General features: G+C 39.0%; 2 protein-coding genes, 1 long non-coding RNA gene and 1 pseudogene across 8 annotated transcripts in view; 2 read left to right on the top strand and 2 right to left on the bottom strand.

Annotated features, from left to right (window-relative positions):
* Positions 1-43257: 43257 nt before the first annotated feature.
* MON2 (MON2 homolog, regulator of endosome-to-Golgi trafficking) lies at positions 43258-155182 on the top strand. 5 transcript variants are annotated; one of them, XM_061416611.1, is made up of 35 exons: positions 43258-43792; positions 59649-59712; positions 68427-68554; positions 69718-69849; positions 70729-70858; positions 72707-72804; positions 74214-74339; positions 81010-81204; positions 92578-92702; positions 93076-93212; positions 93973-94126; positions 98972-99207; positions 101009-101090; positions 101636-101820; positions 102598-102710; positions 103064-103168; positions 103517-103597; positions 103676-103749; positions 103839-103929; positions 108189-108290; positions 109384-109494; positions 111599-111774; positions 112360-112522; positions 113069-113362; positions 115839-116037; positions 120575-121203; positions 125603-125746; positions 126359-126376; positions 126669-126797; positions 130960-131150; positions 135601-135661; positions 136983-137106; positions 140526-140733; positions 143117-143199; positions 154496-155182. In XM_061416611.1, exons 1-35 carry the CDS (start codon positions 43682-43684, stop codon positions 154657-154659), a joined length of 5163 nt encoding a protein of 1720 aa, XP_061272595.1. In that variant the 5' UTR covers positions 43258-43681; the 3' UTR covers positions 154660-155182. The 5 variants fall into 5 exon arrangements, with proteins under 5 accessions (XP_061272595.1, XP_061272596.1, XP_061272598.1 ...); XM_061416613.1 differs by lacking the exon at positions 43258-43792 and adding an exon at positions 56643-56661; XM_061416615.1 differs by lacking the exon at positions 43258-43792 and adding an exon at positions 65108-65188.
* On the bottom strand, positions 133437-140527 carry LOC133247617 (uncharacterized). Its single transcript, XR_009736448.1, has 3 exons — positions 140090-140527; positions 139790-140001; positions 133437-138691 (listed from the first exon to the last, which is right to left on the bottom strand). It is a non-coding gene; the product is annotated as an uncharacterized LOC133247617 (long non-coding RNA).
* A 20415-nt stretch (positions 155183-175597) lies between the features above and the next one.
* On the top strand, positions 175598-208462 carry LOC133247615 (cyclin-dependent kinase 2-like; annotated as a pseudogene).
* Positions 208463-211747: 3285 nt separating this feature from the next.
* Positions 211748-268955, bottom strand: part of PPM1H (protein phosphatase, Mg2+/Mn2+ dependent 1H) — a 302588-nt gene continuing 245380 nt past the window's right edge. The window contains exons 7-10 of one of the 2 annotated variants that reach the window (XM_061416616.1): positions 262078-262141; positions 256593-256700; positions 231612-231763; positions 211748-212131 (exon numbers count right to left, since the gene is read on the bottom strand). In XM_061416616.1, coding sequence (XP_061272600.1) covers positions 211984-212131; positions 231612-231763; positions 256593-256700; positions 262078-262141 — 472 coding nt within the window. In that variant the 3' untranslated portion in view covers positions 211748-211983. Of the gene's footprint in view, positions 212132-231611; positions 231764-252857; positions 254688-256592; positions 256701-262077; positions 262142-268955 lie in introns of those variants that run through there. The other variant, XM_061416617.1, reaches the window with a different exon arrangement.

Raw genomic sequence — 268955 nt, 5'->3', positions numbered from 1 at the left:
TCAAATTCTTTTTTACTTACTTTAAATTTAAAATGCATATCTTTAAATCTGGTGTTGGTCCAAAATTAAAATTTTGGCTGTCTGTTTTTCTCTACCCCATTTTTTAGTAATTTGGCAACTTTTAGCTCTCCCAAGTATTGTAATATAAAGACAAATTTAATAGTATTCTGTATCTATAGTAATGATTGCATCAAGCTTAGGTGAGAAATTTTTTTCTGGCCTTTAAATTACTAATGGACAATTGGCTTTAAAGGTAGGTCTGTTAACTTTCTTTGTGTGTTCCTGATGGAATTCACCATAGCCTTACAGCTTTTCTCAGAAGGGAACTTGTTACAAGAGAATTGGCATTGCATGTTCCAGAGTCAGAACCTGTACAGTATATAAAACATACAAACCTTGAAGTTGATTTTAGTTCACCACATTCAAGGATCCAGGATGCCAAAAATATGTGTGAACATTTGAAACATTTTTCATTTGCTGCTTTTTCCCCTTTGATCTAGTTGAAAGAATGTATTGTCAATTGGCATATAATACTGCCTTTAATAGAAAATAAATGCTGGGGCACGTTTCACATATCGACTACCTGAGAAATTGCTATGTGTCCCACTATTAGTAAAGCAAAAAGTATAATGTTCTTCATTTGAACTAATCAAATACAATAGATTATAAATTGTGTATTGTAAATAAAAGTTCACTCTGTGAGTGCACATTTTGGTAAATTATTTATTTATGTTAGCATTTAAACGTGAAAGAAAAATGCATTTAACCAGGATAAATGAGGTATGTTGATCATGGCTTTGCTTTATACCTTAATATTAAAGCTGGTTTTTCATCCTGGTATTTTTAAAGCTGTTTTGCGTTTTTCCTTTTTATCTTTTCCTTTTCTTTATCTTTCTTTCTTTCTTTCTTTCTTTTTTTTTTTTTTTAATGTAAACTAACCTCCTGCATGACAGAGGTTAAAATTTTGTCTGCACTTGAGTTCACTTGAGTTTACATTTGAAATGTGCATGTTTATTTATACAGATTTCAATAAAGCTATTCAAGGCCTTATTTAGTCTTTTATTTCTTACTCTGAATCTTTTAATAAAAGTCCCCTATTTTATGGTCAGTGACCATATGCTCTACTTTTTAGTTATATAGTTAAAAATAGAAAGGAAAACATGTCGTAGTGAGGTAAATCTTCCTGTTAAGGACATGTTTTAAAGTTGACTTTTTCAGTTTAAATATTCATTGAGCAACTGTTTGTATACCAATTAGAGTCTTGAGATTTAGCAGTAAACAATATCCCTGCACCCAGAGAGCTTGCAGGCTTTCTCCTATCTACCAACTAGTAAACTTTATTTCCATTTTTCTGAGGTTTAAAGAAAAGACAATTTTTTTTTATAGCTCTAGACTAGTTTCTACCCTAATTGTGTGTTTTTAAAAAGAAAACGATGTTAATAAAATTACTGAATTTGTCAAAATCAAATGGCATTTTCTGCTGCAAAAAATAAACTCTTAAAAATAGTGCAAAGGGTATTCCATACTCTAAAAGTAGGTATCCGTACGTAGTACAGGGTCATAGGAATATATCCAGTCTAGAATTCTGCTTCTAGCCTAGATACTTGGTAATCATATGACTTTAAATTTAATCTCTCCTGGTCTGTCTCTTCACCTGTAAAATAATGATGATAATAATAATAGCATTTATTCAGCACTTACCAGAGACCAGATACTATATAAAAGTTAGATGTTTTATCTCATATAATTCCCCAATAGCTATGAGGTAGGGACATCAATCCTCCCCATTTCTCATATGGAGAAACAAGGATACAAAGCAGTTCACACAGTTGCTATGTGGTGGATATTATGCGATGGCCAATATTCTATCCTCAGATGTATGTACTACCTCCCACTAGATTTAGTGTCTGACTCACAGGATTGTTTGGAGCTCAAACAAGATAATGTGTTTTACAGAAAGTGCTTTGTAAACTGTGTAGTATACTCACTACTGATTTTTTCAGTCTACATAGAAAGTCATCTTGAAGTCTTATAACTTTGCTCCCAAAAGTATCTTCAGGTGACTATTTGAGAATTGAATAAGAAAAATAGCAGCTGGAATATGGACTCACCATTCCCCTTTGAAATTAACTTCATTCAACTCACATACATTTATTACAATTTTAATTAAATTTTAAATATTAATATAATGACTTTTCCCAAATGCAACCCTGATTCTCAGGACTTTTTTCATTCACCTGTGACTTGGTTTTAATTAATGTCTGTGAAAAAGCTGTAGCCTGATGCTTTACTTAAATCTCTTGCTTTCTCTTATAATCTGTGTTCTTTTAGTGGTCCTATATTTGTCCTTGCTTTTCCAGCAACTAGATACAAAGCCACACAAAACATTGATTGGGGCATGAAAAAAATTAGTTAAAGGCCAAAACCATTGATACAGTATAAGGCAGTACTTTTTCACCGGTTAATTTCCGAGGTGGGGACATCTTATGAGAAATAAGCCTGGAGACTAAGATAAAGACCTGTAGTCTCCTTCAGTGGCTTACAAAAGTGGGGAAAAGGGGAGGGTTTCTAGGGGTGGGGAGCATGCTAGTAGGAACCTTTTATCCTAGAGAATGTACTGTTTCTTGACAGTATCACTGGGGCATGGTGATAATAAGAAGTAAGTCAACTTTTAGTCTGTTTTACTCTCTTTAAGTATTTGCAGACAATCCATTTCATTACTGCCTGCTTCCTATCCTCCCTACTTGTATGTATGCTTCTGATCTTTGCTTGTGCGGTATAGATGAGCATGTTCTCTCCAGGTTAATGTTTAAAAATGTGGAAGATTCTTGTATAGTAGGAAGGAAACAGAAGTCTTTAAATTCTCAGAAGGAAAGGAAAATAAATTTCTACATGATTTAATAACATGATAAAATAAATTTTATTTCTGAAGCCAAAGAAAAATAGTGAAAATCTTTGTTCATATTTTCTACTCTACAATAAAATAATTATTAAAATTTTATTTGAAACAGCTTCTCTTGAAAAAATACTTATGTTCATAACTCACAAGTACTTTTTTTTTAAGTGCCAGAGGATAAAGAAAGGGAGAAAGAGAGTGTATTTATATTCTTGCTGACTAATACATTAAGTTGCAGAGCTGTATACTCTATGGTTTCATTATCAGATTTTTTAAAAATAAATATGCATAATTTTTCTCATAAACATTCTAAGTTTGGGGCATTTTAATTCAATATGTATGTTTATGTTTAATTCTTATTTACTGCATATTAAAGCAAAAGAATTTTGAAGTAGCTCAGATAACACTTATTTAAAACTGGATTAAGTATATTCAAATTTTTATGTACATAGAGTAGGTTTTTAAATATTAGAATTGGAAAGATAAAGTGTTTATGGTAAGAATTCAGATATTAATCAAGCTTTATTTGAACTGATGATGGGGTAAAGAATTTTTAAATGGATATAAAACAGACAGTACAAAAATTATTTTTGGCAAATATATGCATTGGGAAACATATTCACCGTACATCATACCTTGGTCTAATTATAACCTGCTCTACCTTGGGAAGCCTGGAAATTGCCAAGATAGTGAAAGGAAAAGACTGAGTTATTAAGGGAATCTAGAAAGGGGAGAAATCATTCAGGGAAAATCAAGAGTTGACATAATGTTGTGATCTAGAGTCTTAAAGGATAGTTAGAAAAAATCAGCCAAATGGACTTGGATTTTTTTCCCTAGAAATGCATGTTAAACATGATTATACAAAGCAGCTAAAAATACAGCTATCTCTTTGGAAATTGTTCTTTTAAATGGAAATGCTGTAAAAAAAAATAAGATTGCACATTTTCAATATGCACAAAATCAAATATTTTAAATGTTTAAATTGTTTTGGTAATTAACTGTTCATCTGTAGAAAATCATGGTTGAAGTTGGTGCTCACTTGCTCAAAGTTTTCCCTCATATCAGGAACTTATAGCTTGTTTTATATAGTTTGATGAAACAAAATAGTTTCATTTGCTGTGACTTTCAAGTCCGTTGCTAGCTGGAGTTAAATCTACATACATAAAAGTAAAACAATAAATATGGAAACATCCCAACAGTCTTTTCCCATAATGTGTATTCTTCCATTTTTCTCGGTAGTGACAAATTCTTTACATTTCCCAAACTGTTGTTTTAAGCCTTGACTATGACTTTGTTTTTTAACTAATAGTTAAAACCTTGCAGGGTTTTGAAACTCTATAACATCTCAAATGAAGTTTCTTATTAAAACGTATTTTGCTTTTCTTTTAGAATTTCTGAAGGAATATTGTAGGTTAACAAGCATTGTAGCTCCTCATTCCTCCTCTGCTCATTCACTGTTAGGTATGCTAGGTTTTGGATAGTTCAGACTCGTACTAGAGTGTTCTGCTTATTCCGGCCTTACATGTATGCCTTCACTCCTTCATCTGGCCTGCTTTCTTCTCACCTTGAGTTCTTTCTGTAATGAAAGTGAAAAGTGTTAATCACTCAGTCGTGTCCGACTCTGTGACCCCATGGACCGCAGGCCACCAGGCTCCTCTGTCCATGGAATTCTCCAGCCAAGAATACTGGAGTGGGTAAGTAGCGATGTATTTCATTGTCTCTAGTGAAAAATGTATTCATTTTTCTTTCATTTTCTCATATCACTAGAGAATATTCATACCTATATTCATATCTTTTCATTATATGAAGTGGGCAACTTTTAAACTCCCTTGAGTTCATAAGAATTAATCCCATCATGACCTTTTAACTCATTTCCTAAAGAAGTTTTAGATGTTCGGACATTGTTCATTCTCTGAGCTCCCTGATACCTGTAGTGAATTATCGGTGTTCTGAAAACTCTTCAAGACAAAACATCCTACAAGCATCTAGGGTAGGGATTTTAGGGATTGCCCTCATTTAATAAAACCAATTGGGGGCAGGAGGAGAAGGGAACGACAGAGGATGAGATGGCTGGATGACATCACCGACTCGATGGACATGAATCTGAGTGAACTCTGGGAGTTGGCGATGGACAGGGAGGCCTGGCATGCTGTGATTCATGGGGTCGCAAAGAGTCGGACACGACTGAGTGACTGAACTGAACTGATAGAGAAATAGATAGTCCTTTTTTTAAAATTAGAAGAATGCCTATAGGATTCAAATATTGAGTGACTAGGAAGATAAAACTCAATTTATAGAACAGTTACATTCAATTTTGTACCATATATCTATTGTGTGAGTTGAGGTAATATTGCGAATTAAAATAGTAACCAATAATCACAGATACTTGGCTATGATGTTTGTTGGGAGACAGTGTAGAAAACATTCTGTATTTAGAACCATTCACCACAGCTGACTCTAAAGTCATTAGTTCTCAACCATAAAATAATAGTTTCTTGTAGCAATTAATGGATATAAAGGTATAAACTTTGAGATTTTGCAGAATAAGGCAATATTTTCTATTATGGGCAACTAGAATGCTCTGTCATTGCTCATGAAAGACTTCTTCAATGGAAGGCATAAATCCAACTTTTGAAGTCATTGTTACTTATTTTTAGCAAAAGAATAGTAGGATGGGTCAAATTAATATTTGTTTTTTCCTTTTTTTTTTTTTTTAATGTTCTCCTAACTCCTCTAAAAAGACTTGGAGCAGAAGTCTTAGTGTGATGGTAAGCTTGAAGATTAAAATTTCATTGTGGATACTAGAATCCAGTTACATACTAACCAGTAGGATTTTTAAAGCTACTTATGAGCATAACCATTTTACAATAGAACATTTTTCTCTGCCTTCAGCAGTCATGGATTATGTTGTCTTTTTTCCTCAATTTAATTAGTATCTAAAATCATTTGAGTAAAGATAATCAAACTCCAATAGTTGTGACTTTTATTGCTCAGATATATTTATGTACAATTAAAAATAATTTAACCAGTATTAAGTAACTCTGCATGTCATGGCAGACTAAGATACAGCATCTCCTTGTTTGAAAATATAAATGTACAGTCAGATCCACTCACCAGAATTATGTTTTCTGGTCACCAGTCCCTTCCTACTCCAGTCCATTCTCTATTCTGCTCCCAGAGTGAGCCCATTAAAAAAAAAGCCAGATTCTGTTCCTCTCTTCAGCCTAAAGTCCTCCAAACTGTCTATGAATAAGAGAGGGGTTTGGAAAATAGACTCAGGAGTTTAATCACTTGTGTTTTGGGCCTACCACTTTTCTGTAAGTCTTGTTACCTCTCTGATTCTCAATTTACAAAGTAGAGCAGAATTTCCATCTAGGAGTGCTCGGGAGGATCAGTTTGGTTAGAGGGAAGTGTGAGATTTTAAAACTGCGTGTTTGCTTAGCAAGCGCATGGCTTTTCTTGGAATGTAGTTTACTGTGGTAGAGGGCTATGAATAGTTATTTGTGAGGAAACCAAACTCATCTCCCTGAACCATCCACTCTTGGCACTGAATATTACCCTTAGTTCAGTTCAGTCACTCAGTTGTGTCCCAACTCTGCGACCCCATGGACCCCAGCACGGCAGGCCTCCCTGTCCATCACCAACTCCCGGAGTTTACTCAAACTCATGTCCATCGAGTCTGTGACGCTGTCCAACCATCTCATCCTCTGTCGTCCCCTTCTCCTCCCATCTTCAATCTTTCCCTGCATCAGGGTCTTTTCCAATGAGTGAGTTCTCATCAGGTGGCCAAAGTATTGGAGTTTCAGCGTCAGCATCAGTCCTTCCAATGAATATTCAGGACTGATTTCCTTTAGGTCGGACTGGTTGGATCTCCTTGCAGTCCAAGGGACTCTCAAGAGTCTTCTCCAACACCATAGTTCAAAAGCATCAATTCTTTGGTGCTCAGCTTTCTTTATAGTCCAACTCTCACATTCCATACATGACTACTGGAAAAACAGTAGCCTTGACTAGATGGACCTTTGTTGGTGAAGTAATGTCTCTGCTTTTTAATATGCTGTCTAGGTTGGTCATAACTTTTCTTCCAAGGAATAAGCGTCTTTTAATTTCATGGCTGTAGTCACCATCTGCAGTGATTTTGGAGCCCCCCAAAATAAGGTCTGTCACTGAATATTACCCTACATTTTAGAATAATTGTGAAGCATAAATTGTGTCTTGATCATTATGAATAATGCAGCAGATATTACTAAAAAAGTACACCCATGTGTGGGAATGATTTTTCTCTCTTTACAAATGAACATAGTCATCCCTATTCATTATCGTTCACACTCAAGTTCCAATAAGCTTTCTTTAGCAATAGAACAAGGAGGGTAACAGTTTGTCCACCCAGATTGCCTATTCAGTGGAAAATACTGAGAACTAGCCCTTATCCAACCCCTCACCTTCCCTGAGACATACACAATTTGACAGCTCTGGGCTTTCCCACATACTGTTCTGCTTAATGGTCTGCTTTATCTCCTACCTGGCAAACTCCTACATACCTTCAGGACCGATCGCAATGTACATTGCTTGCTCTTCCTGACACATTGTCACCATAAGCTGTACATATCTCTCATCCCCCATTAGACTGAAATAATTTGATGGTAGAGTTGTTCATAGATGCTAAGATGGTGTTCGATATAGTATGTGTTCCTAAATGTGGTAATTGTTAAATGAAGGATTTGCCTCAATATCTGAAATATAACTGTTACTATGATTTTGTTTTATCCCTGATATCCCTAATGAGTACGTATTTTAAAAGCTTTCAAAGTAAATTTGCCTTATGAATGTGCATTAAATGCATGTTTAAAATACAGTAGCATTCTAAGTTCAGCATTATTAAAAACAAATTAAGTATTAATTTTAGGCTATTCAAAATTAAATGTGAAGAATAGCAACACTTCATTTTTATTTTCTAAAGACATTTTATTGTAAAGAAATCTGTTTTCTAACCTGATCTCCATGACAAAGTAGCCATTCTGTGACTAAGTTAATTAGCCTCCTAATCTAGTATCACATGTGCAACATTCTAAAGTCTGCTTTCCCTTAAGATTGTCCATTTTTCTTGAATCTAAGGTTTTCCAGGAGAATTAACAGCTACCAGAACTAAGATCTAGATCCTTTTTGCCTCTGCATTGACCAACAAACTAGTCACCAAGTTTGTCTTCTCTGAAAAAGGTCTCAGAGTTATTAAATTGTAATGAGAGTTTACCTACTAATGGCTTCCAAGCAGCCTGTAAAGCTGTACTTGTCCCTAAATCACATGCAACCACATTGAAAGAGTAAAGATGCTGTTTGGTTGGAATATACAAAGGTATACAAATTGCTAATTTGAAAGGACGTGAAACAGTCCATAGTTTTCAGATTTGAATTTCCATTTTAAAAGACTTCACTTTTGAGGCAAAAAGGGTCTTATTGATGGCCAAGGGTAAGACTCAATTTCTTAACACGGTAAGTTAATTTTGAAAACAAAAAGAGCCAAATTTAAGAGACGAGGACAGAAGATAGTTTTGATTGGAAAAAAGAAATTTTGTGGTGGTTTTTTTTTCTTTCATGAGTGGTTTAAGCTGTACAAGTATTTTCATGGACAGACCTCTCAAAATTCACTTTGAACAACTAGGTATACTTGGAACATTCTGAATCTGCTGCTATCTTTAAAAAGGCACATGAATGATAACTGTATAATGACACCAATTGTAATTGAATAAAAATAAAATAATAGCCCAACCAGAGTTACTTGTATATATAATCCACTAACAAATTTTTAAACCCTCAATGATTAGACCCAGAAGGAAAATGGAATTGCTTAACTTGTTCAGAATCTGCTTTCTGAAATACATGATAAATCATTTAATTGATATTCTAAAAATGAGTAATATAGAAGTATTTGAGGCTCGCCGTGAGTGATGCTAAGACCAGGTGTTTGGCACTTTGGCACTAGTGAAGTTGGTGTAACTCTGGAAACCACTTTCACGCTGCAGTTATTAGCAAATACAGAACTGAGCTTCAGAATTCAGTGGAGTTCTAACAGCCCTTTTTGCCCTCAGAGGCAATGTAAAACCAGGGCAGAGAGAAGACAAGACCTTATCTTTCGTGCTAGTTACGTCTACCTCTCCTGTCACTGGACCCACTTATTGTTTCCAGATTCTGAAACACTCACTTCAGGTTTTTATGCCTGTTTGTTTCTATCCTTACACTTAGCTGGTATCTCTGTAAACTTGAATTTTTACCTAGTCATCCTTCTATAACTACTGTTTCCACAGCTACATTGGATTTCCAAGGGCATGGCTTGTCCGTTCAGACTCTGATATTTGCTCATATTGTGGAGTTTTGATTTGGTTTTTCATGATGTAATGTTGGGATTTACCCCTAAAATCAAGTTTATGTTTTGTCTTCTCTATTTTGGCTAAGGCACATTTTCTCGGATTCTTTAAATCTGCCCATAGAAAACCCATAATAAAACTATAATATACTCCCTGTAACTAGACTATCTGTCTAGTCAAGGCTATGGTTTTTCCAGTGGTCATGTGTAGATGTGAGAGTTGGACTGTGAAGAAAGCTGAGCACCGAAGAATTGATGCCTTTGAACTGTGGTGTTGGAGAAGATTTTTGAGAGTCCCTTGGACTGCAAGAAGATCCAACCAGTCCATTCTGAAGGAGATCAGCCCTGGGATTTCTTTGGAAGGAATGATGCTAAAACTGAAACTCCAGTACTTTGGCCACCTCATGTGAAGAGTTGACTCATTGGAAAAGACTCTGATGTTGGGAGGGATTGGGGACAGGAGGAGAAGGGGATGACAGAGGATGAGATGGCTGGATGGCATCACTGACTCGATGGACGTGAGTCTGAGTGAACTCCGGGAGTTGGTGATGGACAGGGAGGCCTGGTGTGCTGTGATTCATGGGGTCGCAAAGAGTCGGACATGACTGAGCGACTGAACTGAACTGAATTGAACTAGACTGTTAACTTCAAGAATCAGGGATGTTCTTCTGTAGTAAATATTCTGTGGATATATTTCTGCAATTGTCATATTGTTGTTTTCATATAATTTCAAATACAGAAAAATGAAGTTCTTGGGGGAAAGTCTGGATCAAAATAATTTGATGGAAAATGAGTATATTAGTTTAAACAATGGGAAATACATTCCAAGAATATTCATGAAAATGTTTATTTCATTTGCCTTGCTGAGGCCTTGTCATTGTTAGGTTGCCTCCATATGTTATAAAATAGAAAATAACATGTATCTTGCACAATTACTAGAAATTAAACAGGAAAGTATAAACTCATGGTAAACAGATCCAAAAATAGCCCAAATGTTAGAATTGGTAAACAAGGACTTTAATAAATACATTAAAGAGTCCACAGGAAAAGACAGTGAATAAGAAATAGGGAATGTCAGGGAATATATATGAAAACTATATGAAATAACCAAATGTAAAAATTGAAAGAATATAATAACTGAAATTAAAAATGTATTAATTTGATGGGATTAATGCAGAACACAACTTAGAGCCAGGGATTTCCCTGATTGTCAAGTGGTTAAGGCTCCAGGCTTCCACTGCAGGGGTCACAGGTTCAGTCCCTGGCTAGGGAACTAAGATTACGTGCATGCCATGTGGCATGGCCAAAAGTTAAATAAATCCAGAAATTATCTAAAATAAAGCATAGAGATTTTTTTTCCTAAAGTAACAGGGACACGACCTGCGAGAGAGAACCAAACTGAAGCATGGAGTAGAAAAAAGAATTGAAAACAGATGACTGAAGTTTTCCCAAATTTGACCAAAGAAATCAATGTGGAAAATCCAGTGTATCCCAAGCAGAACAAAAAGAAGAGAAAACCACATCCATTCCCTTAATTGTCAAATTAGTAAAAATCCATGATAAATTAATTCTCAAAAGTAGCCATTGTGGGGTGGGAGGGAGTTGTTAAACATTGCTACAAGTAACATGACATTGACATTTCATTAAAAGCAACAAAGGCCAGGAGAAAACGGAATGACATCTTTGAAGTGTGTGGTGGGAGAGTGGGGATTGTCAAATTTAGGATTGATACACAAGTAAATATCTTTCAAAACTGAAGGCAAATTACACATTTTGAGATTAAAGACAATTTGTCTATCAGTAACCCATACTACAAAAATGCTGAGGGACATGCCGGAAGAATTTCCAGATGGAAATTCAGATTTATGGGAAGGAATAAAAACTCTGGAAATGGTGAGTAGAGCATGTGGATAACTAGAAATTTTTTTCTTTCTTAGAAAAAATCAAATGGTTGTTCGAAACTGATGAAAATGTACTGTGGTATTTGTAATGTGTGAATAAAACATACTACATTAGATAAAGAGGGTAAATTAAAATTATACTGTTATAACGTTCTTATATGTGAATTAATATAATACGAATGCAAAAGATCATGGTATATTTAGCTCAGTCGTGTCTGACTCTTTGCAACCCCCGTGGACTGTAGCCTAACAGGCTCCTCCCTCCATGGGATTTTCCAGGCAAGAGTACTGGAATGGATTGCCATTTCCTTCTGCAATATTTAGAGCAGCCACACACACACACAACGAACAAAAGAGGCATAACTGAAAATCAATGGAAGAGATAAAATGTAATAATAATATTAATGTCACCCCTCCCCAACAAACCCAAAAAGTAAAGGCAGGAAAGAAGGGAAAAGGAACAATAGAAAGAGCAAATGGTAAACAAAGGAAAGTGGTAGATTTAAATGCAACCATTTTAATAAGTTAAATGTACTAAATTCTGGATAAGGCTGAAGTAAAGATGCAACATATGCTTTTTCCAACAGTCACAATTTAAATATAAAGACCAAACAAGTCATAAGTAAAAAGATGGAAAATTATACACCCAGGCATAGGAAATTTAGTGTGGCTGTATTAAAATAAGATGGTTGACACTTATGGAACACTACACACAACAAATACGCAAGAAATAGTCTCTAAGGCAAAACTGCTGTTTAGTCGTTAAGTCGTGTCTAACTTTTGTGACCCATAGACTGTAGGCCACCAGGCTCCTCTATCCAAAGGATTTCCCAGGCAAGAATACTAGAGTGGGTTGCCATTTCCTTCTCCAGGGAATCTTCCTGAGCCAGGGATCAAACCTGCATCTCCTGCAGATGGGTTCTTTACCACTGTGCCACCAGGGAGGCCCCTAAGACAAAATGCTGGTCCATAAATAAGTTTTAGCAAATTGCAAATGATTGACATCATACAAATATGCTCTTGTACCCCCAAATAATTAAATTTGAAATATGTCAGCCCCCCTGTATCCACTGGTTTACAATGGCACATTCCAGATCCAAAATATTTGAAACAAAATTTCAGAAAGTTTCAAAAAGTAAAACCTGAATTTGCTGGATGCTGGCAAGTATTTATATAGCATTTACATTGGATTAGGTATTGGCTCAGATGATAAAAAGAATCTGCCTGCAATGCAGGAGACCCAGGTTTGATCCCTGGGTCAGGAAGATTCCCCTGGAGAAGGGAATGGCAACCCACTCCAGTACTCTTGGTCCGGAGAATTCCATGGACTGAGGAGCCTGGTGTGTTTTAGTCCATGGGGTCACAAAGGGTCGAACACGACTGAGTTACTAACACTTTCACTTCACTTTCAGGTATTATAAGTGATCTAGAGATGATTTAAAGTATACGGAAGTATGTGCAAAGGCTATATGCAAATACTACACGATTTTATATAAGGGACTTGATTATGCATGAGTTTTAGTATCTGGGATGGGAGGTCCTGAAACCAATCCCCAGCAGTTACCAAGGGATGATTGTAAATAACAAGATATTTAGAAACTTAACCTGGGTCAAGGAAGAAAGTCACATGAAAATTTAGGGGTTAAGCTAAAAACATAAAAATTATGTTTATACTATGTTGTAATCTGTTAAGTGTGCTATATTTAGCACTTTGTCTAAAAAAATAACGTATATAATTGCTAAAAAATTCTGTCATTGGAGCCTTTAGCATGTCCTGATCTTTTTGCAATGGTAACGTCAAAGATCACAGGTCACCATAACAAATACAACAATAATGAAAAACTTTGAAGTGTTGTGAGAATTACCAAAATGTAATTACCAAAGACACAAAGTGAGCAAATGTTATTGGGAAAATGATACCAATAAACTTGCTTAATGAAGGGTTATCACAAATCTTCCATTTGTCAAAAAACAAAAAATGGAATATCTAGAAGATACAGTAAAGCAAAGTGCAGTGAAATGAGATATGCCTGCAGTAAATCAGCAAGACTGATTGTATTAGTTTGCTAGGGCTTCCATAACAAAATACCACAGAGTAGGTGGCCTAAACAACATAGGTTTATTTTCTCATGGTTCTGGAGACTGGAAGTACAATATCAAGGTGCAGGTAGACTAAGGCCTTTCTCCTTGGCATGCACATAGCCACCTCCTTACGTTTTCTTCACATGGCCATCATGCAGTATATCCCTGGTGTCTCCCTTTGTGTTCTAATTTTATAAAGACACCAGTAATAATTGGATTCAGTTCAGTTCAGTGGCTCAGTCGTGTCCAACTCTTTGCATCCCCATGGACTGCAGCACGCTAGGCCTCCCTGTCCATCACAACTCCCGGAGTTTACTCAAACTCACGTTGAGTTGGTGATGCCATCCAACCACCTAATCCTCTGTCATCCCCTTCTCCTACCACCTTCCATCTTTCCCAGCACAAGGGTCTTTTTGAATGAGTCAGTTCTTTGCATCAGGTAGCCAAAGTATTGGAGTTTCAGCTTCAGTATCAATCCTTCCAATGAATATCCAGGACTGATTTCCTATAGAATGTACTGGTTGGATCTCCTTGCAGTCCAAGGGACTCTCAAGCTCTTCACCAACACCACAGTTCAGAAGCATCAATTCTTCGGTGCTCAGCTTTCTTTATAGTTCAACTCTCACATCCATACATGACTACTGGAAAAACCATAGCTTTGACTAGACGGACCTTTGTTGGCAAAGTAATGTCTCTGCTTTTTAATATGTTACCTAGGTTGGTCATAATTTTTCTTCCAAGGAGCAAGCATCTTTAAATTTCATGACTCCAGTCACCATCTGCAGTGATTTTGGAGCCCAAAAAAATAAAGTCTGTCACTGTTTCCACTGTTTCCCCATCTATTTCCCATGAAGTGATGGGACCAGATGCCATGATCTTAGTTTTCTGTATGTTGAGTTTTAAGCCAACTTTTTCACTCTCCTCTTTTACTTTCATCAAGGGGTTCTTTAGTTCTTCTTCGCTTTCTGCCATAAAGGTGGTGTCATCTGCATATCTGAGGTTATTGATATTTCTCCTGGCAATCTTGATTCCAGCTTGTGCTTTATCCAACCCAGAGTTTCTCATGATGTGCTCTGCATATAAGTTAAATAAGCAGGGTGACAGTATACAGCCTTGAAGTACTCCTTTCCCTATTTGAAACCAGTCTGTTGTTCCATGTCCAACTCTAGCTGTTGCTTCCTGACCTGCATACAGATTTCTCAAGAGGCAGATCAGGTGGCCTGGTATTCCCATCTCTTTAAGAATTTTCCAGAGTTTGTTGTGGTCCACACAGTCAAAGGCTTTGCCATAGTCAATAAAGCAGAAGTAGATGTTTTTCTGGAACTCTTTTGCTTTTTTGATGATCCAACAGATGCTGGCAATTTGATCTCTGGTTCCTCTGCCTTTTCTAAATCCAGCTTGAACATCTGGAAGTTCACAATTCATGTACTGTTGAAGCCTGGCTTGGAGAATTTTGAGCATTCCTTTACTAGCTTGTGAGATGAGTGCAATTGTGTAGTAGTTTGAGCATTCTTTGGCATTGCCTTTCTTCGTATTTCTTTGTATTTTATTTCTCTGTATAAGCAATGAAAATTGGAAAAGTACCATTTGTAAAATTATCAAGCATAAACCTGAGAAAAATGTGCCAAATCTATATGTCAAAAATTATAAAACACTGATGATCTGTGACCCAATTAAATGATTATATTATATTTATGGATATATTAATACTGTTAACCTATCAGTTTTATTCTAAGAGATCTATGGAATCTACACAATCTCAGTAAAAAATCCAGCAAAACTTTTTGTAGAAATTGACAAGATCACTATAAGAGTTTATATAGAACATCAAAGGAGATAGCCTAAGAAATTTTGAGTAAGAACAAAGTTGGAGGAGTCACATAACCTGATTGTAAAACTTACTATAAAACTACAATAATCAGAAAGTGCAAATGTTGGTGAAAGGTGGACATAAAGATCAGTGGGACAGAATATAATCCAGAAATAGACCTATAAATATAGGATCAATTGACATTTTGCATAATATTAATAGCAATTCAGTGCAGAACAGATTGTCATTTTAGCAGTGATGGAACATTGCAAAATAGCTAACTCCAACCCATAACTTATGCAAAAATTAACTCAAAATGGATCATAGTTCAAAACGCAAAAATCTAAAACTATAAACTGGGGGAAAAAACAGGAGAAAATCTTTTTGACTGTGGGTTAGGCAAAGATATCATAGTTATGACACCTAATACATGATACAAATTGAAAAGTGATAAAGTAGACTTTAATAAAATTGCAAAACTCTTGTTCTGCAGAAGACACTGTTAAAGAATGAAAAGGCAATCCACAGACTGGTAGGAAAATCTTTGCAACTGAGTATATCCAGTAAAAAAAAATTGTATCCAAAATATAATTCAAAACTCAACAGTAAGGAAACAACTCAATTGGAAAAAAAAAAAAAGGAAAAGCAGGAGACTTGAATAGGTATTTCACTGATGAAGATATACTGATGCCATATAAACAGATGAAAAGATGCCCAACATAAATCATTAGATGCAAGTGAAAGCCACAATGTGATACCACTCTAGTCCTATTAGAATAGCTGGAATAAATGCCAGATTTTAGTGAGAATGTGGAGCGGCTAGAATGCTCCGCTACTAGTAGGAATGCAAACTGGTGTAGCCAGTTTATACAGTTATCAAAGCAGTGTGGTGCTGGCACAGAACAGACAGACCAGTGGGGCAGAAAAGAGCCCTAAAAACTCACACCTGCAGTCAGTTAATCCTGGACATGGAAAGATTGGGACAGTATTCCCAAAGATATTTTTCTCCTCCATCTCTGCTCTCCCCTCTTCTTCACATCTTTTGGAGAGGCACCATGCTGCTTGTTAGAAGTGTGAACTGTGGAGCCAAACTTCCCAGATTCAAATCTCAGCCCCGCTACTAAGTAGCTATTTAACTCTGGATTTTTTTTTTTTTTTTTTTTTACCATACTGCACAGTTTGCAGGATCTTATTTCTCTGACCAGAGGTGAAACCCACACCCCTTGCCGTGGAAGCATGGAGTCTTAACCACTGGACATTTAACTTAATCTCTGCTTGTCTGAGTGTTCTCATGTCTAAAATGGATATAATAATGTTTACCATATAGGGTTATTGTACAGATGATATAAGGATAATTGTAAAAGGCTTAGGTCAATGCTTATGTGTGCCAACTGAATTGAGTTTCTATTTCCTGTCTACGAAGCACTGTGATGTTAGTATTCCTGATATAAATGTCTCTCAGATAGAGGTGGGACGAGTCCTTGAAAGAACAGGTCTTGTCTCTTCTTCCTCCTCTCTCTTAACCTCTGTAACTTTTTCTCTGGCTCCCTCTCATTTTCTCAACAAATATTTACTGAGCACCTTCTATGTACCAGGCGCTATTTTAGGCTGATGATTATATTTTGAATCAAAAAAGCATTTACCCTCTGTTTTTGCAATATTTTAAAACAAATTAGTACTTGTTGCAGTGCTATAAGGTGGAAAGGGGCTTCCCTGGTGGCTCAGATGGTAAAGCGTCTGCCTGCAATGCGGGAGACCCGGGTTCAGTCCCCGGATGAGGGAGCGTGCATGTGTGCTAAGTCATTTCTGTGGTGTACAACTCTTTGTGAGTCTATGGACTGCAGCCCACCAGGCTATTCTGTCCGTTGGATTCTCCAGGCAGGAATACTGAAGAGGGTTGCCATGCCCTCCACCAGGGGATCTTCCCGACCCAGGGATCAAACACCTACCTACCTCTTATTATATCTCCTGCATTGGCAGGTGGGTTCTTCACCAGTAGCGCCACCTGGGAAGTGGAAAGAAGGAGGGGAAGGCAGAAATGCAAGGTATTTTTTTGTTGATCTGTTCTGTCGAAAAAGCAAGAGAGTTCCAAAAAACCCATATACTTCTGCTTTATTGACTATGCCAAAGCCTTTGACTGTGTGGATCACAATAAACTGCAGACAATTCTGAAAGACATGGGATTACCAGACCACCTGACCTGCCTCTTGAGAAACCTGTATGCAGGTCAGGAAGCAACAGTTAGACCTGGACATGGAACAACAGACTGGTTCCAAATAGGAAAAGGAGCACCTCAAGGCTGTATATTGTCACCCTGCTTATTTAACTTCTATGCAGAGCACATCATGAGAAACGCTGGGCTGGAAGAAGCACAAGCTGGAATCAAGATTGCCAGGAGAAATATCAATCACCTCAGATATGCAGATGACACCACCCTTATGGCAGAAAGTGAAGAGGAACTCAAAAGCCTCTTGATGAAAGTGAAAGAGGAGAGTGAAAAAGTTGGCTTAAAGCTCAACATTCAGAAAACGATCTGATGATTAGATCATGGCATCTGGTCCCATCACTTCATGGGAAATAGATAAGGAAACAGTGGAAACAGTGTCAGACTTTATTTTTGGGCTCACAAATCACTGCAGATGATGACTGCAGCCATGATATTAAAAGATGCTTACTCCTTGGAAGGAAAGTTATGACCAATCTAAACAGCATATTCAAAAGCAGAGACATTACTTTGCCAACAAAGGTCCATCTAGTCAAGGCTGTGGTTTTTCCAGTGGTCATGTATGGATGTGAGAATTGGACTGTGAAGAAAGCTGAGCGCCGAAGAATTGATGCTTTTGAACTGTGGTACTGGAGAAGACTCTTGAGAGTCCCTTGGACTGCAAGGAGATCCAACCAGTCCATTCTGAAGGAGATCAGCCCTGGGATTTCTTTGGAAGGAATGATGCTATAGCTGAAACTCCAGTACTTTGGCCACCTCATGCAAAGAGATGACTCATTGGAAAAGACTCTGATGCTGGGAGGAATTGGGGCCAGGAGGAGAAGGGGATGACAGAGGATGAGATGGCTGGATGGCATCACTGACTCAATGGACGTGAGTCTGTGTGAACTCCGAGAGTTGGTGATGGACAGGGAGGCCTGGCGTGCTGTGTGGTTCACGGGGTCGCAAAGAGTCGGGACACGACTGAGCAACTGAACTGAACTGAACTTATTCTGTCTCTGTTTTTTTTGTCTGACTCTGTTCCTCTCATTCTCTTTCTCTGTCTCTGTGTGTATGCCTCTTGAAAGAAACGAACTAAGAAATTTCCCAAAGTACAGGAAGAACTTGCTGCAACTGAACTGAACTGCTTGAGTACAGTTTAATCTGGGTTATCCTGGTTGTAGCCAATTTTAACCAGCAGGGGGCAGGAGTGTCCAGCTGTATAAATTCTTGCAGCTAGATCTTTCAAGACCTCCATTTAAACTGCTTTTAATTTCTTCTATGGATTCTTGATGAAAGTGAAAGAGGAAAGTGGAAAAGTTGGCTTAAAGCTCAACATTCAGAAAACCAAGATCATGGCATCCGGTCCCATCACTTCATGGGAAATAGATGGGGAAACAGTGGAAACAGGGTCAGACTTTATTTTTCTGGGCTCCAAAATCACTACAGATGGTGACTGCAGCCATGAAATTAAAAGACGCTTACTCCTTGGAAGGAGAGTTATGACCTACCTAGATAGCATATTGAAAAGCAGAGACATTACTTTGCCAACAAAGTTTTGTCTAGTCAAGGCTATGGTTTCTCCTGTGGTCATGTATGGATGTGAGAGTTGGACTGTGAAGAAGGCTGAGTGCCAAAGAATTGATGCTTTTGAAGTGTGGTACTGGAGAAGACTCTTGAGAGTCCCTTGGACTGCAAGGAGATCCAACCAGTCCATTCTGAAGGAGATCAGCCCTGGGATTTCTTTGGAAGGAATGATGCTAAAGCTGAAACTCCAGTACTTTGGCCACCTCATGCGAAGACTTGACTCATTGGAAAAGACTCTGATGCTGGGAGGGATTGGGGGCAGGAGGAGAAGGGGACGACAGAGGATGAGATGGCTGGATGGCATCACTGACTCGATGGAAGTGAGTCTGAGTGAAATCTGGGAGTTGGTGATGGACAGGGAGGCCTGGCATGCTGCGATTCGTGGGGTAGTAAAGAGTCAGACATGACTGAGCGACTGATCTGATCTGATGGATTACTTTCCATTTTTAAGCTGTCTAATTGCAGTTGCAGTTCAGTCACTCAGTCATGTTCAACTTTGTGATCCAATGGACTGCAGCATGCCAGACTTCCCTGTCCATCACCAACTCCTGGAGTTTACTCAGACTCCCGTCCACTGAGTCTGTGATGCCATCCAACCATCTCATCCTCTGTTGTTACCTTCTCCTCCCACCTTCAATCTTTCTCAGCATCAGGGGCTTTTCCAGTGAGTCAGTTCTTCACATCAGGTGGCCAAAGAATTGGAGTTTCAGCTTCAGCATCAGTCATTCCAATGAATAGTCGGGACTGATCAACTTTAGGATGGACTGGTTGGATCTCCTTACAGTCCAAGGGACTCTCAAGAGTCTTCTCCAACACCAGTTCAAAAGCATCAGTTCTTCAGTGCTCAGCTTTCTTTATAGCCCAACTCTCACATCCATACTTGACTACTGGAAAAACCATAGCCTTGACTAGATGGACCTTTGTCAGCAAAGTAATGTCTCTGCTTTTTAATATGCTGTCTAGGTTGGTCATAGCTTTTCTTCCAAGGAGCAAGCATCTTTTTTTATGGCTGTAGTCACCATCTGAAGTGATTTTGAAGCTCAGGAAAATAAAGTCTCTCACTGTTTCCATTGTTTTCCCACCTATTTGCCATGAAGTGATGGCCAGTCTAGCTGTGTAATTGGTGCATAGCAAAAATAACTACTGGTATTGTCATAATAAAACAAATCTAATTTGGCAAATTGGAATAAGTTTTTACTGATCTTGACTGTTGATTTTGTTTTCCCACAAGGATTTAGCCTCTCCTTAGACCTCCAAATAACAAAATTTTCTATGTCTTTATATTCAGTAAACAATTTCAACTGAAGATAGGATGGATGGAAAAACTAACACTCTCAGGACATCAGGCCTCATCCGCAATCCTGGGCTCCTCATTTAAGTTCTTTGCGTTTTTGCTTAAGAAGTTTATGAAGACCAGGCTGAAGGCTATATTGGCCTAACCCAGGGAACCACACCCTTTAGGGCCTGTGGACATTATGAAGACATGTCCAACTGACACTGAAGGGCCAAGGGCCACAAGTATGACCTTGCTTTCTGATCTCTTGGCTTTCTGCACTTAACGGCTGTCACAACCAAGGGCCTTCCCAAAAGTCAGACCCACCTCAACAGTATTAAAAAGTTATTTTTTTTAAAATGTTACCAAGGAATTTATTTTTATCCCTTTGTTTGATTTTTTTTTAACAAAAGATATGTTTTGAATTTCTATTCAACATACAAATTATCCTGTAGTGCTCATCATGTGCTGTCTATAGCCATTATCGGTGCTTTCTAAATGTTCCTTAAGACAGCAGATGGGGTACCGAATATTACATTAAAGTGGTTGGTAAAGCAGTGGCAGGGTTTGAGAGGGCTGACTCCAATTCGGAAAGAATCTCTATTGTGGGCAAAATGCTATCTTATAGCATTGCATGCTGTAGATAAATCATTTGTGAAAAAAGAGTTAATTGATATTGCAAACTTCATTTTTGGTTTAAGAAATTGCCTCGAAATTCCCTCATGGCCTAGTGGTTAGAATTTAGTGCTGTCACTGCCATGGCCTGGCTTTAATCCTTGACTGGGGAAGTGAGATCCCACAAGCTGTACTCCATGGCCAAAATATTGAAAGAAAGAAAAAAAAAAAAAAGAAATTACCAGTCTCCCCAATCTTCAGCACCTACCCCTTTGATCAGTCAGCATCCGTTAGCATTGAGGCAAGAACCTCCAACAGCAAAAAAGATTATAATTTGCTGAAGGCTCAGATGATGGTTAGCATGTTTTAGCAATAAAGCAGTTTTTAATTAAGGTATGTACATTGTTGTTTTAGACATGATGCTATTACATACTTGATAGTATAGTGTAAGCATGACTTTTATATGCATTGGGAAACCAAAAAAAAATTGTATGCCTGACCTTATTTCGATATTTGCTTTACTGTGCTCCAGAACTGAAATCGTCATATCTTCAAGTGTGACAGTACAAAGTTTAGTTAAAAGAGAGAAAGAGTGAGCACAAGAGCTGTACTCACCTGTTATTCATTTTGCTGTCCTGGAGCCATTTCATTCCATTATTTATCACCCAGAGATGGGGTGGCACCAGTATTAATTTCCTATTACTGCTGTAACACAATTAGTAAATTTAATGGCTTAAATTTAGACAAATTTATGATCTTAAGGTTCTGTAAATATAAAGTCAGAAATGAGTCTTAAAGGCTAAAGTCAAGATTCTAGCAGAACTATATTCCTTCTGGAGATACTGGGTGAGAATTTGTTTCCTGGTCTTTTTAAGCTTCTACAAGTAGTCTACATCCGTCAGCTTATGGTCCCTTTCTCCATTTGCAAGGCCAGCAACACGGCATCTTCTAATTTTTCCCTTTCTCCATGTTACTCACATACCTGTGCTTCTGTTGTCACAGCTCCTTCTGTGACTCTGACCTTCCTTCTTGTTGTTGTTTAGTCACTAAGCCGTGTCTGACTCTTGTGACCCGTCGGACTACCGCCCACCAGGCTCCTCTGTCCATGGGATTTCCCAGGCAAGCATACTGGAGCGGGATGCCATTTCCTTCTCCAGGGGATCTTCCCAACCCAGGGATCAAACCTGTGTCTCTTGCTTTTCTTGTACTGGCAGGTAGATTCTTTACCACTGAGCCACCAAGGAAGACCATCCTAAGCAGAGAATAAAGGAAGACTATTAATTCTCTCTTGGCTACCAGTGTCCTCTGACATAGAGACTGAAAGGGAAAAGTACATTAGGTACTCATGCACTCAGTAAATGGGTAGACTGTGGTTAAAATAAGTTCTTAATCAAGGGAGACATCATGCTACCTACAGTCACTGCTGACAACAGGTGGAGACCGTAGATTGTAGATGGAGATACTGAGTGTGCTAAAGGGCAGGAGATCTAGGTAGAGATGCTGATGGGTAGTAGACAACCTGATGAAAATACTCAGGATCACAAACAGGTGACCTTCTGAAATTTATCAGTTGGGGTTTGGGCAGTGGCAGAAAAGAGTTTTCTAGAAAGAAAAGTTACAGATTGCATAATGCGCCAGTATATCATTACCACTTGGGCTGAAAATTTCCTTTTCTTTACTACGTCCAACTCTTCGTGTTACCTCCCTTCTCAGTAATCTAGGAAATTGGATTTAACAGACTACATCAGTGAAGTTCCATACCCTCAAGGTTCCTGTTGGGTTTGGGAGGCACTGAGGGAGGGCAGAAGGAGGGCAGAGGGTGAGGGTCAGGCATTATTCCTTAGCTCCCTGACTTGCAGGCTCAGTGTGGGTTAGCCTTGGCTAAACACAGACCACAACTGCTACAGTTACAGCTGCTCTAGCCGCATTCCAGTGACTGGCCTTCTCCTTGTCTCTTCAGTGAGGAAGCAGAGGGCGGGTTTGGGGGTGGATACAGCTCTTCACGGATTTTAGCCCAGGGTGTTTTACCTTCCCTTAGGTGGCACATTGGTAAAGAATCTGCCTGCCAATGCAGGAGATGCAAGAGATGCAGGTTCAATCCCTGGATTGGGAAGATCCCTGGAGGAGGCAATGGTAACCTACTCCAGTATTCTTGCCTAAAAAATTCCATGGACAGAGGAGTCTGATTCTTGCCTAAAAAATTCCATGGACAGAGGAGTCTGGTGGGCTACAGCCAATGGGTCACAAAGTCAGATATGACTGAGCACACACACACACACATACACCTTTGTAAATAACCTCTTTATTAAGCAATCTTCAAATACCCCTTTTAAGAGCTTCATCTCTCTTTTGCTTGTCTCCTGACTTGATACATCACGCAAACTAAGGAATAGATCCTCCTGTATGTGAGTTCCTTATGAGCCTGAGCAGTTCAGGAGTGGCTTAGGGTACTGAGAGGTGCTTCTGAATAATACAATTTAGTTTTTCTTTATTTAAAGGAATGCAGCAACCCCTGCCATAGGGGGATGTCTATTTAACATCTTTGAATTCATTTATTCAATAAATAATTATTGAGCATATGGCATGTGCCAGACGCTGGTGACAGAACAGTGAAGGAAAAAAACACCCCTGTGCTTATGGACCTCTATGCAGTTGAAGGAGACAGATGATGAGCAGAACACGTAAATGAAATGTATACCGTATGTTAGATACTCTGAAGGAAAAATAAAAGCAGGAAGAAAGATGGGGGAGTTGGGAGGTGTGCAGTTTTAAATTGGATGTTCAGGGAGAAAGTAATGTTTGAGTGATGACTTCCAAGAGAGTTGGCAAAATAGTTGCTGGGCTGTTCAAGTGGGATTCAGAATATGAAGTAGGTGTCTGAAACCTTACCTATCAGGTATTTACAGGCTGAGAGATTTTGCTGTTTTTGTGACATTACATGAAAGAAGCTATTTTCCAAGGATACTCCAGCCAAATTTTCAATATAGCAGCTGTCAGCAGGAGCACTGATGGTGGTGAGAATGCGCTGAAGGAATCTGGCCATGCCTGGCATCTTTTACAAAATTATGCTGCAAAATCACCCTCTCCCTTTCTAATCCTCAGAACTAGTGTATTACAGTGTAAGGAAAGAGTCCTCTTCTCATGCTGCTGCTTTAAAAAAAGAAAACAGTCTTTGAAGAGTCACCTGAAGAAGTGGGGAGGAAAAGGAAAGGATTGACAGCCAGGAGACTTCTGCCCTGGGGACTCATCCCTATTTTCTCCCTTCCCATCCCCCAGCTTAGCTTCTTTGGGAAGAATTAAACCTAGGGCAGGGCTTTGGCCCCTCCTGCAATACAATCAGTCCAGGTAACTAATAGATCTCAGGAAATGAGCTCAAAAGGCCTGAATAATAAGATATCTGAAACAGTTCAGATGAATGTCCTGCTATTCTGACAGACAAATCTAAAATAATACGTAAGAATACATGTTTCCCATATAGTAGAAGTCTGGGGAACTAGGCAATCACAGGCTAAGAAGCAGCTCTACAAAGAAACAAAGGAACCAGGCTGTCTTCTCTACCATTCTTGGCATGAGGTTTCCACCTTTAAATCACAAAGTGGCTGCTTGAAAGTTCAGCCATAGAACTTTCCAGGTAGGGATTAGCAGGAAAGACAGGAGGGCCAAGACTACTACACCTCAGCTGATTTCCCCAAAACCCTTCCTACCAACTTCTACTTAGTTTTAAGTTGATCAAGAAGTGGTGTTTAAGCATTTTATAGTCTTACAGTAGTGTTTGATAACAGATTTTTACAAGTTTTCTTACATTTTAAAAAATGTATATGGGGTTTAGGGTTGATATGAAATGTATTATAACTTCCCCTGGCTACTGAGTTCCCTCAGAACATCTCATTTTCAAAAATAGATTGATGACATTAAGCAGGAAATGCCTATATTAGCAAACTAAGTCCAAGAGTATCATAAAAAATTCATTACAATCAAGTTTATCCTAAGAATGTAAGCATAATCTATATCAGAAAAGTCTGGAATATAATTCCTCCCTAATATTCTAAACAAGAATATTATATGATAAACTCAGAAGACTTTAAGAGTGATCACCATTTATGCTCATTTAAAAAATCTTTTTAAAATGAACTAGAAGGAAACTCCTTTATCTTGATAAAGGTTTAATATGAAAAACTTAGAGCAAACTTTTTACTTAATGGAAAAAATTTAGATGTATTTGCTTTAAGATTAGGAAAACTCAAATTTGCTCATCTTCATCAGTACTATTCTACATGCTTCTGCAGTACCTAGTAATCTGTGTGAGAAAAGAAAAAGCATATTAGAATGGGTCCTCCGTATTCACAGGCCTGCGTCCGTGGAGTCACCCAGCCTTGCATAGTGTAGCACTGTAATATTTACTGTGGAAAAAACTTCGTCCGTAAGTGGACCCACGCTGTTCAAACTCATGTTGTTGGATGGTCAGCTGTATGGTTGAGATATTCTGTGATCCTGAGGGTTAGGACTTACACATATGAATTTTGAAGGGACACAATTCAGCCTAATAACATACAGGGATAAGTCACAACTCCTAATCTAGTCATTCAGACGTTTTTCTGTAGTAACACAGTGAGGAGCTACTTTAGTTCTATTTAATGGGGCTCTGATTCTTCTCTGTTTGAGAAAGAATCTTCCTGGAAAAAAGTTATCTTGACTCGTTAGCAATTTTTTAAAATTTGTGATAAAATAGAGATCCCATGGAGGAGGGTATGGTAATCCACTCCAGCACTCTTGCTTGGAGAATCCCATGGCCAGAGGAGCCTGGTGGGCTATAGTCCACAGGGTCACACAGAACTGGACATGACTGAAGTGACTTAGCGTGGCGCAAAGGATACATGGCATAAACTTTATTACCGTTTAAGTGAATATTCAGCAGTGTTAAGTGCACTTGGATTTTGTGCATCTAATCTTCAGAACTTTTTTATCTTGAAAAACTGAAATTTTAGTCCCATTAACTCCTCACTTTACCTCCCCACCAGCCCCTGGCAACTGCCATTATACTTTCTGTTTCTATGAGTTTGACTGTTCTGGATACCTCATATAAGTGAAACCATATAGCATTTTTCTTTTACGATTGGCTTATTTCACTTAATATAATGTCCTCAAGATTCATCCATGTTGTCACACGTGTCAGATTTTTTTTAAGGCTAATAATACTCCATCATATGTATAAACTACTTTTCATTTATTCATTCACCTGTGAATCCAATCATGCATTTTTCATTCCAAACGTCAATGGACATTTTGGGTTTCTTCTACAATTTTGTCTATTATAAATAATCCTTCTATGAACATGATGAGTGCACAGATATCTCTGTGAGACCCTGCTTTCTATTCTTTTGGATATATTCCCAGAAGTGGTATTGCTAGGTTATATGGTAATTCTATTTTCAATTTTTTGAAGAACTGCTCTATTGTTTTTCTAGAGCAGCAGCTTGGCACTTTTGGAGTGCGGATTTAACCGTTGAGAGGAACTCTTTCTGGCCTTTTTCTATTTGGATGAGAATTTTTCCGGATGGAAATCTTAGTTTTTTTAATTGAGTGAGGATTCAGTTCCTGACTCTTTCTGTTGGGTGGAATTCCTCCTGGCTCTTTTCTGCTGAGTGGAATTCTCCTAGAGATCTTTCATGAGGTCTTCTTTTGTTTATTTCAGTACCAGCCTAATCACATGAGTGATTCTCACTCCACCAGGCTCCTTTCCTCCTGACTATATGCTCTATCACTATGGCACTAATGCAGTACATGATCTCCAAAAATGTAAAAGGTTTTATGAAGAATATTTTGGAGCTATCAATGCCCCCTCTCTGGGATCTCCCCAAGCTAGTTCATTTATGGGAGGCCCTTGCATCTTAAGGGCCAAAAACTGCTTCTAGGAATGGTCTTATTTCTCTTGGTATGAAGAAACTGAAAAGTAACTTCCTCAATATCACTTTAATCAGGCCATTCAACAATCTCAATCAACTTTATCTGAAGCCATTTAACCTCTCAAGGGTCACCTGTCCTCCTCAGCCATTACTCCCTCTTCTATTCCAACCTCAAAGACTCTCACACATGCCTTTTTCTTCCCTTATCTATCTGCTCTTTCAGACTCCTTCATATCTCCTCCACCATGCCCTGACCCTCCTGGTATCTACCCACCTTCCCCAAACATTGCCCACTTTGCTGGCTCCCCAGTTCCCTGGTATGTGGACTTCAAGGAAGGAAAGATGAAGCACTTCAATTGTTCCTCCTCAACAAGTCTTTTTTTTTTTTTTGTCACATTGCACAGCTTGCAAGATCTTAGTTTCCTGACCAGGGATCAAACCTGGGTCCCTAGAAGTGGAAGCATGGAATCCTAACCACTGGGATACCAGGGAATCCCCAGCAAGTCATTTTTAAGCATTGGTCTCAATCTGCCTTAAATGAAATAAGAAAGGACTTTCCTGAACCATGAGAAAACAGAAAATTTCTACATAACTCAAATTCGTTTTAGAAACATATTTTCCAGGGCTTCTAGACCTTTATTAGTTAGCTAAACTTCTTGTGGTTCCCAGAGATGCCAGGACCCATTTACAGTTTTAAAAAGCTAATGAAGACTTGTAATTAAATGAAAATTCAACCTAGATCAAACATAGGGCTAAGAAGAGTGGAAAATAGCCCAGATTCTATCTCTACAGAATAGACTGCTCAAAGATTCAAGGGTATAAGCAGACAAATAAGCAGACAAATCAGTCTCTAATCATAGGGATATCTAATTATATTATTAGAAAACATTGGGAAGGACTATTTAGGCCCAACCCTGATGACCCCATGGTATCAGGGTTTAGATATCAGTTTGTTAATGGGGTCTGTACAGAACTTAGGCTGTTCAAAATCATATTAATTGGTAGAATGTTCCTCATTCCAAAATCCATGCACAGGCTGATAAAATTAAATCCACAATATGCAAGCTCCTGGCTTAAACAACTTGAATAAAATTAGAGGTTTGAAAGGACTACCAAAAAGCACAATCCTGAAGATGAAGAAATGATGAGAAAAAATAATGAAATCCCCTGTTCTAAGACCTGGACAGTGTGACTTCATCAAAATTATAGATTTCTTTTCAATGAAGGACGTTGTGAACAAAGTTAATAAGCATCTAGCAAATTAGGGGAAAGCATTAAATATTATGTGATACTGATGAGGTGCTGATATGTCAAATATATCAGAAACACCTCCAAGTCAATATTGACAGAGAAACCCAATGGAAACAGGGGCAAACTCTCAGAAAAGGATACCTCATGTCTGACATGCACACGAAGAGATACATGAAGTCATTAGAAAGTAGATACATACAAAAGTCAGTGAAATAAAACTTTCTATCTATCAGATTAGTTAAAAGTAAATGTAAAATGGTAGTCATGTATGGATGTGAGAGTTGGACTATAAAGAAAGCTTAGTACCAAAGAATTGATGCTTCTGAACTGTGGTGTTGGAGAAGACTCTTGAGAGTCCTTTGGACTGCAAGGAGACCATCCTTGGATCCTTAGGATGCAACCAGTCCATCCGAAAGGAAATGAACCCTGAATATTCATTGGAAGGATTGATGCTGAAGCTGAAACTCCATTACTTTGGCCACCTGATGCAAAGAGCCGACTTACTGGAAAAGACCCTCATGCTGGGAAAGATTGAAGGCAGGAGGATAAGGGGACGACAGAGGATGAGATGGTTGGATGGCATCACCTACTCGATGGACATGGGTTTGAGTAATCTCCGGGAGTTGGTGATGGACAGGGAAGCCTGGCATGCTGCGGTCCATGGGGTCACAAAGAGTTGGATACGACTGAACAACTGGACTGACTGACTGAAAATGGTAGTAGGAAAGTGGAGGTACAGGAAACCTCATATGCTGCTAGAGACAAATTGAGTTTGTTCACCCATTCTGTAAAGCAGTCTGGCAGTCCATGGTCTAAATATACATATTCATAAATATGTGAATATATATTGCTTATATATGTAAATTACATTTATGTAATTATATATTATATAGTATGTATATGATTTTTATATATATTTGCATATAAAGAGATGTATAGATATTTAGACTATATTTATATGTTGAGAGATATCCCTAAGTTTGTTCATTTGCCTTTCAATGTTTTCAAAGATTGCCATCCCTTAGCTGTATTTCTGCCCTGAGAGAGCGCCAGGTCAGGAGCAAAAGAGGCAGTTGTATTGTGTCAGTTCAGTTCAGTTCAGTCGCTCAGTCATGTCCGACTCTTTGCGACACGAAAGAGGCCTCCCTATCCATCACCAACTGCCGGAGTCTATAAAACCCATGTCCATTGAGTCGGTGATGCCATCCAACCATCTCATCCTCTGTCGTCACCTTCTCCTCCTGCCCTCAATCTTTCCCAGCATCAGGGTCTTTTCCAATGAGTCAGCTCTTCACATCAGGTGGCCAAAGTATTGGAGCTTCAGCTTCAGCATCAGAACTTCCAATGAACACCCAGGACTGATCTCCTTTAGGATGGACTGGCTGGATCTCCTTGCAGTCCAAGGGAAAGATCGAACTCTCAAGAGTCTTCTCCAACACCACAGTTCAAAAGCATCAATTCTTCGGCGCTCAGCTTTCATCACAGTCCAACTCTCACATCGATATACGACTACTGGAAAAACCATTGCCTTGACTAGACGGACCTTTGTTGGCCAAGTAATACTGATGATTCATGGGGCTTCTAGATGTCAGTGTGGTTAATGGTAGAGTCAGGCAAAGAGCAGGCAACTGGGAAACAGGAAGGTTGGAGGATGGGAACCAAAAAAATTAAATTCCTGTCTTTAAAACCTTTTCTTTTTCTGTTGCTTTTTTTGGCTGCAGAGAAGATAACATGCTCTGGGGTACCAAAGGCTGGAAATGGGAAAATTGGCAGAAGATGGAGAGAGAAGGTAGTTAGAACTGCCAGGGGAAGGTGCAGGTGATAGACAGAGTTTCTTGAATATACTTATGGATTCAAGAACTGTTGAATTACCCCATCTCTTCTGTTTTTTTTTTATTTTTTTATTTTTTGTAGTCTGAAGTTAAATGAAAATAGACAAGTGAGAAAAATAAATAAAAAGCTACAGAACTGAAACTGGAATGATTTAATAACTCTACCACAAAATAGCATGATCTTCAGATCCTAGTGTATGGAATAAGTGACTTTCTCAGCAAACAGATAGTTTAGTATCAAAAGTACACAGAGGATTCCTCTGTTCACCTACCTGGTGCTCTGCCAGGTAAAATTAGTCACTAACATAGACAGGAACTATAAAAAATATATGAAGACTAAAAACTTAATCAAAGGGTAGGAATGTGAATCAATTGGTTTGTTTTCATATTCCTGCTATTGGTATGATTTTAATTCTAACACTGATTTTAAAAAATGCAAAGTCATCAATCATATAACACAGTAATTTATGAGATTTACCAAGTGTCAGATATATATTACCAGAACCACAAAAGTCATCTTTGACTGTCTGTAGAGTATCTAAATCTTGATCAAGAATCTACATTATTTTCACTGATCTCAAGGAGTCTTGATTGTTATTCAAGTTTTATTTCAAAGAGTTGAGACATTTATGTCTGGCACACACCATATGCCATATACAGTTGTTTCTCCAATGGCCAAGTATTTTTACAGGTCAGGTCTTAAACTTTGAAGAAAAAAATCTCATCCTAGTAGCAGCATTCTTTTACTCACTCAATCGCTCATTCATTCAGTCACGCAATGAATATTTCTTGAGGGGAGGAAGCAGCCATTTGGGAGAAGATGTACAGTGGCAGGTACTAATACAGGGCAGCCCTCACTGCCACAAGATTCATCCCAGTTCTCTCTGTGGGAGCCGGAGGTTGTCTACAGTGTATCCTCTAGTCACTTATTTTGTTTTCCTTTGCTTGAATTCTTATTTTGGAAAGTTTCTCAGTACTTTGTTCCTCTGTTATAGAGGACAAGAATCCCGGTAACCAGAATGAATATTTATTGAAGATTAGTATATATATGCCAGTTGCCAGGAGCATAGCAATGACTAATACAAGGGACTTTCCATCAGCGACCTTGTAGTAGAGCAGGGAGACAGAAAAATAAGCTCATAGTCAGATGGAACTATGTTATTCTCTGGGCTTCCCTGGTGGTGCAGTGGTAAAAAATCCACCTGCCAATGAAGGAGATGCGAGAGATGTGGGTTTGATCTCTGGGTTGGGAAGATCCCCTGGAGAGGGAAATAGCAACCCACTCCAGTATTTTTGCCTGGAAAATGCTATAGACAGAGGAGCCTGGCGGGCTACAGTCCAAGGGGTCCCAAAGAGTCGAACACGGCTGAGCAACTGAGCACATCCACACAGTAACTGAACTGGGCTTCCTTGAGTCCGGTTTCCTCATCTGTGAAATAGAAACAGTAATTCTTAATCACAGGATTCTTCTGCAAAGTTTAAAGTAAACAGATAGTAAATACATGTATTTATTTTACAAGTTAGACTTATTGTTATGGACCCAAGAGATTTAATTCTCTCATCAGTTTATATTCACATGATAAGAAATAAATTCATTTGGTTGTTTTCATTTATTTATTTCATTGTTTTGGGGGCTGAATATGAATAACATGCTGTGTGTTAGACCACACAGCCAATTTATTGCTGTTGAGCGCTTCAAAAATTTCAAGAGAGATTATATTGTTTACTTTGATATTAAAGTGAGCAAAAGAACTTAGTGGGTCTGAAAGTAAACGCATTTGTTATAGAGCTTCCCACACAGTTCCTCTAGATATGGTAACTGTTATTTCTCTTCAGGCTTAGAGGAAGACTTTTAAAGACAATCTGGATGCTGCTTTGCATGGATCACCTCTCTCCTGATTTTCTCAATTAGAAAATGTTGACCTAAATCAATACAGTCTCCTATGGGACATGTCTTCTAACTCTAAAACACATTTTCAGCTGGACACAGATGTGTTAACTGCAATGAGTTAGGGCTAATCAGGAAGGATGGGAGTGTGAAACCATATGTGCCCATTTGATAAAAAAGTAGTAGGTTGAGAGGTGGGAAGAATGGGCTAGAGAAGAGGCCATAGGAAGAAGTCTAGACAGAGAGGTGGCATTTGATATTCAAGAACAGATTAACAAACAAGAGATGACATTTCTATTCAGGGGAGACAATGGACTCCAGGAAGTTCCAGTCAGTGGAACTGGTTGTTCACCCATGTGGGCAGACAAAGCTCCTACATACAGGGACTGACAATCGGGCACTATTCTAATATGCCTATATTTTAAATTTCTACATAATATATTCTATAATTTTTAATTCTGAAAATTAAAGCTTAAAGGATTCTTTGAGAATATACGTTAAGAAATACATGGACAGTATGTACCAAGAGGTGTTAAGGACTAATTATTTCTGGACTAAGTAAAATTCTTTAAAAAGAACTGTGAAAATGAATTGATTTCAGGAAAAATAATTCAGAGAGAATTATTGATGACAAGGAAAAATAATAGAAGCTAAAATAAATTTAAAGTTAAAATCATAACAGCTGTTAAATGCATAAACTAAACTTATGAGTTTAACCAAGTTTAAATCTCCAAACACTTTAGATTATAGATAATAATTAGTATATAATTACTGATAAAAATGAGTAAGAAAGCACTGTTTGTTGTTCAGCTGCTAAGTCACGTCTGACTCTTTACAACCCCATCAACTGCAGCAAGCCAGTCCTTCACCATCTCCTGAAGTTTGCTCAAGGTCATGTCCATTAAGTTGGAGATGTCATCCAACCATCTCATCCTCTGTTGCCTCCTATTCCTCCTGTGCTGAATCCTTCCCAGCATCAGGGTCTTTTCCAATGAGTTGGCTCTTTGCATCAAGTAGCCAAAGTATTGGTGTTTTGGAAAGCACTTAAACATTTGCAAATAAAATTTCTTGTTAATCCATTCAACTAACAGATCTCTCATACATTTTATTCAACACAGATGTCCATATTCTGTAGCACATGAGCCCCTTACTCTGACCACATAAATCAATCACCCTTGACCACAGGTGCATGTGTGAATTAGATACATCTCCTGCTCCAAAAACAGTGAATCTGTATTCTTTTCAGTGACTTCGGAGGTGGTCCCAGCAAAAAACACAGCAGAATCAGAATATACCATGCATATATGCTTTGCAGAACCACATAGATTCTTTCTCTTTAGAAATATAACTGTGACACATAAAGAGAAAGTATGTATTTGATGATAGTGTATAGTGAGACAGAAGCTAAAGAGACACAGAGAATAAGAAAAGCAGCAGAAATCATGAGACAGCAGAAGATGCAAGGAAGCAAAAGCTGTAAGAAAAAAGAATCTCATTGATGTGTAGAATTGGAGTGAGGTAATTGGTTGAAAGAGGCAGGAGAAATATTAGCAGAAACATAGAGTAGATGTGTCTGGGTAATACTTAAGCATTCTAGAAAAAGGAAACAAGATACATCTGCTGCTGAGATTAAGCAGTTGCAGATGCCAAAAGTCTTTTGAGTTTTCAAATGACATTCTAGGTTCCGTGAAACTAAGCCTTTCCTCTATTCCCATAGCCTGGCTTTGTGGTTGAAAATCCTTTCTCTCTTATTTTCTCATGCACTGTTCTTTGAACCCCCACTGCCTATCTAAAAATATCTAATATCTAAAATAATGAAGTATCTAAAAATAATCGAATCTAGTACACCACGGAAAGGAGTTTGGACTTTAATCTAAAACAATAATCATAAAAGGGATTGACATTTTCATTTCAGAGAGAAGCCCCTAGGATCAATGTGGAAATATGCTGAAAATGCACAAATGGCAGGATTATATTTTGGAAACTGTTTTGAATCATTGAAAGATTATGATGGGGTGAACAGTGAACTGGGAAGTTATGAAGGGGGATGAATGAACAGAATTTAACTCAGCTTAGGTGTAGTAAGTGAGGGAGCAGGATTAGGCAAGTTTGATTCTTAGTTTCCTCATCTGGGTAACCAGATGGATGGTATTGCCCTTCATTGAGAATGGTGATGTATGAAAAGGATCAGTGCCTTTCTGGGGCAGAGTATTAGGTGCCAGTGAAACTTCCAGGTAAAGATGTCAAGCAGGAGGTGGAGTGTTCATATCTAGATCTCACAAAAGAGCTCTGGAGTTACAAATTTGGAAAATAGGGCTTGATATCATGAGTTTCAGAGAGATCTGAATAACAATTTCTTGGTTTATTTCCATAGCACCAACTTTAAGAACACACTTGGACTAGCCTGTGTTACCCTAGGGAAGCTGAGACTATCAGTTCAGTTCACTGGCTCAGTTGTGTCCGACTTTGTGGTTCCATGGACTACAGCATGCCAGGCCTTCCTGTCCATCACCAACTCCCGGAGTTTACTCAAACTCATGTCCATTGAGTTGGTGATGCCATCCAACCATCTCATGCTCTGTCATCCCCTTCTCTTCCCGCCTTCAATCTTTCCCAGCATCAGTATCTTTTCAAATGAGTCAATTCTTCACACCAGGTAGCCAAAGTATTGGGAGTTTCAGCTTCAACATCAGTCCTTCCAATGAAAGTTCAGGACTGATTTCCTTTAGGATGGACTGGTTGAACTCCTTGCAGTCCAAGGGACTCTCAGAGAGTTCAAAAGCATCAATTCTTCGGCGCTTAACTTTCTTTATGGTCCAACTCTCGCATCTATACATGACTACTGGAAAAACCATAGCTTCGACTAGACGGCCCTTTGTTGGTAAAGTAATGGCTCTGCTTTTTAATATGCTATCTAGGTTGGTCATAACTTTTCTACCAAGGAAAAAGCGTCTTTTAATTTCATGGCTGCAGTCAACATCTGCAGTGATTTGGGAGCTCCCCAAAATAAAGTCTGCCACTGTTTCCCCATCTGTTTGCCATGAGTGATGGGACCAGATGCCATGATCTTCGTTTTCTGAATGTTGAGTTTTAAGCCAACTTTTTCACTCTCCTCTTTCACTTTCATCAAAAGGCTCTTTAGTTCTTCGCTTTCTGCCATAAGGGTTGTGTCATCTGCATATCTGAGGTGATTGATATTTCTCCCAGCAATCTTGATTCCAGCTTGTGCTTCTTCCAGCCCAGCATTTCTCATGATGTACTCTGCATATAAGTTAAATAAGCAGGGTGACAATATACAGCCTCAACGTACTCCTTTCCTTATTTGGAACCAGTCTGTTGTTCCATGTCCAGTTCTAACTGTTGCTTCTTGACCTGCATACAGATTACTCAGGAGGCCGCTCAGGTGGTCTGGTATTCCTATCTTTTTAAGAATTTTCCACAGTTTGTGGTGATTTACACATTCAAAGGCTTTGGCATAGTCAATAAAGCAGAAATAGATGTTTTTCTGGAACTCTGTTACTTTTTCGATGATCCAGCAGATGTTGGCCATTGGACCGCTGGTTCCTCTGCTTTTTCTAAATACAACTTGAACATCTGGAAGTTCATAGTTCATGTAATGTTGAAACCTGGCTTGGAGAATTTTGAGCATTACTTTGCTAGCATGTGAGATGAGTGCAATTGTGCAGTAGTTAGAGCATTCTTTGGCATTGCCTTTCTTTGGACTTGGAATGAAAACTGACCTTTTCCAGTCCTGTGGCCACTGCTGAGTTTTCCAAATTTGCTGGCATATTGAGTGCAGCACTTTCACAGCATCATCTTTCAGGATTTGAAATAGCTCAACTGGAATTCCATCACCTCCACTACCTTTGTTCATAGTGATGCTTTCTAAGGCCCACTTGACTTTGCATTCCAGGATGTCTGTCTCTAGGTGAGTGATCACACCATCGTGATTATCTGGGTCATGAATATCTTTTTTGCGTAGTTCTTCTGTGTATTCTTGCCACCTCTTCTTAATATATTCTCCTTCTGTTAGGTCCATACCATTTCTGCCCTTATTGAGCCCATCCTTGTATGAAATATTCCCTTGGTATCTCTAATTTTCTTGAAGACATCTCTAGTTGTTCCCACTCTATTGTTTTCCTCTATTTCTTTGCACTGATCACTGAGGAAAACTTTCTTATCTCTTCTTGCTATTCTTTGGAACTCTGCATTCAAATAGGTATATCTTTCCTTTTCTCATTTATGTCTGAATATCCTTTGTATTGCATCTTAGCTGTAATGTTGTACACTGTATAATTCTGAGACTAATGACTTTCCTTGCCTCAATGAGGTGGTCTCCACATAAGGCTATGTATAGGACCATCTAGTTTTATGTATATAAGGCTAGGACTAGAAGGGAAAGTAAAATTTCCAGGAGTTCTGATGTTGTATATTCCAGAAGGTCTGAGTTGGAAGGTTTAGAAGGTTTCATGTTCATATCTTAGCTGATATTACAACTATATTCCTTTCTGTATCCTGTAGATAAGTAAATTTAACTGGTGTGTCTATTATAGTATTTCTATTAATATGAACATTCTATTGATATTTGTCAAAATGTAGGTTATACAGGGTGATACCAATGGATTGGTAGTAATTGAGGTCAGTGGTGTGCATAAGATCACTCTGAGAGGAAAAATTAATAAAAGAGAGAAGGGAATAAAATCCTTGGAAATATTAGTATTTAAGCAGTAGGTGAAGAAACTGAAAGCCGCTCAGTCATGTCCGATTCTTTGTAGCCCCATGGACTATATAGTCCATGGAATTCTCTAGGCCAGAATACTGGAGTGGGAAGCCTTTCCCTGCTCCAGGGGATCTTCCCAACCCAGGAATCAAACCCAGGTCCCCCTCATTGCAGGTGGATTCTTTACCAGCTGAGCCACAAGGGAAAGAAAAGTCCAAGAGTAGAATAAATGAATGATGGCAAAATCTCAGGGATTAAACAACTAGATAACCTCAAATGCTGAGGCTGAAACTCCAATATTTTGGCCACCTCATGCGAAGATTTGACTCATTGGAAAAGACCCTGAGGCTGGGAAGGATTGAGGACAGGAGGAGAAGGGAACAACAGAAGATGAGATGGCTGGATGGCATCATGGACTTGATGCACATGAGTTTGGGTTAACTCCAGGAGTTGGTGATGGACATGGAGGTGTTCTGTGATTCATGGGATTGCAAAGACTTGGACAGGACTGAGCGACTGAACTGAACTGAACTGAAACAACTAGAAAGGTAAATTGAGTCATATTTGCATTTCATCATTAAACTGAGACAGATATTTCAAAATGATAGTAGACAAGTTTTCTTGTTGTACATGAATACATGCTCATTTGCTCACTGTTAGGTTACTTGATGCTGTGAAAGTGCTGCACTCAATATGCCAGCAACTTTGGAAGACTCAGCAGTGGCCACAGGACTGGAAAAGGTCAGTTTTCATTCCAATCCCAAAGAGAGGCAATGCAAAAGAATGCTCTAACTACTGCAAAATTGCATTCATCTCACACGCTAGTAAAGTAATGCTCAAAATTCTCCAAGCCAGGCTTCAGCAATACGTGAACTGTGAACTTCCAGATGTTCAAGCTGGTTTTAGAAAAGGCAGAGGAACCAGAGATCAAATTGTAAACTTCTGCTGGATCATCAAAAAAGCAAAAGAGTTCCAGAAAAACATCTATTTCTGCTTTATTGACTATGCCAAAGCCTTTGACTGTGTGGATCACAATAAATGGTGGAAAAATCTGAAAGACATGGGAATATCAGGCCATCTGAGCTGCCTCTTGAGAAACCTATATGCATGTCAGGAAGCAACAGTTAGAACTGGACATGGAACAACAGACTGGTTCCAAATAGGAAAAGGAGTGTGTCAAGGCTGCATACTGTCACCTTGCTTATTTAACTTATATGCAGAGTACATCATGAGAAACGCTGGACTGGAAGAAGCACAAGCTGGAATCAAGATTTCTGGGACAAATATCAATCACCTCAGATATGCAGATGACACCACCCTTATGGCAGAAAGTGAAGAGGAACTAAAAAGCCTCTTGATGACAGTGAAAGAGGAGAGTGAAAAAGTTGGCTTAAAGCTCAACATTCAGAAAACGAAGATCATGGCATCCGGTCCCATCCCTTCATGGGAAATAGATGGGGAAATAGTGGAAACAGTGTCAGATCTTATTTTGGGGGGCTCCCAAATCATTGCAGATGTTGACTGCAGCCATGAAATTAAGATGCTTACTCCTTGGAAGGAAAGTTATGACCAACCTAGATAGCATATTCAAAAGCAGAGACATTACTTTGCCAACAAAGGTCCGTCTAGTCAAGGCTACGGTTTTTCCAGTGGTCATGTATGGATGTGAGAGTTGGACTGTGAAAAAAGCTGAGCACCAAAGAATTGATGCTTTTGAACTGTGGTGTTGGAGAAGACTCTTGAGAGTCCCTTAGACTGCAGGGAAATCCAACCAGTCCATCCTAAAGGAGATCAGTCCTGGGTGTTCATTGGAAGGACTGATGCTAAGGCTGAAACTCCAATACTTTGGCCACCTCATGTGAAGAGTTGACTCATTTGAAAAGACCCTGATGCTGGGAGGGATTGGGGCCAGGAGGAGAAGGGGATGACAGAGGATGAGATGGCTGGATGGCATCACCGACTAGATGGACATGAGTTTGGGTAAACTCCAAGAGTTGGTGATGGACAGGGAGGCCTGGTGTGTGCGATTCATGGGGTTGCAAAGAGTTGGACATGACTGAGCAACTGAACTGAACTGAGGTTACTTTTCTAGAAGATTGATAATAAATGTTCAAAAAAAGATGGATTTCCTAATTTTCATCTGGAAGGTTAGAACTAGCTCATATTCAATTCTATTCAGAAGTTAATAAAAGACAGTATTAATAATAATCTCAAGGTTACCTTTTTCTACTATTTAAAACATTTAATGAGTAATGGGTATTGTACGTTACCTGCAATGTCTCATTTAGATATTATAACTACTCAATGAGGAAATCACTTGTATTTCTTTGTTTAAAGAAGTGGAAACTGAAAATTAGAGAGGTTAAGTAATTTGCTGAAGTTACCCAAGAAGTGACAGGGCAGAGATTCAAACAGAGGGCTTTTTGACTTGAGAGCCTGAGGCTTAGCAACTAGTTGATAATGCTATGAAAGCATTATTTATGTAATAAAAGGTTAAATTTATCAGTAATTTATTAGTGTAATTTTCAGTGAAGACAGATTTTGTAGGCACATTACACTCATTCCTACATTACAGGTGTGCTGCAATTTTAAAAGTTCTACTTGAGATAGTGATTGCAGCCGTGAAATTAAAAGATGCTTATTCCTTGGAAGGATAGTTATGACCAACCTAGTCTGCCGGGAGCCATCTCCCGGCATATTGCATATTGAGTGCAGCACTTTCACAGCATCATCTTTCAGGATCTGGAATAGCTCAGCTGGAATTCTATCACTGCCATGAGCCAGCGTGAGGAACTCTGCCTGTGGCAAAGGTCATGAGGAAGGAGGCTTGGCATACGCAAAGGCGGGATCGAGCCTCAGGAGTCCCCCTGGAAATTCTTGAGCATCTACCCCCAAAACCAGAGTCTGCCTACTTTACTGCTTTGTGCTCTCACCTACACCTCTGACTTTACAGGGGGCTGTCCCCCACTACCTCTCTCTGAAAAAAAGAGTTAACTTACAGCTCCAGTTAATAAAGTTCCTGGGTCCGATAGTGTTTCAACCTACAAACTCCTTTGGAAGTCCTCTAGCCTGCCTGAATAGGTTTTTCCGGCCACATCAGAGCCTCCCAACTGTGAGAGGCATGTGATGTTCTAGACTGTCTAAATACAGATTCTTTTGAGCAGTTAAAAGATTGATTAGAAATTGTATTGGTGAAGGGTTTTTCACTTGTTGGGCCAATGTTTGCTGCTAAGTCTCCATATCCCTTACCTGCTGTGTCCCTGGCAGTGTTTGTAACCTTGGACCCTTGAGTTAATTCTTTTTCTTGTTGTAGCCCACCACACCTTTGCCCTATAGGAATGCAACTTAATCTAATGCTTTTGGAGGGTGGCACCTGACTAATCACCTTTAGAGAAAAATAAGTGTTCTGAAGAAAGGGTCTTAAAATGTTAACAGGCCTCCGGGCCAGAAGATGATGCAAATCACCTAAACTTTTGCATATGATAAGTCTGCAGGAATAAAGCCTGCTTACTGCATGACTCTACCCCTTCCCCCATTATCCTCTATGCATAACTTAAGGTATAAAAACTACTTTGGAAAATAAAGTACGGGCCTTGTTCACGGAAACTTGGTCTCCCCATGTCGTTCTTTCTCTCACCTTCTGGCTGAATTATTCAGCCTCTTTTCTCCACTGAATTTCCTCACTGAGCTATCCTTATTTAACCACTCTTTATATACTTAATTAATGTTTAATTAAGCAATTGTTTCCTGATCCTCGCCGATGCTGTCCCCCCCTTGAATTCCCTGGATCCACCGGGGCTGGACCCCAGCACTAGACAGCATGTTAAAAAGCAGAGACATTACTTTGTCAACAAAGGTCCATCTAGTCAAGGCTATGGTTTTTCCAGTAGTCATGTATGGATGTGAGAGTTGGACCATAAAGAAAGCTGAGCGCCGAAGAATTGATGCTTTTGAACTGTGGTGTTGGAGAAGACTCTTGAGAGTCCCTTGGACTGCAAGGAGATCCAACCAGTCCATCCTAAAGGAGATTAGTCCTGGGTGTTCATTGGAAGGACTGATGTTGAAGCTGAAACTCCAATACTTTGGCCACCTCATGTGAAGAGCTGACTCATTTGAAAAGACCCTGATGCTGGGAAAGATTGAGAGCAGGAGGAGAAGGGGATGACAGAGGATGGGATGGTTGGAAGGCATCACCAACTCAATGGACATGAGTTTGGGTGAACTCAAGGATTGGTGATGGACAGGGAGGCCTGGTGTGCCGCTGTTCATGGGGTTGCAAAGAGTAGGCCATGACAGAGCAACTGAACTGAACTTGAGATACTTGAAAACGATAATACATATTTGAAATATTTTGGTACTAAAGAGAAATGATTCTGTTTTTGCAATGCTAACTCCTGAGTTTATCTGATTTCTTAACTTGTGAAATCAAATACTATTTTTAGCTCTGCTAACTTGCCTGGTTTTGCCATAAGGCTATGCATTGTTCCCAGGGCAGCACAACTTCTCTGGGCATATGTATGTGTAAAACATTTTTCATTTTTTTTATTATAAAAGAAATTTACAGAAGACTGGCTATAGGTAATTGTTGTACAGTAAGAAAATTTTGGCATATGAAATCATTATGGGTTGCTTTAATGAATGACTTCCAATTGCATTCCCCACCATTAATAGATATAAAAGACTCTGAGAAGATTGATTTTGAGTCAGTCATGCCAAAGTAACTAACAATGAAAAAATTAAATTTCAATAGAAATTTGACTACATAGGGAAAGGCACTGGACAGGATCTTGATCCTAGATTACTAGCCAGTTTTTAGAAGCTCATTTTTAAAACCTCCCTAGAACCTCAAAAATAATGTCTGCTACATAGTCCCATTTTCTGCCAAAGTTTTTGTTTTTATTTGCTAAACTCATATCTTTTAGTACAGCTGTCAAGTTTCCCAGAAGTGATGTAATAGGCACAAATGATTACTTTTACCACATCTACCACCTTCATCTACACTTGCTTTGCTTCATCTTAGAAAGGAAAAAAAAAGAAAAAAAATTTGGTTTATGAATTACTTGTGGCGCAAGATCTTATTTTACAACCAGCATTGCCTAACCAACATTGCTACCCACTGACAATTTCATAAGTCCCTGTGTTCTGTGCTATAAAGGTGTCATCAGCTCAGTTGTCTGAAGGTGTTCATTTCTTCATCTACCTTTATCCTCTTTCAAACTTCCCTCTAACCTTTCTTTGCGGCCTACTCAGCAAGTGTGAAATGTCTTGGGCAAAAATATACTGACCTGAAGACCTGACTGTTCTGTTTCTACATGGCAACCCCTCCCTCTGCCTACCTATACCCACCTAGAAACTTCCCTTTAAAAGCACTTGCCCACTGGTTGTCAGAGAAGCAAAGCAAACTTCCCTACACACACACACACACACACACACACACACACACACACTCTACTGGATCTTCAGAGAAGCAAAGCAAGCTTTCTTACACCCACAACTGGATCTTCAGAGAAGACCCCTCCCTCTGCCTATACCCACCTAGAAACTTCCCTTTAAAAGCACTTGCCCACTGGTTGTCAGAGAAGCAAAGCACACTTCCCTACACACACACACAAACTCTACTGGATCTTCAGAGAAGCAAAGCAAGCTTTCTTACACCCACAACTGGATCTTCAGAGAAGACCCTTCCCTCTGCCTATACCCACCTAGAAACTTCCCTTTAAAAGCACTTGCCCGTCAGAGAAGCAAAGCAGACTTCCCTACACACACACACACACACACACACACACACACACTCTCTCTCTCTCTCTCTCTCTACTGGATCTTCAGAGAAGCAAAGCAAGTTTTCTTACACACACAACTGGATCTTCAGAGAAGCACAGCTTCCTTTTCTGTTTGTCTTTCCCTCACATGCACTTCAAACCTAACTGAAGGCTTTTATGTGGGTTCATTATTTGAGCATCAAAACACTGTTTTTAGTAGGGTATCCGTTCATTCAATAAATATTGATCATCTACTGTGTGCCAAGCACTGGAGATACAGCGGGAAACAAAACCGGGAAAAAAAAAAAATTCAACGCTTCTGAATTTTCATTTTAACGAGGAGACAGACATGCAGTAAAGGAGGCGAGACAGATCGCAGAGCGTTAAATAGGTGAAGGGCTTCCCCGGTGGCTCAGACGGTAAAGCGTTTGCCTGCAGTGCGGGAGACCCGAGTTTGATCCCTGGGTTGGGAAGCTCCCGTGGAGAAGGAAATGACAACCCACGCCAGTACTCTTGCCTGGAAAATTCCATGGACTGAGGAGCCTGGGGCTTGCAAAGAGTCGGACACGACTGAGCGACTTCACTCACTCTAGGAAGGTGAACAGAGGAATTTGGGCTTTTACTTTGGGTAAAATGGAAAACGAGCAAAGGGTTTGGAATAGAGGGCGGTTTAATGCTACATTTTACAGGTTAGGAAGGTAAGTGACTGGTTCGCAGTAAATGTACTTTGTATGTAAAGGCATGCTTTGTCCAATTCTACGGATGAATTGCAATTTAGGTCGGGGGTCGAGGGGAGGATTAACAGAAGGTAGGCGTTGATTTGGGGTCACTTGTTCCGAGATTCGAAGGGGGAAAAATGAGGGACAGGACAAATGAGGATGAATCCAAAAGGAAGCAAACTGTTTACACCGAAATACAATTTAATAGAAACATAAACACAGACGCAACAAGGAGTATCAGGGGCACTATTCAGACACCTGCCACCAAAAAGCAAGCGAACCTCGAGGCAAACTGTGCCCTAAGCCGACTCCGAGGCTGGGAATTGGGCCCGTGTAAGCGCCCCAGCCCTGTTCTGGGCCCGCCCCGAGCGTGACCACGCCCTTTGCCACGCCCTGCCTACGGCTCCACGCTCGGATTGGCCACGGCGGAGGCGGTGGCCGCGGTGCCCGGAAGTGTAGCTGACGTGTCCCGGCCGCGCTCGGAATTGTGGGCGAGTCGGCTAATGGCGTCGGCGAGTCTGGGGGTCTTGGGCAAACAGCGCTGAAGCTTCTCTCCAGCTTGGCTGGTGACAACCGGTGTAAGCCGAGCCTGCGTCAGCCGGAGGGACCTGCCTGCCTGGTGGGCTTCTCCGCCAGAGCCGGCGGAGCGTAGCAGGGCGGGGCGACTGCGGGGGCCCCTAGGATAAGAGCGGGGGCAGTTGCGAGGAGGCCGCGGGGGGCTCTCGGGCTCGCTGCCCAGGCCGGGCCGAGCCCCCGTGGAGCCCTAGGGGCCAACAGCCCTAGGGCCAGAGGCACCTGAAGGGAGCTGTCTGTCGCCCCAAGGAACTGACAAGTGCCAGAGTTGGTTTGCGCCTCTCAGAAATTGGCACGGGGCTTGGTGGATCATGTCTGGCACCAACAGCCCCGAGGCGGTTAAGAAGCTGTTGGAGAATATGCAGAGCGACTTGAGGGCACTGTCGCTGGAATGCAAGAAGAAATTCCCACCGGTCAAGGAGGTAAGCTCCGGGCGACTTCGGGAGAAAGCACGGTGAGAATAGCCGATCCTGTTTAGACCCAGTCCTTCAGTCCCATCCTCCAGTCCTGTCTAATTCTCCTTTGGCCCTCACGTTTCCAGATTTGCGAATCGGTGGGTTGTTTCACGAGCGGTTTTATAGTTTTTCTTTTGGCAAGTCTGAGGCGCTTTGATTTTCGCTACTGTTCTGTCCAGATTTAGCACCGAAGTTCGTGCAGTAAGCCGATTCAGCAAATTCAGCTAAGTGTATGGTACCCTTCTCTTTTCTGGCCTTTTTCAAACACGAAATTGGTTAAGTCAGATTCAGAAATTTAGGTTCGTTGCTTCTAAAAACTAATCATCATAGTTGTGGTACAACGTGTGCTCCTCAGCTTTCTGGTATATGTCACTCAATTGAAAGTAGTTTTTTTTCCTGCTTGGTAAGTGTCATGCAGTTTAACTCTTTATTAATATCATGAAGTACTAATGAATTATCCAGAAACACTTGACTTAGGACAAACAGTGAAGAGCCACAATGACCATGTTAAGCCTTGTTATGAGCAACAATGTACTGAGAAGTTTGGGCTTAGAGTCAAATAGAATACACCTGAACTTAAGTGCTCGCGAGACATCTTAACCATTTTCAGCTTCAGTTTTCTTTCAGATGTAAAATAGAGTTAAAGAATGGGTTTATTAGATTATGATGAGAAAGCTTTCAGGGGGGAAAAGCATATTATTAAAAAGGCTCAAGTTAATAATATATACAAGTTAAATTCTCCGAGTATTTCCTGAATTGAAATTATTAACTTTTAGTCACTATTAACTTTTTCTCTTAAGATGTCATTTTATGTCTCTTAAACTTTTTAAAGATGCTACTCAATTTCTTTTCCCATTTCTGAAATAAGATAGTTCTGTTAAAGCAGTTATTTTACACTTAGTCGTATTTAATATAGTTTGGTATATACCAGCAATTTCATAGTTAGAACTTGCCCAATAAAGTTTGAATTTTAGGAATCTTAGGAACCTTAATTTTTATGTACTTTGGTCTCATTATTCTCCAACAAACTCCATTTAGTAATTTTTTAATAAAGTAAGAAAATATTACCTACCCGATGATGAAAACCAGATGTGCCACTTTTGGAAAGATGAATATTATGACAAGTTTTATTTCAGATAGTTAATAGTTTGTTTTAATATCGATTTTCATTATTTTCTCTATGTGATCTGTTGAAAGTTATAAATATGAGTTTTAAAGAATATGGCTGTTTTAAGTATTTTTACAGAAATAGGCTATTCTGATTACAAGGAAATGCTCTCATTTAAAAATGTCAAATCCTATTTTGTAATTTTAACAATAATTTATAGAACTGGCCATTCCCAGTTCTTATAATAACATACAGAAGTAGTGATTCCTCTGTAATCATAGGCCTTTGTGGGCTTTGGAGATTGAATTGCCATTTATTACATTATTTCTATTGGAAAATGCATTCAGAGCTCCACACAGTAATTTACAAAGTTCTGAAACTCAGTGCATTTCTAACCTAGATTCAATAAATCTCATTAGCTTTTTTACTTGAACCTTGACTAAAAAGGTATTTAGTAATTGCACCTACTCTGTGAGGTTATCACAAAAGTAATTTTTGATGTGATTATCTCTGATACGTAATTTTGTATACAGTACATGCTTCATGGATGCAAGAACTTTGACTCTTTAACCTGTGGCACTTCTAATAAGCTTCAGTCAGTTCAGTCCAGTCACTCAGTCCTGTCCTTAGGACAGTTCTTTAGGAATTGAAAAATAACCTTACTTGTGTCACAAGTGTGAAACAAGACTGAAGTAATTAGCCTAATGGTGATGGTTTTTTAGGAGCGAGGCTTGACTTTCCAGAAATATTTTGGTTGAATTCATTTTTCCCTGGTAATTTGATAGGGATGCGTATTTGGCTTTTGTTCTTAAAGGGAACTGGTGAGGTTTTAGTGTTATTTATTTATTTTTGGAGGGGAGCAGTGGGGGAGGTGTGTTTGGTGGACCCTAATGCAAAGCCTTTCTAGGTATAAGAAGCTTTTCTATCTGTATACTGGTTTGCTGGTTAACATTCTCCTGGTGTCTTCACAAACATTACCTGAAAAATTGTCATTTTGACCTATGTGGAAGCCTACTCAGGAACTTAATACAGATATGACTGCATATGTACTCTGGAAGGGTTGTCTCCTTTCGCATTACTTTTTAAACAAGGTAGAATGACGTAAGACATTCTTTGTTTAGTCTTTAATAATTTCTACCTTTTTAGCCATAGTGATTGGTTCTACTTTTTTAATAATGAGCTGCATTTTTTTAAGATTTCAAATCTGTTAGAAAAACAGAAGAAAAGAGTGTTGATAAAGGATAATGTCTTACTTACTGATACTTTTTTCTTATCTTTGGACATTCTACATAGTTTTTTCCATTTTGGTTTCATTTATAAAACAATTTGCATATTAAATTATTTTTATAAGGGCTATGATTTCATTGTCATTTTATAGTAGAGAGTAATTAGATAATAACAGCGATAGTCCTTTTCCCCTCATTTTTCTTAAATACGATTTTCACGTTTCAGCAGTGTAACTTTTTTTTAAACATAGGTGTATTCTCTAATTTGTTCTGGACTATTTGTATACATTTTTGTATTTGTATACATTTTTTCTACTTTGTCTTAAAAACTACTTTAAGGCTTTGTAAAATCACTTCTACGTAATTGATATTCAGTGGCCCTCAGAGGCTATAAACTCTGAGGTATTATGTTTTTAATGAATAAAACCTTTTTGGTCATTTCTCTTTGCACTACTCTGTGGAAACAAATGAGGGGAGTCTAACTGAGCCTAGAAGTGTGGTCAGAGTGAGTTTGTAATTCTTAAGCTGAGTCTTTATAGGATAAGTAGAAGGCGGTCAACAGAAGAAGGAGGTCATGCTAGGCAGAGGAAAATAGCATGTTTGTATCCCATGTAAAAGAAATTTCATACTGAAGGTGATTGGGAGCCATTAAAGCTTTTTAAGATAGTAATATGATCAAATTTATATTTACATTACTGGAGGGGAAAATTAGAGGGGATTGAGACTGAAGTAAAGAGAGCAGATATTTTAGGGATGATTGTCTGCATTGAGGTAACAGTAGGGGTGACGGAAAGTTGCTTGCATTGTGGTAGATGTGGGTGAAAGACTGGGTATGGATTAGAGAGATTTAGCAAGTAAAATTAACAGGTCATAGTGACTTTTTTATGAGGTAGAGCAATCTGTGATGCCTCCCAGATTTCTGGCTTAGGAAACTGTAAATCATTAAGAGGAGGAAATGTTTTTGGGAAAAAGGAGTAGTGATGAATATTTATTTTAAGCTGATGTGTAACATCCAGGTGGAACTGATCAGTAGGTGTTGGAAATTGGTGGTTTGGCTCTTAACAAGGAGGTCTCAATTTTAGAATTAGGAGTATCAGTTATACATGTTAGTAGAAACCATAAGAATAGAAAAAATGGTCCAGGAAGAGTGTACAGAATGAACATATCAGGGCTAAGGAAGGAACTCTGAAAGAAAGAGCATTAAAAGGGAAAGAGCCAGCTGGGATGACTAAGGTTAAGGGTATGGGAGAGAAAGGAAGTACTTGGTGAGAGCAAGGTCCCTGAGAAAGCTGGAGTGTCAAGTGCTTAAGTGTATGAACTGGCTTTCAATCTGAGAAGGGACACAGTATTTTCTGATAGAGGAAGGTAAGAAGAAAAAAATGGGTTTGAACGTGATAAATTTGAATGAGGGACACAGTGGAGGGATAGTTTGGCCTATGGCCTCTGTATTCTTGGTAAGATAGGAAACAAGCTTGTTGCTAGGAGTAGTTAGTGGGGATAGAAGTGGTGGGTAGGAAGTTTGAGGGGAGTAGTGGATCATGTTGTAGAAGGGGAGGAGAAATTGACTTGGAACACTTCGGAGTCTTGGCAGGAAAAGTAGTTGAAATGATGATGGATCGTGAGATCTAGGTTGGATTCTGAAAGAAGGCAATCCAAAACAACTTGGATTGGAAGATGGAAAGGTTAAGGAACTAGCAGCTATTTAATTGAATTGGTCCAATTTAATTCAAGAGCAATGGCATTGGGGAGTGAGAGAGCTAGAAGGATAAAGACAGAAGGGACAAAAGGGGCTATTGGGTTTCAGATTGCTAAGTAGTGCTGCACTAAAGGGTAATGAAATCCAGGAAGTGGGTGACAGAAGAGGAAAGGGAATGAAGGTCATTGACTTAAGATGGTCACAATTAGGATTTTGGATGGATTTTTGTCTCTCTCTTTTTAAATGAAGTGGAAGCAGTGAAGGAGTATATAATAAAATACAAGTAGTCTTCCCCGGTTATGTACTTTGTGCTTCTTGTACATTTAAGTTTTGTTTGGTAGGGGATTTTTGCCTAAAAAACCAAAGGTTGTTGCGGCAAAGTTCCTCAGTGTCTGGTGTTTGTATGCATTAATTGGCTGAGTGGGGCCCTTTGGTGAAAGAGATGCCCTCTACTTACCATGACAGGATTCTCTTTTTAACCAGCTGTTTGGGGACTGAGGCCCAAGTCAGTTGGCTTTTCTGATAAGGTGAAGATCTTATTTTCAGGACCTTATGACAGTGAATAATGAGGGCTAGATGATGCTTACATGCTTAACTGTTTTCCTTTAATATCTTACATCATACTATAGTTTTTTTTCTGTTGACATAGGTCAGAGAAATTTGTTTATGGTGCAACCAGTTGTGTTCTTCTCATTAGCATGAAGAATAAGTCCATGTTTTATTTAGTTTTCATAATTTATTTTCAAAAGTATTTTCACTACTCAGAACAGTGTGACAAGTGTGGTAGGGAGTTATAAATCATTTAGTCAAGACTTTCCTTTATAATACAATTCTGTATAGTTGTGCAGACATGCTAGTGATCTTTGATTTTTGACTCTGCTGTTTTCTTTTTATGCTCCTATTGACTTTATTCCAGGAAAGGCACATTAAACTCCTAGGGTCTACTAAATTATTTTTTTTCTGATAAATATTTTAGATGCTAACTTTGAGAGTAGTATAAGCAGTAACATTTTCACTAAGACATCTAGGAAAATTTTACAAGCTTATTACAATATTCCAAGAGTGTTTTATAATGAAAGTTTTTAAAAAGCTTTTGATTAGTCCATGACATGTTTTATTTATTTATGAAAGTTAGTACCATAACCAATGAAATTTATTGTTAAAGTGTAAAGTGTATAGCTTATTTTTTTTTTAACTAAGATTTTGACAATTCTATTTTTGCTTTCATGAAATTGAATAGAGAGCCAAGGTCAATGAAAACATAGTTTAGTCAGAAAACAATGTATTATATTGTTAGCACTAGGCTTTGGTGATGTGGAAGACATAAAAGACAGTGTTTGAGGCTAATAAACCAAAAAGGAAGACAGTCTCCAAAAATGGAAGTATTTTCTTTTTTTTTCTTTTATATAGTAGTAGTATTTGGGGGCTTCCCTTGTGGCTCATTTGGTAAAGAATACACCTACAATGTGGGAGACCTGGGTTTGATCCCTGGGTTGGGAAGTTCCCCTGGGGAAGAGAAAGGCTACCCAGTCCAGTATTCTGCCCTAGAGAGTTCCGTGGTCCATGGGGTTGCAAAGAGTTGGACAGAACTGAATGACTTTCACTTACTTACTTAGTAGTAGTTAGACTACTAAGTCGGAGAAGGCAATGGCAGCCCACTCCAGTACTCTTGCCTGGAAAATCCCATGGACGGAGGGGCCTGGTAGGCTTCAGTCCATGGGGTCGAGGAGAGTCAGACACGACTGAGCGACTTCACTTTCACTTTTCACTTTCATGCATTGGAGAAGGAAATGGCAGCCCACTCCAGCGTTCTTGCCTGGAGAATCCCAAGGACAGGGGAGCCTGGTGGGCTGCCGTCTATGGGGTTGCACAGAGTCGGACATGACTGAAGCAACTTAGCAGCAGCAGTAGTAGTAAGACTCTTTGCGACCCCATGGACTGGAGTCTGCCAGGCTCCTCTGTTCATGGAATTCTCCAGGCAAGAATACTGGAATGGGTTGCCCTGCCCTTCTCCAGGGGATCTTTCCTACCCAGGGATTGAACCTGAATCTCCTGCATTGCAGGCATGTTCATTACTGTATGAGCCACCAGGGAAGTTTATTTTCAACCATGTACAAAATAGAAAGTTTTGTTATTACTCTTAAAATTTAATAGAAGTTAGTTTCTAAAGTGTAAAGCATGGCAGGAAGTACAAAAATCAATGAAAAACCACCTTTATCTTCTTTAAGTTAACTCAGAGTTGAATAAAATATTGTCTTTCTAGTAGTGTTGCATCCATGGACTCTATTGCAACATGGCATTTCAGTTTTACAGGTATAGGGAAACTATGGCTTGGAAAGGTCAGTGTGCAAAAGGTATGCGTGCGTATCAGTCACTCAGTCGTGTCCAATTCCTGCGACCCTATGGACTGTAGCCCGCCAGGCTCCTCTGTCCATGGAATTCTCTAGGCAAGAACATTGGAGTGGATTGCCATTTCCTTTTCCAAGGGATCTTCCTGACCCAGGGATTGATCCGTGGTCTCCTGCATTGCAGGCAGATTCTTAAATGTCTGAGCCACCAGAGAAGCCCTACAAAGGGTAGTGAAGCTAGGAAGTGAAAGAACTGGGACATGAATCCACGTGCATCCATTTCTTACATCTTCCTCTCATCATGTTGCAGTCTTTAAAGCATACTTGTTTTTATCATCTTTCCCATGTATCTGTCTTGCTTCATCATTTGTTGCCGTTTGTCCTTCTTGTTTTGACTTTTGTAACATTCTACTTTCCTATTTCTCCTTCCTCTCTCAGTATTCCTTCTCTTTTTCTTTACATATAAGTGTATCCCAAGTTCTGTCTGGAGACATCTTCTGGACCTGTGTTCATCTCTTTTGCACTTGCATCTACTCCCGTTGTTTCTGGCCTTACTTCAGTGCTGATGACTCCTACATCTGCTTCGTTACCTCTGCTGTCTTTACTGAACTTAGACCTGTGCTTCCAACTGTCTGTTAATGCATTATTGATCAGGGGATTTTTGCAGAACCTAATACCTGTAACTGGCGGTTTGTTATGTAAGTGAATATTGAAACACTTGGTCAATAACATTCAGGTAGCAAAAGAGTATTAATAATGTCTCTGGCCAAGAACTTGTTAAACATGTCTACCGGAGTATCTTTCACATACTTCAGATAGAACTTCTGGTAATTGAACTTATTTTTCTTAAAACTTGTCCTATCCCCACATTTCACTTGTTTTGTTAGTGGAATTTATTATTCTTGCTTACTCTAGTTATATTTGGCTGTCTTCTCTCCCTCAGCTCTCTTTATGCTGTATCCGTTGTCAGATGTTTCTTCCACTTTTGTAATTTCTAATGTATCTCTCCTCTTTTGTGTTGTTTTAGCTATTAGTCTAGCTTCCAGGTATTCAGTCTTATGCCTGGCCTTTGGTATGCATTAATGGCACAAAAGACCATCCTGTATGTTACCACCAGATTAATGTACTTAAACAACTCAGAAATCCTCGACGGCTACTTTGTACATACAGAACACCTCAGTATAACATTTAAGACCTTCTTGATCTTCTCATCCTTCCTTCATCACCCTCAACTTTTCCTCAAATCCCTTTATATTTAAGCCAAACTCTGTTGCTTGCTCTTCATTTTCCAAATATGCCCTGCTCCTTCCCTCTTCCATGATGTGGCTTTTGGTAGCTTTTTTCCCCTTTTGCTGTCCTAAAATCATCTCCTTCCATCTTTTAAAAGTTAAAATCCTACTCTTAATTTAACCCATGTTGCTTGTTCATTTGTTACATGAATGAACCAGCTTTAGAGATAATATTCTCATTTCATCCCTCATTCACTCATTCCTTTATTCTTTGATTTGTTCGTAATTTTTGAAAACCTGCTGTGTGCCATGTACTAGCTGGTTGCTGGTCAGGAATAGTTGCAGCTCCTGCCCAGGCTTTTCAAGCTGATATGTTTTCTTAACCTTCATTGAAACTTATTTTATGTTATTTCTTTATAACTCTTATGTTTTTACCTTTTGCTATGGTATTTTCTTTTCTAAATAGCTCCTTAAGGACTGTCAGTTTTGCATCTTGTTTATTCTTCTGTCTGTCATGCTGCTGCTGCTGCTGCTAAGTCGCTTCAGTCGTGTCCAACTCGTCGTGACTCCATGGACAGCAGCCTACCAGGCTTCTCTGTCCATGGGATTTTCCAGGCAAGAGTACTGGAATGGGGTGCCGTTGCCTTCTCCTCTGTCTGTCATAGTTCAAAGCATTTGTACATCTGAGAGGTACTGATTAGATACTTGTTGGAGATTAAATTTTTAAAGAAGAAGAAAAGGAATACTGTATATATAGGCATACCATATATTTCAGTTCAGTTCAGTTGCTCAGTCGTGCCCGACTCTTTGCGACCCATGGACTGCAGCACGCCAGGCCTTCCTGTCCATCACCAACTCCTGGAGTTCACGCAGACTCATGTCCATTGAGTCAGTGATGCCATCCAGCCATCTCATTCTCTCTCGTCCCCTTCTCCTCCCACCTTCAGTTTTTCCCAGCATCAGGGTCTTTTCAGATGAGTTGGTTCTTCACATCAGGTGGCCAAAGTATTGGAGTTTCAGCTTCAGCATCAGTCCTTCCAATGAATATTCAGGACTGATTTCCTTTAGAATGGACTGGTTGGGTCTCCTTGCAGTCCAAGAGACTCTCAAGAGTCTTTCCAACACCACTGTTCAGAAGCATCAATTCTTTGGTGCTCAGCTTTCTTTATAGTCCAACTCTCACATCCATATATGACTACTGGAAAAACCATAGGCTTGACTAGACAGACCTTTGTTGGCAAAGTCATGTCTCTGCTTTTTAATAATGCTGTCAAGGTTGGTCATAGCTTTTCTTCCAAGGAGTAAGCATCTTTTAATTTCATGGCTGCAGTCACCATCTGCAGTGGTTTTGGCCTCCCAAAATAAAGTCTCTCACTGTTTCCGCTGTTTCCCCATCTATTTGCCATGTGATGGGACCAGGATGGAACCAGATGCCATGAGCTTAGTTTTCTGAATGTTGAGTTTTAAGCCAACTTTTTCACTCTCCTCTTTCACTTTCATTAAGAGGCTCTTTAGTTCTTTGCTTTCTGCCATAGGGTGGTGTCATCTGCATATCTGAGGTTATTGATATTTCTCCCAGCAATCTTGATTCCAGCTTGTGCTTCATCCACACCAGCGTTTCTCATGATGTACTCTGCGTATAAGTTAAATAAGCAGGGTGACAATATACAGCCTTGACGTACTCCTTTTCCTATTTGGAACCAGTCTGTTGTTCTGTGTCTGGTTCTAACTGTCGCTTCTTGACCTGCATACAGATGTCTCAGGAGGCAGGACAGGTGGTCTGGTGTTCCCAGGTCTTTTAAGAATTTTCCACAGTTTGTTGTGATCCACACAGTCAAACGCTTTGATGTAGTCAGTAAAGCAAAAGTAGATGTTTTTCTGAAACTCTCTTGCTTTTTCGATGATCCAGCAGATGTTGATAATCCAAACTCTGGTTCCTCTGCCTTTTCTAAATCCAGCTTGAGCATCTGGAAGTTCACGGTTCACATACTGTTAGCTATCCACATGTAATTTGCATTTCGGTCTTGTATTTGATATGTTAAGGAAAATTTGTTTGCTAGAAGCTAGAGTTTTTTGTTTTGTCTTTATTTTTTAGCCCAGAGGTTTTTGAATGGAATTCCATATAGGTATATATTTTTCAGAGCTTTGAGATTTTAGACTAATTACATGTTACAGAAGAAAATCTTATTGATTTCAGTGTAGTAATTGTTTTATAAGCATATTGTCCTCTAGGGACTGTTCTAGATCTATTAGGTATTCCTAAGTGAGGACTTGACTTTAGGTCTTTTGATTTTACCTGAGTTCTGAACTCCTAAGTTTGCAAGGCAGCTTCATACCTCCCTAGTCTCTTGAGTGCATTATTCTCCTTAAGTTGCGATTAACTTGAATTTTACATTTCTTCTTTAACTCTTATTTCATGCTATATCCTGTGAATAATTAATTTGGGCCTTTGGTGAATTTGTTCTAATTTCAAGACTCTTCTTTCATAAATATTAAAAAAAAAAGTATGGTTTTTGTTTTGTTTTTTAAAATACAACATAGAGGGTTTGGTGAAGAAAAGCAGTATTATTGTTACTATTATTATCGTAAACTTGTCTGGAGTTCTAGAAGTGGACATTTGCTGATTCCCTTCCTAGCATTCATTCCCTCTTGCTTTCTTCAGTGATAGGCTGCACTTATCCTTCATTTTCAACTCTTTGCATTCAGATGAATTAATCTCGTTCCGTGCTCCAGGATACCTTGAGTAGTTTGACCTGATTTAACCTCCATACCCACACTTCGGTTTCTGCCCACACAGCCACACCCAGTGCCAGTGTGTGCTCCTGGGAAGGGAAAGCTCCCTTCTGTTCCTTCTCTCTTTCTGGGTAGTGTCATATGAAGTTGTGAGGTATAGAATGGCTGGAACTAATTTTATTGCCAAGTTTTGGAGTGGCCTGAGGATGAACCTCCTCATGGAACAGACAGAACCAAGAGGATGGCAGAGAAGTGAAGCTATAGTTATGATGGTGATTTGACTGTCTGGATCAAATTTCCTCTGCATTTTTCAATGAGAGGACAGTAAAGTCCTTCCCTCTGTTTAGAACTTTTCCTTTGCTTATTTATAAATGTTTATATATATATATCCTCAGGCTTCCTTGGTGGCTCAGTTGGTAAAGCGTCTGCCTACAATGCCGGAGACCCGGGTTCAGTCCCTGGGTTGGGAAGATCCCCTGGAGAAGGAAATGGCACCCCACTCCAGTACTCTTGCCTGGAAAATCCCATGGATGGAGAATTCTGGTAGGCTGCAGCCCATGGGGTTGCAAAGAGTCGGACATGACTGAGCAACTTCACTTAGCTTAGCTTATATATATATATTCTCTGTTTGCATAATGATAGGCATTAGTAATATGGGGAGATGAATGAAATAGATTTTTTATCCTCACAGGGCTTATAGCTAGATTGGAGAAACAGACATGTCATAGGAGAAACAGAATAAACCGTAGGTACAAACCATAGATGGCTCACAGAGATGGAAGGACTTTTTGATACTTGCTATAGAAAAACAAGTTATGGAAGAAATTATTTCTGTCACTGCTCCTGGTGCCAGAATCAGAGACGCCTGCACCATCTTCATGTTGTTAGCAGTGGTTTAATTTCAGCAAAGCATTATTTGTCACATTAAATTACTGTTCACTTTATTTGTGAATTTGTTGGCTTTATAATTTAAGAGTTATAAAAATACGGAGTTTATTTATAATTTATTAATATTTATGCCTACTTAAATTTGTCAGAAACTGGGTAGGTCCATGAGACTTATTTCTTTTTCCTTTTTAAAGATGTCCTTACACTATTCAGTTTTCAGAGACACCACTAGATGTGGACTCGGGGGGCCATCGAAGAGCAAGACAATTGAGGATGGATGGAGGACAAGGTTTTAAGTGGAGAAATTTCTTACTTTAGATTGATAACAAGAAGTTTGAACTGAGGTGTAGAAATGACATTTGAGAAGAAAAAAAGCACAAGATGTGTTCACTACGCAGCCTTTGTGCCTGATTGTATTTGTGGAATCAGGGAGAAACCTCATACCTAGTCAGTGACTGCATGGTTGCTGCTGCTGTTCACAAAAACAGATTATAGGGAGAAGAAACCGGCTTTTCTGAGGCTAGGGTGGAAGTTGGAGGTATGTGTGTGTGGTGATAACATCTCTGAATATCTTGAATTTAAGGTGCCTTTTAAAAATATAGGGTAATAAATCCTATAGTTTAGAAGATGGTTGCTGCTGCTGCTGCTAAGTCGCTTCAGTCATGTCCGACTCTGTGCGACCCCATAGATGGCAGCCCACCAAGCTCCCCCGTCCCTGGGATTCTCCAGGCAAGAACACTGGAATGGGTTGCCATTTCCTTCTCCAACGCATGAAAGTGAGACATGAAAGTGAGACATGAAAGTGAAGTTGCTCAGTTGTGTCCGACTCCCAGCGACCTCCTGGACTGCAGCCTACCAGGCTCCTCCGTCCATGGGATTTTCCAGGCAAGAGTACTGGAGTGGGGTGCCATTGCCTTCTCCAAGAAGATAGTTAAGGAACAGGAATATAATTTAGGATTCTTCAGTATTTAGAAAGTGACTGAAACCATAGGATTGAGATTGCCCAGGAAGAGTTTACTGAGAAGTCAGGCCAAGGATATTCTGTGTTGTCTTAAAGGAGGAGTCAGCATTTCAGCATTCTGTCTTATCTTTTCTGTAGTATTGGCTTCTATATTCAGAGTCCTTGGTGGGTGTGTCTCTTTGGGTCAGCAAAGAATTTTGTGAAAGAGAAAAAAATATTTCTTGAGAGACATTAATTTTAAGATTAACAAATATTAAATGCTGTAGTGTATTTAATACTTTTGGCTTTGTTACCCAATTCATAGATTGCCCTTGGGGAATAGACATTTTAAACTACCCACCATAACCTGTATCCTCCCTATTAAACTCTACAGAACTGGGACTTTGTATTTTTTTTTTTTTAATGAGGGCCAATTCAGGAAAATAACTATATTTACAGTTGAGTAGTTCCCCTATGGATATGTAAGTATCTAATCTATAATTGTCTAATCAGAGTAGGGGTTACTTTTAAAGCAAGAAGTTAAAGATTCTTCTTCACACAGACAATCTTTGATAAATAGAAGGAAATCTGAGTCTGAATACTTTCATTTATACAGGGCACTCTTGAAGATGTCCACTAGGCTGAGGTTTGAAGTAGCCGTGCATGAGGTGAGGGGGCCGTGATATACAAGTGTTGTCAGTAAACATTGGTAGTGAAACTTTTTAGCAACACAGGGTGCCAATGAGAATAGGGTGGTGGTACAGTTTCAAAGTTTCAAAATAAAAAGTTGGATGAAAAAAATTAGGAGCTGTGAGATAGGTCCTGTTACATCTGAGTTAATAAACAGTCCTTTTGATGATTTCTTGAGTTTATATACCTTTTAAAACACTTGTTACTTTGGAACTAAGGAAAAAACACTCATTGTTTTCCTTATCATATGGATGTATAAAAATATTTGTTAAACATATATTATACTTATAATTTAGTTATACTTGTTTATGATTCATACATGGGTTAGTTCTTATTTATTTGAGGAGATCAAAATAGTGTCTGGCAAATCTGAAATCCGTTACTGACATGTAGCATCCAGTATGCTACAGGACTGATTTTGGAAACTGACTGGAATTCAGAAAGTTAGAACAGATTACATTGGATTTATGATGGTTTATTTTGATATCTGTTGATTGAAGAAGAATGAAATACTGAATTTGAGCATAGGCATGGTACAGAGGGCCATAGTAAGGAGGGAGAGAGTTTGAACATTTGAAATGTTGGTGGAAGAAAGTTCAGTGACCATAGATTAATTTCAGTTGACTTAGTAAGAAAATTACTTAAGACATTTAAAGTGGAGTGTATGAATATAACAAAGTATACATAATAATTTCAGTGTTACTGAATTTTTATAGTAGTAGGTTTGTTTGGTTTGTGCATCTTCATACTAGATCCAGAATCTGATCACTCCTTGTCATCTCAGTCATTATCACCTCAGGCCTATCCACCATCATCTTTTGCTTATATCATTACAATAGCCTCTTAAATTTTGCCCCATGTTGGAATCACCTGAAGATTTTAAAAAATGCCAGTGCGTGACTCCCACTGGCAGTCATTCTGATGTAATCTTTGGAATGGGTTGCAACCTGGGCATCATGATTTTTTTAAAGCGTCTGGTGTTCTAATATACACTGCCCCTAGATAATCAGAAAATCAATAATCTTTCCATGAAGTCATTTATTTTGACTACATTTTTCTGCTAGTAGCCATGTACATTTAATTCGGAACATTTCCATTTCTTAAAGTTTCTTAAAGCCCTAGATATCCATTAGGCTTCTTAGTTGTAAGCAGTGGAAACTAACTTGGGCTGATGTAAGTGGAAATGAAGTTTACTGATAGAACATTGAGGGGCTTGTAGAATTGGTAGAAGACTGGATGAAGCCAACCTTAGAAAGTACAGGACTGAGAGGAGGCTGAACAGCTAAGAACCACTGCAAAACTCATTGCCACTGAGACCATTACTACTGTCTCTGCTAACAGTGAAGTTGGAAATTCTCTAATCACAGACAAGGACTTCAAGTGCTTGGAATTCCACAAAACGACAAAGGTATACATTGTATAGCCTATAATGTGTCGTTTATTTTATGCATCAACCCACTGCTCCTCAACCTAATAACCTATAGGACACTGAGTTCTTCCATAATTATTTAAAGAACTTTAGTGCCTTCTACTACTTGTCCTTTAGTAAACATTAAGAGATAACAATAAATGAACAAGTTGCAAGCAAATTAATAGGAAAACTTTAATATAATATATGAATACTTGGTATTATTTTTGGAGGTATAGTCACCAGTTCAAGTATAAAATAGGCATGCTTCTTAATAGTAAAAATGTCCTGAGTTTCTATAATGGACAGAGAAGGCAATGGCACCCCACTCCAGTACTCTTGCCTGGAAAATCCCATGGACGGAGGAGCCTGGTAGGCTGCAGTCCATGGGGTCGCTAAGAGTCGGACACGACTGAGCGACTTCACTTTCACTTTTCACTTTCATGCATTGGAGAAGGAAATGGCAACCCACTCCAGTGTTCTTGCCTGGAGAATCCCAGGGACGGGGGAGCCTGGTGGGCTGCCGTCTGTGGGGTTGCACAGAGTCAGACACAACTGAAGCGACTTAGCAGCATATCAATATTGTATGTTAGCAGTGTCCAGTAGAAGTATAATGTGGGCAACATATGCAGTCCATGTGTGTAATTTTAAATTGCATTTAAAAAGTAAAAAGAAACATTTAGTTTTAATGATATATAATACTTAACACAACTTAGTTCGAGTAGCCACATATAAAGTGCTTAGTAGTCATATGTGCATGTTTAATTGCTAAGTCGTGTCTGACTTCGCGACCCCATGGACTGTAGCCTGCCGGGCTCCCCTGTCCCCTGTATTTTCCAGGCAAGAATACTGGACTGGGTTGCCATTTCCTTCTCCAGGGGATCCTTCCAACCCTGGGATTGAACTCTCGTCTCCTGCACTGGCAGGTGGATTCTTCACCACTGCACCACTGGGGAAGCCTAGTCACCTGTAGCCAGTGGCTACCATATTGGACAGCACAGTCCTGTGGCATAGTATAAAATGCCGTATGACTTTCACATACTGCCAGCTCAACTTAATTATGCTGAAATGATTTAGACACCTTATGAAAACTGAGTGTTTTAAAAAAGCACAATCTAAAAGTAATGACAGGGTTCTTGGTTATTTATTCTCTTCTAATTCAAAGCAGTTTTACTTGAGTTTGCAGTGTTTTATAATTTTTTTTTTTTATGGTTGAGAGAGAAGTGTGAAATGGGAAAGAGAAACCTATTTTTTTTCATTAGTCTTTGATTTTATTGTTTTTTATTTTCTGAAGATTTAAATGCGAGATGCAACTGAAGGCATAGAAAGGCAACATGCTTTTGCAATGCAGAGTTTGTGTGAGAATAATCAAGTTAATCATACTTTATTACATTTAGTCTATGTTTCACTACTAGACTTCAGTATCTGAAGTTTGCAAAATAAAAAAGATAGTAGTGACTGACTCTGTGCTTGAGATTTTATCATACATGATTTCTTTTCCCTAGATAATTCATGTCATTAGTAAGTTTTATGTTCTAATTATTTTTATTCTTGCAGGCTGCTGAATCAGGAATAATAAAAGTTAAAACAATAGCTGCACGAAACACCGAAATTTTGGCAGGTAATTTTTTGCATTAAAAATTCAACAATTAATGAAAGTTTGACTAATGGTAAAAGTAGAATCTTAAAACCCATCAGTTTTTTTTTTTTTATAGCATCTCTTCCTTACGCTCCAGCATGCTATCCATAATGAAAAAGAACATGCAAAAGTCCCTAATTTATGAACTAATTGGGTTTCCCAGAGATGAATGCTATACCGTTCTCTGAAATCAGAAAGCTTAAAACTACTAACTCCTTAAAGGCAAAGATTTTTCATACTCATCTTTGTATTCTCCTCCTCCTCTTGTCAATTACCTAAGATACACCTTACCCATAAAAGGCGTTCAATTAATATTTGTTGTATTGAAAGAAAGATTGGTTCTCAGACCACCTTCCCAGATCTCTTTTATCTTTGAAATAAACAGGGAATTATATAGATTTAACATTTTTTTTGATTGATCCTAGTTTTGGGGGAGGAATTTTCAAAAGTTCTCTCTGGCACCCTTTTGATACTCAGTCTGCCTCCTCTTTTTCTTCATGCCTTTCTGTTCTTGCCTCGATAATGAACATGCAAAGGAAGGAAACTGGCATTTTTGAGAATCTGTTACATGTGAGGCATTTGTGCCACTTGATCTTATATAGGACAACCTTGTGAGGAAATATTCTTTTTTAATAGTAGAGCAAATTGAGATGCAGAGAGATGTCGTGGCGTAAGGTCGGTCACTTGGTAAGTGGTGAAATCAAATTTAAATCCTGGGCTGTTCAGAACCCATGTTCTTCCTGCTGCAGTGTACTTCCATAGTACTGTGAGGTTTCCACACTGGCTACTCTCTTCCAAGTGCTTGTACTTAACTGCTGCTTACTTCACTGATCCTTCACATGCATTTCCAATTCCAGTGGTGCTGCTGTTCTCAGCTGGTTACAGGAGAAAAGCAGTCCTATTAAATCGATTTACACAAAGTCCAAATAGTGAAGACCCAATATAACTCTAAGTCTCTTTACATTTTTTAAAGAAGCATACCAGTAAATTCCTAAAGGGTGGAATTTTAAAGAATATTACAAAATGAAATGAAGATGTTTGGGGGTAGTTTAAGGGTGACAGATAAGAGTGGATTTCATTTGCCACCTTAGGGTTAGCCCTGCTAAGTTGCATCTGTTTCTCACAGCTTCTCTGATTTTGAACATTCTCACGAAACACCAAAGAGTTATATAACATGACTCACAGCATTGAATAGTGCGCTGTGTGCATACTGAGTGAAGGGGTAGAGTGAAATGGTGGGTAAAGGCAAAGGTGTGTGTGGTTGGCCTGGGAGGATGGGCAAGTGGGTTTGGGAAACGCATATTGGCTGGATTAGCCACCCTGAGGAAATTGTTTCAAGATAAATTATGGACCTGGGTGTTTTTAAGTTGGAGATGTCATAGGCCAATTATATTAGAATGTCATTGCAAATATTTACTTTTGTTTCTGTCATTGCTGATATTATGGTAAGTCCTTAATTATTCTTCAGTAATAGAAATTTTCATTGGGTCTGTTTTTGATGGACTATTTCTTTAAAAAGACTGTTTTCTTCAGAGGATCACTGTCTGTCACAGAGTTCTGTACCACGTAAAATGTCTAATTCATACTAAGGACAAATAAAAAAATTTTTTCTCAGTTACTATGAGTTTAATATTTAAGTGGACTGTTAATTTCATTTTAATTCGATTAGCTTTATTAAAATCAGGTTAGAACAAATCCTTACACACATACAATTAATAATTCTTGCTTTAGTATCCATAGTATCCAGAACCATGTACTCGAGGAGTTATATTAGCATTTAAACTTTTTCCTAGTGTTTTAGCCAAGTATTTACAGCAGTTGATTGATCAGTAAAAATTTATGATTTTAGACCACTGTCATCTTGAAAAATCATGGGCTCCAAAGAAAAAGGGAGAGTTTAAATTAGTCAGTGTGTCATTTCTCAATTCAGGGTATAGTTAATATTGAGAAAATTTTTTTGGTAACTTTTTATTTCCTGAGAAGTGTTTACTTCTCTAAAGACTATAGGTTACCACTTTTGTGCTGTAATGGATGTTAAAGATAGCAAACAACTGAAGAGTCTCAAATCATGTGGGAATTATTTGGAAAATAAGAAAGGTTGCTATAAAAATTAGAACCCTTAGTTAGGTTAGGGTTAGTTAGGGTCGCTTAGTTAGTTAGGCCCTTAGTTAATTAGGGTCGCTTGTCAGAGGAAACACTACTTAGCATAGATTTTAACCAACTTGAGTTTTCTTAGATTTATTTTCCAAGGGAAGGTTATTTACATAGTAGAATAAATCTTTGCTTTACATCTCCACTTCTTTTAAGCATCCTCCTTTAATGTTTATTTTTCTTTGTTTTCACTGCTGTCATGAATGCTGACATAAGTGGAATGCTATGCCAGGTAATGTCAGCATCAATGCACATATACAGATCATTATCTCAACATTGCCTTTTTCTTTAAAACTGCAAGTGAGAGATAGCAACATGAAGTTTTTCATTTACAAGGCCAAATGCCTTAATCTTACATTTGACTATCATATATTATAAGTTGTTTTTATTATCCTAGCTTACAATAAATATACTTGAACTTGACTGAAAAGATTTGTGTTACACAGAAATTATATAAACAGAGAATCTGCTATTTGAATAAATATAGGAAATAAGGAAATCAATGAAGTTGTGAAATCTTTCAAAATTGTATATTTAAGCCCTGACTCAAAACTGTAACAATTACAACCACCTAACACCGCTTTCAACTACTGTCAGTATATATAGAACATTTTTACATAATCATTATGTATGATTTGTGTTCTTCTGTCCTCACAGTTTCCCTCATTCTTTTCATATCTATATAGTCTTATTGCTAAAAATTCTCTAATTTCAGTAGCAATGAATAAATATACTTTGGAATTTTTTTCTGACATTAAAGTGTTATTTGCTGATTTTATTCAGTATATTCTGTTTTATCAGTCTATGTATCTGTGATTTTTTACAAACATCCATAGAATATCCCATATAACATTCTTAATAAATAATTATGTAAGAATCATTGGTGGAGATACAAAGATGGGTAATATAATTCACCTACAATCTGTGTGTTAATGCAAGAACTATATTTGAAAAGTGTGTTTGTACCATTCATTGTATTTAGCTTACCTGCTCCTTCATTTACTTTTTGGAGCTCTTTGTCAGAAATTTTCCCTTCCTGAAGACATACTTCTTGAGGTCAGGATCAATATCTTATTCTTCCTTACATTGCTGCTAGATAGCGCATTACATGGGGAATAGTAGTGAAGTGAAGTCCCTCAGTTGTGTCCGACTCTTTGCGACCCCATGGATTGTAGCCCACCAGGCTTCTCCATCCATGGAATTTTCCAGGCATGAGTACTGGAGTGGGTTGCCAAGCCCTCCTTAAATGTAGGCTAATAAATGAGTCACTCCAAAATGCAAGGAAGACTCCTTGAGTGTTGCCACTAGTATATTTTCGACCTCTCTTTAGTTTTGTGTGTTATGATTGAGTACATAAATTTTGTCATATTTAGATCATGTCAGCCTGTTAACAGTAATGAAAGAGACAGATTCTAAACAGAAAATTCTGAGGCTTATATGGTAAATGTCAGGTGGAAGTATAGATGGGCCTGTTATAAGAATATCAGGAAGACTCCTAATCCAACCCAAGACTATGAAGCTGAGCCTTCATGCTCGAAAAGGAGTTAGCCAGGCAAATAAGGTGTAGGAGTAATAAGTAAGGGAAGTTACTTAAATGCATGAGTATAAAACAGTTTGGTCTATTGGGTACCTGTCCAACTACTGCCATTGTGTGACTTCCTGGGTAGCTTGATGGAAAGAGTGTGAATTAGGGAGGTGACACTTTCATATAAGTATTTTTATACTCTGTACATTACTCTGACAGCAGTGTGAAAGGCATATTTCAGTGCATCATCAGTACAGAAGGGGTCTGTTGGTAGACTGCTACTGTAACCCAGGATAGAAGATAAGGGGGACTGTACTTTATTGCTTGCTAACAAATTGACCTAATGGATCGGAGTGCTTTCTCTGCCACATAATGTGTTTTTCTTTATTCTTTTCCCCCCTTTTTTAAAAAACAAATTTTAACTTTTATCCTGCCTTTATTATATCATACTTTTTTGATACCATATTTTCTAATTTTTAAAATTGTTCCAAAATATTTCAGCAAGTGATTGTAATTTAGGTATGTTTCAGTATTTAGAATTATTTCTTTAAGATACATTTCTAGGAATGAAATTATTAAAGGATATGAACCTGTTCTTGAAATTTTTTATCACTGCTTTCTAAAAAGATAAAAGTTTATGCTTTTACCAATTATACGTGACTGTATTTTTATAGCATCCTTGTAAGATTACTATTTTAAAGAATCTTTTCAGTCCTTGAACAAGCAAATGACTTCTCATTTTAATTGACATTTCTTTTTAATGTTGAACATTTTTCTCTGAATATATTAAATTATTTTTTCATTTTAGGTTTTTTTGGAGTTTTTGTGTTTTCTTTATCAAATATTTGAGCTATTTATATAGCAAAATATTAACTTCTCATGTTTATATCATATTATCTGCATCATTTACTTCTTAATTTTTTATCTGTGCTGCTAAGTCACTTCAGTCGTGTCCGACTCTGTGTGACCCCATAGACGGCAGCCCACCAGGCTCCCGTGGCCCTGGGATTCTCCAGGCAAGAACACTGGAGTGGGTTGCCATTTCCTTCTCCAATGCACGAAAGTGAAAAGTGAAAGTGAAGTCGCTCAGTTGTGTCCGACTCTTAGTGACCTCGTGGACTGAAGCCTGCCAGGTTCCTCCGTCCATGGGATTTTCCAGGCAAAAGAGTACTGGAGTGAGGTGCCATTGCCTTCTCCGTAATTTTTTATCTAGATGCTTTTTATTTGTATGTAATCTAACTTTTTTGATTTGTTGCTCTATACTTAAGTAGTCTTTCTCCTTCCATGTAGTTGATAGTCGCTTTTGCTTTCTTCTTGTTTTTCTATGGTTTGATGTTTAGACGAGGACCTAGGTGTTTTTTCTTTTGCTGAATTACTGACTGTAGCAACATCATTTGTTGAATAATTCTTCCTTTACCTGTAATGTACTTTTACGATGACACTGTTCATAATTTTATTTGTCCTCATATTGAATCATTTAAAATATTTTCAGATATTTTGAACCATTAAACTTTTTTAAGTTTTTCCCATAACTAGATTTTAAAGGTTTTGAGGATATCAGTCATGTCTCCATCACATTTTATTTCTTTCACAAGAGCTATAGTTTGTCATTTAATGACTGGTAAAATTTTAAAAACCTTTTATTAACCCCTGTTAGTGTGATTCATAGTGGGGTACCCTAGTTTAATTCTTTTTTTCCAGGATAAAACCTGCAATTTTGCAGTGAAACTGCTCAGAGCAAGGAAACCCCTAGGATATGGGGACCTGCTGGATCTCTTTCAGGTGTGTGAAAGTGCATCATTTGATCTCACAGTTATACAATTTGGAAATAAACACAGAGTTTCAGTCTATTAAAGGAGTTGTGCTTCTGAAGGGACTTATGTAGAAACTAAACTTTTTCTTTTTTTCCTTCTCTCCACCCACTCCTCCTCACCCCGCCTCCCCCTCCGCCCCCACCACAGGTTTTGATTAAAAAGCATTGACCTTTTCCTCTTTTTTCCCCTAGATTTTTTTTAAAATGGTTAAAGCAACATACATGTTGCTTTATATTTTTGCACAGCCTTTTCCTCAGTGTGATCTCTAAACTCTAAACCTATAAGAAGGTTTTTATGTGAAGTCACCCTTAAGATGCATGTAATTAAAATTACTGTTTATAAAGAGAAAGCAGCAATTGCCCAGTTAGAAGAGTAGGATTAATTTCTGATTTTTAGGATCATTATGACATTTAGAAGAAGAGAAAAATAATTAGCAACTTTTAAAAAATGATCTTTATCTTCATTGTGATCTAGATCTGGTAGATACGTTTGTTTTTCACATTATGCTTCAAAAAACAGAATAGATCAATAGGTTTTCTTTTTTGATTGTTGATCATCTATTTTGGATAATATAGAAATTTCCTTTGATCATTATATTCTCACATAAACTGGGAGGAAAAAAAGTAGGAAGGATGGATACCTTTGAGTTACATTAAAATACAGTTAATTATTTTTATTACTACATTAATTTTAACTCAGCTTGATAGAGCTGAATAGCTGTTACTGAATGTATAATTCACCTTATTTTATTCATTCTAAGATAAGACAGTTTTTTCACATGTTAATATTCCCCAAATTAGCATGCATTTTACAGCTGATGGTTTCTTAGAATCACTGTGGGCCAGATACTTTTGTAGTTGTCTTTTTCAGTGAACTTGTTCATAGTTGTTCATACTATCACATCAGTTGAGTTGCATGCATTGTTGATATCATGTAAGTTTTGTTATTTGAAATGTTACCTTTCTTGTGCAGAAACTTCTGTTAACATCTTATGGTAAGATCAAAAAACACTGGCATCAAAGCATGCAGAATGGGTGTCATTAGCTTAGAAGAGTATCTCAGAGACAGTAGTGAAGTGCTCTCAAGCAGTGAGGCATTGCAAACAATCCAGTTAAAAAATGGACAGAAGTTCTAAATAGACATTTTTTCCAAAGAATACATACAGATGGCCAACAGGTACATGAAAAGATGCTCAACATCATTAATCATTAGTGCTATGCAAATCAAAGGCAAACAAGGGTATCACCTTACACCTGTTAGAAGGAAGGACTGTTACCAAAAAGATAAGAAATAACAATGGCCTTCTTGACCTAAAGGATGAAATTATGAGGAAAAATTGTAAATTATTAGAAAGTATTGTATCATTGTTTAATTAGCATAGGTAATTGGCCCTGATTTTCTTTCTGGTGATATATTTGTGTCTTAAAATAATTGTCATCAGAGATTCTGTAGAAGTACACTGTGTTTCCTTCTGTGGAGACAAATTCCCTTTCCTTCATTCTTCTGATGACTTTAGGCAGACAGCTTTGAAATGTTTCATTGGTTTCTTTTAGACACTTTTAACTCTTAATTTCCATTTGCATCATATGCTGTTTGCCTTAAAGAGTGGCAGCATAATGCTGTGGAAAGAGTAGTGAACCTGGGATTAGAAGACATATTTTTGGATTCTGGTTTTGCCACCTACTTATTGTGTCATGGGGTTCAGATCATGCCCTATAAACTCTGCATGAGTATTATGATACTCAAATGAGAAACACATGTTACTGTCATAAAAATTTTAAATGCAGCTTATTAATATTGAAAACTTATATTTGTCTGAACAAGATTTAATAATTTGAAACGTTCTGCAGAGTTGGGGTGGCATCAGACTTCAGTGATTTTGGCAGAATTGAATATAGCAGGATATTTACTGCTTCAGAATAGTATTTTTTGAGCTTTATTGTCGTCTTTTAATCACTCATAAAAATGTTTTGTGACATTGTTATGGAAATTTTATGTCTCTCGTTTTGAAGCAGAACCTTGATGCAAAAGAAAGCAAGGAAATAACGCAAAGGAGCTGTTTTTTGGAAACACTGTTCATTGCCAGTCATATTTGCCATCTCTTAGCTGTGATTTATGCTGGCATACTGAAGGATTTTACAGAGCATGCTGTAGGGAATAATAGTCTTTATTTGCCATACCATAAAGAAGCTTTGGGAGAAGAAAGAAGGGATTTTAAGTGATAAAATTAATGTTAACACTAGCTTTACACTTTTAAAGGTGACTCTGGGTGACTTTTCCACAATTTCTTTTGAAAAACATGTTAAAAGTCAAGATTTGTGTGACTTTATTACAGGTTTTAACCTATTAAAATAATTGATGTATGCAATACATTTGAAAACAAATACTTAACCTATAAGTTTAATGCTCTTGTGACTTGGAATTTTATGTTATTTATTCAAATTCCCTGAGGATGACAAACGTGAAATGTGTCGTATTCATCTTTGTGTAGCTACCCACTAAGTGTGTGTGTACTGATTTAACTTCATTTTGTAAGTTTAAATTATGTATAATTCAGTTTGTGCATTTTCTAATCTTTTACATTTTTGTTGCTATTTGAAAACTTCTGAAATAACTGGCTTGGTAGAAGGAGTTATTTTAAGATTTGGAATTATAGCATGTTCATCCAATTAATTTAAAGCTATACTTCAGTATTAAGAGTAGTAATGTTATTGTTTTTAATGGGTTTACTTCTTGAAGAAGAAATTAGAGCCAGTGAATTAAAGGCATGTAATAAAATTCTAGGGAGTTCTGAATATTCATTCAGAAATGTGGTAGGGTTGATGTCTATACTATTTTTAATTACTTTTCTGTTCTAGAATATGAGTTCTTATTCCTATTTTCCCTTCTACACTATTGAAGAAATAGTCTTACTCAGAGGCAAGAGAGAACTTCTGAGAAGTTGCCCTTAAAGAGTTTATAGAAGACGGAGGAGAACCAAAGGACAGAGTGTCAGGAGAAAGGCATGGGAAAACTGTACTTAAGGAGGGTAGTTTAGGTATAGAGTCTGAAGTATTTTAACTCTTACTGCTTGATTTTTATTTTCATATTTATTTTATATTAAGTTATTTTTATTAAGATTGTCATTACTGGTTGTAATTATGTGAAAAATGTCCTTATTTATGAATTATGTTTAAATTTTTATTTTATATGTGTTCTAAATAAAGCATTGAAGGAAAACAGCTCAGAGGTTGTTCAACCTTTTCTAATGGGTTGTGGAACCAAGGAACCCAAGATCACTCAACTATGTTTGGCTGCCATTCAGAGACTCATGTCCCATGAAGTGGTATCTGAGGTAATGTGAAGATTTTATCTGAATTGTGCACCTACAATCAGATCAGGAGTTTTCTCAAGGAGAGAATAAAACATGCCTGGTATTTAATATAAATCAGTACTTGAAGGACATGGCTTCATTTTCAAAGGTTGCCAAATTGTCTCATTATTAAACACTCAGTATAGATGGGCTAAATTTTGTCAAATCTTTTGGAATCTTAAGAAGTCATGTGTGCTCAGTTGCTTAGTTGTATCTGACTCTTCATGGCCCCATGGACTGTAGCCCACCAGGCTTCTCTGCCCATGGAATTTTCCAGGCAAGAATACTTGAGTGGGTTGCCGCTTTCTACTCTAGGGGATATTCCCAAACCCTCATCTGTTGTGTCTCCTGCATTGGCAGGAGGATTCTTTACCACTAGTGCCACCATAGTTCATTAATATAGATAATTTTGAGAACCAAGCAAATTTTCAATATCAGTGATGAAGAATATCATTCATGAATTACTTTTTTAAAGGTAGGAGAGAAAATCATGACTTTATTTCCTCGATTGTCTGAAGTGTTGCTCGTTAAGGGTATTCATATCTAACCTCATGATGGTAAAAACAGGAAAAACATTGTATTAGTATGAATCTGCATCCTGCTTGTCTGCTTAACTTTGTACTTCGTAGGGTACTTTTTAATAGAAATGGTAAATTCTTTTGCCTTTGGTATAACATTCTAAACAGTATCAGATTTAATTGAGTTTGTAAATGTGTTGTTAATTTGAGTTGTATTTTTTCTATAACTCGTTTTCCCTCTTGTCAATGAAATAATACAGTAACAGACTCATAATTTGTATATGTTTATATTCATAAGTGTCCAAATGAAATATACCCCTATTATTTTAGAAATGAGCCTTGATTTTGGCAAGGTATTTCAGAACTGCATGTTGCTGTTTGCCTATATTCAAATGGTACATTTTAAATCTTAAAGCATTTTTTTTGAGAAGAAAATTAATTGGTTGCAGTTCTTGAATTAGTTGAGAGATGTGTATTTGGATCTATAGATTTAGAAACATAGGTTTTTGTTAATGTGATCAAGAAATTCTCTCCAGGTAAGATTATATTTGCATACTTTTTCTTGCTTAGGGACCCAACATACCTATATTTTATTTGTTGACAATAATTAAAATACTTGTTTTACAGACTGCAGCTGGAAATATAATTAACATGCTTTGGCAGCTAATGGAAAATAGTCTTGAAGAACTTAAGCTGCTTCAAACAGTTCTTGTTCTTTTAACAACCAATACAGTAGTTCATGATGAGGCACTCTCTAAGGTAGGAACCTGTTTGTCCAAGTTCATTAAGGGCTTTGGGACAGTATTTGGATAAGCTGACCGAAAGAGGAAAGCCTAGTGCTGTTTGAACTAAAAGCAACTTTCCTGTAGCTATTGTGATAATGCACATTGCATGTTAAAAGCCTTCAGTGCCTTATTTTCCACAGATTAGAGATGATATCAGGTTAGGGTGATTAAACAGACTCCCTTGGATATAGCTGACAGCCTTGGTTATGAATACAATACGGAAAAAGAAAAGTAGCAGAAGAAAAGGAATAGAGAAAGAAGAAAAGAAAACAGTATTTGTTTCCAGGTATCAGTGTTGTCCACAATTATCTTGAGTGTTCCTGACAGCTCTCTCGTCCCCCCTTTCAAAATAATTTCACATGTAAAATGTATGTAAGCCAGATAACTTAAGTCTGCCCCTGAAGCAGCTGGAGAAGTGTCATTTTGGCATTAATACTGGATAAGGCTGCATGTATGAAAGCTCTTTCTCATTCCTACTCTCTTTGAAACATATAACAACTGTTATATTATGTTTCATCTTTAAATTTTTTTTTAAATTGTGAAATATTTCCAAAGAACAGAAAGTACAGAGAGTAATGTAAAAATAGCCTCAATTAATAGTTTATTATTTAGGGTAAAAGGTGCATTTCACATTACCTTTGCTAATCTTATGTGTCTTTATATTCACTGAGAGTTTGAATTGTTTAAAAATACTGAAGTTTTTGTAGCTTTATTGTATAAAAGAGTGGGACTTTTATACTTTTAGCGAAGGTGATTGAAACAGCGAAACATAAATTATTTGCGGTTACATCAGATAAAGATAATAACCATATTCATCAACTTATTTCATGCTAAATGAATCTTGTTTTTTTAGGCAATTGTTCTTTGTTTTCGATTACACTTCACAAAAGATAATATTACAAATAATACAGCTGCTGCTACAGTGCGACAAGTTGTTACTGTTGTTTTTGAGAGGATGGTTGCTGAAGATGAAAGACACAGAGGTAAAGTGATGAAAGTTGTTTCCTTTTGCCTGTGGGTGACTCTCATGTCCATGATTATTCATTTAATGATTGTCTGCCATTCCCCTATGAACTTAGGCTACCTGATAATTAGAATACTTTAGAAAGTGTATTAACGTCTTTATTACTGATAATGGCAAACCAAAAGGTAAATCTCTCACAATTTTGTCACCCTAAGAAGTGGACCCTGTTTTCTGTATTTATTTCTAATATATTCAAAGTTTTATGTTGAAGATGGTAATAGCACATTTTATACAAGGTGTTGCATCGTAAGTATTTTTAGCCAAACAGTACATATGATTATTTTGTGTTACATTTTAATTTTTGTAATTGAAATTTTAATTGGTTGCATTATATTTTGTGGCTATTCTATAATTTAATGAACTACTTATGTTCTGTAGTTCAGTATTGTTCTGAGTGTCTTCCTACATATATATTTCCATTTGAATTATTTTTTTAAAGTAAATTTTCAAAAGTGAGTTTCCCTCATGTGAATTTTTGTCTTTGCCTATTAATATGTATTAATCAAGTATATTTATTAGTGTAAAGCCTACTCTTCATATTTTCATCAAATCCTTTTATTTGTAATTTTTAACATTTTCATAATTTGAAACATTTCCTAAAAACTTAGAAACATATCGTGTCACAGAGCTTATAGATACTGTTTCTGTTATAATTTTTATAATTTGATAAATTTTAAGTTTTTTTATTTGTTATCCTTATTAGATGAAAAGTAAAACTTTTCCACGTGATAAGTTGAAAAAATCATGAGGTGCTATCATGAAGAACAGCCTCTCTGTTTTATGGAGTCAAGAAACGGAAGATTAAACTTTTTTTTAAGTTTTTTTCACCCCTAAACTCTTGATATTATACAGTCTTTCATATCATTTGGTGTTATTTTGGTAATATTGGTATAAAAAAAATAGCAATACTAGTAAATAATAATAGTTCTGCCTACTCTAATAATTATTTCACTTTATCTGAATTTAACCATTGGTCAAATTTTTCACATTCTGTTTCAGGCATTTTTCATCTATTTGTTTATTAAGATATTCCCACTAACTTTTGTCTCACTTTTCCAAGGGGAAATGCAGGTGGAATTCTAACAGTTTGAAATATAAAGGAATTAAACGTAGAGGATAAAACAGAGCAGTTCTCCAGTTTGAATGTCTTATATACCATAATCTCAATATAATTTCTGAATTGATAGTTTGGCTGTGTGTCTAATATCACACTTAATACTTTCTAATAAGGTAGAAAATATTTAGAACCTCTTCCTTTTCAAGTAGTCATTAGTCAAGATTTATTCGAAACAGTTTGCCATGACTTACAGGAAATAGTATCTTGTTAATATGCAAAGAAATTGAGAAGCCCCATTCTAGGTGACTCTTGGCTAGTCAATACCTGTCACTGACATAGTACTTAATGGCAGGTCAAGCAGTTAATTCTCTTGAAGATGGTGAGATTATAGAGAAATTAACTGTGGTAAATATTTATATGTTTGATATTTAAAGATACATTCAAATATGACATGGGTTTCAAATCCATGAAATAAAATGACTAGAGAAAGGGGTACTAGGAAAATCATATGTATTGACAAAGATAATAAGCTTATTAAAATGAACATGAGATAGTGAAGAGTTTTTTTTTTATGATATGATGTATAAAAATGTAATTCCCAATTTTTCTTTCCATTTTGGAGGCATGGTTGTGAACTTAAAGTTTATAATTCTGTAAATACATACTTATTTTCAATATACCTTTTAGGCAGTATATATGATTTGTTAAAAGCACCAAGAACTCCTAAAACCCTTCTTATTTTGATTGCAGATATTACAGACCAACCAGTACTAGTCCAAGGAAATAGTAACAGAAGATCTGTCAGTACCCTCAAACCTTGTGCTAAAGATGCATATATGCTTTTCCAGGTATTCCCATTGATAAGAATAATTTTTATAATATAGTTTTGTGTGAATTTTTGATTTTGGAATTTTGTATCTGATTTAATTTTTAAGTGTTTTTTTTTTTCATTGTCGTTTTAAAGTGTCAAAAAGTAGTATAGATTTAAAAAGAAAAAAGTAGTACAAGTTTCCTCCACTATCTGATAGTAGCACATTTCTGTGAAACTTCAAAATGCCTTAAGTGAAAAAGCAATTACCTTAGGACACAATTAGCTAACGAATGCACAAAATAAATCAAGATAAGCACAGACACACACACAGCTCAGAGCTTTGGCAGCTTGATGCTGAGATGCTGAGTATAGTTCCTGGAGAAAGAACTTGAAGGTACCACTCTTGCTACTGAGGGGGTGGGGTGTGCAGCCTCTGTTATGGGCTGCTTGCAAAACAAATGCGGAACATGGTTTTCATTTTTGTCTTTTTTTTCTTTTTTTAAAGAAAATTGAAAATCTTCAGATTTTCTTCTGCTTAAAGAAAGTCTGATTTCTTCTGGTTAAAGAAAATAGATGTTAATCTAGGTCTTTTGTAAAAACTAAGTGGTGAAGAACTTTTGGAAAGCATGTGTTATCTGTCTAAAACATTAAACAGCATCTATACCTAATTAGCCGGAGAAGGCGATGGCACCCCACTCCAGTACTCTTGCCTGGAAAATCCCATGGACAGAGGAGCCTGGTAGGCTGCAGTCCATGGGGTCGCTAAGAGTCGGACACGACTGAGCGACTTCACTTTCACTTTTCACTTTCATGCATTGGAGAAGGAAATGGCAACCCACTCCAGTGTTCTTGCCTGGAGAATCCCAGGGACAGAGGAGCCTGGTGGGCTTCTGTCTATGGGGACGCACAGAGTCGGACATGACTGATGCGATTTAGCAGCAGCAGCAGCATACCTAATTAGCATGATAAAATGTTATGTTTCACTTTAAGGAAATAAAATGAGTGAAATCCTGAACTAGTTATATTAGGAATGACTAGTCATATAAAATACTTCCTTTAATAGGAAAATTAAAATATTTACTTAAATTCTGCTCTATTTTTACATTACTTGTCATGAATAAAATGAGATTAACCTGCACTAAAAATTTTACTAATTTTGATTAGAGAGTCTTTAAAGCAATGCTAGAATAACATTTTGTCTCTACTCTGTATATTAAGGTTACTTACATAATTAACTATACAATTAATTAAAATTTGAATTATCAATACTTAATTTATAAGGAATAAAACCTGATAAGAGATATTTGAAATAATTTTTTATGAGCTATGAATTTTGAAAAGGACATTGCATTATTTTTTGCATTATATTTTATATAAAATATAAAATAAATAATATAAAATAAATATTTTATTTATTTTTTATTTATTGTTTGATTTATTTTCCAGGACCTTTGTCAGTTGGTTAATGCTGATGCCCCTTACTGGCTAGTAGGTATGACAGAAATGACCCGAACATTTGGCCTTGAATTACTTGAATCAGTCCTGAATGATTTTCCACAAGTCTTTTTACAGGTAAGCCATTTGTGGTATCTTGCAACAAAATTAATCTTTCATTTTTTTCAGAGATAGTTTTAAAGAAAGCAAGATGTATTTTTCCCCCACATTAAAAGATGCAAAAAATTATAGCTTCAGACCTTAGACATAATAATCTACTGTTATTTTAACTTTTGTTGTGCGCAAGCATTTTGAAATTTTAATGTTAGAAGGAAACCCTAGAGTCTTGTCTGGTCAAGCATTTCCCAATCTAAGGGTGTATGAAGGAGCTCTTTTTATAATGTTTATAATTATATATTATATATAGAGGCCTGGCGTGCTGCTATTCATGGGGTTGCAAGGAGTCGGACACAACTGAGCAACTGATGTGATCTGATACATATTATAATGTTTGTGATGTGAACTCTTTTTTATAATATTTAAAAGCCTTAGAAATTGTTGCTAATTTTTGTATGCAGCTGTGTGCTTTTACATAATTTAAATGGAAAAAAAGTCATCAATGCTTATTTAATAAATTTAATGTGCTGTGCAGAATATTTCAAAACAGTTGATAGGGAAAAAAGTGAGAAAGAATTCAAACTTCTCATTTTACTTGTAAGAAGCTAAAGTCTAAAAGTAATTCAGTGATTTACATGGGTTTTTTAGTTATTTGCAGATCTTGAACTAAAATTGAGAACTTTTAACTGTACTCTAGCTCCTTTCCCTAATATGTGGCCCCTCCCTAGGTCAGCTATTTGATCTTTGCTCTTACCTAACAACACAAGTGAATCAAGTGCCACAAAAGTAGAAGACCCTTTAGCCCAGGAGTCGGTATTGAAATCTTTACTACATGGCTTATAGTTTTTGTCCATATTAGATAAGTCTTCAGTGCTTTCAGTGGTATTGAACAATATTAACTGAGGATTCCCTTTCTTGTATTAGCATAGGAGAAGTTAAGGTATAACTTGATTCATAATCTTGTATAAACTGATAGTTGTAACAGCTACCACTTTTGACTGCCTACTCCGTGCTAAACTTTGCCAAATTCCTTACATATCATACTCTCTTTAATCTTCACAAATACCTGAAGTACCAATTATTCCTATTTTACCCAGGAGGAAGCTAAGACTTTGAAGGTTAAATAATTTGTCTAAGGGTTCATCATTTGTGAGTGTCCTCATCCTTTAGCCTCACTGTCATTTTTGTTCCTAAATGACCCAAGTGGACTCCTGCTTCAAGGCCTTTGTACTTACTGCTGCCGGGGCCTGGAATACTTTTCTCCCATATAGATTGTTCTCTTATACTTTTGAGGACTTTACTCAATGGTCAACATATCAGACAAACCTTCCCCACCACTCTGTAAAATGGCAGCTTCTTTTCCTGGCAGCACTCTTGTCTTTCTGACTCCTTGTCATTTTTCTTATTACTTCCTGACATATGTGTTTGTACATGAGTTGATCTATTTTTTCCCCTCATAAAAAAGTAAGTTCTATGAGGCAGGGACTTAGTTCAGTGTTGTACAAGTACCTATAATAGTGCCTGGCATATGGCAGGTATTTGACATATATTTGAATAAATGAGTGAATGAACTGGTAAATTAATTTGAATTAGAAATTTCTGTAGTTTGTATTACATTTTCTAATTTTGTAGGGAAAGGTTTGAAAAAATAGTTTCAGATTTATTGTGCCCAAAATAAATCTATTCTACTTTATTCTTCTTGCTATAATCCAGAGGAGAAAAAAGAATTACCTTGTGTAAGATCCTAAAATTTACTCCTACAGATCCCTTAAAAAACTAGGAATAAAACGACCATGTGACCTAACAATCCCATTACTGAGCATATGCCCTGAGAAAACCATAATTGAAAAAAACACATGTACCCCCATGTTCACTGCAACACTATTTACAATAGCTAAGACATGAAAGAAACCTAGATGGAATCTGGGAAGATGGTACTGATGAACCTATTTGCAGGGCAGCAGTGGAAACGCAGAGATAGAGAAAAGACTTGGTGGACAAAGTGGGGGAAAGAGAGGGTGGAACGAATTGAAAGAGTAGCGTGGAAACATATGCAATACCATATGTAAAATAGATACCCAGTGGGAATTTGTATGAAGCAAGAAGCTCAAATCCAGTGCTCTCTGACAACCTAGAGGAGTGGGATGAGGTGGGAAAGGTGGGAGGGAGGTTCAAGAGGGAGAGGGCATATGTATACCTATGGCTGACTCATGTTGATATATGGCAGAAACCAACACAATATTGTAAAGTAATTATCTTCCAATTAAAAATAAATTTAAAAATTGCTCCTACGAAATTTTCTTCAAGAGATAAATATTTGTTTTCATTCACTCATTATTCACTCATCCAATCAGAATTTACCAATACCTTACAATCTGCTGGTGAATGTGTTCAGTGCAAAGGGTTCAGTATTTAAGATAGATAAAATTCTTGGCCTTATCGTGCTTATCAGTCTAATTAGAAGCAAAACATTACTGAATGATAAACTGTGATGAGTGCAATAAGGGAAAAGTATAAAAAGTGCTATAAAAGTGAGTAACATAGGTACCAAACCTAGTGGAGAGTTGGTGATGAATGAAGGCTGTGAAGCTTTTACCTGAAATATGAAGAGTATTTAGTTGAGAGAAATAGGTAGTATTGGAAAAGAATGTTCTAGAGCAGTGACTCTAAGAAAGGATCGGCCTTCTCTTTTAGAAAATAAGCTCTGCAAGAGCAGGGACAAAATTGAGCTTAACCCTGAATTTCACAGTGACCACAGGACTGGAAAAGGTCAGTTTTCATTCCAGTACCAAACAAGGGCAGTGCCAAAGAATGTTCAAAGTACCACACAGTTGTCCTCATTTCACATGCCAGCAAGGTCATGCTCAAAATCCTCCAAGCTAGGCTTCAACAGTACATGAACTGAGAACTTCCAGATGTACAAGCTGGATTTAGAAAAGGCACAGGAATCAGAGATCCAGTTGCCAACATCTGTTGGGTCATAGAAAAAGCAAGAGAATTCCAGAACAATATCTACTTCTGCTTCATTGTCAATGCGGAAGCCTTTGACTGAGTGGGTCACAACAAACTGTGGAAAATCCCGTGGTTTTTCCAGTAGTCATATATGAATGTGAAAGCTGGACTATAAAAAAGGTTGAGCACTGAAGAATTGTTGTTTTTGAACTGTGGTGTTGGAGAAGACTCTTGAGAGTCCCTTGGACTGCAAGGAGATCCAACCAGTCAATCCTAAAGGAAATCAACTCCGAATATTCATTGAAAGGACTGATGCTGAAGCTTCAATACTTTGGCCACCTGATGTGAAGAGCCGACTCTTTGGAAAAGACTCTGATGCTGGGAAGGATAGAAGGCAGTAGGAGAAGGGGACGACAGAAGATGAGATGACTGTGGCATCATTGACTCAATGGACATGAGTTTGAGCAAGTCCGGGAGATGGTAACGGACAGGGAAGCCTGGTGTGTGTCCATGGGGTCGCAAAAGTTGGACATGACTGAGCAACTGAACAAGAATATCACAATTCCTGACATACATAATACAGTTGGCAAGTAAATGCTGAATAAAGCACTGAAATGTGAGGAAATAGGCAGTCTTTTACCTTCTTCAAAATGAACTTAGTGAATTATAGATATATTTTATTAATCAAAGATGACTTCCAACTTTATGGCTTGAGCCATAGGGAATATTCTATGAGGAGAACATTTGCTAGAAAGGGTAGTATGTTCAGTTTTGAACTTACTCCTTTGGAAATACCCAAGTGTACACAGAATAGTAGTTGATTTATATATCTTGAGCTTGAAAGTAAGGTTTTGGGCTGAAGTTACAAATTTAAACTTCACTGGCACATATGTGAGTGAGTGAGGTCACCTGTTGTGATGACGTGGTAGCAAGGACCTGATATTCTGGAGCTCTGAGGGACCTCGTTGTTAAACGGTGGGCACGAGAGGATGAGCACACAGGAGAGACTCAGCACGGAGGCCAGAAATGTGGGAATGCATTTGAGCATTGCTTTTAGGAATCAGTTATGTCAGGGGCTTCAGTGAAATTTGGTAAGACTGCTAGGGCAGTATTTGCTTTGGCCACAGATAAATACATCATGATGTATATAACAAGAATAGTTTAAAGGGAGATGGAATATAGATTGGTGGGGGTTGTTTAGGAAACATAGCTGTAGTTAGTTGAATGTGAGGGGAAAAAGTTAATAAAAAACTTTTAGGAATTGTCTGAAATATTTATGAGTTAACTAGTACATAGAACTGGACATGGAACAACAGACTGGTTCCAAAGAGGAAAAGGAGTACGTCAAGGCTGAATATTGTCACCCTGCTTATTTAACTTCTATGCAGAGTACATCATGAGAAACGCTGGGCTGGAAGAAGCACAAGCTGGAATCAAGATTGCCGGGAGAAATATCAATCACCTCAGATATGCAGATGACACCACCTTTATGGCAGAAAGTGAAGAACTAAAGAGCCTCTTGAGATGAAAGTGAAAGAGGAGAGTGAAAAAGTTGGCTTAAAGCTCAACATTCAGAAAACTAAGAACATGGCATCTGGTCCCATCACTTCATGGGAAATAGATGGGAAACTGTGGAAACAGTTTCAGACTTTATTTTTGGGGCTCCAAAATCACTGCAGATGGTGATCGCAGCCATGAAATTAAAAGACACTCCTTGGAAGGAAAGTTATGACCAACCTAGATAGCATATTCAAAAGCAGAGACATTACTTTGCCAACAAAGGTCCATCTAGTCAAGGCTATGGTTTTTCCAGTGGTCTTGTATGGATGTGAGAGTTGGACTGTGAAGAAAGCTGAGCGCCAAAGAATTGATGCTTTTGAACTGTGGTATTGGAGAAGATTCTTGAGAGTCCCTTGGACTGCAAGGAGATCCAACCAGTCCATTCTAAAGGAGATCAGCCCTGGGTGTTCTTTGGAAGGAATGATGCTAAGGCTGAAACTCCAGTACTTCGGCCACCTCATGCCAAGAGTTGACTCATTGGAAAAGACTCTGATGCTGGGAGGGATTGGGGGCAGAAAGAGAAGGGGACGACAGAGGATGAGATGGCTGGATGGCATCACCGACTCGATGGACATGAGTTTGAGTGAACTCCGGGAGTTGGTAATCGACAGGGAGGCCTGGTATGCTACTATTCATGGGGTCGCAAAGAGTCGGATATGACTGAGCGACTGAACTGAAGACTATTTAGCAAAGTATGAAAACGGACTTAACTATGCTTTTCATTTTGTCAGTCAATGAAACTACTATAGATGTGAATGTAGAATTTCAAATAACTTAAGAAAAAATTTATTTTTAAAATTTATTTTTGTGGGGGCTATACTGGGTCTTCGTTGCTGTGTGTGGGCCTTCTCCAACTGCGGTGAGCGTGGGCTACTCTAGTGGCAATGCACGAGCTTCTCACTGCAGTCATTCTCTTGTTGTGCTGCACAGGCTTTAGGGCATGCAGCCTCAGTAGTTGTGGCACACAGGCTTTGTTGTTCCATGGCATGTGGGATCTTCCTGGACCGGGGACTGAACTCGTATTTCCTGCATAGTGGGCGGATTCCTTGCCACTGAGCCACCAGGAACACCCTCCATAAGATCCCATTTTTAGGGGGGAAGAATTAAAATTACATTAAAATGAATTTAAAATCTAGAAAGATATATATTTGGAGTCAACAGTGACTCACTAACTTATCTCTGGGAGATACTAAGCAAAACTTTTATTTTTATCTTTTTACTTCTCTGTGTTTTCTTTCCTTTTTTCTGCTTAGTGAACCTGTATTTTTTCTTGAATTAATCTGATTTTTTAAAAGATACATTTTACAAATTAAAAAAAACTACTCTGTGCCTTATCTTTCCTTTTCTGTAAGATTAAAGGATTGGATTGGTTGATTTTTATTTTTGTATCTTTGTTCTCGGCCTCAGTGAAACTGGGTTGCTTAAAACAACAGAATAATTTTTATATTTGAGGTTAAACATTGACTGTAGACTGGACCTTTTTTTGTCAGTATAACAAGACTATTTTTGGCTAATATATTGAGCAAATTAACAAGTTAAGGGAGGTTTTCTGCGTAATATGCCATAATTATAAATAATATTTAAGAATTCTCTGTAAGATTCTCAGACTTTAAAATAATTATGCTTGTTTGTCATTGTGTTTGTTATCAACTCATTGTGTTCTGTTCAAGTGATCTAACTAGAACAAAATATTAATTAATAAATCTGCTTGTGAATAGAATTATCTTCACAAAATAAAGTCTGAATTATGTAATTTATTTACTTTATTATTCAAATTTTCTCCTCTCCGCTTCCTGTTTAAATGCTTTATCTGTTTGAATTTGTAAAATCTATTTTCTTTTGTTTTTCATGTTTTTAATTGCTGGAATTTCTAATGTCCTACTAAAATTAAAATTCCTAGTAATAAACATCATTTTAATTCCACAGTTATTAAATGTTCTTTTTTTAAATTTCAATTCTTTTTAAAACTTCTTGAAATATTATCATTTGATCTTATATTCTCAAAGAGGAATCCTAATTTCAGAATTGTGTGTAAACTTTAAAATGAGCTATATAAACTTATAATTTTATTCACACTGATTATTGAAGCTTGTTATTAACTGTGAGACTTTTATAAGCATTAAGTACAAAGTAAATCAATTCTTTTTTTTCTTTCTTTTTTTTTAATCTTTGCAAATAGCATCAGGAATTTAGTTTCCTCCTCAAAGAAAGAGTATGTCCTCTTGTGATAAAGCTCTTTTCTCCAAATATAAAATTCAGACAAGGTTCCAGCACTTCATCTTCTCCAGCACCAGTTGAAAAACCATATTTTCCTATCTGCATGCGTTTGCTGAGAGTAGTATCTGTTCTGATTAAGCAGTTTTACAGTCTTTTGGTAAGTGTTAATTTTCATGTGTTTATATAATTGCATGAAGCCTTTTCTGCAAAGATGATCTTATTATAGTGTATTTAGCTACTTCAGTTAAGCAAACTTCTTTTTTTTTTTTTTTGAGTACTTATAGGTAATCTCCGAGGTATTTGAAAGTTCATTCTTTCTTGAGTCTCTCTTATGTTTATGTGGTATTTTATATTCCATAACCCTATTGCATTTTATACATCATTATTTTCTTAGTTCTTGTTTTTTCTTCTCTCCAAGGCTGCCACTGCCAATTTTTTTTTAATACCACCATACATATGACCTGTTATAAAATTTGGTGAATTGTAGCATTAGAAATTAATTTTTATCTTCAGTCCAATATTATATCTATTTTACATACATTTTTGGATGCAAGATATATTGTGAATTCTTGATCATAATTCCGTGTAATGATTGACTCTTAAATATTGAAATAATATTTTTCAGAGAAAATGGTATATTCTCTGAATATATAATTTAAAGAATTATAAACTGCTGAATTTGACTTAAAAATTTTATATTAAGTCAAATTCAGCAGTTTATAATTCTTTAAATTTATATCCTTAATTTTAATTAACAAAAGTAATTGGTTATTGATCATCTACTGTGAAAAGTCAGTATGCTAAATGTTAGCGATAACCAAAGTCATAAACTATTAGATAGTATAAGTAGTTTATACTAAATTCTATGGAAACTTTAAGAAAATTTGTTTTCTATATTGTACACTTATCATGGATTTTCTTTTCATTGTCCAAATCCATTTATATAAAATGCATTTTGAAATAATCTTTATAAGCACTGTAGTTATAATAATTTTTGGCCACATGAGATCTATCTGTAAGGTATTTAATATATTGCTTGGAAATGCTGTAGGAAATTAAGTCATCTCAGAATGTGTTGCTATTTAGGGAACTATAAACTATCGGGGTTTGGTGCCAAGGGTTTAAGAGTCTTTTGGTGTACTCATCATTGTTGGCTTGGACTATTTTGTTCTAACTTTAAAAAATTAAAATCATTGTTCCCCACAAATGTAAGTATTTGATATAATTTCCAATAATTATACTTAATTGATAAACCAAGACTTTGTTGTCTAATTATATACAGTTAAAATGGAGGGAGATTCTCTGAGTCTTTATACTGATTGGTGGTGGTGGTTTAGTCGCTAAGTTGTGTCTGATTCTTGCGACCCCACGGACTATAGCCCGCTGGGCTCCTCTGTCCATGGGATTCTCCAGGCAAGAATACTGGTGTGGGTTGCCATTTCCTTCTCCATGGGATCTTCCCAACCCAGGAATCGAACTCTGGTCTCCTGCATTGCAGGCAGATTCTTTCCCTACTGAGCTAGGAGGGAGCCTTACTTTTAGAAGTTTGGAAAGGTCCGTCAGCATTTGCTGAAAGTTAAAGAAAGATAGTTTCTCTAAAGATGGAAAGCTTATATCTGTTAGTTGTTGTATTTTCTATATTGTATTTATTTACAGTTTGTCTCAGTCCACAAATAAAACTTAAAAAAAATGTAAATCAGAGTGACAAGTGATAGAATAGGAAGCTCTAGGCACTCTCCCTTACAGAGACACCAACTTTAAAATACACAGAACAGATTGCCTTTGTGTGAACTTCAGAAACTAGCTTAGAAATTATAGCGCCCCAGTCAGGTTTAGGGCCAAAATAAGTTCATTAGAGTGGGTAAGAAAGCCCACTGCACTTACCTGCCACACCCCATCCCACCCTGGCATAGCATGTATGATCAAGAGAAAATTCCTAACTTATGGATTTTCCTTCATGTAAAAAAGGGTGAAATGTGCAACCAATATCCTGACTTTTGGGGTACTGCTCAAGGAACTGATTTTTGTCTTACCTGACTCTTAGACACTGACAAGAAAGGCCACAACATATTTGGCTGCCAGGGATCTGCTGAGAACAAAGTCAAACCCTGTGGCTTGCAGTACCAGGGAGATTATAGTATAACACAGACACCAGTTCAGTTCAGTTCAGTTACTGAGTCGTGTCTGACTCTTTGCAATCCCATGGACTGCAGCACATGAGGCTTCCCTGTCCATCACCAACTTCCGGAGCTTGCTCAAACTCATGTCCATCGAGTTGGTGATGCCATCCAACCATCTCATCGTCTGTCGTCCCCTTCTCCTGCCTTCAGTCTTGCCCAATATCAGGGTCTTTTTCCAGTGAATCACTTCTTCTCATCATGTGGCCAAAGTATTGGAGATTACACGCAAACCCAGAGAATACACTTTGACAAAAAGCTAGAGGGGACCCCAAAATCTCTAGCTGGGCTGATTGATAAAGATCTTTTCCTGTACAGAAACAATACATAAAGAGTTGGCTATTTTTTCAAATGCCCAAATTTGAACAGAAAATAAGAATATATACAAATAAATGGGAAAACATGGCCCAAAGGAGGAAGATAAATGTATAGAAATTGTCCTTCAAGAAATGGCGATCAGAACTTCCCTGGTGGTCCAGTGGTTAAGAATCTGACTGCCAGTGCAGGGGACCATGGTTTGATCCCTGATCTGGGAAGATTCCACATGCTGGGGTCAACTAAATCTGTGCACTGCAACTTTTAAAGCCTACATGCCCTAGAGCCAGTTTTCCACAACAAGAGAAACTGCCTCAATGAGAAGCCTGTGCACCACAACTAGAGAGTAGCCCCTGCTCACTGCAACAAGAGAAAGCCTGCTTACTGCAGCAAAAACCAGCACAGCCAAAGTAAATAAGAAATGGAGATCAGTGAGTTGCCCAACAGAGAATTCAAAATAACTATCATGAAGATGCTTTAATAGCTGAAAGAGAACATGGAAAACTAGTCAGAAAAATGGTATATGAACAAAATGTCAGCAAAGAGAGAAACTAAAAAAGAACCAGATTCTGAATTTGAAAAATACAGTAACTCAATGGGAAAAAACTCACTAGAGAAGATAGCAGACTGGATCAAGTAGAGAAAGAATGAGCAAAGCTGAAGACAGGTTATTTGAAATTATCAAGTCAGAGGAGCCAAAGAAAAAGAAATGAGCAGACCCTATGGGACACCATCAAGTAGACCAATATATGCACATCTAAGAAAAATACACCGTGTTTTATTTTCACACTCAAAATACCTCTATAACCAAATGTGTGACTATTTTCCCACACTGACCATTCTATGACAGCCAAGTGTCCTACATTTCAGTTGGATTCTGACATCTACGAGAGTTAGCAAAGGCCTCACGGGTGGTGCCTGTGGTAAAGAACCTGCCTGTCAGTGAGGGAGATGTAAGAGACATGAGTTCGATCCTTGGGTCTGGAAGATCCCCTGGAGGAGGAAATGGCAACCCGCTCCAGTATTCTTACCTGAAGAATCTCATGGACAGAGGAGCCTGGGAGGCCACAGTCCGTAGGGTCACAAAGTCAGACACGACTGAAGCGACTTAGCATGTACCATGCATTAAGGTATCAGTCCCATGAGGCTGTCCCCTGTGTTAGATGCCATTCCCAAGTAGTGGATCTCCAGGTTACCAACTAGTTCTGTGTAACTTGGCTACAAATTGGAGGTTCCCATGACCCCCTTTTGGGGTTTGATAAGTTGATAAAGTGACTCACAGAACCCAGGGAAACATTTTACTACTGCTGATGTATTACAAAGGACATTTTAAAATGCCAGTGAACAGGCAGGTGAAAACATACATACGGTGATGTCTCCATATTTGGGGGATTTTTATGGAGGTTTTATCATGTAGGCATGGTTGATTATTAACTCAATTTCCATAAAGGGAAAATAAATTTTTGTAGACTAAGATACTTTGAGGTAGCTTGATTGTTTATTTAAAACTTTTTTTTTATTGAAGTATAGTTGATTAACAGTGTGCTAGTTTCTGCTGTATTGTGGAGTGACTCAGTTTAAAGAATTATTTTCCCTTTATTGAAACGTCCTCTCTGAGGTTGCACTCTTCTAGTATCTTAACCAAACCGCTTCAAGTCCAGCCACCTATTCCCCTTTTTGGCCTTCCTTATTATATTATTATATTATTTGGGAGTGACCTTAAAGTTTAAACCCATAAGTCTAATGGAAAAAATGAAGGCTCAGAAATGGCAAAATTACCCAAGGTACACCAAATGGTTTATAACCTACATAAATCACTGTCTATCATCTTTATGTCAAATGGACAACCAGAACTAAAATAATTTCTAAAAAATAATTTAGCATTAAATCAATACATATTTCTTCCATGATGTATGTTCTCATTATTCTGTTTTACTCTTTTCCCCTGATTATAGTAATGCTTGTGTTCTGTTATGTTAATCAGACATTGTACTTCATGTGCCAATGATATATATAGTCACAAATATTTTCCATAATTCAAATTGGTATTTAATAAGACATTTGATAATAATAAAACAAAAATAACAAGTCTGCCTTTTACAAAAATGATATGCATGTACTGTAGCACCTTATTACAATTATTCTATATATAAGTAGAATAAGATAATGCCAAATTATCTGATTTGTGTTTGATTGTTTATTAATAGCTTCTGGGTTTCAGCTACAGGGGCTGAGTTTAGCAAAGTCATCAGTTTATTGCATGTAATGAACCTGTTTAATGAAAAAGTCCTCTCTTACTCTATTCATTCATTCTCATTTATAGTATCTTACTTCTCCTTCCTTCATCCCCAGGGAACAATTTTAATGTATTCAATGTGTTTCTGTTTATTTTAATATGCTTTTACGAAACATGAATTGTATAATGTGCAAATATTTTAATTTACTTAAATGGCAGTATGTTATGTATCTCATTATAGTTTCTACTTTTTTCATTGAAGAATTATGCTTAAAGACCCATCCAGAGGTTTTGCCTCTGCTTAAAATATAGAAAACTATAAGAGATCATTGCTGTCACCCAACAATAAAAGCTAAATACATATATATACACACACACACACAAAAAACAAAAAACAAAAAACAAAACTCAATTTCCATCCATCTCCCCACTCCAGAGAATGGCGAGTGGGGATGAAAGTACCAAGCTTTCTAATCATGGCTTAGTCTCTCTGGTAACCAAACTCTATCCCAGAGTTCACTGAGAGTTGCCTCATTAGAACAAAAGATAATCCTGTCACCCAGGAAATTCCGAGGGATTTAGAAGTTCTCTGTCAGGAACTTGGATCAGAGATCAGTTGTTAGAACAAAAAATGGTCCTAGCCACCCATATTTACAAGGGTTTTAGGAGCCCTCCTAAAATCAGGGGTGGAGACCAACATATATGTTTAATGCATTATGGGAGTTTTAGATGAGAGAAAGGGGCAAAGAGCCTATTTGAACTAATGGCGGAAACTGCAAATTTGAAAAAGGAACATACAAATTCATGAAGCTCAAAAAATTCCCACTGGGAGGATTAATTCAAGAAACAAACTGAGACACATTATAATCAAGCTGTCAGAAGTCACAGACAAAACATTTAAAGCAGAAAGCGAAAAGTGACTGTTCATGTGCAAGGAAGCTTTCATAAGATTTTCGGCAGACTTCTCAGCAGAAACCTTGCCAGCCAGAAGAGGATGGGATGATATATTCACAGTACTGAAAGAAAAACTGTCAGTCAAGAATACTGTATCCAGAAAAACTTTCCTTCAAAATTGAAGGAGAAATGAAGTCTTTCCCTGATGAACAAATGTACAGAGTTTATTATCTGTGACTATACCAAATATATGTCACTTCACTATTGATTCCCTAAATATTATCAGAGTTGTTTTAGGAGGCCTTCTCTCTCTTCCCTCTCTGAAATGCAGGTTTTAACTAAGATAAGGCTTTAGGAAGAGAAGACATTTTCCCCTTTCCTTTTCATATCCACTAGTCAGTAATGAAGAACCTACTCTCTTTCCTGTTCTCCACAATAAGGCAGCATTCTTACATCTTCACCATGACAAATGCTGAATTCACATTTTATTTCTGTTTCCAAGTCAGGAATTACCAGCTTAATTATATTTTGTTTTTATGAAACTTGATGCTGAATTTTATCCCTTCAAAATTTATATTTTGAAGCTCCATTGTGATCATATTTGGAGATGTGACCTTTGGGAGATAATTAGGTTTAGATGAGGTCATGAAGGTAGGATTCCCATGATAGAATTAGTGAGCTTATACAAAGTGTTACTGGAGAGCATTCTCTCTCTGCTATGTGAAGACACAGTAGTAAGGCAGCCATCTGCAAGCGAGGAAGAGAGCTCTCATCAAAACTTGACCATGCTGACACCCTGATCTCAGACTTCAGCCTCTAGAACCGTGAGAAATAAATTTCTGTTGTCTAAACCACCCAGGTATTTTGTTACGGCAGCTTGAGCAGACTAAGATACTTGGTTTCTGTCCACCAGTTCTGTTATCTAGCAGTTCATCCAGTGACTTTTTCAGAGCTACAGAAATCTTATTTTTAGTAATTTCCGTTTTGGATGAAATTTATGTTATTGAATGAATAATATTCTGGGTATTACAAAGTACTTTACATTTATTCATTTGGAGTTTACTACAACTCTATACAGCAGACATTTGTATTTCTATTTTACAGATGAAAAAACGAGGCTCAGGATATTTATGTAGTTAGCCTGAGATCATACAGTTCGTAAGCTGCAGAGCTAGGATGTTAAGTAATCCTTTTATATCCCCGAAACCCAAGCTCTTAGCCTCACTGCATTTTATACTTCTCAGTTTTCTTAGTTCTCATATCTTCCTCTTTCCAAGGCCAAGTTTCCTGTACTACTCCTCTACCATTCTCTGTATTTTGACCTTAGTCTCCTTGATTTAGGGAGCAGAATAAGGAGAGAGAACCGCACAGCCAGCTACAGTAAAGATCAAATATTGCTGCTTGAATGAAGAGAAAAGCATACTTTGTCTTTCACTCATCAATTGGGAGTGATCACCAACTGATAAAACGTCCCTTCACAACAAGGCAGCTCTTGGACTGTGTTGCAAAGATGAATTCTTCACACAGGACATTAATTCCTCAGTGTTAAAATTTGTTAGGTTGAGAGTTTGCTCAGTGGTGTGCAGCAGTTCAGATGTTATAGTTTCTCCAAGGTCAAAAGTTAGAAGTGTGATAGTTGTGGGGTAAGATATGTGACTTACGTGGAATTCTTCTTTCTTATTTCTCTTGTGTTGTCCTTATTTAAACTTGGAAATGATACATCTCCTAAAAGGCCTACCCTCCAGTAGTAATTTTATACTTTTCAGTTGTAGGACACCTTTATACTAAAAATATTGAGGTGCTTTCATTTATGTGGATTATTTCTAATATTAGTTAACGTATTAAAAATTGCCTGAGTGATACTAAAACCCATTTCATGTTAACATAAAAATTTATTTTTGCAAAACATACATATATTTTCCAAAGAACAAAAAGGATTGTTTTATATTCTTTTTGTAAATCTCTTTAATGTCTTTCTTAATAGAGATAGCTGAATTCTCCTACATTTTTCTGTTTTCATTATTTTGTAGTATGTTGTTTTAGTCAAAGCATATAAAGAAAATCTGTCCTCAGAATGGTATATAGTTGGAAAAGGCAGAATTTTTTTAATGACATTTTCAGATAATAGTATACATTGTTCTTTGATATTGTACCAAATTGAACCAGTGACACTTTCTGAAAGGTGAAAAATATGAAACTGTATTACATTTTTATACCCTGTTATTTTAAAATTCATTGATTCATCTGGTGCTTCATTCAGTTGTATCCTTTACTGATGAGTCATTTATTATGATTGACCAGATGTTCCAAATGTTAACACTCTGTACAGTACCCAAAATCACACATGTTAATATCAATGTTAATATCAGCAACCATTTATCAGAAAAGTCTTCCATTATTAAAAAGCTGCCCAGGTCATAGGAGCAGATACAAGTCTTCTAAAATTCTAATTTTTGTTTGAAAGCTTGAATCTTATCATTTACAATAAATACTGTCAGTTGTTTCCCCAAAAGTGACAAGCTTATTTTGTTAAATTTTGAGAAAATGTCTACAGTATACATAAGTCTAAATAGTCATAATTTGCCATATATTCTTTTAGTTAAAATGGTCTCTATAGGAGAAAAAAAGAGACTAGGTCAGTTTGCAGCTGTACTTTTCCTTCAGACAATCACTTTACTTTGATACACAGCAAAAGTACTTCATGTGTACTTGCTGTGACAAATACACAGAAAATTATAAATACATGCATGTGTGGATCAGAGTTAATAAAATCAATAATTGATTTAATTATTAAATAATCAATGGCTTAATAATTATCAATAACAAGTATTTTGTTACTTTATTTTTGTTCATTGTACTTGTGGTCCTTAAGTGAAATAGACCCTTTTAATTTTATTAAGTGTATGTAATGGTGAAGAATACAATCACTCTAGTATAGTTCGGTGCTACTGCCTTGAATCTTGCTAAAGCACCCATCTTTGTTTTGAATCATCAGTATAGGTGTCAATACATTAAAAATGGCAAGTAATATATTAGTGTTATTATGAAAATAGTGTGATTTACAGATGACCTGAAATGGTCTGAGGGACCCCTGGTCTGAGGGGTCCATGGACCACACTTTGGGAACCACTACACTGAAGAATCAGTGTTCTCCCCCAGTATTCACTAGCTTATATCTTACTCTGTATAGTAGCTCAGGAGTGTAAAGATAACTCATCTTCTGTTAATATGTCGAGTGATCAGAAGAAATAAGAATGCTCCAGTCATTCAGGTACAGATATAATGTAGCCAGTGCACCATGTTCTTTCCACATTCTATCATCTGAGTTAGGTGCTCTTCTGCTCTTTTAATATGCTTAGGCTCCATGCCCAGATGTCTTTTTTTAGGAAGGTACCTTTAAGGAATTTACTAAACTTAATTATTAGTGTCTAGCATCTCTCTCTTTTGCCTTTGACTTAGTGCTTTTAAAAAGGAATGTATTAGCTAAATTGACTTGGGTAAATTCATTTTCCACCTGTGTGTGTGTGTGTGTGTGTGTGTGTGTGTGTGTATGTGTGTGTATATATATATATATATTTCTCTCACAAAGGATCTTATCACTAACAAATCCACTAGCTATAAGGTTGTTAATACTAAACAGCCCCTGGTAAATAGACTCTTGCATTTAAATATTCTCCAAGACTTTCTTCATTGTCTTCTAAGCATACAGTTATTTTAGATACTTGAGTCCCTAACAGACATGTATGTGATATTTCGATGAGAATTTCCACCAGGATGACTTTGATTCATCTTAAAATCAGTTGTTTCTTGACTATTGTCTGGTACCAAAGGACTATAGGAATTCAGAAACATTCATCACCCTTCATGCTAGTACGATGGTGTTCACGAAATACCTTTGTGCCACAAGAATTGGACGTGGGCCACAGATACCTGTTTCATACAAGTGCAACCTCTTGGGGGAAAGCTTTAACTTAGATTCATAAGGCACCTTCCATTGATACCCTTGAGAGCAATTCATTGTCCCCATCCACTACCTTTCTGGTCAGAGTTTCACACTTGGCAGGGAGGGAGGAAGTGAGAACAAAGCTCCAGTCCTCAGAAGAAAGTCTCTCCCTTTTGCCCAAATCACAAGATTTTAGTGGCTATAGTATAAAATAGAGTGTTTGATTTATACTGTAGTCACTTTTTTCATAGGAGAGGAAATGAAAGAAAACTCTTCAAGGCAAGTTTTGTAACATTAATAATTCCCTTGATGGGACTTCTCTGGTGATGTAGTGGCTTAAGATTCTGGGTTCCCAATGCGGGAGGCCCAGGTGTGATCCCTGGTCAGGGAACTAGATCCCATGTGCCACAACTAAAGATCCTGCATGCTGCAAGTAAAAAACCCCATGCAGCCAACTATTTTTTAAAAATTTGTTTTGCTTTTATATACTTGATGTTTCTGAGATACTTTATTTTCTGGCTGTATAACCTAAGAGCCTTCAATTCTACCACCACTTTTAAATTCCACTTTTACTCTAAAACACATAAGATACATTTTGAAGGACTTACTCATGTTAAAATTGTTCAGTAGATACAACTCTTGCCCAGGGAGCCACTAGGATGATTCTTTCTTTTTTAGTTCTTTAATAAAAGGGAGTAGTTTTATTTAGAAAAAAATAATAAGCACTGTGTATATTTGCATGTCACTTTGCCATGTTTAGGGGCATTTCTACTCTTTCATTTTTCTCATTTGAGTTCTCAGCAAGGTGCAGGTTCTTTTATCCTTTATTTGTAAGATTACCTGGCTTGTTATCATCAAAATTGGTGGATAAAGAAGCTGAGCCATGTGACTTAAGATCCTACTGCTTTTCAACCATATCAAGTTTAGGGCAGTCACAAACCTCTGCCTGTGACTTCCCAGTCATAGCAGTCTAAGGATTATACTGTTTTTAGTTATCCCTCCGACATTATCCTCATGATAATGTTCTATTTTTAAAGCATCTACCTAAAAGTCAGAAAATACCAGCTGCTGAGACTTTGGGCTAAAATCCTAAGGGCTACTCTAGTCTCAAAATTCCTTGCGCCACATTATGCTCACTCATTTTGGGGCACCCCCAACTGAAACGTTCAGTAACCTGCTGTCCTTGGTGTAGGAGTACGATTCAGTTTGGCCTAGCAACCACAGTGTCAAGTTAATTCTTACCTCCATGAGGTCCAGTGTGTCCTCAACAAATATATAACAGAAACAATTCATTAACCTTTGAATAAACTGGTTACTTTTTGTTTGTTCATTCAGTTATCAGACATTTAATGAATAATGTCAGAAATATGCTTTAAATGGCATTACTAATTTACAAACAGCTTGCAGAGGAGTTGGTTTAATACCAAAGGTGTAAACTGGTAGTTAATAAAGCAACACCATGTACCTAGCCTTGTTCTGAGTACTTTATTATATAAACTTACACCTGTCAACTGCCACAAGTTCCTTCTTGTTTTCCTACTGGAAAATATATGCTAAACATTCTTTGGCTTATTGCCTCTTTGTTTCCTAAGCAGCATAAGATCATATGAAGAATGTTTTGGTATACTGAAGGGTGCTTGAGCATACCTGATGCATGCTGTGTTCCAGGAATGAGGACAGGCTGATGGTGCAGTGTGCTTTCTAAAGAATAGGGATAAAAGATTAACGAAGTTAGAAGATCAGTAGGGTGAGTTTTTGAGGATCTATTTAGAGAGACACTGCTTATTTTGACTGTTATCTTTTCCATATATAACTACTTATTTTTCTCCACTGCCCATTAAGGATCATAATTTATTTAAAATTAAAAGGTTGTATTTGGTTTGTCCATAGGACTAAGTTAAGAACAAGAATGTAACTTATTCTTAGATTTAAAGAAATATTATTAAAAATCTTATATTTTTTTAGGTAACTGAATGTGAAATATTTCTGTCACTTCTGGTGAAATTTCTGGATGCAGATAAACCACAGTGGCTACGAGCTGTTGCAGTGGAATCAATACATAGACTTTGTGTGCAGCCTCAGTTGTTGAGGTAAAACCTCAGCAATATTTTGTTAAATGGATAGGTTAATATTTGTGCTACTAGGGAAAGTTTATTTCCAAATAATGATTTCTAAACAAAGAAAATTGTATATAGTATGTATATAGAGGGGTGTAGGTATGGACAAAAAGTGTGATTAGTGATTTCTGTCAGTTGAATTTACTGAGTTAATACGACCAAGATAATATTTTTAGGACACTGACCTTATTCTGAACCTTTGTCCAGAGTTAGTAAAGTCACTCAAGTATAATGAAGAAGTTTTAAGTATAGCGTTGAGACTGATTGATCACCATTATTTTCTGTTAAAAAATGTAAAAGAATTTAATATATATTTTCTCTAGAAACATTTAAAATTATTTTACAGGTCATTTTGTCAGTCCTATGATATGAAACAGCATTCTACCAAGGTTTTTCGTGATATTGTGAATGCACTGGGATCTTTTATCCAGTCCTTGTTTCTTGTCCCTCCTACCGGAAATCCTGCTGCAACAAATCAAGCTGGTAAAGGCTAAGTCACATTTTGGTTTTTATATCCTGCCATAATTTACAGTATTCACTATTCTGAGCGGATACTGATCGAAATCCTCTGACTAGAGAAATTTGGGTTACCTAAGTATTATATATGTTTACTTTATAGTATTTTATATTTCTTTATTTTTTATATATAAGTATAAAGACTTACACTTAAAGAGTAATTTGATCACACCGAGGTAGCTGTGTTTATTTCTTTCTAGAATATATTTTCTTCTCATATACTTTCAGTTCCTCTCATCACATATGAACACAAGTTTAGGTACTAATTTTCATTTTAGAAGAATCTTCATTTGGTGCCTCTCTTTAAAGAGTGTGGTTACTACTAGGGTAGTATCTATCAGTCTTTCTTTTAATGTAACAGGTGAACATAATTTAAGTTTGGAAATCAGTGTATAACTTCTTGTTCCCTTTAACTTCTTTCACTTTCATTTTTAACTTTCTGATTAGTGGCCTTTTTTATTCTTTATTCCTACCTCTACTAAAAGATGATTTAACAAAAAATACGTTACAATGTTTGTCAGTATTTTTACTTATTAGTACTTTTGATATAAAGAAGGAAGTAGACCAGGAGATGCTCTAGTAACCAAAATAGGATTGATAAATTTCATTTATTTGCGCAGTGTCCATTCTTACAGCATAATATTAAAAAAACTGAACAGGTGTTTGAATATTACAGATTTGTACTTAAGTAAATTGGTATCTTTGATTGCTTTCCCTTGTCTGACAGGTAACAATAATTCAGGTGGCCCTGTCTCAGCACCAGCTAACTCAGGAATGTTGGGGATTGGTGGAGGTGTTACTTTGCTACCAGCATTTGAATATAGAGGAACTTGGATACCTATTCTGACCGTAACAGTACAAGGCAGTGCTAAAGCAACATAGTAAGTAGTAGTAGCATTATTTTGTAAGGAATGGAGTTTATATTTTATACTAAAGTATTTTTCTCTGCATTATACTTAAAATTTTAGACATACTATTTCTAACAAATTTAAGAAGTAATTTTCTTCTGTTATCTTTTGAGAATTTTATCTATGACTGGATTTTGTTTGTTTTCTTTTGTTCTACTTGAGGACAGTTAACAGCATTATAAAACAATGTGGTTTCTTTACTTAAGACCTACTCACTTGTTCCATATGACTTTTCAGTTTAACTATGTGGTTTGATTTCAGGCCTTGTGGACTTAGGTCTTCTGATACTGAGTGACTCTCAGCAAATTAGTTTACCTATTTAAAAATATCAGTGTCCTCAACTATAAAATGGGAGTAGTGATATATCTACCTTTCAGGACTTTATATGTGAAAACAGTTAAGTGTTTAACTGACTACACTTTTTGGGTTTAACACAGAACTTTTAGTGAATTAATTAAAGTGTTTAGTGGATTCCACATGTGTTATTTCAAAATTTTTGTCATTAGCCCTTTTTAGTTTAACAACAGTTTTTAAAATATTCAGCTGTGTATTGTTGATTTTTTCTTAAACCTTAATGAACTGAGATAGCAAACTTAGTGCTTACATAGATAAAGCAAGCAATACTATATATGTTTAACATTGCCACAGTTAACTGTGAGGCAGTTAATTAATATATTTTGAGTAACTGATACACATAAGGGCTTCCCAGGTGGCTCAGGTAAAGAATTCACCTGCTAGGCAGGAGATGTGGGTCAGATCCCTGGGTTGGGAAGATTGCCTAGAGGAGTAAATGGCAACCTACTCCAGTATTCTTGCCTGGAAAATCCCACGGACAGAGGAAGTTGTACAGTTCATGGGGTCGAAAAGAGTAAGACACGACTTAGCGATTAAACAGCTGCAGTTGATATGTGTAATTAAAACATTATTCCAGTGACAATAAATCAAGACTCAAAGTATGAAGCAGAATCTCTGAATAGTTTAAATCGTGAATTTATCACAATGATACTTTACTCTACAGCTTTTTATTTTGCCTGAAATTGTAAAAGTAAAGAATCATGGAAGACTGAAATATTGTTACTCTTAGTCATTTAAAAGACATTAAAATTACTAATGTCTCATGTACGCTTTGCCTTGCTGTAAAGACTAATAATTTGAGTATACTGGAGTAAAAGTGAAAGCAAAAAAGTAAAAGTAAAAAGAAAAAGAAAGTAAAAAAGTAAAGAAAGTAAAAAAGTAAAAGTTGCTCAGTAGTGTCTTAACTCTGCAACCCCATGGACTGTACAGTCCATGGAATTCTCCAGGCCAGAATAGTGGAGTGAGTAGCCATTCCCTTCTCCAGGGGAGCTTCCCAACTCAGAGATCAAACCCAGCTCTTCCACATTGCAGGCGGATTCTTTACCAACTGAGCCACCAGGGAAGCCCCTGGTGTATACTCCAGTGTACTAGAATATCAAGTTGTAAAAGAATCAGATTTCTAGCAGTGAAGGAGATATTAATAATTTACCTTACTCATTTCTCTGGGTCGTTTTTTTAAACTGAAACAATCCCAACATAGAACAAAATTGCTGCTCTTGTGGACCTGATGTTTTGGCAAATGAGGTAGTCAGTAAAGACACAAATAAACATACAGTATCACTTTGGGTAGTGATTAACTGTTTGGAAAAAAAAAAGCAAGTTATAAAGGCATAGAAAGTAAACACATTGAAGGTAGGAACAGAAAGGATATATTTGGGGAAATAAGTTTAAGCAAAGACACAGTTAAAAGGAAAGCATAAAGATAATGATACAGGAAGAAAAATAAAAACAAAGGAGAGTAAATACTTGGCCAAATTGTAGAATTTCTTTTTTATTAATAAAATTCTAAAACAAATTGTTTGTTGATCCTCATCAATTAAGAGTCTTGAATTTTAACTAGTTCTGCTACTAAATACAGAGAAGGCAATGGCACCCCACCCCAGTACTCCTGAAAATCCCATGGACGGAGGATCCTGGTAGGCTGCAGTCCATGGGGTCGCTAGGAGTTGGACACGACTGAGCAACTTCACTTTCACTTTTCACTTTCATGCATTGGAGAAGGAAATGGCAACCCACTCCAGTATTCTTGCCTGGAGAATCCCAGGGACGGCGGAGCCTGGTGGGCTGCCATCTATGGGGTCGCACAGAGTCGGACACGACTGAAGCGACTTAGCAGCAGCAGCAGCAGCAGCATAGTAAGAGTTGAGTTAAAAACTGCTGATAACTGTGTCATTGTCTGCAGTTTCATTGTCTGTATCTCTCAGGCTTTTTGTGAGGAGTTAAATAAGATACATTAAAAAAAGCAAAACTTAGTGTCCCAGACTGAATTTCTCAGTAAATGATAGGTATATATAGGTGTTTTTATTGTTTATTCTGAGTTTTTCATCTTTGTAAACTTCCTACCTTATCTAATATTGATTATGATTAGGAAACCTTTAGAACTTGAGATTGGAAATTGCTTTTCTTATAATGATTTTTAATAATTTCGGTTGTGTTTTAGATGTAAGTAACATAAGATAAAATTTGGCCTTTTGTAGTTTACAATTCATGATTTTAATATATTCAAAAGTTAGGCAACCATAAGCACCATCTAATTTCAGAACTTTTTCATCACTCCAGAAGAAAAACCCATATCTCTAAGCAGTCAGTCACCAATCTCTTTTCCTACCCTTTAGTAACTACTAATCTACTTTCTGTCTCTATTGGTTTATTTATTCTGGATACTTCATATGGATGAAATAATATAATACTCTTTCGTGTCAGGCTTCTTTAACTCAGCATAATGTTGAGTAAGGTCCATCCATGTTACAGGTTGTATCAGTACTTGCTGTTTGTGGCTGAATAATAGTCCACCATATGATTATGCCATATGTTTGTTGATTGTCGGTTGATGGGCATTTGGGTTGTTTCCATTTTTGCCTATGGATAATGCTGCTATGAGTATTTGCCTGCAAGTTTTTGCATAGACATATGTTTTCATTTCTCTTGAATATATATATACCTGGAGTAGAATTGCTGGGTCCCATATAATGACTCCACGTTTAACTTTTTGATGATCTGCCAAACTGTTTTCCCACATGACCATACCATTTTGCATTTTCACCAACAATGTATGAGGGTTTAAATCTCTCCACATCCTCAGCAATACTTGTTATTGTGTTTTGATTATTGCTGTCCTAGTGGGTAAGTGTTATCTTACTGTATTTCAAATTTACATTTTCTAATGACCGATGACATTGAGCATCTCTTTGATTTGCTCATTGGCCATTTATATATCATCATGGGAGAAATGTCTTATCAAATCCTTTGCTCCTTTTTAATTGAGTTGTTATTTTTTATTGAGTTGTAGAAATTCTTAACATAGTCAAGATCTAGTGCCTTATCGGATATATGATTTGAAAAAATTTTCTTATATTCTATAGATTGTCTTTTCATTTTCTTGATAGTGTCCTTTGAAACATATTAATTTTCAATTTTGATGAATTCAGTTTATCTGTTTTTTTTCTTTTGTTGCTTATTTCAGTATCATACCTAACAAACCATTTCATAATTCGAAGTCATGAAGATTTTTGCCTGTGTTTTCTTCTAAGAGTTTTTAGCTTTAGCTCTTACATTTAGGTCACTGGTTCATTTTGAGTCAATGAGGTATGAGTCAGTGAGGTATGAGGTAGAGCTCCAACACCACTGTTTTTTAATGTGAATATCCAGTAGTTCTTTCCTCATTGAATTATTCTTTCTTCAATTTTAAGGAATTTAAAGCAACAATTCCCTGTTGTTTATGATTTAAAACAGAAGATTTTCATCTTTCCTTCTGAAAGCTATGTCCTGATTTTGAAGTGTGTGTGTGTGTGTGTGTGTGTGTGTGTGTGTGTGTGTGTGTTAGTCGCTAGACGCAGAGTTGTGTCTGACTCTTTGCGACCCCATGGACTGTAGCCCACCAGGCTTTTCTGTCCATGGGATTTTCCAGGCAAGAATACTGGAGTGGGTTGCCATTTCCTTCTCCAAATTATGGAGTATAACTTGCTCTAAAATTTGAATGTGACATACTGATGCTCTAAATATTATCTTCCCTTGTTGACAGGTTGTATCTAAAATGATAGGAAGACAAATGTGCTGGCTGTTTCACAGTAATGCTTTTCCCTAGTATGAAAAAATTTTTTCTTCTTTATAGTATTGATTTGATTTTATAGCACCTTATTTACTTCCTTTTAAAAATTATAGTTAAGTTACAATATTGTGTTATTTTCAGGTATACAGCAAAATGATTCAGTGATGCACATAAACATATATATGTATATATACCTACACAAGGAATATACAAAAGGAGTATATATATTCCTTTTCAGATTCTTTTCCATTTTAGATTATTACAAGATATTGAATATAGCTCCCTGTGCTATAAGACCTACAGTAGGTCCTTGTTTACCCTTTTATATACACCTTATTTTAAAAGCACTTAAGTCAGAATTTGAGACGGTTTGTAATCTGTTTGTCTTTTTCTGTTCTGTATATGTGTTTATTTTTCTGATGTCAACAATTAATGAAAATCTTGGCACAACTTGGAGAGGCAAAAAATAAACTATTATTATTATCAGTTATGGCACTGGTCAGGCCTTAACTTTTCTAATCAGTTTCTTAGAATACCATTATGGAACCATTCTTCAAAGTAAGCAGATCTAGTGGTGGCCATTTACTTTTGCTATTAATCTTAGTTTCTGTAATGTACAAATTATGGAAATAGATTTTTATGTATTTTCATTATTGTGGCTTCTCATTAAATACCTGATTTTTTCATAATTTCAGCCTAGAGATGTTGGACAAAGTTGAGCCCCCAACTATACCAGAGGGTTATGCTATGTCTGTGGCATTCCACTGTTTGCTAGACCTTGTACGTGGAATCACTAATATGATTGAAGGAGAGTTAGGAGAAGTTGAAACAGAATGTCAGACTACTACCACAGAAGCAGTTTCTTCGCCTACACAGTCATCAGAACAGCAAGAATTACAGTCGACATCAGACCAGATGGATAAGGAAATAGGTATATTTATTATGATTCTATATTTTAAATTTTTATCTTGGAATAATTTTAAAGTTAGAGAAATTGGAAAAATAATAGTTTCCATATACTCTTCACTATGCTATCCCAACTGTTAACACTACCATATTTGCATTATTTTTCTATATATATATATATCAGCATATTTTTTTCTGAAGTATTTGAGAAAAAGTTTCAGACATAATTCCCCATTACCCCTTAATACTTTAAAGTGTATTTTCTAAAAATAAGAACAGTTTCCTACATAACCACAGTATAGTCACCATCAGAAATTTAGCATCAGTTCAGTTCAGTTGCTCAGTCGTGTCCGACTCTGACATGTTCATCAGTTCAATATGTCATCGAATCCCAGATGTCCTTCAGATTTTGTCTTTTGCCCGTTAATGTCTGTTATGGTCTAGGATTACATGTTGAGTTCAGTTCCATGACTCTATACCCTTTTTAAGTCTGGAACAGTTCCTTAATTTTTCCATGTTATATGACCTTGACATTTTTGAAGAGACAGGCCAGTCAACTTGGGTTTATTTTTGTTTCGTTGTAATTAGGTATAATAGATTGATTTTTGGCAGAGCTGCCACAGAAATGTTGCTGTGCTATACACCAGTGTTGTTAACTTTTATCATTTGGTTAATGTGATGTCTGCATCCTTTCTTCAGTGTAAAGTTAGTTAATTTTTGTGTAGAAATACTTTGAGACATCTAGGAGAGCTTTCCCTTCCTGATTTATTTTCTTTCATGTGTTTATTTATATTAGTACAGACCCTTGTATTCCTATTTTTTTCAAAGTGTTATCAATACAATCTGTGATTGTCATTATTTGATTTGACACTCAATTATCTGCGACATGGCCATATGGGATCCCTTTCATGCTGGCTCCTATGTCCTTTTATCATCACTAGTTCTTTTGTTGTTTTCTGACCACTGCTTTACTGTCTGATACAGCAAACTGCTCTAAGCTCATCTTGGATTTTTGTTGTATAATCCAGGGATAAGTTATTTTTCCACGGAGCCCTAGTTCATTTTAGTGGAGAGCAGTATTTATAAACTAACATATGGACACTAGATATGCTTCCCGCTGCTTGAATAGGAAATACACGCATATATGAGCACATATTTCTGTACATTTAAAAAATATATATCTATTTTAAATACCATGAGGACACACCCAATTTTCTAATTCTAGTTTAATACTACATGATGTACTTTTAACTTGCCATTTTTGGTGTTTACTTCTCCAGCAGTGAGAAACTTGATCCTATTTTACTCAATGTATTTGCTCATTTGTATGGTTTACAGTGTGTATAACCAGTCTCTTGGCTGGGCTTGCTTATTACAGTTTCGTACTGCCAGCTGGTTGCATAAGCTGAAAGTTTGGCCCAATGAAATGGAAGGGAATAGGAACTGATTTTATATGTATATTTTAAAGGTATCAGTAAGTATACAGAAAGATCTTATTATTGATATTTTAAGACAACTTAGTTTTAAGACTTCTTGGGAATTCTCTGGTGGCCCAGTGGTTAGGAACTAAGATCCCACAAACCACGTGATGTGGCAAAAAAAAAAAAAAAAAAAAAGATTTCTTGGATTCTGAAACTAGTGTGGTTTTAAAATTTTCATTTATTCAGATATATATTCAAGGTTATAGCTTTAGTATTTAACAGCAGAGGTGTTTTTTGAATATTTGCTATATTATCAAGTGATGAGGGGGATTTTAGAATTTGACATGTTGTCAAGTGCTGTGACATTTGTAATTATCATTAAATATTGTATGTGTTTCCTTTAAGTTAGTAGAGCTGTTTGGGAAGAAATGGTGAATGCCTGCTGGTGTGGTCTGCTTGCTGCACTGTCACTCCTTCTTGATGCCAGGTATTAAGTCTTTATAAGTTTTATATTGCATGTGACAGGTAAAAAAAAAAAAGCAACAAACCATTTTAAAGTGTGTATTTAAATTTATCCTGAGAATTGTTTCCTAATACTAGTTTTTTATGTTTTTAGAATATTATTATTTTTCTGCCATTCCCCTCTTCCATCATGTTATAATGGAAAATACAATCCAAAAATTACAGAATGCCTTTTTCATTTTAAGCTTTACTACTTAAAATTTAAGATAATTATATTAATCAATTTCTTTTATGTTTTTCTTCAGAATCATGGAATTTGCTGATTTTAAAATGTTTGATATTTTTAAGTTATATCTTTGAGTTCTTCACTATTTTCTTTGAATCAGAGTGTGTGTCATAAATTGCTTTTATCCAGTTCATATTTTCAGATGTTTATTAGTTAAAATTCCTTAAAGTAGATTGATTTTGAGTTTTTAAAATAGATTTTCTTAAAACTTTCCTGACTACCTAATTTCATTTGGCAGCATACCTAAAAATAATCATACTAAATAAAATACTTTATCTTTTCAGCACAGATGAAGCTGCTACTGAGAATATTTTAAAAGCTGAACTGACCATGGCTGCTCTTTGTGGAAGACTGGGTCTTGTAACTTCAAGAGATGCTTTTATAACTGCAATATGCAAAGGTTCCCTGCCTCCCCATTATGCTCTTACTGTGTTGAATACCACCACTGCAGCCACACTTTCGAACAAATGTAAGACTTCAGCTTCTTTAGAGTTCTGTTCATCAGGTGCTGTGACATAGTGTAGAGAGTAGATTATAGAAATTCTGAGTTCAAGCCTCTATTTTTCTACTCCCTGACTCTGACTTCTGCGAGAAGTTAATGTCCCTGAGCCTCAGTTTCTTCCGTCTTACTGAAACAATGGAGGTAGGAGTAGGGAGAATAATACTTATTTTAAATAATAATTGTGAGGATAAAAGAAGATAATATCTGAAAGTCCTTTGTAAACTCTAGCATACTACTGAAATGGGAATGGTTGGGTCTTTTTGTTTTGTTTTTTAAATAGAACTAGTAGAATGGTAATGTTTGCCACCACTTAGATTGACATTCAGAAAATATTTTTTTCTTGTTGAATACTTAAAAATATTCAAGTTTGTTACATGTAATATAGGTAAATTTCAATGGGCTGTTCAGTTTTCAAACTAAAAATGTGAGTATTGGTCTCTAAGTAGAAAAGTTTACTGGGAATGTATGTTTAAAATACTAAGTGTCCTGAATTCTGTTTTGCTTATGAGGCAGTTATCAACGTTTTATAATTTGTTAAACTGCTTTAGAAAATTACTTAATATTTGCTTAACTTGTTTTTTCACCTCTTGAGTTTTTAAAATGTTTGCATATGGATAATAGGAAACTAAATAAATGTCATAGTTGAACTTAGTTTGATCAAATTAATGTTCTAAAATGTAACATGGCTTTGAGTAGAGGATGAAAAGTATATTTTAATTATTTAGGTTTTCCTTTGTGTTCTAGCATATTCCATCCAGGGCCAGAGTGTTATGATGATCAGTCCGTCAAGTGAATCACACCAGCAAGTTGTAGCAGTGGGTCAACCACTAGCAGTCCAGCCTCAAGGGACAGTAATGGTAAAGTACTTTTTCTTTGTTTGGTAACCAATTAATACCAATTAACTATCAAGGACACCTTTTGTACCTTTTTTGTGTGTTTCTCAAAATTTTTCATTATACTTTCTTTCTTTCTTTTATCTGAATGATACTTTTAGAAGAAACTAGATAAATACAGAGTGACATTGTTATAACCAACTGTGATAGCACAGCTTTTAATCAAATAAATTTGTTCTGTACAAAATCATCCAAGCCTCTTTTATTAAAATTTTTGTTTTTTATGAGAAAATATTTGTATATGATAGTACTTTTTATAAGTTTAAATTTTTGAGAATGCATAGCAGTTCTTACAAAAATATCCTTTTTTAATACAGCTGACTTCCAAAAATATCCAGTGTATGAGGACTTTACTTAACTTGGCACACTGCCATGGGGCTGTTCTTGGGACATCATGGCAACTTGTCTTGGCAACTCTACAGGTATGTTGTAGCCTCTGGGTCAGAGGCCAGTGTTGTATATCTAAGTGCTATCAGTTAAAGTCACCAGTGTCTATCAGTGCTTTGGGCAGGCCTGAATAGGCAGTAAGTATGAAAAAGGGCAAGTTGGAAAAAGAAAAAAGACTTGGCTCACATTATATGAAGTGATGGGATGTCTCTCATAATGGCCTGTTCTACTGCCTATGCTTGAAGTAATGAGTATTTTGTATGAATGTTAATTACTAATTTCAGTTTAGGTATTAGATACCTAGTCTGATTTTAGTTTTAGTTATTAGAATTTTTTTAAGTTTATAAATTTCTGTGTTCTGATTTTTTTTTTAAATTTTACAGCATCTTGTATGGATTCTGGGATTAAAGCCTAGTAGTGGTGGTGCCTTGAAACCTGGGAGAGCTGTTGAAGGGCCCAGTACAGTAAGCTCTAGTCATTCTTACTCAGTTAGTATTTTGCAGAATGTTTATATGTTACATTCACTTTTCTTCTTCTCTTAGGTTCTGACAACAGCAGTGATGACAGATTTACCAGTGATTTCCAATATACTTTCAAGACTGTTTGAAAGTTCACAGTAAGAGTCAGTTTTTAAAATTGATACAAACATTATTGTTAGCTGTATATGTTAGATGAGAATATCTTATTTCTTCATTTTTATTTTAGGTATCTTGATGACGTATCATTGCACCATTTAATAAATGCACTTTGTTCCTTATCCTTAGAAGCCATGGATATGGCCTATGGAAATAATAAGGTGTGATATTCTTTCTTTTCTGTGTTAAATATGAGATATTATTTTGTTGAATAAGGTGTATATTTATTAGGATCTTAGTGTTTTACAAGTGGGAACAATACCTTGTAGGCTAGCCCTGCTCTTTTGGGTTTTTACATTTATGGTGGTTTGTTGAAGGGAGAGTGAAGAGGATACTTTTTGGCTTGTGGTGTGTGCCAGTAGTTGGCCTCCCTGGTGCCAGTATGTATCATGATTTTAAATTGTGTCCACTTGTGTGCACTGAATATTCTAAAAAATATTTCTATAAAGAAAAATTGAACATCACATTTATAAATGTGTTCCACAAATTAGTAATCCTGATGATTACAATTTATGATTGTGGCAATGCACATTTTAAATCAAGGAAAATATGTCTCAGTTTCTTTTGCCTTCATGGGGTGGAAATTAAGGATCTAGTCATTTCTTTCTGAGGGTAATGACTCTCCCTACCTTGAAAATTAAATTTTTGCTTTGCTTATTGATTAAATGAATCAAGCAGTACTTTTGAGAACATTTCTTCTTATACTCTACCATTTTCTGTTAAACTTGGAAAACACGAGAATATTTGGGTTTATTGATACCTTAGAAATTATTTAAAATTCTCTCTACATTTTAAGATTAATAAATATATTAGTTGGACCATTTACAAGTAAGTGAAGTTACCCAGAAAATGATTAGAAAAGCAGAGAATGCAGCTTGTGGTTTATTTAATATCCAACTGTAGGAACTAAAATTACATTATTTGCCTAATCCTTAATTATAATCCTGTGTATTGTAGCTTGTCATCTTGGCTCATGTGAGTCATTTAAAGATTAGCCAAAAAGATCTTAAAGAGCAGAGTTTTATATATTATGGTACATACTTAGAGAATTATATAAACATGCAGGTGTTTGAAAATATCTGTTATAGTTTGCTCCAAATCAAGGCAAGGATAATATACTGTGAGGTAATCAAATTCTTAATACTACTTTCAGTAATCCTACATCCTTAAGATTAATTCTTAACAATGTAATATTTTTAATAGATACCTTAACTGAATCTGAGCAAGTTTATATGGTAATGACTTGAGAATTTATGTATTCACTCAACAAAGTACAGTATGTTTGCTATGTACATGACACTCTGCTAGAAAATATAAAGGAAATTTCTATTTTCAAAGAGCATGTAAACCACTTGGCTCATGGATAATGTGCCAGATAAGGTGATGAGAGAGTCAGAATAGTTTATCACTGTCAGCTATTCTGAGTGAGTTAAATAGCTTAGGGAGTAAAATATATATATCACTGTCCTTTAAGATGTGGTTTTACAGTCACCAGTCGTCTCATTTTTGGTCCTCATTTCAGGAATTTGTGCTAATGTGTTGAGGTAGCTGATGGTAAAGCTTTCAAGTTCTTCCTTAGAAGGGGCAGTGTTGATTACACTTGTGCAGGCATACTGCCAAACTGAGTATATCAACAACAGAAATAAGAAAACAGCTGTTATCTTTGTTGTATGTCAGATACTAACTTATGTATTTCTGTTTAATCACTTAAAACAACTCTGTCAGGTTCAGTAGTAACTGCTTTTTAGAGATAAAATAGAAAAATAGCTTAAATACCCTGCTGGGGTCACCTGTTTAGTAATTGGTGGAGCTTGAATTTGAATCCACATATGTCTTATTCCAGAGCTCCATTCTTATAACCACTTCACTTGTGGCTTTAACTTTGTGTGCATCAAAGTCAGGTATAGCACTTTTTAAAAATGCAGTAGTTAGGACCACATACCAAGCTTCATGGATACAAGAATCTTTGGATATGAGGTCTGGACATATACTTTTAAATGCTGTGTGATTCCTGTGTATCCTCATTAGAATAAAGAGGAGGGAAAGGAGGAAATAATACAGGGCAACGTGTATAGAGACTTACTATGTGCCGGGCACTTTCTAACACGAGAGGTCATTTCAGTATATTATTATCTCCATTTTATAGTTTAAAAAAGTTAGCACAAAAGAGAGTGAATTTTTGCTATTTGCAGCAACATGGATGGACCTGGAGAATATTATGCTTAGTAAAATAAGTCAGAGAAAGATAAAGATTATTTATTGTCACTTATATGTGGAATCTAAAAATAAAAAAAAAAAGCTAATGAATATAATGAAACATCCAGAGAGAGAGGAAAGGCGGAAAGGACAAAATAAGGAAATTAAGAGGTACAAACTATTATATATAAAACAAGTAAGTGACAAGGATATATCGTATGGCACAAGGATATATTGTATGGCATAGCCAATATTTTATAATAACTATAAGTGGAATAATATCTGTAAAAAGTTTGAAACTTTATGTTGTACAACTGAAACTAGTGTCATAAATCAGCTATACTTCAAAAAAAAAAAGTTACTCAAGGTTACATAGCTATTAAGTGGTAATGTTAAGATGTTAAAAATTCATAGACATCAGTCTTAACTACTGTATCATATTGTCTCTAGAATGATGAGGTTCTTTCTAGTACACTAATTTTTAGGGTACTTATAGTGTTAGCACAGGCAGGAAGAGTCAATCTGACCACACTTAAAACCTCAGGGTACTTGTTCAACAGTTTTTACTAGAAAAAAAAGATAATTTCACACATTTCCATTTTAGATTTTTATCAGTACTGTAAAAACATTGTGTATAGAGTCATTACAAAATCTTTTTACTTAAAAATTATAAAATTATGCTCATAATTTACTTTTAAAATTTCAGTTGGCTTCTATTTTTTCTAATGCATTGTCTCCATTTGAAGTACTACGGCTGTTTATCAAAAAATTCTCATAATTCTAGTCAGCTTAGTCTACATTTAAGTATGTTTTACTATCTCTATTAAAATTGGATTAGAGATAGTTGCCCTTTGAACTTTTTACTGAAACTGTTCTTCTAACACATGGACTGAGTAATTCAGCTATTTATGAAGTATACTAATTCGCTTTCTGTTATTGAAATGCCAGTGACTGAGGAAAGTGGTTTGTCTTCTTTCTCTGCAACTCTTTTATTAGGGTCTAAACTGACAACCTTTACCTCCTCCTTCTTGACATCATTGTTCTTTCCCTTGGTGTCTGTTACCTTTGTTTTTGTTTTTTCTTCATTTTTCCTGATATTCACATATAAAACCTAAGCATTTGAAGACTTTACTAATAAGAATGTATATTAGTTAGCTCAGCCTGCCATAACAAAATACTATAGACTGGGTAACTTAAACTATGGAAATTAATTTTCTCATAATTCTAGAAGGTAGAAGTCCAAAATCAGGATGCTAGCGTGGTCAGCTCTTGTGTAGACTCTCTTCCGGATTGAAAGATGCCTGACTTCTTACTGTGTCCCTACATGGCAGGGAAAGAGGGGAAGGAAGGGAAAAGGGGGAGGAAGAGGGAAATGGAGTGCACATAAGCTCACAAGCTGTGTGGTGTCTCTTCTTATGAGGACGTTAAACTTAATGTATTGGGGCCCCACCCTTAGGACTTCATTTGACCTGAATTACCTTCTTATAGACCCTATCTTCAAATGTCATCACCCTCAGGGTTAGTTTCAGCATATGAAGTTTGGGAGCAGTGTTGGAGGGTGGGAGGGGCAGATCACAATTCAGTCCATAGCAAAATTCTTTCATTTTGGTCAGAAGACACACATTCTGTGTGTCTGGTATAGTTTTTGAATTTTCAAAGTTTCCCCACTAAAGCAGTCTCTTCCCAACCAAATTTTTCAATTAGGAGTCATATTAGATACTTGAGGGCTTCCTGGTGGCTCAGATGGTAAAGAATACACCTGCAATGCAGGAGACCCAGGTTCGATCCCTAGGTCAGGAAGATCCCATGGAGATGGAAATGGCAATCCACTCCAGTATTTTTACCTGGAGAAGCCCATGGACAAAGGAGCCTGGTAGGCTACACTCCATGGGGTCGCAAGAGTTGGACACGACATAGCGACTAAACCACCCCCACCACCACTCACTCCAGTATTCTTGCCTGGAGAATCCCATGGACAAAGGAGCCTGGCAGGCTACAGTCACGAGGTTGCAAAGAGTTGGAGACAGCTGAGCAACTAACACTTTTTAGATGCTTGAGGGTGGACTGAAAGGCTTGTCAATATGATAACTGAGGTTATGTCATATTTATTTCTAATTAATTAAGTATATTAATTATAGTCATGTTCTTTACAGTTTCTCAGTTTGGTTTACAGTTGAAATACTCTAATTCTCCTTATGATATAAAAAATATGTTTTTCTTCTAGGAACCATCTCTTTTTGCTGTTGCCAAATTGTTAGAAACTGGTCTAGTTAACATGCACCGTATAGAAATTCTATGGAGACCTCTAACTGGCCATCTACTTGAGGTAACCTCTGTTTCTTTATTATATTTACTTTTTATTTATAATAAAGACTTACACAGTGAATTAGTGATTCTGTATAACCATAAGAAAAATCAGCATTAACATTTTTTCTTGTACTTCTCTCTCTATATTTTATCAGGGACGAAAGTTTTATAGTAATCATTTTGGTAAAGGAATAGGTTGAAGACTTTATGACTAAAAATGAGTGCTATAACAATGAAATCTCTGATGTCTCCTTCACCTGTTAGTTTGGGTCCCCTTTCTTTTATTATATACTCTTTTGATCCCCTCAGCTTCAGCTGGTTCTAAAACTTCAAGGCAATTAGGACTGAGACTTAGTATTAGACACTGCTCCTTTACAGACTTCCCTGTGATTATGAGGTAACATTTCTACAAAAGGGAAAAAACCTCAGTATCACTAATTATAGATAGTACCAGGGCATTTTGTCTGGATTTGTATTCAAACTTGAGTGAATCTGAATACTTGGTTGCTTCTTATTGACAACTGCTTCTGTCAAATACATGTTCATGAGCAGTTTAGGTTTCAGTTGCCCTCATTGTTTCATATTATTTTAGTAATCTGAGAAGGGTACTGTTCTTAGTAAAAAAAAGTCCTTTCTTCTTTTTCCCTCCATTTTTGGGGGATTATTTTAATGAGCTATTACAGAATATATACACATTTCTTCATTATGGAATTCTCATCAAATGGCAAAAAATATGTTTTTAAAATTTTAGCTAAGTATTTGATTATGAAGATAGAGCAGATTAGGAACCTTAGTGTCTGCTTCTTCTGTTTACTCTGGTGACATCATTTACTTTTATGAAATCCTTTCTTTTCTGTGAGTTGTTTAGTTTCATCTTTTATCTTCTATCTCTTTATTGCTTCCTCTTGCCTCGTATTCAGAAGGTAAGCTTACTTACATTTTGTATATTTTCATAATTTCTTCAGCCCTTATTGACAAACATTTTATATGATTTTTTAAATGTGGAAGAGTATGAAATGCAATGTTTTAGTTTTTCTTAAATTAATGTGTGATGTATAGCTTAAGTATACAAATTAAAGATTAATTTTTGTTCCATATGTATGTACCCTTAGGTGTGCCAGCATCCAAACTCTCGAATGAGAGAATGGGGAGCAGAAGCCTTAACTTCACTTATTAAAGCAGGATTAACATTTAACCATGATCCTCCACTTTCACAAAACCAGGTAAAAGAAAGAACCTTTTTTAAAATTACTTAAGTCATCCTTTCCCATATGTAACTTTATTTGTAGGCCGTGGATCTCTTACAGAAGGTTGATAATCCTGGATTTTCAGGATTATCTATATTAAAAATTTTTTTAATTTTCTTATAATAGCACTAAACTTAAGTAATAAATTACCTAGAATTGGTCTCCCCATCTAGAAGATTCCTTCCTCATGCAGTGCTAAGTCTTCATACTTTGTTAGCCTCTTTTCCTTTGGTCCTTACCTGTCTTTTTTTTTTTTCCTTCCCCCTACTCATTACCCTTGCGTGCTTAGTCACTCAGCCATGTCCAGCTCTCTGTGGTCCCATGGACTGTAGCCCTCCAAGGTCCTCTGTCCATGAAGTTTTCCAGGCCAGAATACTGGAGTGTTGCCATACTCTCCTCCAGGGGATATTCCCTACCCAGAGATTGAACCCGTGTCTCCTGCATTGGCATGTGGATTCTTTACCATTGTGCCACCTGGGAAGCCCTTATATGGGGAGAAACAAGTGGCAGAAGAGGCAAGCACAATAAAATAGATTTTTATTTTTAAATAATTTTAAAGGTTATTTTATACTTTCAGAGTTTTCTTTTGTTGTGAATCCTTTTTCCTGACTCCCATAATCATTCACATATATCTTATACAGTTTTAAAAAGCCCACCAAAGTTTTGTTTAAAGATTGAATAGGAATGAGGCATTTAATAGCCATTCACATTGCCCTTACTATCTTACTGTAGTGTATGTGGATGTATTCTGCAAATTTCCTCAGCAAATAATTATTGGGTACATACTATATGCCAGGCAGTATTTTAACTCTTGTAACAGAATGATGTACAAGACAGAAAAGTTCCTTAATTTTTATAGCTTACATTTTAGTGATTGCATATTTTTTTCCTATTGCAGTCTAATTTTTTTGTAAAGCCCTGTCCATGTATATAGTCTTAGCATCCAGCTTAATACCTGGCACATGGTAAGAGCTTAATATGTTTGTTCAGTCAGTGAACCAACTAAATGTATCCTTGGAGAGAAAACTAAAGCTAAGGCAGGTGCTTTCAAATGCTAAAGGAGTAGAACAAAGTACTTTTTTCACTTTTTAACAGTAAAAAAAATTTTGTGGTTTTGTGTCCTCTTTGTCTGCTAGTTCATTTTTAGGAGTATTGAGACTTAAATTTAAATACATGTGGTACACATTAATAGAGTAAATGAAAGTTAATTTTGAAAATTGGAAATTATTTTCTTCTCTCCAAATAGAGCTAAATATATAGGGTATATTTTCTATAGTGAGATTCATTTGTATATGGATCTGTAGATTTAATACCTTTTAACATCAGGTTACTCCCTATTTATCCTGAAATATAGTATCTTGAAGATAGATTTTTATTTTCTGTTATTAAAATATAAGACTTAGGGACTTCCCTGAAGTCCAGTGATTGGGAATCCGTGCTTCTAATGCAGGAGGGGTGGGTTCCATCCTTGGTTGGGGAACGAAGCTCCCACATGTTACTTCTGTGGCTAAAACATAAAAAATTTAAAAAGACTTATGGGGCTTCCCAGTGGCTCAGTGGTAAAGAATTCATCTGCCAATGCAGGAGACACGGTTTCAATCCCTAATCTGGGAAGATCCCACATGCTGCAGAGAAACTAAGCTCATGGGCCACAGCTACTGAGCCTGTGCTCTAGAGCATGGGAGCTGGAACTGTTGAGCCCACATGCTGCAGCTACTGAAGCCCGTGTGTTCTAGAGCCCATGCTCTGCAACAAGAGAAGCCACCACAGTGAGAAACCCATGCACTGCAACCAGAGAGTAGCCCCTTCACGCTGCAACTAAAGAAAAGCCCGTACGGCAACAAAGGCCCAGGACAGCAAAAATAAATTAATTAATTAAATTATTTTTTTTAAAAAAGACTTAGATGACAAGATAATCCTAATGATTACTGTTAAAGAAATCATTTTTGATATTTATTTTACTAAAAAATTTCTTTTTACCATTGCAGTCTGAGTGAAGGTGAATTTAAACTTGAAAGACAATAGTAGAACCTTTCCATGTTCTGGAACTTCGCTGATTAGCTTCTTACCTTCTTTTCAGAGGCTGCAATTGCTTTTATTGAACCCATTAAAGGAGATGTCGAATATTAATCATCCAGATATACGACTCAAGCAATTAGAGTGTGTGCTGCAGATTCTTCAGAGTCAAGGAGATAGTCTTGGACCTGGATGGCCATTAGTGCTGGGAGTTATGGGAGCGATCAGAAATGATCAAGGGTAAGTGTTTAAAATTAACATCCAAAAAGTAATAGGAAAAGGGAATTCTGCCTAAAATTATGAAATGATCGTAAATTTTTTATGTATGCCTTTTTTGCTTAAGTTTATGATCTAAAATAGTTTTCCTTACCCTACTCCCAGGGGGCTGTAGGGAATCATTAGGGCTCACTTTTATTTTGGAAGGATGGAAAAATTGCTATTTCTTTATCATTTATATATGAATACAAGGTTCTTACAATAAGAAAAATCCATCAAACAAACTTTCCCTTTCTCATTCAATGTCTAAATTTTGTTTGGCTAGTTTATGCAGAATAAAAATAATATGGTATTAATACATATTTTCTTTTTTTAGTTTACTGCTTTTCTTATGCCCCTGAGCTGCTTTATTTTTGTTTGTTAATTATTTTAATTAAGCATATCTTTTTTACATTTATGTAAATGTTGAAGTACTATGTGAGTACTATGTTAGAGAAGATTTTCTTGTTTCAATTTTAAGATAAAATTTTGATTTGTTCAAATTAATGTATGTATTTTTCCTTCCATTTCTCTTAAATACATGAATATAGATTTTCTTTTGTTTTTCAGAGAATCCTTGATACGAACAGCATTCCAGTGTCTTCAGTTGGTTGTGACAGATTTTCTACCAACAATGCCTTGCACTTGCCTGCAAATAGTTGTAGATGTTGCAGGTAGCTTTGGACTTCATAACCAAGAACTTAATATTAGTTTAACTTCAATAGGTTTATTGGTAAGTATGATTGCCTTTCTTATATAATCTAGAAATCACTGTTTGCAACTGAGAGTGAGTGCTAAGCAAGTGTGCTTTTGACTCTGGAGGAATCATTTAAATGACTTTTAAGTACATGCCAAACATATTGTGTAAAGGGTTAAGTAATATTATTTAAGAAATAATTCTTTAAGAGCTGAATATGTGGAATAATTTTGATCTGTTGAGCTGAAATTTGGTTTATATAAGATTTGTTATGGGAGGATTTAGGAAACAAATAATGGTACATACAAGAGAAATCAGTTGACTCTACTGATAGTAACATAAAATTTAAATTTTAAATGCAATTTTTAAAAAATATTAAAAATTAAAGGTTGCACTCTGAAATTCTGAAATGAGATAGATAAACTTGACAGAGGAAGAGATATTTTCATTAAATCCATTCTGTTAGGAAAAGAGTTTCTGAAGTAATTGCTTTTAAGTTTTATTCTGAAAATCTATCTGTTGCATATCTATGTGTTTAAAATAAAAATCTCTGAATAGATATTTTTCTCCTTGGCTCTTTAGTGGAATATTTCAGATTATTTTTTTCAAAGAGGAGAAACTATTGAAAAGGAATTAAATAAAGAAGAGGCAGCACAGCAAAAGCAGGCAGAAGAAAAAGGCGTGGTTTTGAATCGGCCATTCCACCCTGCACCACCGTTTGACTGCTTGTGGTTGTGTCTTTATGCAAAATTGGGTGAACTATGTGTAGATCCCCGTCCTGCTGTCCGGAAGAGTGCAGGGCAAACTCTGTTTTCAACAATTGGTGCACATGGAACTTTATTACAGCACTCAACGTGGCACACTGTTATTTGGAAGGTACCGTAAAATACCTTGAGTTATCAGTTATTAATTGAGACATGCTTTTATACATTTTCAGCAACAACAAATTAAAATTTAAAATTTTTTTTTAGTTTTATTTGTTTGTTTTTTATTTTTTTATTTTTTTTTAAATTTAATTTTATTTTTAAAACTTTACAATATTGTATTAGTTTTGCCAAACATTGAAATGAATCCGCCACAGGTATACCCGTGCTCCCCATCCTGAACCCTCCTCCCTCCTCCCTCCTCCCTCCCCATACCCTCCCTCTGGGTCGTCCCAGTGCACCAGCCCCAAGCATCCAGTATCGTGCATCGAACCTGGACTGGCGACTCGTTTCATACATGATATTATACATGTTTCAATGCCATTGTCCCAAATCTCCCCACCCTGTCCCTCTCCCACAGAGTCCATAAGACTGATCTATACATCAGTGTCTCTATTTCTGTCTCGTAATAACAGGGTTATTGTTACCATCTTTCTAAATTCCATATATACACGTTAGTATATTGTATTTTTAGTTTTTTTATTAAAATATAGTTGGTTTAGAATCTTATGTTTGTTTCAGGTACACAGAAAAGTGATTCAGTTTTACATAAATATGTTTTTTTGTTCCTATTAATTTTTAAAGAAGAATTTCCATCCATTTGTGCATTTGGCAAAACAGGAAATGTTAGCTTTATAATATTTTTAATTGCACCTTGCATATTAGCAAATTAAATACTTAAAGCCTCATTTTTTTTAATTGGAGGATAATTGCTTTACAATGTGGTATTGGTTTCTGCCATACAACAAAGGGAATCAGCCATATATAGATATATTTCCCCTCTTCTTGAGTCTCTCTCCCATCCCACCCCTAGAAGCCTCATTTTTTTATCTCTTTGATTTCTGCCTTTGCACTTCTGTTTCCCCATTTTCCTGGTGGTAAAAACCAGTAGCTGCTAAACTACCACATATAATTCAAATATAATTAAATGAGAACTTTATAAACAATATCAATAATAGTGAAATTTGTTTGTAGACTCACCAAACAAAAACCACCTCCCATTTGTAAATTCTACATTTGTTCAAGTATGCAGTTTCATTTTTTAATTTTTCATTTTTATCATCTTTTTAAAACATTCTTGCAAAGTCAGAAGCTTATTAGTGAGTATCCCGTCTTTGCTAAAAGACTCTCCTCTTTTTTGTTGCTTAATCTGTTCCATTTTAATAAAACTCTTATTTATAATCCTTTCACTGCTTTTGTGAATTTTTGAAATTAGTTAGTTTGACAGTAGACAGTATGGTAAACTTTAACTGAATTTAACCGTGTTTTAAGTTTAATAAAAAGACCTCAAAATGTCTTCTTAAAAAATTAATAATGTATGTTCCTAATAAAAATAATTGAAAGCCCTATTCCCTCCTGTGTCTTTTGTTTCAACTCCTTTCCCTAGCTTTATCAGATCACAAACAAGCTTAAGAGTCCTTTACTATTTTAAAACTGATATTTTCTCTGACTCCTGTTTCCTTTTCCTAACTTCATTATTAATCTTGCTGCCTAAATCTCAGTATTAATAATTTTTTCTTTTTCACATCCACTGCATTCCCTTACCCCTTGTAATTTGATATCCAGATTATTCTACTTCAGAGTATCTTAAACATTAGCATGTAACAGCATCTCCTAGAGGACTTGTTAAAGCACAAATTGCTGAGCCACTGTACCCAGCCCCCTAGAGGTTCTGATTTCTTTCCTGTGGCGTGGAGGCTGAGAATTTGCATATCTATGAAGCTTCTGGGTGATGCTGATGGGGCTGGTTCTGAGACCATGTTTTTAGAACCACAGAACTTGTTCGTTGGCTCTACAGGTAGTCTTCTAATTGCCAGATCTCTTGCCCTGTGCTCAGTTTTTCATACTGCTCATTTTTTCATAACATTTAATAGTGTTGATTATTTTCTCCTTGAAATTTCTTTTGGCTTCTGTTTCACAGTGTGCATCTGCTTCTCTCTTCAATTTTGTTTTATTTTCTTGGCCCCTGTGCCTTCCCCTGAATCTACATTTTAAATAAACATCCCCCAAATTCCAACTGCTTCCTACTTGATTTTTTTCAAGCATCCTCATCCAGACATGAAATTTCAGTAGTTACCTCTATCTAGATGTCACTCATACTTAAATTTTTTTTTTTATACTTACATTTTTTGCTGGACCCTTCTCTTTAGCTTCATTCCCTTCTTGTACATTATACCTTATGTGCTCCATTGGCACTCAGTTCAACAGGTCTTAAGTGATAGTCTGTTCGGTTTACTTTAAATTTTTATATTCCATGGCCTTAAGGATAAACTTAAGAATATAAGGATACCTCTGTTGGTCAGTTTCCTCTAAAATACAGGGATTGATCAGAATGTCAGGTATAATTCTTTGTAACAATGCTTAATTTCCTATGCTGCTATTTATGCTATGTTATCAGTATTTTTATATGCATTATCACAAATATTCAGGTTCTCTTTCATCTGCTGGACCGAGTTAGAGAGTCTTCTACCACTGCAGACAAAGAAAAGATTGAGTCTGGAGGTGGCAATATTCTCATTCATCATTCAAGGGACACAGCAGAGAAGCAGTGGGCTGAGACATGGGTTTTAACATTGGCCGGAGTTGCAAGAATCTTCAACACCAGAAGATATTTACTTCAACCTTTAGGTAGATGTACATTTTTTTTTCTGAGTATACAAGTAATTAATGTTAAAGGAAATTTGGAAAATACAGATTCTTCACAGATTATATACATTGTTATTTTCTAAGAATAATCCATTTAATTGCCAGTCTTTGTTGTTATGTGTGGTATGTGTATGAGCATAAACGTTTTCATTCATTTCCTTGAAAAATTATGTGTACCTACTGTGGGCATGTCTTGGGGATACAGTGATGAGCCAGATACCTACTGTCCTTGATATATCCTGGGTATGAAGGAGGAACTATAATTACATAAATAAATAGAAAATTGCTGCAATGATCAATGCTACAAAGGAGCTTATAATAGATTGTGAGCTTATAGTAGATACTTGACCAGGCCAGTGATGTATATATAGGCTTCCCTGAGAAAGCAATGTTTTATCTGAATAGTAGTTCATCAGGCAAGGGTAGGATGAACTGGGGAGAGCCTTACAGGCAGAGAGTATGTATAAAAGAGATGAAAGAAGATTGAGGAGATGGAGATGGTGTGGCCCCTGGCACGTTTGAAGGTCTAGAATGAAGAGAACACGGAAAAGAGTGATTCTCAGTGAGGTTGTAGAGGTAGAGGCCAGATGTTGCAGCACATTGTAGGTTACGTTCAGAAGACTTCAGTCTAAGAGCACTGAAAACCACTGAAAGATTTTAATCCATGATGTGATGTGTTCAGATATGGAGTTCAGAAAGATCCCTTCAGATGGTATGTATGGAATGGAATGGTCATAAAGAAGAATGGTAGGATACTATTAGATTGGTTAGGAAACTTGGTGGTGTATAAATATAAATAGATCAGTGCTTCTCAACCAGGGCCAATTTTGCCCAACCTCCTCCTTCCCCCCACAGGATATTTAACAACGTCTGAGACATTTTGGTTGTTATAACTAGGCAGGGGCATGCACACTGGCTTCTGGGGAAGTAAAAGCCAGGGATGCTGCTACATATCTTACAATGCATAGGACAGCCCGTACAACAAAGAATTATCCAACCCAAAATGTCAGTAGGATTGAGACTGAGAAACTAGTGTAGATTATAATACCTTCAATTCTAGTGGTAGGCATGGGAGTGGTTGAGAAAAGTGAACAAATACTTTTGCACATAACTGTGAGCAAGCTGTACATATTAATTTTTCAACTTCTTATTTTATGTTCGGCTTTTTTCTTCTCATTATGTTAAAAGCATAAGCATATTTATGATTTTCATTGGCATTTTTGTGTGGTGTTTATTATGTGCATTTTAAGGCTCATACATATCACATACCTATATATTTGATGATCTATATATTTGATGTCTATCTATACACGTTTTAAATTCTAGTTTTTTGTTTTCATATAAAATTTACATACAATGAAATGTGCTAATCTTAACTGTGTGTTTGCTAAGTTTTGACAAATAATAATCATTTTTAATACCTCTGTGGTACTTTATCTTAAAAGCTAAGATGTAATAGATACAGATTTAGATTTTTAAAAATGAAGACATGATGCAGTTCATGTAGCTTCAATAATTTTTTTTTTTATGATTTAACACTAGGAAATGGTTTTTATTATTATTTTAGAATAAGATTATGGTATCGAGATGATGCTGGCCTCATAGAATGAGTTCAGAAGTGTTCCTTCCTCTACAATTTTTTTGAGTAGTTTGAGAAAGATACGCATTAACTCTTCTCTAAATGTTTGGTAGAATTCACTTGTTTAGCCATCTAGTCCTGGACTTTTCTTTGTTGGGAGTTTTAAAATTGCTGAATCAATTTCACTACTGATAATGGTTCATATTGTCTGTTTCTTCATGGTTCAGGTTTTCTCCGTTTCTTCTAGGTTGTCTGTTTTATTGGTGTATAGTTGTTCATAGTAGTCTCTTATGATCCTATGTATTTCTGTGGTATCAGTTGTAATATCTCCTTTTTCATTTCTGATTTTATTGATCTGGGTCCTCAACCTTTTTGTTTTGATGAGGCTGGCTAAAGGTTATCAGTGTTTTCAAAGAACCGGCTTTTAGTTTCATTGACCTTTTCTGTTTTTTTTTTAAGTCTCTATTTCATTTATTTCTGCTCTGATCTTTATATTTCTTTCCTTCTCCTAACTTTGGATTTTGTTCTTTTTCCTCTGGTTCCTTTAGGTGTAAGGTTAGGTTGTTTATTTGAGGTTTTTATTGTTTCCTGAGGGAAGCTTGTATTGCTATAAGCTTTATTATTAGAACTGCTTTTGCTGGTGCCCCATAGGTTTGAAGGGCTGGCCTGGTGGCTCAGCTGGTAAAGAATCTGCCTGCAGTGCAGGAGACCTGGGTTCAATCCCTGGATTGGGAAGATGCCCTGGAGAAGGGAAAGGCTACACACTCCAGTATTCTGGCCTGGAGAATTCCATGGACTGTATAGTCCTTGGGGTCACAAAGAGATGACTGAGCGACTTTCACTTTCATAGGTTTGGGATCATTGTGTTTTCATTTTTATTTGTCTCTAGGTATTTTTTGATTTCCTCTTTGATTTCTGTTGTAACCCATTGGCTCTTTAGTAGCATACTGTTTAGCCTCCACATGTTTGTGTTTTGTAGTTTTTTTTTTTCTTGCAGTTGAAAATTTTGCCACTTGTAGCCCCATGGGTGGACTTGCAGGGCATTATGCTAAGTGAAATAAGTCAAACAAAGAAAGACAAATACTGTGTGATATCACTTCTGTGTGGAATCTAAAAAATGCAGTGAACTAGTGAGAATAACAAAAAAGAATCAAGACTCCCAGAGACAGAAAACAAACTGATTGTTACCAGTGGGGAGAGGGAGGAAGCAGGGCAACGTAGGGATAAAGGGACTGGGAGGTGTGAACTATTAGATGTAAGATAGGCTAGAATGATGTATTTTACAACATGGAGAATATAGGCTGTATTTTATAATAATTGTAAATAGAATATAACCTTTGAAAATTGTATAAAAAATTAAGAATTTTTAAAAAGTAATGTTTTAACATAATGAAGTACAATATGTAATTATACTTAGTCTTTTAGAAAGAGGACTTCTTCCTAGACATGGAGTATATTAATAGAAGAACTGCAGATATTTTTCCTTCTTATAGCATGGAATATTTTAGACCTGAGACTAGGTCACCATTCTGGTAGGTGAATGTAATGTTTAATCTGATTTTTGAACTTGGATGGCAACAAGCAGAAGTATTTTGTTTTGCTGTTTTGATAGTTTTTAAACAAAATTTGTTAAAACTGTTTGAACAGTTACTAAAAAGCCTGTTTTTTGGTTGTATATAAATTATACTTCAGTTTTAATTAAAAGAGTATGGAGAGGAAGAAACATATAACTGAACAAGTGTTAATAGTCTATCCTGTAAAGCAGTGCAGTGCTTACTGTTTTATACCAGACTTAGTTCCAGCTTTCCAATTCATTGAATGCTTCCTCAGTTATATGGGTTTATCCCTTCTTGAAAAAACCTAGTCTTTGATAGCTTTTGTGAAGTGAGTCTTTAAAACACAGTTATCTCTATATTTCATAGCCTACTTATGTTATTCTTTGCAAAATGTCAATTCCTCTGATCCTGCCTGCCAATGCAGGAGACACAGCTTTGATCCCTGAGTCAGGAAGATCCCATGGAGAAGGAAATGGCAATCTACTCCAGTATTTTTGCCTAGGAAATCCCTTGAACAGAGGAGCCTGGTGGGCTACAGTCCATGGGGTTGCAAAAGAGTTGGCCATGGCTTAATGACTGAACAACAACAGTAATAGAAACAAACCACACCTGGTTTCATTGTAGAGAGTTTCATTATAAATGTGCTCAGTTGGTCACAGGAATAGAGCAAGAGATTGAAATGATTAGTGGAAACAGCAACCACCATTCAGCCCATGCTGTGCTGACAGTAGATCAGTTGACTTGATTTTACATGAGAGAAATAAGTTTAGCCTCATGGTAAAAGGACAGTCTTATTTATGGTGCATGTTCTGGCAACTTACTGATATGGGGGGAAAATGTTTACCAGAATTCTGCAGCTATAAAATTATTTAAATCTGAAAACCCAAGTGTAAAGTTAAGATTTTTATGGAGTATGACTTAGTTTATTTTAAACATTTAGGTAAAAAATGTGTATCATACTGTCATAACTTTTCCTATATGCTTAAGAATGGGACCATCTTAATAAAGGTAGATGGTTAGATTGAAGATGTTACTGAAAATTTTTTGTTTTCACTCTTTTAAGTTTTTATTCTGTTCTCCTTCGGCAGAAATATTAGGATAGAAGGGTGTATACATACATTTATGGAGTTTAAAGTTCAAAACCTTGTTTGATATACTCATTATCCTTTTCTTGGTGCCATTTATTCCTGTATCTGACAAAATTTTTTTACTGGATTTTTGGGTTGTAATGGTTTTAACTCACATTGTTAGTGCCTAAGCATATCTTTTTCTACTTCTGTAGGAATTTAAGCAGAAACATAAAGCAGATAAACTTTCAAGTGTCTAATAGAGACAATTTGATCACTTTTATGGTAATAATTTTTTTTTCCTCTTCTTCATATAGGAGATTTTTCAAGAGCATGGGATGTTCTTCTTGACCATATACAATCAGCAGCACTCAGCAAAAACAATGAAGTATCTCTGGCTGCACTGAAAAGCTTCCAGGAAATTTTACAGATTGTGTCCCCTGTCAGAGACTCAGATAAGCCTGAGACACCACCTGCAGTTAATGTCCCGGCGCCTGTCCTTTTAGGGCCTATATCGGGCCCTAGCCTGAACAGGCCATTTGTAAGAACAGATTCCATTGGAGAAAGACTTGGAAGATATAGCAGCTCTGAGCCACCTGTAGTTACTGATGAGCTTGAAGATTTGAATCTCTGGTGGGCTGCATGGAACACCTGGTACAGAATTGGATCTGAAAGCACCAAGCCTCCTATTACATTGGATAAACTAACTTTCATTCCCAGCCAGCCTTTTCTTACAGCTTTAATTCAGATATTTCCAGCTCTCTACCAACACATAAAAACTGGTTTCAACATGGATGACTTGCAGAAGTTGGGAGTCATATTGCACCGTGCTGTTTCAGTCCCAATAAGTTCAGATGCCTCCCCTTTCATTCTTCCATCTTACACTGAAGCAGTTTTGACAAGTTTACAGGAAGCTGTACTTACAGCTCTAGATGTTCTCCAAAAGGTAATCGAATTTTAGTGGCTGTCTAAGCAATAATGCATATGGTTCTCTTGAATTTTTTTACTTTGCTAAATAATTTTTGGGATAAATTCTGGATCATCAAGATTGTTATGTATGTATACTTTGGGATGCATTCAAGATTGTAAAGATCCAGTTAATTTTAACATTTGTATTTTTCTAATATATTTTAAAAGGTAATTCAGGTTTATTTTGAGAGTCTTCAGGAAACTGCCTGCATGCTCTTATTTCTGTTCACCAGCATTTTTGATTTGTTCGTTCAACTCTTCACAAGAATATGTACTTTTGGAGTGATAACTTTAGTAAAGTATTTCTGTAATTAGAAAATTAATTAGCAATGGGATTATATATTTTTTATCTGTATTTTAATTTTAGCTCTTGAATTGTTAGAAACCCATTAAAAAATAAGAATAAATTTGTAAAGTGTTTACCTCACAGAAATTTTAAAAGATATATTTTAACCCATATGTGTTTTGTTACTCCAAAAAAAAAAATTAAAACAGATCTAAAAATTGTTAAGCAAATTCCAGTTGGCAAACAAGACTAGATCAAAATCAAAGAATTCTTTAAACTGTCAAGGTAATCGTTAGCACAATTAACAACCGCCAAAATGTTGAACAAAACAAGTATGAACTAAAGAGTCTGCGATCCCAGCAAAGTAGTTATGACATTCTGACAAAATTAGAATGGAAGTGGATTCTGATTACAAATGTGTTATCAGTAGCCATTTGGGTACTACAGATCATGCTTTCTAATTAAACAATTGCATTATATCCAACTGGATTGATGAAAACTTTCACAGTAATAATAGTGGTTTCTACTACAACATAGTACACCTTGATTGTCTCTGGAGGAGGTCTAGCTGAGCAGTAATTCCTTGACCACCTTACCCCTAGTTACTCTGTGCAGAGAAATTGTATAGAAACTTAAAATGTAAGAAAATCTGGCATTTTAATAATTTTATTACAGGGAGGATCAGTTTTTCATAATTGAAGTTAAAAGAGCTGCTTTTGTTTTCAGTGGCAGAAGAAAAGTAGCCTGTCAGTGATAATTTTTTTCTCCCTGACTGTGAGCATAGGTTGTTTATAGACTACTGTGGAGGGAATGGAAAAGTTAGAAAAGGAGAGCATAGACCTTGTGGGATGCCCATAATCTAGAACTCTTACTCAGGTGTTTAATTCAGGTTTTATACGTATGTAGAGGATAGTAAACAAAGAAGAAACAGCAAACCCCCAAACTTTTTTTCTAGGGAAAAAAGCATATAATTTTACTTAGAACAAAACCTCTGCTTTAGCAATAAGAGAGCAAATAGAATCGTTCATCCCAAGCAGGCATTTGTTTTGAGCTTTGAGCTTTTTTAATGGCTTCGAAAAAGCACTTACCTTCAGTTGGAAAGTTAGAAAGTTTTATTGTTGGAAACTTTGGAACTTTTACTTATATCAGTTGATGTCATTTTGCATTACTGATTTTCACTCTAGCCATTGTTTATTACTTATGGGATTATTTAAATTATATTTCATAATACTTGAATGTGATTCAAACATATGGGGTCTTTAATATTTCCTAACAGAAGACTTAACATATTTCATTATTAGTAAGAGTGTTTTTATATTTTCCCCCACAGGTGTCAGAAAATTTTTTCACAAGCAAAATATACTTGCTTTGGAAGTTTATTCTTAAACTAATAAGCTATTCTGCAAAACACTTTACTGATTAAAAACTGTTTTCCTTCTTAAAGGAAAAACTCATTTCTAATTTCATATTTACCCTTATATTGTTTAGAGTTTCAGGGTCATGTGCTTTTCCTCTTGGTTTTCATATCACTAGTTCCCAACCAAAATGACTTAGTCCTATAGGCTAATTTTTTTTTTCCCCAAGATATTTTTACATACCTAGGGGACATGAGAATTTGATAATCTTGTTTTCCTAAGTTTTGAGATCAGGAGACTGCATCTATCTTACTTATTGCTAACCTTTGTGAAGGCTGATAACTGGTAGCATATGTACCTCCATGGTCAAGGCTACTGGAGTGGTACTTCAGGAGACACTGTCACATTGTGTGTGAATGGGGCTTCTACTTAATGGGGGCAGTTTTCTGAATCTCTCTGTACTTTGGCTTCCTCATCCATAAAAGGGAAATAATAACTCTGTAACTTTTTTTCTTAGTAAGTGGGATAGTATTTGTAAGGCATTTAGTGCCTGGCACAGTTAAACATTCAGTAAACATTAGCTGTTACTATTTTCATTATCATATTGTCTTGCAAAGGCCTTAGTACATGCTAAGTACAGAATGAATTATTTTAAATGACTTAATAAGAGAAACTTTGAATCATGTCAGATGTTAGATGTCCAGTTTCTTTTTTTGTTTTCACTTACACAATTTTCAAGGATTAATAGGAAATATTGTCCAGATAGATTGGGGCTTCCCAGGTAAAGTGGTAAAGAACCCGTCTGCTAATGCAGGAAACTTAAGAGATGAAAGTTCTATTCCTGGGTCTGGAAGATCCCCTGGAGGAGGTCATGGCAATCCATTCCAGTATTCTTGCCTGGAGAATCCCATGGACAGAGGAGCCTTTCGGCTCCATAGGGTCCATATGGTCCATAGGGTCACAAAGAGTTGGGCATGACTATAGTGATTTCACAAGCATGCTTATTGATTCTTAGCTTTTGGACTGAAATCTGCCACCAAATTTACACTATAGGCTTTTCTGATTCAGAATATTGAAGAAAGCCAATACTAATAACTTTTTCTTAGATAAAGTTTGTTGTTAAATTGACTCCATATTATGTATTTTAAGATCTCAGGATTCAGCTGTAACACTGTTAGTAAGTTTTGTTTTGTTTGTTTATAAAACACCACAAAAAATCAAAACGTATAGTCCAGATCATTATTTGGTGCTATTTCCAGAAAAATTTTGATACTTAGTTTTCTAAGGTCTTCACACAGAATTTTGCTCTTCCTCTCTCCCGCCCCTCCTTTCCCTTCCTTCCTGCCTGCCTTCCTTTCTTTATTTGTCATTGAAAATAAAAGAATTCATTTAGGGTAATTATCTCTTTTCCACAGTAATTGCTACATATTTAATTCTAAGAGTTAAGACTCAGCAAGAAGTTAATAAAGAAGATTGTGAAATTAGTTAGTAGAGAGAATTTTTTTTAGGCTGTATACTTTTTAAGTTCTCCATTCACTTTTTCTGAGAAAAGTGACCAAACAGAGGAAGATGGTATTACATATCCTCATTCTGCTTTCCACATTGTAATTACAGGATGATCTAATGGTATGTATGGGCAGCACTTTGCTTATCTACTTTGTATCTCAAGATCACTTTGTTAAAGCTAAATGGCTACCCGTTCTCTGAGGGAGAATAAAACTACTCTGTTATCTGACGGGTTAAAAAAGCCATGATTGTATGAAAATATACATGTTGTACACATAGTATTAAAGAAAGTCCTTAAAATTTTGAGATGCTTTGAATTTTGATTTTGTATTTTGAAGGTGCCTCAAGTGTAGAATGATTATGCTTTTTGTTTTGGAAAGCACAAATATATTTTAGATACTCCATAAATTATATCATTAAATATTTTTCCTACAGAGAAAAATAAATGCTCAGACAGGAAAATATGAAAGGATGGGAGGAGAAAACACATTTGTTGCTAGACAAAATAAAAACATGAGATTTAAGTTCTTTCAACATATTTGATGTAATTAAAATTTGTAGTGTCTGAATATACATTTTGTTTTATGAAATTGTAGCATTAAGCTTAATTTTTATTAACTTAAATTTTTTTCTTGTTTTATATCAAGTCTATGTATTGATACATTAGATGCTAAATATACACTGCCCTGTTAAAAATTAATACATACATTTCTTTTAGAAACAGATTTTCAGTCATGACTTATTTTCCCAACTGTAATGAACGTGCTTACTTGTTAAAAGTCTCTGGTCCATGCATGGTGCAGGCATAAGCTGTCATTTTCATGAACTAATGTCATCAGTTAAGCACTTAAGTAGAAGTCAATCTCATCTTGGTCAGTGAAGCATTCTAAATTGTCTAAAGTGTGTGTTACTGAACAAATGATCAGATTGTGGAACCTCAGAATGGCCCATGACTTCTCTTTAAGTGCTTGCCCTTTGTTTAGTCTGCTAAGTAATAAGCCACACTTTTAATTAAAAAGTATTTTTTAGCTGATTAAAGTATTTAGCCTATACTTTATTCAATATTAGTTTAAAATAGTTTAAATGTCCTTCAGGGCTTCAAAAAGTATATAATGCTTAACATAAAATAAGACAGTCTTTAAGATTCTTTGATTAAACAAAAGCATAAATGGTAAAGAACTTAATGGAGTTCAGATTATACATTCTATTGTTCATATATTGTTTTATAGGCCATCTGTGTAGGACCAGAAAACATGCAGATAATGTATCCTGCTATATTTGACCAGTTACTGGCATTTGTAGAATTTTCATGTAAACCTCCACAGTATGGACAGCTGGAAACAAAACACATTGCAAATGCAAAATATAATCAGGTAATTTGCTATAAATTATATTTACTCTGTAAAATTTCATGTCTTATAAATGTAGTCAGTTCCACTTAAGATGGACTTTATCTCCAAACTTTTTCTTTCACAAATGAACTTTCATATTTCTGTTAACAGTTTAAACTGGAAAGAAACATTATTTGGAAAACCTGTGCCCCTTCTTTTTTTTTTTTTTGTTTATTGCTTTCTTTTCCCAAGTGGTTCTCCAGAAAGCTTGGCCTTTCCTGATACTCTGTAGTACATCTTTCTTCAGAGTTCCTTTCTTGGTGTCCTCATCATACTATAAAATGGCTTCTAAATCCCTATGCCTAGTCCTACTCTTATCTAAAATAGATACCTGCAATAGAAAATGAAGAAATGAGAAGTTGTCTACTACTGGTGTGAAATTTAGTTGGATTTTACATAAAATATTTTTTAGCCATAGTTGGCAAATTTTAACTTTGTTTTGGCTTAGGGGAAAAATAAATTTCTGAATGCATGCACGTGCTGATTTTCTTCACTCAACATAAAAATTATAATTTTACATGGTCCGAAAAGTAGTTTAATGTGTATTAACTTTTCTCATTCTATTTGTCTTGCAACACAATGGAATCACAATAGATCCAACTATTTGCACCGGTGAGTTAAATTTCCTAAAATTGTCCTAACCTATTGGCAACAAATAAAGTACAGCTTTCCCAGTTTTTGATAGAATGCTCTATGTACTTTTTCTGATAGTTTTAATTTTTGCCTGGCTGAAAATTATTCTTTCATGAAATTATATCTCTTTGAAAACTTTGCATGTAATAAAACAATCTGACCTAAAACCAAGGCCTGAACTTTAAGACAAAGAAGCTTTCACTTTGAAAACAATATGATTTCATTTAATCTCATTTTTATTTTAACTCCATGTGAAAATATTACTTTCTAGGCGGAATGGGTTGCCTTGAATTATGTACCATTTGCTGAAAGGTCTTTAGACGTAGTTGTGGATTTATATCAAAAAACAGCCTGTCACAAAGCAGTGGTGAATGAGAAAGTACTCCAGAATATTATTAAGGTATCTTTTAAAAAAATTTTTATACTTTCATTTAATGATGATAACATTATTGAAATTTATCTTTAGGTAATTGTATATTGTCATATATTAAAATAAATGGAAAAATATAATCTGTTATTATTTATAGTGATTTTGCTCCAACATTCATGAATATTATTTAGGAAGATGTTTCTCTGAAATAAGAAGGTTTTTTTAATAAAACATATTTTAAAATATGCATTCAATTTTATGATTTTTCATCTTTGGCACAAGACAATAAGCATCTTGTTTCTTAGGACAGTATTTCTCATACTTTGATAAGCATCCAAGGAGAAATTCACAATTCATCCTATCGATTTAACTGATCATGCATACTTTTTTTGAAAGCCAGTTCCTCAGTGCATGGACAACCATTATTAAAATTCATCTGCTGTTGTGTGTGTCCTGTTCCTCCAAAGTTGATTTCCTTTTTTCCCCCCCTGTTTTGAAGGACAAACCTAAACCTTGCTCTTACTCTAATATGTAGATGCTTTTATTTACTGGATAATTACAGTCTGATCTGAACTCTCTTCCCTCAAGGAAGAAGCCCTTTCTCTGTTCCATGGTTCATCCTTCTCTTTGTGTTCGTCCGTTTCTTTTCCCACCGTTCTTTGCTGGCAATTCTTTCAGCCTCTTATACTTTATCCTGGGAATATGTCCCAGGTGGCACTAGTGGTTAAGAACCCATCTGCCAATGCAGGAGACATAAGAGATGTGGGTTTGGTCCCTGGGTCAGGAAGATCCCCTGGAGGAGGGCACAGTAACCCACTCCAGTATTTTTGCCTGGAGCATCCCATGAACAGAAGAGCCTGGCGGGCTATAGTCCATTGGGTCCCATAGAGTCAGATATGACTGAAGTGACTTAGCACGCATGCATGCTGAACACTTCCCTCAAGGAAGAAGACCTTTCTCTGTTCCAAGGCTCATCCTTCTCTTTGTGTTCATCCTTTGCTGTTCCCACCTTTCTTTGCTGTTAATTCTTTCAGCCTGTTATATTTATCCTGGGAAGAAGATTAAGCCTTTTATGTAAAATCTTTCTCTCATTTGACTTCTTACTCAAAATTGTTCTCTTTCAACTTTCCTTTACTTCTAAGCTCCTTTAAACAACTTGTAGCCTTCACCTAACCACCACTCACTCTAACCTGTTGTACCCAGGCTCACTTCCATATTCTGCTAAAAAAACTACTTACTTGAAGTTACAGAAGACAAAAGTCTTTAAATTCTAAGCCCTTTCTAATTCTTTATTTTCCTTGTTAATATGGTACTGCTCTGGCCTTTTTTTTTAAAAAAATAACTATTTATTTTTGGCTGTGCTGGGTCTTTGTTGCTGCATGGGCTTTTCTCTAATTGGGGTGAGCTGGGGCCACTCTTTGTTGCAGCGTGCAGGCTTCTCATTGCAGTGGCTTCTCTTGTTGTGGAGCGCAGGCGCGGTAGTTGTGGCACAAGAGCTTAGTTGCTCAAGTGCCTGTTGGATCTTCCCTGACCAGGAATTGAACCCATGTACCCTGCCTTGGCAGGCGGATTGTTTACCACTGAGCCGCCAGCAAAGCCCCTGGCCTTCTTAAAATTGTTTCTTCCCTTGATTTTCTGTCATAGTTCTTTCTGCCCCTCACCACTCATCCCCTCAAAACTGTCTTGTATCTCCTGATTTGTTGAGAATAAATTTTAAGCACTTCTGTCGCGGGTACTAAGAAATAGTAGAGATTAAAAATGAATAAGATAGTTCATACATTTAATAATTCAATAAAGGATCTATAAAAAGAAAAATAATAATGCAATATATTAAGTACTAAGTGAAGACCTCCAAGTAGAGGCAGCTTTGTGTTCAGAGAAAGCTGGATTAGCATAGTGCACTGCTGTGTACTTGCTGCTCTGTGATTTTGGAGCAAATGAAACTGAGAGTGTTTCTCATCTGTAAAAGAAGGATAATACAATGCAAATTTCATGTCTTAACCATTAAGAGATTCAAGTGAGATATGGCATTTAACAATACTTGCCAAGTAGTCAGTATTGAATAAAAGTTAAGTTCTCCCTTCCCTCTGTTGACAAGGAAATAACTAAACTGCCTATGGGATTCTGGCAAGGGTTAAATAAAGTAACATTTGGAGAAGGAATACCCAGCAACAAGGGAGAAGGAGATCTAGATCAATTAAACAACATAAAGATCATGGTATATTTTTAAAGCATTGTTGAGAAATCCCACTTAGGGAGCTAACAGGGCCTGGAATAGGTCTGAAAAAGTGGCTTTGGGTTTTACAAGCCATCATAAGGAATCAGACATTCTTTAACCACTGAAGAGTTGAACTTGGAGGAGTGATATGAATCAGTTTGTATTTTTAATGGAATTAAATAATCTCTTTTCTGTATTTCTGAACAGTTGGTTGATGCCGCTTACTACATGTATTGTGTTAATTGGACAACGCTCTTCCTTCCTTGGAAACTGAGCTTTGTGACAGCAAGAACTGAATTTTCTAGTTTCACATACATTTATTGAGTATATAGGATATGCCAGTCTCTATATTCATTAAATATTTTTTAAAAATAAATGTATAAGTCAAATGTATCTGTTGTACTTAACATTCCCCTGATACTGGTAAACTATTAATCTAGTAGTAAACTATCTAACCTTAAGTTATAACCTGTTAATTCAGAGTGGCCCATGTATAATTTAGTATTCTTTTGTTGGCATATGACACACATTCAGTCTCTGACTAGCTTTAAGAATAAAAGAGCATGCTTAGTTGGAAAAGTCAGAGATAGAGGGAGGGCTTTGGGATTGGTGTATCCAGTGGTTCAGTACTATTTCCAGAAAGCAAATTTTTTTCTTCCTTGTTCTGATTTCCAAGGGTTGACTACATATCCTATGTTTTTTCTCATAGTTGTAGGCTAATAAAGGGATTATATGTCAGCAGAAAGTGTGTGTGTGTGTGTGTGTGTGTGTGTATCAGATTATTCTTAAGTTACTACAGTTAACCTTAAATGAACCAGCTTTAGTTCCATGCCTAGTCTTGAACCAGTGATTATGGCCAGAGAAATGGAATAGATTGATTGGCTTAATAAATTGATCATCTCCTTACCCTAATTTCCAACTGGATGTGGGGAGGGGAAGAAGATTCTGGGTAGGCTAAATTATCTTATATTATCATACTATTGTGTAATGGTTCACATGTTCACTATGTAAGTATTCAATAATAATTTGTGTGGAAGATGAAATCAGGTTTTAGGTTCACTCCATAACATTGAATTATGAAAATGTATCTCTTTTAATTTTTATCTTTCTCAGACTAGAATTTTTGTATAAAAATAGAGTCTGGGCACTCTCATGAACATAATCAGATGGTATATTGGAACTGTTTATTGATAGTGCTCTGGGCTAACTCACTGTGATGGTTGGGTCAGTCTAGTCTTATAGTTGTTGGATAGAACTATGACCAGGGAACTTCATTCTAAGCCACCAAATTAGTTCTTTAATGATTAACAGCAAGTTGACCAATTAGAAAGTAAGTCTCATTATTTCAGTCATTATACAGATGCTATGCTGTGACTTTGAAGATAAAGTCAATCAAATTCTTAAATTACCAGTTTTTCTCAAATATTTGCAAAAGGAAGAAAGTACATTAAAATGTTAGTGTAGAATATAAAATTCAAAAAATTTTAGAGATAAAATATAAAGCATAGTAATATTCTCTAGGCCATGTTTACCTAACCATTAGTAAAAAATTATTGATCTCTCTTGGATAGAAGAGACCCCATTCATCAAATTAGTTGCCAGGAGAACTGCGGCAGAATGCTCTAAGTTTATAACTGCATTAGAGAAGCTGCAAGATTGTAAATTTACTACTCTTAATCTTAACTTTTCAGAAAACATCCTTATATTTTATGATGAGAAACTACGGTCCAAAAATGGTTATTACTTCTTCAGGGTCATTGTTTGTAAAATGGACATAGGACTTAAAAGTATATCTTTCTAGGTAGTATGGTTTGAAAACCATGTCTGAGAATTGGCCTTTCTAGAAAGTAACATCTATTTAAAATGAAAATGCTTATCTTATTTTTTATAAGAACAAAGAGAAGCTGTAATTTTTTTAAAAAAAGTAAGTTTGTTTTAATTAGTATTTATCTTAAACTGTCTTTATTTTCCCAGACTCTTAGGGTTCCCCTCAGCTTGAAGTATTCCTGCCCTTCTGAAAGCACTTGGAAACTAGCAGTATCTTCTCTCCTCAAAGTTCTTTCTATTGGGCTACCTGTTGCCCGGCAACATGCTTCTTCGGGAAAATTTGACAGTATGTGGCCGGAACTAGCCAACACCTTTGAAGACTTTCTCTTTACTAAAAGGTCAGCTCATTCATTTTTACAATTAAGACAATCTTTCAAGAAGTGCACATTATACCTATAATTGCCTAAGAACAGTATTTCTCGTTATTCATTAGTTAACTAATTGACTATTAAGATCGCTAGATTGTATACAAAGAACGAGTTAGGCATTTATGCACTGGGTACATTATCTGTAAGCAGAGGATAATTTTGCTCTTTACCGTGTTGCTGGTTGTAAGCTAGGAGTCTTTTCTATAAGACCACATGATTAAATCATAATTAAGGAGCCATGGTTTTAACTTGATGAATCTAAGAAGATCTGTTAAAAAAATCTAGTGTCCATTTAGCATCACAAGAGAAGAACCATATCAGAAAATCAGTTTTTTTCAGAATAAATAAGATCGTTGGTAATAATGAACAGCTCTTTAAGATGTTTAAGTTGTGCAAAGAAGAATGAAATTTTCATTGTGTAATGTGCAACAGAGGGTGTATCTTAAGGATGGTATTTTGGCCCCTCACTGAATGAGAATAGGATAATTGAAATGTGGGCTAAATTTTTTGAATGAGGAATCTGCTCCAGTCTGTCTAAAGCTATACTAATACAGCAGTCACTGCTGCTGCTGCTACTGCTGCTAAGTCGCTTCAGTCGTGTCTGACTCTGTGCGACCCCATAGACGGCAGCCCACCAGGCTCCCCGGTCCCTGGGATTCTCCAGGCAAGAACACTGGAGTGGGTTGCCATTTCCTTCTCCAATGCATGAAAGTGGAAAGTGAAAGTGAAGTCTCTCAGTTGTGTCCGACCCTCAGCAACCCCATGGACTGCAGCCTTCCAGGCTCCTCTGTCCATGAGATTTTCCAGGCAAGAGTACTGGAGTGGGGTGCCATTGCCTTCTCCTTTTAATTAACTAAGTCACATTAAAAATTGAGTTCTTCAGTCTCATTAGCTAGTCTGATTAGCCATGTCTCATTTGTGGCTAGTGGTTGCTATAGAGGGCACTGTATGCAGATCATTGAACATTTCCGTCATAGGAAGTTCTGTTGGGCAGCACTGATCTAAAATGTACCATTTTATTAGAGATGGGCTTATCACTAATAGCTGTGATAGGTAGGCAGTCTTCAGTACTCCTACAGTCTAATTTTCCTTTGTGCTATAGTGGTGAAATTCTGTGATAACAAAAGTTTTTCTGTTTTGTTTTTTTTATCCGTTAATCACTTTTTTTAAACTATAGAATGATGAATATGCCATGTACTGCTGTGTAACCATTTTAAATTGCTAGTTTGAAATCATTTAAATTATAAATTTCATATACGTGAAGAAAAATTTACATTGGCACGTTGACAATGATCAGATGAGTCTACAGCAGAGTGATTTAATGAAGAAATTTTGTCTGTCTTTCTAATGTTTAGTTATTTAGTAAAGAAAAATTGTAGAGTGCAGAAATTGTAGAGTGCAGAAGCTTAACTTAAATTTTTTCTCTATAAGAGCTTATCTGATGTTTCAGAATTAGAAGCAATGATATGTGATCCTAATTTCTGTTTCCATAACTAGTCAGATTTTGTTTCGCTTTCTTACATATTTCTTACCTCTAGAAATCTTACTGATACCAATGCAAGCATACTATACCTTTCTCTGTGCTGTTTCCCAACTGTTTATGGTCTGCAAGCTGCTTTCACAAGGCAGTACGGTAACAGAAAACAAAACCAAAATCAACTAGAAGAAAGGAGAGGCTTTGAACATCACTGAGGGCTCTCATAAATGAATGAATTATTTAAACGAGTGAAAGAAAAATCCAGTTAAAAATGAGAAACTAAAAGATTGTAGCCTGGTAGACACTTGGACTTCGCTAGTGGCTCAGACGGTAAAGCGTCTGTCTACAATGTGGGAGTCAGGAAGATCCACTGGAGAAGGAAATGGCAATCCACTCCAGTACTATTGCCTGGAAAATCCCATGGATAGAGGAGCCTAGTAGGCTACAGTCCATGGGGTTGAAAAGAGTCGGACACGACTGAGCGACTCCACTTACTTACTTAGACACTTGAGGTCTATTAGGAATTCATTCAAACACCCTTTTAATACCAAAACACGGTGGTAGTTCTTTAGAACAGTGGTTCCTAGCCTTTTTGGTACCAGAGACCAATTTCATGGAAAACAGCTGCTTATCTCCTGTGTGGCTGGGTTCCTAATGGGGTTGGGGACCCGTGCTCTAGAAGACACATGGGCTAGTGGGAATTCATACAGTTATGGTCTGTTGACCTTCAGTTAAAAACACTAAGTACTACCCGGAAGAATTGAAACATTCACACAAAAACTTGTACACGAATGTTTATAGCAATATTATCATAATAGCCAAATAAATGAAAACAATCCAAATGTTCTGATGAATGGATAAATTTGATTTGTACATGCATACAGTGGAATAGTTAGCCGTGAAATACTGATGCATATTACAATATAGATGAATCTTGAAATCGTTATGCTAAGTGAAAGAATGCAAACACAAATGAGGTCACATATGGTTTGACTTGTGTTTCAGAGTTGGGAGGAGGGTAGAATAAGGCATGACTACTCATGGATGCAGAGTTTCTTTTGGAGGTGATGAAAATATTCTAGAATTAGAAATGACCATTGTACAACTTTGTGAATATACTAAAAAGCATTATATGGTACCATTTAAAAGGATACATTTTATGGTATGAATTACATTTCAAAAAATAAATTTAATGTACCATACAGACAGAACTGAAGAAAAATACAAATAATATTTTATCAGTTTGAAGTCTCTTTTCTGTCAAATAAGGATTCATGAAAAAAAAATTTTTTTAAGATTTCCATTATACTTCTCAAACTTAGACTACAACAATCTTATATGTCCCATTTGTACCTACAATATTGACTATCTCCCTTTATAATTTATAGGTAAATTCTGTTAATCATCTGTGGTTTTAAAAGCTCAACCAGTGTTTTTTGATATGCTCACAATATCTAGTAAGGATTGTTATTGTTCAGTTGCTAAGTTGTGTCTGACTCTTTGCAACCCCATGGACTGCACAGCATGCCTGGTTCCTGTCTCCACAGTTTCCACAGATTTGCTCAAATTCACGTGCATTGAATTGGTGATGGTGTCTAACATCTCATCCTCTGCTTCCCCCTTCTCCATTTGTCTTTTGTCTTTCCCAGATCTAGTAAGAATACTAACTATAAATTAAAACAAATAACCACTATAGTGAATTCTGAGATCAGAATATTCAGCCTGTCCACAGTTGAATAAATGTCTGATTTTATTGATCATTAGAATTAGAAGTAAACTTTTCAGCTTTGTACACTAGTCCCTTCCCTCATATATTTTTAAAAAGTAGTTTAGTGTTTCTGATGTGTGATCCCAATAATGTTAATACTGTATGTTCTTGATAAGCTTTTTTAAATTGGTAGTTAGCCAATTGGTATTTTCTCTGTGTGTGTCTATTTTAATACATGTAATGAGATAAACCAGATAATACCAAATAGAGCAAGAATAGCTCTAGATATAAAACTCTATACTCTACCTCTAAATCTAAACATGGTAATACTGTTCTTACATTTATAACTTTTATAAAAGAGCAGAACTTAGGTTCAGATATAAGTCTAGGTTCAAATTGTGGTTTGTCATTTATTTGCAATGTGTCTTGGTCATATGACTAGCCATTCAAAGCTTCAGTTTCCTCTTCTGTCAATTACATGGAATACCTGTGGTTACTGTGAATATAGGTGATACTGTGAATAAAGCTCTTAATACAGTGGTTGGCTTTCTAATTTTTGCTGTCATTATTATTGTAATAATCATTATCATCCTATTCTCAGCTGTTTGTAAAAGTGCTTAATATTTCATTGTTTCATAAGCTTAATAGAACTTTACTGCCCATTCTTATTAAGAGCCACAGGGTCTAGAATTGACTTTGGGTCTCTCAGAACTGTTGATTTATTCTGATTTTGGTGGAACAGTTTTCTGCTTTAGAAAGTCTGAATCAGTCCTCTTTTCAGATGTTTGCTTTTATTATAAATATATTTAGTATATCATATTTATTACAAATTAGTGGTTAATGGGCTGTCACTGAGTGAATAATTAAGCATCTTGACCATGGCTGTCTTAAATCACTGGCAATATAAGTGAATTCAGTTTTTGTCACAATGGTAATTTTTGCTGTGACTCCAGATGATAGTATTTTTACTTTTCCTTGTTTTTCACTCATAGTACTAAAAGACGTTTAGTTCTACAGATTTTATTTAGTTCAAGATTGAGCCAAGTATTTTTGTAGCTAAAATTTCATGTTTGTAATTAGAATACTAATTACTTTAAGAAATAACTGTTCTTTTAAATAAATGATAATGTTCTAACTTGGATGAGGAAATTTTTTTGATGTTCAAATTCTGTTTGTATTTTCGGGAAGTATTTTACCTTTAAAAATCAAGTCTTTTATTTGTTTATATTTTTTAGCATACCTCCAGATAACCTCTCTATTCAAGAATTTCAAAGAAATGAAAGTATTGATGTTGAGGTGAGGAATCTATTTAAAACATTTTCCTACGACTATACAAACCAAATAATAAAAATGTTGAAACTGTAAAATTGCTTAAAACATAAAGTGATACATTGAATATGAACCTAAAAACATTAAAACTCTCAAAAAGGTTAAAGTTTAATTTTTAAAGCACTGATATTTAAAAAACTACTTTTTTATATTTGTTAGCTTTGTGCATGTTGTCTAGATACTTAATTGTGTCCACTTAATAAAGAGCAGTTAATTTAGTAAAATAAATCTATCAGTGAGCATGTATTTGAGAGCTTTATAGTTTGACAAATCAGATGTTTGTATTTAATTGATAAGTTGCTCAGATTTCTCTATTTTTAACCAGCTGTAGCAATGGCACTCCACTCCAGTACTCTTGCCTGGAAAATCCCATGGATGGAGGAGCCTGGTGGGCTGCAATCCATGGGGTCGCTAAGAGTCAGACACGACTGAGCGACTTCATTTTCACTTTTCACTTTCATGCACTGGAGAAGGAAATGGCAACCCACTCCAGTATTCTTGCCTGGAGAATCCCAGGGATGGGGGAGCCTGGTGGGCTGCCGTCTATGGAGTCACACAGAATTGGACACGACTGAAGTAACTTAGCAGCAGAAACAAATAATGAATGTTTTTTAAAGAATATATTCTTCTGATTATAAATGGAATTTAAACAAGTAATTTTCAGTTATGGATTTTTGGTTGAGGGGGTTTATTATTTCCCTGTAAGTGGGATAGGGGAACTTTTTAAATAAAACAAATCAAATAAATTACATAAAAAGCGTTGGCATCATATACAGATGTAAAGTATTGCCTTTTGTCCCATTGCTGTACTAACTCTTATAAACTCTTCTTCAAACTTTTGTTTTTCTTTAAAAGGCAAAATAATACATTATATGTTAGAAATAAGCTATTTAACAAAAATGAATATAACTTCTTAATAGCTCATTTTTATGGTACTAAAAGGTGATTTAAATCTTATTCTTAGTCCCTTTTTAGATATGGTATTCTAACATGGATGTATTTCATATGCTGATTTTTTTTTCTCCCGAGCACACTTTGCATTTATCATGTTGAATATCAAAATGTATTGAATTTGTGTAGGAAACAGTTTGTAGTATTGATTATTTGTAATAAAGTTTATTCACTAAGACACATGAGGGAAGCAAACTAATTATCCTCTATATTAACATTAAAATGCTTTTATACATCTATTAGGAAAAATTCTGATACTCTTTTAAAATAAAATTTAAAATTTATTCTATAAGTTATTATCTCTTAAAAAATAATGAATTTGCCTCTTTTGTTTTAGGTAGTTCAGCTTATCAGCACTGAGATATTGCCTTATGCCAATTTTATTCCTAAGGAATTTGTTGGTCAGATAATGACTATGCTTAATAAAGGATCAATACATTCTCAGTCATCTTCATTTACAGGTATGTTATTTCAATGATTTTTTAAAAATGTTAATAAACACTGAAATATTTTTGAAGAAGCTGACTTGTAGAAATGTTACTTCTACAATTGTGGTAAATGTAAATGGGTGAATGGTTAAGAAAGAATGTAATGTAGAACATTAAGCTTTATGAGGGAAAAATGTGATAAATATTCTATGAATTGTGTGTGATGAATTAAATTGCAGAGTACTTATGGAAATCACCTAAATCATTGCAGGCTGACATAAGTTAGCCAGTTTTGTGAAGTCATGGATTATTGTGAAGTAATGAGTGTATATTCTTACCACTTAGTTAACTTGGTTAACTTAATAGTTGGGTAACAAGTGTCAGTTTTGTCATCTATAAAATAAAGATCTTAATACCAACCTCTCAGGACTATAAATTGCAGTTAGTCCATTTACAAACTGGTTCTTTTTCCTAGTGCAGACAGTTTTTTAAAATAATCTGGTAAAGTGCAGGTTTAACATTCATTTCAGCCACTCAGTTGTTTCCAACTCTCTGATGCCATGGATTGAAGCACCAACTCCTGGAGCTTGCTCAAACTCACATCCATTGAGTCGGTGATGCCAGCCAACCATCTTATCCTCTGTCATCTGCTTCTCCTCCTGCCTTCAATCTTTCCCAGCATGAGGGTCTTTTCCAATGAGTCAGTTCTTTCATCAGGTGGCCAAAATATTGGAGTTTCAGCTTCAACATTAGTCCTTCCAATGAATATTCAGGACTGATTTCCTTTAGGATGGACTGGTTGGATCTCCTTACAGTCCAAGGGACTCTCAAGAGTCTTCTCCAACACCATAGTTCAAAAGCATCAGTTCTTTAGTGCTCAGCTTTCTTTATGTCCAACTCTCACATCCATACATGACTACTGGAAAAACCATGGCTTTGACTAGACGGACCTTTGCTGGTAAAGTGATATCTCTGCTTTTTATTATGCTCTCTTGGTTGGCTTTTCTTCCAAAGAGCAAGCATCTTTTAATTTCATGGCTATAGTCACCATCTGCAGTGATTTTGGAGCCCCTAAAAATGAAGTCTGTCACTGTTTACATTGTTTTCCCACCTGTTTGCCATGAAGTGATGGGACTGGATGCCATGATCTTAGTTTTCTGAATGTTAAGTTTTTAACAAACATTAGAACATCAGAGAAAAATTTCTGAAGTCCATTTAATGTAGTTAACTTCTTAAGAATATTTAAAAATTATAGATCAGTTTTTATAAAATACATTTTAAGAACCATATTTATAACTACATGTAAATATTCTGTTAAATAAGGACTATTGAATTACCATATATACTTTTTATAGCAATTTTTTGATGATACCTGTTGCTATTTGTAGTATTAATTGTACCAAGATAAAGAAGGTACATGTATGTATATTCTTCCAGTGACTTTACAATCAGACACAAATTTTTCATCTTTAACTTGGAGTTTTCTTTAAATGTATACATACAAAGTCTTTTTGTTAATAAATAAGGTCAACTTATAAACACAGAGGTTCCAGTGATATTTGGTGCCCTGTTCTTGAGTATGATCTGACAGCCAGAGCTCACAGATGGTTGAGGAAATCTGCCAACACGAAAGAGAAAGACCAAAACAATTGAGAGGTTAGAAAAAATTGGGAAGAAAGAGATAAAAATGCAGAGCCATAGAAAACATTTATTTTAAAAAATTATAATTAGGATGTTCAAGGAGATAAAAGATTTTACATTCATAAAACAAGAAAAATGCTGTTAAAGTGGAACAGTTAGAACACAAAAGAGTTCAAAGAAGCTAAAAATATGATAGCTGACATAAATTCTATGAAAGGTTGGAAGAAAACATTAAGGAAAAACCTAGAAGTAGAACAAAGACAAACAAGTGGACAATCTGAGAGGAAAGAAAATGGATCTCAGGGATGTTACATCTGACAGTAGGTCTTCCAAAAAGAGAAAAACTTCGAGAGGAAGTTATTAAAGAAACAAATTGAAGATATAAATCTGCAGATTAAAAGTGGTCACTCACAGACTTCCCTGGTGGGTTAGTGGTAAAGACGCTACCTACCAATGCAAGAGACACGGGTTCTATCCCTGGTCCAAGAAGATTCCACATGCCTCAGAGCAGCTAAGCCCACGCACCACAGCTTTGAAGCCTGTGCTCTGAAGCCTGGGAGTCACAACTCAGCAACTGCTGAAGCCACATGTCTAGAGCCTGTGCTCTACAAAAAGACAAGCCACCGCAGTGAGAAGCCTGTACACAGCAACTAGAGAGTAGTCCCTGCTTGCCGTAACTAGAGAAGAGCCTGCCCAGAAATGAAGACCCAGCACAGCCAAAAATAAATACATAGATTAAAAAAAAAAAAAAGTGGTCACTCAGTACCCAGAATAGTGAAAGAAAAAAAGACTCACAATAAGTCTTGTCATCGTGAAATACCAGAGTATCAGGGATACAGAGAAGACGCTAAAAGATTTCAGAAAAGACAAAAAGAAGTTCAAATACCAAAGAGTTGGGTCAAAAGGACATTGGACTTCTCAGTAGCAACACTGAATGCTCACATACATTGAGGCTGTGGTTTCAGAGTCAAATGGAAAAGGTTATTAACGCAGAGTTTTATACCTAGGCCCAGCTGTTGGCCAAGTGAGGAATGTAGAATGGTAATTCTCAAATGTCAGCGTGCATTATCCTCACCTGGAGGGAAGTCACTGTTGGGCTTTAACCCCAGAGTTTCTGGTTCAGTAGGTCTGGAGTGAGGCATGAGAATATGCTAACACATTCTCTGGTGATGCTGATGGTGCTAGGAACTACACTTTGAGTATGACAGTAAAATGACACTTTCAGAAATGTAGTCTCAAAATTTTTACTTCCTCCCATTCACGTTCTCAGGAACTGCAGAATATGCTCTGTGAAAACAAAGGAGTAAATCAAGAAAGGGGAGAGCGTTAAGATCTAGAAAGTAAGATATAACACAAGAGAGAATAAAAAACTCACAGGGTGAGGCCAGAGACTGGTTCCAGGAGATAACTGGACAGCATATCCACAGGGCAACTAGTCCAGACCAGAGCAGAGGTCAGGGTCTGGGGAAGATGCTGCCAAGAGAAAAAATGAAAGAGACAATCAAATGGATTATTCCAAGTTGGACCATGTGGAAGACTATTGAGAGGTGTTCTATAGTGCTGTTGAAGTGTAACCAAAGACCAGGACATGAAAACTTTAAAGTGATGTGAGTGGATAGTCATGCCTTGTTTTTGATCTTGCAAGGGGGAAAATTGTTCTCTGTCTCTCTCACACACACATTATAAGTTTTTCATACATACTCCTTACCACTTAAGAAATTTCCTTTTATTCCTACATTGCTAAGAATTTGTATCACTAGAGTATATTTATTTAACCTTGTATTAACCATCAAACATTATTAATTCTACAGAAGCAGAGATTGATATTCGTTTGAGAGAAGAATTTTCTAAAATGTGTTTTGAAACCCTGCTTCAGTTTTCCTTCAGTAATAAAGTCACAACACCTCAAGAAGGCTACATCTCACGAATGGCACTCTCAGTGCTTCTTAAGAGGTCTCAGGATGTACTACATCGTTATATAGAGGATGAAAGATTAAGTGGCAAATGCCCTCTTCCAAGGTATATGTATATATATTTTTTTAATTAAAGAAATACACTATCATAGTTGTTAATAATTTAAAAAACTGAGAAAGGTGTTTTCATAAATATTTCTGAACTTGAGGCTGTTTATAATTTTATTTATTCCATACAATGTAAATATTCATAAGTTTTGCTGCATATATATTAGTGTGTTTATTATAGGATGCCTTTTCTGACTCCTCATGGGGGTTAAGTAATATATGACATACATACCAAGTTACTTATATTATTTTGGGAAAAAAATGAATTCTAAAATATATCTTCCCAAGGATTTCTGCTTAAGGACCTGTGGATCTGTATGAACACATGATTGTTAATTTCTCTAGAGAGAAAATAATAGTTAAATCATACTTTATGAACTTCCTTGTTTGTTTTACAGTCATTTCAAGGTTTCTCTGTAAGTCATCTAGCCATATCTTGTATCTTCTTTTCATCTACTTGGCCTAATTAAGTCCTTGTACCTAAACTGATTTCCTTCTCATTTGGTCAAGCTCTAGATCTTTCTGCTAAGCCAAGGCTAATCAAAGTTGGGGTACAGATCAGAATTCATAAAAAAATACAATAAAAAATTGGATTATGTTGCCAACCTAGTTTTTAATGTGTAAGTTAGAATTTAAGGCAAAGCAAGTGAATCAAACAGAACATGATATTGGAAGACAAAGTAATCTAAATCAGGAAAAGAGTTAGGAAATTACTGTGGATCCCCTTCTATAAGGCAGTATTGGAGAGGTAAATCACTAACCCTAAGTATTTGTGTACATTCTTATTTACTTAGAATAAATCTCTAGAGTTGGAATTGACCTGTCAAAAGATACAGACCTTTTAAAAGGTTTCGATATATATTACAAATTGCCTATCAGAGACTTCTACCAGTTTACATCCTCCCAGGAGTATATTATTATCCTTCTCCTCAGTTTTTAGCAGTTTAAAATTATTTGCCATTTTATCACTTATCTTTTAAAAATTTGATGAATGAAAAATAATCTGATTGTTATTAACTAGGCAGATTTATTATAATCTTGATTATTAATAACTATTAATTATTATTAAAGGCAAGTTATTAATTTGCCTTAAAATTTTTTTTATTCTTTAATTACCAATGCTTATTTGCTATTTGTATTTCTGCTTTTAGGACCACTATATTTTGAATTTCTAGAACATAAATTATACCTTCTAATAAATTATATACAAAAACATTCCAAAGACAGGTGTTAGTAATTCGGTTATTGTCATGATTGAAAATTAATTTTTTTAAAATTGACCTCTGAAGTATACTTATGAAAGCAATAATAGGGTTGCCTTGATTGGAGTATTTTTATTAGAGCAAAAGATACTTGATTTCAGAAAGCAGTTTTCCTTCTTTCCTTTCTTGTGTTTTAAGTGTTTATTGCTTTAAATAGTCTTATTATAATTGTTATATTATTGTATTGTCTTATGTTTAATGCAGTATTATTACATTCTTTTCTTAAAACGACATTGCAGCCCAATAAAATACCTGTATACTTAAAAAGTGGAGAAGTAAACAGCAACCCACTTCAATATTCTTGCCTGGAGAATCCCATGGACAGAGGAGCCTGGCAGGCTATGGTCCATGGGCTTGTAAGAGTCGGACAAGGCTTAGTGACTAAACCACCAAACCACCACCATACTTAAAAAGGGAGGCTTGAAATAGTACCCTCTCATACTATTAAGAAAATCTTATCAGTTGAGTGATAACACAGATTCATACCAGGAGTGGGGCGTGGGGGAGGACTGTAGAGAAGAAGAGATATATTTCTACAGAGAGAAAGAAGAATCAAACTACTCTTGTTGGTCCTTTACTCCAAGCTTATTCTTCATCGCTGATGTCTCTAAATTGACCTTGAGCATATTTCTTATATGTTGTTTTAGAAAGTTAAATAAGTACTGTTGTAATTTTAAACATACTTTTAACAGCATGATAAATTATGTACAGGGGGTAATAACAATCTTTATATACATTTAAGTTTTGGCAGATCTCTTTTAGTACTAATTAGTTAAAAAGAAAAAAACTTTTGTAGAAGTTTTAACAGCATATCTTATACAGTGTTTTAATTTTAAGTAGTTTTAAGAAATATCTTACAAATAAATTTAAATTTGCATGAATAGATTGTCTTTCCCCCCATTTTAGTGTTGATAACTTAGAATAACTATAAATCTTAGTTGCATACCAAAATACGTTACTGAAATGATTTTATTTTATAAGAATTTAAAACTAATATTAACTTTGCACTGTTTAATGTTCAGTATTTTCCAAAGTATATCTATTTGTATAATTTAGTGAAAAAAAGACACGTGGTGTATCTTAAAATCTTTTTGGAAATAATTTCCCCCTTTTTTTTAGGCAACAAGTAACAGAAATCATATTTGTTTTAAAAGCAGTCAGTACTCTCATTGATTCACTTAAGAAGACTAAGCCTGAGAATGGTAAGTACTTAGAAACCCAGTAATTCTAAGCTTATAACATTTATGTTCTATTTGTGTTGTATTTTTGTACTACTGTTTAGTTAACTGAATGTTAGGAATGTAACAGCTACAAGACTTTTTTCCCTTGGGCCTTAGGACAACAAAGCAACAAGTCCATTATAGCCGACATAAGGATGTCAATTAAGTACAATTGCTTTGTAATGTTTTCCTTATTTTAAACAAATTTTGCCAACTTTTTCCCCAACAGCTTTGAGATATAGTTGATATATAACAGTATATAAGTTGAAGGTATACAACTTGTTGATTTGATATATTTTCAATATGTCACATAATTACCATTTCTTTTCTTGCAGTGAGAAGGTTTAAAATTTACTCTTAGCAACTTGCAGGCATATAATATGGTATTATTAACTGTAATCACCATGCTGTGTGTTAAATCTCCAGAACTTATTCATCTTATACCTGGAAATTTGTATCCTTTGACCAACATCTACCCATTTCCCCAACACTCTCAGTTCTTAGTGACCACCGTTTTACCCTCTGTTTCTTTGAGTTCAGTTTTTCTAGATTCCACATACAAGCAATATAATACTAGTATTTATCTTTCTCGGTGTGACATTTCATTTAACATAATGCCCTCAGGTCCATTCCATTGACTCACATGGCAGGATTTTCTTCCTTCTCATGGTGGAGTAATATTTTGTTGTGTGTGTGTGTGTTTACAAATATATGTAAATATGCATATACATACATACTGCATCATTAGTCATCTTCCACTGATGGATACTTCGGTTGTTTCTATGTCTTGGCTACTGTCAGTAACGCTACAGTGAACATGGGGATACAAATATTTCTTTGAGATATGCTTCCAGTTTCTTTGGACATATGCCTAGAAGTGGAGTTGCTGGATCATAGTTCTAGTTTTATTTTTTTGAGGACACTCTCTACAGATTTTCATGGTAGATGTACTAAATTACATTCCCATTCACAGGCACCAGTGTTACCTTTTCTCCATATCCTTGCTAACACTTAATGTTTCTTCTTTTTTTGACGACACTATTTTAACAGGTTTCAGGTAATACCTCATGGTTTATTATTATTTTATTTATTGAGGTAACATTGGTTTGTAATATTATATGTTTCATGTGTACAATATTTTATTTTTACTTGTGTATACACTGTACTAGTATGCTCTTAGTTTTATTGACTTTTGCTGTTAGTCTCTCTCTCAGTTGTTTCTGCTCTGGTCTTTATTATTTCCTTTCTTCCACTGACTTTGAGCTTCATTCATCCTTCTTTTCTAGTTCCGTTATATGTAAGGTTAGATTTTTTTGAGAATTTTCTTATTACTTGAGGTAAGCCTATATTGCTGTAAACTTCCACATAAGTACCACTTTTGCTGCATCATGTAGATTTCGGAATGTTATATTTTTGTTTCCATTTGTCTTCAGGTGTTTTTAAAATTTACCCTTTGATTTCTTCATTGACTCAATAGTTGTTCAGTAGCATGTTTTTTCAGAGAAGGCAATGGCATCCCACTCTAGTATTCTTGCCTAGAAAATCCCAGGGATGGGGGGGAGCCTGGTGAGCTGCAGTCCATGGGGTCGCTACGAGTTGGACACGACTGAGCGACTTCCCTTTCACTTTTCACTTTCACGCGTTGGAGAAGGGAATGGCAACCCACTCCAGTGTTGTTGCCTGGAGAATCCCAGGGACAGTGGAGCCTGGTGGGCTGCCGTCTATGGGGTTGCACAGAGTCGGACACGACTGATGCAACTTAGCAGCAGCAGCAGCATGTTTTTTAGTTTCCACATATTTGTGATTTTTCCAATTTTCTTTTTGTAGTTGATTTCTAGTGTCATACTATTGTGATTGGAAAAGATGTTTGATATGGCTTCAGTCTTCTTAAATTTATTGAGACTTGTTTTGTGCCCCAACATGTTGTCTGTCCTTAGTAATGTTCCATGTGTACTAGAGAAGAATGTGTATTCTGGTGCATTTGGATGGCATGTTCTATATATGTCTATCAAACCCATCTGGTCTGATTCATTGAAGGCCACTTACTTCTTTGTTGACTTTCTGTCTGAATGATCTATCCATTGCTGTAAGTGGGGTGTTAAAGTCACCCACTGGTATTGTGTTGCTGTCAGTTTCTCCTTTTAGATCTATTAATAATTACTTTATATATTTTGCTGTTTCTGTGTTTTTGTTGTTCAGTTGATAAGTCGTTTGTGACTCTTCTGTGACCTCATCGACTATATAGACCACCAGGCTCCTCTATCCATGGGATTTTCCAGGCAAGAATACTGGAATGGGTTACCATGCCTTCCTGTAGGGGATCTTCCCGACCCAGAGATTGAACCTGTGTCTCTTGGCAGCCAGGTTCTTTACCACTAACACCACCTGGGATAGGTACATATATATTAGAAACTGTTATGTCTTCTTGATGAATTTTCCCCTTTATCATTATACAGTGTTCATCTTTGTCTCTTGTTACCTTTTTTTGGCTCAAAGTGTGTTTTGTCTGATAAGAGTACATACAGATATTACATCTGCTTCCTTTTGGCTATCATGTGCTTGGAGTATCATCTTCGATCCCTTCACTTTGAGCCTGTGTTTGTCTTTAGAGATGACATGAGTCTCCTGGAGGCAGCATGTGCTTGGGTCTTGTTTTTTAATCCATCCAGCCACTCTGTGTCTTTTGATTGGTGAATTCAATCCATTTACATTTAGAGTGATTATTAATGGATGAGGACTGAGGACTGCCATTTTATCTTTTTTTCTGGTTGGTCTATATCTACATTCTTTCTTTTTCCTTGTGTTTACACCATTTTCATTTGTGGGTTTTGTGATATTTTCCTCAGTTTTCTCTTTTTTTATATTTTCTGTCTCTGCTCTAGATTTATATTTTGTGTTTACCTTGATGTTTCTGTGAAGTGTCTCACTGATGAAATATTTCTTTTTCTGCTGATAGCACATTTTATTTGCCTGTACATGTTCTGTCCTTTTCCTATTCCCTTTTGTGTTTTTTTGTTGTCTCAGATTACCCTTTTTTATGTTGTGATTTCATTCCTAAATTATTTTTTTTTTACTGCTTTTCCCTCTTTAACCTTTATGTTATAATTATTTAAAAGATTTTTATCTGTATTATCACTTTATTCAGTGTTTTGTGTACTTTTATCTTTTTGTTTCAAGTAGAAGAGCTTCTTTCCACATTTTTTATAAGGGAGGTCTTTTGCCTCAGTTCATTTGTCTGGAAAAGGCTTTATTTCTCTTTCATATCTGAAGGATAACTTTGCTGGATAGAGTAGGCTTGGCTGGTAGGTTTTTAATCTTTCAACATTTTGAGTATTCTTCTCTTGGCCTATATAGATTTTCTGCTGAGAATCTGATTGCCTAATGGGTTACCTAATGGTAGGTTACCATTCTTTTTCCCTGGATGACTTTAAAATTCTTTCTTTGTCATTGATCTTTTCGCAGTTTTAATATAATTTGTCCTGGAGAAGGTCTTTTTGCATTGAGGTAATTAGGTGTTCTCTTGGCTTAATGGACTTGTATATGCAGTTGCTTCCGCAGGTTTGGGAAGGTCTCAGCTATTGTTTCTTTAAATAAACTGTCTACTCCCTTCTTCCTTTCTTCTCCTGTGTGTGTGTTCAGTTGCCTGGTTGTGTCCAATTCTTTGACCCTGTGGTCTGTAGCCTGCCAGGCTCTTCTGTCAGCACTGAAGTGGGTTGCCATTTCCTCCTCCACAAGATCTTTCCAACCCAGGGATCGAACCTGTGTCTCCTGCAGCCCCTGAACTGGCAGGCGGATTCTTTTACCACTGAGCCACCAGAGAAGAGAAGCCCTCCTTCTTCCGGAATGCCCATTACTCTGTTGTTGCCTTTCCTAATAGAACTGGATAGTTCTTATATAATTTCTTCCTTTAAAAAAAATCTTAGGTCTCTTTCCTCTCCTACCTATATCATTATAAAATTTCTATCTTTTTAAACATTTATTTATTATTTTTGACTGCATTGGGTTTTCGTTGTGGTGTGTGGACTTCTCTTTAGTTGGGGCATGAGGGCTCCGTGGCAGGTGGGATCCTAGTTCCCCAACCAGGGATCAAACCTACATCCTCTGTATTGAAAGGTGGATTCTTAAACACTGGACCACCAGGGAAGACCCACAGTTTCTATCTTTGAGTTAGCTAATTCTCTTCCATATGGTGTGTTCTATTTCCCATATGTTACATACATTCTTCATCTCTTTTTATTGAGTTCTTCAGCTCCAGAGTTTGTTTGGTTATTTTTTAGAGTTCAGTCTCTTTGGTAACATATTCCTTCTGTTCACTAATTTTATTCCTAAACTCATCATACTATTCTATCTGAGCTTTCTTGTAGCTTTCTAAATTTCTTTAGGTGGTGGTGGTGGGTGGTGGTGGTGTGGTTGCTAAGTCATGTCTGACTCTTGTGACCCCGTGGACTGTAGCCCACTAGGCTCCTCTGTCAGCTGTTTTAATTTTATCAATCAGATTGCAGTGTTGGGTGATTTTAAGTTTGGCTTCTGGAGAATTGTCATTTTCTTTTCTGATACCATGTTACTTTGATTTTTCATGTTGTTTGATGAAAATTGTTCCTCTGATATATTTGAAGGAACAAACACCTTTTTTCTTTAGTAAAGCTTCTTTTTTATTTGATTTTAACAATGTAACAGGTTAGTGATGAGAGGCCTTTCTTTTGTTTTTCAGTAGGTGGCACTATAGTACAAGTTTTTGATTTCTCTTATCTGCGATGCCTGTGGTTAGAGTGAGAATTGGCACTTTTCACTGTCCACTGCTTCTGCCAGAGGTAGCATCTGGTGCCCTTGTCACTACTTTGCTTTAGGGGTTGCTGGTACCTTGTTGCTGCCAGTGTTGCGGCCTAGGTCACTGGTATGGTGGGTATCTCCACCATGTCTGGGATCTCCTGGGTCCACTGCAGTGGGGAGAGAGGGTGGGTGCAGTGAGGAGCTGGGGTCTGATGCTGTTACCACGTTCAGGGTTATCCGTTTCATGGACACTGCTGCTGTGGGCAGAGGGGCCAGACTCACATGGGTTTCTGTGACTGGAGGGGTGATGTCGCTATTGTTGCGTGGTTCCCTGTAGCCGTAGTCACTGCTGTGGCTGAGAAGCCAGAGTCATTGTGTCACCTGCCCTACTGCTCCTAGGTTTTCTGTGGGATTCGCTGCTGTGACTGGGGATCCAGGACTGCAGGTACCACCTCCACTGTTTCCCCAGTCCTGCCTCCTCTGTGTATTTCAGTCCATCCACTCTTTTTTTTTTTTTTTTTCTTTTTGGCCATGCTGTTTGTGGGATCTTAGTTCCCCGACAAGGATCAAAACAAACCAGGCCCTTGGCAGTGAGAGTCTGGCATCCTGACTACTGGACTGCCAGAGAATTTTCAGTCTATCCAGTCGTATGTATAGTTGTACAGATGTGTGGAATTCTCTGCAATCCTGATGTATTGGGCAGAGACACTTTTACTGAGTTAAAGATATTTTACTATTAATAGTTGTAGGTTAAAGGGAAGAGATGAAGTCCATGGGATTCTCTAGGCGAGAATGCTGGAGTGGGTTGCCGTGCCCTCCTCCGGGGGATCTTCCCAATCCAGAGCTTGAACTTGCATCTCTTACAACTCTTGCGTTGGCAGATGGGGTACTTTACCACTAGCGCCACCTGGGAGGCCCAAATTGGCCTAAATGGTGCTCAGGCGGTAAAGAATCCGCTGGCAAGGACCTGAGTTCAATCCCTGGGTTGGGAAGATCCCCGGAGGAGGGCATGGCAACCCACTCTAGTATTCTTCCTTGGAGAATCCCCATCAGAGGAGCCTGGTGGGCTATAGTCCATGGGGTCACAAAGAGTCAGACACGAGTGAGCACTCTAAGCAGCAGCTGTGTGGATAATTTATATTTTATATATTTTTAATGTAGAACATGACTGAGTCTTTTGGGTCATAAGAGTCTTCTATTCTGCATTTGTACCCATTTATCATATAAATAGCTTTGGATCATTTTTATAGAGCTTTCTCATTTGTTTCCCCTTTTCTGTTACTCATTTCTATCCAGTCCATTCTTTACATTAATGCCAAAAATGATTTTTCTAAAAGTGCTGCATTGGTAATTCCTTTTCCCATCCTTATAAAACAGAACAAAATAATCTTTTTCATTACCACTACCTACCAAATACAGAGCATCCTACTGTCTTAACTCTCTTCTCTTCATGCTTTTATCTCCCACTGGACTTCATATATACTATTCTCCCACCAAACTCACATTGTCAGTCTACCCAGGCACTCCCAATCCTTTCCTCATTTCATTCTCCTGCCTGTGTCCACCCTGGTCAGATATCACACCACTTTTAAGCCTTGATTTTATTCCTTGAAGGTGAGTGGTTTCTCCTTTTGGTGAAGTTGTAGCTCTCTTCTGTGTGCTCCTGAAGCTCTCTGTCTGTATTATAGTCCCATGTGTACATGACTCACTCCCCTTAAAGCGTAAAGTTCTTGACAGGCTTTTTAATCATGTTGTATTCTATTCTGAAACACACTACCACCACTGAGTTTTTTTTTGGACCAGCCACTGGTTTTAAGAGTTTGTTACTGGTTCAGGACAAGATAAAGAGCTGGCATCAGAGTGTAAGTCAATTGTGTCACTAAGCACACTGGTTTAGCTTACTTTTTTATACAGTAAGACTTTGTTAGAGAAGAAGTCTGTTTATTTGCATTCTGGTACAAGCAGATTGATGCTTTAAGCAGCATTACTTTTAAGACCCAAGAAGAACATAGGTTCCTAATAAATGAATCCCAGGATAATTTGTTCCTGTCAGTTGTTATATAATCAAATACATATTTTGCTCCTTTCAAAATTCACCGACTGTTACTTTGGCCTAGAGGGCATATTATACTAAATTTCAAGAAGCAGTAGACTTGTGTATATTCAACCTCAAAAAGAAGGTGTAGAATTTCTAAGAAAAATTCTTGAACAAATGTCCTTAATTTATCCTATCAAGTTCAAATTTGAATAATCTTAATAAGATGTTCTGGTTTATTTTTCAGAAAGGGAAATCATGCATTGACTTCCTAGAGACCAGTAAAATCTTTATTAGATCACAAGGTAGAATTTGATTCTTAGAAATATATTATACTTAAGAAGTAAACAGGAAATTATCTATTTTTCATGTTATTGCTATAGATATAGTAAGAATGGCAAATGTATTTTTTATGATCTTTGGATAGCTGTTAAGAATGTAACCAGAATTTGTATAATGGAAGAAAAGGGAAGGAAAACTCAATAGCCTTTTTTTGAAAAGTCAATGGGCCATGGGTAGGGCAGTGTATTAATGATAGATGATTTAACTAAATTAATGTTAAAATTGTTCAAGAAAGTTTGAATTATGCCTGTGGGTATATTAAGTGAAGATTTAAGTTAAATAAATGATGACATAGTAACATATTAACACGATATGCTAAACTCCATTCAGAAATAAGAAAAAAGAAAACAACTTGGAGAACGTTGGGCCTTCCCAGCAGAAATATGTTGGACTGCTGGAAGCCAGCAGAGCCAGTGTTCACCCAGTATTTGTTTAGAACATTTGTTATTTGTTTTAGGGTTCTCTGGTGGGGGAGGTATTTTTTTTTACTTATTTATCATCTTACTCTTTAATTAAAAATTTGAAAAAATAGTGAATATACACATGGTTCAAAAACTCAAAACTGTAGAAAGATATACAGGGAACAGCAGTCTTTCCCCTGTTCTGTATCTGTATCCGTTGTTCTGTACCTGCCAGGCTCCTACCTTTCCATAGTCAACCATTTTTATTAGTTTGTGGATTCTTCCATAAGTTTATTATGTAAATACAAATATATGTGTAGTTGGCTCTTGAACAATGCAGGAATTAGGGGTGCTGACCTTCCGAGCAGTCATAAATTCCTCTATAACTTAGATGGTTCTTCCATATTTGGGGTTCTGCATGCTTGGACTCAACCGACCGGGGATCATGTAGCACTGCAGTATTTATTGCATATATGTGGATCCACACCATTCAGACCTGTGTTGTTCAGAAGTCAACTGTGCTCCAATATGCCCCCAGTTTTTAACACAAATAAATATTCATAATAGCCCCATATCTTACCTACTATTGTGAACACACTTCATTTTTTCCACTTCATAAAATAAAGATTCTTCTGTATCAGTATGTGTAGCTTTTTCATTGTTTTTGATAGTTAAGTCCAGAGTGCCCATGAAGATCTATGGTTGTTAGTTTTTAAAACATATTTTTTAAAAAAATTTAAGAAATTTGAGTAGCTTCCCCTGAGTTTTATGATGTTATCTTAAATAATGTATCTTTGTGTTTTCCTACAATAAACCAGGAATAAGTCTGGGCCAATCTAGATAGCTTTCAATCTATGCAATCTTTTTTCCCAAAAAATTACTTTATCACAGTAAAATACATGTTAAAAAACTCATCATCCTAACTGTTTTTTCAGTGGTATTAAATGCATTCACAGTGTTGGTAACTATCACCTCTGTCCATGTATGTAACACTTTCCATTTTGTAACTGAAACTCTGTACTCATTAAACAATAATTCCCCATTCCCCACTTCTCCAAGCCTGTGGTAATCACCATTCTAATTTTTATCTCTGTGATCTTGACTACTCTTAACTACCTCATGTAAGTTGAAACATACCATGTTTGCCTTATTATTTCACTTAGCTAATGTTGTTAAATCTTATCCATATTTTAGTATGTTGCAGAATTTCCTTCTGTTTTTGAGGCCAGATAATATTCCATTCTGTGTGTGTATGTATTCATTCATCTGTTGGACACTTGGGTTGCTTCCATGTGTTCGCTGTTGTGAATAATGCTGCTGTGAACAAGTGCATACAGATATCTCTTTGAGATCCTGTTTTTAATTCTTTTGAATGTATAATTATATCCAGAAGTTTTCCAAAATTTCTGGATCCTACTTTAAATTCTATTTTTTGTTTTTTGAGAACTACCATATTGTTCCCACAGTGGCTGTACTATATCTTACGTTACCACCAACAGTGAACCCGAGCTGTGTTTTCTCCACATCCTCACCTATGCTTGTTTTCTGTTTGTTTTTTAACAATAGCCATTCTGTTAAGTGTGAGAGGGTACCTAATTGTAGTTTCCATTTGCGTTTTCCTAACAATTAATGATGTTGAGCATCTTTTCATGTACTTTATCAGCCATTTGTATATCTTCTTTGGAGAAATGTCTTTTCAAATCCTTTTCCCATTTTTGAACTATTTGTTGTTGTTGATTTTTGTTCCTGAAGCCTCTGTCTGTGATCAGAAGTAGCAATTAGAGCACAGATCCCTGATATTTGAAGGATAGGGTCCCTTTTTCCTACTCTGGCCTCCCACAAGCCGTCCAAGGCTGTGCTAGGAACATGAGCACAGCTGCTTCCCACATGGCTAGAAGTGGGGATAGGTAGGCTGCTACTGTGCTAAAGGCTTAGATTGACAAAAATTAACCACAATATACTGTCCAAATCTTGGAATCTGCAACCTTCAGTAGGCTCCAGAGTTTCAAAACAGTTGCCTCAGATTCTGCCAATTCAATTGTTTTCTAAGTGGGTAGACAGATTCCTGGCCCTTACTACTTTGCCTTTTCCCAGAATTCTTTTAGTGTAATCTTTTTGTTAAGTGATTAGTAGAAAGTTCTGTAGACAACTACTGGAGCAAACTGTTTAAAATTACTTACGCCATTGGTTTTTAAAATGTTTCTTTGTTGTTGTTAAGCAGCAAAATTCTTCTTACAAATGAAATCTGATATGGATTTCCAACATACAAAACTGATAAAAAGCAGAACAGCTCTGGCCTGACATTTGCTCCCTTACCTATATCCATCAGTCCCACTCGCCTTTTCTTTTTCTTACCTCTGCTCTGAGGAAGCCTATTTGGGTAGAGAAGAGATTAAAAATAGATTAGCATTTCCCAAGATATGTACTAAGGAATGAATATTAATATTGAGGGATGTCAGTGGATACTGAATGGAAAAATTTCATAGTCAAATTAATTTTGGAAACCCTGAATTGATAAAAGTTAAACCTGTTCTTTCATTATGAGCATTTAATAAATTCATGTGAACTGTGAATCCCCAAAAGGGAAGATAATATGTATAACATTTGCCAGACTTACTTGATCATCAATTTTTTTTTTTGAAGAAGTAACTTGAAGAACACTAATTTGAGAACCTCATTCCTTTATTCTATAGTAGAGACATGAGAAATTACATGACTTGTTCAGGGACACCCAGCACTACCTTATTTCAGAAAGGTTTTTAGATACTTAGTAGACACTCAGTAAATTGGAGTGAAAAATGGAACAAAAGCTCCTATGCATAGTGTACTGTGCTTTTTTTTTATACTACACTACCTCCCAGATTTGAGACTTGTTCCACTAAGTGCCATATACATATACTGTCTAAGAAAAGTCTGTCATCCGTTTTTATTGTGTATTGTGCTCTCAACAATGTGCACAATACTTAGAGGAAAACAGAAATGTAATATATGATCTCAGTGCATAAGGAAATCAAGTAATTGTGGTGTAACACTGTTGTCCATTTACAGATAGCATTTCACTGTACTAGTTGTTCATAATAGTGATGAGGAAGGCAAAAGTGTCCCTCCCCACTATAGTTTAAGTCTACTCATATACATTAAAGATTAGCAAAAAGTATAAGAGAAGAATGGATGTATGTGTAGTCATTTGAAGTTACCATCAATATTAAGGTTATTACTAGGAAAAAAATTTAAGATGTATATATTTTTTAGCCTACAACTGCATAAAAAAATGGATATTTTTTTTTTTGCAATGCCACTTAGTGTGTGGGATCTTGATTCCCCGACCAGGGATTGAACCCTGGCCTTTGGCAGTGAGAGCATAGAATCCTAACCACTGGACCGCCAGGGAATTCCCCAAAATTGAATTGTTTTCTAATTGTTCTTGAAAAGTACACTTTCTTCTCTGGCTATTATACTGAAAATGATAAAAGTTTGAATTATTCTAAGTTGTTTTGTTAGCTTCCAAGCCCTTCACAAACTGAAGTATCATTTAAATACTTGATCATATTTGGTGGTATTGATGAGTCTGCACACTGATCATGTCTTCTAGACTTTAAAGAAAGGTACAAGCTTGTGGAATCTCCATATTTTAGAAAAAAAATTTTTGCATTGGATTTAAAGGAATGTGTTTGTATTAACTAGATAATCTGCTAATTCAGCCCCCTCTTTCCTTATACTTGCATTACAGTTGATGGAAATACCTGGGCACAAGTAATTGCCTTATACCCAACTCTAGTGGAATGCATCACCTGCTCATCTTCCGAGGTCTGTTCTGCCCTGAAAGAGGCACTAGTTCCTTTTAAGGATTTCATGCAACCACCAACATCCAAAGTTCAAAATGGAGAATCTTGAGCAGCTACTCTAAATTTACAGAAGAATGATACATGAAAAATCTTTGCTCCTCAGTGAATTTTCTGTGAGAAGGACGTATCTTACTACAAATAATTCCTGGCAGCTGTTGTTGGCCTCCTTTAAATTGTACTTACCTGAGTTAAGTAATTCATATTACAAGCTTACACGTCAACAAAGGCTCCTGAATGAGTAGCAGAGCAAGCCTTTAATAAACTGATGGGAGGAATGGTTAATTCTACAACGTACCTGCTACCCGTATCTTCAACTGGTGATTTAAAAGTGAGCTTATGTACAGTTTGTGGTGTATGTGTTAATGATGTACTTTTTAAAAAGAAAGAAAAGATACTTCATTTAATCAGATTTATTAGGCTGGTGTTTTTGCACCCTTTTTCTAGTACAAAATTGTACTAAAATTTTATGCAAGATGGTACTGTAACATTCCATTTTGTCTATAACCAGCCTTTGTAAACAAAGGGAACTGATCAACTTGTGTGTATAATAAATGGTACAGTTCTGTATAAAATTGTTGCATTTATTATTTAAATTTTTAAAATATTGATCATGTTAAATGCTTGAGGCTGTATTTATTATTAATACAAAATTGTTTGCTTACATTTTTACTTATAATTTGCCTTAAGTGGCAGATATGCTTACCATATGATTATGCAATTAGCTTAATGCTTATTTTGAATGTATTTACTAGTGACTATTAGAAATCTGACCAGAAAGGTCACAAGAACACAGCAGCAGATAGTTTATGATTTTTGCTGATTCTGCAATTCTGAAGTAGAGGTTATTATTAAAACTTAATATGTTGAGATGAATTGTAGCACTATAGCTCCATCATACCTCATTTCTTTAAATATCTTTCCCAGATTTCACTTAAGTCTGTCTCTTTTTATATTTACTGTCTGGATTTTAAAGACTTTTCATATTTTATATTTCTACTGACTTTTTTCCCCCTACTGACTAACAACATTAATCATTGTCTTTGAAATATGACCCAGCCATGATGATTTTTAGATGTCCTAAAATTTTGCTGTGAGGTTTTGTTCATTTGAGTGTTTCATTTTGTAATATCTTCTCAAGAAGAAAATAGCACTGCTAATCCACAAATACAAACTATGTGTGTATTCCAAAACAATGAGAAGTGCATTTTTGGAGATAGAGTAGCATTTAGAAGTACAGTAAATTTTCTGTCATGGAGTAAAATGCTAATTTTGTTTCACTTTCCTATGTTAGTGAAGAAGAAAAGTGCTCTTGAATATACTAACTTATTTCTTAAAAAACTGACCTAACTCACTGTATTTTCTTTCTTTAATGGATTATGGTATTACATTTTTCTTCTGAGTTAAATTTCCATAGTTATTTATGTGAAAATGCAAATATGTTTAAAAAATGATTATTCATAAATTATAATGGTCTTAGTATTATTTTAGTGTTCTGAAAAGCCTTTGAGTTTAATAGAATTTATAAATTTCAGCCTCTCGAATTATTATAAAACTATAATAAGGTATTAGAATTGAGTCATGAATTAGATACAGTTTTGAGGGTGTTGTAATTGTGTATTTATTTACTTTGCACTATTATCTGTATTTATTTAATTTGCACATGTGATAAGGTCTTTTTTTCAAAGGGATGCTATTTTTATTTACACTAAATGATGAATTTCTATTTTATAATTTCACCTAAAGTTAACATAAAATATGGCATTTCCTAGATTCTATCTTCAGCATTTCCTTAAAGTTGTTTAAAAAAAAAAGTTCAATCTGTGTATTTAGTTTATTTTCTGTATTTGGATGTTAAACTGGGAATCAGAAAAATCTGTATATCACTGCTAAAATGTTGAAATAGAATAAGAGGGGTAGTTTTCCAATTCAGTAACACCTTAAAAATATTGACATGAATTTGCATGAAGTAAAAATATGTCTGTTCTTGAGAAATAACAGATCAATTGAAATCAAAATAATTATTATTCTAGTGAAAGTTAGATGTGAGACAAGGGTATGCAGCATATATTTATATAAACTGAGTAGTTTAAGCTAACATTGCATTAGTTTTCAATACTAGGACCATGCCCTACAGATTGAAAAATATATATATATGTATGGTATTTATACACACATAATATGAATGTATTAATACTATATAGTACGATAATCATCCCAGCAAAGTGGGCTGCCCACCTGCTGATATGATTTGACACATTTTTCCTCCCAGAGTATCTCTTGCCACCGCCAGGAATCATTACTAGCAGTTCATTCCCTTGAGTCAAGGCTGCATTTTCTAAAATATCCTGATCCCTGGAGAGGTTAACACATTTTCCTCTTGTTGGTCTGAATTGCTTTCTTTAGTTACTAGAAAAACTGAGCTGTGTGTGTGAATTTACTGGATGCTAGGAGATTCAAAAAGGAAACTCCCAAAGCTGAGATAATTTTATAGTACATTTGAGACTATAGGCCTTAAAACAGTAGTAATAATGTCCTTTGGGATACATATTATAAATACAGTGAGTTTTAAGCCTCACATAATCACTTTTTGTCACTGACAGTGCCTATCTTATATAGATTGTTGGACAACTGGCATATGCCAAGTGGATTAAAGTCCTTTTCTGACTGTTTTCCATTAAAAAAGAAACTAATTTTCAACTTGAATAACTTGGTTTCCTGTAATGCTACTACTGCCAGAAAGAAGCAGATCATTTTGTTGTTTCTTATTGGGTATTTCTTTATAGAAACTAGTGTTAAAGTTTTGTTAGTTTTACTGTATACTTTTGTGAGTAACATTTATTTATTAGGCTACTGGGTGCATACAAGTCTGGCTTAGAACCACTTTTCACTTGCTTTCATTTTAAATTTTATTATATTAACAGCTGTGTCATTTCTTATCTGTTTTTCCCCTGTGTGATTATTGATTCAACTTTTGCTGTATTTCTTAAATTTTTTGTAGTGCAGAAGGAAAAGATGGGCAATTTAGCATATATATTTTTATTCTGCTTGATAACATTCACTTAATTCTATAGTAGACCAGTAATTAGGTTGTCCTTTCTCAGTGTAACCTTGGAGTATTTTGTTCATCGTCACAATTTGGTACCTCAAGTCCTAGGTAACCATTAGGCCAAAGGGTCAGTTAAGAAGCTGAGAATGAAACAACATGAATTATTGAAAATAACTCAAAAGTATTAATGAGGTTAACATTATTATACTTGTGTTAATGAATAACAGTGTAGTTATTATATAGTGGCTAGTATATTCTTGTCAAATTTAGAATAATTCATATGAATAGTCAAATCCTCAACAGTCTGCTGGAGGTGATGTGACATCTGGCTAGTTAGTTCAAGGCACAGTTTTTTCAGGAATCCACCTACTTAAGATGGCTATAGAAATTGAATGTGGAGATTTAGAAGCCTCTGGAATTAATCTGTATCCAGGCTGAGAATATTGTGGATTACTTTTTTTTTTTTAATGGAAAACTACCACTGATGTGGGCTTCCCAGGTGGCGCTAGTGGTAAAGAACCCACCTGCCAAAGCAGGAGACGTAAGAAATATGGGTTCGATCCCTGGGTCAGGAAGATCCCCTGGAGGGGGGTAAGGCAATCCACTCCAGTATTCTTGCCTGGAGAATCCCATGGACAGAGGAGCCTGGTGGGCTACAGTCAATAGGGTCACAAAGAGTTGGACACAACTGAAGTGACTTAACATACACACACCACAAATGTAGACAAAAACGGCCTCATGAAAGCATTGCCAGCAGCCTAGTATGTCCTTTGGATTTCTACTTAACCACTTCTGGCCTTCAGCAGATATGACATCTTGTGTAAAGTACCACATTTTACTATGCTTATATTATTAGAGTGAATTTAACTTTTTTTTAAACCACTCATGATAAGAACCAGGAGTTCATAGTGCATGGTGTGTTACAAATTCATGTGCTATGGGAAAGCAGTTTTTAATGCTTTAAAAATCACTTGAATTAATTTTTTTTTTTAATCTCTGGTAAGTAGAGTAGTGCTTTCAATTTGAATGAAGGGTTTTTATAGATTTGGAAAGTAAGTTATAATATCTATCTTATATAAAAACTATTTGAGGATTTAGATGAATATCAATTTTTTTTATAAATCTAGTAATTTAGAATGCACTAGCAATATTGGCTCTCTTTAAAGGAGCATGTTGTGATACTTTTGTGAATATAAACATTCTTAGTAATCTTAAATTGTGAGGCAGCAAGGAGCTGAGCTTCTGCCTCTTATTAACTTCACGCCTTAACTGTTCAAAGCCTCTGTTTCCTTATCTCTAGAACAGGGATGATAATTAATGAATTACTTATTCTTTAGAGCCAACATACATAGTTTGAATTTTGAGTTGATTTGTATTACTGTATTATTGAGACCTTTGACTAAATATCTTTCTCCCTTTTTCTTCTTTCTTATAGTTTCCTCTTATTTTCCTTTTTCTCCTCTCATTTCTCTTTTAATCTCTGCCTCTTCTCTTCCAGCTTTTCCTCTAGTTTCACCTATATCTGTTAAGAAGAAACAGAGCTAGTAGGGTAGAAGACTTTCCAACTGCCTTTCTATCAGATGGGACTCTGGAAATATCTCTGGGCTTCCCCAGTGGCTCAGCTGTAAAGAATCTGCCTGCAATGTAGGAGACCCAGGTTTGATCCCTGGGTTAGGAAGATCCCCTGGAAAAGGGAGTGGCAACCCATTCCAGTATTCTTGCCTAGAGAATCCCCGTGGACACAAGAACCTGGCAGGCTACAGTCCATGGGGTTGCAAAGAGTTAGACATGACTCATGAGTCCACATACAGGCAGGCACTGCCAACTGCCTTTCTATTAGAAGGGACTCTGGAAATACCTTCTACTTTGGCCACTGTTGCTCTTTTGCAAAGGTGAAATCCCCCCTGCCATTTTAAAATAGCTGAACAAGAGGCTATAACTTCTGCTATCTTTCTGAATCTATAGGATTCAGCAGCCAGGATGCTTACAAAATGAGATTGCTATAAATATGATGAATTCCGCAGCTAAACTTGGCAACAATCATGTATTTTGTGTAAATAGAGATTATACCACTTTTCTCCAAAGGAAGTCTTTAAAATCTGTTTTTGTTTTTTTTGTCTAATGCGGGGGAGGGCTTTTTGTTTGGGAGGCAGATACTTTGAACTATTTTATATTTATGTTATCTAAATATTTGTTGATTTATATTATTTGCACAGTCCCTACTTTTAAGGAGGACTTGAGGCAGCATATTGCCCTTGGATTTCACCTGTTTCTATTTTTCTGTTGAAAGCGATATTCTTTGATAGAAGACCTGAAATGTTATAGTACTCATCTCCAGGTCTTTCCTGGCTGTAGTTGATATCCATATGCTTGATGCTTATAGTGATTCAGAGGTCATTGAAACATTCTTAATTACACTGTGGGAGTGATTCTAGCCCCTCAGGGAAAAAAAAGAATTATTGTACCCTTGAATTTTGAGACCATTTTCAGTTGCTGCAAATGTGTTTATATTAAATTTAATTTTAAACATTCATTAAATAGTGCAACCAGGGAAGATCAGCTAAACCATGCCACTATTTGGGGAACTATTGCAATATAGTATCAACTGCTCCTTTCTGTGAAGTTTAACTAGATGGGAGAAAAATTCCAAAGCTATAATATTGCAATCTTATTCTTTTTATCTAGAAAAATAAAATATTAGGCTTCAGACCGAATTGTGCAAATTGCATTTGCTTTCCAGCTTTTACTACCTCTGTGTCATAATTTTAACACATAACATACAACTCCTGTCTCTTAAGGCGGTTACCATATGGTGTTTATGTCAGACTGGATATATTTATCTAATTTTGTGAGATTCTTTTTTAGCTCCTGACACAGTTCTTGAAAGTAATACTGCTGTTGTTACACTTTTTCCTTGCAATTTTTATGTTATTGAGATATATCAGTTATGTATTATTATCATGAAAGTCTCTTGGCCTCAAACCCAAATTTTCTTTGTGGCCTAGGATAGATTTTTCACAAAAACCACGTAGTTATAGCTGTGATTACATAGCTTCTTAATTTGCCTTACAGTTACCACTCAGCATGATTCTAGGTTTTTAATTATGTTCCAGCAGTACTAGTTTTCTAGTATAAAAGTCACAACCAATTTGAGAGTTTACTTTCAGATATGATAAATTATTCATGTTTTCCTTCATATACTTGGTTGCGTCCTCCTCCTGACGAGGTTCAACACATCAGTGACCTCCCACTCCCACGTCATTGACTCTGTTTAAAAACCAAACATTCGTATCAACTTGGAAAAACTTTTCATAAAATACAATAATGGAGATGTGTTTTTGAGACCTTTTTTGAAACTATTAATATCTGAAACAAAAAGGATATACATCTAGAAAGATATTATGAAACATCTCTTAGCAGTTTAGAAAAAAAGAGTTACAACTTTGTGTTAAAATTGCAGGTCAAGTAGAAAACATAATCCTCATCTCATTATCTTTTATGAGCACTCATTTATTTTTAATTTAGTTAAGCTAATTTTGAAACCGCCTACCTATAACAATGCCAGACCATCCCTCTACCTCTCAAAGACAAATAGTTTTAATTTTTTTGAAAACCTGGCTTGTATAATAAATGTATAATACTGAAAGATTCCTCCATAGTATTTACAGAAGTCAAGTGTAGTTGTAAATTTTTCTTTTAATTTTAATCATTTATGGAGGACCTAGTTTGTGTTAGCCAGGGCTTTGCCTATATTATTCCTTTTAATTCTCACAGCAGTTCCTGCAAGGAAGGTATAAATTATACTCATTTTACCAAGGAGGAAGTCAAGATTTAGAGAGTGAAGTGACTTTTACTTAGAGTCACACAGCTGAAGTACATTTATTTCAAAAGCAGGTTTTTTTCCCCCCACACAATGCTAGATTAACATTTTACAGAAAAGTTCTTCAGTCCATTAAAATCCAAGCCTTACTGAAATACATTGAAAATGCTTTTTACATAATTACTATTTCTGTGGGTAGGCATTGCGACAAAAACACTTGGACATAACAGAGAACACTGAAATTCTGTGAGGAAAAAGATGTGTCTAAGGACTGTAACCTCCACAGAACACTGAAATACTGTGAGGAAGAAGATGTGTCTAAGGACTGTAACCTCCAGAATGGCACTGGGTTTTTATTTGGTCTGAGAAGAGCTCAAAACATCTTACTGACTTATAGTTTAAGGTATTATAACCAATAGCATAGTGGTTAACAGCCAAGGTTTAGACTAGACTTGCTAGATTCAAATTCCAGCACTCTTAACTTATTGGATGGGTGACCTTGGGTTAATTAACCTGTTTGGGTTTCCTCATCTGAAACATAGAGTCATAGAAGGGTTTAACTCAGAGTTGTTTATTAGGATTTTAAAAAGGATTGTTGTAAAGAACTGTTCTGAGTACATGGTAACTGGTGGATGTTAACATGAAGACAAAACAGAAAACTTTTGGCACATGTCATTCAAGAAATGGGCGGAAACCCATACCTTCTCACAGAGGGGTCAGCCTTTTGCTTCACTGGACAACACAGCATATTAAGAATCTACTATGTGTATGTTCATAACTGTGTCCTTGCTGAATGGACAGAAGTCTTCGGAAGGGCTCTCAAAGGTGTTTATAGCTAGTTGAAGAAACTGCATACATAAAATAATGCTCAATAGAAAACTATATATGTACTCTTGTGTTGTTAACATTATGTGTTGGGCATTGGATTAGTGTCTGCCCTCACGGAGTTTATAGTTCTGCAGAGAATACAAACCTTTGACAAGTGTGCAGAATATTTTGAAAGACTAGTACAGATTAATTTGGGATCTCAAAATCAGGAATATCAGCGTAGTCTTCTGTGGTTCAGGATATTATTGAAGTTAGTATTCAGAGGCAATGAAAAAGCTCAGTGGTAGAAACAGAACTTAAAATGGGCCTTGTTGGCTGGAAAGGTTTTGGATGGGTCCAAAGGATATTGGAGGGTATTTCAGGTAAAGACAAATAATGTGAGCAAGGCATATCTCTTGAGATACCAGGAAACTGATAGAGTAGATTTCAACATGTTTTATAAAGCAAGGTTGACAGTAAAGGATTGAGGCCAACTCATGAAATTCCTTGAAAGCTAAGCAGAATAATTTAGATTTGAGGTGGCAGAAGTCTGGAGTGATTATTTTTAGTAGTAAATTATGAAACTAAAGATAAACGAGTTATAAGCAGGATAAAGTGGAAGGAATATAGAGTAGGGAAGCTAAGACAGGAGGCTGTTGCCATTTTTCTGCTGTGTGGTCATGGTGAAGGCTTGTTAAGCTGGGCGTGCTCACATTTGGAAAGGATGATTAGATTTTGGATACTATGGGTGGAGGCAAAGAACTGAACAGCACATTGTGTCTGGATGATGAATACATGTGTGTCAATGCTGTCAAAAGGTTAATTGTGAAAAGGAATGTGATACAATTAGTGTAATGATTAAATTTATTTGGAAATCTTAGGCTCTAATGTATCTATAGTAGTGTAGTGCTCATGCTCAATCATGTCTGACTCTGTGCGAGCCCATTGACTGTAACCTGCCAGGCTTCTCTGTCCATGGGATTTTTCAGGCAAGAATACTGGAGTGGGTTGCCATTTCCTTCTCCAGGGAATCTTCCTGACCCAGGGATCCAACCCATGTCTCCAGGGTTTCCTGCATTGGCAGGAAGATTCTTTTACCACTGAAAATGTATCTGTATATACTGTAGAGCAAATAACTATTTGAGGACCATTAGAATATCTGTACCACTATAACAAATGATATCAGCTGTGGTGGAGGATAATGTGGTCCACTGTGCAATGAATCAGCAGTGGGGGGTGCCAGCTTATGGGAACAAGGTGGTGTGAATTATAATGAAAGTATTAGCTGATTTCCAGATGGTGCTAGTGATAGAGTGTCTCCTGCACTTGCCAATGTAGGAGACATAAGAGACGTGGATTCGATCCCTGGGTCAGGAAGATCCCCTGGAGAAGGAAATGGCAACCCACTCCAATATTCTTGTCTGGAGAAGCCCATGGATAGAGGAGCCTGGAGGGCTACAGTCTATGGGGTTGCAAAGAGTTGAACACAACTGAAGCGACTTAAGCACATAAACTTTGTTGTAAGCATCACTGTGACGCCTAGTCAAATTTGTCAGGTTAGGCACTTAATTCCAAGTAGGTTCCATATATACAAAAAATACAAAAATATTGTTAATTGGAAGTAGTTCTGATTGCACATCAAAGGCAAACTTCAGCATTTGCTTTAAAATGCATACAGTAAGCATGACACTGGGATTGGGCAGTTAATGGGCATACCCGTGTATTTTAGGGAATTCCTTAGACAGGACTCCCTGCTTTCACTGCAGGGGCCCGGGGTTTGACTCCTAGTCAGGGAAATAAGGTATCACAAGTGCCACCTGGGGCCAAAAAAACGCCAAGCAAACCAAGTGTATTTCTTAATTTGCATATTACAAATTTTATTTTGAAACATGTTAGGCAGGTTGCTTTTTAATTTGAAACTTTGTTCAATAAATTGTGTTCCAGGCTTCTCTGGTGGCTCAGCATTAAAAAAAAAAAAAAATCTGCTTGTCAATGCAGGAGACAGGAGTTGGATCCCTGATCTGGGAAGATCCCACATGCCAGGATAACAAGGACGCCCCGAGGTGACGACCACTCAGCCTGCGCTCTACAGGCGGGCAGCAGTAACCATTGAGCCCACCTGCGGGGATTACTGAAGCCCATAGTATGCCCAGAGCCTGTACTCTACTACAAGAGGAGCCACAATGAGGCCAGGCATGGCAACTAGAGAGTAACCCCCGCCCCCTGCAACTAGCGAAAAGCGCGCGCAGCAATAAAAGACGCAGCATAGTCAAATAAAAAAATATTTTTAAAGAAACTGTGTTGTGTCCCATCACCAATACTACATAGAATAGAAATGAAAAGCCACTATTATGTAATCTTTAACTTGCAAAGAGATTCTCTGGATGAGAGGATGTTATCAGAGTTACATTGTGCTGCTTTAAAGGTAGAGAATACTTATTGTTCCCAAAAGCAGTCATATACATGGATGTCCCTTGTGTGTGGTTTGGAGTCTGGACCTTAGCCTTGTGCCTCTCATGAAGGGATCAAAGCCTGCGCAGAGGCAGTCTCAAGTCTGAACACACTCAGTTCCCCCATTCCTTATTTTTCTTATGTGGTCTGGATTTCCAGGAGGGTGATGACTAACAGTACTGCTAGATTTACGTAAAAGTACAGGACACTAGCTATATTCCAAGTTCAAACAATTTTAGTATAGGGGACATACATATACTAAAAAATTATTCGTTTGTCGGAAACTCCAATTAGACGTTCTGTGAATCTTAATTGGCAGCCCCTGCTTATTTTTTCTTCGCACCGATTTAACTTCACAGAAAAGTCTCAAAATGGGAGGCAAAAGAAATTCGCCTGGCCCCAAAGAAGATGGAGCTCAGGGTAGTCGGCCTTTTCCCAAACTTGGCCTTTAAAAAAAAAAAAAAACCCACCCACAAGTCTCAGGAGCCTGCGCATTAAAGCGGGCAGTGCAGCAGCTTTCCCGCCGGTTTTCTGCGGAATGTGGCGCAGCGGCCACGCCGCGGGGTGGAGCGCATGTTGCGGTGTCCTTGCCGGATGCGAAAGGAGGTGCCAGAAACTTTAAACCTCAGCCAGAGTACAACGTGTCCACTTAGACGGCGGTAAGTGCCGCCATTTTCTTTGCGGACAAACACCGGGAGAAGTTAGCGGCCCCACTTTGCCCCGTTAAGCGGCTTGGGGAGCACAGCCCGCGGCCTCAGCACTTTGGTGACGTGGAATCCGGGTTCCCCCTTTGGGGGCTGATTTCTAGTGACACGTCTAATTTTGCCAAGGCGGGGAAAGGGACGCCGCTTCTGCCCCGGATGTAAGATGGCGGCGCGGGGGGGGGGGGTGGCGGCCTGCGGGGCGGTCACGTGGTGGGGAGTAGCGCGCGAGCCTCCTTAAGTGATCTCTATGGTTCGTCCGACTCACTGGAGCAGCGGAGCGCGAGACGGGGCGTGTGTCCGCGGGCGCCGGGCTCCCGTCGCTGCCACCCATCCCACAGCCCGGCCCGGTTTCAGTTTTACGGGGCTTTTGTTTGTCTTCTTCTCGCCTCCTGCAGAGGGGCACGGGATTTCCCCGAAGGGTACTGAGGAGCGGGTGGCCTGAGGACTTCCGGGCTGTGCCTGGGTTTTCTGGTCGCGTTGCCGGAGCCGCTGTCCGCCTCTACAGGAAGCGCCCCGGGCGTTCTCCCGCGCGGAGAGCCGGTCCCGCGCGCGTGTGCGGAGAGCGCGGCGCCCGTGGGCCCCAGCCGCCGCCCAGCCCCCACCGCTGGGCGGGGACGGGCGCGGGCGGCACATCCCGGAGACGTGGCGGGAGCGCGGTAGAGATGGCTCGGAGCTCGCGACGGGCGAAGCGCGGGAGCGCTGCTCGCTGCCTCACTGGAATGGTCCGGGTCCCGCAAGCGCCGGCTGCGCTTTTGCCGCCCATTTCCTGCTGTCGAGTGGCCTGGGGGACGGCGTGCCCTCGGGGCGGCGGAGGGAGCGGCTGCCTGCGCCAGGACCCCTGCGCATCCTGTCTCTCTCCAGAGCGCTGGTTACGTAGAGGACCCCGGCTCGGCCTCCCCCGGTCGCCGGCGCCGCGAAGATGCCGGGAGCTCCCGGGGCGCGCCCGGTGCGGCCGAGCGGCGCGGCGCTGGGCGGGGTCTGCAGGCGCGGCGCGGAGGGGAAGAGCAGGGGCGCGGGGTTGGCGGCGGCGGCGGTCGAGGAACGACGGAGGAGCACCGGAGTCGCTTCGCTCGCCTCAGCGTGGTCCGGTGCCTCCCCGACACCATGGCCCTGGCTGAGGTAGTAGTTTGTGCTGTTGGTCGGGTTGTGACATTGCCCGCTGTGGAGATAACTGCGCAAGCTACTGCCTTGCTAGTGCTGGTGATGCTCAGCGCCGCGGAGGACAATGGCTGGGAATCCCCTTTGTTTTCCGGGGCGCGGGGGCAGCCCGCGGAGCCCCGGTCTCAGCGGCCGCCACGGAAACCGTTAGTTGCATGGTTTCTCGGAGGGAGGAAGGAATTGCGGGGACAGGGGCGGACAGGGACGTTTGTAAGGCTGGGGGAAGACCTAAATCTCTGGATTCGCTATTTGCTGTTGAAGGAAGGAATGTAATTGAGTAATTGACACAGATAACTTTACCATCCTAAATAATTTGAACGCTTCTTTCAGTAGTTGATGCATGATTTAGTTAGTGCGTATTTTGCTTCATTCTTTATGAATCGGATTTGTGTGAGGTACCTCGTGCAGAACCGGCATGGGGGTAGAATAGTCGACCCATTAAAGTTTATGCCTTAACATTTCGATTTTGTTTATTTGGTATGTTCCCTCTGTAAATCTAAGAGTTTTCAAAATGTAAACCCGAAGCAATTAAAAGTTTCTGTTTAAACTTTGTTTTGCAACTCCTTGAATGAGAAGATTGAATTTATAGTCAAACGCTCTGTTGAGGTTTTTTTTTTTTTAAATGTATGAGGCAAATAAATTCTTTTAACAGTATGCTGTGTTGTTTTTTTGTTTTGTTTTTTAGTTTACTTTTGGGGGCTCATTGTATGGTGGTGGTGGTTTTTGGCCTTTGATTCTCATGCTATATAGTCGTTGCTCATCAGTGTGGGGGGAAAGGATCCAGGTAGGCGCTAAAAGTGTGGTTTGTGGATACTTTGAGTTTAAAATCTAATATTTTCCATTTTAATTTGTGAGGGACCACTATTCCCTCAGTTTTTAATAAAGAAAACGTAGTTTGGAAAACTAATGAAATGACTTGGTATTTACTGCGAGATCTGGGTAAAAAATGATTGTACTTTTAAAATTTTAATTTCACTGAGAAAATTAGTGGTAAATTTTAATACTTTCCTTAAAAACAGATCTGGTTTTGATTTGTGTAGAATAATTAACTTTGAATGGTGTAATCACAAGCATTCTATGGTTTAATTTTGGATGCATAATTGAGAAAAATAAGGCAGTTCTTTGCCTAGAAAAAGGCACATTTAAGGAGAAAAATTTTTAAGCCAACTGAATCCTCTTAGTCCCCTCCAGCAGGAGTTTGGTGCTTTCGTAATTCAAAAGTGATCTAATAAGTGTGTCTTGATTTAGTTTGGTTTAGCTTTGAGAGATAACGTTACTCAATCTGATCTGGTCTGTATGGAGCTGCCTTATTGTGGGAAGGACAGGAGAGAACCTTATATTGAATCTTAAAGCGCATAAAATATTTGAACATTGGCTTTTTGAGTTTGCTTACTTTCGATATCAAAGGGCAAAGTAAGTTTAGATTTTATTAAGTGCCAGTTCTTTTAAAGGATGAAAATCTCTGGGTGCTATGTAAAATCTTGATTTACGGGGAAGCTAATAAAATTCTAATTTTCATTTCCCAGAACAGTTCATCCAGGCAACCAAGGTAATCCTCATCCCACAGGTCCTCATCTTTCCCATTATACTGTAGAACATTTTATGGGTGATCAACAGTTGTTAATTTGTACCCAAAAGTGTTACCGATTCTGCCAGTAATTTATTGAACTTGAATAGATCAGCAGGTAGGAAGCTGAAGTGGATGTACAAAGTATTCATAGTTTATCTTTTGCTTTTAAAGTAAATTTCATCCCACATAGTAGGAACATTTTGAGTTGTTGGATATAAAGTACTTCCATATGTTTTTCTTGTTTGCTAAATTACAAAGAAGATACTGCCCCCAGCCAACTTGTTTTTAGTACCATAGTTATATTTCTACCCTAATCTCTAGTTTTAAAAATTAGCCTTTCATGAATTTCACTTTATTATTTCTGTACATTGATGAAAATTACCTGCTGAACATTTTTACTATTGACAGTTTACTACGAAGATGAATTTGTCTTATCAAAAGTACAACTTTGCAATCGATACTTTTGACATTTACTTGGTGCAATTAACTTTTTTGTTGATCTGTTGTCAAACACTTATTAATTTGTAATAGCAAAAAGCCAGTGATGGGAAAGAATAAAGCAGTATTTTGGGTGTCCTCAATGAGTGCCAGACCAAAGGAAAGCTGAGTTATGGTAATAACATTTTAATAAATGTTGTTTCAAATTATTGGAAATATAGATGTTAATTTTGCGTATGAGACACCTGGAGAAGATTCTTGGGGAAGAGTTCTGTCTTATGCCTTAAAGTCAGAATTCCTGATTCTTAATCTTACATATAAAAATTTTGTTTATAAGCTATTTAAACATGAAATTGCCTTTTGGTAGGTGAGCCAGGGTGCACATAAGACATTGCATCTTGTGGAGTGGGCTCAGAAGAATTTTTGCCAGAGGAACCTGATAGCCGAGATTAGCTCTTCAGTGTGTGGAAACTAGGTGCCAAGAAGACTTCGATTTCTTCATTAACTACCCACTCTTTCTCCCTCTTGTGTGTTATACCCACTACCTCCATAGTGTGGGGTGGAAGAAACGGATAAGAGATACGACTTTACTTCCCCCAAATTAAGACTCCTTTCTGTAATTTCTGTAACAAAAGAAAAATAGGACAGTCGTCTTCAAAAGTGAATTAGGCCAGATCAGTAATACCCAAGAGGAGAATGATGACCATTGTCATAAAATCTAAAATGTAATTGAAGCCACTGATAGCTAGCTGATTCAGATAGAAATATTAAAACCACTCAAATGATTGTCTAACGCAGTTCACCAAGTATTTTTGTTAGAATATCACTCTGAGGCACTGTGGGAAAAGCACACTAATTGGCTGGATCACTGCCACAAAGGTCAGTGCAGCTAGAAAAGATAGGACCCCAAGTACTTAATAATCAAAATATGGGCAGGAGAGAAGCATTAGTGACCTAGGTTACCTTTTGAGACCTGGCGGGAAAAAAGTGGGTAAAAGAGCTGAGGGGAGAGAAGTACGGAGCACTTAGATAACTGTAACTTAGAGGTTTTGATGTTTGTTGCCTCTAATAGTCATTCTAAGAGTGCAGTTGGAGTCTTCAAGGTGAGCATTACAATTGCGGCTGGCTTACATTTTAGCCATGTATTATCTGCTGTAATATGTGCCGATGTTACCCAAATTTGTTTAACAGAAACACTTAGTTTTACACGGAATAGAGTGCTTTTTATAATCTGAAGTTGAGAGTTACTTATATTTAGATTTTCACTTTACAGTTAGCTTTCTTTAAAAGCACTGTTGTTCGATACAACAATGGAATTGTGCCTACACAAACTTCTGGACACTAAATTTGTGAATAGGATCCTTTTAAACTGCACATGTGATGCCCAACAGTAAAGATTTGGTTATGAACAAACCAACCTAGGATAGGAGTCTCATGTTGACTTTACAGGTAAGTTCCTAATTCTTTCTTCTTTTTCCACCTCAGCGCTTTCTGAAAATACACTGTTTGCCTTTAGCTGGGTTTCAAATTTTGTTAGTTCTGTTATAATTGAGACTGTCTTATCATGAAGGTCAACGTTTCTCAGAGGCCAAATAGTGTCAAATGTCACAGAAAAGTAAACAAGGAACTAAAAAGTGTCCACAGACAGTTGCAACTTAGATCATCCATGTAGTTGTAACCCTGTGTTCTCTTTTATAAATAAAAAATCCCTTTGAACTTGAACAAAAAAGTATTAAGATTCAGAGGTTGCTATTTCAATATTCTGCACACAATATACTTTAAAGGCCTTATTAAACAGAAATGTGTTAAAAGATAAGATACAAGGCCTGTGCTAATCATAGTTGTAGTGACACTATTACCCCCAAACGATGGCAGAAAGACCTGAGTGAGCTCTAAAATATGTAAGTCAATGGAAACCTTTTTCTATTTCTTTAAAAAATAACTTTGCATTTGTTTAATAAGACCAGGTTAATTGTCAATGAGAATAAAAATCCTATATGCCTTTAATTTTTTTAGTGACTGAAACTCATGCAGAATATATATATTCTGGATAAATTTAACTCATTCATTTTATTAACAAATACATTGAGTGCCTACCATGTACCAGGCAACTGGGGATACCCAATAGACTAAATGAATGAACCTCCACCCTTAATGGAATGTGTATTTAAACAGGGATGCGCTTGTCTATAATGGTAACAATATGTAATACGCACTGTCTGTGGGCCTCTTGGGTTTTTTCAAATTTGAGTTCCACTTGTGTACCTACTCTAGAGCCTTGCTCCAGGACCACTGGTGTTACTGTGGTTGTGTGTATGTGTTTTCCCATTTTTAAAATAATTTTATCTGCATTTAAAAACAAAATAGTCCCAGTAGAGCATCGCCAACTGTACTGTCAGACTGTGCAGTCTTTACGTTTCTCCACCAGATTAATGAGACATCACATTTTTTGATGTACCTCAGCATTGTGAGGTCAAAGAAGCAAGAGTGCACTGTGAGCAGGATATTGAGTTGGCCGTATAGATCCTGTACCTCAAGAGCAGACGTGTGGGGTTCTTTTAATGCCACAGGCAATGGAGAGCCAATTATGAGCCTTGCTGGGATGGAGTACAGAGAAGAGTCAAGCATTTATCCTGCCTTTTCCAAATTACACCTCAGGGTAACTACATAGTTGTGAGGGAAATTTTCTCATTATAAAATAATTCCAGCTTAAAAATACAGTATAATAGAAATAGGACCTCAACATTTTGCAGCAGTAATGAAATAATCAAGTGAGGCCTCCTCAATGACTCTTCACTAAGTGAATGCTGGTGGGGAGCAGTTTAATGCATGGATCAGGCTCATAGCACCTGAACCCACTGATCAGCCTTAGCGTTACAGTAACAGAACTATAAACATTCTGTGCTTGCTGAAGTTATACCACAGAAGTGCAGAGTGCCATCCATGAAGGTCAAATAATTGAACTTGACTCTCAAACGTTTAAATCTGACTACCAGTTATAAGAGACTTAAGATACAGAGGAACATGTTAAACCACCACTGGATGCAGTTGGCAAAATCCACACTAGAAAATTCTAGAAGACAAATGACCTGGTATTTTTAAGTAAACTGCAAGAAAAAAATTTATAGATTATCATGGACTTCAGAAACAATTATAGCTCTTAAAGTAAATCATTAAGCTTTCTAGTTATACATGCAACATAGGAGATTACCTGAAATAGGAAATACATTAAAACCAAGAAGAGTCTATATGGGTGAGATGTGGAGAATAATGAGCTTTTATGTACTTGGTGTTATTTTCTGATGCTTTTCTTCTGGTCTCTCTGTATTTTTTATAGTTTAAGGAAAACCTTTGTGAACTAAGGGGCATATTTTCAAAGGTTCCAATATGAAGAGATGAGTGGTATCAACGTCTAACTCCTTCATGCCCATAACTGACAGCGTTCTGGATAGCACCTAAGATGTTCTGGGCTGAGCTCAGTACCTAGTGGGCCCTTTGAGGCATTTCTAACCTCACTTCTGTATCTTTTTCTTAAGTGCTCACCAATTATGACTCTTCCATTTTTTCTCTGTCCTCTTGTTAGCTCAGTCTGCATCTTGCGTATTCAATCCACTGTTTGCTTTCTTAAAATTGAGATGTGACGGACATTCTAGTTTCAGGTGTTCAACAAAGTGATTTGATGTTTGCGTGTCCTGGGCAATGATCACCACAGTAAGTTTAGTTAACATTCGTCACCACATACCATTACAGAACTTTTTTTCTTCTGATGAGAACTTTTTAGTATTTACTCGTAGCAACTGTCACATATGCAGTACAGTATTATTAACTGTAGTCAACATACTGTATATTACATCCTCATGAGTTATTGGCTTTATAATTGGAAGTCTGTACTTTTTGACACCCTTCACCCATTTTGTCCTCCCCCCACCCCCTGCCTGTGGCCATCACCAACCTCTTCTCTGTATCTCTGAGCTTGGTTTTTGTTTTCTGGGTTTTTTTGATTCCACAGATAAGTGAGATCATATTTGTCTTTGTCTTATTTCACACAACATAATGCCCTCAAGATCATTCATGTTGTCGCAGATGTCACGACTGCATTCTTATTTATGACTGAATAGCATTCCATTGTGTATACATGCCTCACCTATTTGTCCATCCATCCATCAGTGGACACTGGTTGTTTTTGCGCCTTGGCTGTTGCAGATAATGCTGCAGTGAACATGGCAATGCATATATCTTTTTCAGTTAGTGTTTGCTTTTTCATCGAGCTGCTTAAAAACACTTAGCCATCAATTGCAAAGTATAGGACTTCTTTAAATCCTGACTTGATCAAAGCCAGCTGTAAAAATATTCCTGAGACAACTGGAGTAATTTAAATATTGACTGATTATTTGAAGTTAAAAGAACTGTTGACACTTGATGAAGGTATTATGGTTGTGTTTCTTTTTTCAAAATTCTTTTAGCATATACATAATGAATTTACCAATAAAAAGATATGATGTATAGAATTTGCTTTATGTTTCAAAATAATCCTGGTGTAGGAGGGGGTGTACGTATGGGTGGGAGTATGGGTGAAGATTGCTCTTGTATTAATACAGTGGAAGGTCACACATGCTTACAATGATACCATTGTTTAAATATATCTACTACAGTCTGTTGTTGTTCAGTTGTGTCTGACTTTGTGATCCCATGGACTCCAGCATGCCAGGCTTCCCTGTCCTTCACTGTCTTCCAAAGTTTGCTCAAATTCAAACTTTGAGTCCATTGAGTCAGTGATGCCATCCAACCATCTTCCTCTGTCACCTCCCCCTCCTGCCCTCAGTCTTTCCCAGCATCAGGGTCTTTTCCAGTGAGTCTCTTCACTCTCTGCGTCAGGGGGCCAAAGTTACTGGAGCATCAGCATCAGTCCTTCCAGTGAATATTCAGGGTTGATTTCCTTTAGGATTTACTGGTTTGGTCTCCTTGTTCTCCAAGGGACTCTCAAGAGTGTTCTCTAGAACCACAATTCAAAGGCATCAATTCTTCTGTGCTCAACCTTCTCTATGGTCTAACTCACAGCCCTACATAACTACTGGAAAAGCCATAGATTTGACTATGCAGACCTTTGTTGGCAAAGTGATGTTTCTGCTTTTTAATACACTGTCTAGGTTGGTCATAGCTTTTCTTCCAAGGAGCAAGCGTCTTTTATTTCATGGCTGCAATCACTGTCCGCAGTGATTTTGGAGCCCAAGAAAATAAAGTCTGTCACTGTTTCCACTTTTTCCCCATCTATTTGCCATGAAGTGATGGGACCGGATATCACGATCTTAGTTTTTTGAATGTTGAGTTTAAGCCAGCCTTTTCACTCCTCTTTGACCTTCATCAAGAGGCTCTTTAGTTCCTGTTTGCTTTCTGCCAGTGGAGTGGTGTCATCTGCATATCTAAGGTGGCTGATATTTCTCCCAGCAGTCTTGGTTCCAGCTTGTGATTCATCCAGCCCAGGCTTGTGCATTATGTACTCTGCATGTAAGTTAAATAAGCCTGGTGACAATATACAGCCTTTCCCAATTTTGAACCATCCATTGTTCCATGTCCAGTGCTAACTGTTGCTTGTCCTGCATATAGGTTTCTCAGGAGACAGACAAGGTGGTCTGGTATTCCCATATCTTTAAGATTTTCCACCGTTCGTTGTGATCCACACAATCAAAGGTTTCAGCATAGTCAGTGAAGTACAAGTAGATGTTCTTTGGGAATTCCCTTGCTTTTTCTGTGATCCATTGGCAATTTGATATCTATCATAATTAAACCTAATGATTATGTTAGAATTCAGAAGGCATGTGTTTAGAACCTGCACTGTGAAGTACTTTGTAAAATACTTGCTTTAATGTTATTCTAATTATTAATAACATTCTATTTTAAATACTGGTATTTTGCTAGTTCCATGTCTTTTTTGAGACGTATGCCTTGTTAATAGCATACTTAAAAAAATCTGAAAAGCTTATTCTAAAGCTAAAGAAATTTACTAAAAAAAATTTAGTTTTGGTTTGAACTATGTTCTGTAAGCTTAGTCCTATTTATCATTTTAAATGATTGTGCTGTGCTTAGCCACTCAGTCATGTCTGACTCTTTGTGACCCCTTGGACTGTAGCCTGCCAGGCTCCTCTGTCCATGGGGATTCTCCAGGCAAGAATACTGGAGTGGGTTGCCATGCTCTCATCCAGGGAATCTTCCCAACCCAGGGATCAAACCCAGGTCTCCCACACTGCAGACAGATTCTTTACCATCTGAGCCACCAGGGAAGCCCATGAATACTGGAGTGGGTAGCCTATCTTCCTGACCCAGGAATCGAACCGGGGTCTCCTGCATGACTGGCAGATTCTTTACCGACTGAACTTTTAAATGATAGCTGTAATAATTGTTCTGGCATTTTAATAGATTTTTGTGTTTCTGTTGACTTAAATGATGATTTTAGTGTTCTTTTTAACTGTCACTGTCTCTGTATTTTATCTGTAGAATACAGTGTTCCTACTAATATATGTTAACACTTAGCAGTTATGTGATCGTGCTTCTACATAAATCACTATGTTTTTTAAAATTGTATTGAAGTAAATTGATTTACAAGGTTGTATTAACTTCTGTTGTACAGCAGTGAATCAGGGATATGTATGTATATACACACATATATTCTTTTTGGTATTCTTTTCATTATAATTTATCACAGGATATTGAATGTAGTTCCCTATGCTATACAGTAGGGCCTTATTGTTTATCCATTACTATAAATAAGAGTTTGCATCAGTATATCTCAACTCCCAGCCCTGCCCTCTCCTACCCTCCACTCTTGGGCAACCATAAGTCTCTTCTCTATCCGTAAGTCTGTTTCTATTTTGTAGATATGTTCATTTCTGTTGTGTTTTAGATTCCACATATAAGTGATTGCATATGATAAATACCATAAATATTGTCTTTTTCTTTCTCTCTTCACTTCATACGATAATCTCTAGGTCTATTCATGTTGCTTATGGCTGAATAGTATTCCAGTGTCTGTGTGTGTGTGTGTGTGTGTGTCTACACACCACATCCTCTTTATCCATTCATCTCTATGGACATTAGGTTGTTTCCATGTCTTGGCTATTGTCACTACTTCTGTAGGAACATGTAGGGGAGGCAAATAGATCTTTTCAAGTTGATATATACTGAGGAGTGGGATTGCTGGATTATATGACAGCAATATTTTCAGTTTTTTGAGGAACTTTCAACTGTTTTCCATAGTGGCTGCAGCAGTTTTATATTCTTACCAACAGTGTAGGAGGGTTCCCCTTTCTCCACATTCCTTCCAGCATTTGTTATTTGTAGACTTTTTAATAATGGCAGTTCTGACCGATGTGAGGTGATACCTCATTGTATTGAACAGTTTTGATTTGCATTTATCTAATAATTAGTGATGCTGTCTGAGCATCACTTTTCATGTGCCTATTGGCCATCTGTACATATCCTTCAGAGAAATGTCTGTTTAGGTCTTTTGCCCATTTTTTGATTGGCTTGTTTGGTTTTTTTGTTATTGAGTTCTGTGGGTCGTTTCTATATTTTGGATAATTAAGCCCTGAAAATATTTTCTCTCATTCTGTAAGTTTTCTTTTCATTTTGTTTATGGTTTCCTTTGCTGCAGATAGTGTTATTATTAATCTAGTAATCTGAATGATTTAACAGGGTTATTCTTGATTTGGATGCATTAGCACACTGAAAAAGGTAAAAAAAAATTATAGCCAACAGTTTGTTTTGGGTTTGAAAAAACAATGATTTTGCATTTTACTAGCATAGAAATGATGTTATTGAATATCTACTATGTGCCAAGGATATACACATGTAGAATGAGTAGTATAATACTGAAGGGAAAAGGTTTATTAAAACATTATTGTACAAATAAACTCTTTAAATTTAGAAAGATCATCACTGTTATATAGGACGTATACTTTAAAAAACAAAACCTAATGGCTTTTTAGTTTAGTACCTCCTGCTCTGAGCATACTTAGTGAACCACCACTGGTTTCCCCTGCTATCCAAAAGCAGAGCTTTCCTCTGAACCTTTTGCAAGCCAAAATGGTAATGGTGTAAAGCAAAGAAGCAATTTTCTCCTTTGTAAAAGTGAAAATCCTCTTCAGATTTCTTTTGATTAGCAAAAACAAGTACTAGTCAAGGCCTTTCATAATAGCAAAGGGGGGTTAATTTTACCTGTATCTGGATTCATTGGTTTGAGACTTGAGACTTAATTATGACCTTATTTACAGTAAAGAATCTGCCTGCAATGCAGGAGACCCTGGTTTGATTCCTGGGTGGGGAAGATCTCCTGGAGAATGGAATGGCTTACCTACTCCAGTGTTCTTGCCTGGGAAATCCCGTGGACAGAGGAGCCTGGCGGGCTATAGTCCTTGGGGTCACAAGAAGTCAGACATGACTGAGCAACTAACACTTTATATACTGAATACATAGGCATTTTCAGTTTTAATCCTGGGACTGCAATTATTTTAATGATAATTACTATTTCTGTTGATATTTCAGCTTCTAATACTTGATCCTCTGATGAGTGTCCATGAGCGCTGCTGCATTCGTTTTGCTTGCGTTGACTGAATATTCTTTTAAGTTCTTGCTAATTCTGCATTGTGAGTTTGACTTTACCATTATTGTTGAGTTTGGCCTTACATTTTGATAAGGAATCAAAGCCACCATTTCACCAGTTAGGCATTCACCAGTGGCTGACTTTATTTTTGGGGGCTGCAAAATCACTGCAGATGGTGACTGCAGCCATGAAATTAAAAGACGCTTACTTCTTGGAAGGAAAGTTATGACCAACCTAGACAGCGTATTACTTTGCCAACAAAGGTCCGTCTAGTCAAGGCTATAGTTTTTCTAGTAGTCATGTATGGATGTGAGAGTTGGACTATAAAGAAAGCTGAGCATGGAAGAATTGATGCTTTTGAACTGTGGTGTTGGGGAAAACTCTTGAGAGTCCCTTGAACTGCAAGGAGATCAAACCAGTCCATCCTAAAGGAAATATAGTCCTGAGTGTTCATTGGAAGGACTGATGTTGAAGCTGAAACTCCAGTACTTTGGCCACCTGATATGCAGAGCTGACTCATTGGAAAAGACCCTCATGCTGAGAAAGATCGAAGGCAGGAGCAGAAGGGGACGACAGAGGATGAGATGATTGGATGGTATCACCAACTCAATGGACATGAGTTTGGGTAAACTCGGGAGTTGGTGATGGACAGGGAGGCCTGGCGTGCTGTGGTTCATGCAGTCTCAAAGAGTCGCACACGACTGAGCGACTGAACTGAACTGAACTGAGTAGTCAAGTCCTACCATAAACAGGGATTCAGGGAGCAGAAAGATCCTCCACCTGCTTTTACCCACCCTTCCCAGGAAGTCACACACCCTAAAAACATGTTATCCCAAAAGATATTATGCAAGTTCCAAAATGACCTCTGGGCATTTTGGTACAACATCCATCTTTTTTCCTTATCATATACTCCTCCCTCCCTCCTTTCCTTTTCCCCTTAATTAGTAGAATAATTTCTGTGTGGCAAAAAATAATACTTTCCTTTTCCAACAGCCATTGTTAGTTGTGATATAGTATAAAGGTAGTATATTGTGATGAGATTTCCAGTCTCCTATATTTTTTTAATGTAAGAAAATAAAAACAAGTACTCTGGATCCATATACAGCAATGTGCCATAGGGATGAAGAGTACTAAGCAATCAGTTTCCATCAGGATTGTGATCAAGGGATAAGTACAAGAGACATGAGGTGTAGGCATATTTTCAATATGTCAAGAAAGAAGAAATGGGCATTTCTGGATATAAGAACAACTGGCAAAAGTTATGGGCACATAAAAAGGCATGGACTTTCAAGGAATGTATAGTCTGATTTAGATGTTAGGATGTGGGACCTGGGGCATGGATGATGGTGTAGACAAACAGGCTGGAAATAGAATGACATACAAGAGTAAGAAGTTTTGACTGTTCTTTTTTTAAATTGAGGTATAATTGACATTTAACTTTAGTTAGAAGTGTGCAGCATAATGATTTTATATATATTGCAGAATGATCACAATAAGTCTAGTGAACATCCATCACCATACAGTTACAGTTTTTTTCTTATGAGAACTTTTAAGATCTTTGCAACTGTCAAGTAACATACAGTACTGTTGACTTTAGTCACCATGCTGTACATTACATGACCATGACATAATTGTTTTCTAACTAGAAGTCTGTACTCTTTAACCACGTTCACCTCATTTCCCCCACCCCTTGCCTAGGATAACCACCTATCTGTTCTCTGTTTCTATAAATTCAGTTGTTACTTCATTGTATTTGTAGATTCCACATATAAGTGAGACCATATGGTATTTACTTTTCTCTGACTTATTTCACTTAGCATAATGGCTTCAAGGTCCATCCATTTTATTAGGTGGGATTTCATCCTTTTTTATTGCTGAATAATATTCCATTGTATTTTTATTTATACACTACATTTTCTTTATCCGTTTAATCATTGATGAAGACTTAGTTTGTTTTCATATTTTGACTATTGTAAATAATGCTGCAGTATATGTGGGGGTTCATATTATGTTTTTTAAAAATGTATGTCTTCATTTATATCTATAATGAAGAAACTAGATTAAATCATTGCATATTATTTTTTCAAGTGTTTTAATTTCCTTCAGATAAATACCCAGAAGTACAGTTGCTGGAATTTGTAGTTCTATTTTTCATTTTTCTATACTATTTTCCATAGTGGCTGTATCTGTTAACACCCTTTCAGATATATGATCTGCAAGTGTTTTCTCCCATTTGGTAGGCTGCCTCTTTGATTGTTCTTTAGGGATAAGAAACATTTATGTTTGTTGAGGAGAGACATTACGCAAGGGGTAAAGAAACATCACACACAAAAAGCCTGAGGAAGGTGGGAAGAAGGCTTGCTTGTTAATGAGAAGATGAAAATGTTGGCAGGTGGATAGAGGAAGAATGAGAGGGAATATGGAGGTTCAGAATTGAATGTACAATAGAAAAGGAATAATTGGGCAAGAGCCTGTGTTATTATAGCATCTACTCTGTTTTTGTGAGGAGACGCTATATGTTGAAAGCATCCTAGCAGTGTTTGCTGTTTTATCTATGACACCATCTGAAAACACATTTGAAAGTGCTTTAGAATAGGGATCAACAAACATTTCCTGAAAAGGCCTGATATTAAATATTTTAGACGATGTGGGTCAAATATAGTCTCTGTTGTATTTGCTACTGCTTCTCCTCCTTTGCTTTCTTCTTTTTCTCTTCTTCCTTTTCCTCCTTTTCCCTCTTTATAAAATCATTCTCAGTTCATGGGTCATACTAAAAACAAGCCATGGGCAGGATTTGGCCTGTAGGCCATAGTTTGCTGACCCCTTCTTTAGAACTTAGCTATCCTAATGGAACATTTGGTTTCACTCCCACCCCACTTTCTCTCAGTAAGTGATGAAACAAATAGGTCTTTGTGGAGAATAAAATGTTGGGATAATTTAATGCATTTGAATGTATGTGACCCTTGATCTGCTTTTGAGCACCATCGCTCAGATTTGTGATGGTAGCCTAGGTTCTCAGTCTCTTGACCCTAATGGCATGTATATACTGCCCCAACAAATAATACATGATAGAAATGTCACTGCATGGCTTCTGAGAACAGGGTGGTAAAAAGTGATATTGCTTCTGTCCTTCCCTTCTTTCCCCACATACTTCTGGAGCTCTAAGCTGCCATGTAAAGCCACCCTAAAGTTTCCTTGCTGAAAAGACCATGGGGAAGTCACACAGTCATAGGGAGAGTTGTCTGAGGAAACCCAGCTGTGCCTGCCCCCAGCTATTTTTAAGTCTTCTCAAACTAGGCCTCATGCATATGAATGAGCAAGTACCAGATGATTCCAGTACCAGCTACCATCTGCTGCAAGCTCTTGAGATACCCTAAAGCAAGAACCATCTAGGCTAGTTTAGTAAAGCCTCAGAGCCATGAGAGATAATAATAAAATTGTGGTTGTCTTAAGCCGAAGTTTTGGCGTAATTTATTACATAACAGTAGATAATCAGAAGTGGTTGGGGAACCTGGAAATGGAGTATTACTATAACAAAACCTAAAATGTATGGCAGTGGCTTTGCAACTGAGCTGCCCACATACGTTGGAAGGGCCTTGAAGAGACTAGTAGCAGAAGTCTGATGGATCTTGAGGTTGTCAATAGGGCTTAAAGGAAAGTGAAGAAAAAATGATTAATACTGGAAGAAAAGCCCTAGTTAATAAAACCGTTACCTGTGATAATGTAGAAATATTAAATACTTAATGAGCCAGTGGATCAGCCTGAACAATTTTCAAGCTAAAGTTTTAAAGTTTCAGCTGGTTTCATTTAGCTGATACCATGAAATACAGATAATGATGAGCTGGAGAAGAAATTACTCAGTTTTCAAGCAAAATTTTGAGGAATATAAAAGTCAGAACTTCCTGTGTTAGAAAAGAAAATCCTTTTCTGATGACCATTCTCTTGCAGCAGAATGTTCTCAAAGTAAAACAAAAACAAAAAAAACTGGCCTCAGGACAAAAATCAAATTCAGAGCTCTGTCATGAAAATTCTCAAGATAAAAATAAAGCTAAGGATTTGACTGTGAAATCCTTTATTAAGACCCCAGAAAAATTTAAGGTGGTGCCTGACAGGGAGCTGCAGCTAGACAAGAATTGTTGATTTGGTTTTTGTCTAATGAAATAAACCCTAGTGAAATCAATGAGTCATAAGAAACTTACAAAGCTTTTAAGGAAAGTATATTGCAGAAATACTTGCAGCCTCAGCTATAAGAAACAGAGATGGCTTCAAAACGAAAATATACTTTCAGATCCTAGAAATTCTATAGGCAGAAAGCAGGCTCACCAAACTACTGAACTTAAAATGTGGGCTATATTTTATAGACTAGGAGGAATAACTTAGAGGATGGAGTGAAGAGCTGAGGAGAATCATTGCAGGGACTAGAAATGAACCCTCATCAAGGAATGGGCAACATGCGTCCAGTCAGCTTTGCTATGGACAAGAGACTGCTGTGCCTTTCGTTTTCTCCCTCTTTGAGTGGAAGTATTCATAGTGATTACCCTCTGCCATCTACCCATCATGAATATTGGGTGTGTGGGGGACACAGTTTATCTCTCTAGCTCATGAGTGTTTAGACCTAGAGGAATGGTACTCTTCATTTGGGAAAAGGTTCTATTTTTACTGCTTTTCTTTCTGTTTTTTTTTGTAATTTTAAATCATAAAATACATTTGAATTTAGCTTAAATGGCTGTAAATAAGCCTATCATCTTGAATGCACCAAAATTCCCTTACCATTTCGAATCTTATATTTTAATATGTGCTAAGTAACGAACACAGGGCCTCCCGTGTGTGCAATTGTTCTTTTGTAAATGCTGGTTTGCTTTAGCACTCTTGCCTGTGGATGACATTGTCTTTACCCATGGCATCCAGTTCCCTCACGCTGATCTCTCGTTCACCAAAGCCCTCTACCCCTACAACCCCTCCTCCACCCCACCAGGCCTCTCCATATGCTCCACTCCTGACTTTTTCAGGCATTTTACTGTCATCCAAACTCTGAACTTGCCTACCTTATTTTTCAAAGATTTGCAGAGTGACTAGGCAATTGTCATGAATAATGAAAGTAAAATAAAGTGTTAATTGTTTAGTCATGCCCAACTCTTTGCGACTCTGTGGACTATAGCCAACCAGGGTCCTCTGTCCATGGAATTCTCCAGGCAAGAATACTGGAGCAGGTAGTAATTCCCTTCTCTAGGGGATCTTCCCAACTCAGGGATCGAACCTGGGTCTCCTGCATTGCAGGCAGATTCTTTGCCATCTGAGCCACCAGGGAAGCTTAACTACAGTGTTAACACAGAAAATTTACTTGGATGATTGAAGTAGCAACCTTCAGTGTTTACCCTGTGGCATTAGTTGAAATTTCAAGCATTTTTTTGTAGGCCAGCTGAGTCCATTTTAGGTAAGGACCCTCAAGTTGATCCTCAAGTAATGACATTCATATTCTTTTCTAATAGAGAATGGCCATCTGTTAGGGATATAGTATAGGGTAGAACACTATGCTAAAATCTGTCCTGGTCCCACTCCATCTGTAAAGCTTGGAGTCTTAAGTTCATATGTATCTTTGGTCTCTGCCCCAGCATTTTGTAGAGAATTCTCATCTAATTAATATTAATGTCAATAGCAACATTGAAGAGGAAAACCTAAAAGGAAGAGAATTTTGAAAGGAGGAGTGCTGGGAAAGAGGAGGGCAGTTTTATCTGAATTGTTTTGCCTTGGAAAATTGCTGGTGTAATTCTGTGAGTTAGTGAGTATGTGTACATAAATATGCATTTCTTTATTTAACCAGTATTAACGAGCATCACTGTGTGATTCCTGCAGTATACTAGCTTCTGTGTTGTCATTCAGTCACTAAGTCATGTCCAACTCTTTGTGACCCCATGGACTGTGGCCACCGAGAAGCCTGGCAGGCCACAGTCCATGGGGTTTTTCATGCAAGAATAGGTTGCCCTTTCCTTCTCCAGGGATCGAACCTGGATCTCTTCTCCCTGCCCCACCACCCCCGCCAGACCCCTAGCAAGCAGATTTTTGCCACTGAGTCACCAGGGAAGCCCACTAGTTTATGTGGATAAGATAAATTAGGGAGGTCACTTATTCTGTTAGACTGGCTCCAACAGCAGTTGGGTGGTGTGCGCTGTGTGGGGCCTAGGAGATGCTCGGATTTACCATTCCTTATATGGAAGGTTTCTGCATAGGATCAGAATTCATATGCATTCTCAGCTTTAAACATAAAACTGAATTTTCAGGGAAATTGAATTCCATCCACAGTAAATTTTGATTCTGTAAATAAAAAGCTTGCAAAGTCTTAATAAAAAGGAAACCATCTAACCTTAAAAATGAATTTATTACTAAGTGAATTTAACTCACAAAAGGAATTTTCCATAATATTTAGACTTTTGTTGGTTTTGGCTTTGTTTGTTTCTTATTAACATTTATAGTTGTTTGGTCTGGTCAAATATTGAATTTGAGTTCAAAGATATATCTCCTCTGAGGATGCAGTCTAACGAGGCCAAGTAAATAATCGGAAAAAAATAAGTTTCCAAGTTTTAAGGGCAGTACTCTTTCCATGGCAAACAGCATGTCTCACTTTTTCAGTCATCTGCAAAATTGGGCTACTCATTCCTACACAAGTGAATGTGCTGATTTCTGTCTTTTTCTTTCCCGCTTATCCCCCACCCTTCTTTGCTCAGTTTCCACTTTCTTTCCTCTTGATGTTTGCCTCATCTCTTCCTGTGTAATGTATGGCCACATCTTTGGGGAGCAGCAGCGTGGCATCAGAAACAAGGGGCGCCCTCGCAGTTACATTCTGCAGGCTCATCATGGGGCTCCAGGCAGGTCACTAATCGTGAAATGGGGGAGTCAGTGCTGGCTGGGTGTTAGTTGATTGAGGTGGCGTGGACAGAACCTGGGGACTTCAGGGCCCTGTCAGTGGCCCTTCAACATATTTCCATTGCTGTCACTTAACTTACAGGCATGCGTGATCCAGCAGTCAGTTATTCTGTGCAGGAGGGAGCAAGGGCTTTAAATCAGGTGGCCAGAGGGTTATTTCTCTGCTGTTTAACAGCTGTATGACCTCAGGTGAGTTTCTTAATCTCATTTATCCTCAATTTCCTTGTTTGTAATACCTCCCATGAAAGGTGGTTCTGAGGATCACAGATAATATAACATAAAATACCCAGCAAAGTCCTGACACAAGGAAGGTGTTTATAAATAGTAGCTATTGATGTTTTAAGTAGGCTAAAAGGTCTCTTTCACATGCTTTTACAGTCATTTAATCTCAATCTCTCTTTCACAAACACACACATACAACAGTTACCATCCTAAGCTCCTCAAATTGTCCATGCACCTTACCATTTTAAGAATGGCCTTTTGTTACCAGGGAAATGGTTCTGTTGCCAGCTGAAAGGAATATTCAGGAAATGGCTCAGGAAAAAAAAAAGTAGAAATGTATTAAAAAAAAAAATTACTCTGTGGTAATGTTATCTCTTTATCTCCTCTACATAATTGTGATGTCTCCCAACGCTGTCAAAAACAACAGCCAATCCAAATCTTGTTGAAGTCTAGCCTGCCTGGGACTAGGGTACGCCTCTTAGCATGCTTGCAGTTGTGTTACCTTGCTTGGATCGACTAATAAATGGCCAGGAGTCATTTTGCATGACAGCCTTTCAATTCTGCAGAAACCCTAAAACTGACCCAGATAAATGCCTGGGTCCCCCAGGTCTGTGAGTCTCTACGCTGCCCCTTTGTTAGGTGTCATATCCTCTTGACTGCCTCTCAAGGTGAAGAGAACTGGGTGGCACTGGTGAGACAGTGCGGCCAGGGGACCTGCTGCAGCCCCTGCAGGAGGAGCCCTGTCTTTGACTGACGGCTGTAATATTGCTCTTGTGACAAGCGTCTTTTTAGTCAAAAGCAGTAAATCTTCCCTTTTGTAAATGACAGATGGTTAGGATTGTTACTTCTGTCTCCAGCAAACCCATAAGAGGAAAAACAAACAGATAACTGACATTGAGTTCTTCTTGTTTTCAAGAAAACTAGGGAAGATTTGAAGCCATATAGTTTCAGTAAGGTTTTGCAGTGTTTGTGATCCACAGAACAACCCCACCCATTCCCACCCCCTGATGTCCACATGCTAATAATCCCCAGGACCTGCGAATATGTTAGGTTCAATGGCAAAGTGGAGAATTTATAATTGCAGATGGAGTTAAGGTTGCTACTCAGCTACCCTTAAAATAGGGAGATTATCCTGTATTGCCTGGTGAGCACAATAGAATCACAGTGGAATAGGGAGCAGAAAGAGAAAGAGGGGACTGGACTCAAGGTTAGAGTGATGTGGTCTGAGGACATGACCGACCACAGAGGACTGGGAAGAGGGAGGAAGAGGGGCTGTGAGCCAAGGGATGCAGGTAGCCTCTAGAAGCTGGGAAAGGCAAAGAAACGTATCTTTGGAACCTGGAACCTTCAGAAGGCCCTGCCGACACCTTGATTTCAGCGCAGTGAGACCCATTGCAGACTTCTGACCTCCAGAATTATAATAAATCTGTGTTAAGTCATTACGTTTGTGGTAATGTCACAGTAGGATAGAAAACTAATACAGCATTTAACTGCACAATGAAAACTCTAAAATTGATGGACCCAAATTTCCTCTCTCTTTCCAAGAAAGGTGCTGCTACTAGTGAAATGACAAACCAAAAGCAGGGAGAGAGAAGTCAGCCATGGGCCAGGCTGGCCCACTGCCGGAGCGCTGGTTGGAGTGGTCTCTTGTTCCTGCCTCGTCGTCTCTCCTCTGCCCGGCCTCTGTCTGGGGTTATTCCCCACACCCCCATGTTGCCGCTGCTTCTCTTTTCACCAGCGGTCTTCTCTCCAGCTCCCCTCTTCTCTGATGGGAGCTGGCACTGGCCCAGGTTAGCAAGAGGAAAATGGACATTCCTCCTAGTTTCCTCCCTCCTGTCCACACCTGCATAGTCCCTGGGGAAGAGTCTTGACTGAAAGTGAGCAAAGAAAGGAGGAGTAGACAGGAAAAAAAGACGCCTGAAAACGGTCAGGCTGGACATACTTAAAGGGAAGGGAGACAAACAGGAGATGCCACCTCATCTCATTGACTTAGCTGTTGCCATTTTCTTTAGCAAAGTTCCAGTGTACTGTCCACCAGGCCTGAGTGCAGCTGTTATTCCTGTGTTCCCAGTGGTACAGCAGACCTTTCTCCATTTCTCCAAATGGTTAACTGCACACTTAGAGCTCTTGGCAGAGTTTGGGATGCAGAGTTAAGTACTTGGGGTGTACCTAGCCCCATCACCATCTGTGATCTGTACAAAATTTGATATACGCTTTAGGCTAGTCAAATACTCATTGGTCCTCTACTGTGCATTTGGCAGCGCACTAGGTGTAGGAGGTGGAGGTGGGCAGCAAGGGCTAGTGAACCTGGCTTTCTGGTGCAGAAATGGGATTGGGGATTATAGTAAGCAGTCTATTTGCTTGTCACAGCATATGAGCAATTTACTGAAAGTGTTGTCCTAAAGACATGAGCTTATCTAGACAAAAACAAAAAAATTAAAATTCCTCCCCTAAAGGTTGTTCAGTGACTCTGTGTACTTCCAAGAGGACAATAAGCTCTTTCTTTGGAATCTGGGAGGTGCTTCCAGGGCATGAGAAAGAATGCTCTACTCTGCGGCCTTTGATGTGATCTCCCAGGTGTGCCAAATAATGCCTTGGTAGCTTTCCAACCACCTGTTGTCATTTTACAAGTTTCGCCAGATGCCTTTATATATTGGGCAGAACCAAATCTTGAAAAGGGACGACGTGACAGCTTTAACACCCATCATGTTCAAAGTATACTCCATGTCCGGGCTGCATTGTCATTCATTAGAGATGAAGATTTACAGTGTCTTAATTTGAATCACCTGTCACTAAAGGGTCTCGTTGGCTTCTGTCTTTCCCAGAAACTTTTGTTAGAGGGATCTTTTCTTTTTGGCCACTACTGCATGGCATATGGGATCTTAGTTCTCCACCCAGGGGTCAACACTATGCCCCTTGCGGTGGAGTGGAAGTGCAGAGTCGTAACCACTGGACCACTAGGGAAGTCCCTAGAGAGAACTTTTTTTTTTTTAATTCAGCTACCCCTTCTCTTCCCTCCCGCTTATCTGAGTCAGATGCTCTCATAATGCCTCACACTTCCTCTTTGTTAGCAGTCATCACACCAAACTGTAGTGCCTCTTCACTCATGTGTGTCTCCCACTAAGCTCTAATAATCCGTGGCGGCTGGCCCGTGCCTGCCTTGTGTACATTTGTTTGTACACCACTCAGCCCTGATGCCAGCGGGTGAACGAAACATGTGGGTGTGTTGCGTGAGAGAAAGCCACTTTTGCTGCCTAAGAACTTACAGTGATTCTCAATTGTGTATCAGATACAGACGCTTCATTTCAGTTCTCACCTCCTTGGATTTTTCTTGTATAGGAGCTTTCAGATCTCCTCCGGGCCCCTATCTGATTACTTGCATCTTCGTGCTGTAGGGTGTCTGCTCTGCCTGTCCACCCAGGGTAGTTTGTCCCCAAAGGCGGCTGCCAACTCCTTGATTTCTTCTCTGCACACTTGCCACTCCCTCATGGAGAGAGATTCCTCTGCCCACTTGAACCTGGGCTGGCCTGTGACCAATTTGACCAACAGCCTAGGCGGAAGTGACACTGTGCCAATTCTGGGCCTACTCTTTAAGAGAAGACAGTTTCCCATCCCTTAGAGCCCTGAACTGCCACTAATAAATGTAGGCAAATAAGCCACGTGGAGGATGCTGAGGCACTAGCAAGTGAGTGAAGAAGCTCCATTAGCCAGTCAGCCCAGGTAAGCCTTAAGGCGACTCCAATCCCAGCTAGTTCCTGTTGTTTTCTGACTGTAACTACTCAAGAAATCTGAGGCAGGACCACCCAGTCAAATACGGTCAGCCTACAGAACCATGATATAGCAGTAGTAGTTTTAAGCCACTGAGTTTTGGGTGATTTGATGTATAGCAATAAATACCCTAAATACCACCCTCCAAGGTCCCAAATGTAGATTTTTGGTAAAGCTTTTCTGTGCAAGTCTAGTTGATGATAGTCCTTCCCTTCTCTAATTCCCACAGGACCTCTCAGTACCACACATTTTGTTATCCAGCCGTACATACTTGTTTCCATTTTCTATACTCTGTTCTGGACTCCATGACTTTGAAGATACCAAGCAATGGAAATATGTCTTTTGAGATCCCTTCAACAAGTACCAGTCCTGGACAAAATTTAATTAATAAGCTCTTGAGTTGAGTTTTAAAGCATTCTTTGAACTTTCTGCCGGCTCTTTTAGCTGTGATTCTTCATGGTATCTTGGAGCATTCTTTCGAGTCATGGTTGTGAAAGTATGTCTGGGTGCAGGCAGCCCTCAAGATCCACCCAAAGACAGTATGCGACAGAGCAGTGGTTCTCCCAGTCTGGTCCTGGATCAGCAGCATCACTGTCAGCTGGGAACCACTTAGACATGCAGATTGTAAGGTCTACCCTAGACCTGTGAAATTTGAGGTTCTGGGAGTGGGGCCCAGCATTCAGTGTTTGAACAAGTTTTCCAGATAATTGTGATGCATGCTGAAGCATGAGCGTCATTCTTGTAAGAGAAAAGAGTTCAAGGTTTAAGATAGAAGGTCTAGGATTTTTTCATTAAACAGCATTTATTGGATGTGCATTTGCTTGTGCGGGGTGTAGTGTTAGGGGCAGGGGATACTAAGATGGCTATCGGTTGGTCTCTGCCCTTGTGTGCTGAGGGAGAGTGAGGTAGCTGCTCTGTTGACGTATGTATGAATGAGACATACCCCCAAATGATCTGTAGAAAACCCACACACTGAATGAAACAGTCCAATTTTTTTTTTACCTTCACTTTTCTATTTAAGGATCAGATGCCGTTATCATGAACTTAAATAAGCTTTAGGAACCCTTTTATCAGGATATGTTTTATTAAAGATTACTCCATTAGTAAGTAGCCTGTTTAAAATAGTATTCACACTCACCATTGAACAGAACATCTAGATAAGTAGAAAGAAAATTAAAATAATTCATAATCCTACCACCAATGGCTAATACCACTTCAGTGCATTTTCCTCCCAGCTTATTAATGCCTGGGTCTTTTTTCCTTTTTCTATATCTGCCTTATGCTCTTAGTAACATACTATATGCATTCTAGGTCACTTGTTTCCTGAAGCTTCAGCATGTTTTGGTGAAATGGCCGTAGTATAGTCATGATGCTGTTTGCCCTGGGTGCAGCTGAGTAGTAGTGGAGACAGTTACTGGTTCCCCCTTTCAGTGCTATCCATGTCCTGCTTTCCCTTTGTTTATTCTTTTCTAATCAGCCCCATAGACTCCTTGTCTCTCCTCTCCACCTGTCCTACTTTTCTTCTTCCCCCTTTAGCTTTGTTGTCCACCCCTGGCTGGCGTGACCTTTCCACCCCTTGTCCCTTGATTTCTCTTCATCCTTCCTACATGAGGGCTGTTACCAACACACAGGGAAGAGTGTCCCTTCCTTGTACGTTCTCTGACTTGGCAAAGCTCTCTTCATACCTCTGTTGTTGTGCTCTCATGTGAGGGTTACACATTTAGGGTCTGGGCTTGAGACTAGAGAATTCTTATTTCTCTCTGCATCCCCTAGGACAAGTGAAAGGACTTCTTGTAATTCATTTGCAAAATGAATAAATAAAACCCCAAGGCCTGTCGGTCACCTGGAACTGCTGTTCACAAGTGCAAGACCCACTGGCAAGCCCCTAGGCTATATTATACAGGCTTCTGACCTTGATACACAGGCACTGTGGTTCCTTCAAGGAAGCCTCTGAAAAAGCTCAAATCCAAAGCTCAGGGGAGTATTGAAACGATACAGCCAAAACCAGAAGGAGCTACTTTCAGGTCAGATAGGAAATGGACAGCATAGGAGAATAGAGGGCTTGGGAATGCTGTCTGTGGTGGCCCAGGACCCATGACAGAGGGAATGTGTATTCTCTGAGACAAGATTAGAACCACTGCATCTTTGTAGAGAAGACCAGAATTGCTGTGAGACACAGCCTGTGAGGTAGACTGAAGTAAGACAGTAGAGGTGCTTCCCTTGTTTTATCTGAGAGCAGTAGTCAGTTCCGCAGTCATAATTTCCATCTTTGACAGTGAGCCATTCAGAAGGAGGAGGAGGAAGTTGGGAGGCTGAGGAAGGGAGGGAGAGAAGCATCTACTGAACCATCAACTCAAGTGGCCTGGGAAGGAGCTTCCTGGTAAGCCAAAAATGCAAACCAATGGAGCTGATTTCTGTTGTGATGACAGATGAGCTTCCTGCCCGTCCTGAGAGCAGCCTACTGGGGCAGGTGGAGAGGCAGGGCCAGACCTTTGTGTGGACAGAGGCAACGCTACTGCCCAGCTGCCAGCCTGTCTCTCTTTAGAGACCAACATGGCTGAGCTCAGTTGGAAGGCTGGGGAGACAGCACTTCTTGTTTCTGGGTCACATGTCAAATTAGTGGAGGATTATTTTAAGCTAAAAACAGTTATACTCAAGAGTTCAGAGTTTAGTTCTCTTCTGTGGTTTTGACTTGCTCTGCAGTCGTTGCGCCTTTGATGTTCTTAAACATACTTGGTTTTCCATTTTGGTCTTGAAAAAATTAGGAGACACCTGACTGCTCATCTTTACTAGGGGGTGAAATTTCTGGCATTTTATAAACATTTAGTTTCATACAGCGATGACACGCAGCTTGAACTCGTCAGGATCGTCAGCAGGCACTAAACAGGGTTGTTCTTTGCCCCCTCCCTTACGGTCCATGATCCACCCATGGTCGGCATGACCTTCACCTTCTATCCTGGACCAACTCCCTTTCATCCCTCATGATCCACTGCAATGGTCAACCTGGAAAACCTTCCCTGACCTTTGCAGACTCTTAACCTCTGATTCTCTGCAGCACTCATGGTACTGGACTTTTTTCATGTTGAGTGTTACACATTTAGGGAGCTGGACACAGCAGCCGTGTGTCACGTGCACATGCTATGGCCTGTGGCCCAAACAAATTGCTGCTCCTAAGCTCCAAATCCATTTTTGTGGCCCTGGAAGGCAACCCTTACCCTTCCGCTCCACTTGGCTCTTGTAATAGGACTAAATGGGCCATCTTCGTTTCTACTCAGGCAGCATTTGATGAGATTAGTCAGTGATGACAGGCAGCTCTCATCCCCCACTGGGCCAACCCTACCTGGCAGGACTGCACTTGCTCACCTTGATAGGTGGCAGGACAATTACTGGGCGCCTTTTCGACCTGCTTCAAAGCTTCTTGTAACCTGGCACTGAATGAAATGCACAGCCTTCCAACTCAGTGACATTTAAGGCAACCACTCATTGGTCCAGGCAGTACAATAAATTGGTACTCAGCTGCTCCCAGTCTATTTTTCTGGTTAGAGCTATAAATAAAAGAGTGTGCCACTGCATGTGTGACACCAACTTGCCCCTCTCCCCAAGCAATCACGTCCTCTCCCTTGCTCTCTGGTTTTGTTCTGGTCCCCCCGAGGAACAGTGTTAAGGATTGTATTTGGGGGTTGCCTAGTGCTATGTGTCTACATCTGAGTCCCCCCCACACAAATAAATACAGTAAATGAATATATATATATATATATATATATATATTTGAATATCCATCCCTACTGAACGGGTTATTCATTCATATGGAAATAGTTTGCACTAAATATAACTCCCCCAGTATTCTTATTTAGTCCCTCTTATTCAAGGGACTAAGTTGCATCACTCAAGGGTGATATTTAAATGACAGTTACTGCAGTAACACAGAGTAATGACCTTGTGAAGTGTGGTATATTGGTGTGCTTATCCAGTAACTTAATATTCAGTAAATACTAGTTGTGATGTCTGAAGAGAACTCAAAAGACAAGAAATCATTTTTTTCCCACACAAATGATTGTGAAATACAGCATTTTTAGAAACACTTTTTTCACCCCCCATGATACCTTCAAATTCCTTCTCTTCTAAGTAGTGTTGCTTCCCACCCCCCCCCAACTCAAATATTAAAAATAAAAACAAAAAAAGTAATCTCCCTGCTCTTCCTCCCGTCCACCTCCCACGTCCTATACAAACGAAAAGGAAAAAAAAAAGAATAAGGAAGCTGTCCTATCAAAAGACCCTTACCCTCTCGGACTAAATCTACTTTAATCAGTATGCTAGCAAATTCTGTCAGACTCCCCGATTTTTTAAGCAGTACATTATCAGACTCCTCGACTTTTTAAGCAGTACATTATTTAAGTTTCCGCCAAAGCTAAACCTTTGCCAGGCCCCAACCCACTCTCCATAGAGGCTGTTGCCAGGTTGACTTCCCTGTCTCAGTCAAGAGGCCGCTCCTCAGCTCCGATGGAAATTAATAAGGCCAATCAGAAATGCACAAAGCCTGCCCGGCCAATCGTTCCCCTCCAAGCGTTTGCCATCTCCTCTGCGGTCAGATAAATCACGTTAAAGCTATTACACCAATGACCATAAATTAGGGGGCCTGGCGGTCCAACCTCCCGAGGACAAGGCAGGCTAAGATGATTCCAGCGCGGGGGAGGGGAGGCGGCGCATTACCTGTGGTTACAGCATCCCCGGGCCTCCCTGAGGACTGGTGTCTGGACTGCGCCCAGCTGTGGCCACGGCGCTTCTCGGAGATGGTGCGATCCCCCAGGTGCGGGGGCTCCATCTGCGCCGCTCCGCCAGACTATTTACAGCCAAGGTTCGGCCGGTGATCGCTGGCATGGAAAACTCATTTCTCAGCCCGGATTTTTATTTACACTCTTACTAAGGAGGCTTCACTCACGTCGGAATGGCAGCGAGTGGCTGCGGCGAGCTTTGGCCCCGGGCCAGGCAGCCGATCTGGGGCGGGTGATCCGCCTTCGCCGGCGACCTTCTGCCCAGAGTGCGCGATGGGCGCGGGGACAAAGGCGCCAGAAGCCGGGCTGCGAGAACCTCGGTGCCTAAGCACCCTGGAAAAGTTCGGTGGCTTTGTGGCTGGATTTCCTTTTGCAGTATTAGCCGATTCCCCGCCCCCTTTCCTACCATTCTCTTGGCAGACGTGGAACGTGAGGAAACAGGAGAGTGATGTGCTTTATTAACTCCATCTAAACCCCTAGGTCAAGATTCCGCCCTCCCCCAGGCCCCTTTCCACCCGCCCAAGCCTCCCCTGCCGGCTGTAGCCCACGCATCCAGCGGGGATGGACTGGCAGTGACTACTCCCCAGAGGGAAACTTCCTGGCTGTTCTTTCCGTTGGCGCCGCCTGAAACCCTGAGCAGGCCGGTGCGTGTGCGTGTGCGCCTGCAAATCCTGAAAACCCGCCAGCAGCCTGGCACATCTGGGGCTCCCAACCATACATATTCATGCCATAGAGCAGTAAAACCCAGGTCAGCTGCTGGGAAACAATGAACTGTGCTCTTAAAGGCTGACCAAGCCCGAGAATTCAGTAAAATGACCGCCCGACTCTGAGTCCTGTGCAAAGCCTAACACTTGAGGCCGTTTTTTTGTTTTCCTCCCTAAAATAGCAGGGGAAAGGGAGCGATGCTTTTGTTTGTTTTTTGGGGCGTTCAGTTTAAGCTATAGAAATGGTGATTTCTACTCCCTTCCCCAGTGTTCACAACCTCTGGAAGAATGGTAATATCTTTATATTCCTTTCTCCTGCACATAGTTCCTCTGATTTTTAACACTTTCTCCTTCTCTTCCTCTAATCCTCCTCCCAAATGATAGCATCGCTTTTACCCTTTTCTTCGCAAAAAAGAGTGGTGCTTCCTCTGCCCTCCTGACCCTAATTTCTGTCAGTCATTTCCCTCAGAAAGTCTCCTTTCCCTGTTCCTGGGTGGTAGGGCACAGAGAGGAGTCCATCAGACTGGGCTACCCCACAGCCTCCCCCGCTCCCCAGCCCTGCAGTCCAGTGAGGGGCACTTTTTTGGACTGGATTGTGTCCCTCCCAGTTCATTTGTTAAAAGACCCAATCCCACACCACCTCAGAATGTGACTGTATTTCAAGACTCCACCTTCAAAGAGGTAATTCAGATAAAATGAGGTCATTCGGGTGGGGCCCAATCCAATGGGACTAGCGTCCTTATATGAGGAAATTTGGACAGGGACGCATACTCACAGGCAAAAGACTGTGAGGGCAGCAAGAAGGCCCAGCCAGGCCGTGGGAGAGAGGCCTCAGGGGAAGCCAGCCCTGCCAACACCTCGATTGTGGACTTTAAGCCCCAGAACTGTGAGACAATAGTGTTCTGCTGTTTAAGCCACCCAGTCTGTGGTGTTTTGTTATGGCAGCCTTAGCAGACTGACATGGGCATGAAGGAAACCTGCCTGGAACATTCCTGTGGCCCTCCATCCTCCTCCATGACTTGGAAACTGCCCAGGATGGCTTTGGCCTGGCACAGTTTTGTTATATTCCAGGTGATTTTTTTTTTTTTTTTAATAAGAAATTACTAACTAGTGAAATTTCTCTGTTGGTAGAGTGTTATTCATGCCCCTACTGCTTACTTTTCAATTTTAACTTTCAAACCTACAATTCCTGTGTAGGTTTTACAGGAAAATTACAGGACAATCGTTTGAATTTCAGAGGAACAGCAAATAATGTTTTGATTATGTTCCAAATGTTGCATGGGACATGCTTATATTTTTTAAAATTCTTTATCTGAAATTCAGATTTAAGTAGATGTCTTATACTTTGTGAAACTGGCCAAAGCTAGTTCTGGTGTGTGTGTGTGTGTGTGTCCCCTTAATGTCTACACAGTGGTTCTCACATTAGAATCACTGGAGAACCTTTCAGAAATACTGATGGCTGGGTCCCTCCCTGGAGGGATTCAGATTTAATTGGTTTAAGAGTTTTTTTTAAAGCTCCCTGGTGATTTTAGTGTGCAGACAGGTACTAAAATCCCTGCAGGAAGAGATGGGTATTAACTAATTAAATGTTTGGGTTCCCTTAAGCTTAAATTCTTTGGGTTTTGTTCTGCTAAAAATGTCATCTTACCACTCTTGACTGCTAAGCCCAGAGGCAGAGGTCAAGTAGATCATTGAAAAATGCCCTGTTAGTACAGGAAACGGTTTTCTTACTTCAGGTCAACTGAGCCCATAAAGAGAGATGTCAAGAGCCGTAATATTGATACCACTGCAGATGACTCTCCATCCTGATACTTCAGATTTTGTAATAAACAGTGCATCTGGGCACCATGGTGAAAGATTTACCTTTCACTGTTACTTTTATTACAGGTCTGTGCTCAAGAATGTACAGTGTTTTAAGCACACTTCTTATTCAAAGGAATTTGAACAGAATTTTGTTCGGTTCTTCCAGACCCTGGGTATCTCCTCTTCTTCAGCTGTTAATTGTCAAGCATGGAGAGCTGAAGCCTACCTGCTCCTCACTTGTTACTGAAAAATGTATAGAAAGTTCAGGTACCATGGCTAATACCCCTGGGGTAGCACACACCATTTACTCTGCTTGGGTAAGGGCCTTATATTTGACTCTGGTACTCAATTTCATCCTGAAAGTAAATCTTGCCAATGTAAACCTTCATAATAAGTGCTAAGGAGATGGCGGCATAGAGCTCCAGCTGAATAGAGTCTAACTAGAGAGGGAAATAAGATCCTGTGGCAGAAATACATTTTATAGATGATGATATTGGTGGGTGTGATGATACTGATTAATTAGTACAAAGTTCAAAGCTTAAGACTGGAGATCAATTGAAAGGGCTTTGTTAAAAATGCTATCTAACATGTATGTAGGCGATGGAGGTTTTGTAACCACTGCTGCTTCTCTGATGAGAAGTTCCAGAAAACTGTTGGAGTGGGAGGGAGTTGAGTGTAAAGTCGAATTTTGGATTTGAAATCCTGTGTTTGGAGCTGCTTGGCTCTGGGTCCTTGGGCAACTACTTAGCCTACCTGGACCTTCGCTTCCTCATCTGGAGAAGTCCTTCTAGAATGGTAGAATAATGACCTGAAAATCCATTACTCCATATAAGCAAAGAGAATACTGGTAGAAGTTGCTCCAGATCACCTTTTTCAGAACTCTGGAGACTCATCAGAGGATTGCAACAATTGAGGGAGTGTTTATTCGGTAACAATAGCTGAATCATAATAGGAACAAGGTGGCAATTCAGCTGAACCAGTTTCTTTGTGCTCTCTCAGCATCTGTGGTAGCCCTGAGCAACAACAGCCTTGTGACTACAGTATCTCTGAGGTCCAGCAGGCTAGCAGATTGTGTGTGTAGCTCCCCCAAAATCCCCAGCCCCAGAGAATAGTCACTATTTGAATCTCACTCTCTGGAAAGGCCTGCATTCTCAGCACTTAACTTTACCTGTAAACAGCTCTGTAAACAATTCTATTCCAAGATGGTAGTTGAAAACAATCAGCAACATCACAGCTATCTAAGGCAGTCATACCCGTTGAGGTTAACAAGAAGCTGACCAAAATACTGAAAAAGGTGAAAAGCTAGTGAAGATGTCCATAGAAGGCTTTGAAAAGTTATAGCATATTAATGAAGACATAAGAGTTTTTGCACATGTGCAGGGCAATGTGCAAACCCAGGAAAGACCTAACTAACGTTAAAGCCTACCAGGCCCTTCTATCCATGAGATTTTCCAGGCAAGAGTACTGGAGTGGGTGGCCATTTCCTTCTCCAGCAGATCATCTGACTCAGGGATGGAACTGTGTCTCCATTAGCAGACAGATTCTTTACCACTAAGCCACCTGGGAAGCCCACTGTAATGAATATTTGCATCTGTTTGCATTATATTTTAAGGCATACAATGCTAATCATGATAGCACTTATGGTGGTCCTAAGTATGAAAACAAGCACACTGTTTCCTTCAGGTTCTATCATACGTTGGTAAGTTGGCCAAATGTCCCCGGACTTAATGTTTAGAACGTCCAGGAATCAGAATTTTTTTTTCCCACCTAGGACAGAGAGATCAGAAATTTCACTGTTCTCCAGAATATTATAACTTTTTTTTCTCACTGACCAAACTCAAAAGGGAGGTAGGAATGTCTAATTCAGAACTACTGAGACTGCTATTTTCAGTTCCACAGTTCTTTAATCAGGGTGCTTAAAGAGTGTGAAATGACTTGTTTGGGGACATTTTGCTGCTGCAACTTCACGTTTTTCCTGCCCTTATGTCAACAGTACCCCACTCCCACCTCCCAACAGCGCTTTCTGAATAAGCTAATCTGCTTTGATTTTTTTGTGACTAGATTTGTTAATTAAAATTTTAAACAAGGGTAAAAGAGAAAGCTCATATGTGTATGCCTTTCATACACATGAAAAGTGCCGTCCACCAGATCTTCATTCACACTTTCCAAAGACCTGTCCACGGTCCCGCTGGACCAGCAAACCGATCAGACCTTGACCTTGCAAGGCAGCCAAGGTGCACCCTGGCTCCGTCTCATGCTCAGTCACATGAAGGTGGAATCAGTAAACCAGAGGAGGTTAGGTGACTGGAAAATCTCATCAGAAGTGAAAGATGTGAGGCCAAAAACGTAGGGAAATGTACTGAGAGAGAGCAGTCTTTTCAGGGCTCTAATGACAGAAAAAGCAATTAAAAAGGCAGACAGATTGCTCGGATATATAATTTATTCTTTGGCCTGTCATTTAATTAAAGGAAAAAAAGTAGGATGGCAACAAATTTGAAGTAGTTTGTAGATAGGGATTTTTAAATGAGGATGAGAATTTTTTTTAAATTTTCATACTCGTAATTATTTAAAAATTTTATTTTCCTTCAAATATAAGCTAACACTTATAAGCAACAGTCTTGGGAGCCAAAGAACTATTTCACTCTCCCAAGGGTCACGAATGGTATAACATGAGATAGGCTTATCATGAGTGAGGACTTAAAGACCTTTGTTTCCCTGTTCTACACTCATAGCCCCAAGTCATAATTTTCCTAGTTTACTAATGATCATTATAAGCTGCACAAAGAAGCAAAAGCAAGGTGTGGTGAACTCTTGCCATGCTGGCATCATAGCCATCAGTTAGAGTCTCTGCATTATTTTTCTTTGTTTATTTCCTTAGGTACAAAATGCTAAACAGGAGGTGAGCTCTTCCACATTCAGGTGACTTCCCCCTCCCCCCGCCGTTTTGCTTTTTTCCCACAAACAGGTTTTGTTTGTTGGTTTATTTATTTATTTTTCCTTTTCACAGTGAAGATCGTGAGCATTTAAAAATAAAGTATGAAAAAAAAATAAAATAAAAACAAAGTATGTATGTATGTCAAACTATAAAGGATTACAGTAATATGTGCTATGGTTATTGCTGTCTAAAAGACACACAAACTGCTAGGCAACTCGGAATTTGAAGGACTCTTGTCTGATAACTGTCCACGTAGGTTACTGTGTGGTGGCGGAGTCTCTGCATTATTGCTCTAAGTCTGCTTCCCCATTTCATTCACTCTGCCAGGTTCCAAAAGGAGGATTATTTCCCAAGTTACAAATATACTTCCTTAATGCCATTTTCTTTTTTAGTTTATAATTTTAATCACTGTATCCCAAATCCTCCAGAGCCAGGTTATCTGTACTTTGTTTCCGTTGTCAGTTGCTGTGTAATAAAATACCCAAATCCTAGCCGCTTGAAACCACAACCATTTGTTCATGTTTCTGTGCATCAGAAATTTGGGCAGGGCTCAGTGTGGATGGCTCCTCTCTGCTCTGTGATGTCTGTGACCTCTGTTGGAATGGCCTGAAAGCTGACAGCTGGCTGGGCCTCTCTCTTACAGTATCACCTGGAGTGATTCAAGTGGGGTTTGAGAATCAAAGATGGGCTAACTCCCAATTTCAGAGCACTTAGGTTCTCCCCCTGGTGGCCTCATCACTCAGTAATTTAGTCTGACATTTGCAGGGCGGCTGGTTTCCAAGAGTGAAAGCAGGTGCTATAGACCTCTAGAGACAAAGGCTTGGAATTCTCAGAATGTCATTTCTGCATTCTATTAATCAATGCAAGTCACAGGCCAGAACAGTTCAACGGATGGGTATACAAACACTGCATCTTGATGAGAAAACGAGCATTTGCACACTGACATAGAAGGCATAGTTGGCAGCCAGCTTTGGAGACAATCTACTGCAGCTTTCAAGAGGTAAACTGATATGCTAAGCACTACTCACAAGAGAATGCTAAGACTCCTCCATCTTCCACAGAGAAAAATCTAAAGGTATCTAATCCAAAGATGGACTCTCCATGAGTTTCTACTGTTGAGAGGAGGAGGTGTGATAAGCATTAGGGTAAAAGTAAAGGTGAAAAGAGCTGGGTAGATGTTGTAATCGAATCATTTTTAATATAAGTATTTCTTATCTAGTCAGCTCTTCTGAACTAGGCTTTAGATGATCTATAGTCTGCTTTTCAGCTTTCTTTTATGGATCATTACTCTGATTTTTTTTAACTTTATGTCAGTATTCTCTAAGTTACTTAACTTACTGGACTCTAGAACTAAGCCATTAGCATTTTTTCATGTCTTATCCCACCTGTTAAGGTAACTTTTCTCTATAGTATGTTACATTTTACTAACAGTTTGTAATTACTTAAAATGCTTAAATGGCAGAGGGGAATCTTGAGTCTTAACTGTCTTCAGCAAGGATATTAGTCACTAGCCCTCTCAAGAATACTTCTTTGGATAAAAGGGTCAATTCAACGAGGAGATATAACATTTGTAAATGTTTATGCACATAATATAGGAGCACCTAAATGTAGAAAGCAAATATTAACATACCTAAGGAGAGAAATGGACAGCATTATGATAATAGTAGGGGGTTTTAATAACCCACTTACATCAATAGAAATCACTCATAGGCAGAAAATGAAACATATGCCTTAAATGACAAATTAGACAAGATGGACTTAACAGAAATAAAGCATTCCATCCAACAGCAATACAAAATGCATTTTTTTCCCAGTGTGCATGGAACATTCTCCAGGATAGATCATGTTTTAGGCCACAAAACAGTCTTAACAAATTTAAGAAGACTGAAATCATATCAGCCATATTTTCTCACCATGGTGCTATGAAAGTAGAAATCAGTTACAAGAATAAAATCAGAAAATTCACAAATATGTGGCAATTAAGCTACCAAACAAAGCAATAGGTCAACAGAGAAATCATAAAAACCTTGAGACAAGTGAAAATGGAAATAAAACGTACAAAAACCTATGGGATGAAGCAAAAGCAGTTCTAAGAAGGAAGGTTGTAGTGACAAGTGTATATTTCATGAACCAAGAAGATCTCAAACAACCTAACTATATCTCAAGGAATTAAAAAGAACAAACAAAGGTTAGTAAAAAGAACGAAGTAATAAAGATCAGAGCAGAAACAAATGAAATAGAGACTAAGAAGACAATAGAAAATACCAGTGAAACCAGGAGATGGTCTTTGGTTGACAAATCTTTAGTGAGACTTACCAAGAGAAAAAGAGAAAGGGCTGAAGGAAATTAGAGGAGACATTACAACTGATGCCACAGAAATACAAAGGTTCATGAAACTACTGTGAACAACTGCATGCCGACAACCTGAACAACCTAGAAGAATTAGCTACATTCCTGGAAACACAACATTCTAAGACAGAGTCATGAGGAATAGGAAGTGTGAACAGACCAACTGTTAGTAAGGAGACTGAATCAGTAAAACCTTCCAAAAAACCAAAGGATCAAGTGGCTTCATTGGTGAGTTCTAACCAACTTTCAAAGATGAATTAATACAATACCAAAATCAAATTAGGACATCACAAGGAAAGAAAATTAAAGGCTAATATCCCTGGTAACCATAGATGCAGAAATTCTCAACAAAATATTAGTAAACCAAATTCAACCATATATTAAAAGGATCATACATCATGATCAAGTGGGATTTATTCCAAGGCTGCAAGGATGGTTTAACATCTTCAAAACAAGGTGATACACCACAATAACAAAATGAAAGATAAAAATTATATTAGCATCTCGATAGATACAGAAAAAGTATGTGACAAATTTCTAACATTCATTTATGATAAAAACTCAACAACATGAGTATAAAGGGAATTCACCTGAACACAATAGAGACCATATATAACAAGTTCATAACTAACACCACACTCAGAGATGAAAAGCTCAAAACTTTTAAGATTAGAAACAAGATGAGGATGCTCACTCTTGTCCCTTTTATTAAACACAGTATTAGAAGGCAAAAGAAAGAAAAGGCATCCAAATTAGAAAGAATTAAAACTGTCACTATTTGCAAATGACATGACAGTATATGTTAAAAAAAACAACCTGAAGACTTCCTAAAAAATGAATTCAGTAAAGTTGCAAGATACAAAATTAGTAAACTGAAATGTGTTCCATTTCTATACACTAATAACAAATTATCAGAAAGAGAAATTAAAGGAAAAATCCCATTTACAATTGCATCAAAGAGAATAAAATTTCTAGGAATAAATTTAACCAGGCAGGTGAAAGACCTGTACACTGAAAACTATAAGACATTGACGAAAGAAATTTAAGACACAAATAAATGGAAAGATATACTGTGCTGATGGACTGGAAGAATTAATATTGTTAAAATGTCTGTACTACCTAAAGCACCTACAGATTGAATGCAATCTCTGTTAAAATTCCAATGGCATTTTGCACAGAAATAGGACAAACAGTCCTAAAATGTATATGGAACCACAAAAACCCTACATAGGCAAAGCAATATTGAGAAAGAAGAACAAAGCTATAAGCATCATGTTCCTTGATACAACTATAACATAGCTTGATATCAGGTTCACAGCCCAATGGAACAGCATAGAGAGCTCAGAAATAAACTCATGCATATAGGGTCAGTTACATAACAGAGAAGCCAAGAATACACATTGGGGAAAGGACACTCTCTTCAACAAATGATATACTGAAAACTGGACAACCATATGCCAAAGAATGAAATCAAGTGACTACTTATACCATAAACAAAGACTTGAACGTAAGACCTGAAACCACAAGGCTCCTAGAAGAAAACATTGGCCATGACAAACACTTTTTGGATTTGGCACCTGGGGAAAATAAACAAGAATGACTATACATCAGACTAAAATGCTTCTACACAGCAAAGGAAACCATCAACAAAATGAAAAAGTGCTGAATGGGAGAAAATATTTGCACATTGTAGACATTTATCTGATAAATGGTTAATATCCAAAATATATCAAGAACTCATACAGCTTAAAATCAATTTAAGAAAATGGACAGAAAATCTGAATATACATTTTTCTGAAGATGACTACATACAGATGGCCAACAGACACATGCCAAGAGGTTCAACGTCACTAATCATCAGGGAAATGCCAATCAAAACCATGAGATAACCACTCACACCTCTCAGAAAGGCTATTATCAAAAAGACCTTAATAAGTGTTGGGAAGGATATGGAGAAAAAAGTTGTTGGGAACGTAAATTGATGGTGCCACTATGGAAACGATATGGAAGTTCCTCAGAAAATTAAATAGAACTACCATTAACATCCTGAAAGGAGGGAACTGGGTAAGGAAGGAGGGGTGGAGGTCGCAATATTGTTTCAAGTTGGATAAATTGACAAGAGCGAAAGATACACTGTGTTCCATCCCGACCGCCAGTTGCGGTGCTGGGCCCTGTTTCCCTCCTCAGCCCCCAAGAGCTGGGTGCCCTTTTCTGCAGGGTTTCCAGGCCCCTGCTCCAGGGCCAGGCTGACCTGACTTGCTAGGCTTCATGAGAACTTCCAAACAGTGGAAAAAAATCAGAGAGGGCATGTACAGAGTTGTGTACAAAGCCAAAAACAAGTTGACGGGAGAAGTGGTGGCGCTTAAAAGAATCCGCCTGGACACTGAGACAGAGGCTGCACCCAGTTGCCGTATGAGAGATCTCTCGGCTTAAGGAGTTTAATCACCCTAATATTGTCAAACTGCTGGATGTCATTCACACAGAAAACAAACTCTACCTGGTTTTTGAGTTTCTGCACTAGGATCTCAAGAAATTCATGGATGCCTCTGTGCTCACTGGCATTCCTCTTCCCCTCATAAAGAGCTACTTGTTCCAGCTGCTCCAGGGCCTCGCTTTCTGCCACTCTCATTGGGTCCTGCACCGAGACCTCAAACCTCAGAATCTGCTTATCAACGCAGATGGGTCCATCAAGCTAGCAGACTTCGGACTAGCCAGAGCTTTTGGGGTCCCTGTTCATACTTATACCGACGAGGTGGTGACTCTGTGGTACTGAGCACTGGAAATCCTTCTGGGCTGCAAATACTACTCCATAGCTGTGGACATCTGGAGCCTCGGTTGCATCTTTGCTGAGATGGTGACCCACTGGGCCCTATTTCCTGGAGACTCTGAGATCAACCAACTCTTCCAGATCTTTCTTCCCTGGAGACCCCAGATGAGGTGGTTTGGCCAGGAGTTATTTCTATGTCGGATTATAAGCCAAGTTTCCCCAAGAGGGCCAGGCAAGATTTTAGCAAAGTGGTGCCACCCCGGATGAAGATGGATGGAGCTTGTTATTGCAAATGCTGTACTACAAGCCTAACAAGTGGGTTTCAGCCAAGGCAGCTCTGGCTCACCCTTTCTTCCAGGATGTGACCAAGCCAGTACCTCACCTTCGACTCTGATGGCCTTCTCAAGCCCCTACCCCCAGTATCACCCTCTCCTCCAGTGCGAGTGTGATCTGGCTCAGCCCGGGCACTTAGCTCACTGATCTTGTCTGGATGCCTTAGCACTCACCTGCCCCTCTTAGCCAGTCCACTCTGGAGTGATGGGGTGGAGGGAAGAAATAGGTGGAATTGAAAGGACGCTTCAGTATTAGATGCAATTAAGTCAGCCTCCACTACCCTCTCTCCCTCCTCTTAGTCATTGCTTAAGAGGGCTGGCTTTGTGTTTTTCTTTTTAAAGACAAAAAAAAAAAAAAAAAGACTTTCTCCTCCATCCACATAGGGTTTGCCATCCCAGTCTCTGAAAGCCCCACTATTATTATTTTCTGTATCTGGGATGATAGAGACCCCAATCCTCCGGAGCCACTGTGTAAGGCCAACTTTTAGCAGTGGGGGCTAAGTTGGAACCTCTGAAAACCAAGAAAAACAAAAACGTGATGGAGGGGCCTGTTTTGAAGAATTAGGTTAAAAAAAAAATAGATCCAACCGGTTTATACCCTAGTTTTAGTGTTTCATCTCACCTAACATCTGGGAGACTTAAGACTCCCAGTCCTGGTGGGGCTGCAGTAGAAATGGCTTCTAGGCTTCTTGCCTGTCCCTCCTATGGGCAAGGTGTGTCTAGGAGGCTCTAGGACAGGGACTGTGCTTCACCTTGACCTTATGAGGCAAGTGAAAGATGTTTGAATTTTTCTCTTCAAGATTCTTAAGGTGCTAGGTCCCATCTTCCTCTGAAGGCCACCCCATAAGAGTAAAAGTTAAGGTTGAGACATCATTTTGAGAATTCTGACACTCAGGGCAGTAACTGAGTTGGGACATTGGGGAAAAAATCTTTATTTAAAAGAAGGATGAACGATTATATTTCAGGTTATAGTAGTTTTTTAAGTGGGAATGGGTGGGGATTTGTTGCCATATGCACCTTGGGGTTTGTAATGCAAATATGTTTTTTTTTTAAATTTTTTTTTCTTTTTATGATTTTCTCTCTCTTCTCCCACCTTTTGTCCTTGAGTGTTCTTGCTGTTAACATTATTTGTAATTCAGTTTGTAACTGATTAAAAAAAAGTTCCTAGTTAAAAAAATACTGAAAGATGATGCTATTAAAGTGCTGCACGCAACAGGCCAGCAGATTTGGAAAACTCAGCAGTGGCCACAGGACTAGAAAAGGTCAGTTTTCATTCCAATCCCAAAGAAAGGAAATGCCAGAGAATGTTCAAACTGCTGCATAATTGTGCTCATTTCATATGCTAGCAAGGTAATGCTCAAAATCTTTCAAGCTAGACTTCAGCAGTACATGAACTGAGAACTTCAAGCTGGATTTAGAAAAGGCAGAGGAACCAGAAGATCAAATTGCCAACATCTGCTGGATCACAAAAAAGGCAAGAGAATTCCAGAAAAACATCTGATTCACTGACTACGCTAAAGCCTCTGACTGTGTGGATCACAACAAACTGTCGAAAATTCTTAAAGAGATGGGAGTACCAGACCATCTTACCTGTCTCCTGAGAAACCTGTATGCAGGTCAAGAAGCAACAGTTAGAACTGAACATGGAACAATGGACTGGTTCAAAATTGGGAAAGCAGTATATCAAGGCTGTATATTGTCACCCTGCTTATTTAACTTCTATGCAGAGTACATCATGCAAAATGCCAGACTGGATGAATCACAAACTGGAATCAAGATTGCTGGGAGAAATATCAGTAACCTCAGATATGCAGATGACACCACCCTAATGGCAAAAAGCGAAGAGGAACTAAAGAGCCTTTTGATGAAGGTCAAAGAGGAGAGTGAAAAAGCTGACTTAAAACTCAACATTCAAAAAACTAAGATCATGGCATTCAGTCTCATCACTTTATGGCAAACAGATGGGGGCAAAAAATGGAAACAGTGAAAGACTACTTTCTTGAGTTCCAAATCACTGTGGATGGTGACTGCAGCCATGATATTAAAAGATGCTTGTTCCTTGGAAGAAAAGCTATGACAAACCTAGACAGAGTATTAAAAACCAGAGACATTACTTGCCAACAAAAGTCTGTCTAGTCAAAGCTATGGTTTTTCCAGTAGTCATGTATGGATGGGTATGAGAGTTGGACCATAAAGAAGGTGGAACACTGAAGAATTTGGTGCTTTTGAATTGTGGTGCTGGAGAAGACTTTTGAGAGTCCCTTGAACTGTAAGGAGATCAAAACTAAAGGCAGTCAATCCTGAATATTCATTGAAATGGCTGATGCTGAAGCTGAGGCTCCAATACTTTGGCCACCTGATGTGAAGCGTCAAATCTTTGGAAAAGACCCTGATGCTGGGAAAGATTGAGAGCAGGAGGAGGAGGAGGCAAAAGAGGATTAGATGGTTGGTTGGCATCGTTGACTCAATGGACATGAGTTTGAGCAAACTCTGAAAGATAGGGAAGCCTGGCATGCTGGAGTCCGTGGGGTTGCAAAGGATTGGACATGACTGAGTGACTGAACAATGACCATATGATCCATCAATTCTACTTCTGGGTATTTCTCCAGGGTAAATGAAAACACTAAATTTAAAAACTTAAATGTACCCTCACGTTCACTGTAGCATTTCTTACTGCAGGAAACAACCTGAATGTCCATCAAAAAATGAATGGATAAAAAAACTGTGGTATGTATGCATTTTTATAGATAGATATAATGGAATATTAATCAGCCATAAAGTAACTAAATCTTGCCATTTGTTACAACATGGGTGGGCCTTCAGGGCATTAAATTCATTATGCTATATCTTATGAAATAAGAGAAAGACAAATACTGTATGATCTCACTTATATGTGCATTCTGAAAAAATAATTAAGAAAAAACAAATTTCTGGATACAGAGAACAGATGGTTGCAGAAGGCGGAGTGGGGAGTTGGTGAAATAGGTCTAGTTATAAAATAAATAAGCCCTGGGTATATAATATACAACATGGTGCCTATACTGTAACTGCATATTATTTGCTAATAATACTATATTGCATATTTGAAAGCTGCTAAGAGAGTAAATCTTAACAGTTCTCATCACAAGGAAAAAAAGTTTGTAATACTATATAGTAATAGATGGGCTTCCCTGGTAGCTCAGTTGGTAAAGAATCTGCCTACAATGTGGGAGACCTGGGTTCGATCCCTGGGTTGGGAAGATCTCGTGGAGGAGGGCGTGACAAGCCACTCTAGTATTCTTGCCTGGAGAATCCCCATGGACAGAGGAGCCTGGTGGGCTACAGTCCATGGGTTGCAGAGTCGGACACGACTGAGTGACTAAGCACAGCACAGCATGGTAATAGATATTCACTATACTTAATGTGATCATTTCACAATATGTACCCATCAAACCACTAAGTTGTACACCTGAAACTAATACAATATTGCTTGTCAGTTATACCTCAATTAAAAAAAAAAAAAGAATTACCTGTTTGGAGTAGCTCTTGGGAGCAATATCCATGGTAGTTCTAGAGGCACTGGTGAAATACATAGTCTTGACTGCTGATTTCCTGTGAAGACCTACAGTGGTGGCATCCATTCCCATCTGATTTTGAGTCTATTCACAGTTGACGATTCCCCATGAGGCCATGACCCTCTCATCTCATTCCATTACCTGATATGAAGAAACTTCGTAGTGAATTGAAAGAAGTGACACACAACAGTTTTGCTAAAGGTATCCTATATACATATATATAATATTTTATTTTAAAACGGCATTGAGCATATACATTTCTTTAGCTTTTTCCAGGGAACATTGCACCTAAGTTTCAAAACACACAAAATAGATCCCCTTTACTAAACAGGTTTCATTTTTGGGTTACAAAAGTCAAGGTTTCACAATCACAAAGCATAAAGGTTACATGGTGCCGAAACCATTTTCAGGCATATTCTTCTTATTTCTCTGTACGTAGGGTATTTTCTTGGAAACCCAGACCATGATACATTCCTTACAAATGATCTCCACTGGGGGCCTCCCTGGGTTTCCAGAAGAAACAAAGAAAATGGAGGCAAAATAGGAAACAAAGTAAGCTCAGGACTCCCCAAACACAAAATATATGGAAAATTGGAGGACACGAGATTCTCCTTCAAGTACATCACAGTAGAAAACATCACATTTACAGCCTCATTTGGTCTCTGTCTACCTGGTCGCTACAGAAACAAAACTTCATCTAAGACACCAAGGCAAAATTAAAGCTATTTACACAAATCACATCGTGGGTTAGAAAGAGCAGCACTTCCCTTGTCTGGCACTCAGATCACAAAGGGCACCATGGTGCTTACAGAAGAGGCAAGTGGGGCTGCTCATGTAGTGTCCTTTGAAAAATCCCAGTGTACACACGTAAGCCACATCACCCACACGGGACCGAAGTGTGCTGGGGTGGGAAGGGGGTGGGGGGGTCTAGGGAGTGCAGGCTGCGACCTGTCTCTGCAATTCAAAGTCCTCAAAAATGCAGATTCCTAATGTAAAATTCCGTCAGGTGGCCAGATACTGTTTCACTGTCATCCTAGATCTGCTACCTTCTAGAGTCAACCTGGTGGATTTTTTGCATAGACAGTGACTCTCACTGCTTTTTTCCATATGTCCCAGTAGCATGAACTTACCGAAATAGAATCTCATTAAAGCTTAACATGTTCAGTCTGAAAACTGGAGCTGCCGGGTCACTTAAGGGAAGGTAAGATCCTCAGACGGTGGTGTAAAGAAAACCACTGACCTTTGAAATAAACTTGATTGGCAGATGAGCAAGGAGGTTAGACCAGAGTCGTAAAGATGTGGGAGGTTTTTTTCCCCCAAGTGTTTCTACAAACCTGCCGGAATGGCCAACATCTGAGGCCAACTCTAGATCTGGGACTCTCATCTCTGTCCACCAGTATCTACTGACAGCTGTGATTCTTTCCAAGGAGTAAATGAACACTGAGAAGAATTAAAAAAAAAATAGCACAGCTGATTTCATGCAGCCCCATGTTACGGGGTAAACTGCTAGGGATTAAAAAAAATTAAAAACCCCAATTCCCCAAAGCTGTAAACAGTGGAAAATAACAATCCCCACTTTGGGGGCTTTGTCCCATTAGAGGATTACTTGGCCTTGCCCAGTTTTCACTTCTCTACTCCCTCCCTAAGAGTGTTTAGGCAGGCACAGCCACAGGAGAACATGCCCCCCAGTCTTAAGGCTGCTCGCACTGCTCTGATTTCGGTGTAGGGAGAATACAAGTTTCGTTGTTGCCTGACAAAACACCAGTGTGGATGGAGCGTGAGTTGGTGGTCTTTAAGGAAGAGTGTCACCAAATGTTCAGAAGAGCAGAGGCAGCCCAACAAGCAGATTCAGAACTGAGACAGCCTTTCATGAAAGAAAGTGGCCACCCCACCAAACCCCCAGACAGCCATAAAGACAAATGGGAAATCAAAAGCTTTTCATTAAGCAAAACTTCCTCTGAGGCCACCAGGGCAAGCAAACAGGATTGATACACAAGACAGGCAAGATAAGAGAACCACGTATAAATATGTTCTGCAGAATTTGGTGTTGCCATTTGACCTTCCCAGGAATGCTCCAAGGGCCAACTGATTTGTAGACACAGGTAGTACTCGGGGATGGGATGATCCAGAGCCTGGGTGAAAAATAAGGCTGAAATGGAGGAGGCTCAACTCACAGAGCATCCATGCTGGGCAGACCTGCCACAGGCATTAACAAATCATGTTTCCCCACATCTGATTCATCTCTTGTGGTTTCCCTCCCATCCCCAAACAGACACATGGCATCAGCTTGTTACCAAGATCCTTCCATCCAAGGGGGTCTTATAAAGAGAATTCCTAGATACCTTTCTAACTAAATCTGGTGGGACTAAATGCTCAAGACTTCAGGATAAATTGAACAAGGAGGTTCCAGAGATTTTTGCCCAGACATGCCTTGGCAGGAAACGAAATGGAGAGTGAAGTGGAACATTATTATGACATCTATATGATAATGCACATCCAAACTCTGACTCTAGTGCCTTGAATAAAATAGCAGCACAGGAAATAAATGAAGGGCAATGGGAACACAGGGAAGAGGCGACAGCTTGTGAGGAATCTTCCCAAAGAAGGTGGCTCAGAGTCCTCCATGGAAAACTTCCTCAAGTTTCCGAATTTGTACATGGTTTTGAGAGTCAGCGCAGCAACAGAAAGTGGACCACTCTGCTGCAGGATGCCTGCACATTTCCCGAGAGCAGCAGGCTGTCTATCACAGACTTCTCCCCATAGAGCTGTCCCTGGGGGTGGCTAAGGTTTACTAAAGGAGGACGGAAGCCATGAGATGAAGATGTCTCCTGACAAAGGAAAAGTCGGTCCAGTTCTTCCCAGGCAACGTTTTGGCAAACACTTGGTGGGTAAATTCCCACAACACTTCACCCACAAGACCAGGCATTGTTTCCACACTGTGGGATGAACACGTTTCTAAGTAGGAAGGCTCCAGGCCATTCCTCAGAGGATATTTACATTCTAGGAATGTAAATGCAGGTGATTATCCCAGAGGAAAGTTATCTTTCCCTTTGGGGAAACTATCTTCGTGCTCTGGGGAAGGGATTCGAACACACAGGAAGTGGAACGGACTCTCCAGCCTTCTGGGGGAATAACAGCAATGACTTTTTTTCTTTAATGGTGTTGGAGGGAGCATGTTTTTATTACAAAAAGTAGCCAAGATGGTGATGCTACCTCAGGAGGTCTATGGTCTACAGGAAGAAGACTTGGTGACTGGACCCATACCGAGAAGCCATCTGCCTTAGAGATAGAAATGATTCCTAGAACTCTTTTGTGAGTCCTCCCGGCAGAGAAGCAGCAGGTAGATCTGATCTGTCCAATGCTGCTCTTGTGAGGAACACCTAGAGGTGGAGGGAGAGGGAAGAGGTCTCGGTACCTGGGGGGCTGGGACATGCTTCCATGGAGAAGGAACAGGGCACACGGCCTGATGAGGACCAGTCAACCCGATTCAAATGCACTTTTATTACATGGCCATTCTGAGTGGGTCTTGCCCAAATATGATGGTGAAGCTAATAAGACTGCTGCTATTGATCCTTAACACATTATTTGACGTGGGCTTGGAGACAGCCCCCACCCTCAGAACCTGGGATCTAGGTGGAGGAATGATCCTCCAGTGAGGTGTGGTGAGCTGATTGACATAAGGAATGTCTACACCACTCGATTCAACACTGCTTCGTGTGTATCCTTATGGCCCAGCGGGTGGGGGGAGGGCCAACCAATCCAGAAATGAACACCCAGGCTCTCAGAGAGAAACCAAAAACCATACCAGGGGGACCCATGAAGATGACAGAGGAACCACTGGTCCAAAGAAATACTCATATTTTCATGAAAGCACATTGATTTGGTGAGAAAGACCAACTCAGGAACAAACTGTTACATAACAAAGATTGAACTCTGTCAGCCAGGGCACAGCTCCAGATGGCTGTCTGGGCGGTGTAGGCTACAGGATGTGGGGACGGTCCGAGCCAGACTTGGACACACAGATTCCTCAGCAGGGGCCTGGAAAGTCCCAGGTCTGTTCTATGGAAGGGAAACAATTAAGATTCAAGGACTATCAGAAAAACATCCCTGCCGCACCCCACCATTACCAAAAACGAATAAAGACACACAGACACACAGATAGTGTTCCCTGAAAGACATCTCAGGCTTACGAGAAGATGGGCGCGTCCATCTTCTGAGGCGTGATCCCCAGCACTCCAATGCAGCACTGTTAACCCGTAGAAAGGTTGGCAGCTGGGTGGGCTGAGGAGTCTTCTGCCAGTGACCACCCGAAAGTGGCTGCCCCAGCTACTGCAGATAAAATAAATATGACGTAGGTGCCCCCGAGATGGGCCATGGCCACCTAGGAGGCCTACGAAAGGAACCAAAAAGAAACACAACACTCAGTAGCAGCCTTTATGTTTTGCTCTTTCGTGTATCCAGACCTGTTTTTAAAGAGGAAACTGAAACCCAAGGGTCGTCCTGAAGCTCAGCTAGAGGCCTTTCAGCAGCAAGCTCCCCACCTGGGCTGGGAAGGGGTGGCATCACTTGGAACTGTGCTGGGGCACACCAACCCAGCCCTGCCCAGAGGCATCCCAGCTTTCATCCCTCCTGTCCTTCCAAAACCCTGGGCTGTTTTCATGACAGTTTGTTTCCATGTATTAAAGGAATGACGTATACAGAAATGTCGTCTCCTGAGCCCAGTCGGTCATTGGATATCCGCCATCCTCTGTCCTTCAGGACACCGCGGGCACGCATCACCAGGTCCTGAGCTGCCAGCGTGTACCTGTGCAGGGAGAAGCACGGATGACATGGTCAGTGTGATGTCGGGCAGGACTGGCGTTCGGGAGAGGCTGGGAAGGAGGCATTACTACAGACTGTGTAGACAGTTTCCCTGGGTCTGGAAGATCCCCTGGAGGAAGGCGTGGCAGCCCATCCCAGTGTTCCTGCCTACAGAATCCCATGGACAGAGGAGCCTATTGGACTACAGTCCATGGGATCGCAGAGTCAGACATGACTGAAGTGACTTAGCACACAGGCACAGGTAAAGAATCCGCCTGCAATGCCGGAGACGTGGGTTTGATCCCCAGGCCAGGAAGATCCTCTGGATAAGGAAATGGCAACCCACTCCAGTATTCTTGCCTGGGAGATCCCATGGGCTGACGAGCTACAGTCCATGGGGTCACAAAAGAGTTGGACATGACTTAGTGAGTAAAGAACAACAAAGCAGCAAAAAGCCAAGGCCATCTTTTCCCCAAATGCGGGGTACCTAATGTGAGATTACTATTTAGGTGGTAGCTGGACATACAATAAATAACCTAAACTGTTCTCCTGCTCAGTTCTCTTTTGAGAATTTTAATGTCAGTGAGAGAGTCCCGGTTTAGTGCTGGTGTACCTTTAACACACATCTGCTCAGGCTCAGCGCTTTCTATGGCAGTCTCCAGCTAAAGAAGTACATGGGAAAAACAGGTTTTGTTTCCAATGTGTTTATTTTTAGAGCCACATTGCTTTTAGGCCAAAGGGTGGTCATTTTCCATTTCTGGTAGGGCAAATCTCCTTTTTATTTGTTTTTAAAAAGCGAGTTGATTTAAAGAAAAATACGCTAGCACGAGTAAGAAGGAACCCAGCAAAAGTGGGACGGTTGGTTTTACTGGCGCCGGGCAGAGAAGCCTTGGTGTGGGCCATCTGTCTCATCCACCTCTGTCAGTATGCCATGCTCTTCTGTTCAGCACTGCAAGTACAGTGAGGGGCCCCCAAGGATTTGAAAATAAGATTGCTCACTGAGATTTAACCATAAATGAAAAGAAGAATAATGCCTATGATAAATGGATGAAAAGTATTAAAATCTAGAGAAAGACTGATGTGGGAGGTGATTTGGGTGTATGTAGCCTGGATTAGCCTTGAGGCCTAAACCAAAGAGAAAAACACATTGGCAGGTGTCTGTCCAAATACCGATTGAGGTAGGGAGTCTTAGCCGAGAGACTGCAAAGAAATTTAGTTCCACTGGTCGGGCCACGTTTAGTGAGGAGCCTCTGCCATACAGCACAGAGTTTACCTTTATTCTGATTTCATGTTCACTGTATAACCTTCTAACTACGATCTGCCTCCCTATGTAGGCATGCTGACAGAAAAAGAATGAGCTTGACATTTGTACTTGAAGAACATCAGTCCTGTTTCTCCATTTAAATATCAACTGGCATTTCTGAAGTCTGCAGATCAGTCATGAAAGCTTGGTTAAGGTGAGCCCAGCCCTGATAATGAATCTGTTCTTTGTATGTCGATTAAACCAGTTTCTGAACTGGAGAAACTAAAAGCCAGACTCTGGTACATCACCAAGATAGTAACTGTCACTCTGTAAGGAAGGCCTCTTGGAAGCCAGCCTGTGGATCTTGAATAGCAGGCCACCCTAATGTTACTATGGCCTTTCCCTGCTGGAATGTCACTCAGCCTGGCCTTCAGAACTGTGAGTTGTAGAATTCAGAACATCAGAAGCCTCCTGTATTTCTTCTGTTAAAAGTCCTTATGGATTAACCTGACTCATGTTAGAAGAGACCAGAATCTAGTCCTGTCATTACATTACTTAAGAACAAAGTTTGTAGCAGATGATCTCAGGACAGTTAAGATTCCAGGCTGTAGAATCTTTGAGACTCAAGTTTACTCAACCCAGGTAGTGGAGAGAAGTGAGGCACATACTACAGGTGGCAGAGAGGGGCTGTTTTTTTAATATTAACACAAAATAAATGACTTTCCTCCTAGAGAATGGCTGATAGGTGAGTGGGAGATATGCCCTCTGGTACTCATATTGTTAGAATGATTAGTTTTGAGGTAGAAGGCTCTTAAGGTATGCCTGAGGGCAGAGGCCACCAGTAGGACCTCTCTGAGGGTCCTCTTCCTACTGAGATCAGAAAGTAAACAGAAAGGACTCCAACGAGGCCTTTGGCTAAAGAGCCTAATAAATGTCCCCCTATCCACATACTGCCACCTAAATACCGCGTTTATAACCCCAGGTTATTCTTGGTTTTATATTAAATTGTGGGTCTGAATATAACCTCACAGGGAAAGGCTACCAGCAACATCAGGTGATGTTTATTATCATGGTGATTGCCCAGGGTCTAGATCTTAGCCTTTTACGTTTAGAAAGCTGCTGCTGCTGCTAAGTAGCTTCAGTCATGTCTGACTCTGCGACCCCATAGATGGCAGCCCACCAGGCTCCCCCGTTCCTGGGATTCTCCAGGCAAGAACACTGGAGTGGGTTGCCATGTTCTTCTCCAATGCATGAAAGTGAAAAGTGAAAGTGAAGTCGCTCAGTCGTGTCCGATTCTTCGAGACCCCATGGACTGCAGCCTACCAGACTCCTCCGTCCATGGGATTTTCCAGGCAAGAGTCCTGGAGTGGGGTGCCATTGCTTTCTTAGAAAGCTGGCCACCATCAAAAAGTCTACAAATAATAAATGCTGGGGAGGGTGTGGAAAAGGGGGAGTCCTCCTACATTGTGCTTGTGGGAAAGCAAACTGGTGTAGCCACTATGGAGAACAGTTCCTCAAAAAAAATAAAAATAAAAAATATAGTGCTACCATATGACCCAGCAGTCCCACTCCTGGGCACATACGCAGAGATGAAAACTCCAGTTTGAAAAGATACATGCATCCCAGTGATCACAGCAGCACTACTTACAATAGCCCAGACATGGAAATAACCCAAGTGCCCATCAACAGATGAATGGATAAAGAAGATGTATATACACTGATATACACACTAGACTACCATAGCAAAGAATAAAACATTGCCATTGTGGCAACATGGATGGACCTAGGGGATATCATTCTAAGTGAAGTCAGAGAAAGAAAAATATTAAATGACTTATATGTAGAATCTAAAAATATAAGTGAATCTATTTATAAAACAGAAACAGACTCAGACATAGAAAACAAACTTACTAAAGGGAGAAGGGGTGAGGGGATAAATTAGGAGTATCAGATTAACAGATACACACTATTTTGTATAAAATAGATAAACAAGGAACTATATATATTCAGTATCTTAGAATAACCTATAATGGAAATAGAGTCGGAAAAAATATATATGTATTTAAAACTTACATATGTATATATAAAAGAATCTAAGAAAGTGGATATATGTATAACTGAATCACTTTGCTGTACACTTAAAACTAAAACTCATGCAATATTGTAAATCATCTAAACTTCAATAAAAAGCTAAAATCAAAAAAGTGCCTACTTTGTTTCATTTAAGTACACATAAGAGTACCATCCATAGTTAAAGGCAAGAGACTATCCTGATATTGCTATTGCTGGAGATTTTGGGTATTGAAAAAAGGGTCAAAATTAGTTTTTGGTATTTTAAAAAGCAGCATTAGGTCACCTAGAAAAGATGGTTACCCATGAACCCTGGGTAAAGGGTTCTAGAAAATTAAAGTTTTATTAGAGACTTGATTTATTAAAGATTCTAGAAAGTTAAAGTTTTATTCTCAAAGCTGCTTACTGCCCATGCTAAGAAAACTTCCTTTGAGCCTGCATTTCTCGTTATCATTCATTCTGTCTTCCCTTAGGTGAAATCTTGGTAGAGAAATCCATTTTTGCTTCGTCAATTTCTTCCCCTTTTCTTCCCCAATCTCTTACCAGTATGTCCAATACCCTCCCAATCTGACCTCCTAAAATTCTCCAAACTCATTCCACTTGACCTTTCTTCAGCACAAGTACTACACTTGTGACCATTTTCTTTATCCTTCATACCTCATGCCTTTTATTCTTGAATTCTCCTCTTTTTCTGGGGTAGGGGTGAGGGTAGATTGGCGGGGGGCTCCTACACCACTGCATACTCCCAAGTTCTCCTGTTGTGTCTGGGCTTCTGTGACACATGGCACAGCCCTTACATTCCTTGGTAGATCCCAGAAGAGACTCTTCAGGAGGAGTCAATAAATGTTAACTTAGTTTCACTGCCAAGGCAGCACTTCCCCATCTGTCATCCTCAGTTATAACACTGTCCCCAGTCTCTTAGGCAAGAAATCATAGTCATTTTCTATGCTACCTTCTTTCGCTGATACTTGTTGAGAAAATCCACAAGGCACTGTAGGACTTCTAAAGTTTGTATTATTTTAGTTGTATTTTATTATTGGTAGATAGCTAATTAAAACCTCACCTTTACTAAGATAAAATTAAGCCTGCTGCTGCTGCTATTAAGTCACTTCAGTCGTGTCTGACTCTGTGCGACCCCATAGACGGCAGCCCACCAGGCTCCCCCGTCCCTGGGATTCTCCAGGTAAGAACACTGGAGTGGGTTGCCATTTCCTTCTCCAATGCATGAAAGTGAAAAGTGAAAGTGAAGTCACTCAGTTGTGTCCGACTCTTAGTGACCCCATGGACTGCAGCCCACCAGGCTCCTCTGTCCATGGGATTTTCCAGGCAAGAGTACTGGAGTGGGTTGGCATTGCCTTCTCCCCAAATTAAGCCTACTTATTATAAAAACTGCTATTTTAAATTTATTTTTGCCATCATTCATTCATACATACAGAAATTGCATCACCAGCTGAACCACTAGTAAGCTTGGTAATATCTTTAAATTCACTAATTCATACTTTAGCAGTTTACTATTCAGTCTACTCAGTGAGTTCCTTTATTTCAATTACCTATTTTTCACCACTGCAAATTTCCATTTGGTTCTTTTCCAAATCCACCTCTTCTTTACCTTATGGTTCTATTTGTAAATGTTTAAAGTTTCTCTCAACCTGCTCTATTAGGTTTTCTTTGGTGGGGGGAGGGATAGAGGGAAGGCTCTGTTATTCTTTCTAGTTATCCTTTCTCATGCTAGGTTTAAAGGTAAGATAGAGGCTTCTCTTCAGTAGGGTTGTTTACTGTGTGCCCGAGGTAATCTACAGTGATTCAAAAATGTGCCTTTACTGGGGTTCCTCCAGTTCTAGAACACATTTTAGGTGAATTTCTTGGCTTAGGATCCCCAGGCCCCAGGAGAGGTGTGAGACTTAACCTCACTCTTTCTCCATGTGGTAGGCCTACCCAGCACCTCCTCACAGAACCTCAGTTTCATCAGGTCCTTGCCATCATCCATGTGCTGCGGGAAGGCTGTTTCCACTTGAGCGGGAAGCTTAGGGAGAACGCCTTGGACCATTTCTTCTAACACTGTGGCCAAGAGCCCAGTGTCCTCCACCGACTTCTCTTTGCTAGGCTTCCCTAGTGAATGCAACATCTCCCCATAAAAGAGCCTTCTGTGAGGACTGTTGAAGGGCACACTGATCAGATGCCGCTGGCAATAGCTGGAGACTGCAGCTAACCTCTAGAATGGGGTACCTTCATGTACAGGAGACGCAATACTGAAATAAAGTCACAAACGGTGTTTAGGTAAAAATGAAGCCACCTGTGGAGAGCTTTCCTTATAAGCTGACAAACTCAACACAACCCCAGGCACCGAGTTGTTAGGAAAAGGTTTCGTGCCCCAGCTCCAATCTCAGCCAGGTTGGGGGACACTTCAGAGCTCACCAGCATCCTTCAAGCACCATCTTGCCCCAGGCATGAAATCACTTGTAGGGTTGCTTTATCTCAAGACTGGTGCTCAGGGAGAAGAAGAAACATTTTCTCTGGAGGGAAAGGGCTGCTTCTCCTCTCTCCCATTTCATTCTCCTCCAGTTTCTATCTGACATGGGCTGCCTGGTTTGGTAACAAAGGGAGAGAATGTGTCACACGGCAGTAAGACAGGAGGGCTCTCCTGAGTCTGCTGCTGAGGCTGAGCACAAACACACCACAGAGTGAGGGGTGAAGGGAGCCACAGGAGAAAATCTGAAGTCAAAACACGAAATATCAGCACAATATACAAGAGAGCTGCAGAGAACACGGTGCAGCTGAAGGCAGTAGAAGGGATGAGGATTCCGGTACACCTCAGCCAGGACCGGGTGGGACCACTGAGAAGCCTGTGATTCCTGGAGCTGGATGTGGGGCGGCAGCAGGGCCAGGACCTAGGGTCTCACTCAGAAGGTCAGATCGCATTGGGGAAGCAGTGCGGGAGGAGCTGGAGCACTCAGCCCTCTGAACAAAGAGTCTCCCAAGGAGACAAGGTGTGTACTTGGAGAGCGTTTCTCTTCTCTGGCCGACACTTTCCATATTGATCGGCTGGGTTCTGCTGAAAGAGATGGCTGCTGGGGCATTGGGGAGGAGGTGTTGGGAAGGGGAGGGGGCCCTGACTTGGCCACCGCACAGGGCCTGGCACAGAGGTTTCCTCAGGTCAGAGCAGGATCAGCAGGGGAGGGAAGAAAAGCCAAGAAGGAAGAGGGGCTGAAGGACCGCTGAAGGCCAGAAGCTCTTTTCAGAACCACTGATGCTAAAGTGGGCGGGGGGTGGGGTGGGGGGGGGGCGGTGCAGTGAAGCCGGTCGGTAAATCCTCCATCCACCTTGCCATCTCCAGGCACTTAGTTCTCTCACCTCTTGGGTGGGGCACATGAAGGCATCCTTGTGGGAGGCTGGGATCCCTGGGGTCCTATCCTGGGTGCAGCACCACCCACATGGTGGGCGGAGGGGGGCTCTGAAGAAACTCCTTAGCTTCTCAGAGCCCCTCTTTTTGACTTGTGCATCTGGAATAATGCTAGCACAGGCCTCAAAGGTCCTGCGGAGAGAAACAAGATCCTTCCTAAACCATTTTCCCATGAGACACAAAATGCCTCTCTCCCCACCAAAAGTTTTGTACCTTTTGCAGAGTCTGTTCCCACAAGACCACATCTGAATCAGCAGCAGAGTGTCAAAAGTAAGTCTATGTCAGGCCTCAAGCTGTAACCCTGCCTTAAAGCCAACAATTCTTGGGAGGAACTTCTCTTTGCCATTTGAATGGTACAGACAGGGTCTTACAAGAGGGAGGCGGGAACTGGGGAATTAATGGGTTCCAAATATTTGCAAATCAAAGGCAGCCTCCCATCTACTGTGGCCCAGCAGTAACCGGGAGGGGGTGGGGATGGGAATAGGAGAAGGCCTCTCTGCCTGCTGAGCAGGCCCCTGAGACTGAAGAGGTGGAAAAGCCCTCCCAAGCTTGGGAACATTCGTCGGCAGGGATCGATGGTGACCGGGTAGGTGGGGGGTGACCTGGAGGGGCTCTTTGTTGTGCTTAGAATCAGGCAACTGGCCCTGGGAGGAGGCTCAGCTCAGGCTTACTGCTGAGAGCCAAGCCACGGGCTCTGGCTCTGAACCCCCTGAAGGTTCTGCTTCTGTTGCCTGCCCGGTGCACGGGGACTGCATTCAGGCAGAGTACTCTAGGATGCGGAAACGGTGATAGCCGGGCCCACAACACTGTCACTCTGTCCCCTGTGGGTTTGTGTGTCAGCAGGTCCAAGGCCATGGACTGGAGAGAGCTCACCACCCCTGCCAGAGAGGGTGAGAACACCCACCAGGCCTCGTCCACTTCTCTGCCCCTGGCACTGGCTTCCTGGTTTTCTCAAGGTGGTGTGTGTTTATTTTAGTTCAAATTCCACATAGCAACATATCAGTAGGAGGGGGCATAGCAGACCATTTTCTTCTCCATTGTCTCTGGCAAGCCCTTCAAAATGACCTGATGTTCCAACTAAGGGTCCACGCAGTTCTGCATCAATGGCCACATCAGTAGCACCGAGGAAGGGGAGATGGGCCCAGCAGTGGGCGGTTCAGAGGCTGTCAAGGGCAGAATGGTGGGCTGACATCCACGTTCCCAGATCTGAATATGCTCAACATCGAGAACAAAGCAAAAATGCAGATTTTCTCAAGTCTTCAACACGAGATCACTCACTCACCAGTTTGTTCTTAAAACCTGTAACTGCTATGAGGGTGGGGCCAGGGATGGAGCAAATGAAGGGGAACCCTTCCTTTTCACATTTGAGGCATAGTTTTTCTTTATTTGAAAAAATTTTTAATTTTTGGCTGCGCTGGGTCTTCACTGCTGCACATCGGCTTTCTCCAGTTGCAGCGAGCGGGGCTACTCTCTACTTGTGGTGTGCGGGCTTCTCATTGCAGTGGCTTCCCTTGTTGGGGAGTTGTGGCACCACAGGCTCAGTTGCTCCGTGGCATGTGGAATCTTCCCGGACGAGGGATCGAACCCATGTCCCCTGCATTGGCAGGCAGACTATTATCCACTCTACCACTAGGCAAGTCCTGAGTCATAGTTCTTCAAAATGAAATGGCACTGGGAAAAGCTCAGGCAGCTCACAGAAAGATTTCATCAGAAGGACCTTTGTCTTCTGCCAAAGTAGGTTTCACATTATCAAGGTATGTAGGACCTGCACTAGTATCCTGGCGTCAGTGTTGGTGGGTGTTTTAACTTTCCACTGATTAATCTCTTCCTTATCAAGGCACACAGTTTACTGAGCTGAGGAGAGCATGGAGGTGAAGAACACTTAAGGTGTGACCGTCAAGAAGGCGTCTTCTCTCATTAGGGAGATGTTGTATGGAATTTACAGTATGTTGGTATTTATAGATTCAGTACCCCTTAATAAGCCCCTCAAATGTCACGGCAGAGGGCTGAGGGTCATTAGATCCAAGTCGCCATGATGAGGTTTCCACAAAGAGATATTGGGAAATGAAAAGTGAAGTCACTCTGTCGTGTCCGACTCTTTGCGACCCTGGGCAAAAAAAAAAAAAAAAAAAAAAATCCTTGCCAGGTCCTACCTGGGCACTTGGAATGTGAATCCACGCCACGTTTTCATGTGTGGTTGACTGTTCTTTGGCCTTAAGTCCACTCAGCTTTGCCCACACCTTTCTCCTTTAGCAATTTTGACAATTTTTATTCCTTTCTAGCAGATTACTAAGCATCTTCTTTGCGTGATGACATACTTGCCTCCATTTTGAATATTCTTTCCAGGAGACCCACCACTATACCCCCAGCCTTACAGAGGGATATTTTGCTTCAGAAAATCCCTTCTGGGCCTTTCTCAGAGCACCCTTTCCAAAGTTTGCAGGATGTTTAGGCCTCATATGAGAATCTTACCAGGATGAGTATAGACAGTGACAGGTTGTGTAGCCCAGCCTCCAAGAATTCCAACCAGCCCATCTGAGAATGTGGACTGAGTATACTTCTTATCAACAGCTCATTCCATGACTCCACAAATGATGCGCAGAGACGCCAGAACTGCTTCACTTCAGGGCATGACCCAGTAAAAAGAAAAAAAGAGCCACTGCACTCATATTCTGGCTTGTTCACAAAGCCTCCTTTTAATTTTCTGATTCCTTTGTCAAGATAGTTCAAAACAGCCAAAGGACTTAATAAGATACACTGGGGTCAGGAAGGGCATACAGCTCATTTTTACCCCACCTCTGCCAGAGAAGATAGTGCCAGGGTTAGAACTTTGCAAACGTATCTTTCTCTTAATTACCTTTTCCCTCACAAGGCACCCTAGAAGGAGAGATGCTATTTTAAATTTTTTATTGTAAAGGATGTCATCAGAGGAAAACAATGCTGGCAGTTTGTCAGGAATGGCTGTCACAAAGAGAAGAGAAAGAAAAAATGTACACATAAGACAGACCAAAGCTATATCATCAAATGGCAAAACCTAAAAGCCCTCCTGTCACAGGGCTAATGCCCTGCCTCCTCCTGACCTGCTGAATTTCTAGACAAACTGGACAAACACAGCAAAACTCAAAATGAAACAGGCCATTCAAAATGTCAAAAGCAGCAGCATGTGCTGGGCTGTTGCTTTGCTGCCTTCCTCTCTCAGGCGCCCACCCTGGGGCTGCATCTCCCATTCTCATTCTCTATCAAACGACTGGCCGGCCTGGTGAGCTTCCTCGGGTGTGGACCCAGGCACCCTCCATTCCAGCTACTCACGTGATTACACGGGCAGATCTGTGGTCCTGGGCTACATCTGGGGAGAAATGACTCCTCCTGGCGGAGGAGCACCTAGAGCCACGGGAAGGCAATGATAGCAGGTCTGTCTTCATCACAGAAATTATGACTTAGGCTAAAACTGACCAGGACAACTTCCAATCCTATTTCTCTTTGGCATGAAAAGATGGAACAGGTCCCAGTCAGGAGGGCACCATCAGGAAGCCCACCACTGTGGCTTTTGGGACTAAGCTCTCCACGGGCCTCCCAATGAGACACCCTAAGCCTCCACATGAACATGGTTCCCTCCTTCCAAAGCTCACAGTTACATGCAAGGACATCACACACAGGAAAGACCAACATCATTTTACATAACGCCCAAGTCATGAGTTTGAAATAAAATAAGACTGTATGATTTCCCAATATGGCTTAAATTACTAAGGAGCACAGAGGGGGGTAGGGCAGCAATCCACACGTCATATTTTCACCATCAGATTGACCAGAATGTTTTCTGATTATGGATTAGAATGAACAAGTTACACAGATTCCATTTCGTTATCACAGACTGTCTTCCTCCCTGTAATCTTCACATTCATTTATCTCGTGAGTGCTTGAGGTCTGACATGACCTGCACCATCCGCCTCTCACACAGAGATTACCCCACGCTAAGCCCAGGTAGTCATACCGACTGTTGGGTTCATTGAAAATCACCCTGTCCCCCTCCCCAGTGTCTCCCCAGCCTGCACTACCTGGCACATTCTCTGTTACGACTCACGTTTAAGTTCAGACGTCCCTCCGAGTGGGAAGCTTGCTTGCCTGGCCCTTGTGCCATCCCTCTAGTCATTCATATTGTAACTTCCTTATGCTTTTGTAACCTCTAGACTTTAAACTCCAAGAGATCTGTTTTCTTCACAAATTCTTCCCCAGTGTCTAGCAGGCCATGGCTTACAAAATAGGTCTTCAATATTTTCCAATCGGATGAATCTGAATGGGAATTATTTGGCAAAGAAGATACCCTCCCCCATAAGGTCTCACAGTTTTAAGATTTCAAAAACCAACCAGAATTTTTCTGATGTCCAGCCAGGTATTCCATCTCTTATCAATAAAACTGTGCCCATTTAATAACTTTTTCTTTCACCCATTCCTCTATCTGATACAGAATTCTTTCTTAGGTGTTGGTTTGCCATTTTCCCTGAAAGGCAAATTCACAGGCTTTTCTTTCCTGCCCTTTTGTTCCACAGAGATCTGTGTAAGCCTGCTCTGTAGGTAACAGAGCTCATGAAGCTAGGAACTGGCTCTGACCTGGCATGCACCTGCCCAGTGACAGCACTGCCCACAGGTACGACTCCCTGGAGGGCAGATTTGTTGCCATGGAGATAGGAGCTGGTAAGCAAAACCAAGCCAGCTTAGAGAGATTTTAAAAAATACTGGGTGCCTTTTGACTCATACCTATCAGATGGCTTTGCAAAGCTTCACAAAAATAATTACAGTAGGGAAAAATCAACAGGAGAATGTTGCTAACAAGTGGGATACAGATTAAAACGAAAAGCTCAACAGGAAAAAAAAGTATTCAAATTCAAGTAAAATAATCTTGCTTCCTGTACCATCAATGGCTTTCCACCTGGGAAAAATTATACCAAACAACTCTTAGAAAGAGAGAATGTCTAGCTTTTTTTCCTGAAGGAGTTTTTTGTTGTTGTTGTTGTGAAATATATGAAACACATAAAAATAGCAAAAAATATAGAATAACGACAACAAATACCCAGTAGTGCTTATTATATATCAGACAATTCACTTTATATATTAATACAAGCATTAGGTCAGCGCCTCCCAGCTAGCGCTAGTGGTAAAGAACCCGCTTGCCAGTGCAGGAGATGTAAGAGACTTGGGTTTGATCCCTGGGTTAGGAAGGTCCCTTGGAGGAGGAAATGGCAACCCACTCCAGTATTCTTGCCTGGAGAATCCCATGGACAGAGGTGCCTAGCAGGCTACAGTCCATAGGGTCGCAAAGAGTTGGACACAACTGAAGTGACTTAGCAGATGTGCAAGCTTTAGGTTAGGACTACTGGAACTTCCATTTTACAGATGAAGAATCTGAGACATGGAGAGGTTAAGAAATTTTCCCCAATGTCACAAAGTCTAGAAGGGGCAGAACCAGGATTTAACCTCAGGTTAAATGACTAGATTCATACTATTAACCATTGGACTATGCTACCTCTCACAGCTGGCATACAAACAAATGTATATAGCAAATGAAGAGTCTACAAGTAACATGAGCAGTCATGTACCTGCCATGTAGCTAGAGAAACAAAACATTATCAGTAAATGTCTCAGAAGCTCTCTGTGGACTCCTCCTCAAGCACGTATCTCCCTCTGCCACTTCTCTTCCCAAGGTAACCATTAACTGAATTTTGTGTTAATGCTCTTTGTAATTTTAATATCTGCATCCCTAAGTGATTCATTTTCCACTTTATGTAAATAGAATCGTAATATGTGAATTCTTATATGACTGGATTATTAAATTCAACATTGTGTCTTTGAGATTCTTCCCTGTTAAAGATCACAGCTTTGGTTCATTCACATCTGGGGGCTGTGAATTATTCTGTCCTTTGTTTATCTATCCTCTGGTTGGCCATGCAGGCTGCTTCCAATTTTTATCAAAAAAACAACTGTATGGATAGCTTTTTGTATGAATTGAATTATACCAGCACCAGAAAAAAAAAAAAAAAAAACCCAAACACCTGGGTTGTTTGTTAAAACACAGATACCTGGGTCCTACCATTGGAGTTTTATTTGATAGATCTGGGTTTGAGCCTGAAATTTGTATTTCTAACAGGTTCTCAGATGATGTTGATGCCATGTAGCCCAAAGACTACACTTTAAGAACCAGTGCTCCAGGGCACAGACTTAGGAGTCCATGGAGCTTCTGGTTTACAGGGTATGCATATACCCAGCTGTCTTCAGAGTCTATGTACAAATTCACAAACCCATCTGCATTTGTTCTCCATGTTTTTAATTATTTCTACTCCTCTGTTGAAGTGTTTTTCATATATTTATTGGCCATTAATTTTCTTCTGTGTGATGACTAGTTCTTGTTCATTTTTATTGGGTTATTTGTGTTGTCCTTCTTGATCTGTGAGAGTTCATTATATTTTATGGGTATGAATCTCGTTGTGGTTATATAAGTTGCAAGGATCTCCTCCCAGTTCCTGCCTTGTCATTTTATTCCTTTTATGTTGCCTTTTGAAAAACAAAAGTTGGTGATTTTAATGTAGTCAAGGATATCAATCTTATCTTGTTTGTGCTTTCTGCGTCTTGTTTAAGAAATCCTTCTCTACTACAACTATGACCGAGCACACACGCCCACATCTGAATTATTACTGCTTTCTATTATGAAGATTTTTTATTTGCCAGCCCCCCTCATTTCTTATTAGTTTTGTGGGAAATTTATCTACTTTGTTAGTTTTTCTCTTTTTTCTTTTGCCACACCATGCAGCATGTGGGATCTCAGTTCCCTGATGGGATCAAACCCACATCCCCTGTACTGGCACTGGAAGAGCAGCCTTAACTGCTGAACCACAAGGGAAGTCCCTGTTAAAGTTTTGGGGTTTTTTTTTTTTTTTTTTGAGAAATTATGTTTTGTGGTAAAATATACATACTATAAAAATTAACATTTTTACCACTTTAAAGTGTATAGTTCTGTGGCATTAAGTACATTCACATTGCACACCATAAAAATCATAAAGATAGATAGTCTCCTATGCTATTTGCTAAAAGTTGTACTTATTTTTCCTTTCAGTTAAGTCTTAATTTGCCTGGACTTGATTTTTTAATGTATGGTGTGAAGGAAGGATCCAATTTTAGTGTTTTTGCACCGTCTTAATTATTCTGATTTCATATTGATATCTAGAAAGGTAAGACCCATACAGAAATGTCACAAACATTCTTGGCATTTTGTTCTTCCATATATACCTCAGAATCAGGTTGTGAAGTTCTATGAATTTTGGTTATAATTTTGGTTACAATTTTGTTTACTCTAAAGATCAACTGAGGGAAAAATAATATATTTGCAGTGATCCTGTTAAAGAATATGTTAGGTTCATTGACTGTGTGTTAGTCGCTCAGTTGTGTCTGACTATTTGCGACCCCAAGGGGTGTAGCCCACCAGGCTCCTCCATCAATGGGATTTTCCAGACAAGAATACTGGAGTGGGTAGCCATTTTCCTCTTATATTGCTACTTCATCTGAGTTAGGGCTTCCCAGGGGGCTCAGCGGTAAAGAATCTGCCTGCCAATGCAGGAGACTCAAGTTCCATCCCCGGGTTGGAAAGATCCCCTACAGAAGGAAATGACAACCCACTCTAGTATTCTTGCCTGGGAAATCCTGTGGATAGAGGAGCCTGGTGGGCTATAGTCCAAAGGATCACAAAGAGGTGGACACGACTGGGTGACTAACACTTTCACTTCAAGATATATTAAAGTGGCAAACTATTCGCAGTATGGGCTCCTCTTGGGCTACAGTCCGTGGAGTTGCAAAAGCGTCGGACACGACTAAGCGACCGAGCACACATGCACACATCTGAATTATTACTGTTTTCTATTATTAAGATTATTTATTTGCCAGCCCCCCTCATTTCTTATTAGTTTTATGGGAAATTTATCTACTTTGTTAGTTTTTTTCTTTTTTCTTTTGCCACACCATGTAGCATGTGGGATCTCAGTTTCCTGATGGGATCAAACCCACACCCCCTGCACTGGAAGTGCAGTCTTAACTGCTGAACCACAAGGGAAATCCCTGTTAAAGTTTTAGGTTTTTTTTTCTTTTTTTTTTTGAGAAATTGTGTTTTGTGGTAAAATATACATAACGTAAAAATTAACATTTTTACCCCTTTAAAGTGTGTAGTTCTGTGGCATTAAGTACATTCACATTTTACACCACCACCATTTATCTCCAGAACTTTTTCCTGTTCTCAAACGAAACATTATAACTGTTAAACACCAACTCCCCATCCCCACCCCCTTAACCCCTGGCAACCGGCAACAGCCATTGTACTTCCTGTCTCTATGTATTTGAGACATTTGACATGTATTTGTCTCTAGGTACCTTATGTAAGTGGAGTCATACAACATTTGTCCGTCTGTGACTGGCTTATTTCACTGAGCATAACGTCCACCCATTCTGTAACATGTGTGAAAATTTCATTCCTTTTTAAGACTGATGAATAGTCCATTGTATTATATAACCACGATTTGTTTATCTCATTCATTCGTCAATGGACACTTTAGTGGTTTCCACCTTTTGTTACTGTGAATAACGCTGCTATGAGCATGGGGTACAAGTATCTGCTTGACTCCCTGCTTTTGTTTTTTCGGGGTGTATACCCAGAGGTGGAATTGGTGGATATAACTGTATGTTTAGTTTTTCGCGGCCTCTCCATACCGTTGTCCACAGAAACTGTACCATTTTACAATCTCACCAGTAATGTACAGGAAGTTTCCATTTCTCCACATTCTCACCAATACTTGTTATTTTCTCTTCTTTTGTTTTTAAATAGCCAGCCTAATGGATGTGAAGTAGCATGTCACTGTGGTTTGATTTGCATTTCCATAATGTGTTAGTTGTTTTAAAGAAACAAATTTTGCCTTTATCATTTATTTTTTGATTGTATATTTCTTCTGTTATCTTTAATTTTTCCTTCCATTACTTTTCATGGGTTTATTCTGCTTTTTCATTCTTAATCTAGATGCTGTTGTTGAAATAAGGATCACAAAACTACATTTTTAAATCAGGACAGTTGTTTACTAACAGCCTGTACCCAGGAAGAGGCCACACAGCCCACAAGTGGACAGCACCATTCTGCGGTTCCTTAGAACCCTAAGTTATAAGAACTCTTTGGTACATGTTTGTGTAAGTAATATGGGCAGAACTAGCCCAATAGTACAAATCAACCCTCTAGGTCTTCCTCTGAGAAATACTACCCTTCTCTATGGTTTTAGGGACCTTTTTCTGTGATCAGGAGTCTGGAACTTATGGGCAGGGTTCTTATGATCAGGGGAACTGGGAGGTTGGGAAGGTTGGGAAAGTGACTTTATGATACGGAAGAAATATAGTCATTTCTGGTGGGTCAAGGATATGTAGAGTTTTTCACCTATGCATAGCTCCTTAAATTAGGGGGACAAAGGCTCGAAATTCAGCCTTTGAAGTCTTAATATGTAGTATTCTTATTATTCAAATCCCAGTAATTTCTAATTTTTATTATAATTTTTTGATTTGTAAGTTGTTTAACAGATAAACTTTTTAATAAAGAAGTTAATTTTCTTTCAATCCTATATAAAACAGTAGCAATTTAAAACTTCATTTCTGAAAATAAAATATTCACATATGAACAAGTAACTACAAAATTCACACTTCCAGGAAATCCGAAAAGACAAAAGGTGTAACAGTGATTTGTAAGTTGTTTAGAGGTTTGTTTTTTAATTCAATGTGGGCTTTCTTTCCCTTGACTAGTTGGAAAATTATACTTTCTGTTCTTCTATTCATTTTCTTACTATTAAACACATTTAAAGTCTAAAGTTTAACACTTATAATCTCTTTTCAAGTAGAACTATAACATACTTTAGCTGATTACTATACCCACCGGCCAATTCATCATGCTATTTTTATTCAATATAATTTTTAACCTCACATTAGACATTCATATTGCTGTTTTATATAGTTGCTGCTGCTGCTGCTGCTGCTGCTAAGTCACTTCAGTCGTGTCCGACTCTGTGCGACCCCATAGACGGCAGCCCACCAGGTTCCCCGTCCCTGGGATTCTCCAGGCAAGAACACTGGAGTGGGTTGCCATTTCCTTCTCCAATGCATGAAAGTGAAAAGTGAAAGTGAAGTCGCTCAGTCGTGTCTGACTCTTCGCGACCCCATGGACTGCAGCCTACCAGGCTCCTCCACCCATGGGATTTTCCAGGCAAGAGTACTGGAGTTTTATATAGTTAATGTATATAACTATACCCACCTATTTACTCAATAGCTTAATAATCTATTTTACGTCTCCATCTTCCACCTGGGGTCGTTTCCTTTTCTCATCTGATGACATTCTTTAGAATTTCTTCAGAGGAGGCTGGGTGGCAGTAAAATTTCTCAGTGTTTTTCTGCCTCAAAAGGCTTTTACTTCATCCTCTTTTTTGATATTTCTTAGTATATATAAAAAATCCAAAAAACTGGATCTTCTTTTCTTAGCTAGCTGAAGATATAACTCCACTGTCTTGATTTCTGTGTTGTTTTTGGAAGGTAAGCTATCAGTGTAAACGCTGTTCTTATGTATCTATTTCATCTTTCTTTCTGACTGCTTTTAGTATATTTTTTCAGTTCTTCAGTTTCATTATGAAATATCTACTTAAAATTTTCTCTTTATTTCTTCTGCTTGAGATCTGTTGGGCTTTCTGCATCTTAGGTTTAATATCATTCAGCATTTCTGGATTGGAACTTGGTTTTTTCCTTCCCATTTTCTATAGTGTTTCCTTTTGTACTTGTGTTTACAGCATCTTTAGGTCACCCTCCTAGTCTCAGTCTAATTTCATGCTTTCCCTCGCTCTGTCTCTCCGAGCCATATTCTGGATTCTTCACATCGGTTTTTCAGTTCATCAGTGTGCTCTTCAACTGTCTCCAGTCTGTTTAATCCATTGAGTTTTTAGTTCCTATTTTTATATTTTTCATCTCTAGAAGTTCCATTTTCTTATTTAAAAAATCTTTGCAGTCATTTTATAGTCTCTTGTCCTTATTCATGTTTTCAATGCTTTTAAGAACATTTATGAAACATAAAGTATTTATTTCTATATTTTGGCTGATAAACCCAATAATGAAGTATTTACAGGTCCAACTGTGATGTCTGTTGTTTCTGCTGGTTTTTACTCATGGTGACTTATTTCCTTGTGTTCTGAGTGAAAGATGTCTTTCTCCAGAGGGGATTTCTTTTTATTTCTGAGTCACCTAGGGTTGTTTAGAATATTAACACTGCCATAATGTTATTCGGAATCCTTACTTTAAGGTTTCTCTCCTTTCCCAATGTTTCTTGAAAGAAACTGTTCTCCCATAGATGGAAATCCATACTGGGAACGTCTGCTATCCTCACCAGGAGGATCACAAATTGGGTTATTCCCATTTTCAGAATATGAAGGAAGACTGTGAGGAAGATACACTGCTGAAATATCTCAGAAAGAGTATTCTTTACATACATACAAGTATGTATCTAGGTTTAACTTAAGGAGAGTTTTTATTTGGCTGTGAAAGTAGGGAGTTCCCTAATCACCTAGTGGTTATGATTCCGGGCTTTCACTGCTATGGCCCAGTCAGGGAACTGAGATCCCATGAGCCAAGCAGCTTAGCCAAAAAAAGGAAAGAAAGAAATGTAGCCAAAAATCACAGGAAAAGATGCTCAACATCACTGATTATTAGAGAAATGCAAATCAAAACCACAATGAGGTATCACCTTATACCCATCAGAATGGCCATCATGAAAAAACCTACAGACAATAAATGCCAGAGAGGGGGTGGAGAAAAGGGGGCTCTCTTGCACTGTGGGTGGGAATATAAATTGATTCAGCCACTATGGAGAACAGTATGGAGGTTCCTTAAAAAACTAAAAACAGAACTACCATATGGTCCAGCAATCCCATTACTGGACACTTACCCAGAGAATACCATAATTCCAGAAGGCATATGCAACCCAGTGTTCACTGCAGCACTATTTACAATAGCTAGGACATGGAAACAACCCAGAGGAATGGATAAAGAAGATGTGCTACAAACATACTATACATATGACTATTAGCCATACAAAAATAACAAAATAATGCCATCTGCAGCAATATGGATGGACCCAGAGATTATCACACTGAGTTAACTTAAGTCAAACAGAGAAACATGATATTGCTTATATGCAGAGTCTGAGGTAGGGCGGTAGGTACAAATGAACTTATTTATGAAACAAAAATAGAATGATGGATGTAGAAACAAACTTGTGTTTACCAGGGGTAGGGGTGGGAGAGGCATAAATTGGGAGATTGGGACTGACATATACACAGTACTATATATGAAAGAAACAACTAATAAGAACCTGCTGTATAGCATAGGGAACTCTACTCAATACTCTGTAACGACCTATATGGGAACAGAATCTAAACAAAAATAGAGGGTATATGTATTATATGTATATTCACTTTGCTGTACACCTGAAACTAACAAAACAGTATAAATCAATTATACGCCAATAAAAATTTAAAAATGATTACTCCCAAACAACGAAAAAAGAGAAATGTAGTCCCGTTTGCAATTTAGTCACTAAACCATCTATATCAGCTCATAAATGGTGAATCATAAATGATGAAAATTGCACGATTATTATCTATTTTTTTCACATGATGAAACGCCACTTGATTAACAACCCTCCAATCATGGAAATGCACAAACCTGTGAGGGTCATCTGGATCACAGTTAGGGAGAAACTGAGTGATTGCTTCTGCCACTTCTTCATTTGATAAAACATCCCAGAGTCCATCAGTGGCCAAGATCAGCACATCATCTGCTCCATGCTCGTATTTGGAGAGATCGTAGACTCTTACCTGAAAAGAACAGGAATACCCTGCTTAAGAAGTTAGGAGCATATTATTCCGCTGAACAGACTGGCTTCTGATTTCCCTTCCCTTTTCTTGCCCAGCCCAGTGGTTTGTAAGTGTGCACCGTATGGCACGTGGCTGTGCAGCACACTTTGTGGCCAGGGGTAGCCTCCTCTGGAGACTTGCCGTGTAGACATCTGGGGCCCAAACACAACTGTAAATGAGCCCAAGAAATGAATAGTTGCCAAGGAAGAAGTTAACTGAAAACGTAATGCCTGAGATGTGGCTGGAACAATGACACAGATACGGCGGTAGCTAGCAGAGCAGCAGGATCCTTTCTTCGCACATCCATCCCACAGACATTGATTAAGGGTCTGCTCTGTGCCAGATACTCTAAGTATAAACAGCAGAATTCCCTGCTTCTGAGCTCTCAGTCTGAGAGAGAGAGAAGGCCAGTCTAGGCTCCGTAGAAGCTGCTCTGCACATATTGGTTTAGGACTGCGGAGACACATTTTATTTCATGTCCTTACTTGATACCTTTGGCTTGCCTTCTCTGAGACCCCTGGAGCTGGACTTGTCCCATGTGAGCATGGAGTTCTGATGCTGCACTTAGGTCTGAGGACCCTCAATGCAGCCTAAATTACAAAGGACACGTGCCAAGTGTATGCCTTAACAAACTTGAAGTCTTTCCTCATCTCTAGTACCTGAAATGACTTGGCTATTTCAACATCCCCCTTGATTCTTGGAAAAGAACACAGTGACCTTAGCAAAACTAACACTGATGAAAATCAAGCCTCACTTCTGTTAGGCCACCCTTACTGGAGCTAATGTTCACCCTACTTGGGTGGCACAGAAGGAGATGAGTTAGGGATTTCATTGCTATGCCCTACTAATTTGACAGAATCAGCCCTGTCTACACCCCCTCATGAACTGACAAAGACAGTTCAATTTCATCCAAGTCCTTCCACCTCATTTCATTATCCTGTTTTCTAAAAACAAGTCTAAGTGACAGCTGCAGGCCAGGGGAGGGCGGAGGATGGCAGGTAGGCAGCAGTCCCCATGTCCCATCGTAGAGTCACTGTCCTGTCATCTCAGATCTCGAGACAATACAATTCTAAGAGGCCTACAGAATGCTCACATCCACCTCTGTAAAAGCCAAGCCTCCTATATTTCAGGAAGGTTTGCCCAGGCCAGTGACACCCTGCTACAGGATGAACAGCCTACACCCAACAGCAGAAAACAACAAAATGCCCACACCTGCCCCAAAGTTTTTGGAGAAATGAGCTCAAATGGAAAATAGCCTCTGTGGCTGGTGAACAAGACACCAACAATTTAGCTAACGGTACATGCAGCATGAACCGTGCCCGCGAGCCTGGGGTGGGGGAGACTGGGCTGGCTTTTAACATCTTCCTTTCAAAAGGCACATTCACTTCGGGTTAAGTTTATATTCTAGAGAACACACTGTGCCATCTGGGGCCAAATTAAAGACAACAGGAGTGGGGATCTTAAATTTACAGCAAACTGGAAAGTCCCAAATTCCAGAATTTCAGCCTCAGGCCACTGAACCCATGTGGTTCGATTTTTCCTCTGCAGCAGCAAGCAAACTCCCTCTGCTTTATCTTCTGTGGTTCCTGGGTGTCTTGGAACAGCGCTTCTGAAAAGTTAATGCGCACAGCAATCAGCCAGGATCCTAATGAAATGCAGATTCTAACTCAGCGCTGGGGTAGGGCCTGAGAGCGTGCACTTCTAATTTGTTCCCGTGTGATGCTGGTGCTGCTGGTCCCTGGACCACTCTTTGAATACTAAGGCCACCAAGAAGTCCTGCCGGTTGGTAACAGGGAAACCAAGGGCTCCATGATATCTGGTAGTCTATCCCTTAGGGGAGGTTACAGCAAGGACAGCAAATGGCACTTCTGAGCTCCCACTTTCAAGTCCTGTATCATGTGTTATTACCTCCGCTGTGTAATCACTTGGCGTATGAGAGACTGCTAGCTTCTTATTGGGGTGTATCTACAAGAAATTTATGTGATAATTTGAGCTCTTTAGGATCGAAAATGTTCCTTGTAAAGGGAGGAAGGGAGATGTGGGTGTCACGTGCTTGTAGCATCTTATATTTGTAGCTAAATACAAGATGCCACCTGCCTTCCAGCTTCTTTTAAAAGAGGTTTCATGGTGGGGGGAGTGGAGGAGGGAGGGTGTATGTGTATATATATAGCCAAGTCATGTTGTTATACGCCAGAAACTAACAGAGTATTGTAAAGTAATTATCCTCCAATTAAAAGAACTTGCCAATCATTATTTCTGCCTGAAACTTATGAGATACTTTCAGCATATCCTTTCTGAGAAAAATGATGGAAAATTAAGCTTAAATACATTTAAGAAGTCATGTAGTCATGTATGGATGTGACAGTTGGACCCTAAAGGAGGCTGAGCACCTAAAAATTGATGCTTTCAAACTGTGGTGTTGGAGAAGACTCTTGAGAGTCCCTTGGACTGCAAGGAGATCCAAGCAGTCAATCCTAAAGGAAATCAATCCTGAATGTTCATTGGAAGGACTGATGCTGAAGCTGAAGCTCCAATACTGTGACTACCTGATGTAAAGAGCCAACTCACTGGAAAAGATCCTGATGTTGGGAAAGATTGAGGGCAGGAGAAGGGGCAACAGAGGATGAGATGGATGGATGGAATCAGCAACTCAATGGACACGGGTTTGAGCAAGCTCTGGGAGTTGGTGAAGGACTATGGAAGCCTAGCATGCTGCAGTCCAGGGGGTCACAAATACTCAGACATGACTTAGCAACTGAACAACATTTAAGAAAAGAAAAGAGAGGTTTCTTAGGGCTGAAGATAACATCTGTTTCATTTCAGGACCTGCCCTATGTGTAGGGTGCCAAAGTTTCTTCAGGTGCTTTCTGCTGGCCCCCAAAGTGTGGAGATTCGAGTTGTTTTAAGCGGAAGTTGTCCTGCCCACTACTCAAGTAGAAATCTGGCCAACAGAATGGGTGTGGGTTGATAAACAGAAACATGTTAGAAAATGTTCCTTTTCAGTTCCGTCAGAAAATTGAATCCTTCCCTAATTCCCCTATTCACAATTTCCACACAACTCTCTAATGCAGTTTCCTTACCCAACATGAAAATCCCTCTCAATACCATTCTCCAAGCAATTTTTATGTAAATAATAAAAAGCTAGCCTCAACCCTATTCCCTGAGGCACTCCCCAATTAACATCCTTTTAGGGTTGTTTTTTTTTTTTATATGCTACCCTTTGTTTCCTGCCCTTTAGCCAATTTCCAAAGGACTCTGCCAACTTTCCACTCACAGCTCGTGTCTTATGCATTAACCTGCGATGTAGAACATTCTGTGAAAACCCCCTCAGCAAAGCTGGACTGCCGTGCAAGTCATCCCACTGCATGCTCATCCTCCCCAAAAGAAGGGGTTTCAAAGGATTCCAGTGGGCTCTGGAGACCCGACCTTCCCTCCTTGGAGGCGCTATGGGCCCTCCTCCATCAGACCACACTCGCCATGCCAGAGAGCCCTGTTCAACTCCTCAAATAGCTGCTTAATGTTCCAGGAAGCCCCACATCAAAAGTATGGGCTCGGAGGCTCCCTAGGACTCAGACACAAGGAGGACAGTCTGTGGGAGAGGAGAGGTGCGATCGGCAAAGGCCTCTGTGGGAAGGTCTGGGAACACGAGCAGAACTCCTCATGGCTCCTGCCCTCGTGCCCATCTGCCAAGAAAGGGAGAGAAAGTCCATGGGCATCCCACAACTCTCGCCGTTTCTCAGAGCCGCAGAGAAGTGAGTCCTGGGCAGATCCCTCTGCCCTCCTGGGTGCTTCGTGCCATGTTTACTGAGCACTTACTATGTGCCAACCGTTGTGAACAAAAGTGACCAAAGTCCTCACAACTTCTCAACAAGGTGTGACAGACACACAAATAAATTACAGTGTCAGAAGATGACAGGTGCTTGAAGACAAATCAGGCAGGGTAAGGAGAGTGGCAGGAGAGCCCTTTCAGAAGACGTGATTAAGGCAGGCATCTCTGGGAAGGCACCATGTGAACAGAGGTCTGAAAGGTGACTTTCCACAGGACCCTTCCCATGGCTCCTCTCCAGTTTGGGGACTGTCACTCCTCCTCTGGTTGAAGTGTGTGCGGACACTATCAGACTGGTGGCGAAGGAGAGAGGCTGAGGGGGATAGTCACCTCCACTGCCAGAGCAACCCTAAGGAAGATCTGAGAGCAGCCATCTCTCTTTTTTTTCCCACAATCCTCTGCAGACGCAATTCCTTTCAGGTTCACTCACGCAATATTTACCTATGTGTACCAGTCTAGGTCGGAGAAGGCAATGGCACCCCACTCCAGTACTCTTGCCTGGAAAATCCCACGGGCGGAGGAGCCTGGTGGGCTGCAGTCCATGGGGTCGCGGAGAGTTGGACACAACTGAGAGACTTCACTTTCACGCATTGGAGAAGGAAATGGCAACCTACTCCAGTGTTCTTGCCTGGAGAATCCCAGGGACAGGGGAGCCTGGTGGGCTGCCGTCTCTGGGGTCTCACAGAGTCAGACATGACTGAAGCGACTCAGCAGCAGCAGCAACCAGTCTAAGTTCACCTGTCTGTCTCTTCTACATGAATAGTTATTCTCAAACTTTAATGTTTTATGAATCACTTGCAGCACTCATAAAATCAAGGTTCAAGGGCCCATCTTTAAAGATTCTGATTGTATAGATTTGAGCCCAGATATCAGGCTGTGTGCCTGGCAAGTCACTTCAGTTGTGTCTGACTCTTTGTGACCCTTTGGATTGTAGCCTGCCAGGCTCCTCTGTCCATGGGATTTTTCAGGCAAGAATACCGGAGTGGGTTGCTATTGCCTCCTTCAGGGGATCTTCCCGACCCAGGGATGGAACCTGCATCTCTTGTGCCCCCTGCACTAGCACCACCAGTGCCACCTGGGAAGCCCATCAGACTATGTAAAGAAGGGCGATTCCAAATCAAAGGGTGGGGACCCGCTCCTTGAAAACACAGTTTTAGGGCAATAAGCTACCCCAGGGCAAGGTCTGAGTCATCCTGTTTGTTTCTGCCCCCAGAACAGTGCCCGGATCCCAGCCCGTGGAACCACGCAGTAAGCCACCAAGGGAAGTGTTGCCCTTGCTGGGCATTTACACTTGTCCTTCTTACAGTTAACAACCCGAGAGCTGGTCAACTTCTCTCCCCTGCAAAAGTCAACTTCGAGAGGCCAGAGATTCCATTCTGCACTTCTTTTGTGGGCCTCGCCATGTCTTTCATAGAGTTAAATCCCACTAGATTTTCAGGACAGACTTGCTCAGACAGAACAATGTTAATCCCCCAGTCACATCTGACTCTTTGTGATCCCATGGGCTGTAGCCCGCCAGGCTCTTCTGTCCATGGAATTCTCCAGGCAACAATACTGGAGTGGGTTGCCATTCCCTTCTCCAGGGCATCTTCCTGATACAGGGATTGACCCTGGGTCTCCTGCATTGCAGGCAGATTCTTTACCACCTGAGCCAGCAGGGATTGTAAACATTCCTGTCTCGGCTCTGCCAGGTCTTAGTTGCAGCATGTGGGATCTAGTTCCCTGACTAGGGATTGAACCCAGGCCCCTACATTGGGAGCTCAGAGTCTAAGCCACTGGACCACCAGGGAAGTGTTGGTGAGACAGAATAAATGGGAAGAAAGGATGAAGAGAAAGAATTCAACATATAAGATCCATTCAGAAGACCCCCTCATCTCAGGTGACCCAACAATTTTAGCTTGTAAAACTCTTATGCTCCCAGGCAGTCATCAAACTGTAATGTGCTGATGTTTAAAAGAAGTAGCAGACTCTCCTCTTCTCCCCTCATCCTCAGGGAAGCTGCTAACAGACCAAAAAACAAAAAACAAAAAACAAAACAGCCTTCGGGGGAGCAGGAAGAAGTTCGAGGGCACCAAGGGTCGTGGCTAATGTGCCCCTGAATGAGCCAAGTGCTGATGGCTCTTGCAGCCCCTCCTGCTTCAAGAGCAGCTAGAGACAAACTTACCTTTGTTACCAGCCCCTGCTTTGCAGCGGAGCTGGGGACAAACAACTTCAATACGGTACCTTCCCGCGATGCTCAGTCGGACACTGTGTCGGCGCGTGTCTAATATTTGTTCGGTTCTCTACTCTATTACTGATGACCTTTCAGTGGCCTGTTCAGAGAGCTCATACTACTGTAAGCTAATGCTGCTTCTTGAAGCCACTCTGAAAAAGAATCCATCAATTCTTCCATTTGCTAGATCTTGGCTACTCCGCTCGGACGTCCTCACCACTTCCACATCTTTATTAACTCAGCAAATTCTCCAAACCCCTTTTCCCTTTTAAGTACTCGAAGGAGGACGGGATGTTCCCGCAGCTCAGGCCCTGCTGCCTGCAGAAGCAGGAGCCCTCCCTGCCTGGGTGATGAGAAGCCCTCCCGTCTGGTCTCTACTTCTAACCAGTCTTGGGCTTGAGACAGGTCATTTATTTCCTTAGCCCTCAGTTTTCTCATCCCTGATATCACTGTTTAAAAATTGAGAAAACTAAAAGACAAGAAAAATAAATATTATAACATCTGTTCTACCTTTCCAACAAAGCTATTGGCAAGATCAAAGGAGATGATGTGGAAGGGAACTACAAATTCTTTCTAATGCATGACATGTTTTATTTTTTTAAAAATCTTTTGGCTGTGCTGCATGGCATGTGGGATCTTAGTTCCCTGACCAGGAATCAAACTTGTGCCCCTTGAATTGGCAGCTTGGAGACTTGACCACTGGACCACCAGGGAAGTCCTAGCATGTTTTTGTGATTTATTTATTATTTTGAGGCTCTGAAAATAAGCTAGCTGGTGGAAGGAGGTGAGTTAAAAGTGAGCTCAAGGAACCTGGGTCTCACTTAAAATGGCAGCGATTGGGACTATTAATCCTGTTTTGGCAGATAAGCCAGGTGGCTCCCAAGGTAAAGGCTGCCAGTAGGTGGTGGGAACTAAGAAAAGTACAAATTCTCTTCCTCTCCACCCTCTGTGGCCAATGAACCCAGAAGCTCAACCTGCAGAAGTCTGAACATGGCATTTGTACCAGAAGAAAATAAAACTCTAGCACATTTCATCACAGTTCAACAAACTGAGTACACCCTTTCAATACTGGCATTCTGGCAGGCTACCAAGACTGCACCCAAATTCTCTGTTGTGATTCCATCTCTACTAGATGATGTCATGAAGAAATACACACTGAACTTGGGCTTGAGACCACGCTCTGCCCTTAGGCAACACCACTTTGTTCATTCACATTTTAAAGTTTCTTGACAACCTGCCAGGAACACAAAATGAAGAAATGCTGATTAATCAATCAGATGGGGAGTGTCAAGGAGGAGGAATTTGGGCATCACGTGCCGTACATGGAGAGGGAAACGCAGGGGGCCAACGCCTGGGGATGAGAGAGGGGGCTGGTGGGCTGGAGCGGGTCTAGGTATTTTAGTTTGGCTGGAAGTAATGTATTTCCACTGGGGAGTGGTGAGGGATGAGGCTTCTCAAATCTTCAGTGTCTCCCTTTGTGAAATGGAAGGTTAGGACAAGGCGGCCACTGGGGATGCTAATGGCTCAAATATTCCCCAACTCTTCCATCATAGGATGAGTCATGTGGATGGGAATGACCACATGACCTCAGAGTATCCGGCTGCAAATGAATGAAGGGACATTTAAGTATGACCAATATGTCGCCTACTATCCCAGAAGAGCTGACTCATTTGAAAAGACCTTGATGCTGGGAAAGATTGAGGGCAGGAGGAGAAGGGGACGACAGAGGATGAGATGGTCGGATGGCATCACTGACTCAATGGGCATGGGTTTGGGTGGACTCCGGGAGTTGGTGATGGACAGGGAGGCCTGGCCTGCTGCAGTCCATGGGGTTGCAAAGAGTCAGACACTACTGATCAACTGAACTGAACTGAACCCCAGAAGAAGCTGGTTGCTTTGGCTGTGGGTATAATTTTCTATGTAAAATGCACCAGATATTCTTGAGGTTTTATTATTATTATTACTTTTTGGAGTCTATTGACGAGGGTGGCTATCATCTAATAGGGGATTCCCAGGTGGCTCGGTGGTAAAGAATCCGCCTGCCAATGCAGGAGATGCAGGTTCATTCCCTGGGTCAGGAAGAGCCCTGGAGAAGGAAATGGAAACCCACTCCAGTATTCTTGGCTGGGAAATCCTATGGACAGAGGCGCCTGGAGGGTTACCGTCTACAGGGTTGCAATAGAGTTGGACACAGCTGAGCATGTGCGCACACACCATCTAAGAGTTAAAAAACCTTCTAAACCAGCTGAAATAGTAGGTAGAATAGACAGTCTGAAGTTGTACCCAGTGCCTGGCTGTGATAGCTAAGGCTTTCATTTTCTCCACATGAGGCCAGAACTTTATAACTCAGGGAAGTAAGCTAGATGAAGGAATTTCCTTTACATATGGAGGTGAGGGTGGAGTGGGGAGAGGGGCTCTCCTATCTTCTGCTCCTTTATCTGGAATTCCAATGGCTTGTTCACCACTGAATCAAAGGTTCACTGAATGGATCAGTGAACAAATGGACTTGAATCTAGTTTGTTAGTCATCTGAGGAATACATTTCTGTTCATTAAAATGCCCTGTTTGCCTGAGATAATTTTGGTTTCTGCTGTTTTCCCAGCATAATTATTAACAGCATCCCCACTGACTCTCAAAACTGTCCTGGTTGACAGCTAAGTTACCTAGTCTCCTGGCGCGTAAATAATTAAACCACCACTGTTCTTTATTCTTGTAGCTGCGCTTTGTAACCATTGGGACTGAACCTAACCACAGTGTGTTACTATTTCACAGGACTGACTTCACAATGGCAAGATTTCAGGGATCTCAAGTGAGCAGGAGAACAGGCTACTGTGTCTCTTGCCTTAGGAGAAGAAACTGAATCACCCCCGTAAGCTACGGGGTACTGCCATGTGACAAAGTCCACCGCAAGCAGCCCAGGTCTAGGCAGACCTGTGCGTAGTCGGAGAGTGAGGTATGAAATAGCCCTAGCCTAGCAGCCTAGAACCACAGGCATAGAGAGAATGAATCATGCAATCCAGGACTAGAGCATGGATGACTTTAGGATTACAAAACTAGAGTTCCTGAAACACTGAAGAACAGTTAGGACAGTATTTTTCCAAGAGTGGTCTCTGGATCACTTGCTTCAGAACTGTCTAAAAATGTGAAAATCCCTAGGACCTCCACTCTAGACCTTGTGATTCAGGTTTTCAGGAAGTGGATTCCAGGATTTACATTGTTTAACAAACTCCTCAAACTATTCTTATATGCATTAATACAATGAAAGTGAAAGTGAAAGTTGCTTAGTCATGTCTGATCTGCAACCCCATGGACTGTACAGTCCATGGAATTCTCTAGGCCGGAATACTGGAGTGGGCAGCCTTTCCCTTTTCCAGGGGATCTTCCCAACCCAAGGATCGAACCTAGGTCTCCAGCATTACAGGCAGATTCTTTACCAGCTGAGCCACAAGGGAAGCCTGCATTAATACAATAAATTAATGTGAAAAAGATACTCTGTGTTTAACTGAAATATTCAACTGAAATTATTATTGTTCAGGAGAGGATCAGAGGATCTCCAGTGAGAAGAAATGTTTGACAGAATGTATAGGTTGGCTCCTCTGTGTGACCACAAATTTCATGAGTTGCCAAGCTAGATTATTTGGTGTGTGTCCAAGTAAATTTCAAATTCTGGTTTTATTCAAATGGCTTGCTGGCAAATCTCGAGACACTTCCCAATGGGAACCATCCATGTGGATGACACACGGGTGCATCACAAGTGATTTTTTTTAACAACTAGACTGGAAATGCAAATGTTACAGATGCAAATGGACAGGCTAGGGCATAAAGTCTCTCCCGTATGTAAAGTCAGATGGTACTGGAATTGAAGAAAGCAGTTCTATACACTCTTAACATGTGACTATTTTCCCCCCAGACATTTCCAGAATGCTGATAGTGATGGGAAGAGGGTATAAGACTCCCCAAGGGGGCATCAACCCAACTGAGAATGCAGATGTATGAAATGCTACAGACGCAGGACTAGAGAGGAGGTTCCAGAAATTGCCCACAAGCTGAACTCTTAGAACAGAGAGTAGAGTGGCGCTTGCTGGGGGGAGGGGGTGGGGAGAGAAGTGGAGAGAGAATGGTCAAAGGGCACACGCTTGCAGTTATAAGATGAATAAGTTCTGCCAATCCAAAGTAAGCAGGGTGATTATAGTTAAATATCTGTATATAGTGTGTTTTATATACTACTGGTTGGCCAAAAAGTTCCTTTGGGTTTTTCTGTAAGATGTTATGGAAAAACATGAACAAACTTTTTGACCAGCCCAATATATATAATACATATTGTTACTGTTTAGTCACTAAGCCATGTTGGACTCTTTTGCGATCCCATGGACTGTCACCCGCCAGGCTCCCCTGTCTGTGGGATTTCCCAGGCAAGAATACTGGAGTGGGTTGCCATTTCCTTCTCCAGGGATCGAACCCACAGCTCTTTGTCTCTTGCATTGGCAGGCAGATTCTTTACCACTGTGCCACCTGGGAAGCCCCACATACATACATATAAATATATATATTATATATAATATGTGTGTGTGTGTATATATATATATAATATATATATATAATAATAATACTATATTATATACTTCAGTTCAGTTCAGTCACTCAGTCGTGTCCGACTCCTTGTGACCCCATGAATCGTAGCATGCCAGGCCTCCCTGTCCATCACCAATTCCCGGAGTTCACCCAGACTCACGTCCATCGAGTCACTGATGCCATCCAGTGATCTCATCCTCTGTTGTCGCCTTCTCCTCCTGCCCCCAATCCCTCCCAGCATCAGGGTCTTTTCCAATGAATCAACTCTTCGCATGAGGTGGCCAAAGTACTGGAGTTTCAGCTTTAGCATCATTCCTTCCAAAGAAATCCCAGGGCTGATCTCCTTCAGAACGGACTGGTTGGATCTCCTTGCAGTCCAAGGGACTCTCAAGAGTCTTCTCCAACACCACAGTTCAAAAGCATCAATTCTTTGGCGCTCAGCTTTCTTCACAGTCCAACTCTCACATCCATACATGACCACTGGAAAAACCATAGCCTTGACTAGACGAACCTTTGTTGGCAAAGTAATGTCTCTGCTTTTGAATATGCTATCTAGGTTGGACATAACTTTCCTTCCAAGGAGTAAGCGTCTTTTAATTTCATGGCTGCAGTCACCATCTGCAGTGATTTTGGAGTCCAAAAAATAAAGTCTGACACTGTTTCCACTGTTTCCCCATCTATTTCCCATGAAGTGATGGGACCGGATGCCATGATCTTCGTTTTCTGAATGTTGAGCTTGAAGCCAACTTTTTCACTCTCCTCTTTCACTTTCATCAAGAGGCTTTTGAGTTCCTCTTCACTTTCTGCCATAAGGGTGGTGTCATCTGCATATCTGAGGTGATTGATATTTCTCCTGGCAATCTTGATTCCAGCTTGTGCTTCATCCAGCCCAGCGTTTCTCATGATGTACTCTGCATAGAAGTTAAATAAGCAGGGTGACAATATACAGCCTTGACATACTACTTTTCCTATTTGGAACCAGTCTGTTGTTCCATGTCCAGTTCTAACTGTTGCTTCCTGACCTGCATACAAATTTCTCAAAAGGCAGATCAGGTGGTCTGGTATCCCTATATCTTTCAACATTTTCCACAGTTTATTGTGATCCACACAGTCAATGACTTTGGCATAGTCAATAAAGCAGAAATAGATGTTTTTCTGGAACTCTCTTGCTTTTTCCATGATCCAGTGGATGTTGGCAATTTGATCTCTGGTTCCTCTGCCTTTTCTAAAAACAGCTTGAACATCAGGAAGTTCACGGTTCACATATTGCTGAAGCTTGGCTTGGAGAATTTTGAGCATTACTTTACTAGCGTGTGAGATGAGTGCAACTGTGCGGTAGTTTGAGCATTCTTTGGCATTGCCTTTCTTTTTGGGATTGGCATGAAAACTGACCTTTTCCAGTCCTGTGGCCACTGCTGAGTTTTCCAAATTTGCTGGCATATTAAGTGCAGCACTTTCACAGCATCATCTTTCAGGATTTGAAAGAGCTCAACTGGAATTCCATCACCTTCACTAGCTTTTTTCGTAGAGATGCTTTCTAAGGCCCACTTGACTTCATGTTCCAGGATGTCTGGCTCTAGGTAAGTAATCACACCATTGTGATTATCTGGGTCGTGAAGATCTTTTTTGTACAGTTCTTCTGTGTATTCTTGCCATCTCTTCTTAATATCTTCTGCTTCTGTTAGGTCCATAGCATTTCTGTCCTTTATCGAGCCCATCTTTGCATGAAATGTTCCTTTGGTATCTCTAATTTTCTTGAAGAGATCTCTAGTCTTTCCCATCCTATTGTTTTCCTCTATTTCTTTGCATTGGTCGCTGAAGAAGGCTTTCTTATCTCTTCTTGCTGTTCTTTGGAACTCTGCATTCAGATGCTTATATCTTTCCTTTTCTCCTTTGCTTTTTGCTTCTCTTCTTTTCACAGCTATTTGTAAGGCCTCCCCAGACAGCCATTTTGCTTTTTTTTGCATTTCTTCTCCATGGGGATGGTCTTGATCCCTGTCTCCTGTACAATGTCACGAACCTCATTCCATAGTTCATCAGGCACTCTATCAGATCTAGTCCCTTAAATCTATTTCTCACTTCCACTGTATAATCATAAGGGATTTGATTTAGGTCATACCTATATGATCTAGTGGTTTTCCCTACTTTCTTCAATTTAAGTCTGAATTTGGTAATAAGGAGTTCATGATCTGAGCCACAGTCAGCTCCTGGTCTTGTTTTTGCTGACTGTATAGAGCTTCTCCATCTTTGGCTGCAAAGAATATAATCAATCTGATTTCGGTTTTGACCATTTTGTGATGTCCATGTGTAGAGTCTTCTCTTTTGTTGTTGGAAGAGGGTGTTTGTTATGATCAGTGCATTTTCTTGGCAAAACTCTATTAGTCTTTGCCCTGCTTCATTCCGTATTCCAAGGCCAAATTTGCCTGTTACTCCAGGTGTTTCTTGACTTCCTACTTTTGCATTCCAGTCCCCTATAATGAAAAGGACATCTTTTTTGGGTGTTAGTTCTAAAAGATCTTGTAGGTTTTCATAGAACCTTTCAACTTCAGCTTCTTCAGCATTACTGGTTGAGGCATAGACTTGGATTACTGTGATATCGAATGGTTTGCCTTGGAAACGGACAGAGATCATTCTGTCGTTTTTGAGATTGCATCCAAGTACTGCATTTCGGACTCCTTTGTTGACCATGATGGCTACTCCATTTCTTCTGAGGGTTTCCTGCCCGCAGTAGTAGATATAATGGTCATCTGAGTTAAATTCACCCATTCCAGTCCATTTTAGTTCACTGATTCCTAGAATGTCGATATTCACTCTTGCCATCTCTTGTTTGACCACTTCCAATTTGCCTTGATTCATGGACCTGACATTATATACTTAAAAGTTGCTAAAAGAGTAAACCTTAAATGTTCTCAGCACAGAAAAGGACTGGGAATTATGTGATGTGATAGAAGTGTTAGCTAATACTACTGTGATAATCATTTTATGACAGTTGATCCTCAAACAACTAGGGGGTTTTCTGCACAGCTGAAAATCTGCATAGAGCTTAAATAGTCCGCTCTCTCTGTGGTTCCTCCATATCTGTGGTTCAATCAAACTCGTACTGTGTAAGAACTGTAGTATTTACTACAGGGAAAAATCTGTATAAGTGGACCTGTGCGTTTCAATCTCATGTTGTTCAAGGGTCATCTGTATATAACACATCAATACACTGTACATATTAAAATTATACAATGTCATATGTCAGTTCTATCTCAGTAAGACTGGAGGGGAAAAGGTGCCAAATACAACTGCTCTAAACTATCGAAGTATCCTTAGACAGAACTCAGCATTTTCCTTTTGTACAGGGGGATCCACTGTTATGAAGGTCTGCAGGTTATACAATTTGGGGAGTTTTTCCAGCTTTATTGAGAAATAATTGACATATATCACTGTATAAATTTAAGGCAGATGGCATGATGGTTTGATTTATATATTGTAAAATGATTACCATAATAGGTTCAACTAATAACCATCTTCTCATATAGATGCAATAAAAAGAAAAGAAAAAAAGAATAAAGAGGAAAAATTTTTTCTCCTTGTAATAAGAACTCTTAGGACTTATTCTTAACTACTTTCCTATATATTGTACAGCAGTGTTAACTATAGTCATCATGTTGTACATTACATGCCTAGTATTTATTTGCCTTATAACTGGAAGCTTGTACCTTTTGATCACCTTCTTCTAATTCTCCCTCATCTCCATTGCTGGTAACTACCAGTCTGATCTCTTTTTCTATGAGTTTTGTTGTTGTTCAGTCACTAAGTCATGTCTGACCCTTGGTAAACACATGGACTGCAATACACCAGGCTTCCCTGTCCTTCACCATTTCCTGGAGTTTGTTCAGACTCATGTCCATTGAATCAGTGATGCCATCCAACCGTCTCATCTATGAGTTAATGTTTTTCTTTATGGGAAGCTCTCTTTAAGAAAATGAATACAGAACCTCCCTGGTAGTCCAGTGATTAAGAATCCACCTGGCAATGCATGGGACATGGGTTTGATACCTGGTCTGGGAAGATCCCACGTACCACAGAGCAACTAAGCCTGCACACCACAACCACTAAGCCCACGTGCCTAGAGCCCATGCTCTGCAACAAGAGAAACCACAGCAATGAGAAGCCTGCACGCTGCAACTACAGAGTAGCCTCCACCTGCCGCAACTAGAGAAAGCCTACGCCCTGCAACAAAGATCCAGCACATCCAAAATAAATTCAGTAAATACCTGAATTTTAAAAAGAATACAGGAATAATTATGAATACAAACTTAGATGCTAATGTGACTGCTTATTAGGAATGAGAAAAGAAATTGCAACAAATTACTGACATCATGAAAAATGAGGTCCTTTTCTTTTGAGGACTGATTATAAGGAAATGATTTCTGATTGTAACCTTGCCTGTCCTCTCCACAAAGAACTGTCTACCTCTCTCGGTAACAACAAGAACTCAAAGAGGACTGGTCTGGGTGAAGAGCACTGATACTTACATTTAATTAATTAGCATCTTTGTAAATCTGCCTCTACACTACAAACTAGATTGCCTTTCTTAATTAATTAGCTAATGCATCAACATTTATTAGTTTGCACTGGAAAGACAGATGATGATTAATCTCCAAGATTTCACAGCAGGTATATTCAAAATGGATAACCAACGAGGTCCTGTTGTACAGCACACGGAACTCTCCTCAGTGTTACGTGCCAGCCTGGATGGGAGGGGGTTTTGAGGGAGACTGGATACAGGTATATGTGTGGCTGAGTCACTTTGCTGTTCCCCTGAAATGACCACAGTATTGTTAATTGGCTATACCCCAATACAAAATAAAAAGTTTAAAGTTTGAAAAAAAAAAATTTCACAGTGGGGAGGACATTTCTGTAGGAAGGAGATGGTAGAAGTTCTCCAAAATGCCATCAAGGCCTTCCTCCCTGGACAAGCACGCCGCTCTTTCCATCAAGAGCAGATTCTGGTTTGTACCTTATTTTATATCCCTGGATATGTTCCAATGCCTCCTGGTTTATAGTCTATGTGAACTTGAATAGAATTTGTATCCTATTGTTGTGTGAAACTTGTGCATGCTAAGTTGCTTCAGTCATGTTCAACTCTGTGAAAATTGTATAAACCTTAATTATGTTGAATTGGTTCATAGTGCTTTTCAGCTCTGCTATATTCTTCTACCCTTCTGTTTATTCATTCTATTAATTTTTGAGAGTTTGATTTTGAAACTCCAACTTAAAACCTTATCTACTTAAAAATAATTTGTATAATATACAGTAATATGTAGTAATTTTTTGTAATATAAGTACAACTGTATGTAACTTTGTATTTCCCAAGTCTCATCACACTTTTGAACTTACAAAATAAAAAAAAAGAAGGAAAGAAAAATGAGTGGATTCTGGTTCTCCTTGCCTCAAATATGGACCTACCACATGGTTTTCTTTATCAGCAGGATGGGGCGGAGCTGATGTTCTGGGACTTCGGAGGCTGGGTCTTAAAACACTTGTAGCTTCTGCATGCGTCTCTTGAACTCACTCTTGGGAGGCTTCTCAGAATCCAGCTGCAGTAAGGCCATGAGAAGCCGGAACCACATGGAGAAACTGTGTGTAGCTGCCTGGGCCGAGCTCTCAGCTGATGGCTAACTCTGTGAGAGCCATTCGGACTTTCAGCCCCTCTAGTCTTCAGATGACGGTAAACCCACTGACATCCAGCTGTGTGTATGTGACAGACCCCAAGGGAGAAGCACCTAGCTGAGCCCATGCAACCCACAGAAGTGTAGAAGATAAGAATAAATTCCTCCATCAAGCTTCTAAGTTCAGCGTGGCTTGTTTTATAGTCAACAGAGGCACAAAGGTTGTGATGTCGCACTTCTCGGCCCCTCCTCCCTATAGGATTGGTGAGAGAGAACTTGGGGCAATGAGCCCTCTGGAGTTTGCTCCTTGGACCCAACTCATCCGTAAGCAGCGCCTGCTCCCTCTCCTGTCCGCCGTCCCTCTGTGGGGTGGAGAGATGAGAGCCTACAGCGGTCTAGGGGGTAAGATTAATTTGAGGGCTGGAGGTGAGGAATAGAAAGTCCATTTTGGTCTTAGATCCAAAGCATGGTTTCTAGCCTAACTTTATCCTCACTATAAAGTTATTTTCATCCCAGACTCCTGTGTCTGTTTTTTAAATTGGATCAGAAAACTCAGAGGGAAAAAAAGATAAAATTATTTTTCTTCCTTAGACCTCAACAAGCAACCTTCTTCCTTTCTCACAGACTAGAAAGCAAAGTTTTTTTTAAGTTTTTAAAAATTTCACTCTGCCTCATACTCTAAATACTCTTCCATTCTTTCTTTCTTTCTCTGTCTCTTTCTATGTTTATTTGGCTGTGTCGGGTCTGAGTTGCTGCACATGGATTCTCTAGCTGTGGGCTCAGGAGTTGCTCTGAGGCGTGTGGGGAGTTTCAATTCCCTGACCAGGGATCAAACCTGCGTCCCCTGCACTACAAGGGGGATTCTTAATCACTTGACGACCAGAGAAGCCCCTCCCTTCAGTCCTTGTTATTAATACATTGTTCTGTGAAATGCCTTTCTGATGTGCCTCCATGTGGCTTTCCTGGTCCCTGCCGGACTCAGATCCTCACTGCCGTGTGGGTTCACCTGCACGGTGGTCTCCCCATCTGTATCTCCCCACCCCTGCACCCTCATCCACGTGCTGCTACAAGCTAAGGCTTCCACTGCCTCATTCACCGGTCATGCTGTTCCCCTTGCTCAAAACCTACTCTGCCACCCTGGGACCAGTTCAAGGCCCTCCAGGATAATTAGCCTCATTATACCTACTAGCCCTTCAAGCTAATCTTCCAAACTCACTGATTCTGTAAGGCAAATTTATTTCACACCGACTTATTCCTGCTGCCTTATTTTTCTTGTTCTACTTATCAACACTGAATATTCACTGGAAGGAGAGATGCTGAAGCTCCAGTACTTTGGCCACCTGGTGCGAAGAGCCGACTCACTGGAAAAGACTCTGCTGCTGGGAGGGATTGGGGGCAGGAGGAGAAGGGGGCATCCAGGATGAGATGGCTGGATGGCATCACCAACTCGATGGACATGGGTTTGAGCCAACTGCGGGAGTTGGTGATGGACAGGGAGGCCTGGCGTGCTGCAGTCCATGGGGTTGCAAAGAGTCGGACACGACTGAGCAGCTCAACAACTACTACTTATCTTGTCCTTCTTCAGATTAGATGGTTCTCTCTCCCTTCTCTGAATTCCCCTAGTCTCTTAGGAGTCAAGACTCACAGGGTTTACAGTTGATGATTCTTTGGCTAGTCATACCTTACAAGTGGCCCAAAATTCTGATTCCGTGAGGACACATTCCCCAGTACGCTACCTGATATACACTACTGGACTCACGAGCTCTATATAAACAACTAGTGAGATCTTGTGGTCTTGATGGAATAGGAACTACAAGCTAATATTTATTATGTCAGATTCTGTTTTAAGTACTTTTTATATGTCATTTAGTTTGTCCCTTGGGTTCCTGGGCATAACGATCCTATCGTCCTCTTTTTACTGAGGAGGAAACTGAGATTTAAGTGAAGTAACTTTCTCAAGGTCACCCAGCTAGCAAGTAAAGAGGCAGAGCTTGCGGCCAAGACTTGATACCAGTCTGAGTTTCTAACCTCAATATCACACTGCCTCCTAAGGGATTTTTGAGGGCCCTAGGGGATCACTGTGGACAGAGACTGCAGCCATGAAGTCAAAAGATGCTCCTTTGAAGAAAAGCTATGACAAACCTAAGCAGCACATTTAAAAGCAGAGATGTCACTTTACTGAGAAAGGTCCATATAGCCAAAGCTGTGGTTTTTCCAGGAGTGATGTATAGATATAAGCGTTAGACCATAAAGAAATCTGAATGCTGAAGAACTGATGCTTTTGAACTGTGTAACTGGAGAAGACTCTTGAGAGTCCCTTGGACTGCAAGAAGATCCAACCAGTCAATCCTAAAGGAAATCAACCCTGAATATTCATTAGAAGGACTGATGATGAAGTTGAAGCTCTAATGCTTTGGCCATCTGATGCGAAGAACAAACTCACTGGAAAAGACCCTGATGCTGCGAAAGATTGAGGGCAGGAGGAGAAGGGGGCGACAGAGGCTGAGATGGTTGGATGGCATCACTGACTCAATGGACATGAGTTTGAGCAAAGTCATGTGAAGGACATAGTGAAGAAGATAAGATGGTGAAGGACAGCCTGGTGTACTCCAGTCCGTGGGGCTGCAAAGAGCAGACATGACTTACCAACTGAACAACAAAGGGGATATTTTAATTCTTCCTCTACAACCCAAAGATAATTACTTTAACATTTGAGAAAATTTCCTTCAAGAGTTATATTTTTATGTATATATGTATACACATGCACATAACTTTTTACTGACTTATGATCATGCTTTCATATATACAATCATATTTTGTTTATATATTTGTTATATACATTATATATTTGTTTATATATTTTGCTAATATAGTCTAACCATCTTCCACCAATATTGTTTTTTATGAATTGGCCAGACTGCAGAAAGTACACAGTACAATAAAACATGCTCGTTCCCAAAATGGGATTTTGGCCTGGGGCATGAAAAGCTACTGAGAATCAGAAGACCGTAAATGTTCAGATGTCAATGTGAGACTTTAAATATTGTTCAGGTTTTCATGGGCGACAACAGGGGCAGTCTCCAACAGAATAGTCAATTCTTTTCTTCATATGAAAGTCAACACTGGGAACCCCCATAAATGCAAAGCCTTCCAGAAGCAGGTGGGTAATGAAGACTAAACCATGTACCAGACTGTATGCCAGGCAATTCTGTGGATGTTCTCCTTTGCTTTTCCAAGCACCTTGTGAGTCTAGGCATCCTCAGCCCACCCGCAGGCTGCAAGGACCTGCAGAGGTCACAGGTAACGCCAGCTCGAGGGTTGGAATTTAGATACTGGAGCCAAAGGTCTTCCTTCTTTTAGAGAAGTCTGTTTCAGATGAAAGAAAAAAATAAAATCTGGGACTTCTGGCGGTCCAGTGGCTAGGACTCCAAGCTTCTGCATTAGGAGGCCTGGGTTCCATCTCTGGTCAAGGAACTAGATCCCACATGCCACTACAACTAAGAATTTTCTGCTGCAAATAAAGATCCTATGTGCTGCAACTAAGACCCGGTGCAGCCAAATAAATACAGATAAACATTAAAAAAAAGAAAAAGAAAAAAAAAATCTAGAGGAAGACAACCAAGAATGAGCTAAGTGAGTGATCCTGAGTCACAGAAAACAGCTGACAGGAATCCTGAACACGAAGGAGAGGAAAAATGAAGCTGAGAGAAAAGCAGTCTCCTTGTCCAGTCTGGCAGGGACTGGAATGGGGGGGCCCCTGCTGAGTTGATAGAGTTGGCTTTGTAAACCGGTCCCCAGCCAGAAAAAGATCCCGTTCTTCCAAGAGCCGAAAAGGGGCCTAAAGTCAACAGCACAGTCTTGGAATGGAGGCCAGAAGGCGAGAAAGACATTAAGAGGAATCCTAGCTGTCGGGAGGGCCTGCCACAGGCCAGAAAGGGGGCGTGGCATGGAGGACATCTGGAGGTTTAGGCTGCAGGCCCAGGCCACGCTGCCTGAGGACTAGGTCACGAGGTGTGTGCTGGACAGGGTGGAGAATTGCTGGAAAGAAGGTGCCGAATGCCTCTGAATTCACCAACCCTTTCCTTCTCCACTTGAATTCTTTAGGGTGATATACAAAAGCCAAACAGTGATGAGCTTCATCAAGCAAAAGGATGGAGACCTGGTGGGGGGTGTTTCTTTTATGAGAAGAGAGGCTCCAGTTACATGGAGAAAAGATGCTGTGGACCAAGGGCGGGTCAAAACGCTTCTCTTTTTTCGCCAAACAGGCCTCCGCTCGGTTGGTGGGGGCCTCTCATGGAATTCAGTTCTTCTTGGCCAGAAATCCTTACCTTAGACCTTGGAAGACATGAGGGAGGCTCTGCAAACCTGGCGGCTGCTCATTGGGTTTGGCAAACTCTAGATTTTTCCAGCGCCTTGTGTTCAGCAAAACTGAGAATGTGTTTGGCTAGAAACCCTTCTCTAATTTTTAAACCCCTGTGCATTTTTTTTAACATAAATTTGATCCACATGGTTTCGATTTATTTTTATTTAACTCATCAAATCGAATTAGAAGCTACAGTGATGAATGGGAACAATGCTGATTTCCAAGAAGATTTTTGAGCCTTTTTTCTTAGAACAAAATCACATTCCAAACACCCCCACCCCCGCCCCACCACCATTCCCCTCCCCGCAACCGTTAAAACTACCAGACTGAGCTGAGTTTGAAATTTAGAACCCAAATGTGAAATAAAGATCCATGCTTGGCAAAGATGAAGCATAGCAGAAGAATGTTCTTAGGAAGTCACGGTTAGAAAGCCAGCATAGACTTGGGGTGGGGGTGGGGAATGAAGACAGAAGGGAGTCGGTTTTTCTTCATTAGATAGTTTAAGAAGATCTACCTAGCTTTGGGGGCTCCTAACAGCAGCCCCTGAGCTGTTTCTCTAGGGTCTGACTTTATCGCTTCTACCCAGGGAAAAGAGGCTTCTGCTCCAAGATTGGGGACAGGGGGTCCCCAGTACTCCTCTCTTTCTTTTACACTTCTCATAGGAGTGGATTCAAGCTGCTCTCCCCACCTCCTCTCCAATCTTCCTCCCTGTTTCCTGGCTCTGGCTAAGGCCTCTCCATCTGGAAACATTTAAAATGTACAACAACTTTAATCTCGTGCAAAGGAGTCTTGAGATCTGCACTACATACCCATTAAGCTAAATTATAGGTGAACAATCTCATTTTGCACAATTCTGTCTGGCCTCGGTTGGCACACGCGAAAGGCCATTCCTGTGTTTCCCAATTACTTTTTCTACCACACCATCATTTTCTACAATATCAGTCTGGGGCCAGCCATATTTCTCTGAGAATCTCTGGCCACTAAGGCCCCAGGACAGAGGTACTCTCTTCAGAGTCCCTTCAAATAGTTCTCGGGGGGCCCTTGGACACACCAAAAAAATCTCCTTGAATTCAGCTTCTCTCCCCTACAGAGCCTGAGTGGATCAGACAAACTTGAGTATGAGGATCATCTTGTTAGTTAATAACTGTACAGCCAAGGGGAGTTAACTTTCTTCCCTGAATCTCAATTTCCTGATCTGTAAAATGGGTATACTAACCATACATACCTCACAGAATTGTTGTGAGGATTTTTTTAAAAAAGTATGTTGTTTGGCCCAGACTCAATAATCAATAAATGTCACTTGTTATTGTTATCATAAAGGTGCTACACTTTATTCAATTCTACAACTTTCCTAAGAGCACTTACATTTTTCCAGAGGTTGCTGGTTCCCTTTTAAATCCTCCCCCATCCCTCATTAATGCTGAAACAACCACACCACTTCCCTGAGAATCAGCATCACTTCAGACAGGTAACATGAAGTTTCTGATCAACCAACGGATTTTTCATTAGTCCTCGGGGAATCTCCCAGGTTGGCCCTCCTTGGGATCCAGAGTAGCACAGCGATTGGAAGATCCATAACCTAACTGCATGGAGAGATCATTTTTCTGAAAACCAAACTTCTGATTTTATATAGAAAGTATATGTGTGTTTATGTGTGTATTGGGGTGGGGAGGGTGAGGAGGTCTTCATTCTCCTTTAAGGAACAAAATGGTTAATTAGTGCTTCCTTAGAACACTCCCCCACACTTCATCGATGTTTTTTTTTTTTTTTGGTGGTGGTGGGAGGAATAGAAAGGTGACAGTACCATTTAATATGCCTGATAAATGCCTCTCTCTCAGGGGGAAAATATGGATGCCCATGAGTATAGTATTGGGCTTCCCAGGCGGTACTAGTGCTAAAGAACCTGCCTGCCAATGCAGGAGACATAAGCGATGTGGGTTTGATCCCTGGGTTGGGAAGATCCCCTGGAGAAGGAAATGGCAACCCACTCCAGTATTCTTGCCTGGAGAATCCCATGGACAGAGGAGCCTAGCAGGCTGCAGTCCATGGGGTTGCAAAGAGTCAGACATGACAGAAGCAACACAGCATGCACAAATATAGTCTTTAATGGTTCCCTCTGGCCAGGAGGACTTTTAGCAGTACTTCAGGGATCCTAGTGTTGACCAGAATAGAGGGAGTAGGTATCCATCAACATCCAGGGGAACTGAGACGCTCTGTTGTCAAGATCCTCATCATGCAGAATTGCTATGAAGGCTAAAAGAGAGACAGCTACAAATGGTAAATAGTATTTCCACCAAGCTGATTTCACTTGAGATCCTGGGTGATATTAGGACACGCATGTGTCTCCTATTCCTGCTACTCACTAGAGATTTTCTTCTGGTGAGATTTCCTGTAGCTGGGTATATTTGAGATGTCAACCTCAACCTCAGTTCAGGACTCTGAAGGAATTAGTCTTGCTCACAGCGCTGCCACAAGGCTGGGCCTGGGTGGCTGACTGTGCCCACTGATGGCTCTAGAGTGGACACAGTCTACAGGCTGTGAAGTCAGTTGTGACCTGGTAGAAAAGGTGAGCTGGGCCATTGAGATTCCTGTCTGGTAATGTGCACCTGAGGGAGTAAGAAACCGGGTGGCCTGATAGCAGAGACCTATGGAACATGGCTGGTCTTAGAGCTGCCTTGCTTCCAGAATCACCTTCTCTTCCATAAAGCCTGGCTCTTCAAAGGTTCTTGTGGACCCCATAAATATCTCTTCCAATAGTAAGAAAATAAGCACCTCCTTTTGAGTCAGCATGAGTGGGTTTCTGTTTCCCTCAACAAAAACAGCCTTCACTGAAAACACAGCACTCACCCTTGGGAAGAACATGCAGATGGAGCTATGTCTAAACATTCTGAGCATTTCCAGAGGCACTGTTTCAACAGTTAATTACACATACGCAAACACTGCTGGGTCCCCACTCAGCCCTCCCTGGCTCTCCTCTACTATAGAAACCGCAAACCTTCCTCTCTCCCCCAGCCTCCTCTGTAGCTAGGGGAGGTCGGATACCACAGTTTGGGACAACGAGAAGCAAGTGCACGTCTACTGGGACAGATGGGCTGCTCCCCTTCTTCCTACCTTTTATGAAAATGTTACGCTTGAACCTGCGTTACCATCTTGCAACCACGAAGGGAAAAAAGCAGCAGAGATGCCCCCCTGGCACATGGAGGTGCCACACCAACATGAACAGCCACCAAATTCCAGCCTTCTTGTTATGTGAGAAAACATACCCATAAACTACTAAGAGTTTTCTATCACTTAGAAACAGTATCTTTTCTAAATGATATACCTTGAAGTAGAACTTGATGTTGTTTCCTGTATTATAAGAAAAATGATATTTTAAACCAAAGATATGACAACTTGTTTTTCAGTTAACTTTTAAACATCCACTGAATGATACTAGCTTTCCAGGCAATTAGAATCTAAGAGGGGATAAAATATGTATGTAAATCAACATGCTATAAGCAGAAAGTGAAAACACTCTCCAGGTACCTGGAGTAGGGGGAGACATGACTTCCTGTTGGGGGAGGGGAAAGCAGAATAAGTATTTACATTAAATCCTAGAGATAAAAAAGAGCTTGGATGTTTGGAGATGACGGGGAAGGGCATTCTAGGAGGAAAAAAATAGTTTGAGCAAATATGGAAAACTAAAGATCATATACCAAAAATAAGTTCATTCTGGCTAGTGTAGGGGACCAAATCAGATTTTTGAAGTTGGACCAAATTATAACAAGTCCTTATAATTTGTTATAATAAATTATAACAATGCCAAGTGAAGGAGTGTGCACTTTATTCTCTGAGCCTTGGAGTGTTGTTGAAGGTTTCTGAGCAAACAGGTGTCAGAGTAGTTGTTTAGGAAAACTGCTCTGATGGCAGTACGTGGGCTGGACTGAGGAGGCAAGGAATGCCACCAGGCTGTGCAGCCATCTGGGCAGGAGGCGATGAAGAAGGAAAGAGGACAGCTGAAGTGAAAATGGAGTGGAGAAAAGAAACAGACATGAGAGATAATGCAGAAGTACATGCGACATGAGTTGGCTACTGCCTAGATACGGGGTGAGAGTCATGGAGGGATAATGTAGAAAACATGTTCTTGTACAAAAGAGAAATAAAAACCTCATGTGGTACCTCTGGAGCTGAAGACAGGAATGGTTTTATGTAGATGTTGGAGTCATGCACCTTCAGGTCATGGTCCCCAAGTCCCCTGGTCACTCCAATAGTTGCCATTACACGGGCCTAGGAGTATAAGCAGAGGGTCATCAGAAACACTCCCACAATCAGAGAAAGCATCCCCACCAGTGCAGGTGCCATGGGCTATGAGAGCAGCAGTCATTTTCCAATCCCCACTGCCCCTGGCTGTTAAGTTCTGTGCGTAGTTGTTTTCGAGGAAGAGCCCACCAAGGTTACCTATATACTTGAGGAGTAGCTTTTCTACCAATTACCTACATTTGAATGGGCAGCTGCTGTCTTCGCAGAGACTGGAGGGAATGATGTCCAATAAACTCAATACAATACATCTGTGATGTCTACAGCTACTGAAATCAATTCAAACCAAATCCAACAGGATCCATCATCCATACATCCCCCATCCGTTCATCTGTCCACCCATCCACCCATCCATCCATCCATCTGCTATACACCCATTCTTCAAGTATTTACTGAATACCAGCTATGTCTCTAGTTCTGTGATAAAAGATATAAAAATGTCAGAGGCAGATCCTGCCATTCCACAGCTCATATATTTTACTTTATGGCTGGAGAAAATGTACCATTAGAAATGTACCATTAGATTATAACCTGTCCTGCTAATATCCTCACACAACTCCCTCTAGGTAGAAAGGAACAAGATGCCACTTGGCTGTAACTCCACAGAGACCTCATGGCTGAGACCATGCCATCTGTAGCATTCTCTGCATGGAAGCAATACTATTGTACTAATGCCTATACTGTCAGCCTAATGATCTCCTGGGAGACCACAGATATGAGTCACCCAAACATTTATTGAGCACCTACTATGTGCAGATACCATCCTGTGGGGAACACATGTCTATGATCTTGTACCTACTATAAAGGAACCTGGTAAGGGAAAGACTAAGAGGTACATGTCTGACTAACAATATATAGAATACGGCCGAGTGCTGAAAGACAAATAAACAATGGATTATGTGAGTTCAGGGGAGGTAATTCTTCTGAGAAGGTTCCCTGGAGGAGGTGGGGCACTACATTTTTCTGCAGAAGGATGTCCAGCTCAGGTGAACACAGAGGAATGGAGCTCTAACATATGGCTCATCAACACTATACCTGGTGTAGTGGCGTGGTTCACAGACCTATATTTGAATCCTTGCTCTGATGCTCTGGTAATAAGAGTAACCTAGAAATGCTATGCCTCAACAGTATGTGAACCATGGACTTCCAGATGTTCAAGCTGGATTTAGAAAAGGCGTAGGAACCAGGGATCAAATTGCCAACATCCGTTGGATCATCGAAAAAGCAAGTGAGTTCTTGATGTTCAAGAAAGCAAGATGTTCAAGAAAAACATCTATTTCTGGTTTATTGACTATGCCAAAGCCTAGGACTATGTGGATCACAACAAACTGTGGAAAATTCTTAAAGAGATGGGAATACCAGACCACCTGACCTGCCTCTTGAGAAGTCTGTATGCAGGTCAGGAAGCAACAGTTAGAAATGGACATGGAACAACAGACTGGTTCCAAATAGGAAAAGGACTATGTGAAGGCTGTATATTGTCACCCTGCTTATTTAACTTCTATGCAGAGTACATCATGAGAAATGCTGGGCTGGAGGAAGCACAAGCTGGAATCAAGATTGCCAGAAGAAATATCAATAACCTCAGATATGCAGATGACACCACCCTTATAGCAGAAAGTAAAGAAGAACTAAAAAGCCTCAATGAAAGTGGAAGACGAGAGTGAAAAAGTTGGTTTCAAGCTCAACATTCAGAAAACTAAGATCTTGGCATCTGGTCCCATCACTTCATGGCAAATGGGGAAACAATGGAAACAGAGACTTTATTTTTAGAGGCTTCAAAATCAATGCAGATGGTGACTGCAGCCATGAAATTAAATGATGCTTGCTCCTTGGAAGAAAAGTTATGACCAACCTAGACAGTAATATTAAAAAGCAGAGACATTACTTCGCCAACAAAGGTCCGTCTAATAAAGGATATGGTTTTTCCAGTAGTCATGTATAGATATGAGAGTTGGTTTATAAAGAAAGCTGAGTGCCGAAGAATTGATGCTTTTGAAATTGTGGTGTTGGAGAAGACTCTTGAGAGTCCCTTGGACTGCAAGGAGATCCAACCAGTCCATCCTGAAGGAGACCAGTCCTGAATATTCATTGGAAGGAGTGATGCTGAAGCTGAAGCTCCAATACTCTGGCCACCTGATACGAAGAACTGACTCAGCTGAAAAGACCCTGATGCTGGGAAACATTGAAGGCGGGAGGAGAAGGGCACGACAGAGGATGAGATGGTTGGATGGCATCACCAACTCAATGGACATGAGTTTGAGTAAATTCCGGGAGTTGGTGACAGACAGGGAGGCCTGGCATGCTGCAGTCCATGGGGTCGAAAAGAGTTGGACACAACTGAGCAACTGAACTGAACTGAGAAAAACTAAGAGATGACACTCTAACACATTACCATGGTCTTCATCCTACTTTCCCTCAAAAGGCTGTGAATTTGAAACTGGATTTACATCCGAAGGTGGGCAGGATTACATTTAAGTGGAAATGAAACCATAACGCATTTTTACAGGGCTAGACTCAAAGCGGGTAAAATGCAGACAGAGGATGTGAGCCTGGGGGCCTCTGGCCAGGCGCTGCTCTGTTGGGAGCTCCCTTTAAGCTGACACACATTCACCTCTAAGTATGGAAATTCTGAGTCCCTTATGCCCCCTCCACTTTCCTCCCTGCTGGAGTACATTCTCAGGTTGGACAAAGCACAGATGGGCATTTTAGTCCAAAGAAATTTGACATTTCTGCTAGTTTACAAGTCCCACACAGGTCCTTCAAAGCAGTGGCAGAAATCAAATGAAATTTAACAGCAGTGAAAGTATTCTGAAACTTCTGGGGACATGTGTACAGAAAAGAAAGAGAAAACCCTGTGAAGGATCTAGACAGAACTGATGTGTTGCATTCTAAAGCTTCTCAAGAGACCGTGGACTCCTGGGACAGAGGGGTCATGCTACTTTGGTACAGGGTATGCCTGGAGCCAATTGGAGCCATAGTGGCTTTTAAACAGGTCAAGAGGTACAGTGACTGAATTCACCAGCTACATATCACAGAACTGTCAAGCCCTAATTTACTGGAATGCTGGAGGAACATGATATCCTGGTGAATCGCACTTTTTGCTGAACTGGGAAAAACCTTGCTCCTTTAAATCCTACTGCTAATCATCAGTAGAAGAACACATTTGTCCATTTTTCTGCTGTAGCAAGGAGAGTATAGTCAACAAAGTTCCACATAGTCAAAGCTACAGTTTTTCCAATAGTCACATATGGATGTGAGAGTTGGACCATAAAGAAGACTGAGTGCCGAAGAATTGATGCTTTTGAACTGCAGTGTTGGAGACGACTCCTGAGAGTCCCTTGGACTGCAAGGGGATCAAACCAGTCAATCCTAAAGGCAATCAATCCTGAATATTCATTGGAAAGACTGATGATGAAGCTGAAGCTCCAATACTTTGGCCACCTGAATCAAAGAGCTGACTCACTAGAAAAAGCCCTGATCCTGGGAAAGACTGAAGGCAGGAGGAGAAGGGGATGACAGAGGATGGGATGGATGGATGGCATCATTGACTCAATGGACATGAGTTTGAGCAGGTTCCGGGAGATGGTGAAGGATAGAGAAGCCTGGCGTCCACGGGGTCACAAAGAGTTGGACACGACTGAGTGACTGAACAATAAAGGAGAGTATAGAGGCTTCCCTGGTGGCTCAGATAGTAAAGAATCTGCTGCAATGCAGGAGACCTGGGTTTGTTTCCTGGGTCAGGAAGACCCCTTGAAGAAGGGAGTGGCAACCCACTCCAGTATTCTTGCCCAGAAAATTCCATGGACAGAGGAGCCTGGAAGGCTACAGTCCATGGGATCTTAAAGAGTCGAACATGACTGAGTGACTAACACTTTCACTTTCTTTCAAGAAGAGTATACTGAACAGCTTATTAAATACTTATGTATTTACTGATGGCCTGCCATGAGTCAAGTACCAGGCTAGACGGGTCCTAAGGATATGAAGGCAACAGGATGTGGTGCTGAGCTTACTGGAACTCACTGGGGAGCAGCCGGGTAATACTGAGAATCTCAGCACCATGAAGCCCAGAAACTGTAGGTGCAGATCACTGGGCTGAGTGATTCTCATTGATGGTGTCCACTATACACAGAACACGAAACCCTACCAGAAACCGAGCCCTTCCCTGTCCTGACTCTCAACCAGGATGGCAAGGCGGAAGGTGTCCATCTCCAGGAAAGGGGGAAGTTGGTTTGAAAAATGATGAATTTATTGATCAAATATTCATGTGTCATTGCCCTCTGTGAAATTCCTCTCTCCTTCGAGCAAAATTACTGCTGGGCTACACTGAAGCCAAAACCTACTCCTGTGTGCACTTTCATACCACACACACACACACACACACACACACACACACACTCGCTCAAACTCTGTCCACAAAGGCATCCTTCAGTTTTCTTATGAGTCACTTGTTCTGATAAAAGCTATCACATGTTGAAAAAAATTTCAGTTGAATGTTCTTCTTAATGTGACCACATTTTTCACTTCTAATTGGAACTCTCAGCGCTTAGTTGAAATGTATTCATGTTCCGAGGAAGAATGCAATGATTCAGAAGCTGTTTGTTCTTCCTAGGAAATGACTTCAAAGCTTTCTCATCTCCACTCCTGCACCCCTCTCCAGTCTCTGCTCAGAGACCACTTGAAGATCGACAGCCTTCCTTCGGCCCAACAATGTTAGAGTCTGACAGGGGCCCTTGGAGCTGGTGATGAATGGTCTTTGCTATCTCACCCTGGGATCTGATCCGTGTGATCCTATAGTTTATTGAGGTGAAACTCTGGATCCCCTTCTCATGGGGCAAGTGGAGAAGCTGGCATGTACAGTCTGAGCATCCATGGTGGAATGCAAGAGCACCAGAAGGAAGTGGAGGGCCACAGCTCCACGGCTCGTACCAGTCAGTCACGTGACTGCCTGAGCGGTTTTAACCTTGCAGTCCCTGCTGCCTCATCTCCCAGATGGATGTAAGACAGCCAGCTCTGCCTGCCTCATGGCTTGTTGTCAGTACACAGTGAGATGATGTATGTGAAAGTGGTTGTGTTTAAACACTGCAAAAAGTTATGCAAATGGATCGAGAAGGGGGATGTCATTTTCACAAAACTGACTTGAGTCCCCTGTGCTCACCACTTCCATTCCCCAGCCCTGCCACTCCCTGGACCCTTAAGGCAGGAGACCTGAAGGAAGGTGGAGGTGATATTCTCTCAAGCTGTCAAGACTACAAAATCACAAGCTGCCAAGTGGAACACGCAGATTGCCATGGGCTCCGTCGAGAGAGAGCCTGGTTCTCTCAATCCAGGGAGGGCACGTGCCTACCTTCTTGCCTTCTCCATATATAAGGGGAAACTTCAAGTCATCATCCTCAATGGTTTTGTATGCCCTGTAGGAGGATAAACAACATTAAAAAAACAGGTTTGCACTCAATTAGTGACCCACTGCCCTGACACAGGATGCCAGGCAGTTTATTTTCCCTGAGCCTCCGTCCGCTCACCACACTGCCTATCTCTTTCTGTACAAAGAGTCAGTCTCCCTACAGAATTGTGTGCATGTGTGTATGTATTTCAACGAACCAGAAAATACCAAGACTTTATGTGCCTGAAGAGAGAGAAAATGAACTGGCCTACTCACAAGCAGTGAGAAGGGGCAACAGGCTTCTGTCCTCAGCATTTAGTGTCCCTGCAGTACTGAACGGCCCCAGCCGTGGTGGCGGGGTTGTCATTAAGCTGAAACCGTGAGAGGCAGTGGTGCTCAGAGATGGAGGTGTGAGGGACGGGTGGTGGAACTGCTCCAACAGCCAGCTCTCACCTTCAGGGGTTGTTTATGCCGAAGAGCCTGGTATTGGGATGGCTGGAGAAGGAATATTTAGAGCCCGTTTGACTTCAGTGTGATATTCAAGGTTGGCAAAAAAAAAAAAAAATCCTTTGTTTCACGATGGCTATTAGATGGCCATTGGACACACAGAAAGAAAATCCTGTTTATGCTTCAGTGGTTTATGCTAGACAGGGCTGTTCAGATGCCACCACTCACGCAGCAGAGGCTGGCCAGGCCGTGGCGAGGAGTGAACAAAGGCCATGTTTTAACAGTTTTGCTCACAAGGAACTTAAAAAACAAACAAGCAAACAGGTATCCAGTCACGAAGTTGTATAACGCTGGGCAAGTAGCTCCACCTTTTTGGATCTCTGGTATCTCAACTGCAAAATGACGATAACCACACAGGATGTAAACAGCCTAGCACAGAGCCTGATACTCAGTAAGTACTCAATAAGTTGTAGCTGTCACTAATATTTAGTAGATAATTAATATTTGGCATACAGTTCCCCTTTCTGCAAAATGGGGAAAGCATTGGCTATTCACTTCCTCAGAGAAGTATTAGGAAGACTGAGTAAAAGATGGGGTATTTCCTGCTAGGTTAGAAGCTAGAAGCAAGATGCTTTTCTAAACTAATGTCTCCTGAGTGCATGAAAAAAATTAATTTGTGACGTGCGTGCGTGTGCTAAGTTGCCTCAGTCACGTCCAACTCTTTGTGACCCTATAGACTGTAGTCTGCCAGGCCTCTCTGTCCATGGGATTCTCCAGGCAAGAATACTGGAGTGGGGTGCCATGCCCTGCTTCAGGGGATCTTCCTGACCTAGGAATCGAATCTGTATCTCCTGTGGCTCCTGCACTGCAGGAAGATTCTTTACTGCTGAGTCACCTGGAAAGCTGAATAATTTGTGACATACCTCTTGATATATCTAGGCAGCTTGAGAGTGAATCTGATATCAAATTTATGGAGGTGCTTGATATACAAAAGAATGCAACTCAACTGAAAAAAGGCTCAACCCCAAAGCTAAAGCCAGCACATCTTGCTTATCTGCAAGTTATTTGGTTAAGTTCTTTCCCATGGGGGTAGAGAAACAGTGAAGTTCCGGCACCGGATGTGCCTGGGCTTGAGTCTAGCACTGCTTTCTGCCCAGCCCTGGGCGAGTGGGTAAGTCTCTCTCTGAACCTTAGTTTCCTCATTAATCAGGGAAGCCAAAAAGTGGGGCTTACTTGTGAACGTGCGGTAAGGATTAAAATGGGCCGATGAATGTGACGAGCTTGGAAGTATTCGGCACAGTGCCCGGCACATGCTGAGAGCTCAATAAAAGCTGGTTGCTGCTTCTGCAGTCAAGTGAGCCCAGAGGTCTGCCATGAATTGAGTTTTCAAAAAAGGAACCATACTATTTCCTTCCCCCAAATCTACCAAATTAACACAAAGTGGAAATAGCTACTTTGATATTTCTATACTCACACATATGATTTAAGACACTGTGGTGTATGAGTCCCTTGGGGAACAAATACAGCTGTTATTAGACTACAGTCAGCTTGGGGATCCAATGAGTTTGTAGACCCATGGTTCTCCATCTTGGCTGCAGCAGGAATCTCCTGAGAAGGCTTTGAAAAGCCTGGTGCTCAGGTCAGAGGAATGAAGTCTGAACCTCTGCGGATCAGACCTAGGTACCAGGAATTTTTTAATAAGCTTCCCTGGTGATGCCAATGTGCAGTCATGGTGGAGAACCACTATTGGAAACCAAGGTCATTAGCTAACATTCAAAATCAGCTGAGCAAATGACTATATGGCTCAAGGAAAAGGGAGGTAATGACTTGAGAAAGGCTGTGAAGTGGGCATAAGTGGGACTTGGGGACCACATGAAAAGTAAAAAGACACGTTCAGACAGAGATGATGCAGTGGGGGCAGTCTCAGGGAGGGGCTGGGGCCTGGAGATCCAAGCACAGGAGTCTGGAACTACAGAGAAGGCAGAGGGCGGCAGCTCTAGAATCAATGACTGGAGGTTACTTAGAGCTCAGTGGAGACAGGCTGAGAACGCTCTTAACAAGCTTGAAAAGGCAGCAAGAAAACTGTCCTTTGACTGCATTGCAAGCCCAGGTAATGGAATTCTCCCAGGGCAGAGAATTCCAGGACAGTGAAACCTGTTTCAGCACCACTCTCAAAGGCAAAAACTTGTCCTGGGGTTCTTACCCACAGGAGCAAGTCCACCCAAGTTCTAATCTTATGGTTTAGCCTCTGCTTCTTTGTCTTTGTTTTCCGTTCCTTTTAATTTTTTAAAAAACAAATTTAAATTTAAAAACACATGTATACCTGTGGCGGATTCATTTTGATATTTGGCAAAACTAATACAATTATGTAAAGTTTAAAAATAAAACAAAATTAATTAAAAAATAAATAAAAAAAATAAAAAGTGAGTAAAGTTGCTTTACAATGTTGTGTTAGTTTCTGCTGTACAGCAAAGTGAATCAGTTATACGTATACATATATCCCCTCTTGCTTGAATCTCCTTCCCATTTAGGTCATCAGCAGGCTTTGAGTAGTTTCCTGTGCTATACACTAGGTTCTCATTAGGAATCTATCTTATGTGTGTGTCCAACTGTTTGCGACCCCATGGCCTGCAGCCCTCAGGCTCCTCTGTCCATGGAATTCTCCAGGCAAGAATACTAGAGTGGATTGCCATTCCCTTCTCCAGGGGGTCTTCCCAATCCAGGGACTGAACCCATGTCTCCTGCATTTCAGGCAGATTCTTTACCATCTGAGCCACCAGGGAAGCCCACGGTACAGACTAGAAGGCCGCTGGGTTGGCTAAACCTCAAATGCGGGAACCTCTCCTGCTGTACCCCTCATCTGGTCCTGGCCTCTGTCATCAAGTGGGCTGCTGTGGACAGTCTTTGTCTAAGGAGATTTACAGGACCAACTCTGTAGTGCCACTGGATAACAGCCCTGGGAAATTCTTTCCTAAATTGGCCTAGTCACCCATTGGTGTGTTGGTCTGTCTTCTGGAAAAACATGAAAGGAGTCTAATCTCTCTTCTACTTAAGAGATCTGCAAATATTTGAAGAGAGCTATCTCAAAGTTTCCTTTCTCCTCGTATCACCAACTGTCCTTCCCCAGGACCTGAGACACCATCTCTGACCACTCAAGTTACCATCCATTCAACCAACATTTATTAACTGAGCACTGAATCCAGGGCTTCCCAGATGCTGCAATGGTAAAGAATCCACCTACCAATGCAGGAGACGCAAGAGACATGGGTTCAATCCCTGGGTCTGGAAGATCCCTTGGAGGAGGAAATGACAACCCAGTCCAGTATTCTTCAGTGAAAAAATCTGATGGACAAAGGAGCCTGGTGGGTTACAGTTCATGGGGTTGCAAAGAGTCAACAGGACTAAGCACTGAATACTGTAGGATTTGTCATCTCCCTGTCATCGTCCTAAAAAAATGGCACTCAGAACTGAAAACACTTGAAATCTAGTCCACAAAGGAATGAAACGGTTACTTCTTTGATTTAGACCATGCACTTGTTTTATTTTTTGGCCACGTCACTCAGTACGCAGGATCTTAGTTCCCCGACCAGGGATTGAACCTGTGCCCCCAGAGCGGCCCAGTGGAAGCACTGAGTCTTAACCAATGGACCACCAGAGAAGTCCCTAGACCTTGCCCTTTTTAAAATTATTGTGGCTTTTATTTGTATTATGTGTCTGTGTATACACGTCTGTGTGGCTTAGGGTCGTGTATTGAAACTGTGAGTAAAAACAAACAAACAAAACCCAACCCCAGTCAGTCCACAAGAAAAAAGACCCAAGAAGGGTTTCTGACTCATTGTCTTCCTTTAGTTTATACTTAAACAATGAATATTTTATTCTGAATGGAAAACCCCATTGCCCTTATTAATTTTATCATGCTATTTTGGCCCACTGTTCTAATCCACTGAGAGATGTTTGAACACATATCCTTTCATCCCAAAAAATCAGCTCTCTTTCTATGCTTCCATGCTGTGTGAAGTAGCTTCAGTTGCGTCTGACTCTGTGCAATCCAATAAACTGTAGCCCCAGACTCCACTGTCCATGGGATTCTCCAGGCAAGAATACTGGGGTGGGTTGCCATTCCCTTCTCCAGGGGATCTTCCCAACCCAAGGGTAGAACCTGCATGTCTTATGTCTAGCTTGTATTGGCAGGTGGGTTCTTTACCACTAGCACCACCTGGAAAGCCCCCTTCTATGCTATATCACATTAAAGCTGATAACCAGCTCTGCCATCTTTATCTGGGTCACTGAAAAAAAAAAAAAAAAGCTAAGCAGAATCAAGCCATTTAGAGACCTTCCTCCAGGTCAAGCTAACCAGACAAAGGGTATAGACATTTCTTGAAGGCAAATGGATGAAAGTAAGTACAATCTGAAAAATCTTGTTCTTGTCTGGTGGAAACACACAAAGACAGACTCAATAGTAGAGGGCAGATGAGAATATTCATGTTTAAATGAGTGGGTGGTGGGACTTCCCTTGTGATCCAGTGGCTCAGACTCCATGTTCCCAGTGCAGGGGGCTTGGGTTCAATCCCTGGTCAGGAAACTAGATCTCACAACAACAAAAAAATCCCCATGTTGCAACAAAGATGGAAGATCCCATGTGCCACAACTAAGACCCGGTGCAGCCAAATAAATAAATAAGTATTTTAAAAAGTGGTTTTAAAAAATTAGTGGGTGGTATGGCAGGGGGAGGCAGAAACACTGATCTACTGAGACAATGTCCTCATGAGTTTGGACTCTGGGTATAGCTCTCAGGACATCTATGAAACAGCTGAACTACTGTCCACACAGCATTTCTCCATCTTGTTCAAAGACTAAGAGAAGAAACCATCAAATTTCTTACAAAGTCAAAATACATCCATGTACACTATTGCCATGACCAGCCATCCAGGAAATGCCATCAAATGGTTGAAAACTGCTAACTGAGTTGACTTACTAGTAAGTCCAGGTTGTTCCCCAGATCATACCACCTCCCCTAGATACCAACCCTTCAACCTGGTCTTACTGTTAAGCCAGAGAGAGGCACTGACTGCTCTCTCTCCAGCCCAACCCTTCCAGGTTCTCTCTCCACCTCTCCTCCTGCTAACATACACTTTCCTCTTTCCGCTTTCCCAAGGACTGCAGTTTAGGTTCACACAAAGCTTACTCGCCCCTTCCCCTGCTGTTATGCTCAGCAACTGTCTCTGTTTTGTTGGTACTTCTGGAGTCCTGACTTTACAACTTGTACCTACTTTCTGTTGACGTTCACTGCTCCTCATGAGCACCTGGACCACGTCAAGAGGATCCCTCTCCCCTGATGTTCATACCCTTTTGCACCCTAAGTCACCTCTGCTGCCACTCCCTTGCTGCCACTCTCAAGCCAGGTGCCCCTCAATCCCCTTGGTCCCACCCTTCTAAGAACTCCCTTCTGACTACACTTGTTTCTGAATCCAGCTTCTACTTTCGGCAAATGTTTAAAATATCTTTCTTGCTAACAGTCTAGACTTCCTCACCTTGATCTCCTGCAGCCCGCCAGGCTCTTCTGTCCATGGGATTCTTCAGGCAAGAATACTGGAGTGCATTGCCATGCCCTTCTCCAAGGGATCGTCCCATTCAGGGATCCAACCCACATCTCTTACATCTCCTAACACTGACAAGCGGGTTCTTTACCACTAGCGCCATCTGGAAGCCCCTCTGATCCTCTAGTAATAAGGAAACACAGCAGGAGTTGAGCACTTTGTTTATTCATGTCACACCATCTTCTGCCTGCAACACTGCAGTTGACTTGTTGGATCTCCCTGCAATAATCTAGGCAAGAGACGACGGTGCCATGGCTGCAGGGATGGCGGTGAAGGTGTTGAAAACTGTTCAGTTTTGTCCTTTACCTCTATTCTCAGAGCAACCAGAGTAATTATTTTGAAATGTCAGATAACGTCATTACCCTACTCAAACCCTCTGATGGCTTTCCCATCAAACTTGAAATAAAAGCCAAGTAATGAAACGACCTTCTTTAAAAATCACTCCCCACCCCCAAACTTACCATTTCCTTTCTCTTTCTTTTTCTCCAGGGATTTCCTGCCTCCCAACATTTTAAGTATTTTGCTTCTTTATCTTATTTTTCCTACTGCTCCCTGTGCACTTCCCTCCCCCACTTAAGTTCTATGAGGACGGAGATTTTTGTTTCTGGTACCTAAAAGACTGCTCAGTGTATAATAAATGCCCAACAGATGTTTGATGAAGTGAGCAAATCGATGAATACTACTTATTCCTGGCAGTGGCTTTCCTCTGTCCTCATGTATTTTCTTATTCTTTATGTATTCACAAAGCAAGGGCATCCAGTCTTGTTTTCCGTGGCTTTCTGGGTCTCACTGGTGCCG

This window comes from Bos javanicus, chromosome 5 (assembly GCF_032452875.1).
Source record: "Bos javanicus breed banteng chromosome 5, ARS-OSU_banteng_1.0, whole genome shotgun sequence".
Lineage (NCBI taxonomy): Eukaryota > Metazoa > Chordata > Mammalia > Artiodactyla > Bovidae > Bos > Bos javanicus.
Note: the sequence above shows the minus strand (reverse complement) of the source record. Positions and strands in the feature narration are given on the sequence as shown.

Coding starts and splice junctions, on each gene's coding strand:
- MON2 (XM_061416611.1), top strand. CDS start 43,682: ATGTCTGGCACCAACAGCCCCGAGGCGGTTAAGAAGCTGTTGGAGAAT. Junction 131,151..135,600: donor GACTTTCTCTTTACTAAAAG/GTCAGCTCATTC, acceptor TATATTTTTTAG/CATACCTCCAGATAACCTCT. Junction 143,200..154,495: donor GAAGACTAAGCCTGAGAATG/GTAAGTACTTAG, acceptor CTTGCATTACAG/TTGATGGAAATACCTGGGCA.